The following is a 262797-nucleotide window of genomic DNA, read 5'->3' as shown; positions in this document are numbered from 1 at the left end:
TGTTTTTGAAATATTTAAAGTCAGGTTATTTTCTGAGCACCAGCGCGATAAAACCTTCACCTCTGCCCTATAAGCTGACTCATCCCCATTAAAAATACTTCCAACCACTGTGGTGTCATCAGCATATTTTATAATATGGTTAGTTGGATAAATTGGAGAGCAATCATAGGTGTACAATCCATACAGCAGTGGGCTCAAAACGCAGCCTTGAGGAGAGCCAGTAATCAGCGTTAGTGTGGAGGATTGATGTGGGCCGAATCTCACGGATTGTGGACGGCTCGTTAGAAAGTTTTTAATCCAGTTACAGGTGGAGAGGGGGATCTGCAGCTGTAACAGTTTACTGTGAAGAATGTCCGGAATAATTGTGTTAAAAGCTGAGCTAAAGTCCACGAAGAGCATCCTTACATAGCTGTTCTTGTTCTCCAGATGGCTCAGCGCTGTATGAAGTGTAAGGGCGATAGCATCCTCTGTGGACCTGTTTGCCCGATAGGCAAACTGGTAGGGGTCGAAGAAAGGGGGTAGGCAGTCTCTAATGTGCTGGGAGACTGATCGCTCTAGGCACTTCATAATTACAGACATCAGAGCGATGGCTCTATAGTCATTTAAGGTGTCTATGGCTGGTTTTTTGGGAATGGGAATAATAATGGAGGCCTTCAGACATGTGGGAATAGTGGCATGTGTCAGGGAGAGATTGAAAAGTTTTGTGAGGATCCCTGCCAGCTGGTCTGCACATGCTTTAACCACCGCTCCTGGGATGCCATCTGGACCAGCAGCTTTTCGTGGATTTACCGCTCTCAGGTACTTCCTAACCTCATGCTCCTGAAGAGAGAGAGATGAACCGCTGGAGCCGGGTGGGAGGGGCAGTGACTGCCGATGAATGGTATTGGTCTCAAACCGGGCAAAGAAGCTGTTTAGCTCCTCCACCAGGATGCTGCTGCTGGAGGATGTAGAGGGGGGGTGGCCTTTATAGTTGGTTAAGGCCTGTATACCCCTCCACATCTGTCGCGGGTTATTATCAGTCAGATGACCCTCTACTTGCCCCTTATAAGAATCCTTGGCCTGCTTAATACCCCTCCTCAGGTCCGCCCTGGCAGTGCTGTATAGAGCTCTGTCTCCTGTCTTGAAGGCCAGGTTACGGGCTCTGATCAGAGTCTGGACTTCACTTGTCATCCAGGGCTTCCTGTTTGGGAAGATCCGTATGCGTCTTTCCTCTGTGACGTTTCCAATACAACACTTGATGTAAAAGAGGACAGACTCAGTGTGTGTGTCCAGGTTCTGATCTTCAGAAAAACTCCATTCTGTGCATGCGAAGCAGTCTTGCAGCTGAATGAGTGCCTTTTCGGGCCAGGCTGTGATGGTCTGTATGGCTGGTTTTGTTTTTTGTAAATTACAGTTTTAACTAAAAGTTGTCCTTAAGCACATTTTGCAAAAAATAAATGAATAAATAATAATAATAATAATATTAAAAAATAATAATATTAAGACTTTTAGAGTAATTTTAGGTATTTAACATTTTAGCCACAATATATCCAGAATTTCGTGTCAGTGAATAAAGGTTTATGTGTTTTAATTGCATTTCTTTCACTACACAGTGGAAGATTTATGTAGATCCTTTCCAATGCAAATTGACATCATATGACAATCTATGGACACTTGAAGTATTCAGCTGATTTCGGTGAAGAGCTGTTTGATCTCTGGTAATGCAAATTCAGTAGTTTGTCCTTATCTTCATTTGCTCTTGAGTCTTCACATTACATCCATGAACCCAGAGGCTTATTCACTGATGAAGCCTCTTGACACACAAACATTGACACACAAACACGCACGCACACACACACACACACACACACACACACACACAGACACACACACAGACACACACACACACACACACACACACACACACACACACACACACACACACACACACACACACACACACATTTATACAATTGTGGCTGAAATCACATACACAAAGAACGAAAAGCCATCAGCATCCCAGCATCTCTTGTGAGTCATATTCAGTGGGAGCTAGGAATGGCATAGGCCTACTTACTTTCAATCATATACTTCTCCATAAACATAAACAAAACCGTGTTTTGGTCTAAAATGTATATAAAAACATACATTTTTGAAGCAAGCAATAAGCATATCAGCAATCCAAGTAAAAAGTAATAATATAAGATTGCATTCTGTTTCAATTCTCAGTTCATTATATAAACCACTGCTAGTTGTCTGTGGTCAAGTGCCTGCATGCAGGTGATTCTCCAGTGAACAAGTTCCTTTCTGCATTCCCGTTCATAGTCTGACTGCTCTCTTGTGGCGGATTGTGGTAGTTCAGATGCCTTTTTCCTCTGTTATTGAGCTTCTAAATGTTTTTATCAGGGCCAGTACTGACTCATCATTTACTACAGAGCTCTAATGAATTGAGATGAGGATGATCCTTCATTAAAAATAAACAGAGCAAACAAAACATGTTGAAATTGAATCTTCTGATGCTCCCAAGTAATGAAAACATGCATTAATGCAATAGTTCATGCAAAAACTACATTCAGCTGAAAATGTACTTACATTAAGTCCATCCATAATGTAGATGAGTTTGTTTTTTCATGGGAACAGATTTGGAAAAAATGTATAATTCCATCACTTGCTCATCAATAGATCCTCTGCAGTGAATGGGTGCCGTCAGAATGAGAGTCCATCTTAAGGGAGAGTACATTTAAATATTCCTTTTTTTTGTGAACTATGCCATTAATGAAAGTGCTTAATTTAAATGTAAAACATTTTCATGCAAACAAAAATGCATTGCATGATAAATGGTCTTTTTCAAAGATAAAATAAAATTCATATGCAAGAAAATGTGAAAAGGGGAAAAGCAGCACTTGCAGTTTTTCATTTGTGTTAAATTGTACTCCAGCTGATAAGGGCTTCAAACCCCTGTAAAACCAGAAAATCAAATATTGGTTCCCACTTTGTTTTAGGGTTTTATTATGTTTCTATGCCCTGCAGGGATTTGGACATGAGTCCATGTTTCTGTAATCAAACTGTATGCATTTTTTTTAGGAAATAAGCATTATAAAGGTATACAAAATAAAACGACAATGTAACTACCTGAAGAAATACACAAAAGACATATAAAACACTTTAAAATAAATCATCAGATGACTACAATTGCATGTTCAAGGTTCTGACTCAAGATGTAGGTGTGCAGGTAAGTAGCCTAAGCCTATGTCATTTTGGAGAACCAAAAATATTACAACTTGAAGAACAGCGTCCTCTACTGGACAATACCTTTCTTTTCACTTATCTTAATGTCTCATTTTAAATGTTCTTAAGTAATGCTAACTCTCTATCGAACTATACACATTCTTGCTTGTATATGTATGTCTGTTTATGTCTAATGCTCTAAAATTGTCAAAGACAAAACATAAAAAATATCAGCATGTTTGCAAAACAATTATTCTGATATATATTTGGTGAAGTCCATATAAAGCATCTGAAGTAAATAAAACACATTTATAATGTATACAGAAGAAACTGTGAACTAAATATTTTCTGAATCAATAAAGTCATTTAACTCTCAGCTGAATGTGCCACATTTGGATTTAACGGTGCATTTTTTTATTTTACAACCCATTTTCCAGTTTTCCATTGCATTCTTTACAAATGTAAAAATTATGGCGAAGCATCAAATTACTCTTTATACCAATGCAATTAAATAAAAGATGTCAATGGCAAATGTGCAAACAGTTGCTCTTTTGTGGATGACCAAGTAAATTATTCCTCATGGTTTATTGGCATTATTCCCATTATCATTATTCAGGGCAGGACAAAGTGTTTTGGCCTTTCAGTGGAGTAGCAGGTTTGACCAATGAGGATTCAACAGCACATCTCATTCTGGATTCACAACATGAAACCTGACAACAATACATCTCTCAAAGGCTCCTGAATGGACAACCTTAACACTCACATAAACAACCACAGACCAATTACTTAATGAACTGGGCGAACGAGCATCCTTACAAATGAGCATGCATGCATTTAGGCAGAAGCAGTTGCACGAATAAGCATCTCTTCATCCAAAATAGAGGGTTATTACATTATAAAAATAAGGCAATTCAACAAGCATCATATTTTAATATGCAAAAAGGTCTAAAAGGTGCTGAATTATCATGCAAAATGAAATTTCAACTTGGATTTTGGTGAGAAATATGACTTGGACATGTTCTGTGAGATGTTACAAACATTAAAAACTGCATAAAACACACACCCTTTTGTGCATCTACAAGTTTGAATGTGAACACGTGAAAAGCTCTGTCTCAATTCACATGCTACAAAGGATCATTTTATGCACCCAAGGCTGAGAGCTGGTCTCGAACCATGGGCCTGGTTCTGAATGCCTTAGAAAAGAAACCACTCAAGATGGTTTTGTTTTAAAAAACAAAACGAAAAGCAATCCTGCCCAACACAACTGACATTAATTCGTGTACCATCAAAATTAGCATCTTCTAGCAGGATTTTGGATTAGTGAAAAGTACAATTTTGGACTGAAATCGGAGCTTGCAACAAGGACTTGTGAAGTCAATCATCCAGTTGCCAAAAAACCCAAAGACGTCACAACTGTAACTTTTCCAGAAGAATGAAAGAGCTGAATTTAAAACATCCGCTAATTAGCAATGAAGGAAGAACATACGTAAATAACAGCAACATTTTGGCTTAATAGCCAGACTTTATTTATATAAAAGCGGTCAGTTTGACCCACACCAATTAAAGCATCCTGTTCTGTTCATAATTTTGAGCGAATAGTTTTTTTGGTTTGTTTTGATGCAATCATGATTGAGGAAAATAGGATAGAGGAGTACAGATACAAGTCAATAAATGGCAACAGCATAATTGCCCTCGACTCTAAACCTCAGTATCACTCAAACTCTTAAACAAGAACGGAAAATTACCTCTGTTCTTATCTATATTGAGGTAAAAAATTAATAAGCATTATTAAAGCCAATCAGGATGTGTTAATGAAAGCCAAGAGGACATTTGGGCAGGTATATGGCCCAAATGAGTGCAAATGCCATGTAAACTTATTTTGGCTTCTGTGAATTTGGCAAGACATTAGATCCTTATAATGTTTTGCTGAATTGCTCTAATATGTATGTAACGTTTCTAACTGTTATAAGTTAATACAGTAAACTTCTAGTACATAAACAGCAGATAGGCTATAATTTTGTAAATTTATCACCAACTATTATTCCAACTTCGAATCAGCATTATATTAACATGTAAAAATATGAAATATTTACAAATAAAAACAATAAATTAAGAAAGTGATAATTTTGTCAGCAGGTCATTACTGAAAAACAAATAGCATGCTATGACAGGTGACTAAATTTTTGTGCTATTACATTTTAAATAAATAAATACAATAGATACATTAATTAAAATTTTAATTAATTAATACATGTACATGATTGAATACACTACATAGAAATTATGGTTTTATGAGAAAAGACAGACAGCATAGAGCTCGACTAATCAAATTTGTCTCTGGGGTTATTTATAACGTTAGCCGTGTTTGGAAATTGCGTGTATTTTGCACAACTGTAGAATAACTGTGTATCATAATATATTATTTTATGTTCAAAAGATTTTGTAATCAAAAGTCCCATTATTGAGAAATTCAATTTATGAGAACGGGTGTCTTTCCTCTCTCATTTAATATCGAAATAGATTTTTTGTTGTTGTTAATTTCCTTCTTTTTTACAGCTTGACAGCTAGATAGCATTTGATTGGACAAAACTGTGTGAGGTGCAGGATGAGTCATCAATATTTTGGGTCTATTTTTAATTCAAGAAAGAGTATAAATTTGTTGTTTCCTACTGATAATGAACGATTAGTTGTACACTACCATACAGATGTGATATTTAAAACTTTCATCAGAACTCCTAAAATTGGTTATTTATGTTATGATTATGATGTTCATGTTCATTGTCTTTATGGTGCATAATGTAGTTATGTTTTTCAAGTGCACAGTATTACTGCTTAGTAGCATTCATAGTAAAGGTTAAAGCATTGAATTCTGCTTCATATTAAGTGTGCCGACCTTGCATTACGCTATTGAACAGAAAGTAGGCGCAGTGCATTTCAATGCATCAGTGAAACCTGGATCTTTATCACTGAGTTTAATTGAAAAGAGTGGGTTTGTAACGTGGCTCTAAAATGCTCTTCGTGCAGGCAGAGCGCTTTAATTGGGCTAAATTGATGAGAATTGAAAGCACTCAGTTAAAAGCAAGACACCACACTGGCAGGCGGCCTGTTGTGCCCAGTAACACAAAAGCACAAGGGCTCTTACCTGCACATTAGCATAGAGATGCCAAGGGTGAGGATCCACCGAACACGATTTTAATAATAAACACATTTTCCCGTTAGCCTCCAGCACAAGAGGGAGTCAAACATTTTCAGAAGCCATTTGTCATGCATCTATAGACTACTTCAGCTTGTAATACAGAACTAAAACATAGTTTTAGTCATTATGGCTGCAGCATATTTTGGGAAATGGATAAAAATTGAGTGTATGTTGGTTGTGTAAGACTTTTTGCTAGATAGAGACTCAACTGATCACCCAGAACTTGCTAATATAACCTGTTGTTGGGTAGTTGTTACCTTTTAAAATGTTAAGGGGCTGTTAGAAATAATTCTGCCTTGCTTTGTGCGATTTTATTCCTCTCTGAGTCTGAAGGCCGTTACAAACCAAGGATCCAGGATACCTTCCCTACTCTCACTTTAATGAGATTCTGAGCTACACTTGGGTCATTTCAAGTGAAAATGGATGTGGGTCACACACTCAACGGCTGCCATTGTTAATGTAAATATTTTAAAGGAGCTTCTCCTCTTTGCGTTTCTAACCATTATGTCGTTTTACACTATTAAAAGGATTAGATGGCTGTGATCTCGTCCAGCTGCTGTAATAATGTCTCTGGCCTTCAGTCGTCCTGGTGTCTTGTGTCTCTACCTGCTGACCTTCAGTAACAGAGGTCACATCCGGAGCATCATTTCCTCTTTTACCAGAGCAAACGTGTTGACCTTGTGTGGTTAGCATTTCTCATTCATTATTGCAAACCGTTTATTTGGTAGAATAGGTTTATACAAACATAACGCCTTTTTTAATGTGTATTGTTTTGGTTTGTATTGTGTGTTTCTTGTTAGTGGACCTTGAGTCTGGAAATAAAGTTGAAAAAAAAAAGTCTACATAGAAATCAATAAGAATAAGTGGTTGCCATTTTTGGAATCAATTTCAGAATTGAAGGTCAAAGGGTGAGACAGGCCAAAATCATACAGATCTGATTATTTATTATATTATTTATATTTATATATCTGATTGATTATTTATAAAACAAGCTTCTTTGTTTCATAGATTTGGCTGCTTTTTGTCATGTTGCTGGTTTGATCTCAAGTGCCGTCACATTGTTTTGTCTTGAAAATTAATGCAATCATAATATGTTGGGATAAGTATTCTTGAGAGGAAGATAAGTGCATCTAAATGCTTTCAGAGGTGGGCGAATCTGTGTGTTTCTCTTCATGGTCATAATTCTCTCTGATCTATGGATGATTGCAGTTTTGATTGATAGCTGGAAAGAACATGCTGTTGCTTTAAAGAAAAAAACCTGGATACTGAAGCCACACTTATTAATGTCAAGTGTCTGTATCTGCATGTCTCAAATGCTGCATGATCTTTTCTCTTCAGTAACATCACTTTTTGGAAGTCTCAAGGTCCTTTAAAGGAACAGTTCTTTAAAAAATGAAAATGTTTTGAAAATGCACTCCAAGATGAGTTTGTTTCTTCATCAGATTTGGAGAAATGTAACATTACATCACTTGCTCACCAATGGATCCTCTGCAGTGAATGGGTGCCGTCAAAAGGAGAGCCCAAACAGCTGATAAAAATGAGTCCATAATTCATAAAAATGCTTTTTCACAAAAAAAATAAAAATAATTGTTAACCACAATATTTTGTCTTCATTTTCTCATCCCAACTCTCTTTTTTGTCCAAACAATGAAATTCATTGGTGTTCAATGTTACAATGGAAACATCTTTCAAAGTATCTTCTAAATGTTGACCGAATTTTCATTTTTGGGTATTGTTATGCTTTATTTACTAGATCAAATATATATATATAATGTCAGTTTATGTGCATATGGCAGAAATGTATGGAAAAATCAATTAAAGACGTAATCAAAAAGACGATGAACACTATTAACTGCAATTATTATAAGATGCAATCAAACTTATGGCAAAATTTGGTAGTTCTGTTTGCTGTTTCAGGGTTGGCACCATCTCTTCTCAGACTTTATTTAAAAATAGTCTTTAGTAGTATTATAAATGTCTTTACTGTCACTTTTGATAAGTTTAATGTGTCTTTGCTGAATAAAAGTAATAATATCTTTCAAAAATCTTTTATTTGTCGCATTTTCTCACACAATATATCCGTCACGATCATCAGCTGGAATGCCCATGAACTCCTATAGAGGGCACTCCACTCCACTCACTTTCCATTTCCAACTCCATTGCCCAGAATTCCGTGCTTAGGATTAATCACCACCAGGTGTTCCCCATTACCACTCTCCTATATAAACTGTGTTTGGACTCTCATTAAGTGTGAAGTCTTGTTTAGTTCTGTCTGGCGTTTCCGATCGGTTTCACTGTGTTTGTTCCCTCCGTGTCTGATCTTGGATTGTTTCTATCGACTGTGATTCTCTGCTGCCTGCCCCGACGGCTGCTTGTTACTGGTTCTGATTTTGGATATCCCCTTACATACCTGACGCTGTCCTCTGATCATTGCCTGTTTGACCATTCTGTTAATAAAGTACAGACTCCATGTTACAATATCAATCAAGACTGATCGTGAAAGATGGGTTTCCATATTGGCATCGATAACAAAAAAAACCTTTGCTTTTGCATGAAGCATCATTTACTCGTGTCAGTATAAATTCAAGATTTTCTGAGTGCCAGTCAACTGAATAAACCTTGTTTTAACAAGACAATACAAAAATTACAGGGTGACTTAAATATCTAAATACATTTAGGGACACTGACTGTATCCAACAGTCTTGGATGTTTATTCTGTTCTCTATGGCTCAGTATCACAAGATCAGTGCAGGATAAATCTAACAATAGTGCTCTTAATACACAAAGACACTATTCAGACCATGTTACATTACATAACTCTAAATAGCATATTCTTCTACAAAATGAGGCAAAGTAACTCAATTACAACCTCATCTCTATGAATAATACATGAATAATAGATCTGACCATTCTCTGTCTTTTCTGTCTTTGTCTCGTACACGTTCTTAATTCTCGGATTGGCATGAAATGTATTCAGCACGCAAATGACACATTTATGGGACATAATAGCACAGGTAGACCTCATTAGAACGATATGCATGTGAGATGGAGCCCGATCCATCAGGTTGAGGCTAATGGAGCTGTTCAGAAATAGTCTAAAGTGTTTAGCGCTCTTGCCTGCGTGCTCTCTATCGTACAGGTCAAGTTCAGTCTGTCTGTTCCGTTGGAAAGGACCAACTGTGGGCTCTGTTCAACAAAGACAAAAATGACAAAATAGGTGCAGTAGAAAAAGGGTGAATTGAAATTAACAACTGAATTTGTTGTATTTGTATTTCTAGTATATTTGGACCATATTTATGCAAGAAAAATAATTCTGGTCTGCAATTATTGTTACAATAACATATGCATTTGAGCATTTTCTGAGCCAAATGTTTCACAAATGAATTCAGGGAATCCATGAACTGATAAAATGTATACTTTGAATGATTTTCTATTCTGTTTTGATTTATATTGTATTACCTTGCATGACAATTTATTTTAACCCTCTGGTGTTGTTTAGTCATTTTTGATAGTTCCAATTTTTTTTGTAAATTAACAAAAATGCTGCTTCATGGCAATGATACAAAACTTGGTTAATTTTATTGCAGTCACAATGACAAAAAAAAAAAAAAGTTTAATGGTATTTTTCAAAAAATAGTCATAGTTGCTCGCCATGAGAAATGATTGGGAAATACGCAAAAATACAGAGATGTTTTATGTGTACAATCTACAAATCGGCCACAATGCAGAAATAAATAAGGTGTGATGACAATATTGCCTGAAAACACTGCTCAGTAACTAAGGAATGGTACACACAGCACTGAATATGAATGGCTATTCTGGCATCTGATGGCTACACCATGGTTATAATCTTTTTTCCACAAGGTGGAACAAAGGTGGAAAAATGTTGAAGGATATGCAATGATAATAGCATGATAAAGTGTTGATAAAGTGTTGACTTCATACATCATAAAATCACCGAACTCCAGCTGATTCAAAGACACTGAGACAAAAAATTACTTTTAAGTTAGTGAAGAGAAAAGATATTGCAGAATTTGATAACATATGCTATTTTCTTTCATTTTTTTGTCATCTGATGCTGCAGTAATAGCCACATATAGATGTAATCTGTCTGAAATGGCACATATAAGGATTTTGTTGTTTGAAAAATTGTCACGAAGGTGATGATTGTGTTTTGTCACATAGAAGAGACATTGCCAGTATTGCAGTGGTTTGCAGAGAGTGAGATCACTATAATTGCAGAGCTCTGCTCAATTTTGCATGGATTAAATTTTTTCCTACCCAACATTCTCATGGCAATTCATAACCTTTTTACATTCTGGCGAACTTTACATGGTGGCAAGAAATTTACAGTCTCATTTGTACATTTGTAATTTAGGATTTTTTTTTGTTTTTTGTTGATGTTTTGGTGTTTACTTGCTTGTCTAATTTCAACCAGGTTTATTGTAACGTAGCTTTCATTTTCACTGCCCTTATTGAGTTTTTTGAACAAATTACAAGAATTGTTTCATAATTCATAAAATAGGCATTTTCTCATAAAATCTGATTTTTTTCCCCTCTTTACTAATGTTATGTCAGTTTAGAAAGAAGTTAGTCATGTGTTTAATTTATCAGCGTGGCAGAGCAACAGGGGATCGAGAGGATAGCTAGTTCACACAAAACTGAAAGTTGTAAATCTTTGCACTTTTATTTTTTCTTGAGAACATGAGAGGATATTCTGAATAACATCTCAGTGGCTTTGCTTATTCAGGCTCTAACGTTCTTCAAGATGTCTTCATTTGTGTTCTTCCAACTTAAGAAATGCATAGAGGTTTGTAGCAACGATCATTTTTATATTTATGGATAAACTATCACTAGTCAGAATTGAGTGTTAACTTAGGTGAAATTAATAAGTAAATTGCTAAAATAGTACATTTATTGCAAAGTTGCAATGTTGTAGAAGTTATATATTCTTAAAAATATATCTATGTTCTTCAAAAGAAAGAAATGCATAGAGATTTGTAACAGTAACAGTTTTTTTCATTTTATAGGCTAGTTTTAGAGGTTTTAGCTTTTGATAAAGGGGAAGATCCATGAATGGCTGTACACTGTTGCAAACACAGCGCTCTATCACTTTTTATGAACACACGGCTCTCTCCTGAAACCAAACCCAAATACCTGTGAAAGCTGGTGCACAGCGCCTCTCACCCCAGCCCAGACTCAGAGTGTGTGCCCTCTCGTTTATCACAATAGATCTCTCTTAACCGTGTGTGCTAGTGTATAACTGTCCCCGGGGGGCCATGACGAGCCGGACCACCAACAATCCCGGCCGGCAGACAGGGTAAACAAACCCAAACAAAAGCGCAAAGGCACCCGAAGAGGATTCTTTGTATCCTCCAACTCGAGGGATTTCCATTTAGCCCAGAAGCATTAGTCTGTTTCCTGTTGGCCTTCTTCCACAAACCCAGAGCTGCCCCCTCATTAGAGATAGATACCCTCACCCCGGAGCCCCCCGTGTGCTGGGGTTATTGTGTGTCGCAGGCCTGCATGTGAAAACATATGTTTGAAGACGGACAGTAATGGAGGGCAGGTGCTGAGGGGGTAGTGTTGAGCTCATCCGTAAGCCCACTGAAAGGAACCAGCTGTGGGAGAGAACCACATTAAAGGACACTTTTCTGTTTTATGATGCGTTGCTCTACTTTACATCTGGTCTTATTAAAAACCTATTTAATTCACACTGACACTGCTACTCCTCATATTCAGGGTCAGAGTTATTATAGTCAGCTTAAACATTACTTAATAATATAACTCAAATAAAATAAGTTTCTTTTTATTTCAGCTAGTTGCCACGCCAGCATTTTTCATTTTTGTTTAGTTTTTAATTGCTAAAATAAGTAAAACTAAAGCAACTTGAATAAATAAAAACTGTATAAATATGTTACAAAAAGCAAAAACTAATAAAAATGATGAAAATACAACAAATGATAACTTGAAATTAAATATACTTTATTTTTATAATATGTTTACATTTAAAAAATAATAATTAATGCAAATCACTTCATATGAATTCGGAAGAAAATGCAACCTTGTAATATATAATTTTAGCTGAGGATAAAATTAATTTAATAAAATTTTCGACACATGTCAAATTACTTGAACTAACCTTTCTGTATTATAGTTTAAGTGAAACAATCTTTAAAAACCAAAATGAACAAAACTGAATGTTAGGTTATCATGCAGGCTGAAAAGGGCAATGGATGGTAAATCTTGCTTTCTGTCAAAAGCACAGGTGTAAATTATGAACTAAATAACTTTTAGAAAATTTGTTGTTAAGCCAAACATTATTAAAATATTTATTGATTTAATTCCTTTTTTCTTTCCTTCCTTCTTTCTTTACTTCCTTCCTTCTTTCCTTCCTTCCTTACTTCTTCCTTCCTTCCTTCTTTCCTTCCTTCCTTCTTCCTTCCTTCCTTCTTTCCTTCCTTCCTTCCTTCCTTCCTTCCTTCCTTCCTTCCTTCCTTCCTTCCTTCCTTCCTTCCATTCAAGACAGGATACAGCTTTCATGTGGATCTGAAATGTCATCCAGTATTGATCTTGTGTTTTTAGAATTCATCTTCAGTCATTTATTTTCTATGGTGCATTTTCTTGCGATTGTGTTTGTTTCCGGTCACGATGTCAGCAGCGCTCAGCCCAGTATAGTTCCTCATGCCCAAAGCATATTATTCCTTCAGTAGATCGTTACTGAAACTAGTGCAAGTAAAACATGTTTTCCATTCTCCTGGAATTGAGTGTACTCTCACACGGTTGTGGGCTCCTGCACCATTAACAGGCGGCTTGCAATTCTGTCTTTATGAAAATCAATACTGCAAGATGTGTGTGCTTTACTAATTAGTGAAGTAGTTCTTTACATACAATTAAGAGCTCTATTTACTAAAATGTCTATTATTAGTATTTTTCATGTTAAATGGAACATACATAATGACTATCTGTGTGTTTTAGACATCTTATATGTTGTTTTAAAAATAAGACTGATATGTTTCATTCCATATGGTATGATTTGTCTTCATACTGATCTCAGATCAGTTTGTTAATGGTTGAATGTGTGTTGTACAGCAATGAGGAAACCATGAGTGGATAGTAAATGTTCTCAGTTTTCAACTTTTTGGGTTGCATGGGTTTCTTTAACTTGAAATACCACCATATGTTTTTTTAAATGTATGATGTGACATTATGTGATGTATTTTTTTTTCTTATTTGTACAAGATTTAACATACAGGTAAGTTATATATATATATATATATATATATATATATATATATATATATATATATATATATATATATATATATATATATATATATATATATATATATATATATATATATATATAGCAAATTATTATATTAAACATTTTCTAACCAGTTATACTTGAGTTTGATCTTTAGCATAATATATAATATAATATATTTACTGCTGTCAAACAATTAATCATGAATATTTGCATCCAAAATATAGTTTAGTTTTCTTACATAATATATGCATGTGTAATGTGAATAATTATTATGTGTATATATAAATACAAACATACAGTAAATAATAAACAAATATTTACATGTATATTTGTATTATATCTAAATAAATGTAACATATAAATATAACATATTTAAAAAAATATGCATGCATGTGTTTGTGTGTGTGTGTGTGTGTGTGTGTATATATATATATATATATATATATATATATATATATATATATAATAAATATACACAGTGTATGTAAACAACAACTTTTATTTTGAATGCAATTAATCGTGATTAATCATTTGACTGAACTAAATAATATAATATAATATAATATAATATAATATAATATAATATAATATAATATAATATAATATAATATAATATAATATAATATAATATAATATAATATAATATAATATAATAATTTATTTACTTGTCTATTCACTTCTTTACCTACTTATTTAGCCTGAGATTCCCTCCTCAAGTCTTTGATATTCAGCTAACAAATATGAAACAATAAATCTGGTGCCACAGTCTTCACATAATAAGTGACAACAGCAACCATACCAGAAGAAAGCCTAAAATAGACTGGCACATGAGAAGAGAGATACACACAGAATGAGAGAAATGTGTATATGTGAGATGGATGGATAGATGGACAACGAGTGAAAGTGTGTGTGTGTGTGTGTGTGAGAGCTTCACTGTTGTGTCCTGTAAGTGTTCAGGTGTAAGTGATGCTACAGCTTATTTTAATGGCCACTTATAGTGTTCGCTCTTTTCCACACAAGCGTAAATGCATCTCTAGTGCTGTGTCTGTGTGTGTGTTTGTTCAGTAGTGTGCAGCATGTTCACAGAAACCCAGCTAACAGGGAACATTGCTCACTGTTTTTCTAATGTTAGCAGCTGCAAACGTTGTGGCAGTAATGTCCGTGGAACATCCATATGAGGTTAATTTTCCAATTTGCCACTATTTCATTAACAATCAACATTTTCTGACCATTATTCTCAGAAAGTAGGCTAATCATTAGACGAGAACGTTCTCAGAACTTGTTCAGAACTATGTTCAATAATGTTTTTTTTTTAATAACAACAGAACATTCTCATAATGTTTTCAGCCGGATAGAATGGAGTGTTCCTCTAACGTTTACACAACCAAAAATGAAACATTAATACATTAAAAACATTCAAAATGATAAAAATAGAATTCTCTTCTAACGTACGCATAAACAAGAAAAAAAATGTTTGTTTAAATTTTAAACATTAAAATGATAGAATGGGATGTTGCTGTATAAGAGGAAATGTTCTGGGTATTTAAAAAATAAACATAAAAAAAGAAATAATGAAATAATAGAAATAATGGTTTCAAAAAGATGAAAATGGAATGTTCCTCTAATGGTCGCATTACCAAGAAAAAAAGTATTGTTTAGACTACATATAACAAGAAAAATGTTTTCAAAATGATAGAATGGAATAATCCCCTAACATTCACATAACCAAGAAGAAACGTTCTCAGAATATATTTATTGTTAGCTGGCAAAAGGCTTTGGAAGGTAGTGTAATGTGTTATTTTTTGTTTAATATTTAATCTCGGAGAGTGCTAAAGTTGGAAAATTCCTTAAAAAACTTTTGTCATTTATCACAGCTTACATTTTACCCAACGCTTCAACAGGTCATCTGTTTCAGCCAATCAGCAGTCGCTCCTCTACTGAGGTCATGACTGAATCTTGAAGAGTTTCCTTTTGTTGAGAGGGACTTTGGAAGGTCAGGACCCATAAAAGAGGGTTTAACTAAACATCTATTAGTGTAACCCGGGACAGCATTCCTGCTCAGACTGCAAGCTGTTTAGTTGTTGTGTTGTCTGGTGGAAGGGCTAGTTTGTCTTTATTAGAGTGTCGTGTCTTGTTCTGTTTTTAATTAAGAAAGATAGCGTCAGTTCAGTCAGCTTGCATGCAACAGATGGGAGGGCTTCAACAAAAAAAAAAAACACTTGGGGCTTTCGATTAACAAAAAAAAAGAGCTAAATGTCATTAAAAATAATCCTAAAATGTAGAAATCTATGTATGGAGCTCCGTTTTAATCAAGAACCAATTTTGGACTCTTTCTTTTTGGAGAATAAAGTTATTTAGGTTTAGTTTCTTCAGACCAGGGTTTGGGTTTCAGGAATCTTTTGAGGGCCAAGATGGTTTATTTGTGTGATTTAAAATTTTAAAGATCTGAAACAGACATATGTATGCAATACAAATGCGTCTAGTTGCTCAGTATTTGATTTTATCAGCAATACTGCAGCATTTATAAAGCATATTCTTCTACGGTTGGTTGTCTTTCAAGTCAAGCAATCATAATGATAATGTTAGTTTAGGTCAACTGCAACTAGATAAAAAGTAACAAGTTACAACAATTAATACAACTTTAACAATTCATTAAAATTTGATAATGTTGACATGGTCATAGCTAACTTGTACATTTAATACATGGGCAGAGTAAGAATGTATAGTGTTTAAAATATACGTGTGCACAGTTCAGTTGAATGATAAGGTTTGCCCTTTTTTGTGTTGTTAAACTGAAGGTACAATGTAAACTGTTAGCTGAAATATATATATAAATATATATATATATAAACCACAAACTGATTTATCTGGTTTAGCTATCTGTCAATCAGATACACATGATAATAGCAACAGTAGGGTCTCTGGTGAGTCTTCTGTCAGAATCATCATTGGTCCAATTCATTTTTAATTTTAAAATAAAATGATGAGGACAGCCTAATTAAAACACCCGGGGCTCTGATGCTGCTGTAATATTGTTGTGTAATTATTATCTGATGAATATGCTAACATAAAAAGCTCTCTTTATTAATCATTCATGAGTATGTAGGGTGCATACTGCAGCATTCATCAAGGACTCCACCCACCCCAGTAACCATCTTTTCACTTTGCTGCCATCTTGTAAGCGCTACAGAAGCCTTATGGCAAAAACCGAGAGACTCAGGAGGAGTTTCTTCCCCCAGGCCATCAAGCTCCTAAACTCAAAACCAGCCTCTTAACATCCTCATGCCTCCACTTAATGTTCACTTTATCAGTAAGATATGCATCATTCACTACCTCGCATAGACACACTGACAGTGTCAACCTGTTTGCACATTTGCTTCTTGTATTCCTGTGTATCTTAATATTTAAGACTACAGTACATTCATGCACATTATTTTGCGTTCTATATTTAATTCTACAATATACATCTTTTTTATATTTTATTCTTGTATTTTTATTGTTTACTTTTATTTCATTCTTACAAAGCTATATTTATGTATAGTTACATCTGTGTTGTTTTCTTTAATAATTGCACTGTCCATGGAGCGGACCTGACTCACATTTCACTGCTGGTTATATATGCTATATATAATTTTGTATGTGATGAATCTTGAATCTTGCAATAGCTATAAACTTTAGATGACATGTGGTCAAAAGTCTATCATAAATAAAATGTCGGCGTAGTTGGATGGGGAGGGAGTTTTTGTCTGCTGTGTCAAAATTAAACCTATGCCCTATAGGCCTTACTTAGTAACTATCTTGCAACATTATAGCTTTGCTTTAGGAACTACCCAGAACACCCTAGAGTCAACCTTGCAACTTTTTAGCATTGTTTTAACAACCACCTAGAACACCTTAGCATTCTGCTAGTTTCAGATGGGTCTAGATATACGACTATTGAGCAAGACTGGCAGTTGTATTCAAAGGGCTTCATTAAAGCGCTCACTGGAGCCGTGAGTGTACGAGCGTGTGAATATCTCGTTGAACGTGAATGTGGCAGGCAGGGTCTGCTGTTTTGTTTTGTGTGCAGCGGCTCATTGCATTGATTCATCACGTCACTCGTCTTTTTCATGTGCCACTCATTCTCTCTCTCCCTTTATGAGCCCTCCCCCTCAATGAGCGTGTTTCTTATCTTGTCTGGGTCTGTAGCGCCGGGTTTCACAGAGCCTCGGAGAGCTGAAAGAGCCCCGGACACCTGGAGCTTACAGCACCCGTGTCTTTTTAGGCCTGGGAATCACAAATGAGGGACAGCTGCGTCTATAAGAGAAGCTTTAGCTCACCTTAAACCTGGAGGAGCGTCTTTTTACTCTCTCTGTTTATCTGTTTTTACATGAACTAAAGGAATAGCTCACACAAAAATAAGTCCTATTACTATTTACAAAATTTGTTACAGCTATTTACACTCTATATTTGCACTGTATTTCAAGGCGATTTCTGTATTTTCACTGTTCACATCAAAATAATGAACACTTTAAAAAGTATAATGTGTCTCATCATGGCTAATGTTACTTCAGACAAAATCAATACATTTGAACATGCAGGGCAACGAAGGAAAGAAAAAATGTAAAGTCTATCCAAATATCTGATAATATAAATGAATGGTATTTATGTCTGCCAAAATAAATCAATGTAAATTCTTTGAAAAGTTAATTTACAAGCTTTAAAGAAGGAATTTCTAAAAACCTGCTCTAAAGCAGCGTTTCAGTCAGTTAACCTCAACGATTAAAATAAAAACAATAATAATTCTGATACTAATTTGAATAATAAACAGGCTGTATACCCAGTGCTTGAATGGATATGCATGGTTTCAGATCAGCATAACACTACTTGAATAAAACACACAGGATTAGGCTGAATGATCCTTTATGCGATGGATTTTTTATTTATTTATTTTGCACCGATAATACAGTAGATCTTAACCCGGCAGTGAGATGTTTCCACAGAGTTTAGCTCCTGACGTGCTGATCTCTGCCTGCTTTAAAAACACAGAATTCATCATCATTTGCTGAAGAGCCTCTCCTTCACTGTTTCCATCTCATCAAACCTGAAATCCTCTAAAACCCACAAACACTTGTGTTCCGGCGAAACCATCCGAAGCTGACAGATTTCCTGCGCTGTAAATTTGAGGAGCATGTTAAGTGTGCTTCTGGTTAGGCACAGGGTCATTAGGGGCAAATTAATTTAGCCTCATTAAGGTGTCAATTATTCAAACATTCGGGTGAACATGGATTTCTGCTGGATTTGTCAAGATGTGTCCACACTTTTGATCACATTAGATGCAGACATGATTTGTTGAGATTGAAGATGAGGCTCAGAGTTGGAGAATCAGCCATCGAGACGCTGCTGAACGTATTTTACTCATTAACTGTGTCCACCTTCACATCCAAAGGCAAACCCACACAAAAGACTATCTATCTATCTATCTATCTATCTATCTATCTATCTATCTATCTATCTATCTATCTATCTATCTATCTATCTATCTATCTATCTATCTATCTATCCATCTATCCATCCATCCATCCATCTATCTAAAAATACTCACACTACTTGCTTTGATTTAGGAAAGTATAATTTCATCATAGACAGCTTTTTAGCATTTAGTATTTGAAACACCATAATAAATGATTGCCCGGTGAATATTGGATGACTGAAATTATGCATTAAATATACATGTTTTGATTGTTTACCAATCATAAGGCAAAATGCACATCATAATGACATTATTTCTAAATAATGATTATAGACAATAACTGTAATTTAACATGCATAAAATCATTCTATTTAAGCAACTGTTTTTGTTTTATTATCCTTTATTATTATTTAAAAAAAGTATTGCATTAATTTAAATAGTTCATAAAATTATTGAAATAATGATATTTAGATTTATTCAATTATGTAGTTTGTTTATTTATTCAGTTTTACAGAATTTATTTTTTGGTGGACGTTTATTGCCTCCTAGTGGTCACAATTAATTTAGATCTTTTGAAAATATCTAATTGTAGAAGTAATTTACAGTGTGAAAACTAAATGTGAGAGTGATTAACCTCTAATTATTTTAACAAGTTACAATTTATATCACCTAGACATCGAAATCTCTTTAAAGTGCGACAATGTTACCAAAAGTGCTGTGGGATTTTTTTCTTTCTTTTATATTTATTTAATTGATGCTTTCAAAAATAAAAAAAGAATAACTGTGTAAATAAGAGCCCACCAGTTTCAGAGTACATATAAATATATTAAACTAAGCTGAAATGTTTTTGTCCACATGTCTTTCTGCCTTCATTTGAGATTCTTCTAGAAAGAGCTTGACCTTCAGATGCTCCTGAACTGCAAAACTGATTCCAGAGACATTTCTTCCTGACCTCTGTGACCTTCTGCCCTTCAGTGTTAATCAAAGCCTTCCTCTATTAATGCCACTTTTGACACACTGCGAGAGAAAACCGTTAGTAGTGCATTGTCATCCTTCAGTATGTTATTTTTAGTGACCTCTAAGTGTACACTACTAAGCAAGGATAGTGTGCTTTCTCAAAAACTGCTTCTCCTTGGTTTGATGAGATTGAAGCAACTATTGACTTTTGTTGCAGAGATAGACCTTTTTGCAAGATATCATTTCTGAATAAAGATATTAGTTCAGTCGGTGTGGTTATTTGCAACACAGTTTCTTAGATCATCTACATTATTGCAATTTAGGTTAATTAGATTGATGCCACTGTAGTTAAACTATAGTGAAATGAAATATATCTACTATTTAAAAAATGTCACAAAATATGCTATAATCAGATATATGCTACACACACACAATTTGTTTTTAAATAAGAAATGACTGATTTTATATAGCAAGGATGCATGAAACTGATTACAAGTGTTAGTAAAAACTTGTAATTTGTAATATTTCAAACTATTTCTATTGCACATAAATGGCATCCTTGAAAAACAAATTGCGGTTTCCACAAAAATATTGTTTTCACCATTTATAATAATCAGAAATATTTCTTGAGCTGCAAATCAGCATATTGGAATAATTTCTGAAGATCATGTGACACTGAAGACTGGAGTAATGATGATGAAAATTCAGCTGTGCATCACAGAAATAAATTAAATCCTACAATATATATAAATAGAAAGCTTCTATTTCGAATGTTAGTAATATTTCACTATATTACTATTTTTATGGAACTTTTGATCAGATAAATGCAGCCTTATTGAGCAAACGTATTTTTTAAAACATAATTAATAATATATAATAATAAATATAATATGCAGGGGCGGATCTACCGGGGTGGCATTGGGTGTCAAAAAAAAAGAAAGAAAACTTTGCCATCCCTGCTGCCACCCCAGTTGGCAGCAACGAATTAAAGGTTATGGCCAATTTGAAAATTTATGAGCGCGAATCTTTCGTGATTCGTGATCCTGCTCCGAACTCTCGAACTGATTCAAATGATTTGCGATCCCCAAACTGACTCAAATGATTCGCGACCCCGCTTAGAACTCCCGAACTGACTCAAATGATTCGTGAACCCGCTACGAACTCCCGAAGTGATTCAAATGATTCGTGATCCCGCTCCGTACTCCCGAACTGATTCAAATGATTCGCTACCCGCTTTGAACTCCCAAACTGACTCAAATGATTCGCGAACCCGCTCCGAACTCCCGAACTGACTCAAATGATTCGCGATCCCGCTCCGAACTCCCGAACTGATTCAAATGATTCGCGATCCCCAAACTGACTCAAATGATTCGCGAACCCGTTCCGAACTCCCGAACTGATTAAAATGATTTGCCATCCCAATGATTCACGAACCCGCTTTCAACTCACGAACTGACTGAAATGATTCGCCATCCAGTTCCGAACTCCCGAACTGACTCAAATGATTCGCGAACCCGCTCCGAACTCTGACATATATTCAGATATAAATGCAATTTAAAAAATAAATTAATAATTTTCGATTTTCAAATACTGCACCTGTCAAACATAGTTACCCACTTTTAAAAAGCGTGAGGATAGGTAACAACTCCGTTTTGTGTCAGAACTTTCACACTTTCATTCATGAATTCACCCCGTTTGTGTTTGAAAAGCGACAGGAATTGAATCGCGGAAATGGAACTTGCTCTCTAAAGCAGAACGTCGCGGAATTCGGCCATTTTTAATTAATAAATAAAAAGTAGAGCATTTAATCAAATCTCGATATGGACTAGTGTTTGCAATATTAAAGGTGTTCAGTACCGTCGCTCCCTACACGCAGAGTAGGGCACCAACTCCCAGAGGGGGCACCATCCCAGTTGCTCAAAAAAAAAAAAAAAAAAAAAACTTCCTCCATTCTCCCATCCGCGCTCGCGACCGCTCGCACCTCATGTTTGCGGTTGAATGTTCATGATTGATGGATGAACTATCGTCATTCATTCGTATGGTATACACAGGCAGCAACGGGCAATGTCTTTACGACAACCTGTCAAAATAAAATTTCGGTATAACTTGAAGAAATTCAAACAGAAATATAGTACTATTGCATAATAGAGTATGCTATACGTCAAGTAGGCCTATTAGCTAATAATAATAGTTATTTAAAAAACACGGAAACTCTTGTTTTGAACAAGTTGCTATTGCTTTTGTACATTCATGCAATTGATTACGCACATTTATCTGAAGTTTCCTACATTATCAGTTGCTAATGTCACGTTGCTCAAAATGTATAGGCTACAGCTGTCTGTGCAATAGTCTTACCCCTCAAAACAGTCTTTAACTCATCATATAAGTCATTAAATGCATGAGTCACTATCGCAGCTTGTTCAAAAGAATGAGAAATTGGTTTTGTGATGTGTATAAATGACTAGCTGATGTGGAGGTTGAGTAGTTTTGAGAATTTCATTTCTGATTTGAGAAACGCACCAAAGTGACTGAGAAAAACTGTAATATGTAATTGACCTTTTATCTTTTATTCATTCCCTTGATTGTACACCAGGTGGCGCTGTTGTTCAAGTTTACTTCCTCTTCTTCCTCATCACATCCGGCTGATAGCAAATATTTTCAAGCACATGATGATTCCATCTGTCTGGATTTGATCAGAACTGGTTACATCTCACTTTATCTCCTTAGAGATCCGATCCATCATTTCTGAACCCGTGTCTGGTACCCAGAGTGTTGCTATTGTTTTAACATGTTAATAGTTGTAATGACACAAGAGACCAACACAGACTGTGGAGTCTCAGTGCTTCGACTACATGGCCTTGGTGGTTGTTTCAACCTGCTTTCGCAGCAAGTGTCATTCTCACCCTGTCTAAAGCATCCCAACATGCACCTGGCTCCTGTTCAAAGTGTCTGGCTCTGTGCCATCCCAAACCGCTCCTTTTGTCAAAAGCAGTATGATCCCACGTGAAATGTGGCCCCTCAGAAAAGACAAGTTCTGGATCTGATCCCTTAGCTGGCAGATTGGTGTTCTTCTCCAGCATGGATTGAAGCTCATGGGATAATGCAGTGGAAACCCTGGTTTAAGGGTGTGTTGCTGCACCCGTTCCCTGTGGAAATGTGTATTATAGATGATGAGAGGTTAAGAGGGATACACCCTTAGAAGATTCTTTATGTGTAATACTTGATTCCCCTTAAATATCACAGTATTAGCACATTCATTAAAATTCAGTTAAAAGACGTTCGAAGCATTTTGCATGTATAAAAACAGTGACGCAAAGTCATGAAGACGTCAGCCGTTTTATTTGTATAAAAAAGATTTACTACATTGATTACTGTAGCTAATAAAAGCAAATATCATCTATATATATATATGTGTAGATGATGATAATAAATCAAAAATTCAATTACTTCTGTTGTTCAACATAAATATATCTTAATGTTCAATAAATTAGTTATTATAAAGTATATTATGGCCTACAGCAATTGAACACAAGTAAAATACTTTAACAAAATAAATTAATCAATATTAGGGGTGGTGTGACTAAAAAAGAAAATCTGGAAAATACTTCACAGCATGTTGAAGTTTACCATAAAAACAACTTTTGTTCACATGGACAGCACAATATATTCCCACGTGCCAGTTTTGGTAATTTTGTGCACTTGAGTGCGACATACCCTGTAATTACTAATTGTGCGTGTAGCTCACCTTAAGTTTGCGTTTCTACATTTATCAAGTGACTTTGACCTTGTTCTTGAAGAATTCTGAACGTTTAAGAGATGCTTGGTTGATTCCTCACCTCATGTAGCTGAAGGCAGTGGGGTCCGCAGGGCTGCAGGGAGGTGTGGGGACACAGGCGGTCTGATGCTCTCAGGGTTTGGCAGAGATCAGATCTCTGGCATCATGAGCAGCTCCTCCTGTGAACCTGCGGTGCTGCTGCATGGAGGAACCAGGTGCTGCCTATTCATTAGCCATTAGCGCTCAAAACTGCAGCCAGAGAGACTCTCCAAGCGTCCTAAACCTGCAAACAGCTCTTATTCCCAGAGTCTTCCTTTATTTAGCTTGTGGAGTCACATTACAGAGACTTTTATGAAGGCAGTTGTAAGTTATATAATGAAAGATTATGAAGACTTTTTTTTTTAGTAACATTCTCTTATTGTGTTTATAATGAATGCCAATGACACATATCACTGATGTTTTAATATCAATGATATACGATTATATTTTGTGTTAATAATTTGAACTGGATTTTATTTTTTATATTATTCTTTCATTTTCATTTTAGGTAAACTTTTAGTAATTTTGATGTCTTTTTGACGATAATAACCTTGACTCGTATCTGATTGACTTCATATCTGTGAGGTCAGGCATATGAAATGATATTGCTAAATTTAACCTATTAGTTTAGATTTTAAAACATGAAACACATTTTAGGGGTGATGTCACTTCCTGCCATTGTATTGTAGCATTTTTTGATTATCTAAAGATTACCCATCTGTTCAAAATGGATACCGATCAGACAAATAGGCAAGATTCTTATATCTGTATATGAAATGTTTGTAAACAGCAAGCAAATAAAAAAAAATATTGTTACCTCTATTTGATGTGCACTGTAAAAATGCTTAAAAATGGCACAATGTACTGTATTAGAATGAGGGAATTTTCCTTATTGATGTTTTACGGGTGTTTTACCTTTATTTTCAGTTTTGCACTTCATTCTGTTATGTTTCTGGATTATGGAAAGGTCTGTAAAATTAATAGGAAACGTTCTGGAAAACAATTACCAGTATGTTTTCCATTTTTTGTTTTTCCCTTATCATCATTATGCATGTATTTATTAAGTAGTGTGGGCATCTCTACAAAAACCTCTGTTTGGTGTCTCCTGTTTAGGTCTTTTCTTTTAATTATATTTTAAATTAACATGCTAAATCCAGGTGCACAGCAGGTATTTACAGAAGCTGTAGTAAAAGTACACTGTGTTTAACTACCCTGATTTATGGTGTGTGTGTGTGTGTGTGTGTGTGTATGTGCATGTGTGTGTGCACAGGTGCTGAAGGACGGACAAACAATGAATGACAATATATATATGTGTGTGTGTGTGTGTGTGTGTGTGTGTGTGTGTGTGTGTGTGTTATTTATATACATACTGTACAGGAAAAACAAAAAGACGTTTAATAAATGTTTTACATTTTGAAAATATTCAATATTTAAATTCCCATTAGTCACCCATCTCTATGTGTATAGATATAAATGCATAGTGTTGTGGTGTAAGTGCATTATTGAATATTTACTGATTGGTATCGTTGGGCCGTGAAAAAGAGGCCTGAATTTAAAGCTTGTGTTTTTAATCTGGAGATTATGTTCAGATAGGCCTCTCGCCAAAACCTGGATTAAATACAATCCTCCCCATGGGCAGAAAACATCCAGGGGCTTCAACTCTAATTGGCTTTGGCTTTTACAAAACCCACGAAAAACAATGAGTAGCTGACATCTTAGAAAAAACTTTTACTTCTTCCATCTGTACTGTAACCTGAAATATTGATTGTGACCATGAAATATTGCAACTGTTGTAATGTGACTACTTCCATTCACTTACTGTATTCGCATGGTGAATGAAAACCCATCAGTGCACTAATATGAGTTTGTGTGCATCTATGAATTATTTATCTAGATTGGCTCCAGGCGCCCTGTTTATATCGAGTGTTATTTAGTCACATTGTCCAAGAATGTTGTGCAAATGGTTTGATCTTCCACTGAAATATCCATTCAGTTCATTCCACACACATTGTCTTTTTATAAAGAAGACAAACACAGTGATGTGAGCAGGTGAGTGATGTAGGTTTGGGTTAGTACTGACAAAACCCAGAGGACGTTAATGCACAAGTGCAGCTGTCTCTCCTCCCTCCCGTCTCTCTGTACTTTAATGCACAACAGCTCACGCTCCTAATGTTATGAACGAGTATTTGTGGCATCTGGACTTTTCTGCTGGCCGATTCATGTCCAGAACAAACACATCCAGACACTGAACAGACATGAGTATCATGAACGAGGAAAAAACACAGATCAATGATTAGAAGAGAAATACACACCAAAACCTTTGATCAGAGATGTGAAGATCAGTTAACAGAGTTAACTATCTATCTATTGGTCTGTCTTTCAGTTTATCTTTCTATCTATTCTCTACCCATTCTCTCATATTGTCACATGGTATTTCCTCTTTCTTCTGAGTGTTGGCACGATGCTGCTGTTTTGGCTTTAATCTCGGCTGATTTCAGGTTGAACACACTCCTCTCTCACATCCTCTCTGATCTCTGCGAGCCGTCACACACACAGATGGTCACCTGGACCTTTCGCTGACCTCAACACCTGTAGCATCGCCTCACCTGTGCAATTTGTCATGAGAATTATTTTCCTTGGCAAATCTCCTGAGAACAAACTTTGAGATAACGCCATTCAGTCAGTCGCTTGATTTATATTATGATGGATGTATTACCTCTTTATTGAACTTTTATGTAGGTATATTCATTCTGAAAAATATATAAACTGTATTGTCTCAAAATTATGTTTTAAGGTTTTAAAAACATATTTTAATTTTTTTTAATGCATAATCACTTTGTACATTCGTGCATTACAGTAAAATTGCCAGCTAAAACATGCATAGATTTTTTTTTAAGTTGTAAATTAAACAGAAAGTGCTCTTTTAGTCTTTCTACTTCAAAATTCTTGTTAACTGTTCTCTCTAATCATTTATCAAATTTATTAACAATTTCTGAGTGGAAAGTATTTCACCAATTTTGGAAAAATGTGAAACACTATAAATGTATCAATTTATTTGCAAATATTCACAATAAAATGCTCAAAAGATCGTTTTATTTACTCACTTAAAATTATATAATCCATATATCATTAAGTAGGTACTTGAACATTTTTGTAAAGGTGTTAAAAACATTATTTTTATGCTGGTCTCAGAGATCCAGGAGAAACCGAAGAATTGTAGAATTTTCAATGATTTGCAATTTTATCAAAATTCCATTCCAGGATTTAGTTCCACTTCGCTTGCTCTTTGTTGAAGGGAATCACAGAACGGGAACTAGTAAAGCGGCGGTTAATCCAACAAATTCTCTCCTGAGTGCTGGTCAACCAGGCTTACCAAATACAACTGTGCTGGTGAAGAATTACTTCTGCTGGCCGACTCTGGAGAAGTGCGTCACTGATTCTGTGAACAGCTGCCAGGGATGAGCTCAAAATGTGTTTTTATACCAAACTTTACCATGCACATAACATTCAAATAAAAAGTCAAAACAGTCCTCTGACTGCAGTTACACTGCATTTCACAACCTGAATCCGTGCAGCAAAGCATCTAGTGACCCTTTTAAAAAGCGCTTTCTGATGTGCTTGAGCATTGGAAAAAGAGCTCATAGTGAAGTATAGGCAGACTGGTCTGTTATATGTGACTGTAGCTCAAACAAAACTTTTCGATATGTTCCAAAAATCTGGAGACTAGTCCAAGAAGTGCTTGTTCAACCTGGTACTGTTTCAACATGTCTGACTCTTGGGAATTGCAAAAAGCCGGTTAATATCATTAGATTGAGCTATTTTGCTATATTATTTTTGACTGTCTGTGAGCAGCCTGTTGATTTTGGTGAATTGATTCATTTGGATGATGCATATGAATGATTCAGTGAATCATTTAAATAAATGCTGTTGTTTGTGCCTATTTGTTTGTATATGAGTGTTTCAAGTTTTATTAGTTGTGTTTAGTTGTAGCTTAAATGTTAAATTATAAGTAGCTTGTAAAGATGGATATGCATTAACTGTGGGTAATTTTGGGTACAGATGGAGTTCTGATGTTTTTTTCTTTTCCCTCTAGCATCTACAGGTTACGCTTCCCGTCATCATTAGCAGGTCTGTGTCAGCCAGCGGCCCAGAGGGAGTTCAGAGAGGACCTGAGTTGTGAGATGAGGTGAAAGCCGTCCATATTCCCACAGTGACAGTACAGTCTGTTCACATTATCAGGTTACAGAATCCATGGCAACATGGGGACATCTCGGCATTTTGGGATTAAGACCAGCCTCGCTCTCCCTTTTTCTTTCTTTCTCTTTTCTTCACATAAACAAATGTTCAAAAGATTTAAATGTTTTTAAAAAAAAGAGGTATTTTATGCTCACCATACATTTATTTGATTAAACATACAGTAAAAACATTAGAATTATGAAATGTTATTACATTTTAAAATATATTTTTTAATTATTTGAATATTTTGTAAAATGTAATTTATTCCTGTGATGTGCAGCTGAATTTTCAGCATCATTCCTCCAGTCTTCAGTGTCACATGATCTTCAGAAATCATTCAGATATGCTGATTTGATGCTCAGTACACATTTCTTATTTTTATCAATGCTGAAAACAGTTGTTTCATTTATTTCTTCAGGATTCTTTTATGAATATAAAGTTTAAAAGAACAGCATTTATTTGAAATAGAAATCTAATTTGAAATTTATTTGAAATAGAAATCTCTTATAACATCATAAATGCCTTTTCAGTCAATGCTTATCAATTTTATGCATGCTTGCTGAATAAAATGCTTATTTTTTCTTTAATCTATTATTATTTTATTTATTTTTTGGTAAGTAGCGCATCACTGTTAATATCGCTCATACTTACTGGCACTTTTATGCGTTTTATTCTGGGAGATGTTATTTTGCACCATTTGTGCCTTGACTTTCTTAAATGTTTGTTAACCGCTGTAGTAATCTTTAGCACTGAAGAAAGCCCAGTTCTGATTGAAACATTTGCTTTGTGTGTGTGTGCAGAGTCACATTTTTGTTAGTGCATTTTAGTTTTTGTTGTAATATCAAGTAATCAATTTTTGTTCAATGCACCATGAGCTTTGCATTTGCTTGGTGTGTTTTCTTTTTGTAGTTTTCCCATTGACTGAATCTATGCCTCCAGTTATATTTTCTTTTTTACTCAACTGACACGGAATTTGCAATTCTTCTCTAAAATGCCTCTTAAAACACCATTCAACAGATGCTTTCGCAGATGCAAAGATGTTTTAGATCACTCATGCATTCGAATCTACTCTTGTTAGGATGTTTGTGAAATGTTTGAAGAGAAGCAACCATGTAGTAACACACTAAAACATTCCAAAATACCTGCATAACAACTCCCTATGACATTTGCTGTCACATTTTCATCACAAAATCTACTCTATGCTTTATCCCGCTTTCAAAACTGTGACTGTGCATGCGTTTGGTCTTTTTATTGGTTGACACTGATTGCTCATTAGAGGCTGGATGGCGTTTAATTAAAAAGCAATTGCGTTTGTGTGTCTTGAACTAATTAGGAGCGGCAATTACCCCAAACTGTGACTGCGTCCTCCTACCGGCCGCAGGAACAATGGACTGTCTGTCAGCGGCGGTGTTGCCCAAGCATAACAGATGTGTGTGGACACACTAGACAATGGCGTGGCTGGATAAGTGGGTTCCTGATCTCAGAGGCGGGGGGGAGGACAGCAGCTTGTGTCCGAGACGCCCGAGTGGGGCGAGGGAGAAATCCACAGGACCAGATCCGTAATACTCTCTCTCTCACACACACACACACACACACACACACACACTCAGACCTGTCACGGCCCCTGAGGAGACAGACCCTGCTGATCGGCTGCTAATGGACATCTGCCATAAATGCCTCGCACCCGTCGCTCTGATGAGACGGAGATTAGCGTGTATCGTAGATGCATGTCCTCTCTCACCTCACACAAACAAAGCGAACTGACAACAAATGATGCAAAATCCACTCGGCTGAGTGGAAAATCCCCCGTATGAAGTGACACGCAGTCCATAAGGAAGGACGGATCAGCCGAGATACGTGTCAGTCCATCTGAACTGGGGCCAATTTTCAAATGAGCACTGATTTCTCTGTGGACAACAGCCGGCATTTTAGCTTACTGTAGGTTTACTTGCTAAGCTGCTTTGAGAGTTTGGTGGCTTCCCAAGCTACTTGTATTTGAAAATGAAACTTTATTGAAGGAACATCTTTGTTAGAGATGAGTTGTCTGATTTCTATGCATTAGCATCATAAAACATGCAAAATTATGATTATTTTCATATATATTCTCACAGTCTTCCATCGGTCGGTCCAACAGACTAAATCACATGCCATTAGTTGAAATAATGTTATTTTTGGATACAGGTTGAGAACAAATGCTTTTGGAGAAATCAACCTAAAAATCAAGCTTTTGCACATTATAGTTATATATGAAGTATAAGTGTTATTAATATTATTTATACACTATTATCATATTTATTATTATTTTTAATTAGATTTTATATCTTAATAAAACATTTTTATTTAATATTTACATTTTACTTTATGTTTTAGCAATTTTCTTATGTGCTTTAGTCTTGTTTATATTTAGCTGTATATTATTATTTATATTTATATTTATTTCAGTGTTACATTTACACATTTTAGTACTTCAGGTTTTGTTTCAGATAGTTTTCGAGGCAAAAATTTTTCAGTTAAATTTTTTACTCTAATATTTGTTTTATTTCAGCTTTATTTCAAGTAATGAAAATAGTGTTTCATAAAATACAATTTAATAAATAATTGATTAATAAATTGTAAATAAATATAAAAGTTAATTACCTTTTGAGTAACATAATTTATTGTTTAGAATACTTAGCATTACTTTGAAGAAACAATACTAAAAACATGATGAAACCCAGTTTTTATAACCGAGTCAAAAGCAGGTTTCTGCAAAAATACTGGGCAGCACAACTGTTTTTAACATTGATGATAATCAGAAATGTTTCTTGAGCAGCAAATCGGCATATCAGAATGATTTCTGAAGATCATGTGACACTGAAGACTGGAGGAATGATGCCGAAAATACAGCTGCACATCATGGGAATAAATGAATATATTAAAATAGAAACTGTAATAATATTTCACAATATTAAGGTTTTTATTTTATTATTATGTCTGTATTTTTGATAAACAAATGCAGCCTTTGTGAGCATGAGAGACTTCTTTCAAAGACATACTATATATATATTTGGATCACTTTATTAAGCACCAAATTACTAAAAAGAGAGCTTCTTTCGAGACTATTACTTAAGTCTGTTAGGTTGTAAGATTGCATGCACAATACAATGCGACATAAAAACAACCGGGTAACACTTTAGAATAAGGTTCCATTAGTTAATGTTAGTTAACTACTTTCGTTAACATGAACTAAGCAAGAACAATCCTTCTACAGCATTTATAAGTCTTAGTTCATGTTAATTTCAACATTTACTAATGCATTATTTAAATCAAAAGTTGTGCTTGTTAACATTAGTTAATGCTCTGTGAATTACCATGAACTAACAATGAATAACTGTATTTTCATTAACTAACATTAACGAAGATGAATAAATACAGTAATAAATGTATTATTCATTGTTTGTTCATGTTAATTAATACATTAACTAACATTAACTAATGGAACCTTATTCTAAAGTGTTACCAACAACCGTATTTGTCTCACTAATTTCTATCTGGAAAAGCTCCCCTCTGTTTAAACCTGAGCTACTTTAACACTACTATAATAAATAAGTAGCGTAGCTAATCTGAGTTCCTCACTCTCTCCCCCATACTGGAGTTAACCCAGCTCATCTCAGAAACTGTGTTGAGTTGTCTGGTTTTTGTGTTTGCTGTCAGGAACAGCATGGCCGCGTGTTGGAATGGCATGTGAGGACATGTCGGTGCAGAAGCAGCTGCCACCATCAGGTGCTGGAGGAGGAACCTGCCGTCCGTCTGTGTGGCTCTGACTCACTGGCACCTTCAGCCGCAGGAATCCCCCGATGTGAAGAACTCATTATTCACTTTTGTCCTGTCTTTGTCTCTGTGGCTGAAGCTGTCAAACTTGTCATTGCCAGAGGAGCGCTGTTATTCCTCAGGGATTCTCCCTCTCTCTCCCCCTCTCTAGGAAATGAAAATCACTGCCATGTGAAATGGAATCGCTGTTGTCTGTTCCTGGATCACTGAAGGAGATGCTCGTACTCCAGTAATTTTTAATCAGCACAAAAGCCTGCGAGAGCGCTATTCAGATGGCTGCTCCGCAAATGCTTTGTGTTTCTTCCGGTTCTTCATTTTTGGTAAATCAAACAGCAGATTTGTGGCTACTACTATCACAGGCAAGCTACCACAAATGATAAAAATAATCATCAATACTTAAACAGCATTTATTAATTTTGGTTGGTTAATGTTTATTGACATTAGTTAATGATGTATGAGCAAACATGAATTAGCTATGAATAATGATATATACATGAACATTCAAGGATTTTTAAAATTGGATAATTATTGAAATAGATTAATACTGAATATATTCAGCACGGATGCATTAAATTGATCAAAAGTGACAGTAAAGACATTTATAATGAAACACAAGATTTCTATTTCATATTAATGCTGGTCTTTCTGGAACTTTCTGTTCATTAAAAGAATCCTGAAATTATTATTATTATTATTTACAAAAATATGAAGCAGCACAACTGTTGATAATACGTTGTTAGTAATCAGATGATAATAATCAGAAATGTTTCCTGAGCAGTAAATCAGCATATCAGAATGATTTCTGAAGGATCATGTGACCCTGAAGACTGGAGGAATGATGCTGAAAATACAGCTGCGAAACACAGAAATAAATCACATGTTATAATATATTCAAATAGAAAATTATTTTAGTTATAAGTTATTTTAAATTGTTAGAATATTTGGCAAATTACTATTTGTACTGTATTTTTCATCAGATGCAGTCTTGGTGAGTGTGAGAGATTTCAAAAACATTAAAAAAAAAAGTTTTTCACCAACTCTAAATGTTTTAACTGTAGTGTATTTAAATATGAATTAATGTATTTATTCATTTATAAACTAGATTACATTCTGGAAAAATAAACAAACAAAAAAGATTCTTAGTTGCATTATACCTAAAGCATTTACTGTGCTCGGTTGTGGTAGAAATCAATACCTGTGTTTCCAGCCGTATTCTTTTCACCTTAGCTGTCTACTGTTGTCTCAATAACACTGTACGCTGTACTTTCATGCGACTATCACTGAGACCCTGAGTGTTTTTTTCTTCTCGTTTGGAACTTTGTCCATTTGTCTTTGTCTTTCCTCTAGTGAGACCTTCAGCACAGCTGATCCCAGAGCAGAAATCTCAACAGCCTCCATCCATGTTCTGGGTGAAAGTTAGAGGAGTTTGGGGATGAGATAGTCGTCAGCCTGTGGAAAGAGAAATACGTTTTGTTACTTTTGGTGTGTATTTAAAAAAAAACAATGAATAAAAAAATAATGACAGATTTTCTGGAGACTTTATCCATAATAAACAAACAAAACCTGCTCCAAACTCACACTATTGTTTGATGTAATGTTTCTCTGGTTTGTGTATTTATTTATTGTAATTTAACAATGTAAGATTTATTTATGGTAGTGTTGTGTAATTACATATAATGTTCAGTTTTTATGATTTGTCTTTGCATCTGATAACTTATATTTGTAATATTTAGAATTTTTTATATAATTTATTTTTGTATTTTTTTCATTATTTTCATTTTATATTTAATATTATTTATTTAAAATAATTTCTTAAAATGATTTGTTACTTTTATTTTTTATTTTATTCTTGTAATTTTGATTCATATTTAATTTTACTCATTTAACTTTTATTATTTTATTTATTCATTATAATGTTCTTTAATGGTCTATAATGTTCAATTGTTGGTGCTTTGTCTCTGCATCTAATAACATTTACAACTGAGCAAATTGTATTTAGTGTTTGTTAAAAAAATAATTAATGTTTAGCATTGGATTTTATTTATTTGAACATTATAACAACATTTTATTTATTTTAACATTATTATTTATTGCATTTTAACATTTATTTATGGTAATTTTCTGCCGTGATCTGTAATTTTCAATATTTGTTACTTAGTCTATGCATAACCTTTTAACAAATCTTTCTTTCTTTCTTTCTTTGTCTATCTCTGTCATTCTTTCCTCCCTCATGCATGGTCTCTCTGTATCTTGACAAGCCTGAAGCGAATGTTTATTTTGAACCAGAACTGATTAATCATTAATAGGATGTGCATTATGCCTCTTTACATAGTTGAAAGGCTTGTGAAATGACTGTGTGTGTGTGTGTGTGTGTGTGTGTGTGTGTGTGTGTGTGTGTGTGTGTGTGCGTGGATGCATGGGTGCGTATGCATGCACTCCTCACCTTAGCACCTTAGCATGTTTACTCTGAGTGGAATTTGTTAGTCTCTGTCTCTCTCTCCACACGTGGCTGGGTAAAGAGGATTAAAGTGATGCAGCACTGCATCTGTCTGTCCTCCAGCTCGCAGCTTTCAGTCCCCAAGCTTTGATGTGTTAAATGGGGCATCTTCAGTGTGTGTGTGTGTGTGTGTGTGTCTGTGTGTCAACCTAAAAGGCAGAGGAGAGCAGAGAGGATGTAGAAATGCATGTGAAGAAATGAATCATGGGTCTAATGGAGTGCACAGCCTGTGTAAACCATTAAAGTTCCCTCGGCGCTTTACAAATGTAGAATATCATCAGCCCGGCAGATAGAAGGATTAGCCATGCTTTTTTGCTCATTTGTGTTTCCATCTGAATTAATCAGCATCCAGGAGAGGTTCGTTTGCTCAATTAATCTTTCTGTATGTCTGTTTACTGATTCAATGGCTCTGTGGCATCTTACTGCAACACAAAGCAACAGGCGTTCTGATCACTGATAACATTCAGCTGAAGCTGGAGCTTTTAATTCAATATTGTAATTTGTGTTCACAAATTGCCGTTGATCATGACTCAAGAGCATAAATATACAGGTATTGTTATTAAAATGAGCGTTGTTCATTCAACTTTCATTATAATGACAAGAAACAAAAGAAAACAAACAGAAAAGAAGGAAAACAAAAGATCAGTGTTGTGGCTTTATTATTTTCAAATTTCCATGCAATGGCCATTTCACTAACAAAACGCTAGTGTGGATTTACCATGGATTTTTTGTTATGGTATGATCTTAATTATTTGTTTTTTGGATGCATACCAAAAAAAACTTGGAATACAATGTAAATACCATGTTACTTGAACAGTATAATGATGTTATTGTCTGATGTCATCCCTTTTTTGTAAAAAGCAGCTTAATTTCATGTCATCATGTCATTAGTAGTTTGTAATTCGCCCACAATGTTATGCAGTTTATGGAACAGATGTGAAATAAATATTTTAAATTATATGGATTGTTAAGGAGAGGTGTGAAAAAACTAAATGGTCACACTAATCATTTTTGTCTGACAGATTATTACATAGATTGATGGAGGGGCCCGAGCCAGAATATCAGGCCCTGTTTACACTAGTGCGTTTCTGTTTTAAAACAGTGTTTTAAAATGAAAACGATCCTTGTCTACATTTGTGTTTTCACTGCCTTTCACTACACAACCGAAATCGCAGGTACAACCATAGATATCTATAGGTAGATTCCCTATTATTTAGATGGCGGATGCATCTGTGTGCTTGGGGCGGTCGACTGTGGCATGTACCTTGACCAGGGAAATGTAGCTGGTGCTGTGTTTCTAGATTTTAAAAAAGCATTCAATACAGTAAATCACACCATATTAATTTCAAAACTAGCGAAGTTCAATTTATCCAAAAAAACATTGTCCTGGTTTGAATCATATGTAAAGGGCCATGAACAGTGTGTTGTGATTAATAGTGTGAGATCCACTTTTCTTAAAATTAAAACAGGTATTCCTCAGGGCACGGTTTTGGGACCCATACTCTTCAGTCTATATATTAATGACTAACTTAATGACTTACCGGACGTAGTATGTCTAGATATGGGTCTACTGATGTATGCAGACGACACAGTGGTGTATGCATCTGCTGATACATGTATCTCTGTGGCTGACAAACTTAATGCTAATTTAGCAAGAATATCATCTCGGCTGGCCTCATCTTGTTTAACTTTAAATACTAAAAAACTAACTCTGTCTGTTTCTCTATTCAAAAACTACCTCCAACACAACTTTTGAACATAAAATTAATGGGGAACTTATTGAACATGTACCTGAAGTGAAGTATCTTGGAATAAATATAGATTATCAGTTGAATTTTAAAAGTCATATAAGAAAATCTGTAAAACCATTAGAGCCAATTTGAGCTGTTTTATGATGATAAGAAACTGTCTGACTCTCGACTGTGCTTTCATTTTTTTTTTAATTCTATGATTCTGTCACATATATCTTACGGCTTAACCACATCAGTTATCAGTCAAACCCATAGAGTGTCTTTACAACTGAGCCTTGACAGTTCTGGACAAGAAGAGAATAAGGTACCATCACTGCCAACATCTAAGTAAATATAAGACCTTAAGTTTTGGTAATTTTATTTCTCTGCATCTGGTTAAACTGATCTTCAAATGCTTAAATTATGCTGCTACACTACCGCTTAGCAAAATAATAACCAGACAGCAAAGTACTGGATGCACCAGATTTGCTTCTAAAGTCAATTGTTACATCCGTTTTTTTGTAGAACATCATTTGCCCAGGTTGCTGTTTCAGTGAAAGGGGCAAAATTATGGAATGCTCTGCCAGATCATCTTAAATGCATCCCGACATTAGCCACCTTCAAAAAAAAAAAAAAAAAAAAAAATTGTGGTTAATTCAGGAACAATGTTGCTCTCATATTTAGTCTTTTGACTTTGCCCTTTCTGTATACTTTTAGTCCTTTTGTATTATTTCCATTGTATTACATTTTTATCCTTTTTCTTTCCCGTTCTTTTATTAATGTTGATGTTGATGTTAAACTGTATTTATGTAAAACATTTTTTTTTTACCAAAAAAGCCCTACTAGGGACAAGTGTTGTAAATTAGCTTTAGCTAAAAACATTATGATACAGGCATCAGATGACTGTCAAAGTTTATCTATGTTATTTGTATCTGTCCCTATATAAACTTAACTTACTTACCTATCAAATCAAGTGATATTGTGCTCTGCATTAAACCCATCCAAGTGCACACACACACACACACACACACACACACACACACACACACACACACACACAGTAGTGGACACATAGCCAGAGCAGTGGGTTGCCATATTGTTCTCTTACCATTAGGTCACATCTGCCCCCCCAAACATTTCACTAAATCTTAAGGGGGCACACAGAAATGCTGGTTCAAATCAAGTAGAACTGGATAGGAGTGAGGTTTAGGGAGGTGAGTGTAATGGAGGTCAGCTAGCAACAGCTGTGCAGGTAAACCTCACTCCCTTGATCTCAAGAGGTGCTTTAGCGACTGATGCTAAGGGCTGCAGTCTTTAGCATGCTTGTTAGTGCCCCCACCTCCCATGCCATAAATGCCGATTCTAATCCTGTAGAGCCAGAGGGGACTTGACAACATGGCTGCACCACCACCACCAAGAAACAGTTCAAGCAATGCATTGCCAAATGCAGGGGAAATTATTAGGCAGATTTAACCATTATTGGCAAGCACCCCTTACCCTGTTTTCTGAATATGTCAAAATCTAGTGTTAAGGTTTTGTTGTTTCTGTCAAGGCCCCATTGTGATACAGTACACTTGGAATAAATAGACCTGAAGAAATCACAGAGGCCTCTTAAACATTCGGCCCGGCCCTCAGTGCAGGGATCCAGCCTCTTAAATGGGTTTAAACGACATTGTTTCTGGGCCTGTAAAGAATACATAGTGTCTGCCCTGGGGTGAAAAGGCTGGGCGGCAGGCAGATCAGGGAGGGGGCTGCAGCCTTTATTAACCCTAGAGTGGCCAGCTAATGTAATTGAAGGGGTGCCACCTGGCTGTGTGTATGCGTGTGTGTGTACAGTCAGCTGCCATAGATTGGGGAGGACCAGGTGCTGAGATTCGGCTCTCCTAATTGTTGCCATGTAACAGTGCGCTTGACTGCACTGTGCGGCTTGGGGCGAGAGGATTAGAGCAAAGAAAGACGCTGTTGCTGACACAGAAGTCCATTTTCTTTCTTTCTTTCTTTGCAGATCCCCACCCCCCTATCCTCCACAATCCCGGCACTCCTCCCAAGAAAGACTTGAGGGATGAGGGTGGACAGACAGAGGGAAAGAAGCCAGTCGTATTGTTTAATACACTGGAGGTGGAGATCTGAGGTGGATTTTGATAAAGAAAGGTATTGGCTCCATCTGTTTACGAACTTGATGACTCTGAAACTCATCACTCCTTCAGCTCATTAAAATACAGTCGACTGTAAATCTCGGTAGCTCCAGAAAAATAATGAGAAATGCTCCTAGTTGGAGATACTCACTCCCAATATTTGGCATCAAAACTAGCATATTTCAAAGTTATTCCAAAACCTAATGATGTGAGCAATGATTGAAAAGCTTTATATACTTATTACGGTACGTCAACAATTCGCTAATTTGGGTTAATATTTCTCCTGGAAAATTTTAGGAGAATCTTTGCAACTCGTTTTTAACTGATATACCTGGATGTGTTTGTGATGCATTTCTTGCGTTGTATTTTGAATGCAATTGAAAGCCATCTGTGCTTATGTGTGTAAGTGCTGTAATGTTCCAGGATCTCCTCTACGGTCCTCTGAGATCCCCATCCAAAGCTTAATGTGAGAGTGACAACCCCTTTATCAGCAAACGCACAGCGCTTTTACTAGTTAACCCACCCTTTCCCCCCGGGCCACAGGAGACGCCGTCAAAGCCTGTGGGGAGATGTGAGTCAGCCTCGCCTTGGTCCTTTCAAGCTCGTTACAACTTGTGTTTAATGCAACTCTGCTCTTAGAACCGTTCCTCTAATTGTGCGCCATTGTGTTTAACCCATCTGAGACTCTGACAGCACTCAACAATTGGAAATGCAGTCGCAGGGTAGCAGTTGTGAGCGCGAGCGTGCTAATTTGAATATGCAGTGAACGGGGGGCTTTCAGAGCGAGACAGGGAGGGAGGCCATATTGAGAGCAGCCATCTGTGTCCGTGTCGCTCGGTGCGGCCAAAGCAGGGAGATCCCATATGTCACACGAAGCCCCGCTGGGTATAGCACTCTTGTTGCTGTTTGTTGTTGTTATTTATTTACGAAAGGCCCAAGGAATGAGAAAATTGAGCCGAGTTTGCAATGCCAGGGCCGAAGGGGCGATAATCTGGCATCGTTAGGACCATCTAACGAGCAGACTGCATGTCAGTCGGCCTGTGTATGTGTGTGTTTACCATCTGCAAGACGGTATGTGCACATCTGCTGAATCACTCTGGTCCGTTGGGCGTTGGGCCGTCGTGGGACCATGTGGTGCGGTGGCAGAGACGGTCCCCTGAGCTTTCAGTGACAGGTCTGGACGACTGACATCACAGACACACCTCTACACGAACTGAAATCATGGCTAGGCACTTAGCTAGAAATAAAGGTGACATGTTAGCTTCAGGGCGATTTCACACTAGAGATTTTGAAGTCAGAGTTCAGTTGGTTTGAAAGATGTTTTGTAAATGCACTCTTTAAGCAGTGTCTAGGACAGGGTCTCCAAACCTTTTTAGGCTTGTCTATCACACATTTCCATAATTTTAGGGTTGGCTAGGGAGAAACTTAACCTAAAAGTGAATATTAAGAAATGAAATGCAAGTACATGGATAGTTCACACCACAATTTTAATTTTCACATCATTTGCTCATGGTCATGATGTTCCAAAACTATACGCATTTTTTCAATTTTCTTAAAAATGACTTTTTTGTTTATGCTGTGAAAGTAGATGGTGTCCGATGTTTTTTTTGTGTCTTTTCCATAGAAAAAAACTACGCAAGCTTGGACTGACATAAATTAAGCCGATCCTCCCTAAACGCAAAATACGCAAGCTGCGTAGGGCCCCCGAAATACCAGGGTGACCTCTTGCTCTCAAATTTTACATTTTAGTTTTGTTTTTTTATTTGGCCAGCGGTTATGAAAACATGCATGATAATTTATTTTAATGTGGTGTGCTGTCACCCTTTCTACATAAAAATAATATTTCCAAGAACTCCCTATAGAACCTGCTTAAGCATGCCCTAGTTGGAAATATTGTAAAATTCATTTGTTTTTTTTGTTGATATGCAACCAATTCAATGACACATAATTTGCCTATTTTAGTACAATGCATTTGTTTGATCTCTTTTATGGATGCAAGTTCTGTTCTGTGCATGTTTTGGTAATAAGAGCAAAGGGACAAAACCATGGGATGCTGTCGTCTTCCCCTTTTGAGTTGCTACCTAGCTACAATGGTAAACATTTGCTGCTGCTGCTCAACAGTGGCACTTGCGTCTATGACAAAGATAATCAAATGAAAAAAAAAAAAACACCTGTAGAGGCTGGAGAGGGTTGAATTAGACTTGAGATTCAGACCACGCATCTCCAGAATAACCACCTCATTTCCCTCAAATGCAGCTCCTACGTGCCTCTGAAAACTCATGTTGGGGAGTCAATGTTCTGGGAAATGGAATCAGCCCTTACTGTAAGAGAATGCCCCATAGGCTCAATTAACCTGCCAGCACAGCGCTCTCTTCCCCCTGTGTTAATTAGATGGCTTTGGTGCCTGCCAGCACAGTGCTGAGACGTCGCCGTGTACCGTACAAGAACTGCCGCCGGGGCCACGGGACGCTCCCCACCCACAGCTGCCTACTGATGTCATCTCTAAAGCAGTAATAGTGACCAACCTCCACTTCCAGCAGAATTCCAGAATGAGAAAAATATAAATCCTTCCTAGAATGTGGTGCCTACACTCTCAGAAAAAATTTATGAAAGCTGTTCAAAAAGTGCTAATTTGTGCACTTCAGGTATTAATCTGTACATTTAGGTACTAATATGCACCACTTATGGGGAAACTTAGGTACAAAGGTGAAACTTTTGAAAGGGTACCTACCCAGTGACAGCCTTTTTTCAGTAATGCATTGGAATTCCTGGGAGACTTCTGCAACTTCATTTGATGGACATGGTAACACTTTCTCCTTGTCACTCAAGAGAGAAAAAATGAGTCATACAGTTTTGAGGTTTCATGTTTTAAGATACGTGCACAAAGCATCTTTCCCTGACTAATGCGGTGTCCATGTCAGATTTATTTAGCCCAAATGTGATTACTCACAAGCATAATTACTTTAACAGCATTCATTTTCCTCGACACTCACCCTCGTACTGACGCAGCATGGACTACTTACAGAAAAAATAAAACGTTTGCTGTATAATCAAGCTGCCTCTTGGTGCTCGTGGTAAACTGATCTATACTGGCCCTGAAATGCATATGAAAATGTAATTAGTGCACTTATTTCGAGTAATGGAGATGAGATTGGATTAGCAGGCTCTGATTCCGTCTTCATCACGGCAGTGGATGCATTTTCTTGTCTGCTTTTAGCACCTTGTTAAGACGCAGGAGCTGATGAGGTTAATTGGAGTCTTTCATTGTGGCTTTAATGACTTGAAGGGGCAAATCTCGAAACTGGCAGAACGTGTGGCACGTCCGCATGGACTGAATTCTCATAGGCTTGGATTCTGTGATTGGCTGAATGTCAACGAGGCAATTATCTGCAGGGATTCAGGTCGGCCCAGTTAAGGAGCACCAGGGAAGGTCATCTTGATCCATGGAGGTTAATTAGCTAACCTCATCTAAAGGAGGATAACTCGTGAAGGTAGCCACCACTTTTTCATGTGCTGGGTTTAGCACACTGTTGCAGCTGGGAGTTTGCATGAATGTTGTAGTCCTTTCTCTAAGCCAATTTTCTCTGAGACCTGACCTTCTTCTTGCTGATACAATTGCTGCGTCTTTGTCTTCTGGATGCCATCATTCTTAAACAACCATGCATCTATAATAGATTTGTAGGGTCTTCTGTCTTATACGTGTGTCTTGCGTCTGGTCAACACACCCACTCTCTACCACAGTGGATGTCAGAGTAGACCGTTGCTGACCCCTCATGACCCTTACAAACGGTGTCATCCATCTCCAAAAGGACAAACAATATGAAGTGAACAATGAATTCAAAGGGCTTTCCTTCACTGAGATATGTTCAATAGTAACTCTAAATGGAAGCATTGATTTGCGCTGTCCATGGTACTTTGAAACGTTGCATGCGTGCTTAGTAAATTTGATTTGAAAAACTAATGATGAACAGATGCTTGGATTTTGGTAGTGGTTTGTTTACGTTAACAGATGCATTGCTGAGTTAATTTTTAACAGTTAGATTTTGTTTTGTCTTAAGCATTTAAAATAAATAAATAAATAAATCGTTCTAAAAAAAGCATTTAAGCATTTGGTCTGAGCAAAAAAAAAAAGTTGAAGTACTAAATTGGATGTACAAATAATTGCTTGTAATTAATTACTGTGGCGAACTAAACTCAGTACTCAAATACACAGGATTTGTTTTTTTCAAGGATCACATTATAACAATGTGAACAATTTAACAAACTGTTGCTTTGCCATAAAAATAGCTGACATAAAGGGAAAAAAAAGGCTAATATAGTGGACCGTGGCCATGCTTAGAATTACATAATGCACGTAATGCATGCTTTGTTTCTCTACAAATGGTGTTACCACAGTGCAGTGGTAGTATCACATAAATACGGTGGTATTGAATAATTAGCATATTCATAAACTAATGCATTTGAATGATTCTGGAACATATTTTTTTCTTTATTTTCCACAGTAGAATTGAATCACAATGCACTAAAAGCAAAGCACTTTATCAACAATGAACTTTGTCCACGCATAGCTCTGATGTTGTTTTCAATCTGTTGCACCACAAGTCAATCAAACAGTGACTGAATGCATAAATAAATATATAATGCTCAAAACAAAGACACAATCAGCAAATGAGCATTGCTGTTTTGTGAGTGTGAGAGCCCTTTCAGCTGTGCTCACATTGTATTCTGTGCTGAATACCACGGTACTCAGGAAATGACCCCTTATGACATAGTCCTTGTTGCTATGGCAGCATGGATAGTGATACACTTCCCAATCCCAACAGAACGCAACATATTTTTAATGAAATTGCTTTAGGTGGGAGGTCCGTCGTGAACCTTTGGTCTGTTGTCCTCAATGGATCGCAGATATTTCATTCTCCTAGAACTAATAAAGAAGAAAGGTTTGTGTGGAAATCTGTTCAGGACACAGCTGATGCTGTTTGTGCATGCCCACAGGAAAGACAAATCACAAGTGCGATCTCAAATAGAGAATTTGGAGACTGCTGTTGTTTCTTATATAGAGTATCGGATCTGAACAGTGTCTCAAACTAGGCTCAATTTGTCACATACAAATTACATATATGCACTCAAGATTCTTCTACTTCTTCTATCAGGTGACATTCACCTGAATCCAGACCCTGAACTGGCACAACTTGAAAACCCAGATCAACTAAAATGTACATAGTTTAATTTACAAAATTGATGCAGTTTGTGGCTGAAATGTGGCTTAAATTATCAGTTATGAACAATATGATTCACATCACATTGATAGATACAGTGTTTATAGGATAGATCTTGCTAAAAGGGATGGGGGGCTGTGATCTATGTCAAAACGGCACTCAATTGTACTTGGATAGAGTCTATATTAAGTTACACTTCTCCAGCGGTGCTGATTTTATAGTAATGGGATGCTATCATCCACCATCTGCTTCTTATAAAGCTTTAACACTGTTTTCAAACTATATGTTAACATTTTCAGACAATTACTTTGTATTGTTGGGAGACTTGAACTGGGACTGGTTAACCAAATCTTCAAAATCAGTTATCAGGATATTAGCAATGCTTTAAATATGTCGCAATTAATTAATTCCCCAACTCGGTTGAAATTAAAACATATGGACAAGTCCACATCGCTTGATGTTATACTTACAAACTCTCCACATAAGTATTCTCGCGTTGGAATATTTAGTAATGGTGTAGTTGATCATTTTACAGTTGCCTGTGTCAGAAATAGTAGACTTGCTAAATATAAGTCTACGTTTAAAAATACAATTAAATGATTAATAACTTGAATTAAAGTATTAATAAAAGTATAATAGCATCCAATGATAGTGAAATAATGATGATACACACATAACGAAAAAAAAATATTTATATAAAATGTAATAAATATAATGAACCATTTAGAAAAATATATAAATATAAACGAGATTAAATGGCAGTATTTCTTATCAAATCTAAAATACTGTTATTGTCATATAGCTATACACAGTTTATCATTTTCATCACGTTTGCTGATTTATTTTATTACAGGAGAAAGGTCTAATACAAAGTTAAATCTCCTGAGCTATCAAAGAGCAGCTTCTGGGCAACAAAATATAGATTTTTTGTTTTAATTAATGAAAAATGCATGGTTTAGGCTTTACTGATTTGTATTTGTTTTTCTAAGCAGGATGCATGCTGGAATTCTGAGGTTTGCGTCTTTGTGTGTGTGTGTGTGTGTGTTTGTCCTCTGACAGTGTCCTCAGGTGCATGGTGTTGCGCTCTTGAATTGGGCTCTTTCAGAGATTTGTCATGGTTCTGTTGGACCCTGCTGCGATGGCACGTGCCAGATCACCGCCGAGGCTCTGCTCCCTGTGTGCCAGACGGCCTCTCATCGTCCTGACAGCCCACCACTGCTGTCACCCGCCCTGCGCCCGGGCACCGGCTCCCGGCCCTGGCAACGTGAGCACAACCACAACCCCTACCCAGAATAGATGCAGGCACAGGGGCCAGACACAAACCCCCACAGGACACACACACACACGCTGTACCCTGCAGCTCCGCAGACTGTTCATTTACTCCAGTCAGGATGAGACAAGGTCAGATTCAGACTGACTTTGTGATTTCAGCTATTGTAAAATACTGAAATACAAAAATTTAATTCTGCTTGCCTATTAATGCACTGTGTTGCTTGGCAGCTTTAAATAGTCTACACTTATTGTCAGGACAGTGGTTTATTCTGTTTATTTTTTTAAACAGTAAATGTAACTTTATTGATTGATTTGCCATTTTCTGAGAGCATTGTGCCTACAAACCAGAATTGTAAATGTTGTGTCTAAAGCTATTACAAATAATTTCTGTAATTGAAATAAAGTTGAAATAAAATAAAATATAAATTATGAAATAAAAAACTAATGACAGCGAAAATATAAATATAAAAGTAAAAATGGCCAAAGCACACAATAAAACGACTGAAACTTAAACTAAAAATACAATAAAAATTTATATAAATTGTATGAAGTAAAAGGGAATTCAAAATATTAACAAATACTATAGTAATTTGTGAATAATATTCAAATAAACTAATAAAAATTAAAATCTAAAAAAACTAATGAAAATTGTTGAAGCACAAAATTAAAAATCTTAATCCTACAACCTTAAAAATAAAGTTAATTAAAAATAATAATTAAAACAATTATGAAAGTGCCTGCGAAATGACTAAATGTAAACAGTACTAAAATAAACAAAGAAAAATAAGATAAATAGATAAATTTTCTTCATATAGAAAATAATAAAATGGCAAAAAAACTAAATGACTAAAACTAAAAATATATATATATATATATATATATATATATATATATATATATATATATATATATAAAAAGGTATTCAAAATATGAATTAATAATAATATATGAATAATATAAAAAACGATTCAAAATATTGTTAATAACATAAATAATACTTAAAAAAAAATTATGCTAAAATGCACAGACAGTTTAAACAATTCAAGCATTTTAAAGCCGTTTAAACATTTCTTTCTTTCATTCACTTTCTCTGTCTCTTCTTTTCTTGTACAGTAAAGGAGTAATGAGTTCTTTGTTGCTCTTGAAGAGGAGGGGGAGTGTTTGTTTCCATGCATTCATTAAACAGCAGCTGAAACTGAACTGGAGAAACGGACACACACACACACACACACTTATAGAGCTATGCAAATGAGGACATACCTAAGACTACTCAGTCAAGAAAACTAAACCTTAGTCTAAAAATTTAGAAATATACAAGTAAAAAGGCATAGTATACCTTTATTTGAGAATGATAGTGACCTCTGAGGATTTCTGCAAAAACAGGACCTTAATCAGTATTTTGTCCTCAAAGTATATAGGTGTTTTGGTGTTGTTGGCATCTATTATGTGTCTTGTCTCCAAGATGCATTTGTTGCATGTTCATCCAAACTGAACACATGAAACACACAGGTTGATGTCATAGATCACATAGTCTGATGTAATCTATCCAAGCACTTTGGGGAGGGACATGTGTGTGTGTGTGTGTGTGTTGAGATGTGCAGGTTGTGTTCGTTGCAGTCTGGCTCGATCAGCAGTCTGACAGTGACGAGAGAAGGCGGGGGGAGCCAGCTTCATTTGCATAATTATGGTGGTGCTTCCTGAGCTCCAGCCCCGCCCTCCGCCGACCTTTCAGCAACCCGAATACTGAAGAGCTCAGAGCGAGTGTGTTTGATGTTTCTACATTCTTCTGAGGGTGTTCTCCTTAGTGCCAGTGTTATTTCAGTATTGTTGAGATAGTGTTATGTTTTTTATTGGTACTTTATTGAACTTAGATATTTTTAGTTTTTACTGGTATTTTATGTAAAGTTTTAGAAATTTGTCATGTGCTTTTGCCATTGCAAATGTCTGTTTTGCTTTTATTTATTTTTATTTCAGTTTAAGTAATTTAAAGTTACTTCAGCAACTTAAACTTATTTATTTCCATACCGAAACATTTATCATTTAATCATCTAATTTTAGTTAACTTTTATTTATACTTATTTATTTAATTGTATTTAATTGTATTTTATTTTAAATATGCAAACATACTTTTTATTAACTTTTATTTCAGGTTTTATTTCATCAGTAAAAACTAAATGAAAATGAGAAATGTTTCTTTGGAAACTATCAAAATTTTTAATTTTTATATTTTATTTCAGTTAATGTTTATTTCTAGTACCGGAAATGTTTTATGGGTTTAGGAAACTATAATAATCCTGCAAAGTGCACATGAAAATGGAAACTATGGTAAAATGTTATTTAAATGTTATTATTAGTAAAATTTACCAGCAGGATTTGAGCCAAAATTGTTTCAAGTAAATTAGATGCAAGAAATTAACAGTATTTTATAAACCAAGTACACCATTTAGTTTGTTGGTAGTTTGTAATTTTGTGAAACTAAATGTTTTCCTGCAGAAATGTCTGTGCTGTTAAAGCTGTCACGGGCAGTTTTTGGTTTGGTAAATGCATTGGACCTTGTGCTCTGATCAGTGAATAGATTTACAAGCATTAGGGTCGGGGTATTGTGTGCTGCTTGTGAACAGGAGGTCCGAGTCTTTTGTGTGGATCAGCTGTGTTCCCCCCCACCACAGAAAGCCGTCTGCAAACCTCCTGCTGAATTGTGCCGAGGGTCCAGGGTCCCAAAACACAATAGACATGTGCCACGTTTAACTGACACGCCAAATCGGCCAACACTTGACACACACACACACACACACATGTTTGTTTTTGTGAAAAGTGTGTTCATCCCATAGGTGTAATGGTTTTTATTCTGTACAAACTGTATATTCTATGGCCCTACACCAACCCTACACCTAACCCTAACCCTCACAGGAAACTTTGTGCATTTTTACTTTCTCAAAAAAACTCATTCTGTATGATTTATAAGTGTTTTGAAAAATGGGGACATGGGTTATGTCCTCATAAGTCGCCCTCTCCTTGTAATACCTGTGTCATACCCATGTCATTATACAGAGTTGAGTCCTGATATGACACAAAAACAAGAGCACACACACACACACACACACACAGAGAGAGAGCATGATTTTTACTGATATGCTTTATATTCAGTCTTTCTCTAAAATAAATATCTGAACCAAGATTGATGTTTCAGTGAAGCATATAAGTGATCTTTAAATCTCTTGAACTGTTAAAGAGGAAAACTTTTATTCAGCAGGGATGCATTTAATTCATCTAAAGTGATAGTTAAGACATTTATAATACTGTAAACATTTCTGTTTCATATAAATAATGTTTTTGAACTTTTTAATGTTCTCAACATTGATAATACTCAGAAATGTTTCTTGAGCAGCAAATCATTAGAATGATTTCTGAAGATCATGTGACACTGAAGACTGGAGGAATGATGCTGAAAGTGCTGAAAGAGATACTATTCCAACTGAACTGAGCTGGATGATGACATCACTGAATTCAATGATGAACTGGCTTTAACTGTCGTTACTGACACACTGTTTTCCAAACGAATGTTGTTCAGTTGCTTTGGCACAGTCTGTTTTGTTTAAAGCGCTGTATAAATAAAGGTGACTTGACTTGACTTACCCCAAACCTTTGAATGGTAGTGTGTTTCTATATATAGACCTTTGTCTTTCATTGAACACTGAATGAGACATTTTTTAAGAGTCTCTGAGTTGCAGCTGTGTGAATTAAACTTTTATCTGGATGTTGGATTAGATGGAAAGTTTTGGTAAAGTGTGTATCATACCATAACAAGCCTTCATTCTCTTTCACAGTTCCGGCAGGCTGTGTGTTGTCACCCTACTGTAATTTCCTTTGTGTTTGTGTGTGTGTGTGTGTGTGTGTTAGTCCATGACAGCAACACCTGCCATACTGGAAAATGCCTTGAGGTTTGTGTGCTTTGCTGTAAGCCTGAAAGTGCAAGTGTTTACTTTCCTCTCCATCTCTTTGTCTGAGCGCAGGCCAGATAAGAGCCGCCACACACCAGACCGCACGGCTCCGTCCGGCACTCGCTCAACCAGTGTTTACTTCTGAAGAAAGACAGCAGGCAGAGAGAGGGACGCCAAACAGACGAGTGCGACCTGCGGCAGGCAGGTGTGACCTCTCTTTACACGCCTGACACACGCTCGTATGAAGAGAGAGATTTGTTTTCATTATGCCACATTGTAGTGACACACCAAACACAAACACATGCATTTTAATGCTCTTTCATAGCGGAGGACGCGAAATGGAGATATCAGTTTAATTCACGTTATTACTTTTATATCAGAAAAAATCCTCAGGAGAAAAAAAAATAGACTCAAATGAGACATTTGTTCATGTACGGTAAGAGGGCTAAAAAATATGGATTGAAAGCAGCTCAGATTACTTGCTCTTAGCAAAATGTTTAAGTTTGTATTAGGGTTAATATTAATTATAGAAAGGGAATTTGTTAATACCATTGTGCATACAAAAAGAGAGTACAAATTAATGTTACTGGAAGAACTTTTTTTCATAAATTTGAGAGGATTTTTGAGAGGATATTGATTGAGAAGGATATATGCATATTTATGCATAACGTGTTTTTTTGTTGTTGTTTTTTTTGCAAAAAAATGTTCTAAGAATAAAACTATTATGAAACGTTACTTCTAAATGTTCCTTGAACGTTTAAAACGCCTGGTTGTTTTAATGTTTTAAATATGTTTTTTCTTGGTTATTTGAATGTGGCCGAAACATTCCATTTGATCATTTTGAAACATTACAGGAATGTTACTTTTCAATGTTCTCTGAACATTCCGAAACAAGCAACATTTCAACATTATGAACGAAAAAGATTACAAGTGCTCGTTGTTTTACCGCCTCTAGTGTTCATTTCTGTTGGAAACTGCAGTGAGATGGACTTGGTACGTATTTTGATTGGTAAGTATTTAACGTCTTGCGAAAAATTTCCCACAGTTATGTTTTTGTCATGAGATCTGTCTAGTTTTTGCAATTTTTTAGATACATTTGTGTCTTGGTTACGCAAATGTTAAGGGAACATTCAAATTGGGAGACTTTACAAGAATGTTACTTTTGAATGTTCCCTGGACATTCCGAAATGTAAAAAATTAAAGACCATATAACTTTGAACAAACTTTTATTAACGCTATTGTGAGAAAATGTGTTCATACCTTAGAATGTTTTGAGACATTCTGTTTTCTCTGTTAGCTGAGTAATTGCTGGTACTTTAAGTGCTGTTAATCAGTCTCATTCTCTCTCCCAGCATGCACCAGCTCCATGGATCAGACCTCAGATGATGGATAACAGCTGAAATGTGTCCAGTTAAATCATTAGGACACACGCTACAGGCCAATCATTCAGAGAGGCAAGTAAAGTCAACATCCAGCCTCTTAATGATGCTGAACTAATGCTGATTGATCACACCTCTGATGCCCGTGTGTGTGTGTGTGTGTGTGTGTGATCAGTTTCGGCTGTAAATCATATCGACTTGTTGTTTGCTGTACCTTCAGATGCCATTACCTTGTTTTGTTCTTGTTTGTAAATGTTGGTTTTAGTGTGTGTGTGTGTGTGTGTGTGTGTGTGTGAAAAGGCTTTATCTGCTGTTATCTTCGCTGGCCCGCTTTGCAGCTGCTCTCCACCTGTCACACACACACACACACACACACACACACAGGGAGTGGTGCACATAGTCTGGGGTTGCGCGCGTGTGCATGTGCATACATGCGTGTGTGTGTGTGTGTTAGTAAGTGATTAGGTCGCAGAGGGGTTGCATTCTGTTATAAAATACACTGATGGAATGTAAACAAAAAAAATTAATAAATAATAATACTCAACATAAGTATTGCATAATGATGTTACATAGTTCAACTTAAGCTATTTTTACAGCATTTTTTCTAATTTTTGCATATGCAGTTTTTGAGATCATGCTTCTAGAGAGATCATTTGTACTCATTAAAAATATTTGAATAGTTTTTTTTTCACTACAGGAGTGAAGGTAATATATACCACACACTATATATAACTATATAGTATGGTACTGTGTTCAAATTTTATCATACAGTACATGTCACACTGGGGCAGGTTGTCACACATGTGTTGTGTATAAATTGTATCCAATTTATTCTTTACAATTTTTTTTAATATTTCTCTTTTTGCTTTTATGTGTTTTGTGCTTCAGTGCTTTACAGTTAAAATGCCATTAAGTAACATTTAAAATACATGTTTTCCCTCTAGATAGTATTTAATATGTCAAACATACATTTTCCTCCAATCAATGTCAATAAACAGCAGTTTCCCATTGTGACAACTTACCCCAGCATCAGGTTCAGTGTGTTTCCTGGGCAATAACAGTGGAAAAGTTCTTTAGGGTTTCTGTTTGTGACAACTAGCCCCTGACTCCTTTACAGTATTCATTTTCTGTGAATTTCTTTCATATCTGTAAAGCTCTCTTTCTGAGGCTGAGGTGAGGCTGTTCAGGGATGTGTGTGTGTGTGTGTGTGTGTGCTCTTGTTTTTGTGTCATATCAGGACACAACTCTGTATAATGACATGGGTATGAAACAGGTATTACAAGGAGAGGGTGACTTATGAGGACATAACCCATGTCCCCATTTTTCAAAACACTTATAAATCATACAGAATGAGTTTTTTTGAGAAAGTAAAAATGCACAAAGTTTCCTGTGAGGGTTAGGGTTAGGTGTAGGGTTGGTGAAGGGACATAGAATATACAGTTTGTACAGAATAAAAACCATTACACCTATGAGATGAACACTTTTCACAAAAACAAACGTGTGTGTGTGTGTGTGTGTGTGTGTGAGTGAAGCAATCATGGCCTTTGGGAGGCAGTCTGCATAACAGCAGTTTGTCTGAAGTGCTGCATTGTGGGATTCGGTGTCTATGGTGAATTCTCTCTTCAGCATGTGTGTCTCAGCGCTGCTGGAGAAAGTCCCCTGCATACCGACACCAAGCAAGACTATTTTCTGTTTTCATCATAGTATTTATATAAAAAAAAATCAAATAAAAATTCCCCAAAACTTCGGCTAAAATTTTGGACTACTCCTGATGTCAACCAACCCAGACCCTCCCAGTATAAATTATGATTTATATTAACTTTATTCATTCAAATTGTTACAAATGTCATGATTTAGAAAAATAAATACAACTTTGTGTTAAATATTAAAAGATTAATTTAATAATTAATTTAATATAATGATATCATTATTAAAATATCTGATTTTTTTTTTACATTTTACAAACATGTACATTATACTTTTTTATGTGCTGTACCAAATTTTTCACACTTTTTTTGTCATATTTTAGCTTTTAAACAGCTTGTGCATATTCCCTCTTGTCTTTGTCATTAATTATACAAAAAAATATTGATTTGTTTAAATCACTATACTGTGTTCTGTCTTGTGAAATAACTGTACTGTTCATAAGGATGTAATTAGTCACAGACAAACAGATTGTTTTAGGTGATGTGTTTTATTAAGTGCAGACGTATCATGGTACAGGATCCAGTTGGACAGATTTCATTGAAGACGATGATGATGATGATGAATTTCTCTGTTCACAGTGTCTGGGCTTCCACATGACTACAGATTGCTGGAATGTCACATCACGAGTGGATCCTAATTTGACTTTTTGGACTGTTTATTATTGTTATCATTCTAAGTATTTTTGGACAAATAGCAGGACTGCAGAAACACACAAGCGCTGAACATGTAGAAAATAAAAATAAATTAAACGATTGTATCTAATGCAAAGTGAATTTCGGACTTTCAGCATTGACAAAGATCGATCTTCAGATCAATAATTGAAACATCTGGCTGTCCAGACAAAATTCAAATCAATCACAAATGAATTAGGCAAACAAATAATTTAAATAAAACATTTGAAATAAATAAATAATAATAATAATAAAGATAAATAATCCCAAACATATTCACACACAACAATAATAATAACAACAATATAAAAATTATTATCAGCAACCGCAATCACTCCAACATTTACATGATTAAGGCAGTTTTACAGCATGTCGAGATCTAATTCAAGGCATTTCTGGCTACACTAAAGGGAGAAACCCTTGTCAGAAGGTTGTTTGGAAAGCTACAGTCAAAGTCCACAGATTCACAAGCTCTATTAAAGCTAGAGACGATGGAGACGTATGTACAGCCTGTGAATTCAAGGCAGGTTCTAGGATTCTTAGGTCTAAAAGCTAAAAGCACTTGTGCGGAGATCCTAGAAAAATAAGCGAACAGTCTAACCTGTTGTAGATCAACTAGCTTAGATTTGAAAAGAGTCCAATCTGGTGCTCATCCAGTTCGCTTCCCGACCCGATTCCGCGAGATCCGAGAGGTGGGTAGGGAAGCACTGGTTTAAGGCACAGCTTTGCTTCAGCAGGCTGGACGCACGGGCATCTGAAGCAGGATCACCTGCCTGTTTTCCGACGGGTGGCATTTGTTGATGTGTCTCGTGAGTCCCGGCGAGCTGTAGAACATGGCTGGGCAGTATTTGCAGGGGTAGATCTGCGCCGAGTGCAGCAGACGGATGTGCCGCTCCTGGCTCACTCTGCTGGGGAAGTTTTCTCCGCACACCGGGCACAGGTGGCACTCAGACGCGCTCAGGTTCAGCGGCGTCTGGCTTTGGGATTTATCGCACGCGTCGTGGTGCGCCATCACGTGCTTCTTCAGGTATGCCTGACGCTTGAACCTCTTCCCGCAGTGCTGGCAGTCGTAAAGCCCATCTTCGGACCCGGATTCGGAGAGTCCAGGACTCGGAGTGTCTCTGTCGCTGGAGGTCTCGTCTTTCCCGGGCGCGGGGGTTTTAGTGCTCTCCGGGTTTTGTGGCACTGTTTTGGGTTTGTGCCACCGCCGGTGCGAGGCCAGGTTCGCCGGGCAGCTGAAGAGCTTGTCGCACTCTGGGCATCTGTACTCGATCCGGACGATTCTTGAGCATTTGTGTTGGGCTAGAGAGAAGGGATCGGCGTAGGCTTCTCTGCACAGCTGACACACGAACTCTCCAAGCGGCTTGTCGCCGCCTGCGCACTGAGATCTGGGTTTTTGTTCCACAGGACCTTCTTTGATCTTCAGTCCCAGCACCGGGGAAGTGGTGACTTCATCCTCGAACTGCAATTTCCTCATGGCTTTGGCTCTCTTGGATACTGGTTTGCCTTTGCGCTCCGCGTCTGACGCGGGCCGTTTGGTTGTTAATGTTGTGCCGGTTCGCGTGCTGTTGCTGGTGCCGATTTTAAGATCCACGGGAGCGAACGGCGCATGATCAGAGCCACTGGGTGCCGCCGGGAAGGACTCCGCCGAAATGGGCGAGCCGAGATTGAAGCGCCTTTCCAAACACGCCCTCTCGTGCTCCCTGCTCACGGGTCGGGTCGGACTGTACATGGGTCGGTAGACGATCTCTGGGTTCCCAAACTGCACCGGCTGCGCCGAGTGCGTGCGCGGCAACGCCGGGCGGTGCGCGCTTGCCGCGTTCTGCTGCGCGCCTGGAAACGCGCCCTGCTCATCCTCCTCCGAGCGGACGCGGTACGAAACAGGTGTCGCTTTCTTATTTCTCTTGACTAAAAATCCCCTCGGCATCTTCGCCAGCTGAAAGGCACTTCAGACGGGTTGGAATCAGAGGCACACCTGGTACTATATTTGGACGCGTGCGGTGATCTTTCCATCACGGAGGCATAGCAGCAGTCTTTTTAAGCAGGAATGATGACATGGTTCTCGCCCCTCGCTGCCTCGTCCAATCAGATGGAGCTGGAATCCCTATGGATTTGGATATGGGAGGGTCCGCAGATTGCTCGGGCAGATGTACCTGAGGTTTATTATATTAGGATGCTTTAGGCACACGCTGGTTCCTCCTCTTTTCACGCTTTGATGCTTTCCGTCAATGCACACGTGCCCTGCCTTTGTCAGCATCCTTTAGGGGCTCCTTCACTCCTAGAGCATCATCATTTCTAATTAAAAGAGGGGAAATGGCAACAGAGCGGCGCGGTTTTAACCCGAACGTCCCTAAATCGGTTCGTGCTGCAAAAAGGCTCGCAAGTTGCATGGGTAATTTGTCTCGCGACTAATTAAATGTATAAATCAGACGCCTGCGGGCTCAGGACATGTGCGACAGTTGAATGCTGGACGTATTAATCACTCATTGCACGCATACATAATTCATAAAAGAGGCTCCTCTCGTTTGCATCACAAAAGACACGCTTGCGCGAGCGGCAGGGACAGACGCACACCATCCTTCTGTTCAAACGGACTCGTTCGTGTCTGCAAACTCGCTCGTGCCATCAGCAGCATTGTGCTCGTGTGTGATGATGTCATTCCAATGCAACGGTCTCGTCGTAGCGGAATTTCTCGTAATCTCCTTCGTTTCGTTCGGAGAGCATCATGGCCTTAATGTAATTGCAGACGAGCACATTTGTTGCACGTGATTTCATAACTCCTGCTGAGCATTTTTATGTATTGCATTCGTTTTATTTTATTTACACATACGCGTTTTGGGGGCATGATGGGCTACATGCATAATTTGAACAACACATTTGTTGCATCTGATTTTTATTAATTATTTTATTAAACCTGATGTGCAGTTTAGAGGAAAACATTTATGTCCACATACATTATCCAACTTTTAGCTTAAAGTTCAAGATGGTTTACTTGCCAAACACTTCTGATATCTGATGTGCATTTTAGATGATTTTTTTATTGCATTTATATTTCATTTTATTACACTCTATGTGTAGTTTTGTATTGCATTTTCATTATTTTTTATTACATTTTATAATGTAATTTTATTATTGATGTGCATTTTAGTGCATATATATTTAGTGCATATATGTATATATATATATATATATATATATATATATATATATATATATATATATATATATATATATATATATATATATATATATTTTTTTTTTTTTTGCGTTTTTTTTTTTTTTTGCGTTTTATGTATTTTGTGATTGTATGCATTTTGGTGGAAACTATGTTTGTTAAATTTGATTTTTTATTTAATGTTCACATTCAACTTTGAGTTTAAGAGGCCAGATGGTTTACTTGTCTAACTTCAACAAACACATTTGTTGCATATGAAATCTCATATGTAACTTTTTATTTTATTTATTTAAAATATCTGCTCTGCTCACATTACTACTCACCAGAGCTAAACATACAGAAATACATGAGCTATGTGAGGTGGTACTGCTGGATCATGTGTCTGTGATTTTCTGCCCCACGTTCATTATCATACAGCTGCTGCTGCGCTCCGTCTTTACAGCCGGTCAGATCTCCCTTCATTCTGCTGCTCTTATCTGCCCCACCGCACTGTTCACAGCTCCACATAATATAATACAATACTGGACAGCACATACATTCAAGATTTCAAAAGAGTAAAGTCAGATATCTTAATGAATTTTCACCCAACACACACCAAACATTTGCATTTGACAAAAACAAGAAGCTTTATTTATTTGCTAAAGTTCTTTGAGCTCCATCCCCCACAATGTGTTTGCCCCCAAACATATGGTGCAGCTAACGTAGGAAATAAAGAAACCAAAGATAAAGTACTGAATAAATACTAGTAAATATGAAATGGAAATTGATTACAGCATTCCCGGCCGGGCATACATAGTCAGATGGTATCGGTTGTACTTCAGATAATCCAGAACGCTCTTCCTCAGAGCAGAATAAGCCTCGCTCTTCTGAAACACCTCGCTGAGGCTCATCGACGGATCGGACTCTGCTTTATCATCCACTATCTTCTGAAGAGCCTCTTGAATCGACACTGAACCATTCTCACCCTATGAAGACACAAAAGTCTTGTTTTTTGTGTTTTGTTATAAAAATCTTACTTTATTCTTATTATGTTTTAAGTGGAACCTGTGTAGTTTCTTATGTTTTTGAAAAATGCATTTTTTTTTTCATTTTTTGCCTTTATTGTGAGTGGTCTTAATCTGGAAAGACTTTTAACTAAACAAATGTTTTTAACAGAGATGTAGAAGTAAAGGAAACCAACCTCTAGTTTGGCTGAGTCCATGATTTGCCGAACTTCCTGTTCAAAGTCAGCGAAGCGGTCGTGGTAAAGAGCAAAGCACCAGTTCTCTCTAAAATAACTGGAAAAAGGGGAATGGTCACTTGAAATATCAAAATTTGGTCATCATTCTGTGTCATTAATGTTGTCCTTATGGTTGCTACTTGATAGACATGCAATGTTTTATGGGTTTGTTTTTTTGTCTTTTTTAGAGATTGACAGATGTGGTCACGATGAGCTGTGATGGTCTGCTTGAAGATTCATCAGAAATGTTTCTTTTGCTTTCCATGGAAAACATAACAGCATACAGGTGTGGAACGATGTGAGGGTGAGTAAATAATGACACACACACACACACACACACACACACACACACACACACACACTCCACTTATCATGCTCATCTAATATGCTCCATACAGCAGCACGGTCGATCAATTACATTCACAGGTCTTGATGATCGGCCGTTTTCTGTAATGCCACATTCAGAGTCACAACAAAAGAGCGGTGAAGAATCCCACTTTAATAAGTGTGATCAGCGCGGCTGGGTGGCTTAACTATTGTCTCGTGGCGCTGTGGACAGCAGATTGCACACCTGCATAAACAGATTAGTAATGCAGGACAATGGCTCTGAGGGTGGAGGGTCAGCGGTGTTAAAGTTTAGGAGCAGAGGTCACATCGTCGGAAATAGATCTTCATATAAAGTGTGACCAGATGAAGACAGATATGATTATGGTTTGGAGTGTCATAAATAATCCTGTGCACAGTTCAAGACAATTAGTTTGATTTGGTGTTTAGGTTTTGAAGAGAACAATCAAAATGGGCTGCAGTGCAAATCTCACAAAAGCTCTCAAGAATATGTCTAGATCTAGATATTACACCATAAAACCAAGGGGCAAAACTTGTGTTCTGCCTTTATTGTAAAAACAAAAAAACTAAAATTTGATAATGTTGATAATGTTGCACATAACATGCAGGAAAAAATATTAGGTTAAATCATGTGCACAATGTACTAATTCGTTCCCTCAGTGTACTAAAACGTGCATTAGATTACAATTTCGTTCACCTGATTTATAAATTGTGCGCACGATTTAGCAAATCGAGGGAACGCAATAGTAATGTGCACGTTTTAGTACACTGAGGGAATGAATTAGTAAATCGTGCACACAATTTATTATTTTTTTCTTGCATGTCATGTGCGGGGCTCCGTAAAATACATTTAACATTTCTATAATGTTTTTATATATATATAAAAAAACATATTATTTATTGTTCTGTCATTAATGCTTATTTAAATTGAAATGTAATTTTTTACAGTAATGGAAATCTAATTAGAATTGGCACTGACGATAATGGGAGTATCATGTTAAATCAATGTTTTTATGAGTTTCCAAGAATTTTCTTTAGGTTGCAGTATCATACGTTTTCTTAATTTGTAGATTTGAAATTCAGATTTAGTCGTGAAGTTCTATGTCTTGTAATTTGGAATCAGGCCTGATTTTATTCTTGATTTAGTCTATTTTGAGTGTAAATAACTGTGACAGTATAATACATCTCTGACTGTAAGACTGACGTAACGCGGTTGAACCTGTACATGTCATGGACCAAACCCTCGTCGTAGCGTGAGCAGAGATGATTCAGCAGCAGCTGGTGTTTTCTGTAGAGACACAGGAGGTCGGAGACGGGAAGTGTGTTCTTAGAGAGGCACGTGATGCTCTCCACCACATCATGCGAGCTGAGATGCAGATGGAAGTAGTTCCCTGTTTCAGTGCGGCCTGTCACAAGGTCACGACCCTGCAGGATGCGAATAATAAAGATGAACCTTAATGCTACGCATAAACTCTTGGTTAAAGTAATCTAGGACTGTGCTGTGATAGAATGCAAACTCATCTTTGTTTAGACCATACCTTCTGAGCTTCTATTTTGTTGCCGATGGCAGTCGGTTTTGTGACATGAAGGTAACTGTAGCCACCTGGTAATCTTCCCCCTGTGAATGTCAGAATTATTATCAATTATTCCTCATAACTCTTGTTTTTACAAACACACAATTAATAGTATTTTCACCCGAACACCACAAATATGATTATAAAGCTGTTTATCTCATATCAGACGCTGTGTTTCTGCGTAACAGATGGTCCATTCTGTTATAAGCACTTTTCCCTGATTAGATTATGCAAATGAACTGTCAATAGTTTGGTGTCAGTCAGAATTAGATTAGGGGGGAAAACTGGGTGACGCAACACATGTTAAACATTTTAAACATTTGCACGGCTATGAAATGGGAGAAAAGTGTTGTAATCCTAATAAAAACGATCACTGGATCCTCTGATGAACTCACAATGAGAACTTGACTGATTCTTGCAAGAGCAAATGAACTAAGGACTATTTATGTCAAGCATTAAAAAGAGATTTTTACACGTTCTTAAGTATATTTTTTTAGTATATGCTATAATGTTCTAGAATGTTGTTGTTGCTGTGTTTTAAGTAATTGCTACAGTGTTTGGAGTGAATTTTCTTGTTGCATTGAAGTGACTGCGATGTTTTGTTCTAGGCACTGCTTAAGAAATTCGGAAGGAGCAATGGTGACCTTGTATCTTGGCCTGAATATATGCAGGAATGAGGTGGTCTTGGTCAGACGGTGGGCTGGAGGGACGCTCCAGGGTTGGGTCACACAAGGGCAGGACAACAGATGCCAAACTCTGCCCCACCTCCTTACAGTTAAAGCAGGAGTTGCTCCAATGGTCCGCATGGTAACGGCGGGAGTATTTGGTCAAGGGGCCTGCGGCGTATATCGAGGGATCGTTGGTGTGAAAGCTGGAATCTATGACCAGACGCCCATCAAACACCAAACAGGCATCATTGATGGCCTTGAAGGCGTCGTAGTCGACGGTTTTATGAGAGAAGCTGAAGAACACCTAAGAAAATCGAATGCAAGTTAGTGACCATCTGAGTTATTTGTTTCAGCAACAAATGGAATGTTAAAATATATTCAGATAGAAAACAGCTAAATTGTATCAATATTTCACAATGTAACTCTTTTTACTGTATTTGTGCTCAAATAAATGCAGCCTTGGTGAGCAGAGGAGACTTTTTACAGATCTTAAAGATTTTAATGGAAATGTGTTTTTTGGTGCGAAAACATTGTGTAAAAATAAACACTAAAACAAAATGTATGATACGGCTCCTTGAGATCTGTGTAGTGATGTTTAAGAGTGTTTTGTGTTCACTCACCGCACACTTCAGTTGTAGCGTCTGAGTGTTAGTGGTGAAGGTCACTGAAGTCACGGGATCAGTGTGTCGTCCATCATTGATTTGAGTCAGCAGGCAGTCGTGATGCACGTCAACTTTCTCTTCTTCTAAAGCCTGTTTGACTGTGTGCTCCACTGAACCGTTGGGGAAACAGGAAGTTGGGTTGTCTTGGGGAGGATGAACCACATGAATCCGGTGGCCACTGACACCAAGACACATGAGCGTCTCCACGCAGGTGAACACGTCTATAGTGTTTCCATACAGCACAGCATCACCTGCCAACCAGTCAAACATCCTTTGTGTTTGGTACACAAATCACATTTAAAAAATGGAATGGACAACATATTGTGGAAAAACACTGGAATTTATTCCATCCATACCAATGAGAATTCATCAAGTTACATTCCCTCCAATAAAAAGCTGGTTTACTTAACTCTAAAATAAACTTAAGGCCATTTAGCCTCCACAAGGGGGAAGGGAAGCAATTTATTACGGCTGTTTGGAGAGATAATATCAGTGGCTGTGAAACAGAGAAGGGTCACTTAGCAACCCGGAGAAGGTCCCATTAGGTTAGATGAGGGGAAAGAAAGGAATAAGGAAGAGAAGATGAAGGAAGTGATGTCCTTTCACTGCTGCGCCCAAACAGTATCAGAAACGCTCTCACACCATCAGTGCTGGATTGATTTAATTGAGATCTTTTGTGAAGGAAGGTCTTTGATGTCAACATTAGAGTCCTCAAGGATGAAAACTAATCAGACGGAGCTCACATAACGCACAGAATGACACGCTGAATATATGAGGCACACATGCATGATTCTGGACAGTGACAGATGGATAGATGAGTATAACTATTGCCGTATTCACTGAAGAATGATTTATATAATACATCAGAATAAAACCATTGTAGGATTAATGTATACAAAATAATATTGAATGTGGAGCAATAAATCAATCAATCAAAATGCTGAAAGCATTTAGAATTTAAAAACTTTATATTACAAAATTATTATTTTTAAATTTTGTAATAATTTAAATAAACATTGGAACTCTATTACTTTAATTTAATTCACTTTAAAATATAATATAATTTCATTTTGGTTATTAGTAAATTACTACCATAATACACACAATCATTCAAAAGCTGGGGTCGTAAAAAAAAAAAAAAGAAAAAAAAACTTACGATTTTTAAAAACCTTAAAATGTTTTTGAAAGCCTCTTATGCTCACCAAGGGTTCAATTTATCTGATTTAAAATACAGTAAAAACAGTAATATTGTGAAACATTATTACAAATTAAAAGAAGTTTTTCAATATGAATATATGTTAAGATTTCAGTTATTCTTGAGATGCATAGCTGAACTTTTTCAGTGTCACATGACCCTTCAGAAATCATTCTTATTTGCTGATTTGCTACTCAAGAAACATTTCTTAGTATTATTATGAAGCAGCATAAAACAGTTGATTCGTATTGTTGTTTTAAACAAAAATCAAAGAATCTTGGGGGAAAATGTATCACTTTTTTTTTTTTTTGGACCCTTTAATGAATAGAAAGTTGAAACAGAAATATTTTGTGACATCATAAATGCCTTTATTGTCACTTTTAGTGAATGTAATGCATCCTTGCTGCATAAAAGTATTCATTTTATTAATATTAACTGATGTGCGGTCACAGGTGTGTGCAAATTGTCTTTGAACGTGACGTGATCAGATTAGAGAGCCAGAACTGTCTGTTTTATAAATGTGGCTTTGTCTTCTATACAGCTTGCACATTCAGTCCCTTAGCCCCTGTCTTCAATGCCATATTTACGCCAGTTTATGTTTAACAGAATTCATTTCCATATCATCTGTCTTTCCTAATGCGGGGCTGAATAGCTAGACAAGGTCCCGCTCAAGCCCTGTCCATGGTGCTGAAGCACAGCCAGCGCCGCACAACTCAGATGTTTTCAACCACAACAGGATTTCTGCCAAAACTATTATCAGGTAATTTGTGTTGACAACTTATTCGGAGCCAGACCCAGCGATGCCTCTCTGGTTGACCCAAATACAAATTCTCATGCCACTAAATTGATATCTTTCATATGCAGACAGTATAATTAGCATTCACTGATAATTGCGCTACTTCCCGGATTATTAAAGGAGGCTGTAATTAGTAAATATAATAGGCTTAATCAGACAGATAGCGGTGGCTCATCTCTGCCCGTGCAGATTAATTCTCAGCTCACCCTGCTAATATTAATATTCCCCTGTAAATGGATGGAAGGAGATGAGATTTCTCTCACGTTAATTAGCTACTTGTTATGCTCTGACAGACGGACGTGGCTTTAGACGAACAGTGTCTTGGTAAACGAGATTATGCAGGAGAGAGAGCTGCCACAGACTCTAATAAAGTCTTTGTAAATTTGCAGTAAATATACCTGTCAGTTCCACAAAGTTGTCCATGAGCCACTGATGGACGTGTGAGCAGTCGTGCTGGTCGTTGAGGGTGAAGAGGTTGGAGGGGACGGGCCGTGGGTGTCGGTGTCTGGACTGCTTTGGGTTCAGACTGTTGGTTTTTTGGGTTATGGCATCAGTACTGGTGAGACTGGGCATCTGAAGTGTAGTTAAAATAGAAAATTACATTCATTCTGTCTCTATATATATTGATCTACATGAATATTTTATATTCTCCAACCAAAGTGTTTAATTCTTATATTAATTAAATTGCAGATACTTTGTAGAAGCTGTTAAATATATTTGTATGTGTGTGTGTTCATTTTGTATATATATTGTTATTGAAGTAGTTCTAATATTTTGAATCAGTTTTTTTTAAATATATTTTAGGCTTTCATTTGAATTTTAGTTAGTTTTTTCATGTTGTTTAAATTTCAAATAGTTTTATATATATATTATTTAAATAGAAAAGTTCAAAAGAACGGTTTATTTTATTTTTGTAACAATGTAAAAGTCTTTACTGTAGCTTACAACAAAAGCAGTCATAAGTAGCACAGGTATATTGTAGCAATAGCCAATAATACATTGTCCGGGTCAGAATTATAAATTTTTCTTTTATACCAAAAAATAATTTGGATATTAAGTAAAGATCATGTTCCATGAAGATATTTTGTAAATTCCCTACTGTAGACGCATCAAAACATAATTTTTGGTCAACTTTCAATATGTTTTCTCAATATTTAGATTGCTTTTGCACCCCCAGATTTTAGATTTTCAAACAGTTGTATCTCTGCCTAATATTGTCCTCCTAACAAACCATACATCAATTGAAAGATTATTTATTTAGCTCATATATTCATGTATTAATCTCAATTTAAAAAATAAAAAATAATGACTAGTTTTGTGGTCCAGGGTCTCTCTCTCTATCTCTCTCTCTCTCTCTCTCTCTCACACACACACACACACACACACACACACACACATATACATTATATATATATATATATATATATATATATATATATATATATATATATATATATATATATAAACATAAATATTATACATAATGTTCTTGCATTTAAATGTAAATTATTAAAATTATTCAAAAATGTACTAAATATATTTATGTCCAGCTTCTATATAAACAGTATCGGCAATGTCCTACCACTAAATCTATTGCTGGACTCCGCCAAATACAGCAGCATCCACACAAGCTGAATTCTCATGTACTAATTATTGTGCTCTGCATGAAAACCGTATTAGCATTGCATTAATTTGCAAATAAGGACACATGTCATGATTCACAGTGACAGCTTGGTTGAGTGAATTGTGTTGATGTTGTGTTTGTGTGTCTCTGACCTGATACTGCAGGCCGGTGCAGAGGATCAGATAGTCATACTTCACTTGACCACTGTCCATCAGCTCCACGTGTTTGGCCTCGCGGTCGATGGCCTTCATCTTACCCGTCACCACGCTGATCCAGGAGCGCAGAGACAGCCGGGCTTGATCCTGATCGCTGTAGCAGTGACTGTGGAGGAACAGATCCTGCATCAGATTCACACAGCTATGAAAAGAGCAGCCAGAAGCACACTGGTGTCTTTCACTGTAAGTGGTTTCAGATTCTCAGTGCTCAAGGTTAACTGACTCTTTCCCCGAGATGCTCAGAATCACGGTTTCGTGTGGAAACTCTGATACGGTGTGTTGTTTGGATCGGTGGATTGGATTAGATGTGCCAGTCATGCAGAACCACTAACAGACATGATAAAACACACGTTCCTGCTTTTCATCACGAGTGCCAGGAAGTAATGCTTTCGGTGAAGCCGCACTAAAGCTGCCGCTCTCAAACCCTGAAACATGAGGTAAGAGGACAGAATCTCTCGAGACCAAAATATGTCACCCAATAAATCTACATTTAATCTAGATTCATTCATCCCATTATTGTTGTTCATGATGTTCTAAGGAGCTTTTGATTCTCTTGCTTTATACTTACAAAACTGAAGAGATCCACTACACTGCAAATTATTTTCTTACTTATTTTGTTTTCCAGTACAAATATCTAAACTTCCTAAAATGAAGATGCATTTACATGAGAAGGAAATCACTTGAGATATTAAGTCTTGATTTTTTCAAACTATCAGAATTGAAAGAGGTAATGTTTAAAACAAGAAATCTGTCAGTTTAAAGTATAAACTCTATTTAGTAATTTTTTTCGTCAGAAAACAAGACTTTATATCAAAATTAAGTGAGTGGATGCTTAAAACAAAAAAATTCTGTTTTCTGAAAAAATATAATTTTTTAGACATTTGTCAAAGAAGTAAAACATAATAGGTTTGAAATCTTTAATATAATATAAAATTATTATAATTGAAAAATAATAAGTTGGAACTTCATGTTTGCTCTTAATAAAAGCAGTCCAAAATTATAACGCTCAAATCTCATTTACAGTCTTATTTGTCAAGCTTTCAGCATTTTGATCCGTCAGCAACATCAAACCTGAAGCACAGTGAATTTGACAGTCAGTTCCACAGGAGCTCAAGATCACTAGTGTTTTTTTACTAGTAAGCTTGACTTCTAAGAAATTGTTAATAATATTTGTAATAATTTGCAACTGTCAAGCCTTCGAGTCTGAGAGACCAGGACAGCTTCAGTGCTTTAGCACTTCACATCTGTACGACAGAATGGAAATAAAGCGGACTTTTCCTCTTTCATGGAGTGGAAATATGCTGCATTGGAGTCTGAATGCCTCTCGTTTGTAATGCATCTCTCACCTTGTAGCCAGAAATCTGCTGTTGTCATCAGAGCAGCGATCTGGAAGGCCGTGAGTGGAGATGAGAATGAGATTGTTGAATCTGAGATGAGGACTGACGGAAAGAGAAATGTAGAAGAGTCAGAGTCAAATAATGCCATTGACCCTTTTTTTTTCCCCAGTTGAGTTTATGCATCTTGACTTTACACAAAGAATCGCTGATGTTCATACCGTTGATCAGATACATCTCTGAATTGATTTCAGGTACAGAAAAGCGTTTCTGAAGAACAGACTCTGTGTAGGACAGAACTTGTCCATTTTGGATAATGAGGCTATTTTTTGTCCAATTTTTTGTTCCTTTTTTTCTGTCCAAAAATGAATACCATTGAATGAAGAGAGGACAGTAGCGACGCCTGAACAAAAGCATGCAGGGTGTGTGAGGTTATTCTGCAAACACTCGACGGACAGATGCTGAAATCCCTTAATTTCCAGCGCAGCGCTGGCCTACATTAAAACGCTTTCTTCTCCAACCATCACAGTAAAAGCCTTTCCTTTTGTTTTGTTTTGTTTCCTGTGTGTAGTGGTCTCCCCCCGTCGCCCTCCCCCGTCCCCTCAGGAGTGTAAAAAGGTCTCTTGTCATGTAAATGTGCTGGAAAGACATGATCTGTATCAGCGGTGGTAGAGGAAATCAGGCTAGTGTGTGTTGAAAGAGGAGTGTGTGAGGCCTGCGGAGCGTCATGATTGATCAGATGGAGGACGCTGGACACACAGTCACAGCTCTGTGTTCTAGCGCTCTAAGCGATGCAGACAGACAGAGCTGTGACTGTCATCTACAGCTATCTGTTTTATTTTAGCCCCCTTTTTTATTTAACTCCTTCCTGCACATGTCTGATTTCACAAATGTTCACATGCAATAATATAAGTATAAGAGAGCTCCTGAGCAGTCAAATAATTGTTCACAAACAGCCCATACATTTAATTAAATATTATATTATCCATTTAATTTTCCCATAAAATGAATATTTAATTATAATAACCCTGGTAACACAATTTGGAACATGTCAAAATACATTAAAAATAAATTTAATGAAAAATAAATAGATTTTTTTAATTTTAACCATAAACATTAAGGAATTAAATCTCTGTTTTAATTCATGTTTATTGCTAAAATACCAATAAAATGACTTTTAAATATATATATAAATTAAAACAGAAAAAAATTTGGGACATGCCTAAATACACTAAATAAATAAAATTTAATAAAAAATACATTGATTTGTGCAATTTTATTTTAGCAGTAGGGATTAATTAATTAAATTGTTTAATTAATATTTATTGCTAAAATAACAAAAATGAAATCTAAAAACTTTTAAAACCTAAAATTAAAAACTAAGATTTTATTTTAATTAATGTTTATTGCTAAAATAACATTAACATAAAAAAATGTGTACATTAAAATTTTTTAACAAAATTGGGGACATGCTTGAGTACACCAAATAAATTAAAAAATAAAAATTATATTTTTGTATGTTTAATTAATGTTTACTATGCTTGAGACCGCATGTTAAACCGCATTTAAAGAATAACATTTGTTTGAATATATATATATATATATATATATATATATATATATATATATATATATATATATATATATATATATATATATATATATATATATATATATATATATAATATATAATTTTTCTTACATTTTCTATTATTATTAACTATTATTTGTGAAAAATTGAGCAAATGAGATTTTTAGAGTATTTACTATAATATATATATATGAATCTAGAAACTGTGTCAATGTTAAATGTTAGTCTTGTGTGTGTGTGTTTTCTCTCCGCAGGCTGTTCTTGACCACCAGCTCACAGTGTTCTGGTCTTATCAGCAGCTGACAGGCCTCTATTGGGGCCAGTGTCTGACTGCTAAGTTTAGAGGCCAAGCATCTTTATCGGTCCTCTTTGGTCCTGCGTTTCACCCCATCCTCAGGGGTGATAAAGGACAAGAGAGCAAGCGTGAGGGGGCCAAGGGTTTTGGCTTGACAGATAAGCGCTGTCGGCCATGGCCTCCACCTTCTCCATTAGACAGGCGGCCTCTACAGGGGCTGGCCGGCCATAAGTTTAGTGGACACTAACTGCCTCATTAGTCAAGTCATTAGCGACAGCAAACACCAATCGTGGCCTAGAGAACAGTGGCAGGGCTAATTAAAGGGCCAGCGCGTGACCTCCATACACTGCCAGCTCTAGACAGCTGTGTGCCCGCGGTGTCTGCCAAAGCAGCAGGAGTTAACACACACACACACACACACACACAACCGCAGAGCGACCCCTGGTTGCCAGGCAGTTATCAGCTTTCAGGAAACAAGAACGGCCTTAAATCGCAGCTTTGTTGGGTCAACGCTTTGGGAGAAGCTGCATCCAAACCCCTGACATCTCCTGATATCCTCTCGAGAAATGACATTCTGAAAAGTGAAATCCTTTAGAGACTTAAGAAAAGACCAAATGTCTGGAAGTCATTGTTTCCCAATGTTTCCCAACCTTTTTATGTACACTATTGTTTAAAAGTTTTCTTTAGGAAAGAAATTAATGCTTTTATTCAGCAAGGATGCATTAAATTTATCAAAATGACAGTAAAGAAATGTATTACAGAATTTTCTTTAAATAAATGATTTTCTTTTGAAATTTCTATTCAAGATTCCTGAAAAACATTGATATTATTAGGAAATGTTTCCACAATATTTCTTAATTTTGCTGTATTTTTGATCAAACAAATACAGTTTTGCTGAGCATAAGAGATCATTTTGTAAATCTTACTGATCAAAACCTTTCAGTGGTGGTGAATCTCGCATTTCTGACATAATTGTACGTTTGTAAATGAAATCTAGCAAGCAAATGTCATTTGCAGTCCTTATAAAGTTACATTTAAATAGTCTTGGTTTAATATCATCTGCATTTTCTACAATATAAAAGTTTTCCTCAGCAGAATGTGGCACTGATTTTTTATTTGACATCTTTCAGAGTACTCTTTGGAACCAATGCCTTGTTAGTAATCACTGCTAAAAAGTATTTTAATAAAGGCAATCAAATATTTTCTTTGAAGAATCTGTTTTTCAGATTCAGTGGCTTAAAACACAAAGAGATGTCTGTCCCGAGGCAGAAGGATCCAGAAAGCAGGTATTAATTGGCGTGTGCTGGGCTGAGTGTTATTATATAAAGCCGTGAGCTCAGATTTCATGCAATCATTGTTTCGCTCAGATCCCTGAGGGTCACTCTCACTAATTATAATCACGCTTGAGACGATGTTACTCTTCCCCCAGACAAGAAAAAAAAAAAACACTGTTTTAGACACAAATATCTTGCCGTTTCACAAAGAAATCATAAATGCTGTTTAAGGCTTAATTATCAGTGCTGACTGTTTGATTGATGTAGAGTTTCTAAAAATGGCATGCTTACCAGAAAGTCAGTGCTTCAAGAAAAGCTAAACCCGTGTCAGATGCTCCCACTACCACGATTCTGGCATTGATGGAGACCTTCGGCTCCATGGTGAGTTTTCTGTTAGTGTGGTACAGGGCAAAAGGAGCCTGACAAGAAGAAATGAGAAAACAAGATCTTTAGTGTCAATTAACCCCCTAAAAATGCTCAGCGGTGGAGTCTTTCAGAGGCCAATGATGATACTAATGCCTAAACATGTACAGGTCAATGCAATTTAATTAAAGCAAACAGAATTTTGAATGATCAATACTTTTATTAAAGAAGGATGCATTAAATTTATCAAAAGTTGCAGTAAAGATTGTATAATGTTGCAAAAGATTTCTATTTTGAATAAATGCTGATCTTTTGAACTTAATATTCACCTAAGAAAAAAAAAACATTGTTTCCACAAAAAATATTAGGCAAGAACAACTGTTTTCAACATTGATAATAAGAAATATTTTGTGAGCAGCAAATCAGCATATTACAATGATTCCAGAAGAATCATGTGACACTAAAAACTGAAGCAATGATGCTGAAAATTCAGCTTTGATCACAGGAATAAATTACATTTTAAAATATATTCAGATAGATAAAGTCATTTTAAATTGTCATAATATTTCAAAATATAGCTGTTTTTACTGTTTATTTGAGCAAAATATTTGTAAAAAATCTTACCGACCCCAACATTTTGAACATTAATGTACTTCTATGATTATTGGGAAGCAAAAATTGTGATTATGTATTTGGTTTTTTGTCTTTCAAATTAAGCTGTAGGTTTGTGTTATATATAAACAACGCTGATTTAAATATGTAAGCAAAATAATGTTCAAATAAAACTTTCATAACTGATGGATGCATCGGTTAGAATGGGTATAAATCACAATCATTATTTTTCCGGTTGCACTTTATTTTACAGTACGTGTTCTAGCATGTACTTATAGTGTACTTACAGTGTATTTATCTAAGAAAGTTCTGGTAATACAAGGTAACTACATGGGGTAGGGTTAGGTTTAGGGGTAGGTTCAGGGTTAGTACCTAGTTATTACATAGTTATTGTAATTACTATAATAAGTACATAGTATGTACATGAGGAACAGGACTGTAAAATAAAGTGCTACCATTTTTCCAGTAAAAGTGTGGATCATGATTGCAGTTTAATGGGGAAAAACATATTTATTTGTAACTAAAAGAGATGCTTATCATTTCTGCGGTCAGCTCGAGTGGACCTTCCTGTTGAACACTGGTTAATCTCATAAGCCTCTGCTTGTGGCCGTGTGTTGTGTTTCAGGTGTGTGTCTGTCCTTTAACCAGAGAGTTAACAGCTAACAGTAATAACAGTTTCCCTAAAAGCACTGCTGATGTCCTACACATGGAAGGGTTCCCCTGCATGACAATAGTTTAATCAGAGGCAGAGTGACAGTATGTTTCACTGAGCACTTATTGGACTAAAAAGATACCAGCACAGCGAACAGGAAAAAAGCATTTGCATTAGCGAGCACTATAACTCATCTAAAATGCTGAAATGTGCTAATGTTAAAGAGTTCCACTGAGCGAATGGAAACATACTTTATAAAAACATGCAGAACGCCTCATTAGGCTCTGCACCTAATATGAAGCATTGAAATGGTCAACTCTTCAAGCAGATTTACTCCGAAGGACATGTTTGGTTGCCTTTGAATCAACTGAAAGCGAACAGCTGCCGTGTTCTCCTAATCATTCTCTCTCTGGTTCTCTAAGTGGCCCTTGAGCATGAATCATTTGAAGGATTTGTTCTGTGGTACACCTTATCGGATTTAAGGTGGATGAATAGAGACGCAGAAATTTGGGCAGGGAGAGGCCCGAAACTATGCCATTGGTCATTGTAATATAAAGAAACGTAGCTGATTACACGACCATCAATGACTGGCTCTTCAAAGTCATTCGTTAAATGCTGTAATCAATGGCAGGGACTGAAGGAGGTTTCAATTCTGGACATGTGGGGACCAAATCAGACACAAATCTGAAAATGCACGACATGATTCACACAAGCATAATTTTCTTATGCCCTTATACAATTTTAAAGGTCATATGGAGAAAAGCACAAAAATGATATAAACATGTATTAACTGTATAATTCTATATTCATATTTTTAACAAAGTTTGGGGTTGGTAAGGTTTTTGTTGTTGTTGATATTTTTGTTTCGTCTTTTCTCATCAAAGTTGTATTTATTTAATCAAAAATACAGTAAAACAGAACAATTTTGAAATATTGTTATAATTTAAAACTGTTTTTTATTTGAATTTACTGTAAATTCTCATTTATTCTTGTGATGTAAGCTGAGTTTTTCTGAATAAAAGTCTCTAGTGTCACATGATTCTTTCGAAATCATTCTAAAATACTGATTTACATTTAATGAATAAAAAGTTCAAAAGAACAATGTTTCATTGAAATCTTTTACCCAAACGTAAATTAGTACCCAAACGTAATTAGTCTATATATATATATATATATATATATATATATATATATATATATATATATATATTTTTTTTTTTTTTTTAAATCTCCGAATTGAAATAATTATGCTTCATCCTATTTAAAATGTAAATGATGATGTCATTATAATAGTTTGCATACTGAATTGTGATTGGTCTTCCTCTCTTATATTTATTTACCCTATAGCTGCTGTGAAGGTTGCAAGAAGATGTGTGGCAACCAATGTCAGACTGTGAAAGTGTTCAGGAAACCTGTTTGAAAACGGTCAGTATTTTTGTGATTTCTTCTAAACTAAAAAAAAAGATAATCTTTGGATGTTGTTGTTCTGCTCCAGAAATGATATGACGGTGATGTGATGTGAAACGGGAGCTGACCCTGTCCTCTCTGCTCAGGTAAAGTCAGCGCAGGTGCGTCCATCTCAAACATGCAGGACTTCGTAACACAACACTCTGGACAGGTGCTTTAACTCAGATTAATTAATCTGAACTGGACGGAGGATTAGCGCAGTCATTGAGCTCTTATCTGCAGAGCTGCCTGGACACCAGCGTTGCTGCGCTACCAAATGAAGCTTTCTAATGTGGACTGAAGGGTGACAGCTTGTGTTTCTTGCTAATGCACTGCACACACACACACACACACACACACACACACACATATACACACACACACACACACACACACACACAGCTTCATATGACACGGCAGCTCTGTTCCAGAACCTAATGAGCACCCTGCTGCCTAACATGGGCAGTGGCTTTAACTGATTTAGCTTTAGGAACCAGACTTTACACAGGATTTCAAGTGGTCATATATACAGTGCAAAAATATCCTGTTAAATTTACAGTAAAAAACTGGCAGCTAAAGTACATCTTAATTTACATTACTTTTTAAAATGATATTTATTTTTTTACAGTTTGTGTGTCAGAATATATATATTAAATATATTAATTTTTTACAATGTTTTGAGTCTCTTATATTTACCAAATCTGCATTTATTTGATCCAAAAAAACAAAACAAAACAAAACAAAAATAATAATAATTAAATAAAATACAAATAGTTCTGTGAAATATTATTACAAAGTAAAATACCTGTTTTCTCTTTAAATGTATTCTAACATGTTATTTATTTCTGTGATGCAAAGCTGAATTTTCAGCAGCCATTACTCCAGTCATCAGTGTCACATGATCCTTCAGAAAAAGTATGCTATGCATAAATACTCAACTATTTAATAAGCTAATAATGTGATAGCCTATTAGAAATAAAAATACAGATACTGGTTTTCACTAATATTCATATTGGATAAATACAAGTCTTTAATTACACTGAACAATTTGAAATAATAAATTCATAATAATAACATGTCAATAATGTAGTTCGCAGTGCACGATGCGATTGATTTCTCTGTAAATGATACTTAAGATGTTACTTTAGAATTTGACTTATTTTGTTAAGGCACCTTAAAATGCTGCCTACATAGAGTTTGAAACCACCTTCAAGCTTGTATACATACGCTTTAATAATAAGCTCTATTGAGTTTATTGAAGTCAACTGTGAAATCATGTGGGCTGAATGTGCTTTCATAACACCTCATGATTAATTTAGCGCATTTCGATTGTATTGATGAAGAAACATTGTGTGAAGTGAATTCCCCCCTCTGGCTAGTGGGTGTGTGAGGTTATCTCACTCAGAAGTAAACACACACACACACACACACACGTCTACAGCAGATGTTGGTTGTTCTGATGATGGCTGGATAAGAACGCTGCAGCATTACCTGTTAGAAACCAGCGTAAACATTCTCCACCATCTGCCACCATCCATCCATCTGTTTCTTTAAAACTAGACCTTCAGTAACCTCAGGCAACAACGGCCCTGTGATCTGCAGCACTTACGGCTAACGATTCTGCCTCAGAACGCATTACGAGGGGAATAATGCAGACAGCTACAGTGTAAATTATTAATAAACGCAAGTGGGAGAAACAAAGATGCCATGCTTTCTGTCCACTGACAGTTTAGGGATGAAGAGGTGCGAATGACTAGTGCAATGCATTCATTTACTGCACAGCACCCTCTTGTGGCACTTCCTTTCAGCATGCATTGTCATGCACATGCTAACAGGTAATGATTTAAACAAACCCCATAGAATAGTTTTTTAACATTAAGATTGGTGTCATTGTTTCAGTTGTTGTTTGTTATATACTCTGACCTGATGTTTGGTGATCTGCTGGGACGGTGCGTTGATGCCCAGCTCCTCCAGCGGGTAGATGATCTGTCGTCTCGGGCTCACTGGCACCATACAGTTCAACACCGCTGCCAGAGAGTCAGGAATGACATTCTGAGAGCAAAGAAGGACAAAAGAAGAAATGTTTGTCAAGCCACGAACCAGAAATTAAGACTTCTGATAGAAAACATTTGCTTGATGAACCCCTGAGATGTTAACTTAATATTTTAGTAATATTATGAGACATTTGCATGATAAATGTTGTCTGATGCTGGTTAATGGTAACATGACAGATAAAATATGTAACGTGTAAGAGTTTTATTTTGATTTTAAATTACCTTTTTAATAATTTAATAATTTAACTATTTTTGTCAAATAAATAATGACATGGTGTGATATGTCATGTGTTGTTCTTCATCTGAGGTTTTATTTTCCAAATGTTAAGATCTGACAAAGACCAGATATTTTTTTTATTATGTCCTGATACAGAAAACCATGAAATTCAATAGGGTGTGCAAATTTTTTCACATATAAATGTTGTATAAATTACAGTTGCCTTGGGAAAAAAAGGAAAGTTCAAAATAATTATAATAATTTGATTTTAAACTACAAGTTACAATACTAATATTTATATCTTAATATTTATATCTTAAATATATATATATTAAAGTGAAATAATTAATATTGTTAAATATTGTTACAATTTAAAATAAAAAATGATTTATTTTTTATGTAATTTATTTATGTGATGAATTCAACAGCCATTAATAATTTGTTCAATTAAATGCAGTCTTGTTGAGCATAAGAGCCTTCTTTCAAAAACATTTAAAAAACATAATTATTCCAAACCTTTGAATGGCAGTATATAAAATAACAGTTTATTTAATCAGTAGCTTTTTCATCAACTCACGAAGATGACTAGTGTCCATTGCAGAAAAGGATTTTCTTACTAAGTATTTCTGTCTGGTTTTGCAGTAAAATATTCTTAAAACCAAGATGCATTTTCTTGAGTAACAAAATGCCATAAGTAAAAAAATAAATGTAATTCACAGTACAAACATGTTTATTTTCATTACCCCATTGGTAGATGCTTGTTCTTGGTTTAAGCAAACAAATAAAATTAAAAGTTCAGAAAACAAGATGATGTTTTACGTCTAAAGCAGATGCATCTTGATTTAAAAATGTTTGGATATTTATACTAGAAAACTAGACAAAAATATTGAGTAAGATAAACAATTCTGCAGTCTGAGATTACTGTGGTCTTTTATTTTACGGGAGAAAACTTGACTTTTACCCACCTTCTGGCTGTGATGGGGTGGATGAAGGGGGTAATAGAGGCAGGACTTGTGTGCCAAGCGCAGCACCTCCCTAAAGATATATTTGGTGTGATGCTGGAAAATGGGGTTGAGGAAAAAGTGACACAATCGTCCGTGTTCCTCTCGCTGGTGTTGGCTGAAGTACATGAACCTCTCGACGTCAAAGTTGGCTCTGATGAACTCCATGTCCTATGAGCACGAAATGCATTGCAAATGATTTATGGTAAAAAACAGCTAGACACATCATTAAAAATGTACCTCTTCATCTCTGATGATTATCAATCCAACAACTCGCCCCTCGACCTGCGCCACAAACGCCTGAAGAGCAGTTCCATCCTGAGAAGAGGAGATGGTGTTCAGACATCACAAGCACCGCACTGAGATGATTTAGTGAGTGGTTTGTGACAGACCTGGTCTTTTCGGGCCTGTAGGAACAGATCCAGATCTTCACTGATGGACTCCCGCTGGCTGAGACTCTCAGTCAAACTCTGGACTGCTGGGATATCAGACGACACCGCCACTCGCACCTCCAATATCCTGACGGGCAGACAAATATTGAAGCATAAATCCAATGTCCAAGACTGAATTCATGAATACCTTTTGTAATGAATGTAAAAATGTTGCCAAAAGATATTTAGATCTCTAAATATCAACTGGAATCCTAGACACAGCTAAGGTCAAATATATCAGAAGACCATCTTAGATAGACCATCTTTTATAAAGATACTACAAAGGTCAGAATTGTGTTCTTTATTTTTTTTATCATGGTTTAATCATGCTTTAAGGTACGAGTCATCTCCTGAGGAACTATTGATTTGGCACCTGGTCAGTCCCCAGCGGTGACACAGGTAGAGTTCCTGTGAGCAGGTGCAGGTGTCCCGAGGAGCGACTCTGATGAACGACTGCAGCAGCGGGAACTCTGGACTCACTTTAGGTACAGAGATCACACACAAATCCCGATCCTGCCGAACATCAGAGCTATTTATGTCACATTTATTATGTTACTTGTAAAACAGGACACAAGATGCTGGACAGTGCGCTCTTATCAATTACATTACCATTATTAAGTTTTAGTTCAGCTGTGCAGTTAAAAATAATATTATTACAATTTATAATAATAGTTTATCTATTTGAATATATTTTTAAGATGTAATTTATTCCTGAGTTAAAGCTGTATTTTCAGCATTATTATTCCAGTCTTCAGAAATTCTAATATTCTGATTTGCAGCTCAAGAAACATTTCTTAACATTAGCAATGTTGAAAACAGTTGGGCTGCTTATATTTTTGTGGAAACTGATTTATTTGTCTTTCTTTTTTACTTGATGCTTAGAAAGGAACAAAACAACAACAACAACAACAACAACAACAAAAAACAGCATTTATTTAAAATATTGTTTTTGCAACATAAGTGTTTACTGTAACTTTTGATCAATTTAAAACAGATTTTAAGGGAGAAAAGTATTTAAAAAAAAAGAAAAACTGACCAATGGCACTGAACTCTTGCTTTAAACATATATGACTTTTTTATTTTACAGTACACAAAATGATATAGTTTGAAGAATGTCAGTCCAAATATGACGAAAAGTTATATTCATAATAATAATGTTTGCTTGCTTCTCACACAAAGCCATCATAGGATTACTGTTAGGATTTTTTTTTTGTAATTTTTTGTTTAAAAAAAGAGCAATATGAGGGTGAATTATAATAACGATCATTTTTTGGTGAACTAATACTTTGGGTGAAACCTTAAACAAGCCAGTTGATGTACTTACCGGGAACAGTTTAAACAGGTATGGCAGGAAATCTGCTGATCTTTGAGGAAAGAAGAATGAAAGCTAATGAGCATCATCTGTCCTGCAGGAGCACTGAGAAAGGCTGCCATGTTGGGCAGTAGAAAGAGTGTGGTCTGTCACTTTAAGCATTCTACTCATTAATTACATGTTCATGCTCTGTGGGGAGCGACAGGCCTCCATATTCCACAACAGCTGGCCAATAAGGTGGCACACAGACCAGCTCAGCGGGAGCCAAATAACACTCAGACTGATTTTTACAACAGCTCCTCACTGAAAGCCACTGGAGCCCGGCCAGTAGAGGACAGACATTTTTTCCTTTAAGCAAAACTCATTTAACCAGTACAAGTTCTGATAACTTGCGTAGTTCAGAGGAGCCATATTTTACACTTTCATAGCACTATCCCACTAAAATCATGGTTTCTTGCACCAAAAACAGCCATAATTGAGATTTTCATGATAATTACCCACCCTGTCTCCGACCCTTTGAACTAAACAGGCTGTTCTGATGGTTTCTAGTTAGTAGCTTTCTGGATTAAGAGGTCCTCACCTCATTTCAAATTTCTTTTCCATAGTGAAGAGCTGGAGGCAGAATGCATTAGGTGTCCCATCTGGTTCAGAGTCCTCACCTGAGTCCACGGTGTCTTTGACACATGAATCTGGCTAGTTAGAGAAATCAATAGAGAAACTAAATGAAACAATTCACATGAGGGATGAATCACATTGGGAAGGATTCACAAATATATTGAAATGCAAAAGAAGAAACATGTGAAAGATGCTGGTGAGCTCTGACCTGAGATATGTCAGTAGGCTCATCTCCACTCTCCTGTTCTGCTGTCAGGTCACCCTGTGAAAAACATTTGGGTTAGAAAGTTACTAAAAAAACATCAGCTGGCCCTGAAATCCCAAACGAGCACCATTAAATATACTGAATGTGTCTTTTGAATCTCACTTCCACAGGTTTTTTGGCTTCATCAGATTGCTGGGCATCACTGACATTGTTTTCTTCCCCCAGCGATTGTGGTTCCTCTGGTTTTTCCTCTTGATGTTCTGGATTTGTCTGTCTCAATCCTTCAAATTCTTCAAGTTCAAACCACTTATTGAATAGCTTCAAATCCATGTGACCGCTCACACTGACGAAACCAACGACAGCTCCTTCACTCTGTGTAAGTACACACACGCAAACACTTTACTAACAGTTTAACACTTTTTTTTTTTTTGGATTACAAATATTGAGATATTTACAATCCTATGGTAACACCACCCTGCATCATATTTGCTGAATGAAAGCGAGTACCTCCTTATTACTCATTTTGGGGTGCTGATTTCAAAAATAGTTTCTGTTTCATACCATTTTCTCACAAAATATGATGCATTTCATTGCATTTTTCCTTTCCACAACCATTTGTAAAGTGAACTTGTGTTATTTCATCCCTTAATCACCAGAAAACCTGTCACAAAGACATGATTCATGTCCTCCTCGAAGCCGATTATGACTATGTGTTTAATTGTATGACTGAATCTCAAGACTTCAGTATAAGCCTAATCTTGATTTACACTTTCCACTCCTTTGCAAATTGTAAGATAATTAGTAAGTCTTTGAACAATCGTTCTTGCCTTTTATTTTGTTAAGTGCATTCAATCTGATCCATTTTTGATAGAAAACGTAAAACTCTGAATTCATATTTTGTGAAAAAACTGTGATGGAAGGTTTTAATGGTATTTTTGAACATAGCATCATCAAATTAGATATAAATAAGATTTTTTTTTTTTTCTCAAGATGTGAGGCTGTATTATTATAATTGTGGTAAAATTGTGAATGGTACTAAAAATAGGTTTCTTTTTCTTTAAATTAATATAATTAATTTCTATTTCTCTTTGATTTTGAGGTGAAATATGACCTGGACATGCTCTTGACAGATTTCAAGAGATTCACCCATATATAATTTAAAACTCTCATAAAAACTGAGTTAGAGGCCTAGAAAAACAACACCTCTGTAATAATTTATGAATTTTCTTTGGAAATGTTTTTTTTTTTTTTTTTTGGAATTCTCCTGGGCAATGTAGTACAGTTTTCCTGCTGAATGGACGGGACATTCAGACAAAAGGCAAAACCGCTACAGATGTCTGGACACAATATGTTCAGTGTGAGTATGTCTTGGCAGGCCATGAGCTCTCATCTGCCATATGTCGCATGAACACATGTCAGTATGCGCCGCAGGGGAGAGAGTGGGGCGATCTGTCTTCCTGTCATTCCTGCGAAAACACAAACTAACACAATTTCTGCCCCACTTTGCATAAAGAGTCTGTGAACTTGAGAGGTTACTGGGCTCTTTTTCTCAAGAGATGAATCTGAGAAGCAAACAGTGGTGGACGAAGTACACAAATCAAGTACTTGCGTAAAAGTACAGATACGAATAATAAAATATTACTCCAGTAAAAGTAAAAGTACTCCTTTTTCAATTTTACTCAAGTGAAAGTACAAAAGTAATCCATTTTGTATGTACTTAAGTAAAAAAGTACTGAAAGATAGATGTTTGCAATTTTATATAGGCTAATTTAATTTTATATTAGCACTTTTTTTTTATTTTTATAATCCTACTGCTCAAAATACCTGGGATTTTTTTCCAAAATAACCACTATATGGAGTCAAGATATATTTTTGTTGTTGATATGGACTACGCTTATGAGAGTAATGTTCACTGTGAAGCTTACACTGTGATGTACCTGAGAGAAAACAGAGATGACCATCTGATTTTCACCAGTAAGAACAAAGTATTTTAAAGTTTGTGGTTTTACAGAACACCACAGTTATATATGACAAGATAATAAGGCCTGAAGTTAGGAAGAACATCTTAAGGAAAATATAATTATATTTTCTTAATGATTTTTTTCCTTCTCAAACCTTGTCTGCGGTGTAAGAACACCCCTGGCCAAACGGGGTGCATCTCTTCCCCTCTTTGATAATTACTGTAGTTACCATGTTCTGAACATCACATCCTTTCTTTTCTCCCCAGATGTAATCTATATATCTATATATCTATATCTATCTATCTATCTATCTATCTATCTATCTATCTATCTATAGGTGGTTGAATAAAAATATTTGGACATTATTTATAAAAATTACCTCAAGTTAGCTCCAGCAAGCCTGCTAAACATTTAGCATCAGCTACAATATTTACTTATTTTCAGTACCGTTCTGAATAAACATTCATGTCTGTCTAAGGTTACTCGTCTAAAAAAAAAAGCCTCAAGTTCAAATATTCATTTATCACCAATTAACTGTTTGACAAACACTTCCTGCTTCGAGATCTGAATTTTAAAAAAAAATATCAAACATGCTCCGAAGTCCCAATCTGAATCAACCGAGTCGCCAACAGGCTCCGAAGTCCCAATCTTAATCAACCGAGTCGCGAACAGGCTCCGAAGTGCCGATCTGAATCAATGGAGTCGCGAACAGGCTCCGAAGTGCCGATCGGTATCAACCGAGTCGCGAACATGCTCCGAAGTGCCGATCTGAATCACCCGAGTCGCGAACAGGCTCCGAAGTCCTGATCTGAATCAACCGAGTCGCGAACAGGCTCCGAAGTGCCGGTATCAACCGAGTCGCGAACATGCTCCAAAGTGCCGATCTGAATCAACCGAGTCGGGAACATGCTCCGAAGTGCCGATCTGAATCAACCGAGTCGCGAACAGGCTCCGAAGTCCTGATCTGAATCAACCGAGTCGCGAACATGCTCCGAAGTGCCGATCTGAATCAACCGAGTCGCGAACATGCTCCGAAGTCCCGATCTGAATCAACCGAGTCGCGAAAATGCTCCGAAGTCCAGAAGTCCCGATCTGAATCAACCGAGTCGCGAACAGGCTGTGAAGTCCCGATCTGAATCAACAGAGTCGCGAACAGGCTCCGAATTGCCGATCTGAAAACTTCGACCAAAGAATGTAAAAAATAATTATATTTCTCTAATAACTCTAACTCTACAACTCTATGAAAGACTCAGATCACGTATCTAAAAATAAATCGCTATAGTAAAAGAGAGAGGAGTGAAGTTTCCTACCGCTCTGCTGTGTTTGGTCCTCAAGCGCATCTGACGCTCCGCAGCGCGTCTCCGCCCCTCACACGCGCGTTTACAGCGCTAAATTAATAATCTTTGCTAATTATTATACATTTACTTCATTGTCAGCTTCAGGTACTTCATTTATTATTGTTCAATGAACTGTTTGAAACAAAAAAAAGGTTGTATTTCAGTAATAATTCTAAATTATCAAAATAAAAAATATAAAATAAATAATAAAAAATATGATTTTCAGTTACAATAATTAATCCTAAATTCCGACATTAATAACTTACTTTTAGCAACATCAGACGCACGCGCTCACAATATCTCACAGTTCTTACTTCTGTAGACTCGCACTAAACGGTTCATTTGAATCAGTGAGTGGTCGACTCCAGAACAGCTGCAATCGGATCATTCTAATTCGTAAACGAATCGTTTGGTGCGATTCGCGATCCGATTTAAAGGTTTATTTTGAAAAGACTCAGTTCGTTCATGATGAATCAGACTCTGCGTGTCGGAGCACGTGATATATTATAGGGAGTAACGATATGTTTTATGAAATGTAGTGAAGTTAAAAGTACGATCTTATGCTTTGGAATGTAGTGAAGTAAAAGTAAAAGTTACTCAAAATAAAACTACTTCAGTAAAGTACAGATACTTGAAAAATGTACTTAAGTACAGTAACGAAGTAAAGCTACTCCATTACTGTCCACCACTGGAAGCAAAAAAGCTTAAAAAAATAGTTGCTTTCCATTTTGTTGTTTAAGATAAATAAGAGATAATCTTTTTTTATAGTTTTTTTTATATGCTGATTTACAAAAAGGCCTGATATTATGTTATTTGATAATGCTAAAACTTTCCATTACGTATTTTTCTCACTGCAAAATAAGAGAGCAAATGCATCATATTTTATTAGAAAGTGTGACAGGAATTATTTTTGAAATCAACACCCCTAAAAGTAGCAAGACACAAGTAAAGGATATCATTTCACAAATATGATTTAGGGCATTAAAAGAGGGCATATTTGTGTTTTTTTTTATGTGCCCGACCAAATTTTCAGAGCTTTATTAACCAAATTATTTTTGAATCTCTCAATTGTAAACAAAACCTGACTAACTTCACAGACAGCTGCATGGTTCTCCTGGTCTTGAGCCTCGATGAGCTCAGACAGGAAGTACGGCCCGTGGGACTCCACCAGTGGCGTGATCTGCTCTGCAAATATGTGCATGAGGTCATCGTGATCTTCCACTCTGGGGAACGGAAAGTTATTGCAACAGGATTTTAATACATCACTGTGCTGCAAATGCCCTGTATGAACTATATATTGATATAAATTGTGTACAGTAGGACAAAAAAAGTCTAGACATGGATTATGATCGGCTTTACACTAGATGAAACTACACGACTGTCAGAACCAGTGAATTTGAATGACACAAATGAGTGAATTTCACAGAAACATGCCTATGTCACTTTTCACCCAAAATATAAGAGGAAAATAAGAGATTATATTTTGCATAGAAAAATTTGAATTAATATTTTTTTCAATTATTTATTATTCAAATTAAGCATATTTCCTGCCCATTATAGTAGTTTATAGATTTTTTTTTTATTCTTTGTTATTTTCACTGTTCTCATTGATGATTCGCATTAACTTTATTATCATTATTGCAAGACAAGTATAACATTTTTTATAATAATTTAATAATAACGTAACAATAAATAATGTAACAATTTTACATTATAATCAGAATAAATTAATAGTACCGTATTATAAGAATACTTTACAATTACAATTGTACAATTATTACAATTACAATTATTAAATTATATATATATATTTATATTACTCATACAGTATTTGAATGACTAACTTAAATGCTTTGAAACATTTTAATTGTTTCAATGTTGAATCTGAATAAATGACTTATAGTTGAATTAATCTAATAAGTATAGTAATAATTGAAAAATAAATAACAAAATATAATTGTATACATTTATTTTATTTTAGCATTACAGTAATGTATTGCAAATGTAAATTTGGAAAATGTGCTTCATTCTCATGTACTTCATGTCACAATACAGTGAAATATGTATTTGTCAGTTTTTTAATGAGATTCACCCATTCATAAGTACAGTAAATGAGAGGTTTACAAACCTGGCCCTGCGGATGTGAAGTCGAGGGCAGTGATTGTGTCGTTGACAGACGTAGGCCGAATACTGAACCTCATCCTGAACAGACATCACGGGTTCAAAGATCTTCTCCAGTGCTGCCTCTGATATGAAGAGAATGACAGAATAATGTCTTAACAATGTTACTGTCAATCCCAGCACACACAAAAATTCTAAGTAATATTATACTCATTTATTTTCTACCAAGTGAGCCTCTGTAGGGAGTCAGGAGGCAGATGTATTCCAGCTCCACAACGGCATTGAAAACTGTTCTAGAATTTAGATAGGAAGGAAATAAAAATCTTTTATCATTGAATTTGATTGAATGGATACAGGAAGACATTGCTATGCAGTCAATACAATTTGTGCTGCCTAAAACCAGATTCATATCCACCCTAACCAAATAACAACAGAAAAATCTTGTTTTATTACATTAGATATAAACCAATGAGCAGACTGTGTTTATCCTTCTGCCTTATAGGTGAACCTCACAAAACCTGTCAAGAACATGTACAGGTCACATTAAAAAAAGATATATTTTTTGGTGAGATTCACCTTTAAATGTTCACATCGATAAAAGAAAATACAAAGCAGTTTTCTTTTACCTCATTATCTCTTTAGCGCCCCCTATGGAGAAGCCAGGCTGAGCCACAAATAAACGCAGGAAAAGAGTGTTCATGGGCTGGAGGAAAGACAGACAGTCTGTCAGGGGGCTGTAAAATGGATATGTTAAATATGAATGGACATCGTCGTTTATTTGCTTTGCCTACCATGAATTTCTCGCCATTGACGTGATTCTGAAGTAAATTCTTCCAGCATGCCTGATCCACCAGCTCTTCAGTGGGGTGGTCTGAGAAAGATGCATGGGCCAAAACTTCATTCGTAGCGGTGATCAGGGACACGGCTAAATTAGCTTTCTCACTGCAATGAGAAATAGAAAAAATTCCATTAAATCAAACAAGTCTAAGACATGAAATATTTCTGATTATACTATATTATAATACAAATAAATGAAAGTACTCTCAGAAAAAAATAAACAACAAAAAAAGCTGTCACTCCTGAGCTACCTGTTCAAAAGGTACACTTCTTTAGGTAGTAATATGTTCTTACTAGATAGTAATGTTCCTGTGGTTCAGTGGTAGAGCATTGCGCTAGTGCAAAAGGTTGTGGGTTAGATTCCCAGGGAATACATGTTAGTTAAAAAATGTATAGCCTGAATGCACTGTAAGATGCTTTAGATTTTTATATGTACTTTTAAGTGATTAGCTTTTGTCATTTTTTTGAGAGCATAGATAGTCTTACAGAAGAAAAATAAAACAATAATAAATACATACTTTCATTTACATTTACATTACATTTAGTCATTTAGCAGACGCTTTTATCCAAAGTGATTTACAAATGAGGACAATGGAAGCAATCAAAAACAACAAAAGAGCAATAGTATATGCACAGTACACATAATAAAGGCTTTTAAATAATATAATAAATAAAAAGAAAACAGATAGAATAGAAAAAGAATAGAGCAAGCTAGTATTAGAGGTCATTCATGCATTAACATTACATTTTTTTTAATAAATATTTACATTTAAATGTAAATACATTTAAACATTTATAAATGACTAATATGATTAATCTAATTAATTTGTATATTTTTCTCAATACAAAAAAAAAAACTAAATATAATTGTATTTTATTAAATTTAAGTTTGCAAATTAAAATGTGCTTACTTTATTTTGTGTGTATTTATTTCATTTATTTTAAGAGACTTATTGCATATTAATTGTCATAACTTTAACACTTACAGAAGATGAATGACATTGATTCTCCCAAACACAGCAACAGCTGCAGGACTGATCAGATCATTGATCTCTTCAGCATCTGACCATTCAGTTCTCCTCACACTCACACTTTCAGCTTTCCCAGCGGAAGAGGTGATGGTGCTCATTTTAAACCTAATACAATTAAGAAAATACACAAATACGCTTAGATACAGACATACATTGTGCTATGGCTGTAGAGATCTGCATTTTTTTTTGTCATTTCTGTACTACCAGTTAAATGTTTAAGACGCACACATAGAATTGCCAAACAAATCAATAACAAACCTTTGATTTCAGCTTCGTCGCTTGTACACAACAATACATAAGAAAAATAATGTTCATTCATTTACATTTAAGAAAAATACAAAACAAAAGCACTATAAACAAACCTTTCGTGTGAGAATAATTTAAACCTGAACTATTTTTTCACGTAAACGTTCATATGGAGTCACAGCTAACCTTTAGCGAGCGTCCTGTAACTATGGTGACCGTGCTCAGTGACGTAGCTTCAGTCAAAGGTTACCTCACGTCACGGCAAACGCGACGCGCGTGCGACACACGGAACAGAAACGTCGCTGAACTTTTAGCGGCTTATTCAAGTTTTAAAAACGTTAAGAAATACGCAAAGTTACCTTATAATAAAGTGACAGTAGTGTAATAATCATGGCGTCCACCGCGGCGGGTAAACAGAGAATCCCGAAGGTTGCAAAGGTAGAAAATAAATAATGTTTAGCGAGTTAGCATTAGCATGGAGCGGCAGTGTTTCACTGTAAACACATATTAGATAGTGTTTATAGATGTAGTTCATTGAGTTAAACATTGTTTCTGTTTGTACTTATTTCGTGTCGTGTGTTCAGGTGAAGAATAAAGCCCCAGCAGAGGTGCAGATCACCGCGGAGCAGCTGCTCAGAGAGGCGAAGGAGAGAGAGCTCGAGCTGCTGCCTCCTCCACCCAAACAGAAGATCACTGATGCAGAAGAGCTCAACGACTACAAACTGAAGAAGAGGAAGGTACACGTGCTATATGTTCTGTATATGACCTCAACATATTTGGCAAAAAAACATTTACCATAATTTCATCACAATTTCTTTATCAAGTTAGGCACACTAACCACAACTCCTTCAAAAACAGCCAGAAACCTTGAAGTTATGATTGATGATCAACTGATTTTCTCAGATCACATTGCTAAAACTGTCAGATCCTGCAGATTTGCTTTATTCAACATCTAGAAGATCAGACCCTTTCTTTGGGAACACGCTGCACAACTCCTTGTTCAAGCTCTTGTTCTGTCCAGGCTGGACTATTACAATGCTCTCTTGGCAGGTCTTCCAGCCAGTTCTATCAAACATTCACAATTAATTCTGAAGGAGGCAGCAAGATTAATTTTTAACTCTAGCTTTAGCTCTCACTATTATAATTCTATTCTTTAATAAATAAATAAAAAACATCTAACTATCTTTTAACATTTTTTTTCTATTCTATTTGTTTTTATTTATTATCTTATTTAAAAGCCCTTGCTATATGTTCTGTGTTAAGCTAACTGAGATTTGTTATAGCACTTATTTATACCATTGCTCTTTTGTTGTTTTTGATTGCTTCCATTGTCCTCATTTGTAAGATGCTTTGGATAAAAGCCTCTGCTAAATGTAATGTAATATATAAAAGAGCATATACAAAAACATAATACCATGGAACATCTTCAGAAAATATGGAATTTTGTATTTTTTTTTCCAGAAAACATTGCACTGTCATGACATCTGTCCCAAATATTTATGCTTTAAAACATGACAACATGGTATTATCATATAGAAAAACAGGAATCCATGATCTAAAAATGCCATTTCTATGATGCATATCTAAACACATCCAACTTTTATTTTTTTACTTTTATAGGGGTTTGAAGACAACATCAGGAAGAACAGAACTGTAATCAGCAACTGGATCAAGTACGCACAATGGGAGGAGAGCCTGAAGGAAGTCCAGAGGTGAGTTTTAGTTTGTTGTCCGATGACTTAATCGTAGACTGGAAGTGATTTCTGTAACTGTTTTTATTGCCTTCAGAGCTCGCTCTATCTACGAGCGTGCGCTCGACGTGGATCACCGCAACATCACGCTGTGGCTGAAGTATGCAGAGATGGAGATGAAGAACCGGCAGGTGAATCACGCTCGCAACATCTGGGACCGAGCCATCACCATCCTGCCCCGTGTCAATCAGTTCTGGTATGCTTCCTCCTCATGATCACATACACGTTCAGACACAGATACTATGTGTTTTTTTTCTTTTGATTCATTCATTCATTCATGCGTTTATGCACCAGGTACAAGTACACCTATATGGAGGAGATGCTGGGGAACATTGCTGGCTGCAGACAGGTGTTTGAGCGCTGGATGGAGTGGGAGCCGGAGGAACAGGCCTGGCATTCCTACATCAACTTTGAGCTGCGCTATAAGGAAGTGGACAAGTCCCGCAGCATCTATGAGAAATATATCCTTTCATAAATGGCCTGTTACATCAGCAGTATGCAGATACATACAGTGAACTCATATAAAACCATATACTATATAGCAAATCTCAACTGCCTTATTCATTTCTTTGCAAAATGAAACTATATAATCACCTAACTTTTTATATAAATTTAGATACAAGTATGTCCAACTTCAACTGCGTATATACAGTATACTTGCATAGGAGGGCGATATACAGCTTGATTACTTGTATCGTGGCAAAATGTAACTATATTATCGCCTGGCTTTAATTTGCTAAATGCATAAAGCATGAAGATATTATAAACATTAACAATGTGAATTTCTGTAAAACTCATTTGAAATAATGTGTATTGTGAAAAGTGGCATACAAATATATTTGACTTGAAATAAACCTAATATTTATTTTATTAAGGTTTATTATTTTATATTACACTACCAGTCAAAAGTTTTTGAACTGGAAGATTTTTCATGTTTTTAAAGAAGTCTCTTCTGCTCACCAAGCTTGCATTCATTTGATCCAAAATACAGCAAAAACAATACATTTGTAAAATATTTTTACCATTTAAAATAACTGTTTTCTATTTGAATGGATTTTAAACTGTAATTTATTCCTGTGATTTCAAAGCTGAATTTCTAGCATCAGTCCTCCAGTCACAGGATCCTTCAGAAATCATTCTAACATTATGATTTGCTTCTCAAAAAACATGATTATGTTGAAAACACTTGAGTAGAATATTTCAGGTTTCTTTGATGAATAGAACATTCAGAATAACAGCATTTATATGAAATGGAAATCTTTTGTAGCATTATAAATGTCTTTATAATCACTTTTGATTAAATTAAAGCATCCTTGCTAAATAAAAGTATTCATTTCTATAATCCCCCCTCCCAAAAAATGATGCTGACTCCCAAGTATTTGAATGGAACAATGTATAATGTTACAGAAGATTTTTATTTCAGATAAATACATTACATTTTAAAATACTGCATATTCAAATAGATAAGTTATTTTAAATACTACAGATATTTCACAATATTAGCTTTTTTTGTATTTTGGATCAAATAAATACAGGATTGTTGAGCAGAAGACACTTCTTTACTAAACATTAAAAATCTTACTGTTCAGAAACTTCTGACTGGTAGTGTGTATTATTTTTATTTTCGAATGAATGGCTGTTATGTAAAAAATGTAGTTATCCTTAATGGCAGAGCACTTGTGATGGTCCATCCCGAAGTGAAGAACTGGATCAAGTACGCTCACTTCGAAGAGAAGCACGGTTACATCGCTCTGGCGAGGAAGGTGTTCGAGAGAGCTGTAGAGTTTTTTGGTGAGGACCATATCAGCGAGAACCTCTACGTGGCTTTTGCCAGATTCGAGGAGAAGCAGAAAGAGGTATGACTTCCTGCGTTCATGACCCTTCTGATATTTCCTGTTCAGAACTGACCGTTGGCTTTTTGTCTTTTAGTTTGAGAGGGTTCGTGTCATCTATAAATACGCTTTGGACAGGATCCCCAAGCAGCAGGCCCAGGAGCTGTTTAAGAACTACACCGTGTTTGAGAAGAGGTTTGGAGACAGGAGAGGAATCGAGGACGTGATCGTCAGCAAGAGGAGGTTTCAGTATGAAGAGGAAGTCAAGGTGAGGAAAGCAAACTTGTATGTATGGTAATATTAATACTGTGTGTGCATCTGTGTGGATGTATAAATTCAACCAAATATATGCATGTCTTTCTTTATTTGATATTGTTCATGTCATTCTGCCTAGTACAGTAATCTTAAGAATGCTTTGTAAATATTTTAATAAATGACTCCTTCGGGGGTGTGTATGTTAGCCTTATAGCGTTAGTAACAACAAAATAAACAATTAAATTGTAATTATCTAAATGACCATTAATCCTAAATCAAAATTTCATAATACTTACTTTTAGTTCTGATTATAAAACATCCTAAGGACTTTCTTGGAAACTTTTTAGTCATCGTTAAAGCAAGTTGTAGTTTTAGCCTTTTGCAAAGCATCAGTATCTTACTTAATGACTCAGTGTTTCTTATTAGCAGTTTTTCTTTTTCTTTTTCTGTATAGGCAAACCCACACAATTATGATGCCTGGTTTGATTACCTGCGGCTGGTGGAGAGTGACACCGACGCAGACACGGTTAGAGAAGTGTACGAGAGAGCGATAGCCAACACACCCCCCATCCAAGAGAAGAGACACTGGAGACGCTACATCTACCTGTGGATTAACTACGCTCTCTACGAGGAGCTGGAGGTCAAGGTATGATAGACGTCGCTGAGCTGAAGTATGCAGCGTTCATTTGCATCTCTCAGTTAAACCGTGGAATTATGTCCACATTTAGAATTGGAGTTTGATGTATTATGTCTTTGTCCGATTTGTTCAGGACCCTGAGAGAACGAGGCAGGTGTATCAAGCGTGTCTGGAGCTTATACCACACAAAAAGGTAAAACTGCCCTTCCTATGGTGGTTAAAACACTGTTTACATGACCTCATGTCAGTTTCTGGTAAACCAGTCCTTAAAATGTTAATTCTGCCCCCTTTTGGCAACAATTTGAACTGCTGAAACTGTGCTCGTGCTTATATAGGTATCATTTCTAAGTACATTTTTTATGGATTGCTTTCTAACCATAGCCTATGTTTTTTTTAATACTCAGTTTACCTTTGCCAAGATTTGGCTCTTATACGGACAGTTTGAAATCAGACAAAAAAACCTCCAGAACGCTAGACGAGGCCTGGTAAGTGTTTCACTCTGAAAACAGATTTATATACTTTTAGACTACCGTTCAAAAGTTTGGGATCAGGAAGATAAAAAAAATAAAAAGAAATTAATTAATTTATTCAAAAGGGATGCATTCAATTGATCAAAAGTGACAGTAAAGACATTTATAATGTTGCAAAAGATTTCCATGTCAAATTAATGGTGTTCTGTTTATCAAAGATTCCTGGAAAAATTTATAATACTCAGAAATGTTTCTTAAGCAGCAAATCAGAATATCAGAATGATTTCTGAATGATCATGTGAAACTGAAGACTGGAGGAATGATGCTGAAAACACAGCTGCGCATCACAGAAATAAATGTTAAAATATATTTACAGAAAACAGTTATTACAATTATTGATTAAATAAATGCAGCCTTGGGAGTATAGGAGATTTCTTGACCGCAGACTTTTGAATGGTAGTGTACTTCCTACACATTGACCTCTGACCTCTCTCCTGTCAGGGCACAGCCATCGGAAAGTGTCCGAAAAACAAACTGTTCAAAGGCTACATCGAGCTGGAGCTACAGCTGAGAGAGTTTGACCGCTGCAGGAAGCTCTACGAGAAGTATCTGGAGTTCAGTCCAGAAAACTGCACCACCTGGATCAAGTTCGCCGAGCTGGAGACCATCCTGGGAGACACAGAGCGGGCCAGAGCCATATTTGAACTGGCCATTGGACAACCGCGACTCGACATGCCAGAGGTCACTACTTCACATTTCTCTCTCTTTACAGTTATTGGTTCCTTCCGAGTTTTTTCCCCTCCATATTCTCACTAAATCATATTATATGAGCCATGAAAGCCTGATGTAATACTTAACAAAAAGCACTTGTTAACTTTTAAAGTTACTGTATTGTTTTCATCAGGTGCTGTGGAAGTCATACATCGACTTTGAGATCGAACAAGAAGAATACGACAACACACGAGGACTTTATAAGAGACTGTTACAGCGTACTCAACATGTCAAAGTAAGCCACCAGAAGGACGGCAACACATCATGCTCATTCTAAATGAATATCTGAAGCATTCATTTTTCAATCTGGTTGAATTGTAGGTCTGGATCAGCTTTGGCCAGTTTGAGCTGTCCATCGACAGTGACGACCGCATACAGAGATGCAGACAGATCTATGAGGAGGCCAATAAGAGTATGCAGGGCTGTGAGGAGAAGGAGGAACGTCTGATGCTCCTGGAGTCCTGGAGAGACTTTGAGGATGAGTTTGGATCCTTAGCCAACAAGGAAAGAGTCCAGAAACTCCTGCCGGAGAAGGTGAAGAAGAGGAGGAAGATCACAGCAGAGGACGGGGTGAGAATTTATGCTGCCTTCTGTCCTGTTTGCTGCATGCTTCTGAGATTGTGGGTGCAGGTTCTTTTCTTACATTGAGTCATCATAAATATTAAAAACTAATTTGAATTCATTGCATGCACACGTTTTTGAAGTTATAGTGACACTTGTTTTCTTAATTTAACCATTAGAAATCATTAGAAATGGAAATGGTTTCATTTAAGAATCTATTTAAAATTTTAAAGTATGAAAGTAAAGTATGATTTAAAGTTGCTTTGTTAGCTACTCTCAGTTAATGTAAAGTATGATTGAGCATTTTACTTGCATGTGCAAATTATTGGAGAAATAATGACTGGCTCTATCAATTAGAAATTCTGCCGAAAATCATGAAATGTTTTTTTCATTCAAAAATCAATATAAAATTGTAAAAATCAAATCAGTTGTGATTTTGAAAGTGTCATTCAATATTTTTCAACAATTTAAAATAAAAATACATAAAAATGTAATTATATTGCTTTTATGCACACACAAACTATTAATAAAGCTGCCAATACATATATTTTCAAAAAAACTAATAAAGAATTATTAATATAATAATAAAAAAAAAATTTATTAAAAATTTTTATACTGTATTTTCCGGACTATAAGTTGCACTTTTTTTCGTATTTTGGCTGGTCCTGCAACTTATAGTCAGGTGCGACTTATTTATCAAAATTAATTTGACCTGAACCTGGAGAAATGAATCAAGAGAAAACATTACCGTCTCCAGCCACGAGAGGGCGCTCTATGCTGCTCAGTAAACATAGAGCACCCTCTCGCGGCTGTAGACGGTAATGTTTGCGCTTGACGCGCGTATCACCCACGCTCAATTCGCATCATTCAACTAGACGCGTGAATGAGGCAAATTTGCGTCTTCCGTTCTCTGCGCTAAACGCCTCATTTGCGCCACGAGACCTCCAGACACGCATAAACGCGCCTTTGCATTGACATAACATTGAAATCATTCGCGCCAGACGCTCTATTCGCATTTGGTGTAAACACAGCATTATAGTCCAGTGCGACTCATGTTTTTTTTCCTCATCATGACGTATTTTTGGACTGATGAGACTTATATATATATCTCTTGGATTAAACATTCTTAAGCAATTTGTCTCTTTCCTTTTCTTACCAGGGACAGGAGAAGCATTTACATAATCCTATTAATGTACTTAAATCGCTACCGATACAGAATCGCTAATCGAAATAAAATTGTGTCGATGCGAATCAAATACTTTTGAATTGGGGAAAAAATCTTTCCTGAATTAAATACCTATGAATCATTAATTGAATTGATTCAAAGTTTCACATCCCTAACATTGTCTTTTGTTTATCAGTCGGATGCAGGTTGGGAAGAATACTACGACTACATCTTCCCCGAGGACGCTGCCAACCTGCCCAACCTTAAACTGCTGGCCATGGCCAAGATGTGGAAGAAACAGCAGAAGCAGGAGGATGAAGAAGAGCAGGAAGAAGAAGAAGATGAGGATGATGATGAAGGACAGCAGGTACCTCAAGGGAAGGAAGCAGAGGAGAGCCCAGAGCCAGAAGATCAGGGACCTGCAGCCCAAAGAGAACAGCCTGAAAAGGAGTACGACGATCGCGACGATGATGCTGAGAGCAGCAGTAGCAGTGACAGCGAGAGTGATGGTGGCCCCCGCCAAGATGACAAGACGGAACAAACCAAAGCAGACACAGAAAATCACTGACCTGCTCTGGTGCAACGTTACATGTCATTTGTCTCCGTTTCTTTCTCGGTCTCTTTTCTTTTTCTGTCTCTTTTCTTTTGTAACAAAATAAAGGTGTGAACCAAATGTGCCAATCACTCACTGTGATACTGTGAATATGACGGCTCCCAAACAGATCATTGCTTACATTGTAGTTGAAGAATCAGAGGGAATCTTATTGCAAACGTTTGCACAGTTGTCATGTTATTAATGATGATTGTTTTCTGATGCAGAGGCTGAGTTGTCTACTCTGCATTTATTGAATTTATTTACTGAGGCTGTGCATGGACGTATTTGAACACATTTACAGGGACAAGTTTATGATAATGTCTATACAGTGTTACCGGTCTTATTTTGATAGCATTTGCAATATTACAGGCAAAAATATTACAGCAGAAAGCTTTTTTTTATACGCTTATCAGTAATCAATCTGCGCACGAGTGTTTTATTTTTTATTTAAAAAGACCAATGCAACAAGTGTTTGCTTTAACCTTTTTATTTCATGTAACTACAATCCCAAAGTCCTTTAGTTTCAGCTTTATTACCCCGATTCATTCAAAGCAGTGACTCTCCGACACAATTTATCTAAAAAAAGCCAATGTCTGTTTTCCCGGTTGGATGTTGAGGATTCCAGAGAGCCACATGTTCGTGTTATTCAATATCTTCTGGCCGGACTGGATGCGGAAGCGGGATTATGGATTTCTTCTCTGTGTCTCTGGATAAAGCTTTCCTCATATCTGTCATATGAAAGAAGAGTAAAATAAGAAAAGAGGGTTTAGCTTGCAAAAGTCTTTACCGTGATGCTTGGTTTTGTCTTTCAATTTTAAATCTAAGGTTAGGGGTATATTAAAAGCTCTAACCTTAAATATGAGCAATAATATTGGTAATGCTTGTCTCAGAAACACAAATAATAACCTGAATATGATTATTATTTGAAAATCCAGCAAGTCACATATACCACCATTCAAACATTCGGGGTCAGTGAGAAGTTTCTTCTGCACACCAGGGCTGAATCTATTTGATCAGCAGTAATATTGTGAAATGGTGTGACAATTTTAATCAACTGTTTTCTAACTGAATACATAAGCTGTGTTTTCAGCATCATTCTTCCAGTCTTCAGTGTCACATGATCTTCAGAAATCAATTGAACAGCAGTTTAATGCTCACACAAGTAAAGAAACCTACCATAGGCATCTTCATCCGGTTCACCGTTATTAGCCGAGTAATACTCGATAACGGTTCTGTACACGCTGTAGCCGAGCTGTTTGTACATATTCACAGCGACTTGATTAGAAACTCGCACAAAGAGATCCACAAAAAATCCGCCCTTCCTAAATAAACGAGAGACATAGAGGAACTCAGTGTACAGATACTGTGCAAATATAATTTCAGTTTATACTGTTCTGCCTGTTTTTATTACCACATGCATTTATTAAACACATACTTTTGTCTAAAGGAAAGTACAAATGAGTGATGTTACCTTTCTGAGATCTCTTCTAACATCTCCATGAGTTTGGCAGCCAGACCCAGCCGTCTGAACTCGGGTGCCACAGAGAGGGCCGTGACGTGCCCGTGCCATTCTTCTCTAGCGACGGACCCCTCTGCCTTTCCCATGACTACCAGACGACAAGTGACATACAGGTTAGATTTTTACTCAAGTCTGAGAGATGCACATGAAATCAAAATGTATTCTAGTTACTTTTTTAATACATGTTTCTAGTCTTACTGCGAATGATTTATGTTTTACTACTGACAAAATTTGCATCAAAATGTAATGTAAACAATTTTTTTTTTTTTTTTTTTTTTAGATGACATCATCAAGGCCCTGTTATTATTGAGCCCAGTTGGATTCATTCTGCAGCATCCATTTTTTGACACAGGAACATGCCAGATTTCAAAGTAAAATGACTTTCTGTATTCTACAAAAGTAGAAAGTATGTCACACAGATTTGGAACAGTGTGACAGATCAGAAAGAGACACGTCTGACTCACTGTAGCCCATCAGTTCACCTCCTGGAGCCTCTGAGACTATGAAATACTCCGGCCAGTGAGCCAAATACTGAAGATAGAAGGGAATTCCATACTGTACAATAAATTAAAGTCAAGAAAAAAAAGCTAGGAATAAATCAATAATAAACCTAGTGACAGACTGATTAACATTTTTGAAGGATGTGCTTTAAAGGATACGGTTTCTGTCAAGGGATCCAGATTACTGTGGGATGAAAATACACAGATTAATGTAAACATCACAATCTCATATGACGAGCAGCATATACAAACAAAACTAAAATAATTAAACATTACAGTTACATGTGGAATTAACACAACATTGATAGAATTATTATTAACATTTAGTATACAGGTAAAACTATCACTAGATGTTTACTCCGATCATGTTCAACATGTAGAAAACACAATAGCAAAATAGCGCAGAACAGTACGCTAACAGAAAGTAGCATGGTATTGGTATACAAATATAAAAAAGATAATTATCAACGCTATTATATCGCTATTACTCACATATTGTTGAATTTAAACAGATCATCGCAGGTGAAAGCTCGTAATGTTGTCATTCTGTCGTCGAGTGTGCAGGACGACGCTCTGACCTCTCACCTCTACGTCGCACGTGTGACGTTTCATTGTCTTTTTAAACAGCGACACCTTTCGGCTCAGTGGAGAAATATACCGGCGTTTACTTTTTATTACTATTATTAGATTAAATTAGATTAGATTCAACTTTATTGTCATTGTCAGTTACAAGGCAACGAAATTCAGTTAGCATCTATCTAGAAGTGCAATAAGCAGTAAGTACAGAATATACAAGATCTACAATATGTTACAGATGTACAATAAATATACAGATAAGGTGGTATTATGGACATAATTTACAGATTTTAAATACTATTAGCATGATATACAGATAGGTGTACTATGAACATACTATACAGATTATGCAAAAGTGTATGTCCACTTTAGGCAGAAACCATGAACACATAAATATCATTTACACTAGTGCAATGGACAGTAAAGTGCATAGAAAATATTAGAGTGTGCAAATGGATTACTCAGTGTTTCTGGATGAACAGACAGTAGTGCAAGTAATAACAAGTTTACTGTTTTTTGCTTGTTGAAAATAAATAAATAAATCAGATGTAGTGTTGAGGAGGGGTGAGGAGTCTGTGTGTGTGGTGTGTGTGTGTGTGTGGGGGGGGGGTTGTCAGGGTGAGAGGAGTCCTTATTATTGAATTATTATTTAATCATTAATACTTTTAATGTGAATTATGTATTATTATTTTAATACGGTTTACTAATATTTATTTATTTGGTTGTTTGAACCAGATATTAAGTTTCAATTAAAATTAAATAACATATATTCAATGAAAATATTTAAATGATTTACAATACAAATATAATTTTTTAAAAACGTTTTATTGTTTATGAAAACAGCCCAACAGATTATATTAATAGTCGAGTACAACAGTATTTTTAGACTACATTTTCCCCTGAATTTAATCCTCACATTTCATTGCAGTTTCATTTCGTTTGAGAGTCATTGATTGTTTTCTCTTTGCTTTGTTAGCTCCTCTCAGACATGTTATATAGTCCCTTCCTTGTCCAGAGAATGGGCTTTTATTCTCACAGGTGTGTAGGTGGAGTGATGCAGGATCAGGTGTTGGATGGCTCTTTAAAAGCATGTGTTAGACTCAGATGCTCAGTTACTGCTTTCACTCGAGTGTCACATCTACAATGGAGTTGCTTCAAGTTTTTGGAGTCCTGGCAAGTTTATTACTCTGCAGTGGAACTTTAACCATGGCGAGGTTTGTTCAATTTACAGTCCTATTAAAAAAGTAAGCTGTTTATTACTAGGCCTTGAAAAGGTTATTATAAAGTTAAAAAATTGTATTAGGCCTTCTAGGAATACCACAATTTAACTATGATTACTACAAAAAAGAAGGGTATATTTTCATGAGTGTATTCAGTGTCAGTTGTTTTGAATATTCTCTGAGTTCTCAGTTTTTCTCGTACTTTTGTGTTTGTATTAAGGCTTTTAGGAATTAACTGATATTGACATTTTTAGCATGTGAAAAACCTTGATAGAAAATTGCATTTATTATTACCAAAACCAGTTTAATGGCCAAATATGTGACGATTGTGCCCCAGGAAAACACAAGGAGAGGAAGAGATCCAATTGCAGGTATGTTTATTTAACAAAAAAAGGGTAATCCAAAACAAACAGTCAAAGGAGACGAACAAAACAAAAGAGGGAACCGGATGGAACGGAAAGGGAACTCGGAGGACGAGATAGCAATGGTAAGTCTCGGGAGATGAGAACATTGGTAACACATTGCCTGCACCTGGTGCAATTAATTGGAGTGAAGTTACTGTGAAGACAGGACCAGACTAGAGGAATTATAGTGCCTATGGTGAAGTGCCTAAGGAGAAGTGAGCTCACTAATGGACACTTAGGAAAACAGAGACTGACAGCGTGACATTACCCCCTCCTCCACGGAGCTGCTGCCAGATGCTCCACCTGAAACCAAGGGAAAACCAACAGATAAAGAAACTAGGAGGGAGGTGGAGCAGAGGAGGACTAGGGGGAGGGACGGAGGGCCAGAAAACATGATACACAGAGATAGGAGAACCAGGTAGAATGGGGAAACAGAGACAAGAGAAGTGTAACACAAAACAAGGAGTCCAGGAGGGTGGTGGACCGGCGGAGGATCAGGGGGAGGGACGGAGGGCCAGGTCCAAAGAAGGAAACAGAAAGAAAAACAAAAGAAAACAAAAACATAAGTCCATGAAGGACATCACGTGATGCCCACCAGGGCAGAGCAGAAGATCACCACAACCGTGTGGTCAGGGCGGAAGACCCCCAGGGCGGAGCAGAAGACCACCACGTCCTTGTGGTCGAGGCCGGAGTCCCCCAGGGCGGAGCAGAAGACCACCACATCCTTGTGGTCGAGGCCGGAGTCCCTCAGGGCGGAGCAGAAGACCACCACGTCCTTGTGGTCGATGCCGGATTCCCCCAGGGCGGAGCAGAAGACCACCACGTCCTTGTGGTCGATGCCGGATTTCCCCAGGGTGGAGCAGAAGACCACCACAACCGTGTGGTCGAGGCCGGAGTCCCCCAGGGCGGAGCAGAAGGGATGACGAAACTCTGATAATCCTATGGTGTTTCTACTGGATTCCAGAAGATTGGTGCTGACTTGACTCTGCTCATGAAGATTATTGGTGACTTGCATTTGTTCATGAAGATCACCGGTGACTTGACTCAGTCCTTGAAGATCCCCGGTGACTTGACTCAGTCCTTGAAGATCCCCGGTGACTTGACTCAGTCCTTGAAGATCCCCAGTGATTTGACTCAGTCCTTGAAGATCACCGGTGACTTGACTTGACTCTGAAAGATCAGGGGTAACTAGCCTTGTCTCTGGAAAGACCATGGTAGCTAATCCTGACTCCGGAAGGTCAAAGGTGACTAACCCTGACTCCGGAAGGTCAACAGGAACTAGCCCTGACTCCGGAAGGTCAACAGGAACTAGCCCTGACTCCGGAAGGTCAACAGGAACTAGCCCTGACTCCTGAAGGTCAACAGGAACTAGCCCTGACTCCTGAAGGTCGACGGCAACGAACCCTGACGCTGGAGGGTCCACGAGCACCTGACTCGACGCTGGAGGGTCAACTGGCACCTGACTCGACGCTGGAGGGTCAACCGGCACCTGACTCGATGCTGGAGGGTCAACGGTAACTAACCCTGACTCTGGAGGGTCAACGGTAACTAACCCTGATTCTGGAGGGTCAACGGTAACTAACCCTGACTCTGGAGGGTCAACGGTAACTAACCCTGACTCTGGAGGGTCAACGGTAACTAACCCTGACTCTGGAGGGTCAACGGTAACTAACCCTGACTCTGGAGGGTCCATGAACACCTGACTCGACTCTGGAGGGTCAACCGGAAACTGACTCAACTCAGGAAAGCCCACTGTAACTGCCTTCCTCTGCAGAGGCTCCGGGCTGGCGGCCATCTTGTGCAGTGGTGCTGGCTCCGCAGACGTGACGTGAACAGTCTTGGGAATCTCTAGGATGTTTGACAGCCTGGAGAAATAATCCAAAAATGTCTCTGCTGCCATCTTGGGCATTGGTGCGGAGCTGGCGGCCATCTTGCACTGTGGTGCTGGACTGGTGGCCACTTTGTGCTGTGGCGCTATGCTGGCGTCCATCTTGCCTCCTGGCGCTGGGTTGGCAGCCATCTTGTGCTGTGGCGCTGGACTGGTGGCCATCTTGTGCTTTGGCGCTAAGCTGGCGGCCACCCTGCACTGTGGCGCTGGACTGGTGGCCACTTTGGGCTTTGGCGCTGTGCTGGCGTCCATCTTGCCCCTTGGCGCTAGGTTGGCAGCCATCTTGTGCTGTGGAGTGGGGCTGGCTTCCATCTTGCCTCGTGGTGCTGGGTTGGCAGCCATGCCGCGCAGTGGCGCTGGGTTGGCGGCCATTTTGTGCAGTGGCACTGAACTGGTGGCCATCTTGCACAGCGGCGAGATGGAGTCCTTCTGTGACGATCGTGCACCAGGAAAACACAAGGAGAGGGAGAGATCCAATTGCAGGTACATTTATTGAACAAAAAAGGGTAATCCAAAACAAACAGTCCAAGGAGACAAACAAAACAAAAGAGGGAACCGGATGGAACGGAAAGGGAACTCGGAGGACGAGATAGCAAGGGTAAGTCTTGGGAGACGAAAACATTGGTAACACGAAAGGTAAGGACTCCATACAAACAACAGGGAAAGACAGGTATTTATAAGGAGACTAATTACAATAGATTGAATGCACCTGGTGCAATTAACTGGAGTGCAATTACTGTGAAGACAGGACCAGACTAGAGGAATTATAGTGCCTATGGTGAAGTGCCTAAGGAGAAGTGAGCTCACTAGTGGACACTCAGGAAAACAGAGACTGACAGCGTGACAAAATATTCTAAATCTGCACTTTCTAGATTTTTTCCTTTATGCTTTAAGTTTTTCAATAAATTAAAATAAGATAGAATAACTATTCTGTTCACCAAGGCTGCATTTATTTGATCAAAAACACAGTAAAAACTGAAATATCATAACAATTTAAAATAAAAATTTTCTATTGCAATATTTTTAGAATGTAATTTATTCCTGTGATGTACAGCTGTATTTTCAGCATCATTCCTCCTGTCTTCAGTGTCACATGATCTTCAGAAATAAGAATAATATGCTGATTTGCAGCTCTAGAAACATTTATGATAATTATCAACGTTGAAAACAGTTGTGTTGCTCAATATTCATTCAGGATTTTTTTAGTCCTTTGCAAAAAATAAATGTCTTTTTTGCCACTTTTGATCAATTTAATGCATCCTTGCTGAATAAAAGTTAAAAAAAAAGTGAAAAGTGTCCAAAAAAAACAAACAAAAAAAACCTTTCCACATTTGGACCAGTAGTTTCTGACACAAAACGAGCTGTTTAGACTTTGTTGTTTGGAAAAAAATAAGTCTTGATATGATATAATGTAGAATATAGTCACATATGTAATGTATATCTATAATAATCCTATGGGAAATAAGATGTATATATATATTAATTATTTCAGCCCAGCACAGAATCCCTCCTATCTCATATCCGTCTCTGAAGTCCTGCGCTGTGGCGTTCCGACCTCTTTATCAGTCACCGTTCTGGCAGAGTATCCCATCAAAGTCACGGCTGAACTCATCCACGGAAACAGCAGTGTGTCTCAAACAGAGAGCACCATCCCAGCAGGTAAATCACCATAACTTGACTTTTATTGGGTTATGATATTGCATTGCATATCTCATATACATATGCAAAACATTATTATTAAATTATATTAAAACATATATTATGTTAGCTTGACAAAACCATCATATACTCTTTGCGAATCTTGGGTTTTGGTTTATTTTTAATTTATTTAATTTTATTATTATTATTTTTTTTTTTTTTTATCAGAAGTGAACTCTTATGCAGATAATAATAACATTTTTTTTTATTATTTAGTTTATTTAATGTTATGCTTAAGTAGGGGACAATTAATAAATAAAAAGCTGATCTATGTAGAAAATCTGTATTAAATTGTTTTTAAAAAGCACCTTGTGGTTTTTTAGTTTATATCATTTAACAATTATAAACATGTATTCAGATGTATTAATTTAGCCTGAGATGCAATGCACTTTATTTAATCCTAAAGACATTATTTGTCTAACACAGGGTTTACATTTACATTCAAAATCACAATGTCAAACTGGAAAAGTGACCTTATTAGAATGCCCTATATGATATTATACAATATACATCTGCTCCCTGTTCAAACAAGTGTTGTTTGAACATCACATTCATGTCTGCTCTGCTTTCGTTTTTAAGGCTCGACCAGACTGCTGGCTCTTCCCCCTGTGAGTATCAAGACTGTCATTTCATGAATGAATCAGAAAAGAGTTGCAGAATTCACTGTGTGTTATTTTCCCTCCGCAGGTCTTCTCTGATGACATGCGTTCCTGGGATCCATATCAGCTGGATGTCAAGGGGTTTGTTGGCACTAATCAAGTGTTCTTCAACTCCACTACGATGGTCTTCAGTCCCAAGTGCATGTCCGTCTTTATACAGACCGACAAGAACAACTACCAACCAGGACAGACGGTGAAGTTTCGGGTTGTATTGGTTACACCTGAAGGAAATCCGCACAAGGGTCAGATCGATATTTTTATCAGGGTGGGTGTCTGCAGTCTTTGGCAATAAAGAGATAAGCCTAATTCCTTCTTAGTTGTTCTAAATTCACTGTAAGCCCCAGATTCACTGGGCATATTGCTTTATAAAATGGATAATATATACATTAAATGAAAAAAAAAGTATTAATTTGGGCTGTCAGTCGATTAGTGTAATTAATTACATGATGTTATTAATTAGTCTAATTAAAAGCAAATTAAACTTGGCTGTGAAAATAAACACAAAAGATCATTTAAAGCCATTATTGTGTTAAATGAGAATGATATCAAGATACTTAAGTAGACATAAGTAGCTTAAAAAAGAAAAATGTTTGATTCAACATAAAGTTTATTGCACATAAACATTTAGGCTACAACAAGCTAACATAAACATAAAATAAGGACATTTGTGAAATATCTTAGTATTTTTGGTTCGTACAATGAAAGTCATCGGTACCCAAAAGAGTTTGGTTACCAACATTTATTTAAATATCTTCTGTTATGTTACACAAAAGAAAATAGGTCATACAGGTTTGTAATGACATGAGGGTGAGTAAATTATGACTTAATTTTCACTTTCTGGGTGAACTGTCCATTTCTTTATTTATTTGTGTTCATTCTTTCAATTCGTTCAAACTGCTGCAAACTGTGGCAAAGCTGAGAAAAAACAAACAATATTGTGTTTAAAGAATTAACTTAAATGTTGTATAAAATCACAACTTTTGCATCAAAATATTTGACTTCTGACCACAGTTTCATATATATTGTTATATTTCAAATGTAACAAAACTAGCAAAACACTCATTTGTGTTTTCTGCTAGAAAGATTTGACATACAGAAACACAAATCTGGCTCTAAACCTCTCTTTTCTTTATTCAGAGTTGATCTAGACCTGTATGGAAACTAACCAATGCTCCGTTAAAGCAATCAAAAATTTATATATTCATGCTGTGTGTCCTCTAAAGGTGCAAATATAACACATTACTTTTTTTGGTTAACCTGGAAACACATCACTTACTGAAATTTGATTATGAAAAAAGTTAAACCATGATAATAACCACAAATTAAACATTATTATTAATATTAATATGTTCTAATGCTCCTTTGCAGTCAAAAGTGACCTTACACATTAAAATGATTTTAGAACTAGAAAATGAACAGATACATCATCATGAAATATATGGGTTGTGTTTGTGTTTTCAATGTGAACAGGATCCCAAGGGGAATGTGATTCGACAGTGGCTGTCTGTGGATGGTTTTCTAGGTGTTGTTTCCAAAGAGCTGAACCTCTCTCAGAATCCGCCGCTCGGCTTGTGGAAAATTATAGCTGGAATCAAGGTGAGCTGTGTAAAAACTTGAGAAAAATCAATTAGCAAGCACAACACTTACTTCACGTCAGACCCGTAAGTCAAAAAGTTCATAATCTATTTCTGTTCTTATAAATAACACTGTTATTTTTGCGTTCGTGCAGGATGTTGTACACGAGAGAGAGTTCAATGTGGACTACTATGGTGAGACTTCACATACGCTGCATATCTTTAATAATCTATGTTTTGTCAAGTCCTCAGACTTTATTAGCATTTGTTTACAGTGCTGCCTAAATTCGAGGTGATGGTGGACGTCCCCTCCACCCTTCATTATGAAGACATACTGACCGGGAAGGTCACAGCCAAGTGAGTGTTTGTCCTGAGCGCTAGTCTGATTTTTTTCAAAGAAACACAAAATTCATACTTTCTCGTTCCTTAGGTATTTTTATGGGAAGCCTGTCAGTGGGATGATGTCTGTCACATATGTCCACTTTTTCGGTGGCCTTGAGAAGAGTTACCAACTTAAAGAAACAGTGAGTACAGTTTCAGAAAAAACATCTTCATTTATAAAAGGATGAACCGATTTTCAGTCGATACTGATGAACAACAAATCTGTTATATTAATTGCTATTTATTTTTTTGTATATTATAATCACATACAGGTTAATCACTCTCTGCAATAATTGGCACTAAAGTGACACTAAAATAAGTGACACTAAAAAATTGCGCACCTGGCAACCTTGGCTTGAACTACTGGTGATTTTGATAAATAAAACCAGCGTTAAGGGCCCTGCTTAAGTGCATTATAATTGCTTTAATAGATAATTGCAGATAATTGACTATATCGGTTGGTACCGATTATTGGCCGATATATCGGTGCATCCTTATTTGAAATCCCATGCATTGAATTTAAATGAAAAGTTTTATTAACTATTAATCAGACTCATGATCTCTGGTGTAGATCGACGGTTCTGCTGCTCTCAGATTTGATGTGCGGTACTCCAAACAGTACATATATTCCTATTACGATGAATATGGGTCCAGTGAATATGTCGACATTATCGTGAATGTCACGGATGCTACAGGTGCGTCTCGTCCTGCCTGTGCTTGGCTATCAAACATTAATAACATGAACTAAAGTGCATTCAAATTAATACTCAAATAGAGATGTCCTTTAAGGTTCAGTTTGAGCTGATTTTCATTTCTCTTTCTGTAGGGTTTTCCTACAACAGCAGCGCGAGGGTTTCTATCGTGAAGAATAAATACAATCTGGAATTTCTGCAGCATCCACAGATCATAAAACCCTCCATGACCTTCACTGCTCAGGTAACGACAGAGCAAAAACAAAAAAAGTGTTACATTTCAGTCAATATAAAGGGTGAACTGGGTGAATCAGGAAGTCATGTTTCACCTTAAAATCAAAAGAAAAATAAACAGTTATATACTCAAAAAATGAAGACATTTTTTTTTTTTTTTTACATTAAGAGTTAATATTGAGCCCGGTGCTGAGAGCTTGAATGCAATGTGACATTACTTTAATGACAATTAACTAAAATTGTGTGATGTGTCAATTTATCATTGCCATAATGCAGGCATATTTTACTTACACTTTTTCTTTATTACACACAATTACCATAGTACAAAAACCCATAATGATTTGTAAATAATACAGATTTAAATAAGATATAATTATACATTATTGACAGTAAACCTACTTGGAAAACACACTCAATTGTGTTCGACAGTATCTAGTTCATCCGTACTCAACCCCTCATCCTAAGGTTTTCTCAGTGGATTTTAGTGTTTTATTATTATTTTTCAAATTAATGTCAGTATTTAAATAACATATCAATATTTCTCACATTAAGGAGGCGTGTAGTTGTCATATAAATGATGCCACAATGCAAAATACTTAATAAAAAGCAATTGTTCTAGACTTCATTTAAACAATTAAAGGATTTTTAGGTCATTATGCAAAAAAAAAAGAGAACAATACAGTTTTGCTTTCTTTATGCATTTTTTGTATTTATTGATTTGGTATTGTTGTTTTGTTTTATTTATATAAATGCATAATTTTTTGGAATATGACCTGACATGACCGACAGATTCATCCTTTTTGTTTTCATATTTGTATTTCCGAAGCTGAAGTTAAGCACCCATGACAGCCGGCCGCTGTCAGCTGAGGAGCAGAGCAGAAGCGTGCGGCTGACGGTGACCCAGAGCGACTTCAACCCCTGGACCTGGATCTGGGACAGCGAACAATCCCCAGAGCCTCGCACAACGATCTACGAACCAACGACCAACTTCTTTACCGTTAACGATATTCCAGTTGAAGATATGGATCTCCCTGTTACTGCTGATGGTGTGATGTCTTTCCAGATTCAACTCTCTGACAGCATTGCCACGCTTGATATAGAGGTGTGAACACTTCATCCATGCTTTCCGCTGCATTGATGTCTAATATGCATGTAGAAGCACGTTGACCTTTCTTCCTCCTGATGTTGCTTTCAGGCCCGGTTTGAAGACACAGTCCAGCGTCTTCAGCTCTACAGGAGTTATTCTTCACCGAGCAGATCCTACATACAGCTTCACAGAGACAGTGAGCCTCAGGTACTCAAGCTGTCTGTGTTTCAAGCTGCTGTCTTTGTTTTCATTGTGTCTTTACTGACAGAGTGACTTTTGCAGGTTGGACAGCCGCTGTTTTTGACTTTGGAGAGCAATTTTAACCTGGCAGAATTTCACTACCTTGTAAGTACTTTGGATAAAGCGACACCACGTCCAATGTTTTGAAAAAAAAAAATGTAACCAGTGCTGCTAAAATCTGTAAGAGAAACCTCAATTTGTCAATCAATAAGAAGTTTGTTACGTTTAAAAAACCTTTTTGAAGTTGGAGATTACATGAAGGGTTTAAATTCAGCAATTCTGCAATTTATTTAGAATTCATTATTAGTTTAGAAATGTATATAGAATTAGTTTTTCTGAAATTATATTTAATTATTTGTAATACATTAAATTTATTTTTGAAGAACGTGAACCTGCAAATGTATTATTTTACAAAATAATAAATATTAATGTTTATGTATTAATAGTGTATTAATTAAATATTATTTTATTTAGTTTTTTATATATATTTTGAAGAAAATCTGACATTTATTTTGCATTGCAGACTAAGTGGTGTTTAATCTGTTAAATCATGTCATGTCAAATAAAGTCCAATACCACTGTTAAAAAAGCATGTTTTTTAAGCATGCATTTAAATATATATATATATATATATATATATATATATATATATATATATATATATATATATATATATATATATATATTTTTTTTTATCATTATATCACTTTTATCATTATATCACATATCTGTAAAGTTGAAATTGCTATGTAGTTCATTTAAAATGTAGTATATTTACCAACTTTAAATTTAATATTGGATAAAACACTAGTTAAATTAAATGCTTTGGTTGTGTTTTAGTATGTTAGTATTTTTTTAAAGCAAATATTTAAAAAGTATTAAAACATTTGTATTTTATAGGCTACTTTTTGTATCTAATATTATATGTATAGTTGTTTAAAAACATACTTTTAAGATTAGAAGTACGTTCTCTACAAGTGCACATCCAATATGTTTAAGCACAAAAGGGTGTCCTGTTAATGACATTTGTGAGAATGTTGATGCATGTGTTCTGCAGGTGATGTCCCGCGGTCAGGTGGTGGATGCTGGGACGGTACATTCCTCCTCCTTCAGTCTGAACACAGATCACTCCTGGACTCCATCGGCTTGTGTGGTGGTGTACCACACGCTTCCAGATGGAGAGATCGTCAACGATGCTGTGAAAGTTACTTTCACTCAAGTCCTGAGAAACACGGTAAGAGTTCAGCATGATAGACTCGTCTTCAACCATCATCTGAATAAATAATCTTTCCATTGATAGGGTTTTTTCGAATCTAACAATATTTGGCCGAGATACAACTATTTGAAAATCTGGAATCTGAGGGTGCAAAAAAATCTAAATATTGAGAAGATCACGTTTAAAGTTGACCAAATGAAGTTCTTAGCCATGCATAATACTACTAAAAAAATAAGTTTTGATATATACAAGGAACATGATCTTGATTTAATATTCTACTGATTTTTGGCATAAAAGAAAAATCGATCATTTTGACCCATACAATGCTTTTTTGGCTAATGCTAAAAATATACCCCAGTGACTTCAGACTGGTTTTGTGCTCCGGGGTCACAAATATGTGCATTTTAAGACAAGTTTCGCTTTTATTTTTGATGTTTCTTTATTAATTTTGACATCCTGAATAGGAAAATTACATAACTTTTTGTGCTTCATTAACAGTGCCCATTAAAAATAAAACAAATATGTTGACAATGTAAACAAACTAATCTGTTATTATTCATGCATGCATACAGATGTCACTGTACATGATTAATACTGAGCTAACAACAGTATCAAATAAACTGCTTCCAAAAGTGTACACTGTATGATTTATGACTAGTCTCACAATGTTCTGAAATGTTCCAGAAAGGACTAGAATATTACAGGATCTTACAGAAAACTAAAGCAAATATCTTAAAAATTTGTGCAAAAATTGATTTGTACTCATAATTAAATACTAATATTAAAATGACTTAATTTTTATGAAATTGTGTTATAAATATGTATCATTAACAGTATATATTTATATCATACAAATTGTGAATGAATATACTATGTAATGTAATTTAATCACATCTTTTGCAATAAAATAAAAATGTATTGTAGTTTAAATTGGTGTTAAATGCAGTCATTTGACATTTGAATTATTGTAGTTTTTCACTCTGAAATTTCTCACATTACTGATGTAGAATGGGTTGCAGTGTCATCATTATAATAATGATACTTGATCTCATTTGCAGGTATCTCTGAGCTGGAGTCAGGATCGTGCTGAACCAGCAGGTTCTGTCTCTCTCTCCGTATCTGTATCCGAGCCCGGATCTCTGCTGGGAATTCTGGTGGTGGACAAAGCAGCATTGGACTCCAGCAAAGACAATGGCATTACAGAGAAGACGGTAATATGATCTTAAACAGGCTCGAGATCATTGACATCAACACGGGGCAATATGGACATCCTTTGTTTTCCGGGTTTCTCACCTCATTTCTTATCTTGTTCAGTGTATTGAGTTTTAAATTGTGGGAATTCATCTTTGGGATATTCAGACGATTGTTTTTCCCACAGAAAGATCACATGATATCTAAAAGTGGTCATTCGATGTAACCAAACGCGGGCACCACACCCGTATTTCACTTTTAGACAAAAGAAAGAAAGTGAGAGGGGCTGTGTTTATCAGAACTAGGTGAACAGGTTTGATGCTACAGACAGCATTGTGTTGTTCGGTTTGTGATGGCCAAACAGCAGCTTGTTCTATTCATATGACAAAAACTGATCGATTTGAATCTAAGATCAGCAACATGAGCTTCTGGGTGTGTTTTTCAGGTGCTGGAGGAATTCATGTCGTATAGCAGCGAGATGACCCATGCGGATTACAGCAGCGTGATAATGGGAGATCCATATTCCATATTCATGGTAGATTTTTATCTCAGGAAACAGAACAGGTATCACTTGTCTGCACAGGGTTTACGGTTGTTGTTTTATTCTGCAGATGTGCGGCGTCACGGTTCTGACCGATGCCAAGCTGAATCAGGAAAGAAGTCAATTATTCACTCCGTTCCGTGAGTCTGAATGTACCCTAGCAACCACTTAGAACATCATAACCATCTAGTAGCACCCTGGCAACCAATCACAACAGAGTGACATCATGTTGATGAGTTTTGGACTTATTCCCCTAAGCTGAGGTGAAAAGGGGAAAATTGATATATCATCATATTTCCAAAGCTTACTCATCACATTACATAAAGACATGGAATTTTGTATGAAATATTATGCAAATTAGGCATTATGTAATTAAATGTGCACTAATTAGCATATTTCTTAAGAAATAGATAAAGCCAGGTTCAAAATTCTTGTTTCATTCTGCCAAGTTAAAGGTTTCTATGGAAGGGTTTTCATTCTCTGTTTTTATCACTCCATAAATCAGATGATACTATCAACAGCCAAAACAACAAAAACAACAACAACAACAACAAAAAATCCTTGTTTTAAAGGACTAAAATGTTAATGATACAAATCAGGTGAATTGTATAAATTGTAAAAACCTTCCAATTATAGATATGAATACAACTAATCAGTTCGGTTTATGTAAGAAAAACAAATTTTGAGAAATCAGATATGCGCTACAGCTGCACATCACAGGAATAAATTGTTTTTTTTATATATATATTAAAACTGAAAACAGTTATATTAAGTTGTAAAAACATTTCACAATATCCCTGTTTTACTCTATTTTTGTTCAAACAAATTAAGCATAAAATACATCTTTACTATATTCTTTCATATATATATATATATATATATATATATATTCCTAGATTAGTATTTCTGCAATGTCTGTAGACTATAGTTACAGTAGGAACAAAATAAACACTAAAATGTGTATTTCAAGTGTTTTATTTCCACTGCTCTAAAAGAAATGAAATCATGCCAGATAGAGTAAAATCTTGAAACTGACCAGTACATGAAAAAACTGTTGTTTTGCCAGTAATGTCTTGCGTTTTCATAATAATGTAATGCACATATGTTCCACTGCAGTGCAGGAACACTTCATGAATCTGCAGGACAGCAGTGCTTTTCAGGAGCCCAGAAAGCGAGCAGACTTTCCTGAAACCTGGATATGGCTGGATGCAAACGTGAGGTATGAGGAGATATATGTCTGTCGTCGAGCTGATTTAAACTTGGAAATAACAAGAAATCACTCAGGAGATCTATTTAATATCCCAGTTGTTATTCCTAGATTCCTAGAAGCAACGTTTGCTTCGGCATCATTGCTGCAGGCTTTAATGTCACACAATCTATCAGAAATTATTATAATATGCTGAATTTGCTCGATTGTTGTGCTCCTTCATATTTTTGTGTAAACCATGAAATGAATTTTTTCCAGAAAGTTAAAAAAGAACAGCATTTATTAATTTTTTTTTTATTATACATATCTTTACAGTCACTTGTGATCAATTTAATGCACCCTTGTGGAATAAAATTATTAATTTCTTCGATCTAAAGTCAGCAAATAAAGGCTTCTCAAGTTTTTTTCCCCCGTAAGAATGATCTGAGCTTCTATGGACGTTTGTTTTATATCAACAATTTGCTAATATGTGTCTGTTCTTAATTATGTTACAGTAATTCTGCCTCGGAGTCCTTCCAGTTCACCGTGCCGGACAGCTTGACCTCCTGGGTGGCCTTTGCCATCGTGATGTCAGAGAATCTGGGTTTGGGCATCAGCGCTCCTGCAGAGGTGACGCATCATGCACAATTTATCCGTCTTTCACATTTAATATATATAATACAGATAATGATTATTAAAAAGGAGTTACTTTCCCAGTTGACTGTGTTCCGAGATTTCTTCGTGTCACTGAATCTCCCGGCGTTCCTGATCCGTGGGGAACTGCTACTGCTGGAAGTCAGTTTATTCAACTATATGGATGTAGATATGGAGGTAAGATTTGTGTTTGTAAAATAGTACTGTGTAGTTATTGTTCACTGATACTTCGGGAGTATCAAAACCTTTTAATATTGATGCTAGAAAACACATTTATACGTGTTTTTTATAGGAATCGTTCACTCAGAAATGGAAATTAGCTGAAAATGTACTCCATCCAAGATGTAGATGAGTTTGTTTCTTCATCAGATTTGGAGAAATGTAGCATTGCATCACTTGCTCACCAATGAATGCTCTACAGTGAATGGGTGCCGTCAGAATGAGAGTCCAAATAGCTGATAAAACATCACACTGGACCAGTTTTGACATGTAAACGGTACTTGATCTGTGCATATTTCTCTCCTGATTCAGACAAGAAAAAAAAACAATATAGATAAGAGGTGAAAGTTAAAGACATTTTAACAATAGAATTGTTTATTTCAACACAGACCTTTTCACTTCACAAGACGTTAACTGATGGACTGGGGAGTGCTATGGATTACTTGTGGATTATTGAGTTGTTTTTATCAGCTGTTTGGACTCTCATTCTGACGGCACCCATTCACTGCAGAGCATCCATTGGTTAGCAAGTGATGTAATGCTACATTTCTCCAAATCTGTTTCGATGAAGAAACAAACTCCTTTACATGTTGGATGGCCTGAGGTTGAGTATTTCTTTAGCACATATTCATTTTTGGGTGCACTGTTTCTTTAAGGCAGCATCATTGTCAAAATTTGTATTAGTTATTTGAACAAACTGTCGACTCACAGTATTGAAGTCAAGCACATCAGTAAACTAAAGTAAAACATTTTTGTGAATATGAAGTCATCTAAAGGTACGTAAGCTCTCTTCTTGTCTTCACCCGTCACAGGTGATGGTTGTGGTTGCAGAAAGTTCGATGTTTGAGTTTGTGTCACCAGACAATGGAGGATTTTCCTTGGACAACGTGAGGAAAGCGTTAGTGTTGAGTCAGAACATCACAACGCTTCTATTCCCCATCAGAGTCACTGCGCTGGGAGAGATTCCCATCTCCGTCAAAGCCACGTCCGTCTACTCTTCAGACTGGGTTTACAAGACGGTTCTTGTCAAGGTGATTCATTTCAGTGTAACATTTCCCCCTAAAATTAAAAGAGAAAAATGGTTGGCCTATTTTGCATAAATTGCAATTATTTATGCATTTATTTATCTATTTATTTATGCATTTATTTATTGTTTATTGTTGTTCATGACTGCAATGCTTTTTTCCTCATAGTGTTTGATGATTCTATATTTCTCAAAGCAATGGAAAATCTGTAATATAATGTTTTTATTTGAATAAATTAAAGCCAGTATACAGCTATTTATTTTGACAGTTTTCACAATTTTTTTTGCCTCATGTATTCATGACTTCAGTGCATCTGGACATTTTTAGCCCCCCCCCCCATTCTGAATGATACTATTAATTACACTAATTACATTAACACTATTTATTTAAATTAAATTTAATTTAATTGCATAAACCAAATCTGTAATGAATTGGTGATTTTAATAAATTGAAGACATTCCAACAATGTGCCACATGTGCATCAACCTGGGAAAGTGGAAAATCTTCCTAAACTGGATGTTTTTTCTCTAGCCAGAGGGACTGGAGCAATCATACTCTCAAACGTTGTTTCTGGAGTTTCAACTGAAGGAGAACATGCTGAATAGTAAAATGTCCTTTAGTTTTCCTGCAAATGTGGTTCCTGGCAGTCAAAGGGCCAGTGTGTCTGCTGTGGGTATGTGTCATCACTCTGTATTTCTATTCTAAGAGGACATTATCAGTCTAGTTTTGCATATTGATTGCAAACATCTCTCCTCTGTATGTGTATGTTGTAGGAGACATTCTGGGCCCGTCCATTGGCAATCTGGACTCTCTCATTGAGATGCCTTACGGTTGTGGAGAGCAGAACATGATCCATTTTGCTCCAAATATTTATGTTCTCCAGTACATGAGAAGCACCAAGCAGACTGATGAACAGACAAAAAACAAAGCTATGAGCTACATGATGGAAGGTAAACGTTGTGAAGTCTATTTGTATAGTTCTGAGACAAAGTGCAAATGTCCTTGACTTATCATTTATGTTCTGTTTGATTGCAGCTTATGAACGTGAGCTTTCCTACCAAAGGCTTGATGGCTCCTTCAGTGCGTTTGGAGAAAGTGATGATTCTGGAAGCACATGGTATACAGTAACACATTTCTGCTTAAATTATCCCCCTGAGCAAATACTATTATTAATATCAAACATCTCTATTCCTCTTTTCAGTTCAGTGATGAACTGATGGATAAAAAGTTAAATCAAACTCACATCAGGGGTGTGAATGATTGGTGGTGTGTTGTTTTGTGATATTCAGGCTGTCAGCGTTCGTGCTCAGGTGTTTCCTCCAGGCTCAGGACTTCATGTCCATCGACCCGATGGTGATGCAGAGGACAGCATATTGGCTGCTGGCTCACCAGAACGCTGACGGTTCGTTCGACGAGCCGGGTCGGGTCATCCACACAGAGCTCCAGGGAGGACTGGATGGGCCGGTGTCTCTCACGGCATACGTCCTTATAGCGCTTCTGGAGGACGCTGAATACAGGGTGAATTAGAGAGACTGAATGATGGAACAACAGACAGATAGACCAATCGACAGACAGACAGACAGGGAGAGAGAGACAGACAGAGAGACAGAGAGAGAGAGAGAGAGAGACAAACAGACAGAGAGACAGGCAGACAGACAGAGAGACAGACACACAAACAGAGAGACAGACAGAGAGAGAGACTGACAGAGAGACAGACTGACAGACAGACAGACAGACAGAGAGACTGACTGACAGAGAGACAGACTGACAGACAGACAGACAGACAGACTGACACACAAACAGACAGACAGACAGACTGACACACAAACAGACAGACAGACAGACAGACTGACAGAGAGACAGACAGACAGACAGACAGACTGACAGACAGACAGACTGACACACAAACAGACAGACAGACAGACAGACTGACAGAGAGACAGAGAGACAGACTGACAGACAGACAGACTGACACACAAACAGACAGACAGACAGACAGACTGACAGAGAGACAGACAGACAGACAGACAGACAGACAGACAGACTGACACACAAACAGACAGACAGACAGACAGACTGACAGAGAGACAGACAGACAGACAGACAGACAGACAGACAGACTGACACACAAACAGACAGACAGACTGACAGAGAGACAGACAGACAGACAGACAGACAGACAGACAGACTGACACACAAACAGACAGACAGACAGACTACAAGAGAAACATTCTTCCCACAGTTTGAAGCGTTGAATCCTTCATTCTTGTCTCTAAATGACTCAGAGAAACTACTCTATATACTTGGAGAGAATGAGACGGCAATGACACTAGCTGCTAAATATTTATACACCATACACACCATACGAAAGGGGTAATTGATTGTATTCAACTGTTTTATTTGATATTCTTGATTGTATATAATTACTATTATTAATATTTGAAATATTATCTGTTGTTGTTATTTTTATTGTATTGTATTTTATTGTAATTTATTTTATTCTGTATCTGAATGCTTTGGCAATACTGTAACTCAAATGTCATGCCAATAAAGCAACTTGAACTTGAACTTGAACTTGACAGACTGACTGACAGAGAGACAGAGAGACAGACTGACACACAGACAGACAGACAGACAGACTGACTGACAGAGAGACAGAGAGACAGACTGACACACAGACAGACAGACAGAGAGACAGACAGACAGACAGACACAGAGACAGACTGACAGAGAGACAGACAGACAGACAGACAGACAGACTGACACACAAACAGACAGACAGACAGACTGACTGACAGAGAGACAGAGAGACAGACAGACAGACAGACAGACACAGAGACAGACAGACAGACTGACACACAGACAGACAGACTGATTAATATATAGGTAGATAGACAGATTGATAGATCGATAGACTGATTGAACGCATGGATTGATAGATTGAAGATCTGTTTGTGTCTGTGGTAGAGTGTATATGAAGACAGCATCTCTTCTGCCGTGAGTTTCCTGACATCTCGACTGGCTCAGGGAATCTCCAGTAACTACAGCCTGTCTGTAGTCACCTATGCTCTGTCACTGGCCAACAGCTCCGCCGCTCCACCTGCCCTCACCGAGCTGTTGAACAGAGCACTAGTTGTTGGTAAATATCCTCTGGATTTACACTCTAAAGACAGCACGCCACAGATCTGAAACACACACAAAGCTGAAAACAACCTGCGATTTTCCTTTAACACAGTGTGGCGAGCAGCTGTAGTGTCGCACCTGGCACAGTAAAATGTGTTAGATGCTAATGTGTGTATAATAGTTGGATGGTGACGCTGTATCTGGGTCTTTCAGATGGAGTGCCAACCTGGAGACCCCCAGCCAACGTCCTGTATAATTCCTGGCAGCCAAGTTCATCAGATATTGAGATGTCGGCCTACGTACTGCTCGCCATGCACAGACTCAAACTAATGGATGAAGGATTCATTCTGGTGAAGTGGCTCAGTAAGCAAAGAAACCATCTTGGGGGATACGGATCCACTCAGGTACATATCAAACAGACGTTCAACTCACAAGAGAAACAATAGAAACTGTTTCAATGGGACGAAATGGCTGACTTTTAGACACTTTTAGACATTTTAAAAAACCTAAATTAAAAATACTCTGGCTGAATAGTTGTTTTTATCATGGTTTCAGCAAAAATATTAAGTACCTTTTCAACATTGTTAATTATCAGAAACATTTCTTGAGCAGCAAATCAGCATATTTGAATGATTTCTGAAGATCATATGACACTGAAACTGGAGGAATGATGTAATGATACAATTCTGCACTACATTACAGGAATACATTACATTTTACAATATATTCTAATAAAAAACGGATACTTTAAAATAATAATATTTCACATTTATATTGTATATTTGATCAAATAAATGCAGCTATGATAAGAGTATTAGATAATTTTTAAGAGGATATTCCAGTTTTAATTGAAGTTAGTTGCAGTTTAGATTGCAAAAAAAAACAAACAATCAGTCACTTATAATGGAAGTAAATCGAGCCAGAAGCACATTTCCGCAAAAGTTTATAGCTGTTTTAAATTTGTCATTACAAAGAAGTTGTAAAATTGGTTATTATTCCACAAAAAGTCTAGTCTAGACTCTAAAATCATATTAAAACTCATATTGCTTAAATCTTGTGATTTTACTATTAATACAATATTGTATCATATACGGATTGACTCCGTTTATTTCCCATTGTAAGTGCCACATTTTTTTTTTTAGCAGATAAATATTTTGTGATCAGAATTACACCACTGGGGAACATTCCTTTCAGAAAGTCAGCAGGGTTTAACATCTTCTGAAGTATTGACTGGTGTCTCAGTGTCAATGATTACAAGCATCTATGATCTATTCCATTCATTCAATGAATTTAATTTGTTGGCAAGCGAATGTTTTAATTGAAAACCGAGCTGTGCAAAAGGCCATCGAAATGAGATAAGAAAATGTATTTTTAATTTTAAAAAGGCCCTTGGGATATTACATTTGGCTCGGGACCGAAGGCCTGCGATCTGTCACGAACACTAACCTCAATGAGGACTAGCAGTTTCCGGGCCGTGAGCTCTGATAAAGCACTGCGCTCATGTTAAAGCCCCTCGCTTTGACAAAACAACTCGAGTCCAACAGGAGAACATCTGACTGTGCTCGAGAGAGTCCTGGCAGTCTTTGGTCGAGTGGGGAAAGATTAAAGGCTCTGTGTCTCTGCTCTGCACATGTGCGGTGTTATTTACCAGGCGGCAGGTGATTGAATTGAGAGTGGAGGCTATCTGTGACACAGATGCACGGGCACCTGTTATTGACACAGAGAGATGATCACATCTGCCAAAACTTTGTTCTTGTTGAATGCACTTTTTGTTGTTTTGATCAGTTTTAAAGCTTTATTAAAATGTCTGTGCTCTGTCTGTATGTCTTTGTTGTCAGGATACAGTGATGGCTCTGCATGCACTGTCAATCTATGCCACCTTCAGCAGCCCAGAGTCCATAGATCTCAGCATCACTGTGAATGGGGCCTTCGGCGCTGTCACCGTATTCAACATAGACAGATACAATTACCTGCTCCAGCAGAGCCAAGACCTGCCCGTATGTATATAATACACTGCTCTAGATACATATTACTGTTTAACAGACTGAGGTCAGTAAGATTCCCATTCCCAGTGGCACAACACTGATAAAATAAATGTTTCTTGACCTGCATATCAGCACATTAGAATGATTTCTGAAGGATCATGTGACACGTAAGACTGGAGTATGATGAAATGATGAAAATTCAGCTTTGATCACAGGAACAAATTTGATTTTAAGATATATTCAAACAGAAAATGGTTATTTTAAATTGTAGTAATATTTCACAATTTTACTGTGATTTTAATCAAATAAATACAGCCTTGGTGAGACTTTCAAAAACATTAAAAAAATCTTACTAACCCCAAAACTTTGAGCAGTACTGGTTAATTCCTAACAAAGAGTGTGTTCTTATTAAACTTCAGTGTGTGTGCGGTTTCCTTTTAAAGTAACACATTGACCTAAAAGTTCACATAACATCTAGTTATCGTAGTAAGTGACGCATGCTAATGTTGCGTTTTCCTCGACAGATTAAAGCAGAAGAAGGGGTTGATATTGAGGTGATGGCACAGGGTAAAGGCTTTGCTCTGTTTCAGGTATGTCTAAACATCTCCAAGTTAAGAATTTGTCCTTAAATGCATTGTTTATCAATGCTACAAAAAATATTGAAGCTCCTATTTGCTTGATGAATGACTAGTTGACATAGCAGCATAATTTAGCAGGATCATCTCCATTGCAAAATAGCGCGGTATTAGCAGTGAAAGCAGGTTATGAAGGTTCAACAGCTGCGAATAATAACCGAAGCCCTCGTAAAGATAAAAAGAGACGTAATGGCAGAAATATTCTGTTGTCGGATCCCCTCTTTCTCAGTGCGATGTGTAATTATACCTTTGATTGCTCACCATGGAGCACGTAAACCGGGCCAGACGCTGTTTTCCTCATCAGTGAGACCCCAGCAACATCTTGAGCTGCTTTGAAAGACCTCACCGAAGAAACTGCGTCCAGAACTCTGTTCTGCAGAAGATTCACAAAGCAGAAATGACCTCATTTCGAGTTGTGTTTGCTAATTTGTTCTTCAGACATGAACGATTCCTCAGTCATCTGGCTTGTACTGTTGCTTTATGAAATCTCATCAAATGGGGGAATTATTGAAGTACTGTTTATTTTCTCTGACTGTTTCAGCTTAATGTGTTCTATAACGTGATGAACCTGAGAACGTCACTCAGACGGCGTGACATACACACAGATGAGGCCTTTTATTTGTATGTAGATGTAATGGACAATGAGGCGTTCCATGTAAACCTTCACATATGTTTCAGGTGAGCGGCCGAGTCGAAAACACAGCATTGTTTACTTATTGCCAAAATGATTTCATCAGCACCAAAAATGCCATTAAAAAGTTAAAAAGACTGAGGTCCTGATTTTTTAACATGGTTATTTAACTCATTGACTACATCACACATTTATATGCATATATGCAACTTATATATTGTATTATATAATTTAAATATTATATAAATACATATATAATAATATAATATAAATTAGATAAATATAAGATCAACAATATTTGCTTATCTTGTTTTCAAAGCCAAAATTGTAATTGAAAATAATTAAAAAATGTACAAATATATTTGAATTATCAAAAAAAAAAAAAAAGTGTTTAGCAAGTACACATTGAAAAAAAAAATCACAAAATTCAGTTATTGTCATTTTGCAGATTACACTTGGGTTGATGTTTTGTTTCTTTCTTTTCTTCTCATCATGGATGTCAAAAAAGTAAAATCAGTGTTGGTTATCAAGAAAACTTAAATATATAAAAAATAATAAGATATTCTATATCATCAATATTGCATTAGGATATCACATGCAAATCATAAATTTCAATCATTTTTTACTGTCCAAATAGTTTTTGCAGTCACTGTAGATATTCTAAGGAACCATTTTTGAGTGTTTTTGAGTTTTGGCTGTTTTTTTTAAGGCTGAGGGAGGACCAGGGCCTGAAACAGACGGGGATGGCCATACTGGACGTGGGTTTACTCACGGGGTTCAGTTTGGCCCAAAACGGTGTCCAGCTAAATGATGTAGTCAGAAGAGTAGAGTCACCTTCAGGACGAGTTACACTTTATTTAGACACGGTGAGTTCCTCTTATATATTCATGACTACAGTATAAGTGTGCTAAGTCTAACTTTGTGCTGATGATGGTTTATTTGGCTCATTATGCATCCATGGCTGACTGTATGTCCAACCTCGTCGTCTTTCCTCTCATAACAGGTGACCACAATGGAAACGTGCGTTGAAATATCCACCATCCTGGAATTTAAGGTGGTCAATGTCCAAGATGCTGTGGTCAATATCTATGATTACTATGAGCCCAGTAAGACTCTTAAACAATAGCTCCAGATTCTCTAAAGCATTCCCATGTTGCAGTATGTGTTTCAAGCTCCTTTCATTCCCTTCTGCAGGACGGAGGACAGTGCGGTCCTACACATCTGAGACCAGACGGGACATGTCTGTATGTTCTCTGTGTGGGCCAGATTGTTCCCAGTGTGGGGCTCGAGACATCTGGACAACTGACGGGACGCCGTCCGTTCATCGACATCCACTTCTGGCTCTAAGTTTGACCACAGCACTCATCGTCCTCCTGTCAATCTGCATCTAGTGTTCTCCCTAAATCAAAACCATTTTAATCAGTAACACGATAACACAAGCAAAATTTATGCATTGTTTAAAAAAAGTTGCATTTAGTTCAGTGCAACAAGGAATGATTTCACAAACAGTTTAGACAGAATTTCAGTTTATAAAATGCATGAATTAAAAATAAATTATTAAATCAAATTAACCATTTAATTATCAATTAATTTTTTTTATAATAATTGAAATAGTAAATCAGGGTCAGGCTCAAAACTGATAAATTAACTTTTTGAATGTAAGCACTGTGGTTTTTGCAATATCTGTCATTATTATAATATTCCACTGCATAGAGCTGCGATACATACCTCAACAACAAATTTTACAGTAGTGAATATGTTTGTCTTTTTTGATCTTGTAAGTTGCAATGGCTTTGATAAGTTTCAGTTGTATACAAAGTGACCTACATTGGATTTTGAGCCACATTGACCAATGAAAGTGGGTCAAATTCAACAAGGAAAGTCTAAGAACAGAATCTAAAAGAATATCTTTAATGTGTCTTCAGTTACAGACATGCAAACATGAAAAATAATGTTTTTGGCACTCAAGACAAGTATCTTCTTATGCGAGTGTTTTGATAGAGGGAAACAAGATAGATTTCTAGTTTCAACATTATTTGTTCTTCAGACATTCAGCTATTCGCAAAGGGTCCCACTTTAGTTTTTTGACTGCTGAAAATGTGTGAAAGGGCTCTAAATCTCTGGTGACATTTCCATATACAAAAAGTTTGTCTTTATGTAGAAAAATATCAAAACAAAACTAAAGAATTATATTAAAAATGTGGTTGATTTGACACTGAATGACCCATCTCCAGTCGCTCCGCTGACCTGAATACAGATATATTGCAAATGTTTAAGTGTGAAGCCATGCATTTTTCATGCATGATTACACCATGATACAATAAACACACTGATTAGTGATTGATTTTTATGTTTTCAGTTAGCTTGTGGTTAGCATACTAGCATTGCTATTGTATGACCTAACAAACCCATCAGTACAACACTATAGACTTAATATTTACACTTTACAAAATCAGTTTACACCTGATATGACATCATATCTTTGTTAAAATCTCAGCGAGTAAGATAATGTGCTGGTTTAACTGGTTTAAGATGACCATCAAACAAGACCCTTATAAAACCACCAAAAAGAGCAGCTTGATACATTTGGGAGACTAGACTTGCATGTGTAAGCTGTTTTCCCCCAGCGGGGATAGAATTACCACAATATTTATTCATAGGAATGACAATTTATCTAACTGATTCTGGGCTTATAAAACAGCTCCTGTGAAATAAATAGCAGACACAACGAGTGGTTCAATTAACCAGCAGGAAACGCTTTTACTGCAAGCTTTGACGTTACATGCAGCTTGCTTTCATTCAGTGACGAATGGTTTGGCCCAAGTCTTAGTCGAGTTGAAAACGAGACAAATGTGCCCCATATTCAGAGCCAATCAAACCCAAAACCACAGACTTAGAAGATCTTAATGACGAGAGCAGAGGTGATTGTAGTCGCCCTGTTTACAACAAAGTATGCTAATGTGCACAAGATGTGTTTGTGTTCATTAGCAGAGATCCGTGTGTCCTTTTACTGAGCGCAGGAGGTCGGATCTCTTCCATGTTCATGTGATTGAGCCACACGAAACGTTTTCTCTGCCACTTCATTAGTGCGGCCCACATGTACTGCTTTATCTAACAGGAAACACATCATATAACACGGCTCCATCCTGACCCACAGGCCTGACCCAGATCCTCCAGCTTCATGTTGGCAGTGTGGTTTATGCATCTTTGTAAACAATAGATTTCTGATCCAGTGTACTGTAAACACAAAAGAGGAACTCCTCCGTGTCTTGTTTAGCTGTTTAAGCCCCATCTGTCCAGCAATGGATTTATGTTTTAAAAAACGTGCATGTCAGAATTGCTATCAGTTGGTTTGATAGCAGGCACAGGAAGTCAATATAAGTTGGACATGATGTTGGACAGATGTTGCATTTTGGTTGATAAGGAAAATCGGGCTGAAGGATTATTTGATGCCAAATTGATACTGACCTAATGTTGTATTTTGGTTACCTAAACTCAACAAATATCAACCTCAGCTGACGTCAGTATTGGACATCAAAATTAACATTGACAGTAGACATTAAATTAACATTGAACTTTGAATTATGTGAGCATTTATCTACTGACAAATAGACACTGTTATACAATAATGATATAGTATTACGAATATATGAATAAATAATTGCATGAATTAAATTAGCAAAAACAGATGCTATTAAAATAATTTTAAATAATTTTTTTATATTGCAGTAATGGCATCAAAAAATCTTAATGGTCCTAAAATGGGGTTTATTTAGAAGTATATTTTTGTATGAACATTTTTGGCATTAAAAAGTGTGAAGTGCACAATTTGCAAAAAAAATGCAAAAATAAGGCAAATTGTTTCCCTAAACATGCATATTAAGATTTTTGTTATTATTTTTTTTTAATGTAACAAAATAAATGTAAAGAATAAATACATAAATGCAGAAATTAACTTCAGATGCTATTTAAATATTTAATTTATTAATTAGTTATTTTATTTGTGAAACAAAATCTAAACTTTTGTATACACATTACTCTAGTTCAGTAGTGCAAATCTTTTGTGATTTGTTAAATATATTAACAAGTTAAATTCACTGAAATGTGCTATTTAAAAAAATATTTAAATTATATGTCATCATTTTTAATTTTATGCTGTTTGTGACTTACACACCTTAGGACAGTCGGTACTGAATGATTTGGGAAATGCGTGTGTCCTTATGGTTTCATCAGTTACTGTCATGATGTCATTTTCTGGAGCTACAGAGTGATTAGTCACATGACATTTACAATTTAGGTGAATGGCTCAAATAAATGTCAGAGGTAAACGAGTAAAGATGTCTGATTAAGTACTCCCAGTGCTAGCCAAGTAAGTGCCATTAAGACGAATGGGAACGCTTACTAATAGCTCTCTAGGTATCATAGACTTTGTTAGTTCACATTAATTCACAAATTGTTGATTTAATATCAATATCAATTCATCATATATTTAACTCAGGGAATATGTCTCAGGGTCAAAATCAATGTTGTCAGCCGTGTTCCTCCTGAGATGATACATGCCAAAGATAAATGGTCTAGCGATCTTTACGTAGTAACTTAATACTTAACTTAATACTAAAGCAAATAGCAACAGATAAACATTACATCCCACACTGTAATGCTATTATTCTGCTGACCTATCGTCTGTTTTTATATTTCACAATACCAAACCCACATGCGTCAAAATACGTCCCTTTTAATGCATTTTTGCCAAAAGCATTAAAAACCAAAAGTTATTAACGGGGTCATATGATGTTGCTTAAAGGAACATTATTTTGTATATTTGGTGTAATAGTGTGTTTATGCGGTTTAAGGTTAAAAAACACATGATTTTCTTCATACTGTACATTATTGTTTCTTCTCCATGCCCTGCCTTTCTGGAACATGAAGATTTTTACAAAGCTCATCAGTTTGAAAAGCAAGGTGTGCTCTGATTGGCCAGCTATCCCCGTGCCTCCTGATTGGCCGAATGCTTCAAGCATGTCATGAAAATGTTACGCCCCTCACCATACTGTGATGCCTTGTCCGGGCACAACAAGACAAAAACAATAAAACTCATTACAAACGAGCAATTTGTTGCATCCAGTGGGGACGTAATTAGGGATTAAAATGACTTTTATTGTGTTTTTATGCGTTGCATTGCGCTGCGTAAACATAAAAACATGTCTGCATTTTTTATCAAAGAAACAAGCGCTACTCTACACTGCTCAAAAACTCACGTTTGAATCATCAGTAGCAAATTCTTTAAATATGAAATATGTACTTACAGACTGTGAGTCAGAACAGCACTGTAGTCTTCTCTCCTATAGCAGCAGGAAATAGTTCTCCATAAAATCTGAATATTTGGGTTGGACTGTTCTGGAACAGTGTTGAAATACAACTTAACCTCTAATTTTCTAGTTGTGTCCTCTTCTGGAAAACCAAACAAAGTATTTTCCCTTTCACAGTGAAACAGCGTCTCCACGACATGACGCCAGCAGCAACAGCGAGAATCAAAGTTACGCCTCCTTTTTTTGCATGAACATTTGGACAGTGTTATGCATATCTTCCCACATCGTGATGTAGACATGTGGGGGCGTGTTTAAACAAGGCGTTTTAGGAGGGGGTGGACAAGTCTTAACTTTTATAAACAATACCTCTTTGGATTTGAGACTTTAGTCTTTGCAACTTTAGGGATCGTATCTATTCACATACTGTGAATAGATAGAAATAGAAAACTTGAAAAGGTTAAAACAAAAATTATAAGTTAATATTTTCTAAAAAGTATTAATTAGAAGTACCTATGAATGATCTATCTATCTATCTATCTATCTATCTATCTATCTATCTATCTATCTATCTATCTATCTATCTATCTATCTATCATTTTGTCTTATAATGAATGATTGAGGAAGTACTATTAAGGATTTCCCCTCATTTTCCAAAAGTGACTTCATCATTGTTACTCCCCATTCCGTTTGTAGGAATAAATGTCAAATGATTTCACATTACATCAAGTTTATTTAGCGCATTGTTACTCTAAACTGACAGAGGTTTGATGTGGATATTGTATCCAGAGGCTCGGAAGTATTAACCCACAGAGGCAGAGCGTGGGGGCGATGAAAGAGCAGCGGACAACACTTCCTCCCCAGCGGCACACAGGAAATGATTCAACGGCCTGCACATCCACTTAATTCAGACATTATGGACGCTTACACAGACTCAGCCTGGCCATAGAGTTAAAGTAACTGGATTTAGGCTCCCACTAGGTGGCAGGCATGGCTAATCAATGTGCGTCTTGCCTTGAAGAAGCCTCATAAAGCATGTGCGGTTAAGAGAATGGTGAGTGTTTTCTATCTTTTGACTTTTCTCGAGGCATAAACTGATATGTAATCACTCCCAAAGTGCGTATAAAGCTGTTAGCATTACAATGGCTAGAAACCACATTGAGAGTTGGTTGGAGACAGTAGTACACTGCATATGAGAACATGCATGAGTTAAAAACAGGATTCTGTCGCTCCAGAATCAAAGCTTGAGGCGCGTTCACGTGAAGAACGGATGACTTTATTACCGATCACGCACGGAAACGTTTGGTCGTCTGGTGCAAAATTCACTTTACATGTTGTTTGAACATAAATGTGTGTTTGAAGTGTTCGGAAATCCTTCCTAAAATGATAAAAAAAAAATCTACCCAGGTTTTTTTATTATTATTTTATTTATATAAAGCAGTAAACCCCAAGAAGCCATGGTTTACAGTGAATTTATAATAAGGGGCATTGTTAGTGCCTAAAACCCCTTTGCTGTTATAAATTCACTGTAAACCACAACTTCACATATTGCTTCTAGAAACCTTTTTTTTTTCAACATGTGTAGCAAGGTTTTACAGAAAGTAGATAAAATGCAATGATATTAGTTAAAACATTATCGTCTGCCAAACAATGTAGTTCCTCAGAAACTGTTGACGAGCAACACAGACATAAACAAAGGTGTATGTTCGTGAAGTAATTTACAACCGCTTCAAACACGACTCAACCAATCAGAATCAAGGACTGGCCAAAACTATCCATTTTATGATCCCTATTTTAAAATCCCCTTTCTCAAATCAGGCTGTTCTGAGATTCCTGGCAGAATGATGTAGTTCTGCACAGGCCCCTCCTACAATAGTTTGATTGACAAGACCGTCTTACCTTAGACCTGCCCTGAGTTGAGCTGAGAGCTATCCGCCTTTGTGTTAACTCCGGTGCAGGGGAAGACAAGAATTACTCCGATTAAGTGATTGAGGTGTTTTGTTGTTAGATATAACAATGAATAATTTAAAGCGACATTCAACAAAACAGGTTGCTGTAAAAAGAGCTGGGCCTGTATACATAAAGAATCTTAATGCAATAAGTAGCTCCTAGTGACAAAATTCTAAGAAAATCCTTAGAAATGTGGGCGTTTACTCTTAAAATTAAAGAAAAAATCCTAGTAAAGAAAAAAGTAATTCAAAAAGCGTCTTAACCCTTAAAATAGGTCTTAGTTTAGTAATTATAGTAATTAATAACTTTACCCTCATGTTGTTCCGAACCCGTAAGACCTCGTTTTTTTTTGGAACACAGTTTAAAATATTTTAGATTTAGTCCGAGAGCTCTCAGTCCCTCCATTGAAGCTGTGTGTACGGTATACTATACTTGTCCCTTGCTGTGACACCCGGCCCGAATTTTCCTTTAAGAATGGCATTGTGTTCATCCACTAACTGGGCTAACACTGTTCCTCTGTCCAGTTTGGCTTTCTCACCCTTCTTGGTTTTGATTTCATGTTTGATACAGTAAAACCAACATTCAAACCGCCACTTAAGTAGGACAGCAATCACTGTAATTGGAAAGAGTGGAACAATTTTTATCATTCTAAGCCAATCAAATACCTTATAGGAAACTAAAAGCATGGTAAATAAAAAAAGGATTTAAATAAACCCCCATATAATGTGTCTGTGTGTGTGAGAGAACGGTCAAATAGGAAAAATTACGCATGTAAATTCAAAGTGAGAATTAGAATAGACCCTATAATTAAAATCAGATATTTCTCAGATCTGATTTGTTAAAACGGTTCCATTACACTTGGCCACATAAACGTGTCTCAGCAAAACAGATTTTTTATTTGATCTTCAATTCTGCACTATATGCAAATTAAACAAAGTTCACGTCAAGGAAAGCAACAGATATGTGCTATCCGATATTTCAAAATCAAAGACTGGGTATGTTTAAAGGTAAGTATCAGATAAACTCAGCTTTTGGTTATAAAAATGGAGGTAACTTTCTGGGTATTATAAGTAGCCATAGGAAATTATTATCTCAACATAACATGTTTCAGGGTTAGTTTACGCATGCATAACCTACTGACAAGACTATATTCTAGCATATATATATATATATATATATATATATATATATATATATATATATATATATATTAGCATGATATGCTAATAATAAAGCACTAATATAAGAAATATATAAGGTAATATTATTCTAATATGGTACATATATTTATTGTATTGCAAATATAATGGTTATAGTGGTTATCTGTAAACTGTAAAATTATGACAAGTTTGTTCATTTTATTATTATATATTTATTATATTTTATATTATCTCACAGTCACACAGCATGAATCTTTTTTTATATAATATATTTCTATAATAAAAAGACATATTTGCTCTGGCGACTTATATAATTAACATCAAGCTATAATTCCTATTCTCAAGGTTTAATATTAAATGCAAAAGAAATAAAAATTCTCATGAAAACTCATGAAATGACCAGCTATAAACAGGCCATTATAAAGTCAAGCATTCTGTTTGGCTGTCCATGTTTTAAATCATTTATCACCTGAAATGTATTTATTTTTTTCAAATTTTTACGAACGGTAACTTTAACCCTAACAATGTGTCCCTTGCAACCAATCACATCATAGCCTTGACGTCATTGAATTTCAGTCAGAGTCGTGCAACACTCAATCGCCGTTAACGGAAAAAAACGGCGTCTGGTCTCCTTTCCAACGCACTGCATTAGCTTTAGCCATTACACATTTTTGGCTAATGGTTGCAGGCTTGGCTTCTAGTGGCTTTGACTTTAATATGAGTATTTATACCAGGATGCATTCTGATTGGCTGTCAGTGTAATTATCAAACATGAGCTGGGAAAAAATCGTTCTGAAAGTAATTCCAACCAACCATAACGTTCCCATGTGACTTAATCATTACAGTTGTTGTGTCTAGTTCCTTATTCTCATATAATTAGGACAGTTATTAAAAGTTTAGTCACTTTTATGGTTATAGTTGTTGTCTGTGGTGTAAAAGGCCAGAGTTAGCATTTCCTTATCCTGTTTCTTCCATCATTAAGCTTTCTTTTATACTTCTCAATAAAAAGTTAAATAATAAAACGAAGCTAGATTTCTAAGGTTTTCTGAGTGTTTTAGAGCATTGTTATGTGGTTGCTAGGGCATTATGGGTGTGATATTTGAGTCTCCATGACCTTCTGGTTTCTAAATATGGTTCAGATTCATATTCTTTGAGATTTATCAAACTTTCTAGACCAGCTTTTGTCATCTGCCCAATGAAAATCTTATCAAATTTAAAGCACACTTTTATTCAACAAGTCACATAATTATAACAATGGTTTGTTCAAATCTCTAACCCTTAAATGTAAGTCTTAAAAGCAAATGAAATGTAAACATGACCTGTCTGGGCAATGGCCACTATAGAATTCATTTTTGATGAGTAAGGTCATAAAATGAACACGAGTATCCTCTCTGAAGGGGGTGTGTGTTAATGTTGTGGACTTTATTACTGAAACAGACAGAGTAAGGGGATCTGTAATGATGTCAGCAGGACACAGTGTGTTTAATTCATTATTGTTCTAGGGTTCTCTGTGAATGTCATGGCTGATTCCTGCTGCCAACTAGTGAGTAAAACCTGATGAGTCCCTAAAGGAATAGATATGTCTAACATTTTCAGACATTTGAATGACTCTATCGTCCCCTTGGTACTAATAAGGTTATTATTGGCACATTAGTGCAAAAACATCATGCGAGCAAATGTTTTTTAATTTTTTAATGCATCTTTTTGTCTTATTGTGCAAGATTCTTTAGTGCATGCAAAGCGTCTGCCTTTGTAATCTTTTTACATTTATAGTCTTTTTTATTTCTAGTGTAACTTGCTCGTGTCTTAACTACAAAAATTGTATTTAGTAACATTGATTACATTAAAAATGTTATGTAATATAATCAGAGTACTTTTAGATTACCTTTGACCTAACTTGTTTATCATGTTGATTTTGAATAGCATAATCTTGTGCCATATTGATATAAAATGCAAAGAGAAGGAAAATGTATTCCATTTATTGGTATAACACACATGAAGTGCATGTAGAATGCATGTAGAAACTACATGGTAAATAAAAATGAATGTCCTCATCGGTAGTTAATGGAATATTGATATGTTGAGAAAACATTTCCTCAAATTGACATAATTTTTTAATATTATAGCTACCTGACTAATAACTCATCTGTGTGTGAATGTCCACAAAACTGAAGACTTTCTGTATGCATAAGCAGTGGGACGTTTTAGAATAGAACATTTAAAGATGAAAAAGAAGAATTAGGGAGAATCAATGTGAATCTGTTATCAATATATGAATACTTTTTTGCTATCTTGTGAATAATATGCAGTCATATAATCAATAAAATGTAACTAGTCTGATTAGGAGTATTTAAAAATGTACGTAAAATAATTTAATTACTAAGTACTTAATTTTTGGTATCTGATTATGAAATTCAGATTAGGCTAGGCTTATCAATTTCTACTCAACGCTTAATGCGTCACATTTTGTAAGTTAAATGAATGACAAATTCTGTTCATGTTGATGCATGTTCAACGAAATAACGTGCATGCAATGTGTTGGCCAAACATTCGCATCTGTTTGTGTTTTTTTCTGACTAAACCATAGACAGGATGTGATCTGTACAGCTTTGTGTAGTTGCTCAGAGCTGCTGGCCTTGGTTTTCCTACTGTTTATTCTGCAATCAGAGAAGACAATAGCGGATTTATGGATGTGGAGTTCTGGATTGGATGGATCATTATCAATGGGAATTATTAACTGCTTTAATGGGCCTTAACTATTCTACTAAAGTTTTCCCATTTCAGTAATATGTTATGAAATCTTACATAAAGCCAATGTGACCACAAGTCTACTTAGGGTCGTGGGTTCATGTGTTAAATTTCAGCCGGAAAATATTAGCAAGTTATCACATCAACACAAAGTCTCTCATATGAACATTTTCATAGCTCACATTCATTATCGTGTACAAATTCGATTAGTCATCATGGCTTGGGTGATTTGGAGATTTGGCGTCGTCGCAGAGGTGATGTCATAGATCGGAGTAGCCAGTAGGAAAGTTCTCATTTGTTTCAGACAAACAAGCAAACATAACCTTGCACTGGCCTACGATGATGACGTGTTTTTCTGGCAAGGCCAGCTCACCCTCTCATGGGGAGTCATGGAAAAACCATCTGGCATTTTCATCCCACCCAGAAATTTGATTTAACGAAGAACGCCCGCGCATACCTCCGTCTGGGGTCCACAAACGGAGAGTATCGCAAATGACCCAAATTGCTGCTCTATCTCGCAGCTGCCGCTGCTGATGCACTGGAAATTGTGAACAAAGTCCGGCAATACGTCATTTTCTTTTTTTTTTTTTTTTAAATAAAGCTGCTGCTATGATAATGTTTATTTTAACTTGATGATAAAATGTTTATTTCTCATGTGGGGCCCACTATGACCCATAAATACAGCTGATGTCAAAATAACCCAGCATGCATGTCACTCCTAAATCTGGGCTTTTAAATGCCCCATTTGGAATGGTACCCTGCTCTATTGCTAATTTAACAAACCACATAGCAACAAACTAAAAAACAGCCAGAAACATTCAAATCGTCCACCATAACATTCTGGCAAAAAGCCAGAATATCCAGAAATGTTTTAACAACCATGCAGAATACCTAGCAATGCTCTAGCAATCAGCATTGGACGTAATGCCTCACTTACTAGCTAATTAATTACAGTAATTTATTAATATTTCTCTTGGAAAAGTAAAGTAAGGCATTACTTAGTAATTGAATTACTTCTGACGTAATTGCATAAAATACTATAGAACAATTCTGTATAAAACTGTAGGCAATTTAACATGAAAAGGGAACATCTTATTGTAAAATGCATATTTTTAATGCAAAATTGTTACTTTAAATGAAATTACTTTTGAAAAATTCAATCTTAGCAATTTTATGTGATTTATTTAAAAGATTTAAAAGAGCAGGTTCACGTCTAGCCTTGTATTTGTTCAGCTGGTTGAGGCTGATTATGGGATTTAGTCATAAGCAATACAATACTTTTTTATAGAAAGCAATTTGTACAGTAATCTAATTACACTGTTTAAGATATAATTAGTATCTATTAATTTCTAACTTTTTTTGGAGTAACTTATCCAACACTGCTAGCAGTTGGCCAGAAACTCTAGCATCCACATAGCAACATGTTAAAAACCAGTCAGGGCACACTAGGAACCACATACTGTACCAATGTGTCCAAGAAAGCCAGAACACATAGGAACAGCAATCAACCAGAAAGCCAACAGTATTTACCAACATGTTAAAAACCTGTCAGACCACCCTAGCAACTGCATAGCAACATCAGAACACAACACTCAAGGGATCCGCTATCACAACCTCCAGAGTTTACATTAGTACACCTGTGAGGTTTTTACAGGAAAACAGCACTCGCATTAACTTCAGAACATTGATGTAGACTCTTAGTGTCATGCTATATTAACCAAAAAAAATAATATCTCATTTTTTTATTAATTCATTTAGAAATGAAGTAATCTTTATAAAATGGATCAATAACTCATTGGATCACTCCATTAGTTCAGAAATGAATTCAGGAACAATAAAATGGGCATTTAAATCGGAAAGGCATCATTTAGGAGGATGAGGTCAGAGTTCATTTCTGACTGTCATGTAGCTCCGAAATGGCGTGACCAATACTGGGTTTCCATTACAGATTTGCTCAAAACGTTTGCGATATTTTATAAATGTTGATAAAAAACATTTATCCAGTGTTATGTAGCTAAAACGTAATTGCGATAAGCCATGGCAATGAACGTTGGACAGTTTACGAATAATGCAGTCACCTCACTAGCCATTACTTTCAGTAAAAAGTGTGTAATTTTAGTGAAGCAGTGTGGAGAGTCGCTCCTGAAGCTTGCCGTAGTATGGCTGTTATAAACTAGAGATGTTCCGATACCCTTTTTCTCTTCCCGATACCGATTCCGATACCTGGGCTCAGGGTATCGGCCGATACCGAGTACTGATCCGATACCTGGGTGTATATCTGTATATACAGCTACTAGCCCTGTGTAAATTGCTAGAATTTTTTTATGGTGTGCTTCAGACAGATCCCTCAATAAAACATGAACAAATACATGGTGAACTACTGTATTTATTACAGTATTTTTATTATCTAACATGAATTTGACAGTATTATTTATTTTCTTATGCAAAAAAGAACTTCAAATGCAGCCAAAAATCTAACACCGCAAACTAAAAAAGGTATTTAAGTTTTACAATATAACTGTATAAAAAAACTGCAACAAATAAGTCTAGGAATATAAAAAAAGATCTATTAATCAGATAATCTCTAACAAGTAAAAAACAAGTAAAAAACAAGCAACCATCTAGGCATAATTATTATTATTATAGAGATGTATTATTATTACTGTAGGCTACAACAGTAGCTTTATATATTGTCAATTTACTCATGTAAACCAAACATTTATTTTAATGGGCTGCCATGAAGATCTTTGAGTGTCTGTGTTTATGATATGACAGTATTCTCAAATGAAACGGTAAATTCTCATGAAGTGACGGTTTATGCGTTCGTGTCCTCATGACACACAGCAGAGACTACAAAACAGCGAGCTCTCGCGCATCTGTGCCAGTCACCCACAGAGATGTAGATTTTGCGGGAGTAATATTTAAATAGTATTTTGCAGTTTAATATTCACAGACACTAGTATATATTCGGCTACTGTCTGGAGCCCTGCGTTTTGACTTACACGGAAGCGACTGAACGCAGCTGCCGGTACTGAATATACTCGAGAGTCTGTAACTACCGGTACTACAGAGACATACTGCTAACCACTGATCTATAATATAGTAGCGGCTTCACTGTCTTTTGGCAGTTTAGAATGTGATGAGTGATCCAGTCATATATAGATAAGGGCTGCTAACGCGTTTTCATTTCTTCTTCGCTGCTCTAAACAGGGGTTGCTTGTGGCAACACAGCACAACTTCCTGTGTTTTCAATGCATTTTGAGCAGCGAAGAAGAACCGTGCAGCGGTTAGGCAAAGCTTGCGGTCATAACTAGGTCTTTTTTAAGAAAATGGTATCGGATCGGTATATGGGTTCATGTACTCGCCGATGCCGATGCCAGAATTTGTTGTGGTATCGGAGATATTTCCGATACTAGTATCGGAATCGGAACAACTCTATTATAAACACCAGCACAGACGCATTGTGCCACAGACATATGCAGTGTAAATATAGGGTTATCCAAGTGTTAATAGCAAGGAAAGTCCTTTATAATTGAGAGTGGCCACAAATTAGGTGTTTTTTTGAGGTTATAGTAAATTGATGAATGATCATGTGACTTTTATGCACACTAGGTGACCTGTCAATGCAGAAAAGCTATTTCTATTGCCGCTTTGAGATATTTTCCTTTTTCGAAGTGCCTAAAAGACCACCTCATGCAAGTGCAAGATCTTTTTTTGTGAGATATGGGAGTTTTTCCATTCACTGTATTTTTCAATTTCGTTTCAATTTGTGCAATTTGACGGATAATGCAAGTGTGGCTCATGACAGTCAGGCTTGATTTATATTGAGACCCAAAACAAGGGGAAAAATCGGCAATGTTTAACGTCTCGGACATGCCTCTGCTGGAAAAAATAATGCAGCTCTCCTCAGAGAGGGCAAGAGAGGGCAAAACCCTTTGGGATATGTTCCCTGCTCCTAAAAAGAGCATGCAATAAGAATCCACACGGAGTGAACATGCTAGACACAGAGTTTATGAGCTCTCAGACATATAGTCAGTTTCTCCACGGATTTCCTGCGGCCTCCATTTGACTGAAAATATGCTGTGTCATACACGAACGGTCGAAATGGGAACGCAAGGATGTTTGTGATGAATGAACAATGAACCCTCTAGCGAGTTTCTCTTGACCGGTGCAGGGTCTGGGCTGTTTGAGATCGTTGCTGACATTATGTAAGACTTCTGTTTGAGGTCTGGTTTTGGCTGCTCTCAGATGTGCATCTGTCATGGGTGAGTAATACTGTGCAACAGACGTGTCGCTGAGGAAGCGTTAAAGGTGTAGCTCATCCAAAAATGATTTATTCACCCCCGTGTAGATCCAAATCTGTGAGCTATTATTTTCCAGGAAACACACAAGGAGAATTTGGAGAGAATCATTACAGCCTTTGGACATTCAACAGGTAAAAGTGGCCACTGCTGTCAAGCTCCAAATATAACAAAAAACATCATGAAACAAGCATGAAATCTATACAACTCATGCTTTATATAAAAGATAACATAATTTAACTGGTATAATGTTAATATACCAACTTATTGAAGTACTGAAATCTGTTTTGTACCTTTGTAATCCAATGGTAAGCACCAATAGCAGGTGGTGAAGGGAAAGTCACATGATTTGAAACAGAGCCCATTATAAGCATCTGTTAAATAATAATAAGATACCTAGAAGGTGCACAGTGTGATTCACACAAGCACTAAACACCATCATGGTGAGACTCATTAAACTGAAATATGCAATAAACATTCATTTAAAACAATATATGTAACATACAACCCTAATAAACATAACCGATAAGGACAAAATAAAAAGAAAGTTATTTCAAAGAAAAAACATCAAATTGAAAAACAAAATTTGAAATGCAACTCAGGGAATTCTGGGAACGTCAGTTTCAGAGATGAGTCTCAAGCAGAATAACAACATATCATGTTATTGCAATATTGCAGTAGCTTTTTCAGAGTGCCTGTTGATTGTTTCTGGCCATATCTGGAGTTTGACAACATTACCAGATGGAGTTCAGTGTAAAATGAGGCATGTATCAAAGCTAATGGCTCTTCTTCACTGGTCATAGAGTTCAGTCCTGACTCAGCAGGAGTGTTCACTTGTAGATTTAGACAGCTGAAAACAACAAGGACATAATCAAAAACAGACAAGCGTGGTTCTCCGGAAGCGCCTCTGTGTCTCACCAAGAGACTTTTGAAAATGGCAACCAATGATGAAGAAGCTTCAGGAGATGAATCATTGTAAAAGTAGATGCTGCTTTTTGCTTTATTGCATTTCTCAGCATTATTTGGTTGATGTTTTTAGTGCTGGGTAGTAACTGATAACATGTATTCTAGATTACGTAATCAGATTCCAAAAATTAAATACTTGTAATTAGATTATATTAAATTTTAAAATGCTCATAATCAGATTAGTCACTTTTTTTATGAATTACATGATTGCAGATCATTCACACAATGGCTGTAAATTATTCACAATTTATTGAATTTTTTTTTTCATTCATGTCATGCAAGTTTTTGTCAGTAAAACCACTTTGAACTTAAATATTTTCTTGAAGTTAATATTTCAATAGTTTAACAACACCATCCGCTTGTCCTCTCATGTTGGCTAATGTCGTTAATGACACACTGTTTCTCTTTTCTTATATAATGGAAATTGCATTTAAATTGACAAAATATGTCAAAAGCAATCGAAAAGTAATCCAAACGTACTCAGAATACGTAACCTAAAATGTAAAATCTTGAAAACTGTAGTCAGTAATTTAATCAACAAAGTAATTTGTGATCATTAACAGACTACAATTTTTAAGTAATTTACCATGCCCTGTATGTCTTGGTTACACTTTAGTTTAAGGTGGTCTTGTTAGTGTATTTATACATTTCACTACTGTGTAATTATAATTAACGTGTACTTACTGTATGGTTAGTGCTAGGACTAGGGTTTGGTTTAGGGTTACTGGCATGTAGTTATGCATAAAGTGTTACCAATGTCTGTTATGCTTCTGAGCATTTCAATGAGCAAATAAGACAAAAACAGGCACATTTGGTGCACAAGTCCAACCACTTAAAACAAACACTATTGTTGTGTGTCATGTTTACTGTGGGGAAACATCTTAAACTACAGTAGCTGAAAAATGTGCCTAGATGAACCAAACTAAAGTTTACGACTGATGTGACGAATCAGAAATGAGATCTCTTTACTTGTTTGTTTCTCCTAGGCACCACTGAGCTGAAAGTCTATTGCTTTTCTTTCCTCAACAATATATCAAACTATGGTTAGATATGTTAAGATATCCACTTCAAAACTCTACTATTGAACTCATCTTTTATTTCTCCTCTGGAATTGCACGGGGAACATCTGAGACATATAAGTTGATACATATTAACCATTTAAGTATAATGAAATATGAGAAACCTCTGAACAATAAACTTTCCTTCTGATGGGCTGGTCCGTTAGACTTTCTCTTGACTTTGGTCTTTCATTAACCATTCCCTTGAGTGAAGAACTATTGAACACAGACCAAAGTTTCTTTGAAAAATGTCTCCGCATTTGTTTGTGATCAACTCGCGCTCTGAGAACGGCTTTGGTATCTTGTCTTACTCTTGGATGACTGATACGTTTGGCATGTAATGACTTAAGATGGGTTTCACAAATCTTAAGAAAAGCAAATATACAGCCGTGTTATTATTTTAAGGGAATTTAACAATAAATCTTTAATCTCTCCCCAGGGAAAAGTGAGAGTTTCGACGTCTCTGCTTGCATGCTCACACAACTAGTGTGTTTAGTACTCTACAAATATATGGATGATGGTTTATTCTGAGAGCACTAAAAAAGATTTACTCCACAAGTGGCCCTTTCATTTTGACATGTCCTGATGGTTCATTTGAAACAGTCTCAGAGCTGTCAGTGATTGATTGGTTGAGTGCTCTACCAATCTGAACTCTTGCTTATTTGTACAAGGAGCAGTAACCCAATATGTTGAGAGCTGAGATCACCAGGGAGCTCGTGGGTGGTGGTAGCTCAGTGGTTAAAGATCAGGGCTGGAAGCCCAAAGGTCAAGGGTTCAGAATCCAGAAGGGGTTTGAGTTCAGAATAGGAAGGTTGCTGATTTCAACTTACATCATCATCGAGCCTTTGTGCATGACATTTTAGGCCTGAAAGATACTCTTGCATGCAAGAAAGGGCATGTAAATGCTTTTAGTGATGCAATGCAATGATGTGACAAATACGACAGCTTATTTTATTAGAGACATGAGAAGACATTTGAAGGAAACTATCACCTCATTGGGTGCAGAGATTTGTTACTGCCACAGTAGAGTAAGAAAACATGCTAAGGACATTACCATTCAGATGTTGAGGTCATTTTTTTAATGCGCAAAAGCTGCATTTATTTAAAAAAGTAAAAATGATAATTTTTAAAAATTAGAGCTCAAAATAGCTGTTTTCCATATATTTTAAAATGTAATTTTATTCCTGTGAGGCAAAGCTGAATTTTCATCATCATTACTTCAGTTATATACATGCGTGTATATATATATGTATATATATGTGTATATTTATGTATATGTATGTATATAATTTCGTTGTTTAAAACTTGTATTTATTTTTCTTTTAATACAAAGTAAAAAAAAAGTGTTTGTTTGAAACATAAAGTTGTCACAAATGCCTTTTTTTTCTCCAAAAAAAAAATTAAAAAAATCTTATTGACCTCAATTTTTTTGAATGGTAGTGTATACAGGCTTGCACACTTGAACACTTTCATGCTAAGTCTGTTTCCCAGCTAACACTGTCCTAAGTGTATGCTTTGGATAAGCAGCATCAGCTAAATAACTCAAAACCACATAGAAGCTCGCTTGCTTTTCACTTTCTTACAAATACACACACACACAGACTTGTGGCTATGAACAAGAAGCCTGACTCAATGTGGAATCAATTTCTTTATTGTAAATTTTCCAATGGTTGGCGTAAATGTTTGGCATGAACTTGCCGGACGGGAAAGGAAAGAAGAAAGGATGAAAACGTGTAAGTATTTCACCACAGGTCAGTGGTAGTCCTCTATTTGCAGTTCACCTTGATCCTTTAACTCCCAAAACTCATCATTTATTACAACGATGAGAGGTTTTAATTTAATTGATTTAAAACGCAACACTGATTCAAAGTATGATTTGCCAATTTATGGAAAGTTAGTCATACAAAGGCACACCAGTTGCTCTACCGTGTAGGAAAGTTCAAGTTAACAACTTCAGATTGAGATTTATTGGGGAAGGTAATGCTTAATATAAGGCCACAGTGTTAATGTCTTCTGGAAATTATACAAGCCTTTTTGTAACTGTTACACATGTTGTAGAATTATTCAAATTTCCTGGTTATAGTAACAGCATATTATTCTAATGTTTTTCAAAGGTTCCCATGGTATAAATGCATGGTATAAATATCCAAATATTACCCACATTTAATGCAAATTATTTTGTTGCACTACTGGTTTCCAAGCAAGTATTGTGGTTGGGATCTGATTAGACATTAGGACTACAATAAAAGTTTGTCAGATGAATTTAGAGGGTGTTCATAGTTGACTGTAGCTTTACATTTCAGTGTAATGATGTGTATGTGTGTTACTTCTGTTGAGATAGTCCATAAAGTATTGTTCATGGTTTTGTTATACTTCTTAGTGTTTTTATTTAATTGTATTAAATTGTATGTGGCTTGTTTTGCTCGTTTTATGGAGAGCTTGATTAATCAAGCCAATAAACTACTCTCTTCCTTATTGTGCAAATGTATCATTAAAAATGTATACAAAGATATAAAAGTGATAGACCTAATATAATTACAGTAACTGGCCTCTATAGTGGCAAACTAGTACAATTTCAAAACAATTAAGGTGTAACAAATCCTCATTTACAGACTTTGGTGGTTAGATCCATATAATCAGAAGCGGACAGTAGTGAAGTATTTTTAGTAGGGATGCACCGAAATGAAAATTCTTGGCCGAAACCGAAAACCGAAAAAGAGAAAACCAAGGCCGAAAACCGAAACCGAAACACCGAAATAAATTATGCCAATTTTTAGTACCATTGCATTTATTGCTATGACCGTGTACTAACTTTACTAAAATTAAGACATTGCAATTGCATAAATTAATATTAAAGTTTCAAAGATAATTACAATTACATAACTTATAAAAAAAAAAAAACATAAAAATACATAATTACAAATGATGTAAATATTTATTAAGCACATTGCAACAATGCACAGTATAAAATAAAATTCAAACTAAAAATGTATCCCACTCATGTGTATATTTAATAATAATGTACAGGCCTACTGGCCTGCAGAAAGGTTTTAAAATGACAGTTCTCTCATAAAAACAAAGTGCATTTAGGTGAAGTGCATTTGAAATTGTTCTATGTAGGACTAGAAAGTGCATTACTTCTCCAGTTGGCAAGACTGTTATCACTTCTGGGGATGGGGACTTCAGACAGATAACCATCTAGCTGTTGAGCAGTTGAGCTTGTCATCTGCCTGACATTTGAGAAATATGTGAGAGAGTGTATTTAAATAGGGCCAGGGCATAAATAAACATTTTTATCAAATTAAAGCAGAAATCTAGCAGAAAATCTAGCATAGATATGGCTACAATCTGATATTATGTATGTATATATGTTTGTGTGTGTGTATAAGAACAAAATAGCCAACGTATTATTATTATTTGAGGCACTTTCTTGCAGAATTCCACTGAACATATCAGACAACGATGGTGCATGCCACTCATCTGGTGCAGAGATCAGTCTTTTTTTCTGCGCTCTGATCTGTCTCCTGCGCTTGGCGCTCCTCCGTCTCCACGCGGGTTCTCCGCATCCAGCGCGGCCTGGATCATTTCTTGTGCGCGCTGCCTTATTTCCGCATCCAAGTAATGGTCATTATAACGCGGATCAAGCACATTCGCGATTAAGTGCAGAGGATCCGAAAAGATCTCAGAGAGACGTGTGCTAACAGACTCTATAAGACTGTACTTTTCTTTGTTTTTACTTCGTGGTCCGTCTTAATCTCTGTTAGGAGACGTTTTAGTGCTGCGAATAAAGGAATACGAAGAGAGAGAATGTTCTCACTGTTGTTAAGTGAATGTCGCGGGGAGCTCGTGGTCTTTGCTATGCAGGTGCATGTGCAGGTCGTGGTTTCTGTTTGCGTCATCACAAAATTTCGGCCGTGTTGTTTCGGTGATAAAAGTCTATCGGCCGAAAACCGAGAAGGCCATTTTCGGCCGAAAATTTTCGGTGGCCGAAATTTCGGTGCATCCCTAATTTTTAGTATCTGTAGTTTATCAGTGTATCTTTTTACATTTGTTTATGCACCGCGATACGCAACACAACACATAAAAACACAGTATGAGTCATAATCAGTAATCATGTTCCCACTGGATGCAACAAATTCCTCGTTTGTAATGGGTTTTATTGTATTTGTCTCGTCGTGCCGGACACAAAGCTTCACAGTGTGTTAAGGGGCATAACATTTCCATCACACGCTTGAGGTATTTGGCCAATCACAATTCACTGGATAGCTGACCAATCAGAGCACACCTCGCTTATCAGACCGATGAGCTTTGTAAAAATCAGTGCGTTTCAGAAGGCGGGGAGAAACGGTAATGTACGGTATGTGGAAATTGTGTCCTTTGAACCGTAAACCACATAAACACATTGCATTGCACATAATAATGTTCTTTTTAGCAACATCATATGACCCCTTAAACTTCAAAAACATGTAAATAAAATAAAAAACCATATTGTTCTGGACAAAACAGCATGTGCAAAGATTTAGTTCATGTCTGTAAAGTTACATCCTGCCCAAAGTAAGGTTCTCCGAATCATTTGAAGCTCCACCTCGAGTTTAAAGGTTTACATCTGATTCTCCACTACGGGACGGCACATTTGCAGTCCGCCAGATTTTACAGAATTATGTGCTCTGAGGAATTTCCTTTCGATGGCTCACTTCAAACATCTGAGCTGCATATGAGGCCAACAGCATGGGAAGGCTGACCCGTCAGAACCTTCACACAATATGAAAGGACCGCTGAGGATTTACGAACACCTCATTAGAAGTCATTCTCTAAACGGGGACCGAGAGCCATTTCTACAACAATTGTTAATGTGGGATGAAGGTCTAAGTGCTAATACCCAATTTTCTCAATTAAATATATCTTGATTAGAAGATTAGTGATAAGATATTTGTACTGGAACACCAGACTAAAATATTGAGTAAGAAATCTTTTTTTGCAGTGTTGTACTTCTGGCTGGTTCTGTGGTCTTGAGTAAGTCTGCTGACTTTCTGACCTGCTGTGTGGGGCTTTGAGCCAAACTTGCGATGTCAACTCGCAAAACACAACAGTAAATCAGCAGAGGTCATGGTGTGAAGCAGGACATGAAACAAGGCTCAAATCAATACCGCATCCATGGAATGAAAATCAGAGGTCGGTGTGCACCTAATATTAGTACTCCTGAGATGTTTTCATATCATCTGTCCGAACAGACATGACATACGAGGCTGTAACAGCAGCTAATTGATGTGTGTGGACAGGAGCGCAAGTCGCAGATAGAGAGATGGAGAGGGACGGCTGGAACGTGCCCTAGAGAAAGGCCTGCAGGTTTTGAAGAGCCTGCTCTGAGGTTTGGCGAGGCTGATTAAGGGTTATGACATCCAGACGCAGTCTAAGCCTGCAGGTTTGGATGAGTGATAGCAGACCAAACAGGCCTGACTCATGCTAATCTGGGATCTTAAGAAATGGTCCTCTGTTACAGTAGAACATGTGTAGCTGCAACAGATCTTGAGTTGCCATTCTGAATTGACTTTAAAATTAGAATTCAAATCAAATTGATTTGTTTAGTGCTTTTTACAATAAACATAGCTTCAAAGCAGCTTTTAAATATCGTTAGATTTTGTTCCATTAATTTAAGATTTAAATGTAGGTCTGTTTTTGGTATATTAATAGATGTAAATATTGGTTGTTTTAGTTCTATTAAGAGCTTTCAATGTTGGTCGATATTTTGTTCCATTAATACACTTAAATATAGGTTTTGGCTAGGTTTTGGTCTCTTAATAGATATATATATTGGTCTGTTTTGGTCTATTAATGGATTCAAACATTGTTCAGTTTTGTTCCGTAAAGAGATTTAAATATCGAATCAAATCGATTTTGTTCAAAGCAAGAGTAAATGATTCTCAAAAAGTATTAAGGAAAATAATATTGGATGTTACAGACGAAAAATCTGATTTAAATGTCAATTACATAATTAAGAGATTTCAATAATGGTTGGTTTCATTTAAGCAAGAGTAAAGCATCAGTGAACTTAAGAGGTGATTGGTTATCTTAAGTGAACACTAGAGTCTTTAGTTCTGAAGTTGAATTGCGTGACTGTGTTGAATTGCAATTCAGTAAGTTCCTCTTCTTGTTACAACATTTTGTTTCATCCCGAGTTTTATGCAACACTGAAGCAGACACAAACAAAAAACCAACCAGACCACATTTTTGATCATAAAAAGCATGCACGCGATTTCATGCAGTTTCATGCTTGAAAATGTCAGTTTTGGTGCACTGTGAGTGTTTGCTCGTGTGCATGTGCGTGCATGGGAACATGAGTTAACTTAATGGTTAAATAAGCTAAGCTAACAAACCATTTCATGTTATACCCAGTAAAAGAAGACTTTTCAGTGGCTTTTATTAGAGGTTAAATGATGATATAGTAGAGATGAACTCATAGCTCAGGCATGTTTCTGTGGTAGTCGGTTTTTACGCATATTTGAATGTGCCCTCTAAAAGCCACCCTACTAGTAACCCAATACGACAATGTTAACCTAGAATGCACTTCTGTTTAGACACCATTGTCATTTCATGTTCTGACGGAATGCAATAGCTTGCAAACCAGTAGAACTCTGACCTATTACAGAAGCTTTGGGAAACTTGTCCATGAGCTCATATCTTTAAAACAAAAAGTTGAACACAGGTTCTGTAATATTGTTCATGCTGGATGGGTTTCATTTGGATGGCAACAGTGGTGCCTGCCACAGTTATGAATTTAATGACCAGCAGTGTTGGGTGTAACGCGTTACAAAGTAACGCGTTACTGTAATAATATTACTTTTTTCAGTAACTAGTAGTGTAAGGCATTACTCGTCTGAAAATGGTAATATTATTACAGTTTTCCCGAGCTAGTTACTTGCGTTACATTTGCCAGTAGCACCTTCATCACACACAAGGCACACAACACAGAGAACAGAAGGGAAGGGAAGGAGGGCGTGAATGGAACAGTGATTGGTCTGGGTTTGGCACGAGGTATCATTTACCATCACTGATTGGTCGACAGCCGGCAGCAGAGCGGCACCCTCAGACAGATGGGGAAAAATGGAAGCGTCAACAATGGCAAGCTCTTTTTCAGAGGAAGGTTCCCAGCAACAGAAAGCTAGTTTCGACGGGTGGAGATTCAGTAATTATTTTGTAGGAGTGCTCCGATCATGATCGGCCGCTCGTTAATGCGCATCTCAGTAAAGCCGGTTCTCTAATCAGCGGTTTATTCCATCAGGTGCGTGAACCATATATTCATACAACCGTGCCAATAAACGCTGAAAATGAACTGGATTTGCGCATCTTCTCAGTTAATAACGGCTCTGTGTAGTAACAGCTGCTCTATGTGAAATCACGCACCTGATGGAATTAACCGCTGATTAGAGAACAGGTGTACTGACGAGCAGTAATATAAGTGAGTTGTGTAAACAGTGATTTATGTGACTTCAATTATTTCTTATTAAACTGAAATCGAAAAGTAAAAAGTATTTTTGGAAAAACCACATCCTGGTGTTAGTCTTCATATGCTGCTGAATAGTGTTAACACGGATATAGAAAAATAAGGAGTGCAAGAGATTGATTCCTAATGTCAGTTTATTTTTAATTAATACTATAGTAGTTCGGTTCCCTTTACATCTTTAACTACCCGTTAATTTATCAATTGAATGGGTGACCTATCCTCATTAATTGAGCAAACATTTGCTCCCCCTGAGAGAATTGGCAGGAGCCGCCACTGATAAAGACCCTAAAGAACACTCCTCCTTTGTATGTTCTCCCTCCATCTGATGCATCTCAGGCAATCATAGAGTAATTAAGAAAAAAAGATGTAACTAGTAATATAACTAGTAATATAACTAGTTACTTTCTCCAGGGAGTAATAAAGTAAAGTAAGGCATTACTATTTTTGAGAGTAATATGTAATATGTAATATATTACTTTTTTGAGTAACTAGCCCCAACACTGATGACCAGCAAAAGAAGCACACATCACAGAACAAGTACCCTTGTACTGTTGTCAGTGATTTGTCAGTCTTCCCTCATACCATATAGAGGGCAGTAACCGTAATAATTCATTCATTACCAAAAAAATCTATGCCATGAATAGGTCATTCAGAACCTAAGAATTACCTATTACCGTGTCCAAATATATATGATAGTATATTGTGCATGTGGTAAAAATTTAATTACCATGTCCAATTAGAAAATAAGAATATAAATAAGTAATTCATTTATTTTTTTGGATAGGGCAAAATACCTATTGAATTGTTTTTAAGTTTTAAGTGCATGTGTCATTCACGACATTGGTGCATAACAAATAACATGCCACAATTTTTGTTATGTTGTTTTACCATGGCAGTACATTCAGTGCAATTCAGTACTATTAACATTCATGGAGTTCCACGGTACATAAATCATCTGTACAATGCTATATATCAAAGGTACCACAGTTTTACAATCTGATACGATCATCGTGGCACACAGTATGATGATAGTATCAGATGGTACTTTATGTACCATGGTACATTTAGTATTTGATGGTACATCCACAGTACTGTTTCATGATCTGTAATATGTGTAACAGCACCTTTTAATTCTGTGGCCCTTTTGTCACTCTCTTGTGTCTCATTCTTTCTCACATGTAGACTATTATGCAGCTCATGCACACAGCATTGCTATTTAAGTTTTTTCATACCATCTTTATTGCTTGTCGAATGGGATGTGTCCAACAGCTGGAAGCCGTTGCGAGCCAGATATGTGAACATGGCCCATGGTTCTGTTTTCCACTCATTAAAAAACAAGAGCTCACTCGTCATAAATCCAGTGTCATCTCAGTGCTGCTCGCGTCTGGAGGTCCAGGAACCATGGTCGGCACTTTGCCATTAGCGTAGCGTATTTAAAGCAACAGGTTATCCGGGTCTGTCTCGAGCATGTTCACGTAATGCTTTAGGGACCGTCGTCACTTGATAAGTATTTTTCAACTTTCTCGTAAATCCCTCTTTGAGTAGCACTGGAGCGTTGGAACACAGGGGCCACATTTATAAAGATATGCATGCAGTTCATCTTTAATTCAAGTTCACTGTGCATACGCACATCAACACCTTACATTTTTACATCCATTTCTGGTTAAATTAATTCTGACTTTTGTCACTTTTGATGCTGTAAAGCACGTCAACAGGGTTAGTGTCTGATGGTGTGTTAGAGTCGTTTGTTATATACTAAGTCAAATACAAAATAAAATTTTCATTATTAGATACTATGTCTTAATATAGACATTTAAAATATATTATAATACACTAAATCATATTTCTGAGATAAGTCAAAATTATGAGACTGGTTGCACACCAAACAACTGTACTGAAACCCAGCAGAAGAGGTGGTCTCGTTCCCCTTCCAAATTAACTCTGGTACGATTGAATGGATGAACCAATGAGTGGATGACCTTAAGCACGTGTGGTTCTGTTTACAGTTTCTGGTTCACTTGCAAAAAGGGGTGTGGGAAAGCAAAGCTTAAAAAAAATAAAATAAAATAAAATAAACATTTTATTTGGTCTGGAGCAAAGCAAGTGAACTAGCAGACTTTCCAGGTTTGAATACACTCTAAGTTAATATTCTGAGATATTAATTGATAATTATGACCTAAAAATCCTAGTTATTACACAGAAAGTCAAAAATATTACATACAAGTAACAATTATTAAATAAGAGATACTAAGTGTTACTAAGAAATACTAAGTTATAATTATGGGATAAAAGGACAGAATTAAGATACGGTCAAAATTCTGACGTTATGTAAAAATATTAGACACCAAGTGACTATGACTAAAGTCAAAACTTTTCATCTCATAATTATGAATTATCAGGACATGTATTTTCCTGTGTGGTGGAAATGGGCTTCCATAGGTTAGGGAATTGAATTCATGTATAACATTAATTATAATATTCTGATTCATTAACCCTTTGTGCTCATGTGCGTGGTCCAGGTTCGAGATATGCCCTCATCTTATTTCTGTTGCTAATTACATGTCTCTTTACTGCTGCTCCCTTCATTAAATCAGAAACTTTCGGAGGGACTGAACTGCTCAAGGCTTGGTATCAGAACTGGAATTTAAAGACAAATCAAATCTGGAAATGGATTCTTTGAAGCAGCATGGCATTCGATGTGATGGCGATGTTCCAGTCTGCTGATACCACAGATGGGAATAGATTTCAACCTCAGAAAACTTTGCATAACCTTTTTCCCTGTGATTCACCCATGCCCACCGACCCGGGCACAACAGTGGAACTTTGGTTACAGTAAACCAGGTGGATGAACTGGTTGGAACTGTGGAATCATGGTGAATAAATACAGGGAGGAGGAGGAATGCCAACCCAAAAATAGAAACAGAAGTCATTATAATTAAAACGATGCAGAGAATGTTTGTCACCACATTGAAGAATAGTTATTTTACTCTTATTTAGGAAAAAGTGAGAGGAAAGTAACAATTTTATTTTAGTCACAAAAAAGGCCCTTAAACGATTCCCTGGTTATTTTGTGGCATGGATGATGGTCACCTCTGCATGTTGTCATTCTGAAGAGATGAACCGGGAAGATCCCATCATGGCAGCGCTTCAGGTTTGGACATGATTAATTCTTGCCCTGCAGTTAAAGAGCTTATGAAAGACAGAGAATAAACACAGACTTGATGCTTTAGCTTCTTATATTACACTTCACTGCTTTCGGAAAACAGTTTGACTTCATTCACGAGAATTAAATTAGGAGTAATCTTGCATTTATGCTGCATTCACATCATGAGGGTATTAACATAATTACATATTTCAACTCTGAGCTGGTCATTTTCTTGGACATGGAAATGTTCATAATGGCAAAATGGATCCATATGCGGATTTAATGTTGTTGATGCCACAATAAACACACTTTTAGTTATTAATTATCTGTGAAATCTATGTTGCATTAGCTTAAATAAAATGATATATCAAACAGACATATGTGCAAATAGCTATATAACTAACCTTATGCTATAATTTAGTGTCAAATAAATAATTCTTTGGCTTAATACAACTGAAATGTGCACAGTGGTTCCACATGTTGAAAATGATTTTCCATAACTTTAAATAATTTAAATAGCACATGAGGTAGAATGAGTAACCTCCAATAAAATTAGATATGGCAAAGTAACTTGATAAACCTCTTTTGGGATAACTACGAACATTTGCATGCTAATTTCACATTTTCTGCAATGCATGGGATGAACAATACACAAAAAGGAACAATTTAGTGACACTTGTACAGTATTTGTTCATATCAAGGTGAGTGGAATAAAGCTTGGTCCATAATGGCCTCTCTTTCATACGGAACCCCGCACATGACATTCAAGAAAAGTAATCCCTCGATGTACTAAAACGTGCACACAATTACTATTTCCTTCCCTCGATTTGCTATATCGTGTACACAATTTATCAAATTGAGGGAACGAATTAGTAAATCGTGTGCAGAATTTAGGATACTTTTTTCCTGCATGTCATGTGCGTGGCTCTGTACTTTCGCCATCTGTGGTTGAAACATAAAAGTGCATGTCACTAGGAGAGTAGCTTGATTTGGAGTATCTGAAAATGTGAAATAGCAGTGAATGTCATATCAAAACCCTTCTAGATAGATGTTAGAATCATTTCCAATTTCAGAATAGAAATGTCATCTGAGCAATTAGGAAACATCTGTCATTCATTGTGGTTCCCTTTGACTCTCTGCATTTTTTAAGATTTTGTTGTTTGTGGAAACACTACTGTCAATCAAACTATCGTGGGAAAGGCAGCTCTCTGTGACGTCACAAAGACAGGCATCTGAGATCTGCTCGATTTGAGAAAGGGGTAAAGATTTTAGTAGAAAAAAAAACAACAACACTGGATTTTTATCATTATAGGGTGGTTGTGTACGCACACTGCCAACACACATTTCAGTTTAAACAACTTGTAAAAGTGCATGTAGTAGCATCCGATGACCCCTTTAAACATCTGTGAACGGAACCTCAGCCTTCGTGTTGTGACTAAGGGCGGCATAATCAGGATAAGGCAAGTGGATGAAATATTTGAATTAATTATATTTAGTTAAAACGCCACTTATTTGTGTTTCATTTAACATTTTTAAAACATAGTAGACAGTGGCCTATACAGTGTCAGCTGAACAGTAGGACACTAATATTCCATTCTGAACATAATTCCATTTGGAATCTTCACTCAGTTCCCGTTATGCAGGGCATCTGCGTCCAGCGTCCTGGGTAACAATTCCAAAATAACATGAGCTCATTTTTCAGCTATGAGGGAAAGACTGTTTCATACGATGAGAGCTGCACGCTAAAGTGTGTGTCGCCACTAGATGTCAGGCTGGTTGTGTAAAGAAAACCTTTTTCTTCTGGAAAGGTGACATAGAACAGGGCCGCATATTGTTTCCCTCATAATATCATCTTTTCTTTCTTGCCTCTCTGTCGGTCTGTCTGAGTCTCTCGCTAGAACATTCTAACAGCTCGTCAGGGAAAGGAGGATATGTTTCCACTGCCACATTTCACCCCAGATCAACCGCGTCTGGAAACTCAATAACTCGCATAAAGAGGCAGTGAGTCAGAGAACGAGAATCGTGCTTCCCTACAGCTACCTATACTGCTAAAACAGTCCAGCGTTTATGGCCATTATTAGTGGCGTTTGCTGAAGCAAGCATTGCTATTATTGCTCAAAGTTTGGTTTAGTGATCTAACCCCTAATAAAGCTTAAAGACCGCTATAGCTAAAATCATGCAATCATGTGCTGTCACTCTTTTATACGATTGCATTTGCAACTTTGGCCTGGTGGCTGATAAAAAAAAAAAAGAGCAGAAATTCTTTTAGACTTGTCCTACTTTTTGAGACACATCCCATATCTAGAGAGCAGAATATCACAGAGACTTTGAGTTATTTTGATTTGGTCCAGTAGCAACCACACATTTCAGTGCATTACCACACCTGTAGGTGTTTAATGTAGCTGTCATACACAATACAACTATATTCCAAACAATTCAGGATCTCAGATGAAATAGTGGAATCCTTCACAGAGAATAATGATGCTCTTCCAGGGATGATTACACACATGTCACCCTTCTGCATGACTTCATTTTTCAAAAAAATGAGCTGAAATTAATATAAAGCCTGTTTTATACATTAGATACTTTAAGTGTAACCCAGCGCCGTTGTAATTTGTAGGTCTTCGGAGTAGCTCCTCATGATTTCTCATGGAAAAGGGAGTTATAGGAAAAAATAACAGACAGCGGAGAATTTACTGAGGAACTGAGGAATTACATCTCAGAAACGTCTTGTCGCACATGGAAAAACTATTTTGGATGGATGCGTGTCAGTTCATCAGCATGCTTTGTGGGTTATGCAAATGCCTGGAGTTTCCCGTAATGGGAAAATAGGGAATTTTGGCTGCGAACTCCATGTCTGTCTTTGTTCTGTATATCTGATGCTCTTTCAGGACTGTGGGATAGTGCAACAAAATCAAGTTAGGTTCATTCTTTTTCTTCAGGGAGGAGGATATGAACCAGAGAGCAGGAAATCTGTATCTTCTTGTTTTGTTCTTTGGTGTTTGTAAAGAGTACGTGATTTCAGATGAAGATCTAATACATTTCATTACTTGAAGTCATTAAATGCAATGTTCAAATGGATTCTGAGACATGCATGCTAGCAAAATGTTTTTTTTTCTGTTATCCATAAATGTAAATTATGTAACAATCAGCATTTCAAACCATTGTATGCTGAAGTATTGCATTTGGCAGACACTTTTATCCAAAATGGCTTATTGTACATTGCATTCAAGCTACACAACTCATGGATCGAACCCATGGCATCAGTGTTGCTAGCACCATGTTTGAGCCTCAAGACATTCCTTGTTCTTGTATAAGGACAGAACATCTTTTGTCAGTCTGATCTTAAAAAGGTCGCAGTCACAGCTTATGATGCTTACAGATCATTAGTCAGACTCTAAATTGAGTGCAATGCAGTCTGGGATACATTGTCTCATGCAATGTGCTCATTTGTATATACTGTATGCTGTACATTCATGTAGTAATGTATCCTGTAATTCCATGCATATAAATATTGTGCATATTGTATACATACCAGAAAAGCATTAGGAGTAGCATGTGATTCTGAACATTCAGTATGTGTAAGTGACACTTCATTCCCACGACAGCATCTGATGTTTAGACTTGTTTAGTGTGTGTAAGTGTATGTCAGAGAGGGCTTGTCTTCATCTGGAAAGCCGCAGGTTTGGATGGGATTAGTCATGTGCTACAAATATAGGCGGTTTATTGGCATTAATGGTTCCATGAAGAACCTTTAAGATTCCTGGAACCTTTCCAATCCAAACAAGGTTCTTTATAGTAACAAAAGGTTATTTTAAGAATTGAAGGGTTCTAACTGAAAGGTTCTTTAGGGATGGTATCACTGAAGTAAATAAAAGGTTGTGCTATTATGAAATGTCATTTTTGGAATTTTTGGATATCAATGCAACTTTCATAGTTGGATATATTTATTCCATTATTGCATTATTTCTGACTGACCATTCATGACACTTTGCTTTCAAAATCATTCAACAGTTTACTACTACTATTTCAGTCATGTTTCTTAATTCTGACATAATAAAATAATTTCAACCCAAAAATTATTTTATGTAAAAATAAACCTCTTATTTGATTTGTCTCCTGATCATCCTATATCCTACAGATACATACAGCATTATACCCTTTGGATTACATGGAGATGGTGTAGTGTTTTATCAGCTTTTCATATTGTTTCATATCAAAAATGTACACGCAGGCTAGTCTTCACCTCCAGTTGACTTCAGAGAAACCTGTAGAAACATCACAGCCAATAGAGGAAAGCTGGGGGAAGTGTTTGAAAACCATCATTAATTTCTCAATTCCCTTTGGAGCAAAATAAATGACCCTCCTTGTGGGTGTGATATATGAGTGCATTAGTTTCTGGTTAATTGTATTTGATTGTACAACTCACATTTGAGCATCTCTTGAAATATAGTCCGTGCGGTTAGCTTGGATTCCCTTGTGCATATCTGTTTGTTCAATATTTTCTTTTTGGTGTATGGAGTGATATTTTCCGTAGCTTTCTAGTAGTAGCTCTCAAGGCTTACATCATTGGCTGTCTGCCGAATGCATCACTCTCTGACAGGTAGAGAATATCTGCGGCTCAGCTGTCATCTTCTAGACATAACAAACGCTTGCTCAGATCTGTCTGACTGGCTGACCTTGAAGAACCGAAGTGCCACGGTGACTCTATAGGAGTTCAGGGTTTCTTTCCACCCCCAGAAACGCCCGCTGTGCCTGACACGCTTGAAGAGCTGAAAGCTTTATAAACACTCATTACGGAGATCTAGCCACTGGCTGTTTCTCAGTCTGTTTCTGATGTAGAGCGGTTGTGGTTAAAATGCATTGTTCTGCGCAGCTCACTGGCTTGTGGACTCACCTTACTGATATTTTTATCATATGAATATGGCTTCCCAGCTAAAAGGGAATGTTCTTAGAACTATGGCAAGGTTCTCAAAGTTAACAGACATTCATTCTAAAAGCTACTTTAATAGAATGTTCATGCAAAGTTCTCTGGCCCTTAATAATGCTTTTAAAATGTTTGCACAGATGCACCGTTTATGGAACATTTTTCTGAAACATTAGTAGGGTGTCCGCTTTTTAGAAAATGTTAATACTTTCAAAAGTAACTTTTTTTCTTTTTAACTTTCAAGAAATCCTGAAAAAAAAAAAAAAACCTTTCAAGGTTTCCACAAAAGAATGAGGCGGCACAACTGTTTTCGACATTGATAATAATCAGAAATGTTTCTTGAGCAGTAAATCAGCATAATAGAATGATTTCTGAAGATCATGTGACACTGAAGACTGGAGGAATGATGCTGAAAATTCAGCTTTGATCACAGGGATAAATTACATTTTAAAACCTAAATAGAATAGATTTTATTTATATTTGTTACAAATATTTCACAATATTGCTCTTTTGTATTGTATTTTTGATCTAATAAATGCAGCCTTGCTGACTATAAGAGACCTTAACCTCAAACTTTAGAAATGTAACTGCAAGCCATTGTTATTTTAGAAATCGGTTTGATTTTTAAATGTTTTTGGACTTTCCTGTTGTATATAGCAACAAAATGAATGTCAGAGTTCTGAAGTGGAACCTTGATCCCAAATCAAATTCTAAAAATGAAACACCCGTTTTAACAAGTCTGTCTTTTTCCACACCTTGCTGTTGTTAATGGATACAAAAGAGCAACATAAAATCACATTGACGCAGTAAAATTGCATTTTCCAAGAAGCTTTACATCAGAGAACAGAACGAGGTGGGAATGAAGGCAAACATCATGGAAGGAGCCATAAAATCACAATTGACATGAATGCAGAAAATTTCTGCGCTGTGACGCCGGACCTCCCACATTTACTGAGCAGTTTTGCAGATCTACTGTGGTATTGCTTGTTTTGAAGTGCATTTAACTTTTTACAAAATCTGTAGTTAAATTAATCAGCCATTTAATCAACCGCACAATCTTATAATTACCAGAAATGTAGTGAGTCCCTATACCATTACAAGAGCATCAACATGAAGTTGCTTGCATATGATCTTTTATGGCTGATGCAAAAGATTTATTGCACCACAGAGACAATAGGGTGTGTATATTGATCTTAAAGAATTTTACAGTCTCCGTTTATTGGAGTATTATTGTCGATTGCAGAATCGTTGACAATACGTCATCTGTGGTGTTCTGAATAAACTTTATTTACATACGTAATGTGAGGTAATGGATTTTTATGCCCAAAACCTTCAAGGAAGAATATGAGTGCCCCATGAGCATTACTGGTTTCCTAAAACTATAATTTTTCATTGTAATAGAGCTGCATAAAGCATTGCATAAGTGCAAAAAAAAAACAAAAAAAAAACATGCAACATAAACAGGACAACTGAAAACATATGTAGCACTAAAACCTGAAGTTAGTCTGGGATAAGTTAAATCATGAAAGCTTGTCTAATGTTTGACTGGAGAAACTGTATCAACAGCTTGACAACTGAGGTTTATCCTGGGATTTTGTTACTGGCACACCATCTCAGAACTGATTGTTCAATTGCTGTGATTTTGCATTTCCAAACTCAAGCTGCTACACTGAGGGTAAAAATAACTAAAACAGCAAGCTAAAGTAAGTTACATTCAGATAAACTTAAATACTTATCTGCAAACAAAATCTATCTAATAGACCTGACAACTACAAATGATTTGTGAGTTTTCAAAGTAACTACATTTTTGTCTTTCAGTTCAGCTACTGACATGGCAGAACAGTTTAAAGTTGTGAAACAAGGTAAGTTATAGGAAAGCTTCACCCAAAAATAAAAAATAAATTGCTCAACAGATGAGTTTGGAGAAATGTAGCATTGCATCACTTGCTCAGCAATGGATCCTCTGCAGTGAATGGGTGCCGTCAGAATGAGAGTCCAAACAGCTGATAAATACATCACAATAATTCACAAGTAATCCACATCACTCTTGTCCATCAATTAACATCTTATGAAGCCAAAATCTGTGTGCATGTAAGAAACAAATCCATCATTAATGCATAAATGCTATGGAATGCTACATTTTCCAAATCTGATGAAGAAACAAACTCATCTGCATCTTGGTTGGCCTGAGAGTGAGTACATTTTTGGCAAATTTGCATTTTTGGGTGAACCATTCGTTCAAGTTTGTTTAACAGGACAGTGGGCAATGCAATGCATCTGCATTAATAATCACAATAATCTTTTCGATTCTTAGTAAACATCCCTAGTCTTATTGAACACAATTCAAATGTTTTACTTGTTAATCACATTGGGATCTCCCTCAAAACTGACAACCTTGAGTAATGAACACAAAATCCTCAGCGATTTACAAAGGAACTTTTTAAATGTTTCCTGATTTCAGGAGAAAACAAAAGGATGCGTTCAGCCCGTAACGCGTGTTGCCAACTGTTAAACACGGTGAGAGCTCAGTACTGTTATGGGCAGAGACCTTATAGCTCTCATTATGTCCAATGATTGCTGTGTACGCTTGTGTAATGGCCTCAAATGAATATGAGGTCATTTTTATAAGACCAGCTGCATCCTACATTATGAACACTATTCCCATATGATGTTCAAGAGCTGTAGCAGAAACGCCTTCAATCACTCACCACATCTAAACGTCACTGAACCTTTATGAGAAGACCTTCGGCACTAGCTGGATTGAATGCCATGCAAACTTTTGGCATGCAGTACAGTAGGTTTTGTAGGTTATTTATCGTTTGTAATTTTTCTTATTTTGCATATGCGAAAACAATCCATTAGTAGGCCTTGAAATTTAAAGGGGCAGCGTATAACTTTTGCACTGCGTTGTTTCAGCAGTCTGCCAGTGGTGTGATAAATGAATTGGTCCGGGTCAAAAATGATGCATCTCGCCCACCAGATGCAAATTCAATCACTGCTATTATATGAAATCGCTTGAAGGGATTTTTGTAGGGAGGGTAGAAAGATTTACATTTACTTAAGAGAGTTAACTCCCTGTAATTCATCAGACGAAGCCTCACAGCTGGCCGTGTTCTGACGCTGAGCACTTTGAGGTGGATTATCAGAGCACTGTAATCAGGCCAGAACACAGATCCTGATTGTCGGTCTCCTTAACAGTGGCAATATTTCTTGCTGTTTTAGAGTAGAAAGGGGCATTCCTTGTGCCTGTGCTGCTGGGTTTGTTCCTACTATACTGAATACAGCAATGCAGGTTGCATAAGCTTCAGATAAACTCTGCTGCTTTGTTGCAATTTCTTACTGACCTCTGGTCACTTTGTCACTGCAAATAATATGTCAAAGGCAAAGTCACCTGAAGAGTACTAGACGACTTTCACAGTCAATGTTATTTTAGTACAGAGTTATAGAATTTGAAGAGTGGAACTTGTGCTTAGGTTATGGTGGACTACAGGGTATCTTTCTGTCTGTGTTTTCTGTCAATGTCACTTGTGTTCAATCTCGTCTGACTTGTTTATCCCATATATGCACAGTAATTAGTGAAATGTTCAGCATGCAACCATGCACTTTTGCTAGCTAACTGTTATCAGACACCATAACTTAGATTTAAGGTTGTTCAATGAAACATCTTTTGTTTAAAATTACTTTTTATGCAAATTTTGCCCAGAGGGTATTTATGTATGACTTGATAAAGCAAATTAAGTGGTTTGATCAAGTGATTGGGAAGCAATTGCCAATTGTAAGGAATGATTAGGAAGCTCAATTAAGAGTTATTACAATCTTTATGGTAGTGAAATCAACCTGTCAAAATGGGCACCAAAATAAAAAGTGTTTGCATCGTGAAACAGGCTATAACTTCTATGATATTAAGATATTTTAGAGTTTTCTTCTAACATGTGTGAAATCTTGGGAAACTACCCAGATCTTTTTTTTTTTTCAATTGTTGCAAACATGTGCCAGTAGCTTAAAGGCAAAACCATGCATTCTCCACAAATATCCCTCAGCCAGGAAATAAAACATGATAATCGGTGTATTTCAAGCCATGTACTCATTAAAATTTATGCAGCAGATGTATGGTTTTATGAGTTATGGAGCGTGAAAGATACAGACACACACATACACACACTTCAATACTGCAAATGCCACTGTTGCTCTTAAGCTGGCTTTGGCCTTTTGCTGTGTTTACTAGTTCACATAGTATTAAATGGCTAAATTACTGATTTATTTTCTTGCATCAGAATTCTTGGACGTGAAAATGACGCAGATTATAACATGCAGTTCTGTGTTACTGTATGTGCTCAGAAGTCAAACGTTCACACGTTAAGGAAGTAAGACATTAAAACAGCATACATAATCCTGCTGTTTCACAGATTCACACGCCGTTTTTACTAAAAGGCCCATTTAACTTGATAAAAATGGATCTGTCATGTCACCGCTCTTGTTTAGAGAATATGTTTCAAATTAGAGCATGCAACATTAAATGCATCATTTAAATTGTTGCTTTACACATGTCTACTTTGGCACCATTGCAGCGTCATTGATTACAATGCCTTTTTCTTAAAGAGTAGATTGGATGTTAGGGACTTATGGTGTGTGTGTGTGTTAAGATAAAGTATCTCAGTGTTTTTATAATCGTATGGAAGCCCATCTGCCACTGAATAAAAAAAATATATCTAGTAATAGATAAATGAATAAAAAATAACTAATGACTTTTTATCTCACAGTTCTTTTTTCTCACAATTTGGACTTTTTTCCTTAGAACTGCATGACAAACTCTCAATTTCAACTTTTTCTCTTGCGATTGTGAGTTATAAAGACTGAATTGTGGGACATGAACTGGCTTAATACTAACAATTCAGACTTTTTCTTGCAATTCTGAATCATCTTCATGCAATTGCAACATTAACAATTTTGTAACAGGGAACACTTATTCACTATGAAAATGATACTTGCCTCAATAAATTCCTAATTTGCTGCTTATTAATAGTTATTGTTAGGTCGTTGTTAAGTTTAGGTATTGGGTAGGACTAGCGATGTAGAATAAGGCATTAATATGTGTTTAATTAGTACTAATAAATGGCTAATATTCTAGTAATATGCATACTAATAAGCAACTAGTTAAGAGACCCTAAAATAAAGTGTTACCATTGCAACTTTAGATCACACAATTATATATAACATGCAATTACAGGCTTATATCTTGCAATTTTGAGAAACATGTCAGAATTGCAGGATAAAAAGTCACAATTTTTTTATTTTTTATTTAGTGGTGGAAATGGGCTTCCATGAGAAAGTATTTTTTCTACCATAATATATGTTATGCATGCTTTTTAATGCATGTTTTTTTATTTTAGTTTTTTGTGAAAAGGTAAATAATATTTAACCATTTTCCCTCAAAACAATGAGTCTATTTTATTTTAAAGTAGTCTGTTATATAGATCTGTTTCATGCAATCTAAGATCTTACTGATTTACATAACGAGCATCTGAATTTCATCTTACTTTTGGCCATATAAATATCAGCATCTGCACCAATTTTACTCAGTTTGGGCCTTTAAATAAATTATTTTTTCTTTTGAGTATGAGCTCCATAATTTTTAATATATTATACAATATAAGCCATACTATATAAATACTATATATCATACTATATAAATATGATGCAAACTGCTTTTTACAGATTTGATGCTTGCCAGTCAAACAGTGCAGTCGTGATTGGCAATATTCTTTTCTGAACCTTCAAAGTCATCTCATGATGTTTCATAGAGGCGTTTGTGCAGCGCTCGTGATTAAAGCCAATTTAAGTTTGGCACGGAAATAAAGTTCAGTCCTCTAACTACTGCAAACGTGGCTTAAGAAATGCACAATAAACACCCATGTGACAGCACTTCTTTTAACTTTAGTTATTTTCAGACGTTATTGGGAGTCCACTTAACAAACCGTTTGGTTTCAGTCCCCTTTACTTTGTTTCCACATCCAAAGTCTTCCTGTATTTTAAGCAAGTCTATGTATGGTACGTCCTGTCTTAGAACAACTAAAAATTGAGGCATGCATTGCATGCCATGGTTAAAGTGAACATTTCTGTGCACGAATTTGGCAGAAGATGAAAGATGTTGGTCAAGACAAGGAAGTGAAATCTGAATTCGATGCTCTTTAAGGATGTGTTGTTACCATGTTTATTAAATCTTTTCTTGGTAACAGTCCAGAAGGCATGAACACTCTTCATTATCGAGTACACGTACGTGTTTGTCTACAGCTGCTGTATGGTCCAGATATGCGTCAGATCTCAATTGAGGCGTGTATAGATTTGGACTTTTTACATGAAAGATCACAGATGCATTTAAACCCTATCTGGGCTTTAGCTTTAATATTTCAGCATTGTTTTTCTTGACTGATTACGCATATTTATATAAACTAAGCACAGTTTTGTCACAACAAGTAACACAGCTGTCAAAACGGATTTTAATTTTGTTGTACAGCTCCACAACATGTCCACCATATGTTTCCAGATCGCTTTTTAAAAGTAAACATTGACATGAAAATTTTAAAAAGAAATTTACAGAAATAAAAACACCGTTCACCACATTCACAGATAGCTTTATAAAAATAAATACTGACATCAAAATGTAAAATTTGGAAATGTATAGAAATAAAACCGTTTGACATCCAGAACCACAAAATATCCAACACATTTTCTGAAAACTTTATAAATTCATATTGACATCAAAATTAAAATAACAATAATAATATATAAATAAATAAACCATTAATATTTAGAAATAAAAACTTGTTTGTTATGCAGAATCACAAAACATCCCCCATGTTTCAGATATCTTTCTAAAAATAAACATTGCCATCAAACTTGAGTACAGAAATAAACAGCTTGCCAAAGAGAACCATAAAATGTCTACATTTTCAGATAGCTATATAAAAACAAACTGACAAACATTTGAAAATAAAAAGTATAGAAATGTACAGAAAGTGTGCCATCTAAGCACATATTTTCAGATGGCTTTATTAAGAAAATATTAAAAATACAAATTCTCACATGAACAATAAATAAACAATAAGTGTATAGAAATAAAAAAGATTGCCATGCTGAACCCCAAAACATCCACCTAATATTCATATGGCTTTAAAAAAAAATTGACATCAAAATTTAAAATAAAAAATACTTCAAAAGTATATAAATAAATAAATAAATAAACTGTCTGCCAAATCTTTATATCAATGTCATAATAAATAAAATAAAAGATGTTAGTATAATCAGTGTCTTATATTTGTTCATTCTGTTTTAGTTGGCTTGTAACACATTAACTCAGAGTTCAGTGTGATTTCCAAGAATCAGCATGAGCGCATTCACTTGACCTGGATGCACCATTTCAACAGACAACAGAAGCACAAACATGCCATGATGATGCATTTGGAGCTCTCTTAAAGACCATCGACTGTGATCTTTTGTTATCTTCTGACAGAAACGCTTTGCACTTTGGTCAGATGCTGACTCAAGCTGAAGAAATGGTTAGGTGTGTCCTCTGGCAAACGCTGCTCCTCCAAAGCAACCCCAGGACGTTAGCACACAGAAGACCACAGTCAGATCTCTGGTTACAAAATAAATACATCAATAACTTCTGTTTCTAGTGCTCAGTCTCTCTTCATACACTAGACACTGGATTTTGAGCAAAGTTTCCATCTCTTATTACACTGCAGGCAGAGTTTGACTGATGGAACATAATATTTTATACAACAGTCAAAATGCTTGATGACCCACTTACATTACTTGAGAAGTATATCTTTGTGTTTGTGCTGAATGGCCATCCATGGCTGCTCCAACATCTACCAGCAGATGAACAGTGCCATGCTTGTCAACAAAACATCTACGACTTGGTTTAACCATCAAAAATAGTGTCATTGGGTGAAATTGGAAAAGCAAAATATGACAGAAAATAAAGTAATACAGTAAGATAAATAATGTTATTCTAAATATAACGAGAGATTGATGACACAAGAAAACCTATAACTCGATGCATTACATGAAGTTACTAAAAATGTGCCAATAATGAAATAACAGTTTAATATTTTATTTAATATATTTAGATATACCCTACCATTCAGAAGTTTGGAATAATTGCATAAAATACTTTTTTAATGTTTCTGAAATAAGTCTATTCTCCTCACTGAGGCTGCATTTATTTGATCAAAAATACAGCAAAAACTAGTATTCTGAAATATTATTATAAAATAAGTGTTTTCTATTTGAGTATCTTGTAAAATGTTATTTATACCTGTGATGCAGAGCAGAATTTTTCAGCATCATTACCCCAGTCTTCTCTAATTTGCTGCTCAAGAAACGTTTCTCATTATTATCAATTTTTACAGCATTCTTTGATGAACAAAAAGTTCAAAAGAACAACATCATTTGAAATCTTTTGTAACATTATAAATGTCTTTGATGTCATGTTTGATCAATTTAATGGACCCTTGCTGAATAGAAAATTAATAAAAAAAAAAACAAACAAAATGGTACTGATCCAAACTTTAGTAACTGGGAATGACCGTATGATGTATATATTTAGCCTGTGGATGGTGATGCAACCTTGTCTTCTTGACTGGCTCTTTTTCTGTCTGGGTGGCTCAAATAATGGAGTGTGGTGCACACACACAAATGTAGTCTTGTTGTTTTTGCACAGCGTGCAATGAAATGCTTCCTTTGGCATATGAAAGCGTTTCTCTGCCTCGCCTTTCATCTCCACAGATGTGAACGATCGAGCTGGGTGAGACACAGCATGTGCACAAACACTGCATCCTAAATAAGAACAGAAACAGCATAATTATTCATCTCCAAATAACAGGCTATTCCACTGCAAACATGCGGGGTCAACAGAGGTCATGCAGGAGTTTTGTGGAACTGTTTTTATTGGATGCAATCAAAATCAGATTGAATCTGATTCTTTGTACCACTACTGAAATTTGTTATATAAATTAATTTGCACAAAGAAATGGCTAGTAAATAAAACAAAATAAATAAAAAATGGCATAAAAAAAGTGAATCATTACTGAAAAACTGAAAGATATCCACCAATAATTTTGTTTTTAATTTACAGCTCAAAAATTATTTTTAATAGTGATGATGAAGAAATTATTCTGACCTTTTCCTAAAATAAATCAGAAATTACAAAATTTAGTAGTATGGACATTTTGCATTTAGCATTCCATCACTTGTTCACCAGTGGATGCTCTTTAGTGAATGGGTGCCGTCAGAATGAGAGTCCAAACAGCTGATAAACACATCACAATAATCCACACCACTCCAGTTCATCAATTAACATTTTACGAAGTGTAAATAATCTTGTTTGTAAGAAATAAATCTATTGTTAGGATGTTTTTATCTGTTATTTCTAACCAAAATACGAGTCCTCTATCCATATTAATGCTCTCTAAACTCATCTGAATCAGGAGAGAAATGTTTACAAGTCAAAACAGTCCAAAACAGTTCTAAGCAAATGTGTTGGTCAATTTTGATGTGAAGGACAACAGGAGTAGGATTTTTTTTATTTTGGAGGAAGCGTTATGGATTATGGACTATGGTATTTTCACCAGAAGCGAGAGTTTGAAGTTAAGCAAATCTTGATGGATTTGTTTCTTACAAACACACAGCTTTTCACTTCACGAGATGTTAAATGATGGACTGTAGTAGTGTGGATTACTTGTGGATTATAGTGATGCTTTTTATCAGCTGTTTGGACTCTGATTCTGACGGCACCCATTCACTGCAGAGCATCCATTGGTGAGCAAATGATGGAATGCTACATTTCTCCAAATCCAAACAAATGTTAATATTTCGGTGAACAATTGTTTTAGTCTAATTCTTCTACCTAGTCTAGTTAATGTTACATTCTTCCTTCTTTTCCACAGAAAAGTATTGAAAGCTTCATATGACACAATGATGCTTGATTGCTAAATGCCACACTTGAGTTGTGTAACATCCGTTGGCATCTGGGCCAGGCATCAATCCCAGCGTGTGCTGCTGGGCAGTGCATGATGGGTCATGGAAACACGGCTTGTATCAGCAGGGATGTCAGCTCACACAGCAGTCATGCTAACATTTACCCAGGAAGCATTAAACTTTATGTGTTTGTTTATAAGACTCGATCTTGATTGCAAACTGAAGAATTTTAAGCATGTATTAGAGTCTGCTTGTAAACTAAGGATGTTCCTTTTCTTTCTCTCTGTGCCGTTTTCAAAGGTTTAGTACTTTTACTGGTGCACAGTGGCAGTAATGACTTGATTTACAGGGTAAGGCACTACCACAAACCATCGCTCACTTCATTCCCACCATGTACTGCTGCTTTGTGTTCTAGTGCAGAAGTCATTGGATAGCCGTGGGGAATCCAGACAGGACCTGGGGAAGTTTTTAACCATTTAAAGGGTTTTTATATTAGACAAATAAATGGCTTGCAGACCAGGGTACAGTTACACCAAGTAGACATTGTTTTACCCAAAAATGGAATGCAACATGAATTTTGAATCAGAAACTGAAAGCATGTTCATTACAAACACTATACAACTCATTCTTTATTCACTGAATTTTTGTTTACAATTTGTATTAGTTTAACTGAAAAATATCATACGTGCTTAAAAACAGCACATTAAGACAACTGATTTTTATTACAAGGTTTCAGAAAGGTTTTTTATGCAAACAGGGCATTACCTAACTGAATATGCACTAATTTGCTTACATTTCTACATTTAAAATCTGAACATTGGATGAAGAAAGGTTCAAAATTCTTTCTTCATCTTGTTGACAGATTATTTTATGAATTTTGGATCTCTGTTTTTATGACTCCATAAATCAAAAAAATACTGTCAACAGCCAGGAAAAAATACACTTTGACCACTTTTTAAGAAAAAAAAAAGGTTCTATAAAATCATTTAAAAAATAAACTGCTTTTAAAAATATGTATTGTAATTTAAATCTACAGATGCAAAGTGTAATAAAATGGTCATTTAACTGTGTATTTTGGATGTTTTCTTGTTTTGAAAGAAGTCAAGTTACGAAAGCGAAATGGCTCACAAATCTCAAAATTGACCAGTGCCTGAAAAAACAATGGTTTTGCTTGAAATGTCTTAAATAAATAAATGAATCGTAAAAATGAGGGTCTCATTACTGACCAATATGTTACCGTAATGATGGGCCACTCTTGCCAAGCAAACATGGCAGTTTAATTTCACAATCGAAATATAAAGGAACCACAGCACTAATATCAGATCTGAAATCCCGTTTGTTGCCTAACCATTGCCTGCGAAGCATTAACCTCATCAACCGTCTGTTTCTAGTCAGTTTCAGTGAATGCATTTAAAAGTAGAATGCATTTCCGTTTGTAACAGCTTGTAAACTGGGAAGTCTGTCTTTGAGTTTCTGCTGAATTGGAAATAGATCACACTTTCCTCTGCAGCCATTCACCTGCGTTCGTGTTTGTTCGCTACCTTTCTGCTCTCCACCAGAGAGTTCCTCTGCCTAACCAATCAGAAGTGGTGCAACTACTTCGATAATTGATTAATCAACTTCCAAAAATCTCATTTTATTTACACATCTCATTGAAAAAGCATGCTTGCATCTCCTTAGCCAACCCAGGCTTAAGTGTATTGATCAAAGCTCGGATTGAGAAAATCAAGCCATTAAGCAGCACTGTGTTTTAATTGCACAACCTCACGAAATCAAAAAGCACCGATCTACTGCTTTGTTTTGGAAAGTGAAATGAATCTATGGAGTCTGAAATGAGGTTGCATACCATCACTAATGTTGAGAAGTTGTTTTCACTTGACGTCTTGGATTTCCACAGGACACTCCAAACAAATAGACGAAAGCAATTGAAGAGAAAGAAAGCAATCGAAGATGTCAGTGAAAACAGAAGTCAGCTGTGTGGTGTGAATGTTAACATGTAGAACGGAAAGTCTATGCTGTCCGACTTTTCTAGTTGCTAGTAAATAAATATCTGGTTGCTGTGACTGTGGTGGAATGGACTTGAAGAAAAAAAACTAAATGTTTTAAGGAGTGAATTCATTTAAAGGTTGCACCACTTCTGTGTGCATCTTTTTCACAATCCACTAAATGTGCACTGAATGTGCGAAACATGACTAAATAAAAAACTTTCTAATTTAATTAGGTTAAAACGTTTTTTTTTAAATTGTAATATTGTTACAATATTACTGTATTTATTTTTAATCAAATAAATGCAGACATGGTAAGCAGAAGAGACTTCTTTGAACTAAAAAATCCTATCGACACCAAACTTTTGACCTTTAGTGTATTATTTTCTAGTAATGCATGGCAGCAGTAATTTATAAAATAATTATAGGGAAGGACATTATAACCTGGTATAAATCCAGAATTTAAAAGCAAGAAGCAGCCTGTGCACACTAGTTATCTCGACACTTGATGATCAGTAAAACAGGATTTATTCATCAGGATTCATGTCTGAATACCTTAGACATCTCATGAGGAAACTTCACACATTCAAGAATCTAAAGTTGAAATATAGTAGCCGTTATCTAAACTACATAGAAACAGCTTTTATGTTTGCTTCTATTGTGCCAGAAAATGAAGAGGACATCTGTTTGTTTTACCTGACGGATGTGGAGTCATTTAAGGTCATTCGCTGAACTCTCTTCCTCTTCTTTTTCGGCGCTCATACACCATTTGTCGAGTCTGCATGAAACATGAAATCTGTTTGTCTTGAGATGTTGCATGAAAAATAATCCACATAAATATACACAAACTATAAAAACAGCAAGACAGAGCGCAGCATGAACAAGAACAAGGGTCAAGTACAGCACTGAAGTCGCGGGAGGCTGAAAAATAGATGCTGTGCAACGATAGCATGAACCGTTTCTGTGTGAAGACCGCTTGACTGTCATGATAAATGAAATGCATGAAGGACATAAAGAATATTTTTACTTCTAAAGCCAAGGTTAGTCTATTTAAAGCATTTGTCTGACGCAGTAATGTAATCATTTGGGTTTCAGCATTGAGAGTCCTGATTATAATCCACATTTCTGCACATACAATTAAACTAATCAAGGCTTACTCTGCATAATTTCCACTCCCTATCCACACGGACGGTTTTTTGTTTTCCGTATATCAATTTTGATTTAAATATCAAATCCTACACAGACTCCATGTGTAGCATGCACTTCACAACCGCTTGTTCTTTACTGAGCGTATTGTTCGCTCCCTACTGTATCTGTCACTCAAAGTCTGTTCATGCATTCACTCTTTCAGCTGCTTGAACAATCATTAACCTCCCATGTTGGATTTTGTCATCATCAATATTCGGCTACTATGTTGCAGTGGACCTTGAGTTGACCTGGCACCAATCAACTCACTCGTGCCAGACATTGCAAAATCACAATGAAATACAAAACCTTTCCGGTATTTTATATTTACTTTGCCTTGCCTAATATTTACCTAGCCTTCAGAGTCAATGAGAATAATGCATTTAGGTTCTGAGACAACTGACTTGTTATTGAGGCTCAGACAATGTACTGTAGTTATACAAGCACATCTATATTTCCCGTTTGTATTCTTTGGTTTAATGTGTCCTTAAGACTCATGCATGATAAATGAAAAAAATATGCAGTTTTGCACACAAATTACATTGTGACATTTTAAATGCCATTGTACTTTATAATGCATTATATCTTTTCATTAAGATTTTTAACCAAAGTTAAAATGCATTATAATATATGCAGATTCCTTGTTACATCAGAAATTGGTGGTTTGTAATGTTTTAAATTCACAGATAATGAACAGATTAATAAGAAAATGCATTAAAACTGTGTTTTTAAGATATACATTATAAGGTGCATTAAAAATAATAAATGCATAAAAAAAGGTGTAACAATGAACAGATAAGTGTTATAATGCATTATACCTCAATTATACTAATTATAATGCATTTAAAGCATAAAAATATAATACTATGAATATATGCAATAAATGCAAAAATTGTATTAAATGTATAAATTGAATAATGAAATAATAATAAAAATAGTTTAAACTATATATTATATATAATGTACAAAAATACAATACTTGTACAATACAATATTGTATAACATTATACAATACAATATTTTATAGTGTTAGAGAAAAACGAGTTATGCTCAGAGTCTAGAGCCTCGATCCCAACATTATAACAGGCATCTTCCTATTAGAGACCTGCACGATCATGGGATCTATCAAAGCAGAGTGTGATGCAGGACAACACTTGATCTGCAGGTAGAGACTCACGTGTGCGGGATGCAGGAAAATAATTATTGTGTGCTCACACTAGGCAATCTTAACCCCCAAAGCCTGGTTTGTTTGACTAGTGTGATCGCTCCATTCAGCAGTCCCTGAAGAGGTGGGCCAGAGCGCAGTTGACTTATACATAGATCAGTGAGTGTGAGAACTAACCACGACGGAGTGCAGATCTTCTGATACGTGCTGAATGATTGCATGAATATTTCTGAGCAGCAGAAGCAATAGATGTGTAAAGCTATATATTACCGCGTCCCATACAACCCAAAATAATAAACCACAAAGTTAACAAAACAATGCACTCCACTGTGTTGAGCGAGAGCGCTTCTCTGCTGTCTTCACGTACTATTGTAAACTTACTATTTCCCATTTATGAATTCATGTTTACGAGCTTGAGGCATTCTTTTCTGTTAAAAATAAGAGTGGACAGTGGTTTGTGAATGCTGATGCTTAGCCTTAATTTGATCAGGAGCATCGATCCCTCCTGTGACCCATGATTTGTCTGTATGTGAATTCTGCTCCAGTGAACAATGGACTTTCATGATAATAAAAACTGTGTTAATGCGTGATAATAACGTTAACTTACCCAGCCCTAATATATAATATAAAAAATAATAATGAAAAAAATACAAGTAATTAACTTTTTTTTTAAACCATAAACTGTCATTTTAAGCAGTTGTCCAGGATGAATTAGCATTTATACTATAGATGCAAAATTTAAAAAATAAAAATGTAACAATGAATAGATAAGTGTTATAATGCATTATAACTGTTGATTCAATTACTCAGTGCACTTACTCACTTGCAATTCTGCATGTCATTTCATTTGAGAGTTTATATCCGAAAGCATGTTTGGCTCAGTTCACACCTGTATTTAGCTCTGTCCAGTTGTGTTCGGATCACCTTTGCGCATGGGATCGACTAACCGATTCCCAGCAGGCCGATCCCAGACACAGTCCCTCTGGAGCAGCATCTGGTCTCCATGCACAAGTCTGCGAGTCTGAGGACATGTGCTACGATTATTTTCCACCCCCTCTCAGCGCCTAAGAAAACGGCACAAATGAAGATCGCTGTGTCACAGAGCTTTACATTTCATCGAGTTAAGCTAGTGTTTGTGCATGTGTGTTTTCTTCTCTTGGAAAGCCGTTTGTGCCCGGTGACAGATTTGCAACAGTGTTTTTAATGTTATGTATTAAAGAGTGCTCAGTGCCGAGATGACTTTTGAGATGTAAAATTTGACGGCACATCTGTAAACACTTTCAGTGGTTGGGAAAACAGCTTTGTTTCACCACTTTGGAATGTGTTCACTTCCCTCTCGTTTGCACAGAGCCGACAGACACCTCGAGCACCTTCAAACGATCACCGAGGACGTTTGGCTCTCTCAGACGAACCTTGAAACCTTCACAAAAACCTTCAGTGACAAGGACGAGCGCCGGACAGGAGGTCTGTCTCATTCAAGACACGTTAACTCGCATCACTTAGCCATGAATCACAGCTCCTCTCGGAGTAAACACTGGATCTCCTCACCATATGGCTCCCTGAGACACCAGTCTGAGTTTTCAGAGGCATGATAACCGAGTGACAGGCGGTCTGTCTGCGGCGTGATGGATAGCTCTTTTGCTCCGAGTTCGTTGGCTGCGTCCCGCTGCCAAGGTCATCTGATTGAGGAGTGGCGTGCTGGCACACGTTCATGTTGATGGAGAGAAGCCTCTGGCTCAGAACAGAATCACAAAGCACAGTTTGGATCGGTAGGGGGCACAATTTCCTTTTCTTACCCCACAGAAAAGGCTCCCGATCCTAGACATTAGCTCAGACGTCTGCTCACATTCATGCGTTTGGCTTGATTTTGACCATTTTTCAGAATTAGCTGTCCTCTCTTGAAAACACATCTGAAACGAAAAGCAGACAAAGTCATAAATCAATGATTAATGCTTCCTTTACCGTGTTTATGAAGTCTTTCTATCTATCCATCTATCTATCAATCTTTGCAACATTGACACTGTTTTGAATCAATGTCTTCCATAGATTCACTTCCCAGCTAAAATGTATAATAATTGATACATTTTGCAACATTAACATTATTATTGTTGTAAAGCTGATTTGAAACCATGTGCATTGTATAAATTGATACATCAACAATTGTGATGAATATATTTTTCTGTATTTTATCTGTAGATCTACAGAAAACATTGTTCAAAAACCGTGTCAATGTTGCACAGACAGACAGACAGACAGACATTATGAAACCTCCAGTGACACTCAGTGAAAAATCACCCAGTGCTGGTATGTAGTCAAGTATCTGAACGCCGTTACACAACCGTGAATCACTTGGCATTCTTGGAAGAGCCATTTTCCATGAAGTCTCATAAAATCTTGTTGGTAAACTGCTACAATAAAACACAGTTTCTTGAGGCTGCAGAAGGAGTTATAAAAATCCAGCATTTAAGAAGTCATGAGTGGGAAATGTCCAGAAATAGTTCTTAATTCTTTAAGCTCCCCATTAGTTGAATGATGTCACAATAGCAGGAGCAATTATGGCACTTTAAACGCTCATGTGCAGACATCGCTTTACTAACATTGAAACAACATGGAGAGCAAGAAAACTTCACCTTTTCTAGAGTTTTGTTAAAGTGTTCTGACTGGTTCAAGTCAATTCTGGTTTGTAAATATGTCTTGGTGGCAGTGTCAGAAAAAACATTTCTATTAAGGGGCAATATTTGCAACCTGCAATTGATTTTTGGAGCATTTTTACATTTGTAAGGGCAATTCTTATTAATTGTATCTGTGTTGTCTTTAATGTCAGATACTTTAACAAATAAACCAATGCAATCAATCCGAATAACTTACCATTAAACAAGAAACTGTTTAATTCAATTAAAACCCCCATAGGGTCGGGCTGAAATAGTATGAAAAAAATAATAATTTTTGTCAATTATTACTCTTGAGATTTGTAATAATGATTATTAATATCGACTAATAGTAAAAACATTTTGTGCTTTGGGAAGGCTTATCAACTGAAAAACTCCCGTTATAATCACTGAAGCTGTGAAATGAGTTTCTTACATAATTTCTGCACTTGGTTGTTTATGATGAGAGAATTTGTGAGCATGCACACAACCAGCGTTTTTAGTGCTGACGCATCTGATTGGCCATTGCATTCATAAGCTCAACAGAAACACGTGTGATTGGTTACTGTGTCGAAATGCTGCAAAAAACTACGGATGTAAAGCAATCTGAAGGAGCGTGTGCAGATCTGCATGTAAGTGAGTTTCATTTTAATCGCTATAGCCAAAATAATTTAATTGATTTGTTTACGGGCAATTTTTGCACATTTATCTTGAATTTGTGGAGGATTTTGATAATTTTTTCCAACCCTGCTTGCCTCCTTAAAAGTAAGTCTGTTATTTATCACTTGTTTAATCGTCCGCCAGGTGAAAAACACAAGTTTAGCTACTTTGAAAATTAAATAGCATGATTTATAGTACAAATTAATTGGGGAACCTCTAATATAACCCTATAAATGACTCACCAAAAATGTATGCTTTGTCTTTTTCAAATGAGCTCCATGTTCTGATCTCAGACTGTCTGATTTCTCTATCAGTGTTTCTGAGATGAGAGGCGGTTCCTGAGTTAGAAATCAGGAACACGTTTTTGATTAATCTCACTGCAATTTATCTAAATTAGCACAGCAACTGACATGTGAGAGAATAAATGTGAAATATGGAGAGCAGTGGCGACCACATGAAGCCTCTCTCTCTCTCTCTCTGTGTCTCTGACATTAATTAGCTTGATGTACTGCGCTGTCACTTTCTACACTTAAGCCACGGTCGTCTGCGTGGTAAACGCTGGGATGGTTATGTAGACACGTTTGTAAACAACGTGGAGAGTCTGTCCCAGCTTCAGATCTAGATTCAGAATCATACATGTGTGTGTTTACAGTAAACTACTCTTGGGTTGCTCCGCAAATGTAAAAAATGCGGATGTACTTATCAGCAACTGTATGGCCAAATTACAAAAAAGACAAAAATATGAGGATTGAACTAGGAAAATACAAATTAATGTACAAGGAATGTTAAATAAAAACACTTGAAAAAGCTAGCTAATTAAGCAAAATTATTGAGTTACCTATTTTATATAAAAATTACATGGAAATACATTTTTATAACATTTTTCACATTTATAATTCTTACTGTAAAATATGAATTATATATATCAATGAATATTATTAAAATCCATTATTTTACATAAATGTTAATGTTTCTATTTTTCATTTTAAATATTTATTAATATCAACATTACTATGATATAAAAATATTACTACTGTTTTTTTATGCAGATTTTTTTTATGTTTTTATGCTGGTTTTATTTTGATTTAATATTTAATGTTTTTAACTTTTAAACATTCTCCTTTTCTTGGTTATAAATATAAAAAAAATATAAATTGTTACTACTATATTATTTTTTTTATTTTTAAATCAAATATTAAATATAAATAATAAATAAACTTGTAATATTTTATATTTTATTTTTGTGATGTTTTGTTATAGAATTTAACTAAAATTGTAAATATAAATATGACTTAAAATAGAATATATTCATATTTTATATTGTTTATATTGATTTTAAAATTAAAATATGAATTATATTTAGTTTTATATGTAATAATATGCAAATATTAATTAATATAGGCCTATTCTAATTTGATCTGCAGTTTAATATAAGTTAAACAGAAAAAAGACCACGTGTGTTTCTGTAAATTTATTTAAACAGACTATATAATAATGAAAAACTACAAACATGACAGGTATAATTAAAATATGCAAATTCCTTCAGCGCACATTTCAGTGCGATATTTTTTACAGATTTTTTAAACCATGTATTCAATATGATTATGTTTAATTTATACACGATTTATAGACGATATTATCGGAAATCGTGATATTTTTAAAGGCGATAATCAATAAGATATTTTTTTACATATCACTGAACCCTAATGTGAACTGAAAATATTGAGTTTGCTCTATTTTTCCCCTTTAAAGCTCAGGAGACTTGAACTGCATTCCATTCAATTTGGAATTTCCGACTTTCTGCGACAAAAAAAACAACGCAAATTACATTTGAAGTCATGCTGAAATCCCCGACATCTACAGGTGATGATAAAAATAAACTCCTACATTACTTTTGCACTTTTCCATCTATAATTTTACACTTTCAGCACAAATGGCAGCATTGCACGGCGTCTTCTATCATCCACAGAATTCTTTGTTGAGTAATCGTACACCTGCAAAGCAGTTTGTTTCTTTATACCACATATTCCAAGCATTGTGCAATGGAATGCCTTTTTTTGACCAGAAGGTAGAGATGCCCAGGAAAATCCCAAATCCAACTTCGGATAATATGGGGTTCAGTGAGTTTTATCTCGGATGTTGCTCAGATGTCAAAACTACAAACAGTTCTTAGTATTACCGTATGTTTTTCAGGAGCAATATCAGACATAAAACGGACATTTGATTTGAGATTTTTGTGATTTTTATTTTTATTTTCCATCTTTGAATTTTGTGCAGGAAAGTTGACTGTAAATATAAAAGGCTAAAGTGGGCTGAATGAGTAAGAAAGACATTTATGGCCCTTGAGGTGTTTTGTGGGAAAGTCATTTTAGTAACATCTGTAAATTCCTCACAATGCATGCAATAGTTTTAGCCAATAAAACACATTAAGCTTTGACAACTGCTAAGACTTTGGCCGTCTGGAGATGAAACCTGCCTGATGCTAACAGCGCTGGGAAAGCCACTTTCCAACTGTTTTATTTAATAAAATATTGCTACATTATTGTTTCATGTACTTTTTCATGTGTAGAGTTTTTTCATTAAAATATTAATAATAATCATTAAGCAAGATAAAATACTACTACATTTTTATTTTATAGTATTTTTAATGTTCAATTTTAATATTACATTATTAATTATAAATATTAATACAAAATATAGACAATATATCTATTTTGTTTAATTTATGAATCAGTGAATTGATTTTTCTGAATAACATGAGATACTGTGAAAACTTGTACATTTTTACTGTTGTACATTGAAATAGCAATTTCAAGAAGGTTATACTGTTAGAGAGTACTTGCTGTTCCCCGTCATGTTATAAATGACAGATCACTATCAACACTCAACAGGGTAAATCCCCTTCGCATTAGAGGACAACACACTGGTGAAAGATGAGCCACTCCTCTTTGTGTTAAAGCGAACAGGCAAGCATACCTGAGCAGAGGAGGGATTAGGTGGATTTGTTCAGAAGTATGCATGCAACTGAAAGTCTGCATTTGTGCTTGTTGATGTCTTTGTGTTGGTTTAGCACATCAGGGGCATGTCGTCTTGGATCAATTGTGAAATCATCGTTCTGTTTCACACCATCCCACCTGCAGCACATGGGACAGTTCAGCATGCGAGGAGGTTTGATTAGCCTGCCAAACATTATGGGGTGAGGATTTGCTGGGACTCCACAGGCCTATTCAGAAGGGACTAGAGTTCACTTTGAAGTTTTAATCCAGTTAATGTCTTAGTCATCTTTTGTAAAAATTACAGAGGAAGTTACCTGCTGTTTTTTTTTTTTTTTTTGGCTACTTGCACTAAAGAAATATATATATTATTTAGCTTAGAAATTGCTAGTAAGAAATAGTTTTGTATATAATTACAAATAAATAGAAAAGTACTACACTGAATTAAACAAGACCTTTTGAAGTTAAAATATAATTGTTTATTCATATTTGGAATAAGTTCATTTTCACTTTAAGTTTAGTTTTAATGTTTTTGTCATTTGTATTAGTTTGAGATTTTTTAAAATAATATTTCTAGCATTTCTAAATTTTAAAAAAAGATAGGAAGGAAAGAAAGAAAGAAATAAAAAAGAAAGAAAGAAAATGCAAAAAAAAGTGCAGGAGTGTGAAAAAAGTGCACGTGATAGAAAGTGCAAAAAAGAGAGAAACTACAGAAAATGCAAGAGTGAGAGGTCGAGCAAGCAAAAGAAACAAAACAAAATACAGAAAGTGCAAAAGAAAGAGTGTAAGTGTGGAAATTGCAAAAGAAAGTATGAAAGAAAGAAATAAAGTGCAAAAGAAACAAAATACAGAGTGCGAAAGAAAATGCAAAAGACAGTGCAGAAGTTTGAAAGAATGTGTGAAAGAAAGAGAAAAAGAAAGATATAAAATATGGAAAGTGTGAAAGAAAATGCAAAAGAAAGAAAGCATTAATAATAAACACTGACGTCAAGTGGAGTCTAGTGTGAGATCATCCTAAGAGACACGAGGGGTTAAAACAAGACTGTCGAGCTTTGGCCAGCAGAATTATAAAAATTCCCGCAGAGTACAGATGAATCTTTTTTTCTTTCATTGATGATATCCAGTGACCAGATTTCTTCACACAGGAACTGAATGCTGCTGGATCCTCCTGAACAACTGTTGGCTTGTTTATTGGATGTTACACACTATGAAGTCTGTTTCGCTGGTCCACTTTGACTATGGTGCACAGGAAATAAAGTATAAACGCTCTTTCCTCACTGACCAATGCTTCACTTTTTTTCTTTCAAAGGGAAAAATCTACCCTTCCCTGGGAACGTCTGTAGTTTTCCACACTGTAGGGAAAATTACTTCTTTTTTTCATTTTTTATGGATCATAGACTTCTGTATCTGGATTAAAAACATACAGCATGTTAATGTAAATCTTTATTCTTTATTCCATCATTTACATATATAACTGTAAAATAAAGAAACGTGCTCTGAGTTCTTAGATATGAATGCTTGGCCTCTATCTCTCTCTCTCTCTCTCACACACACACACACACACACGTACGAGTGTGCACTCCTGTTGCACATACATGAAGGAATAGTTTACCAAAAATTACCCTCAGGCCATCCAAGATGTAGATGAGTTTGTTTCTTCATCAGATTTGGAGAAATGTAGCATTCTATCACTTGCTCAGCAATAGATCTTCTGCAGTGAATGGGTGCCGTCAGAATGAGAGTCCAAACAGCTGATAAAAACATCACAATAATCCACACCGCTCCAGTTCATCAGTTAACGTCTTATGAAGTGAAAAGCTGTGTTTGTAAGAAACAAATCCAGCAGTAAGGTGTTTCAGACAAATGCTACATTCATGCAAATCTGTTCCCATGAAGAAACAAAATCATTTTCATGTTGGATGGCCTGAGGGTAACTTTGCAGCAAATGTTCATTTTTGAGTGAACTCTAAAGTTTATAACCATAGTAATCAATGTGTTTTTTGTGGATATTTTTATTAAATGCTGTCCCACTGAAATTGGGTCATAGGTTTATTAGTCTTTCAAACTGTTGTTTCATCATTAGCTGATCTGAAAGAGAAACAAGAAAGACATGTGTTGTGTTCTGATCTCTGTCAAAATGTTTTTTTTTTTTCAAAGGTTATTGAAGTATATTTTACAAGAAAATACCACTTCAAATACTACTTCTGTCTCTCTTTAACATTTGACGCTTAATTCATTGTTGCATGCCAATTTCCACTCAGAAACTGCTAGTATGTGTCACAAATAATTACAAAGTAAATCCAACACCAATTGTTTTCAGTGCGTGCTATCTGTTCACAAGTCAGCTCTAAATCTGCATCCAATGGATCTTGTGATCACGCTGCGGTCAGATTGCATGTGCAGGGTAAACACTAATGCATCTTGATGCATCAACACCGCAGGCCGTCGACTCACCTCACATGCAATCAAACTTTGCCAGTTTAAATGAAAGCAACCTCTCAATCTAGAACTATGTAAACATTTGAGACATGTTAGTACCAGGTGTAAACAGCCATCTGTCTCGGCTGACATGTGATCGGATCACTCCAGACAGATGTGTAAACAGCGCCTAAGTGAGATTAGGCTGCTATTTGGCCGTTATAAGGCTCATTGGCTGCAGATGCAACAAAAATATCATATTTAAATGTCATAATTTCTTATTATAGAATTGTATTCAGTGGTTAAATAAGATCTAGATAGTTCATCACAACATTATGACGCTTGTTTATTTATTTCAAGATTACATTCCATGTGTTCACACATCTTGCTGTAGTTTTTTGTAATGGACAGTGTGATTTTGGCGTATTAATCTAAATTGCAGTCCTGGATATCATCTGTCAGTACTGAGAATTGGTTTCCTGTGGTAATGGATGCAGTTCATCCTTTGGGCTTTAACATTAAACAACATGATTTTTCATTTTCTAAAATTTGTGAGTGATGCTTTGCACGTGCAAAACTCTTAAAGCAACAGCACATGCACCTCCTCAAAAACAGCGTCATTTGAGCTATTCATGATGTTCGGTTAGGGATAAGTTTAAATATTTATTCTGTACATGCATACTTGATCTTGCAATGTGCCATGATACACGTTCAAAACTAGAGAATCCGTCATCAACAGTATATTAGTATGACTAAGAGTGATAGACATACTTGACAAACAAATAAACTGGTTGTCTTGACTTCTTATGAGCAAGTCATGTTCAATTAATTAAAAAAAGAAATGATTCATAATAGTTTACACAGCAAAAATATTTTTCCTAAATTGGACTGGCCTAAACTCTGGCAAATTTACAATTGCATTGGATCCAAACCTATAAACAAAAGATTTCATAAGTGCTATTAATGAAATAGACTTTTTCCCTGTTATTGTACGCTATTTGATAAAGCATCTTCTTTCCAATCCACATATTTCCAGCTAATGGGTTAGGAATGGAGGAAAATATCACTCTATAAATCACTAATATCTTCGCTTAAAATAAAAATAATACACTAAATTTATTTTCATCAAATGAGCAAAGATGATTCATTTCCAGGATCATCTGGGATCTGAAAACATCACATTTACAGAAGCCCAGCACGGCTTTTCTTCTGCTAATGGATCAGAATTTATATTTATTTTTTCTAATTATTAAATTTCCAGAGCACATCTGCCAGAATGGAATGTGTTATCTTAACTAAAGGAAATATCAAGCACATTTAAAGATTTATAGATATGATTTGCAATTTTGCATATTGAGCATCTGAATGAATATTTGAGTAAATCTCATGAATAAAAAAAAATGAATAAAAAACCCCTAGGTCATAAATCTACCCAAATATTAAAAGAAAAATGAATGCACTGCATGTTGCATAATAAAAACGAAGCCTAATTCTAGATTTGGTGAATGTCACCCCTTTGGACTTGTAACTCTGCATGTGAGACTCATCTTGTGACAATCATCATGTGTGTTTTGAAACACATGGTCTTAGAAATGTGTGTAAAACAGCTGAACGTGTTTCTGATCACGATAAATGAAGAATCGCCATTCTTCATGAGCAAACAAATTCTTGCTTTTAAACAAAGCGGAGGAGAGCGTTCGCCATAATTGTTCATTGTCAAAAGATGCATGTGGTCAAAAGCGAAAGTCTGCAGGGGGCGGACAAAGCATCTGGCTGGCTGACAAAGATTAGCGATAAAAGAACGTAAACAGAGAGGAAATGTAACTCAGATGTTGGAAGAAATACTTCAGCCTCCAATAATTATCAGGTTTTCTTAAAACTGTCACAGATGGCACGCTGAAATCAGTTTCCCGCAGACTCAACAGCTGCCTGATCACATTACGTGTCATTTAGTCGATGCTTTTATCCATAGTGACTTTATTAAGACATTAAGTTCATGAGAACCTGCGATTCTGCCAGCAAACTTCAACGAAACCACCTGGTCACTGAACCTTTGCACACAAGCTCTGGGCTCAAACCTCTGGACTACTGCATGAAATACATCACGTTTTTATGTCACCCCACTATCTCCGGCCAAAAATCGACGCGAAATCCGCAGTAAATCATGCTGAGGACCATCTGCTGGATACTGTACACAAAACAAAGGCATGCTCCGATCTGATCGGCAGGTTTTATGCAATGTCCGGGTGTCTGAGTACATGCGTTTTTTTAATTGTCTTTTCAAGATCCCCAACTGCTGCAATGAGGAAGGAAGGACTAGTCGATGGTTTTGGCAATTTTTACACCTTAAAAAAAGACTATTCTCCTTTCTTTTTCAGAGTTACGGCCGATAAATTCGCAGTTCATCACCAATGTTTAAAAAAAAATGATAGAATCAGAATACATTCTACCAAGTCATATATTTATGAAGCTAAATGTCTGCTGACAAGCATTGTGCCCAAACAATCCATTAAGATTGTACTATTATAAATGTGTGACGTAAAAAGTCAAGCGTGTTTGGTCACATTACATCTAATTCAGACCGACCTTTCTGTCCAGGTGATTCTTGGTCGAAATAAGAAGCAAAATTGATCAAACTTTAAGCTTATGCTGTCAAAAGCCTCTCTACATAAACCTTTTTCTCATGAGCATCTTGTTGTACCTCCAAAACAAAGAGAGTTTTGAGGAAAAGACGCCTGCAGGCCACCAGCAGGGATGTGTAAATTTCTCTCCTGCATTAAGGGTTCCTGAACATCTGCAGTTTGTTTGCAGCTCGAATGCTTTTTTCAGTCAGTATTCCATTTTGGAGTCATCACACGATCCCATGTGCTCTCCCTCAGAGAGGTGATGCCCTCAGAAACACAGAGGCCACAAACCCTGCCCTGCCTTACATCACATGGAGTCGTGTTTCACTGTCCGATGAGATGCTGATGGACTAAATGGGGACCACACTCCAAAATATGTAGGCCTAAATTTAAGATCCATGCATTTTAATTGCATTTCCTACCATTTGGATTACACTGTTTTAACATTAACTAATAAACTTAATTTGATACATTTCGTCAAACATACAGTATATGAAACAGGTGAGATTTCTGAACTAAAAAACAAAAACATTGATTATTAGAAGCTATAGTAATTGAATCTTTTTCATTTATTTAAATCATATCTTCAAAATGCATTTATTCAAATTGTTCAGAATCCGCAAAACAATTAAATGTATTTAGTTAAAGAGTACGAACATGGTTAAAATATGGCTAGTTGTGCAAAAAGCAGTATTTAATTTGCATAAATGTTCTTTAATTAAAAGAATTCGTATTTTCAAAATGCATTCATTCAAATTGATTGGAATTAGCATACATCCGTTCATTGTGACAATTTAAAGGTGCTGTAGGGAACTTTAGTAAAAAATATTTTTTACATATTTGTTAAACCTGTCATTATGTCCTGACAGTAGAATATGAGACAGATAATCTGTGAAAAAAATCAAGCTCCTCTGGCTCCTCCCAGAGTACACCATGAATCCATTTTCCAAACCGTGTTTTTGGCTTGTCCTGAATCACTAGGGTGCACCTATAATAAGTGTTTATATTCGGACTATTTTAGATTGCTTCGGGGGTACCGCGGCGGAGTAACCCAGTACCTTTATTCTTCATAGACATAAACAGAGAGAAGTAGTTCCGGCTACGATGTTCTTCTGCAAGACGCAAGCAGTTCTGTTTATTAACCGCTAGAGCGTCAAAAGTTCCCTACCACAGCTTTAAATTAAAAAGTATGAACATGGTGAAACATCAATCAATATTTAATTTGTTAAGATGTATGAGCTTAAAACTAAATGAATTTTAGTATATCCACATGTAAACATGTATAAAATCCAAAATAATTATAAAAACTGATCTTGTGTATTTAAAACAGTTTATTAGTACTATTGTAAAAAAACTGACCCATTTCATTTATGTGTGTTCATAATGCATCACAAATCCGAATTGATGGAAATTGTATATGTAATTTAAATGCACAGATCTTTAGTTTAGGCCAAACTATTTTTTGACTTCTTTGCACTTCAGGATTTGTACAGACTTAACATTTGGCAGCATGTGGCAGCATGATTTGCTCAGGTAAATACCATTTAAAGATTTATGCAAATGTTGCCCAGTTATTTATTTATTAACGTGCCAGATGTTCTGCGCTGAATAAAACTGGATGCAAATAAATAATTAAACCTGATTGCCAAAAGGACAGGCATTCTTAAACTGTAAATTACAGTCAATCAGTGTAAACAAACAAATGAAAGCTTAAAGTGCATCTTATATCCTTTGGGAATGTACGAGGTGTTCCAGATTAAACATACTGAGGAACTGAAAGAAATCACTTACCATAATGAAAAGAAAATAAGGAGGAGAGAACTTGATCCTGAATCAAAACGGTAACATCTCCTACATAAACATCCATCCTTCTGCTCCGCCCGCCAGGATTCTCTTCATCTGTTTGGCACAACGTCCATTCTTCAGATCTGATCTACCGATGAGAGGCGAGAGGATGAATCCATGAAATGTACTCAAGGATGAATGTGCTGTGATGGAAGTTTCTCACTCTATTATTCACTAGAACTTCACTATTTAACTCCCAATCTTTTTCTTTTTTATAAATATTATAAATGTATCTAAGTTTCATGAAAATGCTAAATCAATAAAATGACATCTGCACACATTTAACATCAGTAATGTGTCATATTTCTAAATGACAGAATATTCAATAAAAAATCATGGAGGTCAATCATTACACAATAAATACAATAAAAATAATATTATTACCAATGACATTACATATATTAATCAAAGTCATAAAATGTTATAGGTTTGATTAATTTATATATAACTTCTTTGCTAATTCATGTTAATTTCATTGTTTTTCCCTTACCCAGCTGAACTTGGGGTCATCAACAAAGGCAAGCCATTTTCAGAGGATGTTAATTTTTCATTAGATTTTTGAGTCATTTCTTATTTCATGTTGATTTAAAAACAAAACAAAAAACAATAGGCTATTACTAACTGTGACCAACAGCATCGGACTTCGACCGAGCATGACCAACAGAGCAATTAGTCTGTATTTCCACATAAAACCAACAAAAAACACAAAGCAGCTGCAGCAAACAAACAGCAGGTGCACAGCAAAACAAACGCAGCAGAACACACGCAAGTGTCAGTGATTAGCCACTGCGCCACGACAATGAGAGTTTATATTCAGCACCCTTCAGAGGCTCAATACATTCCCCGTTCTTCCAATTTGTTGCATGCTGCTCAAGCATGACCCCATTTGGCCTTGCTAATAACTATCATAACTACACAGTCAAGCATCTCTTCATTGTTTGCTATCAAAAAAATAGCAATGGATTCATATCCATCATCCATCCAACATTTATCTATCTAAACATTTCTAATAATTATCTAATAATAATCTATCTTTAAAAATGCCTTAATTAAAAAAAAAAAACAATGTCTTGACACATCTATTGCTCATTCAAACCATCTATGCATCTATTCTCTGTCCTTAAAACTTCAAGGCTTTTTTTAATCAAAACGTTTAAACCATATATATATATATATATATATATATATATATATATATATATATATATATATATATATTGACAAATGTTGAAATTCAAATAACAATTTTTACCTAGCCAATCAAATCATTCTAATCCTTCTACTTTACATTCATCCTGTTTATCACATCAATTCAAGTTCACTTAAAAGGTTGCTTCTTTTGGAACTGGAATTTAAAAAGCATTCTCAGTTCAGTTCTGAATGGGGCATGACCCTTATCGTCAAGTCTGTCCAAAACAAGCGGTATGTGTGAAATGCACAGCGTTGACTTTGTGTTATTGTGTCCATCTGGTCCACATACTGTAGATTCCACCTGAATGAACTGTATATGAATCCTGGAGAAGATCATGAATAATCATGAATCACACAGCGGCTCATCCATCTCACCTGGAGAAGCGTTTGATCTGTTGATTATTACTGATGGGAAAACTCAAGATACATTGAAAATGACGTTTATGGCCGACGGTCTGTCAGCGCATATCAATCACTCCAAACATATTTGAATCTGCAGATAAAAGGAAGCATATGGAAGTATATAGATGGGTCAAATATCTCCAACTCTATTATGCAATGGCATAAACCACACAGCAACTCTAGCTTTTTTTGTTTTAATGCTCACATTTTCATGAAAAAGCTGTATATTATTATGTGAATGACTGAATTATTCAGCAGAGGTGGGTGAGCAGTATAGAAGAAGCCCCATCACATTTTCCGGGTCTCACTAAGACACATAAACCGCTCCTGTAGTCTGTCCTGTCTTTTATGATACCATACTTTAATGTTCTTGGCAGGCGTTTTGTTACCAGACTGCCTCTCAGGAGTGTGAGACGTGGCCTGGTGGGCTCTACACAAGCTCTGACATGCTGTATGTTGGTGCTTATGTGATGCTTTTATATCCATCACTGCACTCCTTTCTTCCCATGGACTCCTGCTGCTTCATCACTTTCACCGCCTGCATTTTTTACGTTACCAACACCCCTTGCATTTTTTGATAAAACCACTTTAATATATAAAAAATATACACAGTTAATATAATACAATCAGAATAAATCATATAAATATCAATATCAATATATATATATATATATATATATATATATATATATATATATATATATATATATATATATATATATTGATATATATATATTATACATAAAAAATAATCAGCAAAATAAAATGGAATAAACGTTTTATATATATATATATAAGGGGTATAACGGTACGAGTATTAGTACCGGACCGTTTCGGTACAGGACTTTCGGTATGGTGCACGTGTGTACTGAATGACCGAATGCAATATTTTGTGTGCGGAACATGAGTACATTTTCGTGTTTCCAAACGAACATATTAAGAGGCGGACGTCTCCGCATTCAGCACAAATCACGCCCTGCAGCCGGTGACACAGAGGGAGACCACCGACAGACCAGGATCTTGTCTTCACGACAACAATATCTATACTTCATGCTGAGCATAAATATAAAGCCTACTGATAAAGGACATCTTCAACAGTATTAAACCTGTATGTTTGACAGGTGCAATATGCCAGTGTCACTGGCCTAAGGTTTTCAAAAGGCGTCACGTGAGTGTGAACATCACTACAACTAGGAAAAAAAACGATTGTAATTCAAACGCAGCTCCCGTCGGAATTTAAACAGACCTTTGATCTTAATTCCGATCGGTCTAACGCAATAACGAAATCTGAGCAGGTCTAAAAACTGAAACTGTTGATGCTGTACTTTACACTTTGGAAAAGTTATATATATTTTTCAAATATGAGCAGGCCTACAAGCTGGGACTGGTAATGCTGCACTGTAATCATAGTTATTTATTTATATTTTTCATTATATTTTATTATATGATATTGGTTTGAGACTGAGAGTATTTTATCTAGAGGAGAACTTTGCAGCAGTATTTTATTTCTTATTCTTTTTTATTTTATATATATTTTAAAAAGTATTTGTTATTTGTTTTGTAAATATAGTATAGTATAGTATATAGTATATTGTATAGTAATAAACAACCTGCAGTTTAATGTTTGCATTTCTTTCCCTTACTGTACCGAAAATTAACCGAACCGTGACTTTAAAACCGAGGCACGTACCGAACCGTGATTTTGAAATATATATATTGTATTTTTTGGACTATAAGTCGCACCTGGGTATAAGTCGCATCAGTCCAAGAATACATCATGACGAGGAAAAAAACGTATATAAATATAAGTGGCACCGGACTGTAAGTCGCATTTATTTAGAACCAAGAGAAAACATTACTGTCTACAGCGCCCTCTCGCGGCTGTAGACAGTAATGTTTTCTCTTGGTTAATTTCTCTTGGTTCATGTCAAATTAATTTGATAAATAAGTCGCACCTGACTGTAAGTCGCAGGACCAACCAAACTATGAAAAAAAGTGTGACTTATAGTCCGGAAAATTTATTTCTATTTCTATTTATTGCTATTTCTTAAAGATGCAGGAAAGCATGTAAAGGTCTTATTCAGGAGAAATCCTCTCTGTCACTTGCATGAGTGTATTTCTGGACCATGCATTGGCTGCAGACCGCAGTGGCTGATTTTGGAACTGACAGCTGCAACGTCCAGCTGGCTTCAGACCCGTTCGTGTGAGCCTTGATTCTTTAAAGGGTGTTTTTGAGGTGATAAGTCAGGCTACATCCTGATTGTACTGTGACTTTAGAGGCGTTTGAAAAGGGCAGCCAAATCAAGTAATTATCACATGAAGGAAAGCCAGTAAAAAGGCCTTGAACAGGCTTGTTCACTCGAGGTCTGGATATGATATCTACAGAACTGAATGAACAATCCAAGTCAAATCCAGAAAGCAGAATATCACAGAGACTTGAGGCGGGACAACTGCACAGCAACAGGCTAACCCCCACCTCTAAAAAAAAAACCCATCCTAGCAACCATAGAGCATCATCCTGGCCACCACTCACATCACCCCAGCATCATAGAGTTCTGAACATGTAAGTGTCGCTCACGTCTACTGCAGAAAGATCTAGAGTTAGCAGTCACCTGTAGAGCATCATGGGAGAAAGAGCTCAGTGATTATTTGCAGAAGCTCTTGTTTGTCAACACAAGTCTCATAATGACTGCTCTGTTCTGTTGAACGCTCATTCTGCCCTGTACATTTCGCGTATATTCCACATATGGTGGGAATTAGTGGACTGGCGATATCTGCGATCTGGAATTTTCCTCTGATACATACAGGCAGTCAGCGTTCCTCTCATCCTTTACTGACAGATCGGAGTGGAAAATCTGTGTTCTCTAATGCTGTAAAGGGTTTACATCAAACTCTACTGTTTCTCTTTTATAAAGGAAAAAATAAGTTGGTACAATAAACCATTATGAGGTTTAGGTAGTCGTCATAGTAAGCTACCCAAAACAAAATTTTTGTTGGAATAATATTTTCCCATTTTTTTTAAGTTCTTGGGATTTCTTGACTTTAACTCTTTTCCTGCCACTGACGGAATCTTCCAGCTTTCCATCTGTTCATATATGGTAGGGGGCGCTATTACACATCATCTAAAAGAGTACTGAATCAAAACACGCTGAAGAATGAAATGATGTTACCGAATGAGATGATGACCTAGGAAGTGGTTTAGGACTGTGCAAGCTCTGCGGGAAGCAGGGGCGAAAATCTCATCTAAATGTTGGGGGGACAATAAACATAACATTTCTCATGAGCAAGTTTTGAAGGGGACACCAATAAAAAATTGTAAAATTGTGGCAAAATTGTACTTAAGGAAATGTGTACAGAGAGGAAAGCCTTACTATTGCATGGAGAGCGTTCCATTATCCTTCTTGTCAAAGTTTCTTTTTTGTTCAATGAAAAAGCTGACTAAATTGACGAAAACATTCTTCAGCCACCAAAATACAATGGAATTTGAACTTAACTTCAACTTTTATTTATTTATATAGCACATTTAATAGCAATGTTGTTGCTTTACAGTTATAATTAAAACATGCATATATAAAAACATTTGCCATGCCTAGCAAAATTAAGGCATACACAATCTTAGACATACACCCTCACACAACTGTATAGTGAGATCGGTATAGACGTGAAAGACGGGAAAAAAAATAAATAAAATAATGATTTATTACGTCAATGACTGATTTGTTCAAAAAGTGAATTCATTAAGTTAGGAAACACCTCCTCAGTGTGTTTCTCAAAGACGCAATTAGTGCTTGGTTGATATAGCAGAAGCATGACCAGAAGGGAGGCTAGCCTCCTCTATGATGTTACTTTTCTCAGCACTCCTCAGCGCTGAAAGTGAACACTCGATGCTGATTGGTTCCCCTGGCCTGTTTTCTCACACCCGACCGGACTGTGTGTGTCGGTGGTGGTGAGGTAAAAGGGGAGCAGGCAGTGGACCAAAGCAATGTGAGGCAAAGCAGGGGGAACTCGAGATGTTTACAACTTTTTTTTGTTGTTGCTCAGTTTGCATTTGTATTGTTTTACTACTTACACAATTAGTTTAATTATGTATCATTATATTATTTACAATACACATATTTCAATTATATTTTAGGGGGGGGCAACCCTCAGATGGGGGGGGGGGGTTCAGCTGTACATGGTTTTCAGCTGTTTGTTTGAAATGTTATGTGTAATTTTTTTTAAATTGAGATTTATACATCATCTGAAAGCTGAATAAATTGCTTTCCATTTATGTATGTTTTGTTAGAATAGGACAATATTTGGCCGAGATACAACTTTTGAAAATTTGGAATCTGAGGGTGAAAAAAAAATGTAAATACTGAGAAAATCACCTTTGAATATGTCGAAACGAATTCTTAGCCATGCATATTAATAATCAAAAATTAAGTTTTGATATATTTATGGTAGAAAATGTAAAAAAAATCTTCATTGAACATGATCTTTAGTCACTTTCCTAATGATATTTGGCATAAAAAATAGATAATTTTGACCCATACAGTGATTATTATTATTATTTTATTTTTGTATTGCTATTGCAAAAAATATACCCCAGCAACTCTGCTTTTGGTTAGAAATAAGAATGCATGAAGCTAGAATAAAATGTTTTTTGTTTGTTTAAAATTAGTGGCTATATTCTTTCTTTTGAAATATTTCATGTTCATACAGGCAAGGCAAGTTTATTTATATAGCACATTTTGTACACAATGGTCATTCAAAGTGCTTAACATAAAAGAAAGTAAAATAATCATGAAGAAAAATAATAACGAAAATAAAAACATTGGAAATGATTAAAAATTGACTTATTTAAAATGAAAGTTAAAAATAGAAAATTATTTGACATAAAATGCAGTGAATACGTAAAATACAGTGCAATCAGTTTGGACATCTCCCAGTGCTCATTGAATAAATGCACAGCTAAACAGATGAGTTTTAAGTCTAGATTTAAATGTGACTAATGTTTTAACACATCTGATCTCTTCTGGAAGCTGACTCCAACTGCATAGTAACTAAAGGCGGACTCCCCTTGTTTTGTGTGAAACCTTGGTATTTCTAACTGACTCGATCCTAGTGATCTGAGTGCTCTGTTATATTCAGTGAACATATCTGCAATATATTTGGTCCTAGGTCATTGAGTGATTTATATACAAGTAAAAGTACTTTAAAATCAATCCTAAGTGTAACTGGAAGCCAGTGTAAGGACCTGATGACTGGTGTGATATGCTCAGATTTTCTGGTTCTAGTCAGAATCCTGGCAGCAGCGTTCTGGATGAGCTGCAGCTGTCTAATGGTCTTTTTGGGAAGGCCAGTGAGGAGCCCATTACAATAGTCCACCCTGCTGGTGATAAAGGCATGAACAAGTTTCTCCAAGTCTTGACTGGAAACAAAACATCTAATTCTTGCAATGTTTTTTAGATAATAGTATGCTGATTTAGTTACTGCCTTGACATATACTATCATCCGAGTTATTATACATGAAGAATGTTGCTAACCAAACAGTTGATCGTAGTCACTGTCTTCCACGGTATTTTTTCCCGTACTATGGGAAATCAATGGGGACCAACAACTGTTTGGCTATCAAAATATCTTCAGTTATGTTCCAAAGAAAAAAGAAAGGTTTGGAATAGCTTTAGGGAGAGTAAATGACAGAATGAGAGAATTTTAAATTTTAGGTGTACTGTTCCTTTAAGTAGCTTTAGTTTGCATGGATAAAAATGAAATCTAATTTTTGTCCTTAATAGTGAGTCAGTGGGCTTTAGTGTTGTTTTGCTCTCCACAGTGCAAATACCCAACTACAAATAATTCACTGTTAACTTATCTTCCATAATGAATCAATTAAATAAAAATTGACAATGACAAGTCATTGATTTGATCGAATAGTTGAAGAATGGCTATATGTAAGACAATCTGAACTGTTTCCTTGTTCAACTGAACTGGTTCAAACACGTGAAGATACAATGTTTTACACATAACTGGAGTTATGTATTTTTTCCGTTTTGCCTCCATGGAAAGATTTCTTCTGGTGTGTTTTTGTCTGGATTTATGATGAACTTCAGCTTTCTCAATCTGTTTAGGGTCAAATCCTGCCTTTAAGGGGTCATATCATGGAAAACCACATTTTCCTTGCACTTCTGAAATAAAAGAGTTTGAGAAAGAATATGTTTTCTTTGCACAATCTTCAGAATTTAGTGCTCTGACCCCAGGTTATCCAGAGTATTCAGAATACTTCCATCATCTGAGCAAGTGAATGATACTGATCTGACATCAATATCAGCTGCTGTTTGTCCATATTTCATTGTAAACTGACAACTTTGATGTTGATTGAAATGATAAATACAACTCTAAGCTGTCCAGTTTCTCTGCTTGATCTGTCCAAAAGATGAATGAACAGATGTACACTACCTACACATTAAACACACATTTTTAATCTTATAGAATTCCTTCAAAAGTGCAGTTCTCATAAAAGAAGTCTATAAAATGACATCAATATTAAACATAGTCTTAAAAGTTATAATTGTATGAACAAGGACAGAACGTGGTGGTTTAAGAGGCATGACATATCTGATTGCTTTTTCCATTGAGGCGGAGAAAGAGCGATACTCTTTTACCATGAACACTGATCTATGGAAAGATGCTCTGCTGCTTGGAGGTCAGTGTGGTTGAAAAACTGCTTGGGACAGCAAAAAGCTGAACTATAGAGATCTTCTCTCTTCCTGTGCGATGGGACTCAAAGACACTACACAAAAGAAGATGTTAAACAGACTGTCAGACCTTTCATTCTACATATAAGAAAACTAGTTGGAGATTTATACTGCCAAACCCCCCAAAAGACCCAAGAAAAGTATCATAAAAGTGGTCAAAATGACTCACAAGCCATATTTCAAGTCTTAAGTCATACAATTTATATGCAAGACGTTCTGTGTGAGGAAAATACGCTTTTTGCTGAAATTTTTCCTGTAAAGTTTAATTCCTACTTGCCGCATCACTAAACTATAGTTTTAAGTGCACAAAAAAAAAAAAAAATGCGCTATATACTGAAAAAGATATTTACTTTTGAATACATTTTCATTAAACTGCTAGTAACTGAGGTAACACATTTAAGTTATAACATTGTGGGAACATTAAAAAAATATATATTATTAAATGCACAGTTTTCGATTGTGATTATATAATGGTGTTTAAAAGTTTATTTTCACCTAAACTATAACTTTTTGAACATTAATGTTTAATGTTGTAAGGATTCGGTTCTTGTCATTATTATAGAATTAACAGTTACAAATAGCAATTCTTAGAATGTTCATCAAGTACAAATGACATCATATGGATGTTTTGAGAATGTTGATCTCAACACGTTCTTGGAAAGTTTCATAAACATTACTTTAAGAATATTTTGTCCTTACATTTAAATGTCAGTGAAAGTTGTGTGAACATTCCTTGTTAGCTGGGAAATTCACATGACTTTTAAAGAAATGGTAAGTTACACAATTAAATGAACATGACATTTTTTTTAATAGTATTTTCTTGTATAAAAACTTTATTTACAACATGAAAAGAAAATTACAGTAGGTTGACAATTGCAAGCAATATTAATGATTATCCCTCATAATTTTCATAACACTTCTGACACACTTTTATACCTTTTCTAGTAAACATTGACTCTTTCAATGAGATTTGGATTGCTAAATTCACTGGCTGACTGGAGCAATCAAATCATCCCAATGCTAAATCGATGTAGGGACTATGATGACAGCAACGGATGAGTGTGCTGATAACATTAAACAAAGAAATCTATTGAAGACCTGGTGGACAAAAAAATTGGAAATTTTTGTCTTGGTCAAATCTGACATGGCCATCTAGACAGTCTATGAGGGTGTGCATATACGACTCCCAGAGTGGCTTATTGAGAGAAACCGTAAATATTTCCAATGACATCATGGCTATATCCAGAGCGGAAAACGTTGGAGTCGGTGGATTTACTTGTGCTCCATGGCACAGAGATTCCATCGGATCAGGATCGCTTACGGTCTTAATTAACATCAGCTGCTGGTCTCCCTGTGTATGAGAAAACCCAAACACTGCTCTTTTTCCAGCTTTAACGCTCAAAAGTCCAACCATAAACCTGAAGCTGCTTTTGTTTAAGAACTGGATTCTTCACGAGCTGGACGTTCACACATTCACACGTACGCATGCTGTTGAACTCACTGTAGAGATGTCCCTGTCCTTCCAACGAACACGTTCGTCATGTAAAGACTGTAACGTGTTCTTTAGATCTGCATGCGTGTGAGTCAAACACATTTACAAAGCCAGATACTTCCTTCTTAAACTTTTAACTGTAGGTTAACATCAGACGTTTGTCATAAAAGTTTTATAGGGTGAAGAGGGATCACTGCCTCCACCAAATTTCCATTCGTGCGGCAAGTCTGGCCATAGTCTTACCTGTAATGCTGTAAATTGGTGCATAAAAATTCCATTATCAAACTGTTGTGGACAACGTTTACACATAATGAATCATTAGACCAGCACTGTGTGACATATCCAGTAGGTGGCTTCAGCAAAAGTACTTTTGAGTCTCATTTGGTCAGATTTGCTTGAGAACACTTACGAATTTAGCATTTTCTGAAGTGTTCTGGCAAACATCACAACTGCTTTGATCATACCATAAGGTTAGAGAGTCAAAGAAACCCATGAGCATTCAACTTTGGTGCATAATCATTTGTGCTAATAATATTTCAGATCTTACATCCTGGTGAGAAGCATTATTGGCGTGCTATTACTTTTCTAAGGAACTGATTAAACTCTGGCAGACGATAAAAGACCTAAGACTTGATTTGAGCCATATATACACCAATTAGATATTTACCTGGAGAACAATACATAAATACTCATTAGGAATAGGAGTTATTGAAGCAAAAAAGCCAAAATATCATAGAGCCTTGACATAACAGTCTAGAAACCACAAAGAACATGCTGTCAACCGCCTAATTCCACAAAAACACACCTTGGAAACCAAACCACAACATCCTGACAACCATCTACAATGGCGTAGCATTGTCATTGTACATTGTGTACAGGCAAGCACCACTCATCGTGCTTATTTTTATTAATTTTACCTACATTTACTCAGGTTTATTGTTTGAGAACTTCAGAGGTCTCATTCCGGCTACAGTTCATCTTCAGGGGTGTTGCATATTTTTTTAATATTGCATAACTATAATTGCGGGATTAAAAACTCTTAGTTTGTAACTAACAATGACAGTTTCTATCTACAGAGTCAGCTGGTTTACTGAGAGTTTACCGGTAGCGTCTGGATGCGAAGAGTTCCTATGAAAACCGTCTAAATGCTGAAAAACTTTCCTGACAGAGGGGCTCAGCGCTTCATGAAAAAATAAAAAAACATTCTCCTTGCTGCCAAGACAATTTATCCAATCAAAGCTCTGACTGCAGACGCCAGGTCTCCAGGGTAAACTTTGCATCGGTCAGTGACTCTGATGGAAACATGCCCTAACCGCTGCTTGTAAATGCTTCTGTTTGAGCCGTCGAAATGCTTCGAACCTGGTGGCGTTGTTTATCATCTGTTGGTTACACTGAATCCTCTACCTACACACTCGCCAGCACTGCCTTTTTTGGGCTGATATACTGTAATTATCAGAGCAGCATGGGAAGCCTATAAAGCTGCTTGATGCCTCACAAATGTCACCTCATCCAGTCTCACTAATGGATGAAAGCAGAGTAACTCGCTCACGCTGATGTCTGGCTTCCGTAACTTGTGACAGGTGTTTACTGCAGCCCTTGGACACTAAATTACACAAAATGTTACAAAATGTGTTACACAAACAATGTGTAATATCACAATGTGCAGTGTACAGAAGTGTGGTTAGTTCACTCTTACAAAGGTTTCTTATTGGCTCATGCCATTGGTTCCCTGAAGAACCTTTTAAATCAATGGAGCCTTTCCATTTGACAAAATGTTCTTTATAGTATATCATCTTCAAATAGTTGACATTTTCATTACACTCAAATAAGACATTATGAGAAACAATATGGAAGCAACCCAGCTAACAAAAACATTCACACATCTTTATGGAACATTTGTATAACTTTATTAGTATTCGATATATGTTGTCAGTACGCTGAGAAAACAATGTTAGACAAGGGTGAGAATGTTCATCAAGGACAAATAACATCATGTTGAGATAAAAGATTTTTAGAACTGTCAGGTATTGGTAAGGGAGGAACTCAGGTGCAGACAGGGATTCTCAAACAAAGGGTTTATTACAAAAAGGGGAAAACAAAACCCACGAGGGGGAAAACACGGAGCAAGGTAAAGACTAAATAACTAAAACAGGACTGGACTGACAAGATAAACAAGGACTCTAAATACTAACTATAAACACTCACGGTAATACAAGGACTTCAGCGGGTACAGCACAATCTCACACACAATCACAATTGTAGGACACAGTTGAGGTACAATCACAATGACAATGAACCGACGCAAGACAGAGCACACTAGGAGATCTAAATAGGGGTACTAATCAAGACACGACAGGTGTTACAGATAGGACAATCAAGACACGACTAGGTTAACAAGGGGGGCGGGGCAAGGGAACGAGACAACACAAGCACATGGCCCAAAGACAAGGCCATGCGCTTGTACACAAAACACGGGTCTGTCATGATCCTGCCTCAAGACTAGGAAAAATCAAGGACACGAGGGCAGAATCATGACAGAACCCCTCCCTTAAGGAGCGGCTTCCAGACGCTCCTCAAGGGAACATCAAACACGGGACACGACTGACATGACAGACTGGGACACCGACACAAACCAACAAGACATGACAAATAATAACAAAGGCAGACATGAATACACGACGGCAGGGTTAGGGTGACAAATCAAAAAAAACAAACAGGGAAGGGGAGGAGGCGGGACCACAAAGTTCATGGGGGACAGACCAGGGTGAGTGGGTGGGGCAGGAGTTTTAGGAGGACAGGACGAAGGCTGACGACGGGGGGTACGGGCAGGTCTGGGTGGTGAGGGGCGGGGAGGGGTCTCGGGACAACTGACAGGGGACATGATAGGAGCAGACAAGGGACGCGGGGCAACACTTACGGGACGCGGGGCAAGATTTACGGGACGCGGGGAGACGACAGCTGGACACGGGGGGACAACATCTACTGGACACGGGACGACAACATCTACTGGACACGGGACGACAACATCTACTGGACACGGGGCAACATCTACTGGACACGGGGCAACATCTACTGGACACGGGGGGACAACAGGACACGGGACATCTACGGGACACGGGGCCACATCAACAGGATACATGACTTCATCAGCAGGACACGGGGCAACACTCACGGGACACAGGGAGACGACAACAGGACACTCGGGATTTCTGGGGACAGGGTCTGAGGACAAGACAGGACTGACGGGGACTTCTAGGATACGGACAAGACTAGACAAATAATCAAAAAAGGCTTTAGCCGCTAAGACAATTGGCATCTCCTTGCGAGATGAGATACACTGAACTAAAGTCTTTGCTGCAGAGTCGGCCGCGGCACTCTCCTGCGCTCTCACGACTGCCGACTTGCATACTGCCCTCTTCTTTGCCGGCTCGGGCACGCCAGCGCTCACCGCTGCTGGCTCGGACACGCTCACCGCTGCTGGCTCGGGCACGCCAGCGCTCACCGCTGCTGGCACGGGCACGCCAGCGCTCACCGCTGCTGGCACGGGCACGCCAGCGCTCACCGCTGCTGGCACGGGCACGCCAGCGCTCTCCGCTGCTGGCACGGGCACGCCAGCGCTCTCCGCTGCTGGCACGGGCACGCCAGCGCTCTCCGCTGCTGGCACGGGAGGAGACAGGGTCACAGGACCGGCAGGCCCCCTCTTCCTCCTCTTCCTCCTTGGGCGCGGTGCAGAGGCCACAGCTGGGTCAGAGGCGGGTTGGGGGAATTTGGTCTCGGGCAGGGCAGTCTCAGACGCCGAAGACTCAGAAGTTGACTCCCATGAAAACCGTCTCCCTCGTTTCATGGGGAGACTGCTGGCTGAGGAGGGCACCTCAGGACTCTGGGAGGGGCTTGCCTGACCCCCCAGGGTTGCCACGGCCAGGACACGACCCTCCGGGATCGCCAGCAGCTGGGTAGGTGGGGACCTCTGGGGCTCCTCCTCTCGCCCGCTCGCTCCGGAACGACCTCCCCTGGTCCCCCGGAACACCACAAGGCGAGAGCCCTCAAAACAATCTCGCTGGCTGGCTGATGCCATCCAGCATTGCCTCCTGTCTGCTGAGTTCCTTGGTGGTCGGTTCATTCTGTCAGGTATTGGTAAGGGAGGAACTCAGGTGCAGACAGGGATTCTCAAACAAAGGGTTTATTACAAAAAGGGGAAAACAAAACCCACGAGGGGGAAAACACGGAGCAAGGTAAAGACTAAATAACTAAAACAGGACTGGACTGACAAGATAAACAAGGACTCTAAATACTAACTATAAACACTCACGGTAATACAAGGACTTCAGCGGGTACAGCACAATCTCACACACAATCACAATTGTAGGACACAGTTGAGGTACAATCACAATGACAATGAACCGACGCAAGACAGAGCACACTAGGAGATCTAAATAGGGGTACTAATCAAGACACGACTAGGTTAACAAGGGGGGCGGGGCAAGGGAACGAGACAACACAAGCACATGGCCCAAAGACAAGGCCATGCGCTTGTACACAAAACACGGGTCTGTCATGATCCTGCCTCAAGACTAGGAAAAATCAAGGACACGAGGGCAGAATCATGACAAGAACGACATTTTTGGAACCTTCTTCTGACGTTATTTATTCTTGTGGGAAACATTTTTCTAACCTTTAACATTGTAATTTTGACAAGGAATCTGAACATTCTAATGTTCTTAGAATTTCTTTAATAAACGTTTATAATTATATATTTTGGGTAAAAAATAAAGTGCGTAGAACAACATGAGAAATATTTTTGTAACATTTAAATAATTTTATAATCACAAAAAGAAAACTGGACATTTCAGCATTTTAGAAAAATGTCAAAGCAATTTTCTCACAATGTTCCCAAAAAGTTGAACCATAACATTTCTTACAGTTATATGCCCCAATATAGTCACATGACCTCAGTATGTTGCATGATTAATTTCCTGTACTATTAAAGGAAATAAAGTTATTTTCATTTTTAATCCAATTTTCTGTACAGATTTGACATTTGGCAGTCCGATTTAACAATGAGTCAACAAAGTGATGTTGAAATCATTGTTAATGTTACTATTGGCTCATTTGTCACATTAGAAGTGTCTTATGCATTGCATTGTATATATTTCATGCTGTGTGTTCTAGTCGTTTACTGCTCATTGACAAATCTAATAGGTCATTGGGTTATTCTATGCATAAAAAAAATTCACAACATGCCATGCAAGAGAGATGGAAACTTGTATTTACACTTAGAGAGTTGTGAAGTCATTACGTTACATCCAAGGGATATGGCTAGAGTTATTTTCTCTTAATATTGCAACACTTATTTAAGTTTCTCTGGCTTTTTTTCTCTGGCGTCAACAGGTACAGTAAAATCAACCAGCAGCATATACAATTACCAAAAGGGATCAGAGACTCAACAAAAAATTAAGACTTAAGACTTGCGCTACGGAAAAAGTCAATGTAGAAGAGTAAAAGTTTGCTGTTTCAAAGCCAGCACTGTGATTTCTATGCATGTCCATTCCTCTCAGCTGATTCATTGACCACATATGGAGAAATCAAGGGTGTTTATTTCATTCTTAAAAAAAAAAAAACAGATGACCTTCACCATATGGTTTTGCAAATAGAACCATCTGCATCATCTTATTGGTTGACCTGCTTTTCCTCAGAAAGTATGAGCAAATGCACATAAACAAAGAGACATGTCTGTCTTTGATGACAATAATATTTAAACGTTGCACCTCTAAGAAGAGTTGGGCATGTGATGGTAAATTGGGTTAAAGTAAGAAAAAATGTGTCTACCAGGATAGATTCTGATATACAATTTAAACTAGTAGGGTGCAAAGGTTTGAAGCCACTTTTATATTTTATATATATATTTTTTTTTCTTTGCAAATGAATGAAGAGCAATTTGGATAAAACGTTTAACTGAAAATGTCTAAGAATTTGAGAAGGCCAGCAGCACGGAAGCTACATGAACTAAACCTGATGATCATGTTCTCCAGCATGATTTGAGATGATGCAAATGCATCTACAGCTTCAACGGAAGTGAGAAAATCTGATTGTCTCAATCATTTGATTAATCACCTAGAAATAGTGCAAATTAGTTGGTCAAACCTGCCATTTGCCAAACTATTTTTACTTTTTAAAAAATACAGCTGTTTTCCCTTAGTGTAAATAGCATCTATTGTTATTTGCACACAATGTAAATAGCCGTTAAGAAACATGGAGCTAAATGAAAATATGTTAGCTTGTATTCCAAGCAAATTGACACATTGCAGAGCTCATTTAAATTATGGCTGCCAAACAATCTCACAAATTGCTGCATTAATAAAGTACTGAAATGCAGCTCCAATTAGATATTAGTTTATCTAACATACTTTATACTATGCATGAAAGTAAGCTGATACTCTTTCTTAAATAAATAGAACAGCTACTTAAAAAAGCAGCAGGTGCGTAAAATCAAGCGTACAGTTATGCAATCTTCTTAGACATGCATTTTTGTTATGGGGCCCTTATCTGTTCCTACATTCATGACAATGTCCCTGTGAGGTCCACATAGAAATGCTTTATGGAGTCTAGTGGGGAAGAACCTAACTGGCCTGCACAAAATATAAAGCTTGCATATAATATGAAACCTCTTTTTCCATTTATTTAGCCTTCTCCAGTCTTTGCCCCAGTTATGGAAGGATGAGAACATTTTCTCCCCGAGGACCAAGAATGCCAGATAATGTGTATAGCCAACATTACTTTATGCTTTAGATTAATGGATAGATGTTCACTTCCAATTGGAAGATTGTTACACAAAAAAAAACCTATGAGGAAAAACAGCATCTCTCAAAGGATTGACATAGATGTCTCATTTAAGCGCAAGACCGCCTTCCCCTTCTTAGACGCACTTTTCTGGACACAAAAAGAGACTCTCCTCCCTCTTCAATAGCTGGCAGATGATAATCGACTGGGGCCAGTGAACCAAGAATGGTGAAGGAAGAATGAAAACCAAAGGAGCAGAAAGCCAGAAGAGGATTTTAGTTTTGTTTTTTGAGAAGGAACTTAAAGATTGATGACTGATCCCAGCACTCGTAGTTTAGATGCATGTCTACATCCATAAGGCCAGACATGCAGCACATGTTGTGTCTGGCGCCGTGTTTGTCCTTGTGTTTTGCATTTTAGAGTTCGTAATTCTCCCAAACAATATTACAGATGTTCCGCTTCTCTGACCAATGAAATATTGCACCTTAAAAACTTCATGAAATCAGAAAATCAGGCTATCTGAGCCATGGCTATCTGTATGCTGGTGTACTTGATAAATACAGCAGATGTACACATTTAAAATCATCCAGCAAGACTGATCAAAAATATACTTTACTGAGAGCTCTCTAAAACAATCCCTGAAAAATCTCCTCTAGCAACAGCAAAGTCCTGACTCATGACTGTGGTGTCAGATCAAATCTATAGAGCATTGAAGTGATGATGTATTTTGTAGGCTAACCCGTCAGTTAGCATCACCATGGTTCCCTTGACAAAAAGCCAATGGGAGTTTTCCAATGGCTTTTGGATAACTGCAAAAATGTCACACTGTCTTCATCATGATGTTCACAAATGTTCTCAACTTGAAGCCTAAATACAACTGCCATAATTAAAAAGCTAAACATAGCTGTAAACAAACTAAACAAGGCTGTAAACGAACTACACCATGGTCACAAGTTAGCATGAGTGTTATTAATAAAAAGACGCTGTCAGGGGAGTAGATGAGTTTACCTTTTTACCTATGTTCCCCCATTTAGCAACCACCTTTCCAAGACAAATAAAAGCTTAAATTTCCCCCCACACATTATAAATTTTTTTTTTTAAAAACTTTGACTTTACGACAATGTAATAACAAGTGCTAAAATGCTAACTCGCAACCGTTCTAAATTATATTTATATTTTAGCATACCATTGTAAGTCCCTCTTCAACTTCCTGTTTCAATATGTCTGCAAAGTAAAATTTTACACATTTCTGGCAGAATAGTCTCAGTAGTGAAAATAACTAGCATTTTCCTTAAAAATAGCCAGATATTTATCATTTTTTTTCGATATCTTTGGTTTCAGCATTTGCTATAAACCACGCCCACAGACTATGACAAACCTTCAAAATATGACATTCAAGATAAAAAAAAAAACAATTTAAATAACACAGCATTGTGAGCGATGAAAACAGCTGGTGGATTCCTGTGTGCATGTGTGGTGGTTTATAACACTGTTTTTACGCAATAGCATACTTGTTCTGTAACTGTAAACGCCAGTTAGACATCGTTAAAAGAAAATGTTGACATTAAATCAGATTAAACCTGGATCATTTTATCCAAGTACACACAGCTTTCTCCATGTCAAAGTTTTCTGTTATCTGATCTTGTTAAGTAACACTTTCTGCCCATATTTTCGGCGACATTGGTGCATCGCGATATAAACTTACCTGAAGTAACTCTGCCCACGGTGCGTTGAAGACTCTTCCGTCACACACTGACAGATTCGTTCACGAACGTCAATGTTGCACAGCAACAAAAGCAGAAGTTCAGTTATGTGTGGGATTATCCCACGTATAATAATCTTCCTTCCAGTAAAAAAATAAAAAATAAATAATAATAATAATAATAATAATAATAACATAAATTAAGTAAAACAGTAGTGTACCAATTTCTTTATTTTTTCAAAAATAAATGTCACTGTCTGCAATATATATATATATATTTCAACACAGAGGTAAGAGAGTCAAATTTGATTTAGAATGACATAAGGGTAATTAAATGATGACATTTTTCATTTTTCAGGAAAAAAGTATGTGACATTTTTCAGATCAGGAATATGTGACGTTAGAAAGTACGTCTGCTCAACCTCAGCATTCAGAAGGAATGTGAAGCTTTGATTTGTGTTTGTATCTGGAACATTTTTTAAATGGTTTCAAAAGATCAAAGTGACCTCGAATCGTAACACCTGTCCCAGACATTGCCTGATCATAATAATTTTATAAGCTTATGCAATCTGCCCTGTTTGAGCATTAGCAAAATATTTTCCAGAGGAAATGTTAGGACGCAACCAAACGCATCGCCTAAGACAACAGTATTTTGCCATCTTTAGCTAAATCAATAGGCCTGTTTTGACACATAACTGACTTGGATGTTGTAGATTATGTTGCCCTTAACAATTACTTTATTTTATTTTGCCTTTGACATATTTTCTGAAAAAATGGGACCCACATCCACAGTAGGCTATATCATCTTTTTCAGGAGACTGGTTACAAAAGAATATAGGCTTCAGGTTTTTCCCTAAGGTTCCTAAATCTCCAGCTTGTTTTGTTATGTAATTTTGGACTCTCACAAAGGCCTTCACCTTCTGTTCACCGAGACAAACAAGATGATTGCCTCATTATTCAAAGGGTATCTAAGGAAAATGCCTTCCATGGACAAACAGGAATCCTGAAACGTTCCATGTATGTGTGGAACATTACTCACCTCTTCATTTACGTCTGTGAGAAAACAAGCCTGTTGCAATGTTTGTTTCTTCTGCAACAATTCACACAGAAGATCATGTGTTTTCTTGATTTGTGAAAATACAAATTCATCATTGTTGCACTTGTTTGCTCTTTGATGTCGTTTTCTAATTTTCTTTTCCTGTGAATTTTTTTTGAAAGGCTGTTTTTCAGCATCAACTGTTTATGTTAGCGCAACACACAGTACCCTGATGGAGATAGATGATATAATCTGTTCACTGTCTTCATTCACCATAAAATCCGAGAATTGTGAGTTATGCTCATTAACCCTGCAGGATAATTACATCAAATGGCTTACATTTCAATGTCCTCACATAACATATGCGGGTTATAAAATGTAAGCAATCATATGCGTTCATATTGAAACCATCCATTATAGTATGACTGTCAAATACTCCATTACGAATTTTACATAATGGTGACGAAGGAGGGAGGAGCCAGGAAAGACATTTATTCATTTAGCTGACGCTTTTATCCAAAGCAACTTATAATTGCTATATATGTCAGAGGTCGCACGCCTCTGGAGCAAGCAGGGGTTAAGTGTATTGCTCAGGGAGACATTGGTGTCTCACAGTGGATTCGAACCTGGGTCTCTCACACCAAAGGCATGTGACTTATCCATTGCACCAACACCACCCCGAGCAGAAGCAGGAGTCGTCCATCTGCACCCAGGCCACAGCCATAATGATGGCCCATGCTGGAGTCAACGGAGGGAGGAGCCATGGAGGAGGGATGGCCGCTGACTCCAGGAGGCTGACCCACGGCGGTGGAGCAGGTGAAGGAGCTAAGGTGGAGAGCCAATAAGCCAGGGGGATACCAAAGTTTCAGGGGGCCAGGTAGGAACGGAGGACTCTGGTGACTGAGGTGGAGCCGGAGTGACTGAGGACCAAGGTGGAGCTGGCAGGAGGAAGGAGCCCAACAGAGCGACGAGGCACAGCCAGAGGGGAGGAGTCCAGAGGCTATGGTGGGTCGACGCCTGAACAAGGTGGAGCCGGAGGGACTAGGGAGACTGGTGGAGTAGATGGATCAACAAGTGACAGTGGATGCGAGGGAGTTAGAGGCTGAACCGCTGGGTCTCAGGGCTGGATGAGGAAACCAAGGATGAAAGAGGGCTGGACGGGACCAGCAGAGATGGAGAGAGGAGAGGGTGCAGTTCAGTCTCCAGTTCAGTCTCCCAGTCTAAAAAAAAAAAAAAAAAAGATCACTCTCCTGGTTTTGGCACCAACACTGCTCCATACTCAGCTCACTCTTGTAGGGGGCGGGGCTCCACTCCACACTCACACCGTCCACACCTCTCTCCCTCATAATGGACTTGGCACTGGGGCTGGAGTGTATTTGGCGAGATCCTCCTCAGGGTAGATGGTGAGTGGTGATCCATTTCTTGCTAGAATCCAGTCCACGAAGGTGGCGAAATCTACTCGAGACCCATCTTCAGATGATGGTGCGTCAAAGACGCATTCTCTGGGTAGGTGGTAAGATGGGCTATGACCAGAAACACCCTCGAGCGAAAGGAATCCATAGAACACAACAGAAAGAAAAAACTGAGGAAAAACCAGAAAACAAACGGAGGGGAGGGGGTCAAGTCTTCTGTCACACTATGCTACTCAAGTACACAAAACAGACTTTAATCCATGGAACACAGGAAATATCAATACATAAGACAGCAGTAAAACACATCGATATCACGAGTAGACCAGAAAAAATTAAATAAATTCTGAATAGACTAGGGCTATAAAGGTAGGATAATTAGGGAAGAACGAGACACACCTGGGATCAAATTAATACAATCAATGGGAGACAAAACTGGGTCACAGGGAGCAAAACACACTGTGTGTGTGTGAGTGTGTGTGTGTGTGTGTGTGTGTGTGTGTGTGTGTGTGTGTGTGTGTGTGTGTGTGTAGTTTTCATTTTTATTTTTGTTTGTAAACCACAATAATCCTGATACACACACACACAAACACACATAATATATATATTAAGCGCTTTATTAAGCATAATACATTAAAGAATGTATTAAGCATAGGTAGCCAGTGATACCTGGTGCATTAACCAATATTAATAAATTAAGTCTTAAGGAGTTACTAATTCATTCATCAGAGTTAATGTGCCATTAAAGAATGAAACAGATCAGGAATATATGACGTTAGAAAGTACGTCTGCTCAACCTCAGCATTCAGAAGGAATGTGAAGCTTTGATTTGTGTTTGTATCTGGAACGTTTTTAAAATGGTTTCAAAAGATCAAAGTGACCTCGAATCGTAACACCCGTCCCAGACAATGCCTGATCATAATCACTTTATACGCTTTAGCAATCTGCCCTGTTTGCACATTAGCAGAATATTTTCCAGAGGAAATGTTAGGACGCAACCAAACGCATCGCCCAAGATCTTTGTCGTTCCAGTCCATAAAGCTCTTTGGTGTTCCCTCAGTATTATATATGGGGATCGGGGGGTCTATACACTATGCTGTGAAGTCATAATGACTAAAGCATGTGTGTTGAGTTCTTGCAGTCTTTGTGTGTGTATAACTTTCAGGTGCAGACACAGATCTTCTTGCACACTTTTAATTTTATGAGCTTGAATAGATAACAAACCACGCTGGGTTCAATTACACAGGCTAGAGGTCAAGGGTAATTTTCGTAGCAGTTTCTCCTAGTGACCATTATGCATGTGGTAAAATATACCATGTTCAAATAGTCACGAGATACAGCATCACTCCGCCAATGAGATCCAGACACTTTTATAAGAAAATGGACATATGTGAAATATATGTGAAAGTGCACATATCAACACCATAAATCATCTGACCATGCTTTGATGAATTATGCTGTCATGACCATAAGGAAAGCTAGATTAAAAGCATTGATTTTACACAATGTTAATAGCGTACAGTTCTGCGAATAAGGCCTAATTTACCTAGAAAAAAAATTGGCAAATTATCAGGCATTTTAATACAGACGTGTGCTTATATTCAGAAATGTTTATTCAGTGTTTCGTTAAACTGGACTGCAGAAGGTTGTGTGTGTGCTGTGTGCTATATATATATATATACATATATATATATATATATATATATATATATATATGCTCTGTTTGTTTGAGTGGCATGACATGTCCACCAATGGTGTGGGGTTTTGGCTGCTTGTCTAACCAATGGCAGATGGTGGGCGGGGCTGTAGGAATAGAATCTTTTTCTCACTGAGTTTTTGAATTCGTTTTCTCCACAGTTTCTCACAGTATTTCTCAGAAGAACCATAGTTTGTATTTTTTGTTAACCACCTTCCTGGATGAATCAGAGTGTTTCCTCCCGGGAGACATTGGACAATTTCTCTTTCTCTGTGACTCCAACGTCCAAACTACATCTTCTCATGACCTTCAGTCCCATTTCTTACCTCACCTCACTTCATTGCCACCACATGCAGCCAATTCATCCTGAAATGGCAAACTCAGACAGAAGATTTCCAGTGAGGTGTAATCCTGTTCACATCAATGGCAAACGAGAGAGAGAGAGAGAGAAAGATGAATAATTTCTAAAGAAAGTTTGTGGTTTTCAGCATATTGCTATGCAGTTGTTAGGAGTTCTGGGAGGTTTATTGATTGCTGCTATGCAACCTCTGCCTCTGGGTTTTTTTCATCAGCCAAGTGAAATGAATTAGCCTTTTCGCTTAAAATGAGCAAAAGTAATCACGATGACTGACTGAATAAACACCACTAATTAAATTTTTAGATAATGATTGATTGATTTGTTTAACATTCTTTATAGCATCACATCAGTATTATTTTCTATTAGTTTTCATGCCACAATTTTCCATATTAATATTTTTTATTTAAACAAAAAAAAAACAATACATAATCACAGGCTATTTGAAACATGGTTGCATATGTTTTTCAGTGCTATTAAATATAATTGCGGCACAGCACGAACTCTATAATGCAAAGTACAACTATAGTCCTGTTCAGAAAGAAGCAATTGCGCAAATTTGTGTTGTGCTGAGGCTGGTTCTTTATGATTTCAATCCCATTGGAATCTAAATCTTTTTTTTTTTTCTTGCACAACCTCTATAATAATTACGGAGCAAATTCCATACCGTTTTTCTTCTAATACAGCCGTCCTTTGAGAAATCTAGTCCCGGGTATTGTTATTTCGCAAAGCTTCTCCTCATTTATTATAACCTTTGTCAAATACCATGATTAAAGGTAATTTTCACATAGTGTGTGAATCTTCTGACTGCCCACTGAACCTTTTGGATACTGCCAACTTTCCAAACTATGGATTCAGTCGAAGAAATTATGATTTAAATACTGTTTAAGAAACGAATCCCATCCAAATAATGCTAAAGACTTAAACTGTTTTTCTTGCACAAAGAAATCTCTCTCTTGCTCCCGGAGAAATATCACTGGAGCAGCGAGAGTCAAATCAACATATCTGACAAATCGCTAACTCAACGTCAAAATGAACCCAACACCCGAATCCGCCCAGGACTTGATGAAAAGTTAATGCCAGATATGCACAGCCTTTTGAAAGTACAAAAGCTGCCAAAGTCGGACCCAAGTATGAATGATTCAGCGTTATGAGGAAGGCACTTTTCCTGCAATTAATCAGTGGCGTTTTCTCCATCAGACTGGCTCTGTAGTTCTTCTCCAAAGTCAACAGAGCTCCAGGCATCATTAATCTCTCCACGGGCCGCGTCAGAACACAGAGCGCTGCTACTGATTTTGTAGACTCGAGGTCCTGATAACTGGCTGCTGTTCTCAGTCCACTGCTGTAAAGTACACTTAATTGCGGTTTGAGAGTTTTTTTCACTCTTGAGCTCAACTGTGCTTGATTTATTACTAGCTGTTGAGAGACACCAAATCATATTTGGAAAATGGGTGGGTTGAGTTTAATCACATTAGCGCCTCACATGCATCTTTGGTCTTGTGGTGTGAATCTTCCAATTTGTTTAATCTGCATTGGTTTCATGGTTTTTAATGTAGGTGGTGGATGTAATAATAACAAATTGTATTTTTTTATAATGTTTTACATGTCTGTTTGGTTGCTTGTTTGGCAGCTTTTATTGAGCTGCTTGTTGAGAACCAGTTTCAGTAAAAAGCCTTAAAAATATATCTTTCAATACGTAGTTTAGAATAAAAGTCCCCTGATAGTTCTGATTCATGTAATTACTAGTCCACTACATCACGCGTCTGGATGAGGCAAATGCCCATGTAATTGGGTGTTTCTTCAAATGTGGGCACTTGTATGTCCCAGAGGACTGTATTTATTCAATCTAACAGAGAAACTATTTTTCTTTTTAATCCATGATGGCCACTATACATCTGTCTGAGAAACCATGCCTTTATCATAATTTTTGCTGCTTGTCTTTAATAATGAATTTTATGTACCAAGCCTAGATTTTCTATCTTTAAAGGTTAGCTGAAAAAAAGCCGAATTTTCAGCATCAACATCATCATTCCTCCAGTCTTCAGAAATCATTCTAATATACACAGCTTAAGGTTGCCCAAAGGTTGAAGAAACAGCCAGATAACTAGAGTAATTAAAGAACAAAGAAAATACAGATTAATGGGGAAGAAACACTTTTTTCAGTGGTGAAACCTAAGAACAGAACACATCTAACTCAAAGATTGTTTTACAATTGTCCTGAGAGAGACCCCTTCCCACAGCACACCTGCACACAGCTGTGTCTGTGCATCAGGAAATCCAGCCGATTACAGTCAAATGATGAACGTAAATGCTGGATAATGACACATCGGAGAGTCTTGTGTAACATGAATAATCGCTGTGGAATGGAAAGGGAATTACTCAGCATTCCCTGCAGCTCCAACGCTTGTTTGAATCGAATTTATCACCAATCACTAGTAAAGATCAAGCAGGTGTTTTGGTGGGCACATGCACATGTGTCTAATTACAGCAGAGTGAAATCATCCCTGTGACCCCACTTATTTCTGACAGATGGCCGTTTTCATGCCAAACGCACAATAATTCTTTGGGGACGATCATGGAAAGTCTATTATAGCGTAGATCACTTGTTAAATGCTATTTGAGTTGGCCAGGATGACAGTGCTCCGATCTAACACAATGCCTAACATCTCTTTAAAGAGCTGTAGTTGGAAAAGACTGTAATTAAGAAAAGTGAGTCAATTAAAGGAATAGTTCACCCCAAAATTTTTAATTTGCTGAAAGTCACCCTCAGGCCATCCAAGATGCCAATTAGTTTGTTTTTTCAACAGAACAGATTTGGAGAAATTAAGCATTAATTCACTTGCTCACCAATGGATCCTCTGCAGTGTGAATGGGTGCCGTCAGAATGAGAGTCCAAGCAGCTGATAAAAACATCACAATGATCTACAGCACTCCAGTCCATCAATTAACATCTCATGTGATAAACAAATTAATCAAGACATTTTTTTACATTGCTTCTGGCTAAAATACAACTCCATAATCCATAATACTGCATTCTCCAATGAAAAAGTCGTATGGTCTGAATCAAGATAGCACCGTTTAGTAAAATTAAAAACAGGATTTTAATGTGAGAAACAACAGGAGATTTGGAGATGTGTTTTTCACTGGAGAAAGCATCATAATGGATTATGGACTCTTACAAGCTTTTATTTTACTAGGTGTTAACTGGTGGGCTGGAGTGATGTGGATTACTTCTCTCTCATTCTGACGGCACCCATTCACTGCAGAGCAAGTGATATAAAGTAAAATTTCTCCAAATCAGTTCACATAAAGGAAACAAACACACAAAACATTCCTGACTACATGGTTTTAGAAGAATGTGAAAGTCATGTTTGCCCGTGCAAAATTCATTATTGCTGTGATATTCAGGGTCTTGGTAGAACATTGCTCTGTGGTTGATGGAAAAATCCTAAAAAAAAGAGTCCTAAGTGCTTAAAAAAGCACAGTTTGAGCTATTAATCAACCTGTAGCTCAGAGGTGCATTGCCAAAGTTTAAATGAACCCTAATTATGAGTAATAGTAATAGCGATGCTTGCCTTAATGAGCACCACTTGCAGAATGCAGCAGACTGTAAGAGGTTTCAGAGATGTTCTGGTTCTTTCACAGCTGGAATCGTCCATAACAAAGAAGGACCGCTGAATCAGTCAAACGGCTAAACGTCAAGCATATATCTCCTCATAACGAGAGTAAACAAATGCATAAAAAACATTACGCTGTGACATTTAGGGAAAGTGACATGCAATTGAAAACATTTGCATCTTTTTATTGTCAATACATTGTTTGCCAGTGTCATATCAGATCAGACAGACACATGTGCTTTATTATGAGTCGCTTGATTCAGTCAGAGCGGGCCAGTTGTTTATTCACATAAGGGAGTTGACATCTCATCCCAATCGTATTTCACAGTAAATGGACAGACACACAGTCCAAGATCAGTGCAAAGGGATCTTGAAGAATGATTAAGGGGTTTTAAAAACCATTGGTTGTGATTCAAACAAATGCCTTCATTTATAGGCCCTAATAAGTTAAACCTATAATAGGCTAAAAAGATGCATTTCAGGCAGATCTTAATAGCTCAAGTGGCGTTCAGACCATTATTAGTGCATTAAGGAAAAGCTTCAGGTTTGGCCTAGCTATTAGAATATATTATATAATGTCTGCTAATTCAATAAACACCTCAGCAAATTAAGCCACCAAATACACTGTGTTTGCCAAAGCAAAGACGACTTGGCCTGATAACTTTCCCAGCATTTGCTACACTGAAAAATAAAATGTTCAGAGATTGCTAATAAATTTCACAATTAATTACGACATTGAATCAAATGTGAAATTGGACAGACTGAAATAGTGTTTTCTTGTAAAACGTTCTACAATAATCTTTTTACAGTCTAGTCCAAGTTTTGCTAATCTACAGCAAATCAAAGCACGCCTTCACTCAACAAAAGGCAAGTCACTAAGGTGTGTGTGTTTGTGGTCTGAGGTCAGACGACAACAAAAATCATTTCATTGAAGTCAATTTATCATTTTCCATATGCATGCGTTTTTTGTAAATGGCTCTGACACATCCCAGATGTTCTGATACACAGCAGAGAAGGTCTCCGGCAGGTCTACTAAATGAAGAGCCCATAACAGGATAGAGAGGAAATGATTTCACAGACCACCCTGATCCGCCAAACACCTTCAGCTGCTCCAGTGTTTGTTCTTAGTGCGCAATTAACTCCCATCAAACCACCATCAGGCCGCCTTCAGACTGTGTGTTACTGTATGTCACAGAGCACTTTATAGGATTCGAAATATTAAAACACTAACACGTCCATCTAAATACTAAAACCGTCTTCTATTAAAGACATCTTCCAGATTCAACACAAGTCACAGTCAGTGATCAGCACTGCAACAGCCACATTTGTTAAATAGGGCAATTTTACCCAACAAGGACGTTAAACTGATCAGAAGTGATATTTAAAATGTTACAAAAGATTTCTATTTTAAATAATGCGGCTCATTTAAAATGTCTATTTATCAAAGAATCCTGAAAATAAAAAAGTGCCGTAGCATGGTTTCCACAAAAATATGAAGCAGTTGTTTTCAACTCTGAAAATTAGAAGTGTTTCATATTAGAATGATTTCTGAAGGATCATGTGACAATAAAAACTCACAAAATTCAGCTTTGCATTACAGGAACAAATTATATTTTACAATATATTCCAATGGAAAATAGTCATTTTTGATTAAATAAATGCAGCCTTGATGAGCATAGGAGACTTTCAAAAACATAATATATATATATATATATATATATATATATATATATATATATATATATATATATATATATATATGTATATATATGGGTTTTAAGCTATAAAATATTGCCCCAAAGGTTATTACGTTTTTGAAAAATGAGGAAGGCAAACATTTTTAATTCTTTACAATAACATGCACTGATGAATCGCCCACAATAGGAGAAGAACTGTGTATGTAAACATAAATCAGTTGGTTTTGATTTACATTTTTTTGATGAAAATTATAAAACGCACTCCATCTGCAATAATTCATGACTGTATAGTTCCTCCAGTGTTTCTCATACGTATGTGTTTATTTTGGTTTAACAGTATGTTAATTATGAGCTAACCCTTCTGCTACTGAAGTCAAGTTTTACATTTTTTCCGCAATACGTTTCAATGGAATTTTTTTACCAATTTCATAACGTCTACACAATATTTTGAATGCTATACCATGGTGAACACACTGTAAACACAATTTAACAAAGTCTGTATAAACAATATTGGACACATTTGATGAGATCAGGGTTTGTTTTACATTACAGTGCTATTTTAATGCAGACGTGGTTTTTGTAATGTTATAATTATATCATATTATAGAATTATAGCTGTGATTACGTCCAGCCCATTTCGATAACAAAGGGAAGTAACCTCAGAAATAAACTGTTGCTTCTACTCAAGAACATCCTCAAAGTCTCTACTGAACTAGTAAAAGATAAATGCAACCTAAAATTGCTCATTTATATGAAATATGTTTTTGTAATGGACAAAATGTGAAAAATAATAGACAAAATGGATGCAAGTTCACATCTTTCCAACAAGTCTCTTATTATCTGGTTTCATAATGCTTTGAGAACAGCAGAGCCAGAAAATAATCAACTTCCAATCAACAAAGTCACAGCGCCCAAGACAACATTTTCATAGATGAGTCCATGATTTCTACAGAACAGACCTAATGTTTAAGAATGCTGCATAAATGCTTTTACATGGTTAGTGTAAGTGCAAGAGCTGAAGTTCACATCACAACTGATCACCTAAATGAATAAAATCACATAAAATACATAAAATAGTGAAAAAGGATCTTCTCATTGCTTTTTGCAAGTGGAGTAACATCCAAGCTAAAAGTAAACTTTTTTATACAAGTCTCTTCTGCTCATCAAAGCTGCATTTATTTAAATATAATACAGTAGTAATACTGTTTTCTATTTGAATATATTGAATATATTCTATTTGAATATATTAATTAGAATTTAATTCAAATGAGTTTGAAATCAAAACAGGTATTTACTGACACTTTGACCAATTTCATGCATTCTTGCTGAATAAAAGTATTATATATAAAAAAAAATATTACTAACGAACTCTTTTGAAATTGTTCAAATGTTACTGTTTCCATCATAAATTAATTTAAATCCAACCAAAATTAGACTATTCCCAGAAATAGAGTTCATTCAGAGCATTCACTCACTGAGAACATCAAAATCTATAAAGGACAACAGTGCAACCCTTTCATTCAAAGCCTATTCATTTAAATCGTAGGGTTTTGTGGTCAAATAATCACATTTGGTCAGCTAGATATTTTGTGCTACCCTGCTTTGAAATACCCACAAAAGATACTTTAACCTTTACCAATTGATAATGATAATGTCAACAAACCTTCCAAAGAAGCTCTATAATAGATTTCAACAATTCAGTTACTCCAAAAAGCCTTTCGTTTTTAACTACTTTTTCCTACCACTTGCACTGAGTAACCATTGGCTCTGAGAATGATCTCAGATGATGTCATGCTTGAGCTATAGAATCGAGAGGAAAGTCTCTATGACTGAATTAAAAATACCGTCCACCTCCACTCAGCTCCAACTGAGGTCTGAGTCTAAGCATTTCATTCATCTTTGCTCTTGTATGTCGGTAAGGATATCAGGATATTCATTTCTGCAGACTAGCATGCACTGAAACTAATTGGAGCGCTTGGACCCCCTTCTGCTGCGTGAGCAGCCAGAGCTGCCAGATTCCTCCTGCTTTCTTTCCATGAAGTCATGTTTGGCTGTCGCATCAATATAAGTTGGAGCTCAGCGATCAAGAAGAAGCTGAAAAGAATAGTGTTGGGTTATTTCTCGTTCGTACCCCTCTGTGTTTTGGAAGCATCCGTCAGCGAGTGTTGAAAGCTCCCTGCAGGAGGCTTGAGCTCTTTCTTCAGTTCTGTGATGTTCCCGGGTGTGAGTGAACAATGCGCTCGCATTAAACCCTCAAACGAGTCATAAGTCTGCAGGCCGTGTTGGGCAAGGTTTTCCAAGAGGGAAGCTTTTATAATCGAATCGTGCCACTGGCAGTGTGTTCACTAATGGCTGCAACTGTGATTAAACAATGGTACAGCCAAAAATGACAAATTGTAATTGTATTGTTCACTTAAAACTTTCTGAACCCAGTGACCAGTCAAGCTAAAGCCTCCAAATCATCAACATAACACCTTCTGGACTGAAGCAACTTATAATTATCCATTATTATTATTATTGTTTTAAATCGTGTTAAGTCAAGTCAAGTCAAGTCTGCTTTATTGTCAATTCTTCCACATGTACAGTACATACATACAGAGAATTTAAATTGCGTTACTCTCAGACCCTTGGTGTATACAGATAACACTAACAGTAGAACATTAAATACAGATAATAAAATATAAAGTACAGCCATACAAATATACAAATAGGTCATGTAAAAAGAAATATAAATAAAGCAGCTCAAGGCACATGGCAGATGACGTAACCAGTGACGTAAATAGTGCAGATATAATGATTGTAGTGTTCCTGTAGCTCAACTGGTAGAGCACTGCCTTAGCATAGCAAGCGCAAGGTTGGGGGTTCGATTCCCTGGGAACACATGATATGTAAAAATTGATAGCCTGAATGCACTGTAAGTCGCTTTGGAAAAAAGCGTCTGCTAAATGCATAAATTTAATTTATTTAAAAATTTAGTGCAAAAGAGCTTATTCAGTCTGAATAAAGTGTCAAAAAATGTCAGAGAGCAGTTCTTTATTGAAACTGACAGAAGAGGTAGTTGAATAAAGTAATTTAACTGCTGAATGAGGTAGTGAGCCGACCAATGCTGTACAAAGTGTCTGGTGCAGGTCTCAGTGGGTTGGGTTGTGGGGACTGAAGTATAGAGTTCAGTGGTGCGTTGGGAAAAGGGGGGGGGGGGGGGCGGGGGGCAGAAGGGAGTTCAGCTTCCTGACAGCCTGCTGAATGAAGCTGTCCTTCAGTCTGCTGGTCCTGGCCTGAAGACTCCACAATCTCCTCCCTGATGGTGTGTGACAGGTGGGTGGTATTACTTGTGATGCAGAGGGCTTTACAGGTGAGGTGGGTTCTGTAAATGTCCTGGAGGGAGGGGAGAGAGACCCCAGTGATCATCTCAGCTGCTCTCACTATGCGTTGAAGAGTATCCCGGCAGGACACGTTGAAGGCGCCATACCACACAGTGATGCAGCTAGTCAGGAGGCTCTCGATGGTTCCTCTGTAGAAGATGCACATGATGCGGTCCGGGGCTCTGGTTCTTCTCAGTTTGTGAAGGAAGTAGAGATGCCACTATGCTTTCTTGGCCAGTGCTGTGGTGTTGTCAGTCCAGGAGAGGTCCTCTGTGATGTGCACACCCAGAAACTTGGTGCTGCTCACTCTCTCCACAGTCGTACTGTTGATGGTCAGAGGAGCATACTGAGTGTGCACTCTCCTGAAGTCAACAACAATCTCCTTCATCTTCTCCACGTTCAGAGAGAGATTGTTGTCACTGCACCACCTGGCCAGGTGGCTTACCACGCTCCTGTAGTTTGTCTCATCTCTGTTGCTAATGAGACCCACCACAGTCGTGTCATCTGCAAACTTAATAAAGAGGTTGGAGTTGTGTGAAGGTGTGCAGTCGTGTGTCAGCAGAGTGAAGAGGAGGGGGCTCAGCACACATCCTTGGGGGCCCCAGTGTTCAGTCTGATGGTGCTGGATGTGTTGCTGCCGACCCGTACTGCCTGGGGTCTTCCAGTCAGAAAGTCTAACAGCCAGTTGCACAGCGAAGTGTTGAGCTCCAGTTGGAACATTTGTTGATGAGCTGTAGAGGGATGATAGTGTTGAATGCTGAACTGAAATCTATGAACAGCATTCTAACGTATGAGCCTTTTTTCTGTAGATGTGTGAATGCTGGAGGGAAGTGGCGATGGCATCATTGGTTGAGCGGTTGGACCGATATGCAAACTGGAAGGGGTGCAGGGGGGGGGGGCAGACTTGAGGTAGTGCATGACTAGATGTTCAAAGCACTTCATGAGAATAGGGGTAAGAGCAACTGGACGGTAGTCATTGAAGCAGGATGGAGACGGCTTCTTCGGGATGATGGTGGTAGCTTTGAAGCATGTGGGGACAACAGCCTGACTTAGTGAGATGTTGAAAATGTATGTGAAGACATCAGTGAGTTCCATTGCACAGTCTCTCCATACACGCCCAGGAATGTTGTCAGGACCTGGAGCTTTGCATGCATTGATCCTGCTGAGGGATCTCCTCACTCTGTCTGGGGACAGCATCATCACTTGATCGCCAGAGGGGAGGAGGTGGAGTCTTCTGTGCAGTGGTGCTGTTTTGTGTCTCAAAGTGAGCGAAGATGACATTCAGATCATTCAGCAGGAAGATGGTGCTGTCACAGGTTCACGGTGGGGGCTTGTAGTCCATAATGGTCTATATCACCTGCCACAGGCTCCGAGTGTCTGCTGTTGCTGAATTGATGGGCTATAGTCTTTTAGCCTCTCTGATGCCACGGGATAGGCGATGTCCTCAGGTGATGTCCTCAGGCCCACCTCATCTCCAGCTCTGAAGGCAGCGTTACACATCTTCAGGAGTCTGTAGATCTCCCCTGTCATCCACGGTTTCTGGTTGGCCCCTGACAGTGATTGTCTTTATAACTGTTACATCATCAGTACACTTGTTGATGTAGGCAATGACTACTCTTGGAGGTCTGTGGTGTAACTGTATGTGGCAGCCTGCTTAAACATATTCCAGTCAGTGGTGTCAAAACAATCTTGAAGAGCATCTTATGACCCTTCCGGCCACTCTTGTATCTTCTTTGCGAACTGGTTTGGCGACTTTAACGAGCGTTCTGTATGCAGGCATTAGCATGACAATGATGTGGTCTGAGGCTCCGAGGTGGGGGAGGGGGAGGGCTTTGTAAGCTCTTTTCTGGGTGGTGTAAACAAAATCCAAAATGTTTTTACCTCATGTTGGAAAGTCAATGTGTTGGTTTAAGTCTGTGTGGTTATAGTAATCAGATGTAGTCCAGTTTATTGTCCAAAGAGCGTAAGCAGGGATAGCCTGCTTGTGTGGGTTAGCCGTTAGCCTAGCCTGGATACCCCTTTTCTGGTTCCTCTCATGCCGCTTGTGAAAGTGACGTGACATACAGCCAAGTTTGGTCACCCATACTCAGAATCCGTGCTCTGCATTTAACCCATCCAAAGTGCATACACACACAGCAGTGAACACACACAAACCGTGAACACACACCCGGAGCAGTGGGCAGCCATTTATGCTGCGGCACCCGGGGGGCAGTTGGGGATTCGGTGCCTTGCTCAAGGGCACCTCAGTCATGGTATTGCTGGCCTGAGACTCAAACCCAAAACCTTAGGGTTAGGAGTTAAACTCTCTAACCATTAGGCCACAACATCCCCACAGTGGCACCTCTGCTGGCGGCGAGATGAAGCAGTGGTGGGTAGGTGATGGTGAAGGCCTCCGGAGCAGAGCGAGATCCCACAGATCTTTGGCGTGCACAGAGTTTAACTCTAAACAGTTCGGCCTACATTGAGCAGAAACTCACGACTGTATGTGTGCTTAAAGACAGGTAGATGCGATGAAGACGTACAAAAACACTGTGACTCACAAGAGAAAAAACACGAAAACACTGTTCTGACGGGAGAGAGAGAAGCCGCTGCTTGTGGACGCGCCTCCATCATCATTTGGTCAAATGTGAGTATTAAGTATGATCATGAGGCTTTTGAAGAATATTTGTTTCCAAAACCTTTACTGCTCCTCAGTGGAGGAATAATCTTTCCAAGCATTGAAAACATCTCAAATCTCATCTTTTGAGGAACATCGCTCATATGTCATTGTTTTGCATTGTATTATATGTTTTGAAACTACAGAGCTTTGATCATAAAATCAAGCATCTTATGTAGATATGGAGTGAAAACTGATATTTATATGCATTTTTAAGTAGTCTTCTATACATTTATAAAAACGTTGATTTCCTTTACACAAGCTATCAAAATTTCATCTTACAGCAACTGCACAAAATTGCATAATTTCACTCAGTTTGGGCCTCTGAATAAAACTAGCACTTCTTTATTGCCTTTGCTCATTTTTGCCAATACTTTATGACCTCAATATCTTCAAAGATGCTTTATTATTTATAATCAATAATGTGTGGAACATCTCTTTGTTAGACTTATTGGACAAGTCATTTATTTTCAAGTCAGATTTCTTTCTACAGTTTTTAATGTGCCGTTTTTATTCTCACATCTGTGTACCGCATTTTGAAACCTATTTAAAGGAACTGTTCTCCCAAATGTTAAAAGTCTGTCATCATTTACTCACCCACGTGTAGTTCAAAACCTGTACTGTATGACTTTGCTTCTGTGGGATACAAAGGGAGATGTTGAGCTAAATGTTCACGCTGCTCTTCTCCATATTATTAATGCATACATAATATTGTTTATGAATAAATAATACGATTTTTTCTTTCTCTGTGGGCATTTTGCTAATGTTATGGTGTAGTTTAAGTAGAGCACCCATACATTATTTACAATACCTGCACGCTTTTGAGCAATTTAAAGAAGAGGACGTACTGTATGATGACCATTTGTTTAAGCATCTAAATACCTTTCAAATCCGTTGAGCATCATAATGTCGGAAGGATGGAATCATCTTTGAGGTCATTTTACACTGCAAATCTTCACCAACCCTTGACTCTTACTGATAATGTGTTTTATATTTTGACACCATCAGAGGTCATGATGCATTCCTCTCGATGGCATGTCTGGACAGACTTCAAACACGTCCATTGCCGAACACTGTAGTACCGCCGTCAGATCCATCATGCCTTTCAAATTAAATTCCAGACCGGCGCTGCTGGAAGCTGCTCACAGTTATGAGACGCTTCTCTAAATCAGTGAACTTATCTGGACTGTGGACACATTCATGTGTCTGAACAACATTAAATGTGGGCTATTATGCAACAATTTTGGCAATAAATCAATGAAGTCCTTAATAGAAGCTTCCAGTCCATTCTGAAGTGGTTCCTTATGGGAAAAAGAGACTTTGTACACATGCGTTTAATATTTGTCATGTGAAATTTAGTTCCCGAATTACAATGGCTGCAAAGATCAAATCTGCTCCCTTCAATATGAAGCAGATGAATTTGTGCTTAATTTGATCAAAAAAAATACTTGAATGCAAAAAGAAGAATCAATGTGCTTTATGGCCCGAGAATGAAAACAAGCTGTATTGGTCACAGGAAATAAATGCAATAATTATTACAATACTTACAATGCGGCCACTGTGCTGATAACTTTATTTTTTTCTCCATACATTTTTTGCAATTTATTCCGTTCAACAATTCAGCTGATTCATGTGTGTGTGTCTCAAATTCTGAGACAAACTGGTCATCAAATTTATGTTGAACAAAATGTTAAAGTATCAAATTAAGGGCACAATATGTAAGAATTATTTTCATTAAAATATCCCAAAACCACTAGAGCAGTGTTATATATGCTGATACTTACATGATCCCAAATGTTTAAATCCTGAGAAATAAGCGATTTTAACTAGTGACACGGACCATGTCCAAAGTGTAATTGTGTCACCTGCCAATGATGTCATAACCACTCGATTTACGGTTTTGTTTAGTAGAAACAAACAAACACAAGTGTAATGTTTAGAATTTTCCCTTCTGATTCCCTACAAATTGATGTCATGGGTAATTTTCTTGATTGGGCTAAAATAGTAAAATCAGACAATTAGGTCAAATGTGTAACTATTCTTTTTGTAGCATTTCCTTTTGAAACCAGAAGGTTGGGGTAAGACAAATCAAAGCCAATAACCTTTCATGTAGGCTTGAAAGCAATGAAGTTACTTTTTAAATTCTTTCAAGTTTTAGTAACATGCTAAATTTTAGATCTCATGCATGGGCTAAAAGCCAGCATTTGGATCTCATGAGCCCTTTATCAAATAACACCAGCAATGAAATGTGAATCTTTTGCAAGAATAAAAAGGCACATTTCATATTTTCAGTAGTTTTATTGAAAAATGCCTCCTCTGTTTCAGAAATAAATAAGAAAATAAGGCTGTGGAATTCACAATGTGCAGTTACAAACATGAAGCAGCAATACTATATATATAGTCTTGCGCGCAAATGCCAAAACTGCATTTGATACCGATAAAACAACAATTACAACAACTATATTCTGGATTAAAAAAGGAAAAGAAACAACTACAAATGAAAATAAAAAACAAAAATACATACTAAATATACACCACAGACATGCAATTCCACCTTTGGTAAAATCAGCTGTGAGCTTAAATCAAACATTCATCCAATATGATCAATATCTGATTTATAATATCGTGATGGAGGGCATGTTTTACTGCAGATGTTAAAAAAAAACAAAAAACAAAAACAAAGACAATCTCTCAGGTGAATGAAGACAAAAATGGATAATAATGTGTATTGGTACATAAATGATGATTGGTGATTATGCAGATGGCTGGAAGAGGCGATGATCTTTGGAAACCCTTCAAAGTTAATAAATTATCAAACACCTTTCACCTGCACGCTGCGATGTGTGACACGTCAGTGATTCCAATCGGACACATATTCAATGCGATTTTACAAGCGATGGAGTACAGAAAGAAGCTTTGAGGTTATATTAGGAGATTCATGCGTCTGATCTGCTGAATTCACACACGGTCTGAATGGTTAAATTATCTGTACAAGCCTTCAAAATGTCAACAAACAAATTACATGAGCCAATGAACCCCGCCCCCCACCTTTTTTTTTTTTATCAATCTTTCCTTTCAGATCCCGTCTCTGGCAGTGACCGCTTGCGCCGTTGGTTTGGTGAGATCTCAAAGTCTTCTTCTGGGATTGGGACTATTTGCTCGGCATCAGGTGGAAACTGTTCTGCTTGGAAATACGGCAATGGCCAATTGAGTCACTCAACAAACAAATTTCTTAAAATGTTCTCAGTCTGGCTACGGTAAGTGGAAGGGGTTAGAAACTGCTTGTCGATGAGTTGAAAATGGGTCAGAGCTTTATGTATGTACTTTACACACAGCAGGGTCTAAAAGCCTGAAACCTCAAGTGAAAGTCCTTCCAAATTACATCACAATTTTTTAAATTACTAATTAGATGAAAGATCTTCAACTTTGTTTTCCCCTACAACTCACACAAGGTCATGGGTTCAATTCCTAGCCAGTGCACATGCTGACAACATAAATAATTTGAATACAATCTAACCAACTTGGATAAAAGTGTCTGCCAAATACATAAGATTCAAATGAAACCACAAGCTTCAAAATCTCAAAACATCGTTTTCCAGATTAAAAAACCAAAATAAAAAATCAATGAGGTTTCAGACTTTGGGACCCCAGTGTTTGTATATAGGGTTAATTCAGGATAATTGGACCATTTTTTCCAATTGGACAAAAAAGTTGCCTGATACCTGAATTCATCCTTTGTTTATAGAAGTAGTAAAATTACTATCAAAACTAATGTCTGCTGATATGGTCATATTTGCCTGCTAAAGAAAAATATCAACATGAGAACCGAATACTCAATAATTCAACCACACACTCATGATCTTCTAAACCCTTACTTCCAGCCAAATGAAAGAGAAATGATCTCTCTGATACAGAAATGAACCTTTAGGAAATCAAACTTGCAAGATGAGTGTGTAGATACTAAAGGAGAAAAGAAAAGAAACCTCCAGGGTCCGGTGGACAAAAAGAAACTGGCCCTGAGCAAATGTCTGTGAGATCACTTAAGGCACGCAGTAAAATAAGAGGCACTAGTGTCAGCATTATGCAAGCAGCTGAACTCAAGCTCACTACTGGGGTTAAAACTATTGTTTTTAGTGGACTGGGCTTTACTTACTAGGCATGATTAGTTTATGTCCAGATAAACAACAACTCTTGGAGTTAACATGCTATATGACAGTTGTTTTGGCTACAGATCCACCTGGTTAGTATTTGTTGTGGCTGCTGGTGTGTTTTTGTGTGTTTTGGTCATGCGTCTCCAGCCGACTGCAGCTTGTTTTCGGTTGTTTTGACTGCCGTCACTGATGCCCGTGGCTGTGAGTTGTGGTTAGTACCCATCCGCAGATCGTGATCTGTTTGTTGCTTTTATCTGTTTGTTTGTTTGCTTTTGCTCAATAGTGTTCGCTTAATCATCTCCGTGGTTGGTTATCTGCACAGAGCCCAATAACATGTGATTTTCTCAGGATTTCAAAGTGTAAGCAGCACAGCTGGTTTAGAAAGTTTATGAACCTGAAACAGGTCAAAGAGGGGGTTAGAATTCTTTGCCAGACAAATCACAAACTCAAAATTAGCTTCTGATACTGTGACACTAAAGAGGGTAAAAATCCGGAGCATATTACCTTCCAAAATCAAAAGAAAAGTTAATTTAATGTCTTTGTAACAACTGACTTATTAAATAACAATTTTGACCTCAAAGTTAGCATATGGCTTTTACAGACAATTATTAATATCTTATTTCATTCATTAAAATGCATGAATTAGAAAGTAACACTGTAGACTGCAGTGATAGCTGCTAAAAATCAGGCTTTGTATCACAGGATTAAATTACATTTTAAAACATATTACAATAGAAAACAGTTATTTTAAATTGCAAATATTTCAAAATATGTCTTAATATTTTAGTCAAACAAAAGCAGCCTTGGTGAGCAAAAAAAAAAAAATGGCTGCGCTTTATTTTTTGTATTTTTGATTTTGGAGTGAAATATGACTCATGCATGTTTTTGAAAAGTTTGGTCAAATTCATTATTCAGCTGTAACTAGCTACATCATCTTCTTCTCAGTTCATGCACTTTGTTACACTACACATGCTATTAATGTTATTTCTACTGTCATGCACTGGGCACAGCTAGAACATGAGGGACGTACCTCTGTAACCTTGTCTGTCATATTGCATACCGACACACTGAGAGGAGTCACAGTAGCCAGGCGGGCCGGGTGGACCACTAATACCGGCAAGACCGTTGCGACCAGGTGGACCGCGGTTGCCCGGAGGGCCGCTTGAACCAGGAGGGCCCATTCTGGACTCACCAGGTGGGCCTACAGAAATCAGGAAAAATATTGCCTCAGAAACAACCTTTAAATGTTGATTTAAAGATAATTAGCTTCCAGAAATTACACTTGTGCCACATTGACATTCTTTTATTTTATTTTTTTTATATATTAATTGTAGCATGAAATCATACAAACATTATTTTTCATCTGCAGTGTAAATGTTCAGTTTAAATAAATCTCTGTACCATTGTCATCACCAAACAGAATTGCATAAACAATGACTGTTTGCAAACAGGTTTCTGTCTAGGAAAAAGGGCTTAAAAGAGAACTGATTTTCACATTTCTTTTCGATTTGACTGCACTGATACTGAACTGGATAATGACACTATTTTCTCCAGCACAGCTTTCTTTCATTCCTCAATAAAGTTTATCATTATAGAGGAACTTTTTTTTACACAGTTACTGAAAGAAAACTGAATCAACACTGAACATCTCTAATCTGAGTAATGACACTATTGTCTTCTTTAGAGCTGCTTTATTTTTCATAACTAATGAACTTTTTAACATCGACACTCAATCAAATCAAACATGAATGTCTACCTGAATAATGGCTTTATTATCTTATGTAGAGCTGCTTTACAGCTGAAATGGACATAATTTTATAAGTGTTGAAATTTTACAACACTGCTTTTTTTTATTTCTGTGAAGCTGCTTTGAAAAAAATCTGTATTGTATGAAGCGCAATATAACTGTGATTTAACTTGACATAGTTTCTTTGAGGGAAAAGTCTGGAAGAGTTATGTCCGCTCATTTTTTAAGTATTACGTAACTTAAAACGCAACACATCCAACAGCTCTGTGCGTCTAAAAATGAAAGTGGTGGATGTGAGTTCAAATATAGCATAATCTCCTTCTAAGAAAAAGGGGGATATTTCCAAGTTTTTCAGGACTGTATTCCTCCTCTAAATGAGCTGCAGTAAGCTAGGTTTCAGCACATGAAACATACCAGGTGGTCCAGTGGCTCCTCTCTGTCCTTTCTCTCCGATGCCTGGACTTCCTCTGTCTCCCTTTTCTCCGGCTGGTCCTAATGAAAACACACACAAACACAGATATATAAATCCACACACACATAGAATCTGCAACACATTGTTAAATGTGCCATAGCCGAATGTCTTACCTAAACTATTGCAGCAAGATTTTATAAAGGGTTCCATAAAGAACAATTCTTAAAAGAACCATTTTTTTGTGTGTGTGAAGAACATTTTTCCACAATTAAGAAGCTTTTGTGGAATGGAAAGATTCTATGAAAGTAAAAGGTTCTTCATGGAACCATCAATGCCAATAAAGAATCTTTACTTTTAAGTGTATGAGAGAGTGTTTCCTATTAATTTAGACAGCAAACCGCACGGCAGCTCAATAGGCATCAGTTATTTGTCTTAGCATTTCTGCATATACTGTACGGCAAGGGCAGTGGTCCAAACTAACCATAGTTCTTGAGGCTGATTAAAATCACATGGTTATATTTGGCACGGGTTTCTGTTTCTGTTTTGGTTTGGATGTTGTTTCAGGTACCTCGTTCTCCCTGTTGACCAGGCAATCCTGGACTTCCGGGAAGGCCGTTTCTGCCTATCCGACCAGGCTCTCCGCGTGGTCCCATGGGTCCGGGAGGTCCAGGGGGGCCAGACGGCCCTGGGCTGTTGCTGTGATAGTTGCTGGGGATCTGGTTCAGCACTTCGTTGAATCGACCCATTTGTCCTGTATAATGTAAACCATGAAACAGCAGATTTGCATGAAATGTAACCCTTGGGATCATCTGAACATCATGTCTCATAACATCTTTCAGACATGAGTACACTACTGTTTAAAAGTTTGGGATTTGAAAGAATAAAACATTTTTATTGAGCAAGGGCATGGTAAACTGATCAAAAGTGACAGTAATTTACAACCTTTACAAAAGATTCTGTTTCAAATAAAATACTGTTCCTTTGAACTTTTTAATTATCAAAGAATGAAGAAAGAAATAGGCGTTTCCACAAAAGTATGAAGCTGCACAACTGTTTTCAACATTGATAATCATCAGAAATATTACTTGAGCAGTAAATCAGCATATTAAATTGATTTCTGAAGGATCATGTGACACTGAAGACTGGAGGAAAGATGTTGAAAATACAGCTGCACATCAAAGGAATAAATTGTAATATTATTCAATATTTTACATTGTTTTCACTGTATTTTTTATTGACTAAAAGTGGTCCTGGTAAGCAGACTTTTGAGCAGTAGTGTATATTCACAGTATACTTTATTGCCTGAATTGCAAAAAACCTTGCATGCACTTTTCTAATTCATTTTTTGCCTCAGAACAGTCTACTGGATGAAATGCATTACCGTTCACGAGCTGTTCACACACTTGTCTGGCAATAGAGCGCATCATGCTCTGGGATGCGATGTCTCCCTAGGAGGATGAATACGAGATGTTAATGTCTCCTCCACTCAAACTCTCGTGAAATGATGAAAGCATATTAAAATCATCACTCACTCTGTCTCCTTTGTCTCCTTTAACCCCAGAAGGTCCCTGTATGAATGAAAATCATATTTCTCTTTAAATAGACTATGACACATCCAAACATGAACTAAAATCACTTGCTTACTCCTTACTTATGCCCAAAACCGCACTGTGCATTTCAGTGAGTAAATATTTAGTGAACTGAATTGCAAACAATGTGGATCGCATTAGACTATTTCCTTTCTTAACTCTCACAGAAAGGTGCCACTAGTGTTTTGTAAGACTTAACAATTAACTATTAAAAGAAACTTTGAATCTGATGTTTCTTTGAAAAGAAGTAAAAGACTAAAAACAGTGTCACTAGTTGTTATACAGCGGGTGTTCATCTGTAAAATGAATATAAACATCCGATCAGATCATTTGATGAGAAATGCTAAAGTTCATACTGAAATTTCTGATTTCACTACATCTTGGCAAATCTGTGCACAGTTTCAGAGATCTAGAAGAAACACAGATGAGTTTACTGGGGTCTTTTTCTCAGAAAGAATATCAGCAGGAGACTTCAGCTCTCAAACAACAGATACATTCAAAAGATTGTTGTTTTCTTTTTTTCTGACCAATTTAGCAAATTAGTGTCAGTGTCAGTGTCAGTGTCGTGCTGTTGTATATGTTCATCAAAACCAAAAGGTTTCATACCGGAACACCTGTATCTCCATTCTTTCCAGGCTTTCCAGTAGGTCCCGGCATTCCAGGGGATCCCGGGGGTCCCTGAACAAAAGAATAACAGCTCTGGTCTTCAGCAAAACAGATGTCTGCAATACAGTCTCACATCTGAGTAAAAGAAAACAAGTTTAAAAAAGAAAAAGTACATACCATTGGTCCTTGTGGGCCCATGGGTCCTGGGGGTCCCTCCTTCCCTGGGGGTCCCTGTGTTGATAACATACATGTATAGATCCACATAAGACTGATAACACACATGTTCGTTCAGATGAATCACATCTTAATGTGATTCTCGAAGAAACATCTGTGTATTATTTGTGCCCCAAATGAAAATAAAGAACATGAAGCCTATTTTAAGGACATTTGAGATATTTAGCATTGTGATATTATTTTTTATTACTGTATTACAGGGAAATGTGCTTAATTGTTATGAAAATTATTGAATTTAATTATTTAAAGAAAAAAATTCAGTTATAAATTTGAATAATTAGAAGAATTCTCAACTCTACTGTACATTACTTATATATGCAAGTATGAAAAAAAGCTATTTTAAAACAACAAAGTATAAGTTCTTTACAGTATAATAATAATAATTATTAAAATGCTTTAGTATTATTAGTATTATTTTCATTATTATTAATGTTAATATATTTGATTAAAAAAACAATGGAAGAATGCATATTTTATTCTAAAAAAAATATTATACATTTTAATAATAGTTATTTAAAAAAAGGCACTACAGCTATTCATTATTTAAGAATAAATTAATTTGCAAATGTATAAAACATACTTTTAAATAATATATAGTTCACTTAATATAAGTAAGAAATGTCTTAATGGTTTATATAAAATATTATAATATCACCAACTAAAATGACATTAAATAATTTTTTTTTTTTCATTTGATTTTAGGGTAAATAATGCTTAAAAAAATACATTTTTATGAGAATCACTCTAATGTGTACACTGAACAGTCTTCACTCACCCGTATTCCAGCCGGTCCAATAGGCCCAATGGCACCAGCCGGCCCCGGTGGACCCTTAGAGAAAGAACGGAAGAAAAAGCAAAAGCTGAAACTAACAGTCTCAGTGCCAGAGTCTCACACCAGGTTCACATTAGCACAGGTCGCTTACCTCCGACCAAACAAATCAAACTACTTTCCACAAACAATTCCCCACCAACACACAAGATATCCTTCCATTTCCTTCTTGCTAGATTTCTTTCTTTCTTTCTTTTTGTCAATCCTGCTTCTCCTTTGATGTCTTGGCATTAGATTTACAGGGTACTTAATATATTCCAGATCCGTTTTACTGGCCGTTATAAACTCTGGCTGCATTCTCTGCAAGTCATTAAATGCATGTTGTTATAGCAACTCCTCCAACATGGTCACCTGTACAACTCGGCCCACTCTTCATTAAGAGGGATCAGATATCCCAGCCTGTCCTGGAGAATTTACAAAACCACAACAGTGAGAAAAAATGTCTGCCTTTCTATGTCTCCCTCTTTATTTGATAATTAACTCAAATAAACATCTCTCCTGCGTTTAAACTGCATTAGGGTTGCACTGCCAGGTTTTATTTTTTCAGAGGAACCAGCCAGGAACCTATGCGCATTTCTATGTTTTTTGATTGTAATTTATCACATAATCATATCACCTTGTCATTCCAAGTCGTCCAGGCTTTCCTTAGATAAATGTTCATTGTGTTCTTTTACATAATGGCCACTGAAGCTTTCAAGCTTTAAAAAATGACAAAATATCACTATAAAAAATCTATAAGTCTTTGGGAACAGACTGAAAATGAAGTTTTTATTTGCCAAAAATATCACCCTCCCTCTGTAGCTGTGAAGTCTCATGTTAATAGGGATTTATTCAGTCACAAAGTTATCATTCGGCATTTGTTCGGCTCCTGGATACAAACCACAATGTGTGTGGACTTTAATGGTGTCTTTAAAAAAAAATAAAAAATACTCATACATACATAACATCTCACAGTTTCAAAAAGACATGTAAAGATGCCAGAATTAATTATTAAATGAAATTAAAAATATATACAAAAATATAATAAATCCTAATAATAAAAAAATATTACAATCGGAATAATTAAAGATAGTACAGCTATACAAGATTATATTTTTACATTTATTTTATTTCATATATTCTTTATATAATTTGTATAATTATATATATTTTTTAATGGTCCTAAAAATAGACCACACACACAAAAAATGTTTTAATTATATCATTAAATCACTTGCTTTGCAGCTATCACTTCTATTTGCATAGTAATTTATTCGGTTATATAATATGTTATAGTTGGCTTCAGACTGGAATACAGCGCACAAGTCGTAAGGACTTTTATGATACATTTTTATGGTGTCTTTTTCTTTTAAATCAAAGCATGAAAGATTCTGCAAAACATCTCCTGTTGCGTTGCATGAAAGAAATACAGTTTTGGGAGAACATGAGAGTGAATAAATGATGCCATAAAGTTCATTTACAATATGTAGTGCAACCCAAACCAATTCTGCTGTTTGTCTTGTTTAAGATATTACATACTATGTCTACAAAACAATCACCAAAATCAATCTCAAGATCCTCTTCACTAGCTCCACACATGCCCTAAAGTTTAAACAGTCCAACAAACTAGAATGGGAGAGTTTAATGGGGAACCACAAAGTGGCACTGATTAGGACTCAGCGCAATTACAGCCTCAACCCACATTTTATCTCGTGGCGTGATCTACAACTATTGTTCAGCGCTGCCTCCCAGCCATCCCCCCTCCTGAGTTATGATCTAATGTTTGCCACATGGATCTCATCCAGAGAGGTAGCGCAGGCTGCGGAGAGCGAATAAGCCTCCCATTTCCCCCCTAAGACCCGGGCGGCTCTCCAGAGCAACACTTACTTTCTGTCCAGGTAAGCCAGCATCGCCTGGATCCCCCTTTGGACCTGGACGACCCTGTGTGGAGAAAATAAAAGGAGAAAGACCTGTCAAAAGAGACCCCAAAGCTTTGGTAAAGCACTTCAGCATGATCCAAAGAAAAATGAAACACATATATCAGTTCAGAGAACATAAACAAAGGGGAAACGAGATATCTAGAGTTTGGCTGTTCAAAAGTCAGTGCTATCATACTGAATTTTTGTGTGTGGTTTTACATTTAGCAGATGCTTTTAGCCAAATCAGGCTATACATTTTTTTTTTACCAGTACATGTGTGTGACGACTGGGGGCAGGGTCGAGAGCCGTGGGAACAGGAGCGAGGCCGGTGGAGTGATTGGAGATGAGCGACACCTGCTCGACCCACCGTTCTCGAGTCCCACAGAGGAGATGGAAGGATAGAAAACTGGAGCAACAACAGTGAAGGACGAGAGAGGACCAGGCCTGGGTTTTAGTTGTGTTTGGTTTTTATTTGTGCGTGTCAGTCGTCTGTGAGGGGCTGACGCGCTGTTTTGTGTTCATTTTGATTATTAAAATCTTATTTGATTGTCTGCTGGTTCCCGCCTCCTTCTTCCCGAAGATTGAGAAGTTTATATTGTTACAGTGTGATCCTTGAGAATTGAACCCACTACCTTTGCGCTGCTAATTCAATGCTCTACCACTGAGCCACAGGAACTCATGACTTAGGGTGTTAGGGTTGCTATATTCAAGACTTTAAGGCAAGTTTACACCAAGGACAATAACAATAAAGAAGATGTTTGACATTTTTAGTTTTAAAAAAAGTTTTAAAAAGCATTCTATGAGAACCTTGGTCAGGGTGATGCCATATTTATTTTTTGACAGGAATCAAAACGAGGCTGAGAGGAATTGAAGTTCAATGCGTTCTGTGGATTGTATGGTTGTTTAACACGTACAGATTGTTCAGATGACGAAACGTCCACGAAACGTGAAAAACTCCATTAAACAGTTGTTGAGAGTTGTGGAAATGACGTTATCTTGTAAGTTTACACAGTGTGTGCCATCGTAAATACTTTAGGTCTATTCTTCACACACTCATTTACACCTGTGTTACATTCAATGGTGTCTAACCTGATTAAGGTCTATAGAAAAGTCCACATCACAACTATTATGATAACAATAACTGCATTAGTCACATTAGCAAAACTATCATAGCATGAAGCACTTCTTTTTCAGAGGTTCCTTCCAAATGAAGCAGCTTGAAACGATTAAACATGGCAAATTCAAGTTGTAAAAGTTAAACAAACTTGAATCTAAAGTGAAATCCACACGATGAGATGTCACATGTTAAAACCACAATCATGTAGATTATAGTGAGATGACTGTACATCTGATCCCTAAGATCAACATCAGCACTGGGACTGCGCAATAGTGGAAAAAACTGACATTGCAATATTACGTTTTTCTGTGATATACATTATGATAGTGATAATAGTGATTTCGTTGTAATAGAAAATACAAATTATACAAAAGCTGAAAAAGTACTTTTCACACGGAAGTGCAAACCATCCTTTCAGTTCCAATTGTTTGTGATCCACTCAATGACTATTAAATAACGATTTAAAGTAAAAAATTGTTACATTAAAATAATAAACAAGCAATATTACTATACCTAAAATATTTATTTAACAGTAGTATTCAATGAAGGTGAGTGAGTAAAGGTGAGTGAAAGTGACATTCAGCCAAGTATGGTGATCCATACTCAGAATTTGTGCTCTGCATTTAACCCATCCGAAATGCACACACACAGAGCAGTGAACACAAACACACACACTGTGAACACACACCCGGAGCAGTGGGCAGCCATTTATGCTGCGGCGCCCGGGGAGCAGTTGGGGGTTCGATGCCTTGCTCAAGGGCACCTAAGTCGTGGTATTGAAGGTGGAGAGAGAACTGTACATGCACTCCCCCCACCCACAATTCCGTCCGGCTCGAGACTTGAACTCACAACCCTTTGATTGGGAGTCCGACGCTCTAACCATTAGGCCACGACTTCCCTATTTTCCCCTATTTTCCCCTATTTTCCAGTATGAAAATATACTGACTTAAAGCCTAACTTCTATAATAACTTTTGTTTTAATTTCTTAAACCATTCAGATTTTTATTTTGCACTTCAATTCAACTGCAGTGTCTGCGATTTGAGATAAATTTTATACACATGTATGCATTTATGTATGTATCATGCAGTCCTCTTCTAAAGCCACATGATTTGAGGAATCAGAGCGAGTTACATACTGATGTTAAATACATAGACTTATTGGTTTATTTCAAAGCCTTGACCTCATGTATGAGCGATAGTAATAGTGATGCTTGCAAACAGCTCTAAAACGCAGCAGCTGAAATGGAGAGGGGAATAAATCCATTGAGATTTGTGTGCTAGCAGCAGGATCAGGCTCTGATGAGCATAAAGCCCCCAGACACGCAGGAATGCTGAATCCAGAGCTCGCTGCCATAGTTATGCCTCCGCTACAACTCCGGGGATAATAAATAACCTGAATAATCTCTGTTTGGCGTGCGGAAGGATTTACAGCCAGCTACTGACTTCTGAATGTGTGAGGAGACAATGGATGCATGAGGAAAATTGAGATGGACTTACAGCCTCGCCAGGGATGGAGAGCCCACTAGGTCCCTGTGGTCCTGGAGGGCCCATCGGACCAGGCAATCCCATCTCTCCACGTGGGCCCAACGGACCCTGCAGGAACAAACAGAGTCAATGTATGAAGATGGCAACGTTCAATCCTGTAGATAAACTTGATGAATTATCTGTAATTATCTGTTCACAGAAGAAGGATAAGCAGATTACTCACGACTTGACCGGGTTCTCCTCTTTCCCCTCGTGGTCCTTTACTTCCAGGTGCACCCTGAGAAAGGAAGAAAATGTGTGGAGAAATGACAGAGAAAACAGTCCTGATATCAGTCCAATCAATAAGAACATAATGCTAACTATGAATTCAAATTTTGACATTTTAAGGCAAGACACTACAGATAAAACTATTGACTTTCATGCACTGGTTAAGATTTTAAGATACGTTGGGTTCTTTCACACTAAGGGAAAGAAAACACAGTTTATCTGTTTGCATCTGTAGATTTCAAGTACAATCTGTATCTTTAAAAGCTGAAACAGAAATCTCCACTTCCGCAGCTCTTACATACATTCAACGTTACAGTTTTATTCAGACTAAATTCTGAAGGTTTTTGCAGAAGAGTTTGTTCGTATATCATTTGCTTGATATATATTTAGAATTTAATTCCTAAAAACATGGTGAATTTATTTTTATTGTTTGTCTGGATGTAATAGTATTTTTGTTTATTAATGAGCAATAACATATTTTCTGTAATAACATGTTTTTATTCAACAAATGAAACAATAATTTTTAACCTGGATTTCTCCAATGTTCAGATTATTTATGTTCTGGAAATGTATGTTAATCTGTGCATTTTAGTAAACAACATTTCAAAAAAACTTGTAATATATAGCTATTGTCTTAATACTGTAAACTGTGACTAATCAGCTGGACAAGTATGTGATATCTATTAGCTAAAATCAATACCCTCTTCACCTGTAGTGTCTTGCCTTTTCGTAGGATGAAACACCTCAAACCAAACTATATTAATACAATTTTCACCTTAAAAAAATGTAAAAACCTGGTCCTATACATTTGAAACCTTTTGCTGTCAATCTTTATTAGCACACTTCAGTTGACTTACCACTGGCCCTTGAGGCCCCTGGATCCCTGTACTGTCTGAGGTGCATGTGCAGGCATTGGGAAGAGATGGACATTTGGATTCATCTCTCTGAATGACAGAGAAAACGAAAAATATAAGAACAAATGGCAGAATAAGCAACAACATCAGGAACCATTAATAATCTAAAATATTTCCTGATATATGTGGATTGTGTGAATGTTTAGCTCATGGACATGTAGTAATTCACGTATATGTTCTGGAAGGCGCTGTATAGGTACAGCAGTTATTGAATTGACGGGGCTGATAACTAAAAGGTTCTAGGTTCAAGCAGCTGACCTTAGCACAGACATTACTCTATTTGAGGCAAATATGTTGCGAGTCCGCTTGTGAGCTTATGTACCTGATGATTTCTGAATAAATTGGTTAAATTAAAATGCAGTTTATCATCATGCAAAACATAAGCTTTTCAGGTTATGTCTTTTCTTGTGTGCAAATACAGAGGTGTCTTGCTTCTGGCCGATCTTTAAAAATTAGTAAGTGCTCCAATGCTTGCATTTTTGGAGATTACTGGCTGGTTTTGGTTAAACAAATGAAACTCCCTACTAGCCTCCCTGGATACCTACTTTAGTTTCCAAATTACATATACTATAACAACAACTTTTTGCCATATTTTTGGGAATTCAGGAAAAAAAAAGAGAGATTTGCCCATCACAAATAGATCAGTAAGTTTTACAGACAAAATGAAAATGCTTCTCAGCACAGCAATTGGTTATTTGGTCATAAGGTCAAATGTCACTGAAGCTTTGAGCGAGACTTAACAGCCATAACAATTACCTCGGCCAAAAAATAAAAATGGATGACACCACCAGTGCAGATCTTGCATATGATGTCAACTATGGCAAAGTTTTGGAAAACTCTCATTTCTTCCACATAAATCTTTGTCTTTGTTTCTGTATCCTTTGGCTTTGGGTGTGAGGACAGGCCACATAGCTACAACACGGCTGATTAAAACCTCTTGTGTTATGACTGTCAGAAGTACCATAATAATATTTTGCGTATGGAAGATTGAGTTTGGACACAGCTGCTCTCATGGTTTGCATTAATAGGCACACATAGTGATTGTGTAAAGGCACTTGAATTCAACAATTTCACGCTTCACAACTAAGAACCGCAAATGAATGACAGTCAAACATCTCTTTTAAAACCTGTGTGTTGTTGCAAACCAAATAAAATGGAGAGATCAAAGAAAGGAAATGCTCTAACATTAGCGAGCGGTTTGGCCAGATTAAATGTAATGTTTGAATGTGGTCAACAAGGATGCATTAGAAACATATGAAATAGTATGACAGATCCGCCTGGGTGGATGTAGCTCAAAAAGATGTAAGAGGCATGCGTGAGAGTCGACTGACTTGTCATTTGTTTTCAATCCAAAGTGACTGAACAGCAACCCCTCTGGAGCAGTCTGGGGTTAAGAGCCTTGCTAAAAGCCACAATGATCAAAGGCACGGGTCGGATGCAAACAGTGGGGTTCATGGGTCATACGTACCTGAAATTTAACCCAGCATTTGTGTTCTTCACCTTTGTGTAACCCTGGCTAGGTTTGCACCAGCTGTTCATAAGTTCTTAAATAAATTTGGAAATCCAAAGCTGAGGCTATTTTTCAAAGATCACTGGAGTATGTTTTACTAGAAAATACTTTCAAAATTATAATTAATTATTTGTGAAATTTATTAGCAATTTCTGTGTAGAATTAGTTTCCAAACCAATTTTACCAGCTAGGTTGCACCATTTGAAGTCATGATGCTGAACGTAGCCAGTAGGTCGAACGCTCACCAGTATATAATGTGAAGTCGTGTAACTCTCAGTGATTCAGTCGAATCGAAATCCATTGAAATGGACACACATAATAAAGACCATAATTCATGTTCAAATAACATTCAGAAATTGTAACTGAAACTAATAAGGACTGAAATATAAATATCGTTACAAAAAAAAACATACTATAGCATAAGAAATGACAATTTTCACATGCACAACGCTGATCGATGCTCACTGTTTAGATCAAGTTTGTTCTGAAAAGCTGCAAAACAATGTGATTTATTCACATATAAAGGCTTTCTTAAAGTCTTCTCTTACCATTGAAGGAAGGTCACAACATCTGTCCCTGCTGGTCCAGCCCAGACTGCACACAATGTCGAACATCTGGAGCTGAAACTGCCCAACCAGAGAGAAAAAGGATGTTACACGTGTCTTTGATAAAAGCTTGCATTTTCATGTATGGGGCTCAGATGCCCATTAACAGGATCCAGGCCGGAAAGAGTGAGAGCGGTGAGCTCAGGGACAATGTTTGATAACAAAAGTTCATTTTTGTACCAAGGTGCTCTTAAAAATAAAGGCTTCTTATTGGCATTGATGGTTTCACGAAGAACCATTAACATCCATTGAATCTTTTCATTGCAAAAAAGGAAAGATTCATTTGGATTATCAAAATGTTCTTCAAACACAGAATTGTTTTTTATTTTAAGACCTCTTCACCAAAAGGTTCTTTGGAGAATTAAAATTTGTTCTCTTATGGCTTTTGCTGTGAAAACCCTCCTTTGGAACCTTTATTTCTAAGAGAGTAAAGTGTTCAGTGTTTTCGCGTTTGAGCTCACTGTTGCAGATTCTCCTTTAGATCCAATAGATTTGGACATCTTTCCGAGCACTTGATATCCATCCATCGAGGTGTTTCCGGCTGGTTTGATCTCCTTCTCAGCCACTTCCTGGCAGTCCAGATTCAGTTTGACGCTCTTGGAAGACACCAAGATGTGGAGCTGGAATAAAAGAAGACAGTTAGATGTTCAAGCTTATAGCAGACTCAAGGGTCATTTTAAAGGAAGAACTTCAGTTGGCAGTTTTCTACTGTTGTTTTAAACTCTAAGAGCTTCAGGCCTTTGTTAGGGATTTCTGGGAGTCTCTCTGTTCAAAAGGAGTGTTCTGACCAGAGGCGCATATAAAAACCAGCAAGTACCTTCAACACCAAATTCATCCTGACACGCTCAAGGCGACGAACGATAGCAGTGAGTCCATTGCAAAATATTTTTACAGAGAATTTGGGAAAAATTAGCAGCAGCTAACAAGAGTGTAAACAAATACATCGTCACATACGACAGTGGGACTGTCAAACCATCCAGTTGATTCTATGCGATCTATGCAAATGAGGCTCAAAATAACATCATTTCTCAATACAGACTTTGCTGTGCAAAACTGTTCACATGTACCAAATCCAACAGTGAAAGTACCAAACAAGGTTGTACAAACTACTTGGCCTAGGATCATCTGATTCGTCAGTCGTGTTCATTTCTTTGCTCAGGCTGGATGTCATGTGTTTGGTCCTGTAATTGCAGGTTGGCGTAGTATTTCTTACTGAATTGCCCCCTCAGAGTTGTTTCAGCTCTCTGATCCACCAAATCAATGTACACTGATATTCCCTGTTCACTACAGTGCATGATGAAGTTGTTTCTCCATATGTCATGGACCGTCGGGCTGCCAAGTCTTAAACGCCAGCTGAACGCTGCGATGTAATCACATTTCTCCACCGCAAGCTAATGGAGGAGCTCAAAGCAGGACTGATGCTATGGATCAGGAATGGATTGGAAATTTGCGGTCAGCAAATAGAGGGGATGCGATTCTGATCTGACCACAGAGGATTGGTCAGTATCAGTAAACATGCTGCAGGCCTGAGATACACTGAAGTTTACCTCACTATTGGGCTAAACAAAGCGAAAAAGACATGATATTCATTAGAAGGATGAAGTGATTGTTATGGAGCCAGACCACCATCTTTCTGTAAGGGCTTAAACCAGTTTTCTTTCGAGTCTGGTCACAAACTGCCTATCAAACCTTGTCAATATCAAACCTCACATGACATCACTAGACGTCTACACCAATGTGGTATGCATTATCTAAAGCTGTGTTCCTGTGGCACATGATTGCTTTCTGTTTAGCCTGGAGGTCCCTGGGTTCTCCTGTTCTCAATTATTATATTCCATATGGAATAATACAGCTTACTGCAAAATGCACAGAAATAAAACAGTTAGTATAGGAAACAGAACATTTCATACTGGGGTTTTCAAAGTTTTTGATGTCAAGGACCACCTAATATGATGAAGGACACTCTTTTAAAAAATATAAACACTATCTACATACTAAGAAAAATATGTTAAAAACAACCGTGTGATATTAGAGACAACAAAATGATGATTATAATTTTTTTATATGTTTCATAATATTTTTTTAACAGTTAAAAGTATTATTAAAAATATATGAAGTATCATTTTTTCACTAAATATTAAGGCCCATTCACACCATGGATGATATCTATAAAGTTAACGATAAAGATATAGTTCTGAAAATCGTTCTCAGTAATAAACGGTAGCAGGGTCTACACCACATCTATAACGATGAAGGCAAAGAGAAACTATATCATTGGAATCACTTTCAGAATGATTTTATTTGCTCCCTTGAGAATTTAAAGTGGCAGACGCGTGTGCACTTAGAATAAACACACAATATCGTTCGCTGGTGTGGATGCTTATATCTTTATAGTTATCGTTCTGGGCGTGAATGGGGCTTTATGTTGATTTTTCACTTATTGTCGAAAACAAATGCTCTTAACAGAACGAAGTAATCAGAATTAATCTCACAATAATTGTTTGTAAAACCAATTAAACTGTTATACTATAATATAATATGTAAAAATATGATTGTGAAAATATCTAAAAAATATTAACAAAAATTCACAAAGCTTTATGCAGATCTTTTTTCATCTTTAACATATTATGTAAACATATAATCTAAAAATATGTATTTTTCAGTTTTTGCTCCAAATTTATATAAAGATTTTTTTTTTTTTTTTTTTTTTTTTTTTTTGTTAAACGCTAGTGCTATCTATAAAAGAAAAAAATAAGTGATTAATCTCACAATTTCCGTACAGTCTTTAGGAAGCAGAATGAAATAGTAATACTCTAATTGTTAAACCTTTTCACTAATACTTTGTAAAATCAGTTTTTATAGTCCTTCTGTGGCCCTGTGAAGATTCCCAGACCTCAGTTTTGAAATACACAGTGCCATACTATATATCACCTGGATATTCCACATATGCAGCATTTTCACATACTCTGCACAACATACTGCCAAACAACAAGAAAGGTTTATTAGTGTGGCTTTCTGCACTCAATATTTTGCACAGGCCCTGCTGTTTAAAATCTGACGCACTGTTTTTCTATTTAAAGTTTTGTTGGAACATTTGATTTTGTACATTTTGATCTGATCACTGGCAGCTGTCCTCAAACATCCTCTTTAATGGCCACCTGTGGCCGTTCAGAGGGAAGCAGGATCTTTTAAACAGACAACTTCTCCATTTCAACTAAATCTGCCATACGTTTGGACAGATCTTTCAAAACAGAGCTGTCCTCCATTTTAGCCAAATCCACTGAGAATGTCTGAAGAATGATACGTCTCTGCTGGCCACGCTCACTTTCTCTAGGCTGCTCGAGAGCTTTCTACACGCTCGTGGTCATTTAGAGCTTGGTGTTAAAATATTTTCAGAAATGAACATTCTGTCATCACTGACTCACCCTCATGCTGTTATAATTCTCCAAATGACTTTCTTCTCTGAAAAAAAAACAAGGACATTTAAATAATGATGTTGTCCAGGGCTCAAAAAAAAAGACCTTGGAAGAACGAAAGTCACACAGGTTTGAGAAAATGATGACAGAATTTCATTTTTGGGTGAAATATTCCTTTATGAGTTACAATCTTACCGTTCCCATTTCTTGCATTACATACAGAGCCAGCTAAAAAAAAAAAAAACACGATTCTAATCCTGCTGAAGCTAGACAATCTAAATCATATTTGTTTATCTAGACCAAAAAGCCATCATGCATGTGAAGATGACATGCCAGAACCATGCAGCTCTTAAAAAACAATCTTCATTTCTGAAATTCAGACATTATTTTCTTCCAAGCAGGAAAGATCTGAAGCATGGACCATTCGTCAAGCTCAAAGATGAATGCTTATGCCACTCCATTTGCTTTCATTAGAAACTGTCATATGATGCAACAGGGGAGATTTGCATCCTCTGTGGTCTCTTGCAAAGAAACTCAATGGAAAAATAGTTTAAATCCTAAATAGCCATGCAGTAATGCCAGCTTTGGCCAACCTTGTAAATTAACACTTTACAATGAAAGAAAAGAAAATCTTTTGAATTTTGAAGTTTGAATTTGAACCAAACAAATAAATAAGTCTTGCATCACAGCAAACACAAATTCACTTTATTTTACCATTTGAGTTAAAAAACAAAGCCTTACAATGGTAAAACTAAATATTATAAAGACAGCTGATATAAACATACCTCAACTGATTTCTAAATTAATGCAATTTCTTGGCATACTAGCATAAACTCTTCTTTGCTACTAAACACCTAATCAATTCTTTATCTTGAGTTTTTTCGGACTCACAGTCCTGCTCTATATTTTCACATTACTCTTTGTCACTCTCACTTGCAAATATTGCAAAACAGTCCTGCTCAATCATACAGTATCCATCATGGTATGCAGAATCTTGTCATACCATCCAGTCTTACTTTTAAGTGACTGGTGATGTGTCACCTGAGGCTAAAGACTTAGAGAAAGCAGCAGGGATGTTCACACAGGCCAAAACCACAACAAACAAGCCAGCACACTTCTTATTCAAACCACAAGAATTTCCCCTGTGGTCAATTTTGACAGGCAACCTGAAGGACCAGCAAGATCCAGGCCAGACAGAGACACTGTCTAAAGATAAGGATGAACGAATAAATCAGCTCATAGCATTTCACCTGCTCTGCATTTGGCATCTGCTGGTGCTCTGATGTAATTGTTTATGGAGAAGTGATTCAATATTTTCCAGGTTGCCTGCCAGGGAAACACTTTTTTTTCCTGGCCGTACCAAATAGGCTTATAGATTCTCATGAAGGTGATTTGTCCTTTTGAGACACTTTTGCATCTTAATTAATCAACTACATCACAGTAAATGTGAAAAATGGCATGAAATGCAATCAAGTTCAAACTAGGTATAAATTAGCTTCAATGTGATGCTAACAATGTAAACAATGAACGAATTGAAAGAATTATAAAAATGATGTATGCAACTTTGATATTTTAAATATATTACAAATAATAATCATAGCAGTTCATTTTTAAATGAAAATAGTTCCTTTTTAAAAACAAGTGACTGAAGAAGCAGTGCAGTGATCTAACCAAGTTCAAACCATATGCAAATGAGCTCTGGGATGCAGAACACATTCAGTGACAGAATATAAAAAACGATGCACAAAACTTTGATGTTTAAACCATATTTGAAACAAGTGGTTGAAGTGGTGAACTGAAGAAACCACAACATGATGTTACAACACATCGAACTTGTCTTGTATTTCTACACCTGTTATTTTTAACTAATGCTTGAGCATTGTAAAAGTTTTGCAGCTTGCCACATCAAAGCTCAATTTTATAATAGACCGTTGTCTTCTTGAAAGAAACAGCTTCCTTGATCTATATCGGTGGACATCTGTGCATGTTTTGCTGCATTCAGACATAATGGACATTTGTTTTGATCCCACTTTGCTGGAGACCTCACACAGTTTGGCTCTGTGTACGTGGCTGACATAGGCACCATTTATGCTGGAGAAAGTGGGCACGCGCCTCCACCAATTTGCTAATCACCACCAATTTCCAATTTTGAAAAAAAGGCCATGTAACATTATTTGTGCATAACCCAACTAATATAAATCAGACAAGTCTTCACCATTTTCATCACAGCCAACTCATTGGTGCTAAAGGCCGTGATATAATCCAGTTATGAAAGAGCGTCAGAAATCATTGTACAAGGACCTTCTGCAGGACAAACCGTACTAGATTATCATCTGTAGACAACTGTGAAGTTTGATGTACTACATACAACACCACATAAACAGCATGTATAAAACAGCACAGTTTACCTTATGGAAGCTTCCATGGAAGATCCTCTTGACTTGATCATTTTTAAACGTGGCTCGTTGGATCTCTCCTGTTGGATCCTTATTATAAAACGACACAGTTTGGGCGGATGCTGAGAAAATAGTGAAACAAAGAGTTAAATATCCCAAAAACAACCACAGAAGAGAACAAACAAAATGATCTACAGTAAATAGAAAGATATGACAGGACAAGTTGTTGGACTAAAGGGGATGTGGTGGATTAGGCATTATCGGATTACTGGGACGGAGGGAAAGAAGCCTAGAGGAGAATTGTATTACTTTCTCAATGGAGATCTCAGATATGCTATATAAGTATCAACTTTGTCTCAGATGTTACCCCTTAAATTCTTTAGTAGAAATGAAAGGAGACACAATGTGTTGACAAGTCTAAAGAAATTAGTGTGGATAGTGTGCAAACTTTAACATGTGGATTTCTGTGAGGCAATCGCCATTGTTATGAAGTCTTCTGATTTAAACTTGCTAACCCAGATATAGTTATCTAACCGGCTGACACAAAGTTATTTAATGGCAAAAGATTTATGATGGCCTTGGAAGCATCCACTGGAACTGATTAGTTTATAAGTTTATAAACAAATCACTGACAATTTATTCCAACAGAATGTGTGCAATTTAAAAAAAAAAAAAAAAAGATTTCTTATTTGTTTTTCTGACATATAAAAATGTTGTTTTTTTGTGGCAAGGCCAGTTAAAATGTTGACAAAGCAAAAACAAATCTAAGTTATTCGTCAGAACAAGCCAGCACATCAAAATCCTAAACCTGAATAAAAATTTGGCTTCATGAGAATCTGATGAGAAGTGTGATTACTGAGACAACAGAAGACTAATATATTTATATATATATCTCACTTACGGTCGATGGTGACACCGGTCTCGGGTTTATGATTCTTGTTTGACACCTGCCAAATATCGAAGGCCTCGGTCGGTGAGTCCGGCAACAGCCGGAACATCAGAATGATGGTGTATGTGGAAGGAAGACCATCAGGGTGAATATATCTGTAAAAAAAAGTTGACAAAATAAGCCAGAGCAAAAAGGAGGATCTGTTTTTTCTGCAGACATCCATTTATTTGATCCAGTATTTTATCAGTACATTCATATGGTAAAATAATTAAAGTGTGTGGGAGAACCATGGCTTTGAATACTCTTGGATAGAGGGCTCTACCTGGGCAAGCAGCAGCATGCAACAGAAGCCAACACAGCTCAGTTTAACCCTACAGACCTTCAATGACTCTCTCTAATACCACACTACTTTCACAGTGATGTCTGTACACAAGCAATGCATCTTTAATGATGAACTGATTAAATATTACAATCATTATTGTAATTTAACAGAACATTTCCACAATAACAAATCACAGTATTACATACCATGTAACATAACTGCAGTGATTTGAAGAAATGGTTAGTTTTGTAACAATCTACTGTTCAAATGTTTGTGATCAGTAAGACTGCATTTATTTGATTAAAAATACAGTAAAAAACAGTAATGCTGTGAAATATTACTAACGTTTAAAATAACTGTTTGATATATATATAGCATTATAAATGTCTTTAAAGTCTCTTTTGACCAATCTGATGAATAAATGTATCATTATTTTTGTTTAATTATTAATGTTAAAGACCCCAAACCTTTGAACAGCAGCAAGCTGGAAAAATTACTATTTAAAAAATGGTCCATATGACTCATATATTATATTCCATGTCTTCCAAAACTATTCAACTGGTCACATCCTTTCAATTCTAAATATATCAGGTCAAGTAACATTGGATTTAATGTTAATGAAACAAAATCTGTTTGTTCTTGCATATCTCACAAGGAATCGCTTATAAAACAGTGCCTGGTTACTGATTACTTTCACTGTACGGAAAAAGCAGATCATCTCGTTTTGTGTTCCCCAGAAGTAATAGGCTCAAAGAAAGTGCACTCTTCCTTCAAAGTCTCGCTTGATGACTTGATGAGTACTAAATTGTACACAAAATCAGCATTCAGAGTCTAATCAAGAGAGGTTTGAACTCACGATGAGGGCTGGTTGAGGAAAGCGTTCTTGTGGAGCCTGTAGGCGGTGTAGCTGTTGAAGGAACCGGGTTCCATTGAGACACCCTTGGTACTAGCGTACATCTTCTCAGTCAGATTGAAAGCTTCCAGCATTCTGAATCCTGGGAAAATGTTTCAGTCATGTTAGTGTGACCACCATATGCATTACACTACCATTTGAAAATCTGGGGTCAGTAAGATTTTGCATTTAACAGTAAGGATGCAATCAATTGATCGAAAGTGACAGTAAAGACATTTATAATCTCATAACAGATTTCTATTTTGCTGTTCTATTGAACGTTCAATTCATCGAATAATCCGGGGAAAAAATGGATTTCACAGAAATATTAAGCAGTACAACTGTTTTCAGCATTAATAATGTTTCTTAAGCAGCAAATTAGCATATTAGAATGATTTCTGAAGATCAGGAATAAATTCCATCCTAAAATATATTAAAATACAGAACAGTTCCTTTAAATTGCAATAAAATTTCATTATATTTACTGTATTTTTGATCAAATACATGCTGCCTTGGTGAGCAGAAGAACAAATATGAAACATTAAAACTTTGAGCAATGCATAAGACACATGCCTACCTGGTGATGTGAAACCATTTACATAGATCAATGGACAGCCTGCGGAAGCAAAACAAAACACATTCAGTTAAAGGTTTGAACAGATCTGGTGTAAAAATATAAGTACCACAAACTATCAACTCACTGGATGTTGCAGTTTCACAGATGAACGTGACCAGGTTGTCCTGAATGCTGGAGAAGGCATCGAAATCGTCCACCACAAACACATGGCGCTCGCTCGGTTTGCTGGCAATGTTCTGCAGTTCGACGAAGTCCACATCAGCCACGCCAATCACAAACACACTGTAACCTGAAACAGCACATTCTACATTAGCACATTAGCACAATAAATGACCATTTTGAAAGCATTGGTTATGTTTTCTTCCATCGAAATAGACATAATTAGGTTGTTTGTCTTTAATGATTGTCAAAGCTCAGCATACTGGTGTAGTTCACACTGTCATTCATCAGTTTTTGAATTCTGAGCAGGTGTTTAAGTGGTCATAGGGTTATGAGCTCATGTTTATGCCATAACCTTCAGCAGTGAGTCATACCAGCTTGCTGTAGCTTGGCAGCATTCTTGTTCACTTCATCTTGAGAACGTCCATCTGTTACGGCCACCACAACCTTTGGTACGTTTCTCCTCATTCCATTGTCTAGAGTGAAGACCTTCTCGTACACGTGCTTCAGAGCCACACCTGGGATGTTAAAGGAGAGGAAACATTAACGATACTCTTGCCTCAGAAGTTTAACACACACACACACACACACACACACACACACACACACGGCTATATTCTAGTCACTGCTTATTCTTCATTGTAAGCTTGGCCAATATCTACTCAACATCAAGGAAAATGTAAAAAAATTAATATTATTAAAATAAAAGTTAAAAATATATAAATTATTTACATGTTTAATTATAATAAAAATAATTAAGTAAATGATATAAGCGAATTTAAATCATACAAATAAAGAATATAAAAAATAATATAAATAAAAAAAAACATACAATATAATAGTTATTTTATTATGCATAATTTTTTTTTAAAATGTATATTATTTGTTTTCGCAAGACAAAATTAAGCCTATTATAGGACAATTAAGATTTTTTCAGTAATGACTTAAGCATTACAAAACTATAAACATACATCATGGGCATGTTTGTTGTATTAAAATAAACTGATGCTGATTATAATAATAAAACTAATATAATAAAATATTTAAATAAATAATATAATTAATTAAATAAAGACTTATAAAATATTTAAATATTAAATAAAATATAACATAATTTTTCTTATGTTTGGGGTGAGATTCAACCAAGACATTTCTTCTAAGATTTCTTCTAAAATTCGCCCAATAACAAAAAAAGAAAAGAAAAGTGTATTAAGATGAAAAGGGCTGTGTCAGGTGTGTTTGAGTGATACCTGTCTTGGTGTTTCCTCCTTTGTAGCCGATGAGTTTCAGAGCAGAAAGTGTAGTGCCTTTATCGCTATATGTGTTGAGTTTGAACTCTGTCTTTGCATCGTCACTGTACTGCACGAATGAAACCTTTTGACACAAACATATTGCAATATAATTAAAAATGAACAATGATTCGGCAATGGAATATATCTGACCCAGAGATGCATGGATTAGTCAAACTAGATTTTGCATTTCTCAAAGTCGCAAACAAGTCGCAATACCTGCATTCCCGATGGGCCGATGACGTCAAAGGCTCCAACGACGCTGTAGATAAACTGGACCACTTTGCTAAAACTTTCATCTCCGATACTCCAAGAGCCATCGATGAGGAAAGTCACATCTGCCTTTGCTCCTTTGCACACTGAGAACACAAAAACAACTCTATGAACTGCAGCACTCAAAAACAGATCTAATTAAACTTTTACACAAGAGCGGAAAAGGGTAATGAAATCTCACTAACAAACACAATCACCGAAACAATCCATGTTGTAATTAGTCATAACTGGTCACACTTTCTTGAGAAGTTATGCAAGAATGAAGTACATATGAAATCCAGAAGGTCTAAAAAGGAACTTATTAATGATGTATTTTTCTAATCACACAATTGGCAGCTACATGGTCCTCTCAATGTCATCAAGCAATGTTCTCAGCTTTTCGAAAAATGTCTCTCCTAAGTTTATAATCCTAGGTGGATTAGTCCACGTCTTTCCGTACTTAAATCCAGCTGACTCTTCTGGAGTGGAAAGCGTTTGGCCACTTGTAGGCTTCTCGTGTGATGAATAAACAGGTTTTGAGAGTGGTCCAGCATGAATTTAGGAATCTTTTTTTTTATGAATTAAAGATAAAAAGAAAAATCCGTATTTTATTAGCAGAAGGATTTTCTCCAAGGCTTTAAAACTGATATTAATTTGATCCAAACTCATTCCAAAGAAGCAGATCTACAGCATGTATCCATAAAAGCTCTGGACATTTTATTCTACTGTTTCCAAAGCGCTCTTTGCAATCTAATTACAGACACGAGTTTTACATTCTCTGAAGAAAACGTGAGTGCTGCTTGCCAGTGCAAACCTTCTGCCACAAAAACAGAAAATCAACACGATAAATGAAATATGCGTTCCTTTAGCAGCGGCTGAAGGCACTTACCTGCCCAGCCGGGTGGAATAGTGGGTGGAGGAGGGGGAGTGGGTGGTTTTGTGGGCACAGGTGTGGGTTTAACACCTAGAGGAACCAAAAAAAGTCAGAAGACATCAATGTCAAAATTCAGCAGGCTGATGAATATCTGCTCATTTAAGGATGAAGTCTGAACTCACGGGTGCGTTCTCTGGTACTGACTCCTGGCCCCTCTAAATTGGGCGTCTGGACAAACACAGTGGCGTTATAGAGGGAGTCTGGACTCAAACCTTGGAAACAGTACTGACTTTGGCCTGCAGTGATGGTGATCTCCTGCTGACCTTTAGCCGCCGCTGCAAACAAATCAAACAATAGTACCACCATATAAAAACATACTACAGTATTTACACTGTATCAAAACATTACAGTATTACTACTACAGTATTTAGTATTCTAAGGTGTTTCAAAGAGAACCAATCAATTACTATCCAAAAACATGACATTTTCTCAGTAGCATTAGAAGTACTTTGTGTATATTTTGACTGGTTGTGCATCCATAATGAAAGACAGTAAATGAAAGCATGAGTTTGACTCACGGTCCAGAGGGTTCAGCTTGATTCTGTATGAAGTGGCAGCACGGTGAGGTGTCCATCTGATGCAGAACCTGTCATAGCCAACATCATATGTCTCCAGGTTGGTCACATTGAGGTACACTGAAAGGTCAAGACAGAAATGTTGCTGTGTAGCATTAAACCAACAATGCACAAATATATCTGAACATCTGAAAGCATACAAGTTGTTCCTTGTCCCGTGAGAGGTTTGCTGAGCCCGCCATCGTATTGGGCGTACACCTGAACATCATACGTTGTGCCGGGAAACAGGTTATGTAGGGTAAAGCTGGTGACATCACCAACAAACACCTCCAAAGACTCATCTTTATCTGAAGGAAGAATGAACTTTATCTTAGAAAAATTAAGTGCATTGATGAATCCTCAACAGAAAGAAAACGGGATCAATTATGATTTAGATTTTAAACAGTATGCAGTGATCTCACACTCCTGCAGTATTTGGTACCTGTTGGTTGATAAACTAGTTTGTAGCCCATGACCGGAGTTGGAGCCGGATCCCAGGACACACGGAAGCGTGTGTACCACTCGTCTGAGACACGCAGGTTCTGAGGTGCCAACAGGCCGACTAAGATCCAAAGTAAGTAAGACTTGCGGTTAAAAACCTTATTACAAGAATTACACAGATGTACAGTAATGTTTTAGTTGTGATGAGCTGCTGTTGGTAGCTGAAGGAGGTTCTGGATTCTAGCCCATGCTAACTTGCAGATTTAATGCAAGCTTATGCCAATGCAAACACATTTTTCCAAACACTCCGCCATGCCCTACCAGCAATTAATTACTCATATCCTCCTTTAACCCTTAAAATGTCTTAGGTTTAAGAGTTGCAGTTTTGGGGAAGCTACTTGTACGAGAAGATGAGATTAATAAAAATATGAATGTTGTTGTAGTAAAAATAAATAAATAAATAAAACACACACACAAAAACAAAAAATCTTAAAATAACTCTAAAATGAACAAAATGAAAATAAAAAAAACCTGACAAAAGCACATAACAAAATCACCAAAAAAAGCCACTAAAATTAAATTGAAAAGTGAAAATATAAAACAAACGACAAATCAAAATATAAATAACAGCAATAATAGCAAATAAATAATACTAAAATAATGTATATTATACTAATAATAGAGATAATTATCTTTTAAAGTAGCACAATTTTTATAAAAACAACTGAAAGAGTCACGCTATTTAAAAATGCATTAAACAAGTAATGTTGCAACTTTTAGGTAGTTACTCCAAAACATACTTGCTGCATTCCAAATGACAAACTATACACTATATACTCAACCATGTAGTGTATGAATTGTATAAGGTTATCATGTCATTCATAATAGGAGTCTGATAGCAACTGGTGGGTTTTTAAAGTGCTTTTTTACATTTTCATTGTGAACACAACTCAAATAATTAATACTACAAAAGTTCATGGAATAGTGCATAAGTACGTGATTTTGGATGCGATTGTTATACCAATCACAGGAAATGCATACAAAGGTGAGAAATCAAAGCAGTGCATGTTTTGCGAGAACAGCTTGTGTGACTTACGTGTTCTTCCATTTCCGTTTAGGGATCCTCCAGGTCCCTCAGGATAAACTGCCGTAACCGTGATGTTGTATGGGGTGTCAGGAAGCAGATTTTGAAGAATAGCGTTATTTCTGTTGCCGGGAACAACAGTCTGCAGAGAAAACCATCAGATGTTTTGCTGAATAGTCATAGCCAATAAATTGAGACTTTTGTTTCTTCAGAATAATGTGCACTGATGAATCATTTTTATGTTCACTTCATGTTGTAGACATAAATGTAGTACAGATAGAAAGAATCCTTAAATTAAAGGTAGTGAAGGAGTAAATAACTAAATATCTACTTTCACTCACAAATTCTGTAATGGGATCTCCCGTCAACGGCGCATACGCGATCTTATATTGTTGTACGGGACCCTCAGCATGATCCCAGCCGATGCTAATCGTGTTTGTGGTGGTTTCGAAGACCCTCATGTTCCTGGGTCCACCTCGTGGTACTGCAGAAAATAAATATATGCATGGATAAATTCACAATAAGTTCATGCACATAATAAAAAAAGTGAATTTTCATTTCATTTCTAGATGTAACTCACATGTTTTTCCTTTTCCGTCAATTCCTGGGCCTTCTCCATCAGCATATACCGCCATCACATTCACAGAGTACGGCGTATCTGGGACGAGCTGGTCCAGGAAAGCACTGTTGATGTTACCAGGAACCAGAACCTGTGGAGAAGACCATCCTTCAGATAACACAAAGACAAGTATATTCCCAAACATCCACTGTATGACAATCCAGCACAGACGTTACGAGTCTGGCAAAGCGAATATACATAATGATGTCACCGTTAAGCCCCTGTTTAGATTAGCAGAGCTAGATAACATTTCCAAACAGATATGTAATGCAAACAGATGTGCTCATGGGGTTAAATGCAACATAAATACTATTGGATCAATGTAATTGCCCCTGGGGAGCGGCAGGAGCCAAAGAGAGACTGGATTCGGGGGTGACGGGGAAACCCCATCAGCTACCTGTCAACACGCTGCAGGATTATCACCCCATCTGCTCATTTGTTTCTCATTTGTAGGCATCACATCACTGATAGCAGCTGCATACTTTCCATACACCAACGCTTATGACAGAATCAGTTCTGGCACAAAGTGATGGATTTGACAAACATGGGTCAGCATGCAGGATATGAACATTTCTCTCTTGTGTCCCAACTTGTTTTGTTTAGTTATGAAGGGAGACTTGTGAGTCTGAGAGTCTCTATACAGTACCTAAAAAGCTTCTCTCTATGGCAAGAACTAGTAAACATCCTGAGTAGTGACTTTAATTAACGCTTCGGAACCTAAAATACCAAAAACAAAAAATAGTTTCAGTTGTTAAATAACGAACTACTATGTATATTATGTAGTGGTGGATCTTAAAAAAAAAGCTATATTGCCAAGCAAGACGAGGCAATAAACAGACACATTATCCTCAAATATTCCCCTCTCTCTCTTTCTCTGAAGTAGTATTGGAACTTCTAATTAATTTCAGTGAGTCGATTCAGATGGTTTGTTGTAGCAATGAACTAATTCAAATAAATATATTCAGAGATTCATATGAGTCATCCCCCAGTAGGGTTCACAAAAGCCATTTTACTTGCTATAGTTTAATAAATATTTAGTTAAATACGGCAGTTTATCATTTTGTTTTCAATTCATTGTCTTTGTTTTGGGTTTATTAGCTACATTTTGTGTAAATTTACATGTTTGAGTTAATTGAGGTCCTTGTTGGATTTTATTATATAGTCTAATAACTATCTGAAATGACATGCTCCCTTTTACAATTTTAATTTCATTAGCTACTGTTTTTTGTTCTTTGTGTAAAATTTGCTGAAAACCCTTCAACCAATATTTCATATGGTGTTCCTGTACCTCAATAGGCAGAGAATGATGCTAAATCACTGATTTTCAGGAAACACACATACATTTAATGTATATTAAATGTATTACTTATGCATAAAAGTGTTGCCAAAAAAATAAATAAATGTAAATATGCAGAATTGTGCATCACTCACAGACTGAAGAGGTCTGATCCCACTTAGTGGGGCGTAGGCAACCCTGTACTGCTGCACCTGGCCCGAGGCATGTTCCCAGCGCACATTCAGACTGTTGGGAGATGGGTTGTAGACCTGGATATTCCGGGGTGGGACTCTTGGAACTGTGAAAGCCACAAAACAGTAGAGCGAGAACAAGGAATTTACAGAACAGTGGAGGAAGTTGCGGCTCACAGAAGCGTTTTAACAGGAGGAAGCTCAGTAAATTCAGGAATGAATGCTGAGCGAAGCATTCGACAGCAGCGCAGACGGGTTTTATGGTGAGAAAGTGCCAAAAAGGAAAGGCAGGTGGTGGGGGGCATTTAGGGTTGATGCTAAAACTGCTTAGTACGCTTTTTAAACCGAAGCAGATGTGACTATTCCTACAGAAATCTGTTTAAAACTCTCCAACATGAGTTCAAAGGATCCAGTTTCTTTTAGTGCAACTCACTAGCATAATAAAAAACCCTAACCCTAACCCTAAAACATAAAAACCCATTTAGATTAGTATCTATACAAACATGCATAAATTGTGTTGATTCTCCACACTAAGCTATGTTTACACACCTACAGTACTGTACGCATAAACACATTAATCGATCCGATTGAGCTCGATCCAAAAGTAATTTCGATCGGGTTGAAGGGGTGGTTTATTCCTCTTCTAATACGCTTGAGCATGCATGTAAACACTTGATCGGATTGAACCACGAAACTTAAAGAACTGCGCATGTGCAATGATGCAGAAATAACGTAATGACGTATGGTGCACGGAACGAGCGGCTCTTTCTTTTGAATAAAGTGTTGTATAAATGCATGTCCTGTCGTTATAAAACTGTCTTTTCACTCCGCAACTGTGAAGTGGAGCAGGACAACCTTGTTTTGGATACTTTGGATACTTTTGGATACCGTTTTGGGCGCAGACAGGGGCTTTTTTTTGTGGGATAAATATGAGTATCACAGCACAGCGGTTTATATGTATATTTATCCATAAATGGTTAAATATTAATTCTGCTGGTAAAAACAAATAAAGAACAACCAGATCAACCTTATTTAGCGTTCATGTAAACACTAGAATCAGTCTGAATGAACTCAATCCAATTGAACCAAAAAGTGCACATGTAAATGTAACCACTGAGTTGTGAAGCATATAAAAGCCAGTTGCTAGACTGCTAGACTCGAGTAGCTGCTTAGGGTGTTCAAACTATTTTCACTGTTGCTATGTAGGGGAGTTTTGGGAAATAAAGAAAGACTTGGGTCCCTCCCTTTTACTCTCTGTCTGACAAAATTCCAGAAAAAAATCTGAAAACTAAGAAAAGCCATAGCATAGCTCTACTCAACAAGCTGCTTGATTTGATCACTTGGCACCTCACAATTTTTGTGTGATAGTAATATTGTTGTGTAACTGCCAAGAACAACTTACGTGTCTTTCCTTTCTCAGACTGTCGGAGACCCTCTCCCTCTGGATAAACAGGAACTACAGTCACTGTATAGACCGTGTTTGACAGAAGGTTCCTCAGGACTGTGTTGGTGGTGCCTCCAGAAACTTGCTCCTGTTGATGTTTGAAATTTAAACAAAGTTATTGAAGATCAGCTGCATGTTCTGAAAGACAGTTGAGCCTCTTCCATAGATCAGTTCTTACCATGTCTTCAGCACCACCAGTTGCTGGGATGTAGAAGATTCGATACTGCCGGACGTTACCTTCGGCGGGCTCCCAGCGCACCTTCAATGAGCTTGTTGTTGGATCTGTGACCTGCAAGTTCTTTACTCCACCCAAAGGCTCTTAGAATTGCAAGAATAGAAAATAAGCATGCTACATGCTAAAGGAGTAATATCCAAATTGACATTGCAGGTACGCACTTGTTTTTCCATTCTCGGACTGTTCCTTTCCTTCGTCATCGGGATATACTGGTACTACACTGACCCTGTACTCTGTGTCTGGTCGTAGGTTTCTCAGAATTGTATTGGTGTACATTCCCGATACTTGGGCCTGAAGAGTACATCAGTGTAGCCACACAGTTAATAACAAGCAAACCAAATGAACAAACTCTACAAAAATTGTAATTTAGTTAATTACCGTGCTTGAAGCACCCCCGGTGACAGGCACGTAGATGACATTGTACTGACGAACATCTCCATCTGCTGGGTCCCATCGCACTCTCAAAGAGTTCACAGTTGGGTCGGTGACCTGGAGGTTCTTCACACTTCCCAAAGGTTCTGTGTTAATTAATGAGTTAATAAATGTTGAACTCAGATAATAAACAGGGATCCATCAGAGGCAGATGAGTTCTCCATTCCATATTTGTAAGTTACAAACATCTTGACTCACTTGTCTTTCCATTTTCTGACTGACGTTTTCCTTCCACTTCATTTTCATACATAGGCAACAATGTGACCTTGTACAGCGTGTTAGCATTGAGATTTCGTAGGACGGTGCTTGTCGTGCCACCAGAAACTAGTTCCTGATCACAAAAACAAGAGATTTGGTCACAATGTGGAACGTCCTTCAAATAAACCACCAGAGGTTACCTCATCAAATCTTACCATCTTCTCACTGTCTCCAGGCTGTGGGACATAGAAAACCTTGTAATTGCGAGGGTTTCCGTCAGCATGCTCCCATCGCACATTTAGGGTGTTGCTGGTGGGATCAGTAACCTGCAGGTTGCGAACTCCACCCAATGGCCCTGAAAAGCAAGGATACAGGAACTTTAATACCGGAGTCATTCTAAACAATAGCCAGACATTTTCATTTGTGGTCAAGTTTATTCAAAGGACTATGGTATGTCTTCACAATGAACTCACTTGTTCTTCCATTCTCAGATAGAGGTAGGCCTTCCATCTCATGATATACTGGCACCAAAGTCACAGTGTAGGATGTGTCGGGCTCCAAGTTCTTCAGAACAGTGGAAGTCGTGGTTCCAGAGACTTGATCCTGCAAGACAGCAGTGTTTCAATAAAATATACAACCTGTTTGCAACATCCACATTGATTGTAGAGCTCAGAAATGTTTTACAGTTGTAATTTGTGTAACAAGCACATTTTGTGAAATTTACACATGGAAGAACAAATAATTTATATAATAAGGTCAAAACATCCATTTTCAAGTTTCAAAAAAAGTGTACAAGTGGCAACTGAAACTACAGTCTCGTTTGCTATTTCTGGAACATCCATGGAAATCATTCTTACCACTTCTTGATCTTGGCTTCCGGCAGCAATGTAAATGACAATGTATTCCCGCACACTGCCTTCTGCCGGCTCCCAGCGTACGATTAAGGTGCTGACAGTTGGATCAGTTACCTGTAGGTTCCTTACGCTGCCCAAAGGTTCTAAGGAGACAACAACAAAGTTGACTCAAGATTGACAAATTGTGTCCAAACCTCCTGATGTCATTTTGGAGTCACTTACTAGTCTTTCCCTTCTGAGAGAGCTGAGGTCCATCTCCTTCAGCGTACACTGGCAAAACAGTCACTGTGTACATGGTGTCTGGCAGAAGTTTACTCAGCACTAATGTTGTGGTACTCTCAGACACTTGTTCCTGAAAGAATATCCAAAATGGAGCTCAGTACACTATATCTTCTTCAAACCCATTCCAACTAAGGAACCTTAGTTTGTTTTAACAAAGACTGGTTGCACAAGGTCTATCCATTTAAAGAGATAAAGAAAACTAAACTTGTAAACTAAAAGAAAACTGAACTCTCTCTTTGTAGCTTGCCCAACAGATTGTTTTCACAGTTTACTCCATGTAAACACTGGCGCTCCCAGCTATAAACTTTCCCGTAGGTTTTTCAGCATAGTGAGAATTCAACAAGAGTTTCATTACATCACTCTCTCATCTCTGGTCCACAAAGGAAGATGTGTCTATTTATGTCTGTCTACAAGCTATGCCAGTAGATTTTAGAGAGATTTCCACTTGTGACATCAAAACTGTATAAAGAAACTTTGAAATATTCAGATATTCCTACCATGAGCTCAGTTCCTCCGTTGGTGGGCACATATAACACTTTGTATCCCTGCACGTTCCCATCGGCGGCATCCCATGTGGCAGTGAGTGTTGTGAAGGTGGGATCAATGAGACGGAGGTTTCGAACACCCCCAAGAGGCACTAGAGTGAGATAGACAATAGTTTTATAACAGAGGTAGTGTGTCTGTGCATAGATACCTAAATAAGCTACAAGGTTGATACACACATGTCCTTCCATTATCAGACTGGCGCCTGCCCTCTGTGGCGGGATACACTGGAACCACGGACACTGTGTATGGAGTATCAGGCTGGAGGTTTCTTAAAACAATAAACGTTTGGGCGCCAGGTATTTGTTCCTATTTACAACAATGGAAGAAATAACTTCAGTGATGCCTTGAGTAATGTCTTTATATAATTTTAAGACACATTCCAACTCCTGTACTACCAGTTCTAAAGCTTTCTCTAAGTATTTTAAGTTATGTGTATCTGTTTTTTATGTGTTACTATTTTGTTTCTATATGTCTTTGCTATATCATGAAATGCAACTGCAATCATTTTGTTGTTTCTGGACTTGGCAAATGTCTACTGACCATCTCAATTGATTACCTGAGCTGTCTGTCTGTGACTATGTGAAATGACTGTTTAATGTGTTGCTGCTTATTTAAAGCGTTCTTGAGCCTGAGAAAGGTGCTATATAAATTAAACATAATATTTTTTGAAATGAGGTATTATTTTTTATGACAATTAAGCACAAAAAAGTAAATTTTCTAAGTACTGTTTAAAATGTCTTATTTTTTCTTATGGAATAATAGTGGTGAGAAATAAAGCCCCACCATGGCCTCAGTTCCTCCAGCTGCTGGGACGAAAAATATTTTGTACTGGCGCACGGCCCCGTCCGCGGGGTCCCATTTGACATTCAGAGAGGTCATAGTAGGGTCAGTGACCCTCAGATTCTTCACACCACCCAGAGCCCCTGTAAAGAAGATTTCCATTTTACTGTTTTGGCATAAGTGCATGAAGCATAATCCAGATTGTACTTCCAAGCTGGAGTTTGGACAGAGTGGTGGAATATGCATATTCACTCCTAAAAATAAACATTCTGGGCTTAACAAATAACCTCTTATTAGAACCTTTGTAGGCTGTAAATTTGCATGGAAGCTCATAATAATCTCTACGGAAAAGGGAATCAGACAGAAATGTCAGGAGTCATTTAGTCACCTATTTTTCATTCTTAATCAGTGAAAGCAAGATATTGAGAGTAAAATACAGTGGTTTCTGAGAGAAACTCACTTGTTTTTCCATTCTCAGAGATTCTCTGGCCATCCCCCTCAGCGTAAACAGCAATTAATGTCACTGTGTAAAGTGTGTCGGACTGAAGGCCTCTCAGAACTGTGCTGGTGGTGGTTCCTGATACCTGCTCCTGTTTACAAGATAGAATATATAGTATAAGGCCTGTTTAAGTTAAAGAAACATTGCAAATCACTTCCATTTGAGGTCTGCAAATCAATATTTATGGTTGATCTGAACATCGAATTGTAGTTAACTCTTTAGTTGATCTTGACATCCTACCAGTCCTACCATGCTTTCGGCACCTCCAGCCGCAGGTACATAGATGACCTTATACTCCTTCACTTTTCCTTCTGCCGGCTCCCAACGAACATTCAATGTGGTCATAGTGGGGTTCAAAACCTGCAGGTTTCTCACTCCTCCTAAGGCTTCTACAGGAACACCACACACAGTGTTACATAATGCGGTCTCATTTTCATTGCATAACATCTTGAATAATCTGACAAAACTCCAGATGTGAGCGAAAACCAAGATGTTTTATGGAATGCATCCTCCCTAAATGAATTTATCATTGTTTTCGCTTCCCAAATGGAGCCATAAAATACTTCAGGTCTTGGAGCCACTTACTTGTTTTTCCTTGGCCTGAAATATCTTTACTTTCTCCGGTGCGATAGACGGCCGCCACAGTTATGGAATAAGGGGTGTCAGGGGTCAGCTTCTGAAGAATGACGCTGTTTTTCTTTCCACCAACTTGAACCTGATTGGAAAAGATGTCAATAGTTAGACTTATTTTGGTGTTCATTGGTTTCCATCAAACGATAACGACACCGTTTCAAAAATAAGTGTGTTAAATTTGGTGTAACAGCAAAAAAACCATTTTGCTTTCACAATCAAGACTTTCCCAGTGAAAAAAGTGCACTAAATGCACACTACATAAATTAATATGAAAATAAACATGAACCAATATTTTGCATGGACACGGCAATTTTAAAGACCATTTTTTGTGTGACCAACCAGCATCATCCTGCATTAATAAACAAAATGGTAAAAATACCATTGTTCATTTCTTATATAGTTGGACAATTCCCAAACAAACAGTAAATGTTTGCTGGGCTGTTCATCTCCAGTGCATAGACATGAAAAATACAGTATAACAGTAATGGTTTTGTATTCTTGAGGCCTACATAACAGACATGTTGTGATGGTTTGCATCAGATGTGCCTGCTGGTAATGGCTTCCTGTCACAATGTTCTCATTTGTTTGCTGTAATGATTAACACACGGGTCTAGAACTTTCTTAAAACATATTCTGCCACTAATCATCATAATTGAAAGATTATCCATGTCCTGCTTCAGAACATCTCATTGGAGGGGGAATGGAGACAGCTGAACTTACAGACAGCTGTTTTCCACCCGCAAGGAGTTGGTAGGTGATTTTGTAGTTCTGGACGGGGCCTGGCGCATGATCCCATTTCACGGTTAGAGTTGTAGTGGTGGCGTTGAAAACCTGGAGGTTTTGTGGTGGTCCAGTGGGTACTGGGAGCATACAGAAAGGTTGATCAGCAAAATCTGGCTTCGAAACTGTAGCTAAAACTATTAGGGATGGGAATCAAGAGGAATTTGAAGATTCTGGTTCTGATTTCACTTACTGAATCCAGTTCCTTAATGGTTCTTTTAGGTTTTTGAAGAAATTACGAGTTGTATATTTAACAAAAACTACTATTTGGGCAAGATGTTCCAATGTTTCCTTTATTTTTAAAGCACAATTTATACAACTAAACTCCAATTGTTAATCCAAATGTTAATTCAAAAAGTCAGTAATTAACTCAGGAATGAATCTTTTAAATCGATTTAAACTCATAACCTATGAATTTTAGGTCGATTTGTGAGTCTTTTTGACTGATTCATTAAAAAGAACTGATTAATTAGTGAATGGAAAACAAAGATCATGAAAATCCTTCAATTATAGATTTTTTAAATTATTTTATTTATTTTGAATTGGTTATTGATTCCCATCCCTAGACATTATGCTGGTTACATGAGCATCATGGTTAAATCGTGAAATGAGGATGGAGGAGCATGGGTTTTTGCACCTAAAACAATGCAGTCGGGCATGTTATGCATGCGCATTTATGACTGACAACAGATGACAATGATGACAAAATGATAGCGATGAAATGGCGATTATGAATGATGATAGACAAATGATAGTGGAGGAGTTTCTGGTGAAATACAAAAATGCACATGCATTTCGTCATCTTCATTCATTCCTCCTTCTCATAAGCATTTACATTAACAATGACATTTTCTCTCATTGGATACAACATACCGGGCCTAATGAACTTTGACACTAGAAAAAGATAAACAACACGTTATTTTATTGTATCGTTAACAGCAATAACATTTTAACTAAAGAAAAACTGAAATATAAATACTTTATGTGTACATTTTAAAAGTAATATTATTTTCTGCATCACAGCAATAATATGTAATTGTCTCCATCATACTAGGATCAGTAGAACATTTTTGGCATCTTTAATCTATGAATGTCAATGTAATATATTCTTGCTGAATAAAATGTATTACAAGACCTTACTGACCCTTACCTTCTAAACAGTAGTATATATATATGTGACCTTTTTTGCATATGAGAGTGTTAACATATTCAGTGATTGTCAAGAAAAAGGCAGATTTGTTGAGACAAAAGAAGCAGTTTTGAATTCCTTTATGCATAAACTGCTATTTATTCAGTTTTGTAAACTGATTCTGTTCCAGGACTCAAGAGTTATTGTTCTACATGTGTGGTTGTGTTAGTCTCACATGTGCGTTGGCTCCCCATCAAATCCTCACTCTCCGACTCATCAGGGTAGATGGCTGTGACAGTGACGTCATACATTGTGTCTGGGTCTAAATTTTGCATAATGTGGCTTGTCTCTTCGCGATTTAGGATTTCCTACAAAAGATCAAATCCGGTGAGTCTCACGTGTTATTTTAGAGAGTTCATCAAATTTGTACTGAAAATATAATTCGATGTTAATTTAAAATCAGTTGCATACCCTTAAAAAAAGCTTCTTTATCAGAATAAGTGGTTCCACGAAGAACCTTTCCACTCATCCAAAGGTTATATTTAGTGGAACAAAATGGTTCTCTAAAAAATTATTTTGGGAATACCAAAAATGGTTCTTTGCAATCGTTGCAAAACCTCCTTTTGGAAGCTTTATTGTTAAGAGTTAGTGTGAATGGGCGTTGCAACTCCAAAGTCTTTAATTCATTTGGATTAAAGCGTCTTTCAAATGAATGAATTTGAATGAATAAACGTACATATTTGAAGCTGTTTGCACCCTGCTTGGTCCAACCAATGCGGTACAGTTCGACGTCTGGTGCTCCATGCTCCCATGTGGCCCTGAATGAAGTCTGGCCCACCTCAGAAAACCTCAAGTTCTTGGGAGCAGGAACCACATCTAAATGATAAAAGAGAAAGTATGTAAAATATAGAAACTAGTCTGAACATGGAAACTGTGAACCATGTGAACTGGCAAGTTGGAGCAAGTGAACATGTTCCTGTGTTGAAGGAAGTGGTTTGTTTGTCAGCAGACTTGCAGATCAGCTGGGACAGATGAAAGATTTTACCCTTGGGACTGATAAAGTAAAGCCATGAACACATAAACGTGGCTTGGGTAAGGGTGGCGTCACACATGGCACTCATTATCCAGACAGGGAGCTTGAAAGACCTGCTGAAATTGCAGGTCTTGTAGCCAGTAAGTTACATAGTTCAACACCAACGTAGCAAACAAAACCCAGCAGCCTTGAAGTAATTGCTGCTGCCAAACCAGCATCATCTGTCAATTGGTGTCATCTTGGAGAATCAGTGAGGAGTATAAGCTCACCAGTAGATGCGTTGTCAAGCATAGGATTTGCTGGACCCTCGTCATAGACGGGAGTTACGGCAACATCATACTCCGTCTGAGAGCGGAGGCTGGTGAGAACCAGAGTGGTGATGTCACCGTTGACCTCAACCTGTCAAACACCAAAGTCAACATTAACATTAACACATATCAAGGGAAAAGGACTAACAGATGCTTCTGACAGGCTGACTCGCCTTTTCTCCATTCGTTACACAAGGACAGAAATCTGTGTTGGTTCAACGGAGTGAAACCTGCTTTTTTTTTTTTTTTACAACAAGGGCACCACCAAACTAGATCTTCTGAGGACAATGCTTGCTTCGGCAAAACCGAATTTTATTATTCTGCGATGTTGTTAGGGTGTTGTTATGCAGTTGCTAAGGTTTTCAGATTTTTCTCAGCGAATTGCTATGTTGTTCTTAGTGGTTTATTATTGGCTCCAGTCTCTGGTATTCTGTGCCTGATTGTATGAAAACCCTTAAGTGATCTGACTATGCTTAATCCTCAAAACTATATTTGTCCTTAATCTTGTTACTACTCTGACATCACCCTAGGCTGTTTTAAGTTGTCTTGATAGTAAACAAATCATATCACAGTTTTAATATTTACAGTACCTTATATTGATGACTAAAATGTGCTTTGGTTGAGATATCCCTCCTTTTTTCCCTTGTTCTTTTTATTGCACACCAGGCAAAAATCATGATCAAAGTCTGATCACTTGGTGAAGTAACAACACATCTTTCCGAAATAAGACACATGATTTGATGAATCATGCACATCATACTTAAATCCCTAAGTATGATAAAAAGCAATAGTGATGTTTTGCCTTGTATGGATCCAAAGATGGATTCAGAGTTTGGCTTAGTGAATCAGGTCATTTTAACATCTTTCCAGAGTACGTCAAAGAAGAGATAAACAACGGTCTGCATCCTATCAACAAGTTTGATTGGATGTGACCTTTTGGACCTTCTCAAATAGTTCCACTGGTTAATCTCAGTAGATGTTCAAAGAACTTTATTTTCTTAATTAGAATCGGTTTATGGGACATTTGAGTTATTTAGAATTTGGAGAGTTTTGAGTATTGAGTCTTCAATTTTGATGATCACCTCTTTCAGATCTCCATCCTCTCGCTTGTAGGTGATGATGTACTTCCTGACGTTCCCAAGAGCTGCATCCCAGGTGAGACGCATGGTGCTGTGAGTCACTTCTGAGATTTTCAGCTTACCCGCTGGAGGCAGAGGCACTAGGAGAAAAATGTATGCATTTCATTTGATATCTATAAAAGTGTATACTACAGTACGCATTGACAATAACAGATTGAAACCATCTGAAAATAAGAAGAAGACCAGCGTACGAGTGACTCCTCTGTCGATGAGTGGTTCACTGGCTGCCTCCCCGTGTAGGGCAAACAGGGAGATTGAATACGCCGTGTTTGGAAGCAGCTGCATTAGCTGGACATCATTCACATCTGCACCAACTCGTAGCTGCAGGAGGGAGGGATGTTAAGAGGATGGACATTAGTGAAGCAATGGCCCAGCGAGACAAGACTTGTTATGAGGAACATCTGGCATAAACACACTGACGGTTGTTAAGGTACGTCTCCTCCAGACTAAATCAGATCAGCCTGATCTCCCGGGATGATGGTTGTGGAAAAACAGAGCATCTCTTGATATTTGGGTATATTATGTACATGAGTTCAGGGAGAAAATGGATCCAGAACAGGCAATATTAACTCGTTTTTGCCAAAAGCTTGAGTGTTGGACAAGTCTGCATTTAGTAGACCCCCTAAAGGAAGATTTTATTGCTCAGAGGTCACTCTTTCATTGCTCAGGAGACCAAATGGAGTTTTTAATTAAGCCAAATTTAATTATCAACTTGGTCTCAGGTGTCTAAGGTGAAATAAAAATAGTTGACAAAGCACAAGAAGAGTATAGAGCTATAAAATGTGGATAGAAGTTCAGATGGTATGTTTTCAAAGGAATATGAGAAATGCTCGAGTTCAAGTTGGTATCTATGATTTTTGATTCCAGGCTTCAGTATCTTTGCAGTTCTGAGCATAGTTTAAGATCTTGTTTCTTTTATTACAGACTGAAAAATCCTCATTGAATATTCTGTTTGTCAACTAAATTTGATACTTTTAATTAAACAAAACCCAAATTCTGATTATAACTATCAAAAAAATATATAAAATTAAATAAATATAAATAAAGTTGATGTTAAAAAATTATTATTAGCTGATTTTTTTTCAAGATTTCCTGGCATACGAAAATTATTAAATGTTTTTTTATATAAAAATATTTTTTAAATGCTTATATAATTATAATAGCACAACAACAAATGTACTGAACTTAAACTAAAATTTGAATGAAAATTGTGGATATAAAAATAAAAGCTTATCATTCAAAATATGAATGTATATACTAAAATAACTATATCATAAGATTCTAGATTTGAAATAGTTGATGAAAATGTCATATTGCTCTCATTTGTGATTTTCTTTCTTATAGGCCTGTACAGCGTTGTAAAACAGTTGATCCTAACCTACCTAGACCATCTGGTTATGCTAAAGGAGCTGCTGGCACAAGTGGCTTTACTTTGCCTTGAGCTTTAATAAAGCAGAGGTGGAAATTTTGAGAGATCGTCTGGAGGTTGTTCTGGAAGGCGTCAGTGTGACAGGCACTCACCTCCATCTTTCCAGAGGGCACACTGGCATTGATGGTGTTGTAGTTCAACAAGTATCCGCTGGCTCCGCTCACTAGCTCCCATCTGATCCGCATGGACGTCATGGCCTCGTCATACACGGTCATGCTGGTGACAGCAGGTAGGGGCACTGTAGAAACCCAAAAGGGGGAAACGTTGATCTAAAATACAGCTTTATAAGAATCATAAAAAGTTTGGTCAAACATGAGCAATAAAATGACCTAGCTTTATGGCCACAGCCACAGTGACCACAGCAGATTATTGCATCCAAGTGGCTCACGACAAAACGATAAGGCCCTCTTTACAATGGGATAAGGCCTTGTAATGTTGATCATAAACATTATAGTGAGAAATGTTAAAAACACTTAAGTAAGCTATAAAGTGAGAATAGCCAATTAAGATGTTCTGTTTACTTTAAATCTGTAAAAATGATACAAGCTTACTTTGTCCGTCCATAAGACCAAAACTAAGCTGTTGACAAGGGACCACTTCACAGATTTTACAGCTGCTTCATATGTGTGATGTGGAAACCAGCATTAAAATTGTAAATTATAGTAGCTGCAGTACTTCTTTGCGGTTTTCTATTGGCTCTGCACCAGACAATACTAAGTTGCCTACCTAAACACATTTCAGGCATCATTAGCAAGCTCCCAACACGTATACACTGCATCTGTCTTTTGTGAATGAGACATTGTGACAACCATAGTCATTCAAAAGTTGGTGGAAAATGAAGGCCGTTTAAATTATAAATAAAACAATATTTACTTAGAAAATGTGAGTAATGTTTGCTCACAGTTTGCTACCACGTTAGAATGTAGCTAATAAGGTTTTGAATATAGCCCAGTATACAAGGAAACAGCTTCAGTTTCCAGTGGTTGAGGTAAAGATATGTTTTTGCAGTGAATTTCATCATATAATAAGTCTGAACAGTAGGAGGACTAGTGCGATAAACAGCAGGAAAGGTTAACTTACACGTGGTTTCGGTTCCTTTCAAAGGCTCGCTGCTCTCCTCACCGATCACTCCATACACCCGGACAATATACTCTGTCATGGGCGTAAGGTTGACCAGGACAAGTGTGTTTTCTTCCCCATCAACGAACATCTGTAAAACAGGAAGAGATGATAGTCTGCTGAGAGGGGTATTACACAAGACAGAGGGGTGAAAAGGGGAGACATGTGGCCATTTGAAATCATCTCTTTGAAGCTGCAGGTTCCTAGAGGTCGGAATTCAGCACGGGAACACACAGGGCATGTTGTGAGATTTATGGGATCTAGCTCAGCCCATAATGATGTGATACTTTTAAGCCATATGCACACAGTGTATATGTTAAAATAAAATATGACAAGCTGTATAGCTCTGAATGTATGTTATATAATCTGTCTGGTTCTATAGAAGATACTAAGATTACACAAGAGGTATGTAGAGATATGTAATTTACAGGATAAATGTTTGCACAAAGTGCAAAAATGAAAGTGCCATAAATTCCAAAAGTCTGTAAAGTATGCATGCATTTCCATTTGAACACGAGCCATATATATGTTCTTAACACTCACCATTTCAGTCGTTCCTCCTGCAGCAGGGACGTACTCAATACGAAACTTCTCCACTGGCTCATCGGGTGGCATCCAAGTAGCACGGAAGGAGTAGTATGTGACCTCAGAAGTCACCAGGTCAGTGGGCGTCCCTGGGCCGCCACCTGGTTCATAGAAAGCAATGGGAAAATATGAGCAGTGGTGTCCAACAGGCCTATTAGCTTCTTGCAAAAGGTTAAATGGGTTATATATCACAAGTTGCATGGTTCTGTAATCACTGCTATCCCCCAAGGAGGATCGGAGTGCAACCTACAGTTTTTCCTCGCAGTCTTTTTCAGCGAGATTATTAGTAAAAAAACAAAGAGCCGTCTGGGAAAACAAGAGTGCAAATCAAAAATGGATGGCAAGAGTTCAAGCGGTTCAGCTGAGTCAAACTTTGGGAGCTTTGGGAGTTCTTGTTTTTTTTTTTCTAGTCTGTAGAACAGATCCAAGACATCTTTGTTTAAATTCATAGACCATTTTGTATTCATAAAATACACTAGTCAAGTGCGTGACTGTACCTGGGCCTTTGACACTATTACAGAGGTTGACAGTGAGGTCGTCCACGATGTCCAACAAAAAGGAGAAGTCGTTGACATTGTACATGTGGATTTCATCAGGGTCGGAGGCAATGGATCGCAACTCATTTTCATCTGCGTTTTTCACGCCTAGGAGCCAAGAGGAGATCATTATTGAAAGATCTCAATTACTTCAGTTGGGTCAATGGGACTTAGATTAAGTTGTAGTCTTGCCAAATGAAAAGTTGTCTAATATTTGGACACAGGAGAGCTCTGGGTTGAGTATCTCTTGCTGGCATGCAGACTTTCATTTTCCACTGAAACTGTATTGACAGAATGCCAACAAAGTCGAGAAGAAAAGAACTTACCGATGGCATAGAGCTCAATGCCCGAGTCACGCAGTTTTTGAGAATTCACAACAATCTCGTCCTGAGATTTGCCGTCGGTAACAAGGACGCCGATTTTACGAGAATCGGGTCTCATACCCACATTTTGTTTGAAGTTGTTCTGGAGGATGTAGTTCAAGGCCATACCTTTGGAAACAGAAGTGACAGGTTGGTTTTTATCTGATGGTCAGAATTTTGAATTATTCCTAATTTGGCTCAACCTTTATGTTTTTCCTATAATCTATGGATTAAATCAAGTGTGATTTGGCCTGATTTGCTTATTTTGATTCTCTTACTGGTGTGGATTTCTCTGCAGAATCATGGCTAATGTACTTTTTCACCAGGAAAATTATTTAATAATACAGGCTGAAGCAAACAGCATAATTTTGCAACTTTATGTTGCACAGTAAGACTATATTTATAGGTTTCTAACTTGTTGTTAATAAACTTCTTTTTATATTTTTTTTTTACTACTGTTACCCTACTGTTTAGGCATGATCTTTCTGGGTTTTTATTCTATCATTTTTTAAAAGAATGCTAAAAATGGCAAGCAAATTTCCATTAAATGCTATTTTCAAGAGCTCAGATGGCCTAATATGAGTGCATCCTCAAAACTGTAATCAATAAAGCACATGTGTAATGGGTCTGTACCCGTCATTGTATTTCCGCCTTTGTAGGGTAAGTTGGCCACAGCATCTTGCAGGGATTTACGGTTGGGGTGAGCATTCAAATGCCACTCGGTTTTAGGATCCCCACTGTATTGAGCCAAACCTGGGAGAGAAGCACACACCATTATGATGCGAGTGAGATTATGACTGGTAATAACTCAATATGGCCCTAGCATAAATGTCACATCTGGATTCCATATGCATGAATATACCTTAGTACATCTAAAAACATGAAGTAAACAGAAGCACAAGAGACTTGCCGATTTGAACCTTGTCGGGGCCAATGTCAAAGACGCCCACCATGCGACCAATAAAAGTCCGGATGGTTTTGAAGTTCAAGCGGCCGATACTCCAGGATCCATCAACCAGCAGGACAATATCAGCCTTGGCTGTGGTTTTACACTGATTTTCTGCAAGTAAAACACCAGTGAGAAATGCCGAGAAGAGCTTAGAAGTGATTGTTTAATGTCTGCTGATGGCAGAGCTGAGTTCAGCAGGAGAGCGATGAAAAACAGGCAAGAGACATGTACACATGCTCACAGCAAATAAAAAAGCACATTTATACTGCAATAACTTATAAGAATCACACTTTCAGAGAAGACTTTTATTTCGTGTTCATTTCTTGAAGCTACAGACTCTTTCCATTCAATTTCTAGTTTTCTTCTTTGAATCTTCAGTCTTGCGTTGCATCCAAATCCCTTTTGGCATCCGGCCCTGGAGGCCATTTTCCTGAAACTGTCATTGCTTCTGTTCTACTGAGAAAAGAAGTAGCCCTTTGTGATGCATAAAATACAAGCTGTTTCTCTTTTGCGCATTCCACCTCCGTAGAACGTGTGGAGCTCCAGATACCTATTGAATGTGAGAGGAGCCCCAAAACTGAGGCTAGAACACTGGTAATCTCTCTGGACACCATCAAACATGGTCTGCAATTGAAAAATATTGTGTGAAATTGATTTGTTTACAAGCATGATCAGAAAATAAATATATATAATAAAGAGTGAGGTGGAACCGGTTTCTTGCTGGAAAATTTGGTAGCAGCTGATTGTAGCTGGTTTTAGTTAGATGATCTACATGGTTTAGTGTAAATAGAGTTTCAGCTTGTAAACCATCTTGGTCAAACTGCTTAGTTTGGTAGACCAGATACTAAAATGAAACATATAACTATATTAATTAAAAAAGCTAAACAGATAAAAATAAAATAAAATGTAATAAAATGTAATAAAAGTGTATTAAATGAATAGTGGCAGAATAATCTAAACTGATGGAAACTACCTAAAAAAAAAAAAGTTACAAATAGAAAAGTTTAATCTGCTCTCCATCACTGCATGTCAGGGTTTTGTCAGAGAAACATAACACTTTCCTAATCTTGTGCTATTCAGTTGCTTCTATTTTCTATGAAATAGTGCATAACTAAAAACAGAGCATTTTTTCCCTGAACTCATGTCACAGGCAAACTCTCACACACAAGATACGTTGCCAGATGAGATGAAAAGGATTGATTATGACATGTTGAATTAAATTATTGCATGAGCTATTATATTTAATAAGAAGTTGCATTATTTTGATGATATATTCTAAAGACAAATATTATTATTTTATATATTATATTATTTTCCCCCTTTGGAATGTTTAATTTCCTGATGAGTCATGTAATAATGTTACAAGTATTTCAGACCTATTTAGACTTTTAGAATCCTAGAGTCAACCTGCTTGACCAGGTCACTGGTTTAGACAAGTTTATAGCCAGATCCTGTTGATACATGTGGAAAACTGTGCCCTCACATGACCTTTGCTCTGGTCGTTTCGCAACTAAACTTCTGCAACACACTCCCACCATCCTCCCTGCATCTGCTGCTTAACTCCTCACTGCTGCATGACTTAACCTCTGGAAAGTCTTTCACGTTAGGACTACGCTCAAGTCTTTAAACTGCCTGCCAATCGCAGCCAGAATCAAACTCAAGACGCTGTTGCTGGCGAACTATGCTGCCAAAGACTTTAAGCTCGCAACTGCAAACCGTACGCTTGATCTCACCATGCAAACAGTGTCCATTTATTATTCACTTCTGTTCATCAGAACGAGCTCGTTCATTGTTACATGTTTGTTTTATATCTTTAATTTCTATATATTTCATATATACTTAATTACTTGTTATGAGTTTCTTATGCACTTTTTATTATAACAATTTATTTTAATCTATAATATTTGTACTGCACTAATAAATTTATACTCATTGACTCAGTTCTGTTTTAATGTCTTTTTTTGTCCTAACTTCAGCACTTGATTTGTATTTTTGGTTACTTTTAAACTGCTTTATTTCTCAAAAGAATACCTACTAATGTGATGTTATTTTATAATGTGCTGAGATTATACCGGGGAAATCAAGAGAAGGAGATTCAGGTGCATCAGAGAGGGTGGTCTTCTCCTCCCCAGCCAAAGGCATACTTTCACCTCCATCAA

At 36.8% G+C, this 262797-nt stretch overlaps 6 protein-coding genes and 1 long non-coding RNA gene across 17 annotated transcripts in view; 3 read left to right on the top strand and 4 right to left on the bottom strand.

Moving 5' to 3' along the window:
- Positions 1–52290: 52290 nt before the first annotated feature.
- Positions 52291–55347, bottom strand: insm1a (insulinoma-associated 1a). Its single transcript, XM_026290551.1, has one exon. It carries the CDS (start codon positions 54418–54420, stop codon positions 53224–53226), a length of 1197 nt encoding a protein of 398 aa, XP_026146336.1. The 5' UTR covers positions 54421–55347; the 3' UTR covers positions 52291–53223.
- A 514-nt stretch (positions 55348–55861) lies between these two features.
- On the bottom strand, positions 55862–85577 carry cfap61 (cilia and flagella associated protein 61). 6 transcript variants are annotated; one of them, XM_026290544.1, is made up of 27 exons: positions 85018–85102; positions 84914–84933; positions 84611–84760; positions 83579–83729; positions 83414–83490; positions 83013–83080; positions 82795–82912; positions 81757–81889; positions 77531–77740; positions 77372–77425; positions 77129–77241; positions 76561–76600; positions 75610–75749; positions 75198–75324; positions 75046–75123; positions 74770–74976; positions 73457–73585; positions 68752–68879; positions 65313–65405; positions 63904–64072; positions 62526–62700; positions 60095–60387; positions 59451–59778; positions 58771–58850; positions 58452–58657; positions 56849–56945; positions 55862–56633 (listed from the first exon to the last, which is right to left on the bottom strand). In XM_026290544.1, the coding sequence occupies exons 3-27, from the start codon at positions 84751–84753 to the stop codon at positions 56436–56438; spliced, it is 3555 nt and encodes a 1184-aa protein (XP_026146329.1). In that variant the 5' UTR covers positions 84754–84760; positions 84914–84933; positions 85018–85102; the 3' UTR covers positions 55862–56435. The 6 variants fall into 6 exon arrangements, with proteins under 6 accessions (XP_026146329.1, XP_026146331.1, XP_026146330.1 ...); XM_026290546.1 differs by lacking the exons at positions 84914–84933; positions 85018–85102 and adding an exon at positions 85464–85577; XM_026290545.1 differs by lacking the exon at positions 84914–84933 and having other exon boundaries at positions 85088–85128.
- Positions 85157–93027, top strand: crnkl1 (crooked neck pre-mRNA splicing factor 1). The gene is made up of 14 exons (XM_026290549.1): positions 85157–85339; positions 85486–85638; positions 86522–86613; positions 86690–86848; positions 86947–87113; positions 88330–88508; positions 88582–88752; positions 89194–89385; positions 89510–89569; positions 89781–89861; positions 90348–90587; positions 90751–90852; positions 90939–91187; positions 92540–93027. The coding sequence occupies exons 1-14, from the start codon at positions 85292–85294 to the stop codon at positions 92909–92911; spliced, it is 2265 nt and encodes a 754-aa protein (XP_026146334.1). The 5' UTR covers positions 85157–85291; the 3' UTR covers positions 92912–93027.
- Positions 93028–93409: 382 nt separating this feature from the next.
- On the bottom strand, positions 93410–95559 carry naa20 (N-alpha-acetyltransferase 20, NatB catalytic subunit). The gene is made up of 6 exons (XM_026290550.1): positions 95450–95559; positions 95117–95141; positions 94922–95012; positions 94410–94545; positions 94115–94260; positions 93410–93666 (listed from the first exon to the last, which is right to left on the bottom strand). The coding sequence occupies exons 1-6, from the start codon at positions 95500–95502 to the stop codon at positions 93581–93583; spliced, it is 537 nt and encodes a 178-aa protein (XP_026146335.1). The 5' UTR covers positions 95503–95559; the 3' UTR covers positions 93410–93580.
- A 1076-nt stretch (positions 95560–96635) lies between these two features.
- On the top strand, positions 96636–120350 carry cd109 (CD109 molecule). The gene is made up of 33 exons (XM_026290541.1): positions 96636–96747; positions 100538–100704; positions 101323–101351; positions 101431–101667; positions 102873–102998; positions 103132–103171; positions 103252–103333; positions 103407–103500; positions 103929–104052; positions 104184–104293; positions 105110–105385; positions 105479–105577; positions 105653–105715; positions 106668–106844; positions 107885–108037; positions 108463–108552; positions 108629–108698; positions 109675–109777; positions 110260–110374; positions 110462–110575; positions 111430–111648; positions 112174–112315; positions 112416–112592; positions 112678–112759; positions 112932–113160; positions 114610–114781; positions 114979–115169; positions 116604–116762; positions 117275–117340; positions 117927–118063; positions 118726–118882; positions 119020–119122; positions 119211–120350. The coding sequence occupies exons 1-33, from the start codon at positions 96638–96640 to the stop codon at positions 119405–119407; spliced, it is 4410 nt and encodes a 1469-aa protein (XP_026146326.1). The 5' UTR covers positions 96636–96637; the 3' UTR covers positions 119408–120350.
- A 3845-nt stretch (positions 120351–124195) lies between these two features.
- LOC113120615 (uncharacterized) lies at positions 124196–173076 on the top strand. Its single transcript, XR_003294640.1, has 3 exons — positions 124196–124376; positions 171773–171898; positions 172841–173076. It is a non-coding gene; the product is annotated as an uncharacterized LOC113120615 (long non-coding RNA).
- Positions 173077–214989: 41913 nt separating this feature from the next.
- The window catches only part of col12a1b (collagen, type XII, alpha 1b), a 68322-nt gene continuing 20514 nt past the window's right edge, over positions 214990–262797 (bottom strand). The window contains exons 17-78 of one of the 6 annotated variants that reach the window (XM_026290534.1): positions 262711–262797; positions 260600–260749; positions 260323–260442; positions 259654–259818; positions 259289–259435; positions 258750–258892; positions 258168–258297; positions 257180–257325; positions 255850–255979; positions 255602–255738; positions 254481–254610; positions 253915–254054; positions 253414–253546; positions 252923–252943; positions 251990–252129; positions 251222–251351; positions 250877–251025; positions 250598–250727; positions 250141–250280; positions 249534–249663; positions 249309–249448; positions 248752–248881; positions 248533–248672; positions 248149–248278; positions 247891–248030; positions 247676–247808; positions 247424–247563; positions 247207–247336; positions 246989–247128; positions 246769–246898; positions 245331–245473; positions 243861–243990; positions 243622–243764; positions 243293–243422; positions 242198–242317; positions 241917–242063; positions 241720–241836; positions 241324–241476; positions 241157–241231; positions 240235–240374; positions 239977–240100; positions 239101–239244; positions 238692–238856; positions 238568–238606; positions 237955–238093; positions 236789–236931; positions 235900–236009; positions 230537–230695; positions 230019–230096; positions 227904–227990; positions 227003–227056; positions 226792–226887; positions 224146–224199; positions 222226–222279; positions 221394–221447; positions 221217–221288; positions 220554–220589; positions 220403–220469; positions 219590–219772; positions 219024–219101; positions 217893–218063; positions 214990–215892 (exon numbers count right to left, since the gene is read on the bottom strand). The exon at positions 262711–262797 is cut by the window's right edge and continues 38 nt beyond it. In XM_026290534.1, the coding sequence (XP_026146319.1) occupies positions 215774–215892; positions 217893–218063; positions 219024–219101; positions 219590–219772; positions 220403–220469; positions 220554–220589; positions 221217–221288; positions 221394–221447; positions 222226–222279; positions 224146–224199; positions 226792–226887; positions 227003–227056; positions 227904–227990; positions 230019–230096; positions 230537–230695; positions 235900–236009; positions 236789–236931; positions 237955–238093; positions 238568–238606; positions 238692–238856; positions 239101–239244; positions 239977–240100; positions 240235–240374; positions 241157–241231; positions 241324–241476; positions 241720–241836; positions 241917–242063; positions 242198–242317; positions 243293–243422; positions 243622–243764; positions 243861–243990; positions 245331–245473; positions 246769–246898; positions 246989–247128; positions 247207–247336; positions 247424–247563; positions 247676–247808; positions 247891–248030; positions 248149–248278; positions 248533–248672; positions 248752–248881; positions 249309–249448; positions 249534–249663; positions 250141–250280; positions 250598–250727; positions 250877–251025; positions 251222–251351; positions 251990–252129; positions 252923–252943; positions 253414–253546; positions 253915–254054; positions 254481–254610; positions 255602–255738; positions 255850–255979; positions 257180–257325; positions 258168–258297; positions 258750–258892; positions 259289–259435; positions 259654–259818; positions 260323–260442; positions 260600–260749; positions 262711–262797 (7475 nt within the window). In that variant the 3' untranslated portion in view covers positions 214990–215773. Of the gene's footprint in view, positions 217257–217892; positions 218064–219023; positions 219102–219589; positions 219773–220402; positions 220470–220553; positions 220590–221216; positions 221289–221393; positions 221448–222225; positions 222280–224145; positions 224200–226791; positions 226888–227002; positions 227057–227903; positions 227991–230018; positions 230097–230536; positions 230696–235899; positions 236010–236788; positions 236932–237954; positions 238094–238567; positions 238607–238691; positions 238857–239100; positions 239245–239976; positions 240101–240234; positions 240375–241156; positions 241232–241323; positions 241477–241719; positions 241837–241916; positions 242064–242197; positions 242318–243292; positions 243423–243621; positions 243765–243860; positions 243991–245330; positions 245474–246768; positions 246899–246988; positions 247129–247206; positions 247337–247423; positions 247564–247675; positions 247809–247890; positions 248031–248148; positions 248279–248532; positions 248673–248751; positions 248882–249308; positions 249449–249533; positions 249664–250140; positions 250281–250597; positions 250728–250876; positions 251026–251221; positions 251352–251989; positions 252130–252922; positions 252944–253413; positions 253547–253914; positions 254055–254480; positions 254611–255601; positions 255739–255849; positions 255980–257179; positions 257326–258167; positions 258298–258749; positions 258893–259288; positions 259436–259653; positions 259819–260322; positions 260443–260599; positions 260750–262710 lie in introns of all 6 variants that reach the window. The other 5 variants (XM_026290535.1, XM_026290537.1, XM_026290536.1 and 2 more) reach the window with 5 other exon arrangements.

This window comes from Carassius auratus, chromosome 20 (assembly GCF_003368295.1).
Source record: "Carassius auratus strain Wakin chromosome 20, ASM336829v1, whole genome shotgun sequence".
Lineage (NCBI taxonomy): Eukaryota > Metazoa > Chordata > Actinopteri > Cypriniformes > Cyprinidae > Carassius > Carassius auratus.
This window is presented reverse-complemented; position numbering and strand designations above follow the sequence as displayed.

Excerpts from the sequence above, each read along its gene's own strand:
- insm1a (XM_026290551.1), bottom strand. The coding sequence starts at position 54,420 with ATGCCGAGGGGATTTTTAGTCAAGAGAAATAAGAAAGCGACACCTGTT.
- cfap61 (XM_026290546.1), bottom strand. The coding sequence starts at position 84,753 with ATGAGCACCATCACCTCTTCCGCTGGGAAAGCTGAAAGTGTGAGTGTG. Across the intron at positions 75,325-75,609 it reads CACCGCTGGGGACTGACCAG|GATATTGGAGGTGCGAGTGG; the intron begins GTGCCAAATCAA and ends TCTGCCCGTCAG. Across the intron at positions 73,586-74,769 it reads CACCCCATCACAGCCAGAAG|AATGTCATTCCTGACTCTCT; the intron begins GTGGGTAAAAGT and ends CTTTGCTCTCAG.
- crnkl1 (XM_026290549.1), top strand. The coding sequence starts at position 85,292 with ATGGCGTCCACCGCGGCGGGTAAACAGAGAATCCCGAAGGTTGCAAAG. Across the intron at positions 87,114-88,329 it reads CCGCAGCATCTATGAGAAAT|TTGTGATGGTCCATCCCGAA; the intron begins ATATCCTTTCAT and ends ATGGCAGAGCAC. Across the intron at positions 89,862-90,347 it reads AGAACGCTAGACGAGGCCTG|GGCACAGCCATCGGAAAGTG; the intron begins GTAAGTGTTTCA and ends CTCTCCTGTCAG.
- naa20 (XM_026290550.1), bottom strand. The coding sequence starts at position 95,502 with ATGACAACATTACGAGCTTTCACCTGCGATGATCTGTTTAAATTCAAC. Across the intron at positions 95,142-95,449 it reads CTGTTTAAATTCAACAATAT|TAATCTGGATCCCTTGACAG; the intron begins GTGAGTAATAGC and ends TTCATCCCACAG. Across the intron at positions 94,261-94,409 it reads TTAGAAGAGATCTCAGAAAG|GAAGGGCGGATTTTTTGTGG; the intron begins GTAACATCACTC and ends TCGTTTATTTAG.
- cd109 (XM_026290541.1), top strand. The coding sequence starts at position 96,638 with ATGCTCAGTTACTGCTTTCACTCGAGTGTCACATCTACAATGGAGTTG. Across the intron at positions 110,576-111,429 it reads ATATGGATGTAGATATGGAG|GTGATGGTTGTGGTTGCAGA; the intron begins GTAAGATTTGTG and ends CACCCGTCACAG. Across the intron at positions 114,782-114,978 it reads GAACAGAGCACTAGTTGTTG|ATGGAGTGCCAACCTGGAGA; the intron begins GTAAATATCCTC and ends TGGGTCTTTCAG.